The sequence below is a fragment of the Aythya ferina genome (assembly GCF_964211825.1).
Source record: "Aythya ferina genome assembly, chromosome: 14".
In the NCBI taxonomy this organism is placed as follows: Eukaryota; Metazoa; Chordata; class Aves; order Anseriformes; family Anatidae; genus Aythya; species Aythya ferina.
In genome coordinates, this window is record NC_140312.1 from 304,474 (window position 1) to 570,891 (window position 266,418).

General features: G+C 46.6%; 5 protein-coding genes and 2 long non-coding RNA genes across 18 annotated transcripts; 3 read left to right on the plus strand and 4 right to left on the minus strand.

Annotated features, from left to right (window-relative positions):
- The first annotated feature begins 2,856 nt into the window (after positions 1-2,856).
- On the plus strand, positions 2,857-58,572 carry DPYSL3 (dihydropyrimidinase like 3). 3 transcript variants are annotated; one of them, XM_084535521.1, is made up of 14 exons: positions 2,857-2,979; positions 43,225-43,313; positions 45,026-45,210; positions 47,325-47,489; positions 47,811-47,872; positions 48,361-48,441; positions 49,574-49,642; positions 52,083-52,203; positions 53,037-53,193; positions 55,982-56,123; positions 56,393-56,563; positions 57,171-57,350; positions 57,892-58,054; positions 58,378-58,572. In XM_084535521.1, exons 2-14 carry the CDS (start codon positions 43,294-43,296, stop codon positions 58,464-58,466), a joined length of 1,605 nt encoding a protein of 534 aa, XP_084391647.1. In that variant the 5' UTR covers positions 2,857-2,979; positions 43,225-43,293; the 3' UTR covers positions 58,467-58,572. The 3 variants fall into 3 exon arrangements, with proteins under 3 accessions (XP_084391647.1, XP_084391645.1, XP_084391646.1); XM_084535519.1 differs by lacking the exon at positions 2,857-2,979 and adding an exon at positions 22,731-23,079; XM_084535520.1 differs by lacking the exon at positions 2,857-2,979 and adding an exon at positions 35,762-35,889.
- A 2,737-nt stretch (positions 58,573-61,309) lies between these two features.
- Positions 61,310-95,711, minus strand: STK32A (serine/threonine kinase 32A). Of its 3 annotated transcripts, none has more exons than XM_084536166.1 (13): positions 95,426-95,711; positions 93,237-93,415; positions 88,455-88,510; positions 87,264-87,415; positions 86,945-87,118; positions 81,946-81,983; positions 74,791-74,880; positions 71,078-71,175; positions 68,972-69,088; positions 66,372-66,497; positions 65,118-65,246; positions 63,406-63,470; positions 61,310-62,524 (listed from the first exon to the last, which is right to left on the minus strand). In XM_084536166.1, exons 2-13 carry the CDS (start codon positions 93,286-93,288, stop codon positions 62,434-62,436), a joined length of 1,188 nt encoding a protein of 395 aa, XP_084392292.1. In that variant the 5' UTR covers positions 93,289-93,415; positions 95,426-95,711; the 3' UTR covers positions 61,310-62,433. The 3 variants fall into 3 exon arrangements, with proteins under 3 accessions (XP_084392292.1, XP_084392291.1, XP_084392293.1); XM_084536165.1 differs by having other exon boundaries at positions 65,118-65,330; XM_084536167.1 differs by lacking the exon at positions 95,426-95,711 and adding an exon at positions 90,548-90,615 and having other exon boundaries at positions 65,118-65,330; positions 93,237-93,287.
- On the plus strand, positions 95,703-98,074 carry LOC311444780. 2 transcript variants are annotated; one of them, XR_014698060.1, is made up of 3 exons: positions 95,703-95,784; positions 96,047-96,113; positions 96,984-98,074. It is a non-coding gene; the product is annotated as an uncharacterized lncRNA (long non-coding RNA). The 2 variants fall into 2 exon arrangements; XR_014698061.1 differs by having other exon boundaries at positions 97,176-98,074.
- A 7,178-nt stretch (positions 98,075-105,252) lies between these two features.
- PPP2R2B (protein phosphatase 2 regulatory subunit Bbeta) lies at positions 105,253-202,011 on the plus strand. 4 transcript variants are annotated; one of them, XM_084536162.1, is made up of 10 exons: positions 105,253-105,405; positions 105,547-105,624; positions 175,421-175,518; positions 177,078-177,243; positions 179,293-179,405; positions 190,281-190,458; positions 193,737-193,901; positions 198,573-198,742; positions 198,903-198,994; positions 199,766-202,011. In XM_084536162.1, the coding sequence occupies exons 1-10, from the start codon at positions 105,396-105,398 to the stop codon at positions 200,043-200,045; spliced, it is 1,350 nt and encodes a 449-aa protein (XP_084392288.1). In that variant the 5' UTR covers positions 105,253-105,395; the 3' UTR covers positions 200,046-202,011. The 4 variants fall into 4 exon arrangements, with proteins under 4 accessions (XP_084392288.1, XP_084392287.1, XP_084392289.1 ...); XM_084536161.1 differs by lacking the exons at positions 105,253-105,405; positions 105,547-105,624 and adding an exon at positions 109,870-110,571; XM_084536163.1 differs by lacking the exons at positions 105,253-105,405; positions 105,547-105,624 and adding an exon at positions 138,018-138,169.
- A 2,491-nt stretch (positions 202,012-204,502) lies between these two features.
- TCERG1 (transcription elongation regulator 1) lies at positions 204,503-238,928 on the minus strand. 4 transcript variants are annotated; one of them, XM_084536169.1, is made up of 21 exons: positions 238,779-238,928; positions 238,134-238,359; positions 234,932-235,084; positions 234,438-234,687; positions 230,914-231,156; positions 226,962-227,024; positions 225,459-225,659; positions 223,356-223,471; positions 222,130-222,215; positions 220,230-220,390; positions 219,566-219,632; positions 217,655-217,790; positions 216,596-216,685; positions 215,738-215,856; positions 213,517-213,667; positions 209,151-209,315; positions 208,156-208,338; positions 207,253-207,432; positions 206,211-206,294; positions 205,884-205,984; positions 204,503-205,659 (listed from the first exon to the last, which is right to left on the minus strand). In XM_084536169.1, the coding sequence occupies exons 1-21, from the start codon at positions 238,865-238,867 to the stop codon at positions 205,458-205,460; spliced, it is 3,066 nt and encodes a 1,021-aa protein (XP_084392295.1). In that variant the 5' UTR covers positions 238,868-238,928; the 3' UTR covers positions 204,503-205,457. The 4 variants fall into 4 exon arrangements, with proteins under 4 accessions (XP_084392295.1, XP_084392294.1, XP_084392296.1 ...); XM_084536168.1 differs by having other exon boundaries at positions 222,130-222,218; XM_084536170.1 differs by lacking the exon at positions 226,962-227,024 and having other exon boundaries at positions 222,130-222,218.
- Positions 238,929-244,616: 5,688 nt separating this feature from the next.
- Positions 244,617-249,664, minus strand: LOC311444293. The gene is made up of 4 exons (XR_014697798.1): positions 249,562-249,664; positions 248,526-248,625; positions 245,584-245,646; positions 244,617-245,066 (listed from the first exon to the last, which is right to left on the minus strand). It is a non-coding gene; the product is annotated as an uncharacterized lncRNA (long non-coding RNA).
- Positions 249,665-250,404: 740 nt separating this feature from the next.
- POU4F3 (POU class 4 homeobox 3) lies at positions 250,405-252,479 on the minus strand. Its single transcript, XM_084535466.1, has 2 exons — positions 252,006-252,479; positions 250,405-251,710 (listed from the first exon to the last, which is right to left on the minus strand). The coding sequence occupies exons 1-2, from the start codon at positions 252,123-252,125 to the stop codon at positions 250,826-250,828; spliced, it is 1,005 nt and encodes a 334-aa protein (XP_084391592.1). The 5' UTR covers positions 252,126-252,479; the 3' UTR covers positions 250,405-250,825.
- Between the last annotated feature and the right edge of the window lie 13,939 nt (positions 252,480-266,418).

The following is a 266,418-nucleotide window of genomic DNA, read 5'->3' on the forward strand; positions in this document are numbered from 1 at the left end:
TCTGTTTTAGTCAAGGAGTTTACTGAATTCTGCACCAGTTGTATGGGTTTTTTTTTTTTTGTTTGTTTGTTTTTTTTTGTAGAACAAACAAACAGACTTGTAGGCAAATATGTTAAATGAATGCTAGTATGTTGCATGCTCTGTGGTTCAATCTCTTTGCCCCCCTGCAGAGGAATCTATGGGTAATATTGGCCCAAACCTATCACCTTTGCTTTCCAAGGGTGCTGCTACCAATTCAGTCCTGAAGCTTTGGAGTCATGCTCCTTCCACACCTGACATATTGGGATCACTTTACAACATCTCGTTAGCTACAAAAAGTTTTTTTTTTCCTCCCTGGTTGTTATTCCCTCTTCCCCCTTGCACTGTTTTTTCCCTTGCTGCAGCACAAATTCACTTCATACCACTTGGCAGCAGTGGTATGTGGCAAGTCACAAGTAAATGCAGGCTAGAAACTGTTTTCTGTAGGTATTATGGCCAGCAATTAAAGTGCTGAGCGCATCTTACAGAAGTATGAGCAGCATCTATTTTCTGTGATGTTGCAATAACCTCCTTCTCTGCTTTGGTTAAAAAAAAAAAAAAAAGAGTACTAGAATGTTTGTTTCGGGCAGTCACAGGGCAGAACCACAGCACAGATATAAATATCTAGTTTCAGAACATACTGGACTGATTTTGTGGCAGACTGTATCATTCAGGTCTTCTCAACTGTGCTGTGCACACTTTACTCTCATTTGTCTTGCCTGATTTCCCCTCCCTTACTCTTCCTTATTGCATGTGCATTTCCAAGGGCTTGGGGTGAGGTGAGAGATGGCAGATGATTACCATGGTGTGACTTGTAAATTGTCTGCAAACTTTTAATGCTAGAGTTCCTCCAGAAAGCTGAACAACAGCTGCTTTACTCCTCTTGAAGCTTAACATAAGCCATGCCTAAAACACACTGGCTGGTAAAATACAAACTTTCTACTCTCAGCTAGATCAAAATGAGTTTGTTTGTATGCATATTTATGTATATGTATAGTATACTATATATATGCATATATATATATATCTATTCTCTACTGTATATAGTAAATCATTGCTATAGCTTATGAAAGTTTACTTCCATTCTAGGTATGGGGAATTGAATCTAGACTTGTTTAGCTGCCACAACTGGTAACACTCCTCATGGTTTAGTTTTACATCTCATGGGCAACTAGTCTTTCCCTTCCTCCCTTCCTCCCTTCCTCCCTTCCTCCCTTCCTTCCTTCCTTCTCTGTCCTGAAGCTGTTTCTCCAGGGCTTTTGTTGTTCCTGATATTCTTTGAGGCATGCTATTAAGAATTCTTCCTCAAACTTCACAGCCAACTTCCCCTCCTACAAATCAGCTAGCAAAAACAGATCAATTTATTTCAATCTTTGAGGAAACATAGCCCTGGATTCCTCCCATTTATCTGTCCTAGGCTGTAGCAGGACTACCAGCACTCCAGGCTAGCCATTCTGTCAAAACATTAGATGAGGCACGTACATCGTGCAAATCAAACAAAATCTGACTTGCCGCTTTTTCTCCACTGACCAAATCAAGAGAGATTGAAGACTATACTTTCAATGTAAGTACTTCAGACAAAGGCCTAGTTAGGCGAGATGAATTTAGGCATTTGGGTCTGCAGAAGGGAATAGAGCTTCTTGCAGTATTATCAGCCTGGCTTACAGCTCCACCCTCTCATTGACATGCCTAGAGGACCATGGAGACCTTCTTTTTGTATACGTGCTCTATTTTCCATCTCCCTGCTGTCATCTCAGAGGGGAATATCTGCTGGACCTCCAAAGCTTTCAGTTCCATGGCACTGCATGAGGACTGGATAGGCCAGGCTCTTGCTCTCACTAGGGTAAGTTTCAGTAAACAGCCACAAAGTTGCTGGAGATTCAAAGTTTTTGTTTTGTTTTGTTTTTCTGCCCTCACTCACATCAGCACCTGTGTGTTTTTATATATACTTTTAATTCCCAATTTCTTTGGTGTTTACTCCAGAACAAAACTGTAAATGACTTGTCAGAATGACCCTTTGATAAACACTGGACATGTATCTGTACTATATGTATTAACGTGTAGAAGAGAATCCTTATTGTATGTAAAGTTTTATGAATGGTTATTTTTTAATTTATGTATTTAATATAGGATTCGATGACCTCTGGTGTTTTAGTTTGTATAAAAAAAAATAAAACTGCAGCATTTTTTTTAAAAAAATCTCACTTTACATTCACAGAGCTATTCGGTGTCTGTCTGGAATCTGTTCAGAAATGTCATGTTAAAGCTGGGTAACCAAGATGCAGGAGACACTTCCTTGCCTACTCGCTCCACTGATGTGCTTGCAGCTCACGGCGAGAAAGACTGGGCTGTAACGTATCACACTTGGGAACATAAATCAATTAAAAAGCTTCAGTGGACATCTTGAAGTAATTAGTTGATAAGAGGTGGACAGTTAGCTTTCCCAGCATGTGTGCAGGTTTGAATTTACTGGCTTTTTACTAGGCCTGTGTAGCCAGAGGAGAAAAAAAAAAAAAAGCTCCTGCCTGTTTGCTGGAGCTAAGGAAGGAATCTGCATGGGGTGCAGCCTTATCAGACTGTTGCCACAGTTCGGGGAAAAAAAAAAAAAAAAGAATAACGATGTCAGAATCTCTCTTGCACGCTGTATTCAGTCTCCCAGTGCTCTGAGGTGCCGATACTCGACGAGCTTCACGAGCCCCGTGTCCGGGCATCTCTCCCCGCCGCCCGCCAGGGGGCGCTGCCGCCACGGGAGCTCCGACGGCGCCGCCGGCCCTGCCGGGGCCCCTCCGCCGGCGCCGGGGGCGCGGAGCGAGGCTCGGTGGAGACGCGACCGCCCGCGGGAAGCTCGGCCGCTGAAGTCAGAGCAACGGGCGGGAATAGGTGTGGAAGGCAAGCTGCCGAAAAACACGGGCAAACCGCGTCGGAAGAAGACTTCGTAGTAGCTAAGCGAAGTTAAAACAAGTAAGTAACCGAAACGATGGAAAACGTTATCTTTTTGCCTGACTTCAGCTTCCTCAGGTGCCAGTAATACTTTCCACTGTCCTACTCAGACACTAAATAAATGTATTTAACGTTCTAGGTCATGCTCTTTAAAAGCCTCCTCCTTAGAAATACGCTCCTAGACAAATCTATGCAATTTCTCAGCTTGAAATGAACTTTAAAAGGTCATATTGATCACAATGTGACTCCCATATATGAAAAAGAATAAAGTTGCTGTTATGGACTTCTTCATAAGCACTGGGAGAATCAAAGACATCCAGCTGGCTAAGCAAAGCTTTTGAAATATGAGCCAGCTCTGCCAGGAGAAAGGAGAATGACTGAAATTCAAACTTCTGTTCTCGCTTTGTGAATTATTACACAAAACTACTAGTCTGGCCAGAAAAATAAAACACTCAAAATATTTACAGAGCTGTTTGCTGCCATTAGCTACAAGGCTAATGAGAAGCATCCATCTTTGGGTTCAGAACCAGAGAGTAGAAAACTAAATTGACTTCCATTATATTTCAGCTATTGTAAGGGTTATGATTTGGGTGGTAAGGTTTATGATTTTTCACTGCTAGAGGAAATCGGTGAACTGTGGTTGCGGAACTCATACGAGCTATAAAGAGGATGAAATCATGCGTGAGCCTTTCAGCTGGCCCCTTGAGCTCACAGCTGAAACTCATTCATGGCACAAGTGTGGTGTAAGAGGGCTAGAAAAGTAGTTCTGTACTCCAAAGTGTTCACAGATTCCACACAAGGGTCACACAATGCCACCTTAGAAATGCTGCTTTGCTGCACTGGACTTCTTCATTTAAAACACCAGCAGTGTGCTAGCTGGCCATGGATGCTGCAGAACTTCTGCAAAACATATTCCCCCCTAGATGGTTGTCAGCAATCTCTTGCTGTTATATTACAGAACTGGTGTGGCCTCCTATGAAAGACCGCAGATCCTCCCCAGATAAGGGAGTAGAGTGCAGCTCCTGTGTCAGTACAGTACTTACCTCTGTCAGATAAGCACAGTGAGGTTATTGCTGTGCTACCACCCAGGTAGAATGGGTATACAGAGTAGAATGTTAAAAATGTACTCCTTTAATCATCTGTGATAAAATTAGGAATATATTTCAGTCAGTGTGCTGTTTATTGGACCCAGATCAATAGGGGTATATGAAAGCTACCATGTCAGCCCTGAGTCTGGACTTCTGCCGATGTAAATCGGGAGTACTTTGCTGAAGAAATGAAGATACAGGGCAACAAAACCAGTACCCACCTAATACAGCTCAGAATGGAAGGGCTAGGTGTCAACATTTGTTATCATGTCTGATTTTGCCATCTCCAATGCATTCATGAAAGCATGGCCATCCAAGGTACCATTTTTTATGATAATAGCAAGAAATCTGACACGATGTTGAGGGTCCAGAACTGTCTGGATGCTTCTCTGGGACAGCTAGCTGCAAGTAACCATCAGCTACAAGACAATAGCAAGGATGCAATAATGAAAGGGAGTCCCAGACTATGCCTACTATTGTCAGGAGATGGTAAGCTTTGTGTTAGTCTGTCCCTGGTATGTGACAGTACTTCAACCGGTTCCAGTCCACGGTAGAAAATACCCTAGTAAGATGGCAGCCTGAATCAGGCTGTAGCTGTTTAAGCTACCCTCGAAGCACCTTAATTTTATCAAGGCTTCTGTCATCAAACAGGCTTTGGTGAGTAAAGAACTGAGCTGTGTTACAGATTGTGCATCTGTCAGGGGCAGCCATGGCCAGTACTCATGGCTTGTCTAAGAGGACATACGACCGTCTGCATGTTGAAAGGTTTATGTGTCATCTTGGCAGCCCTTTTGGATGGCAGTAGTTTTCCATTGTTTGGGAGACTGTCTAAATATAATAAAAGCCCTAAGAGCTGGCAGTATGCCATCTGCTATGTGTCAAGGGGGGCTGAGTCTCTGAGCACAGCAGAAAAATACACTCCAAAGCCCTGGTTTTGCTTGGATAGAGGAGCATCCCACAGCCTGTGCCACTGACAAGAGACCATTGTGCAATGTGTGCCACACTGCCTGGCCACCAAGTGACATCCACAAACAGGCTGCTTTGCACAACAAAGAAAATCCTGCAAAAACTATTTTAGAAGCCTGGAGCAGGACCGAGACTAGACTTATAATGATTTCAGTGTGCACAACAGATGGAGACTTTAGAGTACGGAGCTACTAATCTATGGATTACAGACTCCCTAATTATAGACTGACACTTACCATTTCTGTCCAGTACTACCAGCTGACAGAGGGATCTTGCAAATCAGTGCTCAGCGACAGAATACATTGTTAGGGATAATTAGGGAGGGAATAGAGGATCAGATATTGTCACTGTACTACTGAATCAACCTCTTGCACATTTGTGTCTCTGAATGCTGCATGGAGTTCTGGTCCACTGCAGATTTTGAAAACAATGATACTAGTGCTTGGAAAGGTCCAGAAAAATCTGTATGCATGATCAAAGACATGGCCCACAGCTCTACTCAGCCAGGCTCTTCAGTGACAGGCACTTCCTTGAGAATTAAGCGCATGTCATTCATACATTTCTAGACACGAGCAGGGGAGCCTGTAAGAGCCAATAACAAAATGAATTCTTCAGCATCTCCAACCTTAAACTTTAATTTAATCGTGATACTGATCCCAATGTGGTCCTACCTTACTGACTCTTGGCTTTGGAGCAGACGAAAGCTTGTTATTCCTTTACACATTGTTCTTAATTCTTTCCCAGTCAGTCATACAACAAAACATAAAACAAGATCTACAGATTACTCAATACCGAACCCAAAGATTAACACTGCACTTAACTGAAATAATTGAACCCTGAGACACAAAAAACAAAGCAATCTGCAACCAAGCAGAGACCCCACTGTCATTGTCATGGGCCAAGCAAGAGCCATCAATAAACTGTCATCAAATCTTTTACTCCAGATCCCTAGCCCTAAGAACAACTGTAGGCCAAGCTATTATTTCCAAATTTAACCACACAATAATAGCAAGAACAGAAAACGGCTTCAGTATAGACAAAACTAGAGGGCCTATCTAGAATGATCAGTGCTTTAAGTTCAGAGTCATAACTGAGATGCAGTCATTCACCCTGCTTCCCTTCATATCCATTCATGAAAACTCATTTGCTTACTTCTGTAGGATAACACAACAATCCACCTAGTAAAGTTCAGAAATTAACAGCTCCATAGTCATCACTAAACTGAACAGCCCTAGCCTGTACTGCATCCTAATGCTATTGGTCCCGAATTCCTCAACTGCATCAGACACAGGAAAAACACCAGTCAAACATGGGCCCTCATCTATATTCAAGCCCTAACAGAGCCTAGCAGAAGCAAGAAATTCAAGCTCTTCAACTTTATACTCCAGTATACTGTCTATACTCATGCCTTGGGGACATTTGCTACCCACAGAAGTAAAAGCAAAGCAATTGCAGAGATTAATAACAAAAAACTGGGATCTGGTGAGTTGCTGTCATCAAATTAGGCTTTCAGTGCCTCCAGTCAAAAATGCTGACTTTAGCAATAAGCCTGACTTAATTATCCATACTGGCTCTAGACTGGTGGGAAGCTAATCACTCCTGTGCACACTAGGCCATGTGCCACCTATCAGCCATCTGCAGCAAACCCCATGTTCCCAGGTTCCTGGACAGCTAAACCCTACCTGTAGCGCATCTCGGAGGTTACCAGCTCCCCAGCTCACAAAAAATGACTGCCAGGCCAGCTTCCAGCTGGCCGTGGACACCACACTTGAATACCTTTGGGAATTCCTGCCCCTCCTTCATGGATGGCCCTCCCAGCATGGCAGCCCAGCTCTCGTGGCACCTGCTGTGCCATGCCAATGGGTCAGTGCCAGGTCCCCTGCTGGAATAAGCCCAGAAAACCTCATCTGTAACAGCACTGGCAGTAGCTTCCAGCATGTGGAAGCTCTGTGGGGAGTAGGCTCATCTGAGCTCTGCCCTGGCAAGGCGAGGCACAGCAAAGACTGCTCTGGGGGATTTAAAATTCAGTGACGGAAAGAATCATGGAATCATAGAGTATCTGACTAGGAAGGGAACCAGAAGAATCATCGAGTCCAAGTCCTGGGTCCCCAAAGGAACACCAAAAATAAAAAATAAAAATCAGACCATGTGTCAGAGAGCATTGTCCAAACGCTTCTTGAACTCTGTCAGGCTTGGTGCTGTGACTATTTCCCTGGGGTGGGGAGCCTGTTCCAGTGCCCAACAACCCTGTTGGTGAAAAGCCTTTTCGTGTTATCCAGCTTGAATCTCCTGTCACAGCTTCAAGCCGTTCTCCCAGGTCCTACTGCTGGTTATGAGAGAGAAGAGATCAGCGCCTGCCTCTCCACTCCCCCTTGTGAGGGATTCGTAGACCATGATGAGGCCTCCCCTCAACCTCCTCTTCTCCAGGCTGAACAATCCAAATGACTTCAGCCATTCCTCGTACGTCTCCCCTCTAGCCCCTTCACCATTTTAGTTGTGCTCCTTTGGACACTCTGACAGTTTTATATCTTTATTATACAGAAAGCATCTGTGCAGTGCATAAGGCTGCAGAACTAGGCAGTGTAGGTATTAAGTTTTCTAGATTGGAGCTCAGGAGAATTAATTTTGCCCAAGTCTCAGTTTTAGTGCCAAAAGAAATGCCCACACAATAGCATAATGTACCCCAAACTAAAAATGGGCTTGGAAAGCCAAGCAGGATATGCCAGTGCTGTGTGGATGTGCCTGCTGTACTCCAGTCTGTATTCTCTACTGCCTTTCTGCTTTCTGCTTTCTATAGGGCAGAGCTATTTTAGCAATAGCTGTTCTGGGGTTAGTTCAGCTACACCTGGACTGAAAGGTTTCCATTGGGTATGGCCATCAAAATGGAAACTTTTTGGAGTGTGGACTGGCCTCTCTCTAGTAGACTTACACTGTCAGTGGGCAGAAACCCCAAAGTGAATTATGATGTCTGGTTGTTGCTTGAATGCAATAATGCATTTAAAAACAATAATATTAACAACAATTAGAATAATAATTGTTGTTTTAGAGCCAAAATAACTCTGAATTGGAAAGAAAATGAACCATTTTCAAAATAGGGAAGAGATGGTTTTCACAAGTAGAATTCACTTTTGGTTTATTAGGAAAACTATGAATAGTCTAACATTTGGTTTAGATTTAAAACATGCTATGACTAGAGGAATTATGAAATTGTAATTTTGTTGCTTACATTAATGCAGATCTCATCCTGACTGATAATACAGGGAGTTATCATCTGTCCACTGTAAGGAGGTACACATTGTCCCCTCACTACAGATAGCAGAATGATTTATAAATATCAGTTCAACTGAAAAACACTGCTGTGTTTCATATAGGTGGGTTTTGTACAGGTGAACATCTATCTGTATTGTTCAATAAGTCCATGAGCATCTTCACCAAATAATCCTTTCCTAAAAAGAAAAGAAAGAGAAAGCCAAAAGAAAGTTCAAATTTCAAACTATGTGACTGTTTTGTCATACTTTACAGTTCACAAATGAAAATTCACATAATTATCAATTCTAAAATCAGGAAATGTTTAGGCAAAAGTCTGGGGTGATTCAGGTTTATAATCACTGTATTAATACACATCTTAATATTAATGAATTAATAAATGATATCCTCCTCTCTGCTGAAGGAAAGTAAATACAAAAGAACACGGTGAACTAAGATGCATATTTAAGTTTTAATATAAATATATTTCAGCATTTGCTTGGCTATATGAAATGGGAATTTGAGGTCCAGTAACCTGCTGAAGTGAAAGCCAGCAATCATGAGATCTACAAGAGTACACTATTCAAGGTGGACATGGCCCTATACCACCAAATAAATGCGTGAAGATTATTGCATGCTGAAGCTACCAAGGAATTATTGTGGCAGGCTGGGTTAAAAGCTGAGACTTTGTAAGTGAATCTCATTCTGCTCATAAGGTGGTTTTTGCTCTGTGAATAAAAGACATCCAGAGCTCTCATGCCAAGCCTAAACTAAAAAATCACGCAAATATGCACAATTATTAGATTCTGATCCTCAGAGGACTCGGGGAGAATGAATATTTATGAAACAAGGTGACTTGCGGAAGGAATCTGGGTATTTTAAAAAAGGCTTAGCTTCATCTGGTTTCCTTTAGACGCATAAAGCAGATTTGCTGAGTTACTGCATTCTTGTTTGATGTCTTACATGAAATCATATTATTAAGTCCAGAGACACAGCTGACTCTTCACACCATCCTGTTTAGCATTTCACCATTGCCACAGCAACTGCCACAAACAGCATGCTAACCCTGAGTGGCAGCATGTCCCAGTGCTTGCCACTCTGGTCAGGAGAGCAGAGCCACAAGCACAGCCTGAGGCGCTGCCCCCCTGGTGATGGCCAGGGTGAATTTTGGGGGGAGGTGGCAAGTGGTGGCAAAGAGTGGGGAGAGTGAGGGAAACCTTCAGCATAAACTCAAGCAGAACGTAACTGTACCAGCATGAGTGCTTACCAACAGGCAGACGCTGGAGTATTTCCCAGGACAATAATATTACCTGGTGATCAACCTCCCCTCAGGCCCTGAACATCTAATGTCAACTGAATATTTTGATGTTATTGGTTTTCAGGAAGCATGCAGAACAAATTATTATCAAGATGGTATTTCAATTTTGCTTAAACCAGAAGTAACGGCTTAAATGAGTGTTGTTACCCCTGATTTGCAGGGATATAACAGAAAGCAGCCTAGCTTAGGAGTCCAGAGAAAGCAGGCAGAAAGCAAAAAGGTGACGTATTCCTGCCTGACCCTGACAGTGGTGAAGCCAGGAATGAAGGCCCAGGTTGGAGGGGCCTGTGTCTATCAGTATCAGTTTTGTATTTGAGTGCAAAAAATGTGATAGGAAATTTGTGATTTTACAAATTAATACCAATAATGGTACAGGAAAAATATGCTCACCTCCTGTACCCATTTTGAAATACAACCATGAATGCGAAAGAAATCTTGAGCTGATCTGATTTAAAAACAAACAAACAAAAAAAACCCTCACACTTTTTGATGAAAAATACAGCAGAAATGTGAAGACTGACTGCAAAAACTGTGAGAGGCAAAACTCTCCCATTCTCAGCTTTAGAAATTGTAAGATGTTGACTGAAATGCTGGAAATCTGACATTAGTTTGCAAACCGAAAAAGTCACTAAAATTGTGACTGGAATTGGTTTCCTAGCAATTTTCTAAATATGTATCTCAATATGTATCGTAAAGAAGTGTGACATAGTATTAGAAGTAGCTAAAGAAAAGCCCTCTCTATTCAGAAGAGACAAAAACATCGATTAATGTGAGCAGTCTCACCATTGAATGGGACAGACCATGCTTTATGTCAAGGACACATAAAGCTCTCTCTGCTCTCTGATTTTGCCCCTCTAAGTACATTAGCTATGGTTTGCTATACAGATGACACTTGGGTCATCCAGCAATAGAGGGAGGGAGTTCATGACCACCGTTAGACACCAGTCTCCTTCCTGCAGTCAGCCAGCCACACAGTGGTGATCTAAGTGCTCCAGAATGCCTTCAAACTGCACATGAGCAGACTGGTACCCACCCACAAAAGACATCTGTTCCAGAGAAAGTCCTCTTATGTGGAGAACTTGCAGTGCTTTGCATGAACCAATGCAGCTCTGAAATGTTTCAATTAAAATATCCAGCATCTACTCCCAAACACAGAACTGGCTGAGGCCTTCTGTCATCACTTCTTGGAGGGGAAGATGCTTCTCTCCATCGCTAAAAAGGCAGCAGAAACTCTTGGTGTGCTTTATTGCTGCAATCTTTATTCAGGCTCTACTGAAACTGTGCTCACATGTTAGTGTCTCTTTGGCTGAGCTACATGTCTGCTCCTTAGTGGTTGCTAACTCCCAGATGCTTTAGAGGCTCAGGTCTTTTGCAGACTATTTCCTGTATGAACAAACTGGAGTATAAATTCAGCGATAATCATAAAGTAGTGACTCATTAATTCCTATATTCTTATAATAACTCTAATTAGGTTATGTGCATTGAAAGATTTGAATGAGTAAGCTTCTGGAATTTAAAGTCTCTTGCTTGTACATTCTTTGTATGTTTTCAACTATCCTAGAAGTTCAGTAATGTTAACCTGACTGAAAGCATACATTATAAAACAAGATTATTAATCTGCTTTTCAAGGTCTGGAGGAAACATAATGAGCTTCACTTCCTGGAGACAGATAAGGGAATTCTGAAAGTAGGGCCTTTCCCTCTCAGTGGGGAATTCGCTGCCCTTCCAGAAAATTAGCTGGCAATAGACAACATTTTTCAACAGCAGCTTCCAAGTTAGAGATCTGAACTTATGTCCAGGCATGAATAAAATACAACTAGATTTTTTTTTTTTCAAGATTAATGGCGAGCATACACTGCAAAAGGAGAAGGGAAGTTGGCAGATTTGGAAATACTCAGCACACAGGAAAATCAGTCCATTTTCATTACGTACCTAAAAAAAGATTTTTATGAATGAAACCCAGCCAAATCCAACATTCAGACAGGTAGCACTGGCTGCAGTCATCTTGGGTCCTGAATTTGCAAGCTGTGATACTATCTTTAACTTAAAAGCATGGAAACATTCTTAACTACATAAAGAGCATTAATCCTCAGTCTAAAATGTGTAATGTGTTTTCAGGATGAGAACCCTAGTATCTTGTAATTATCTCTCTCTCTTCATTCTCATGTTATATGGCCTTCTTTGCCACATTCCCAGCAACTGTTCTCAGCTGTGGTATACCTTGATGACTCCTACAATATCCCTGGCAATCCACATCTTCTGTTTCTGCCATAGGGGCCCTCTTGCTAGCAGGGGAAATATGGACCTTTCTGGACCATTCCTCATCATCATGGAAAGTGCTTTGCAAGCCTCAAAGAAAAATGCTGCTGAGCTAGAAACAATTACTGTGCAAGTGTAAGTAAACAAACTGTAGTTTTAAACAAAGGAAGTACAGAAAAATCACACATTCCTAAGCAGGGCTGAAACATACATATTACATGTTTATAGGACAAGCCAGAGAAAAGCAGTGGGTAGCTATTTGAGGTGGAGTTCATGTACTCCTGACCTATTCCAAGTTCCAGAATTGCTGTTCAGAAAGCACTCTCCTACATCTCTTCATCCAGAACCAACACACACTTAAACAACAGTGTTGTTTTTAGACATAGTTTGAAAGTATCTGTATAATGTTTTTCCTGTAACTTCAGAGAATGTGGATTTAATGAAGGAGATAAGAAGCTTCCGGGACATTTTGAACAAGCTCCTAGGAATGACAATATATACCAAGTATTAAAACAAAAAGACAACAAGCCACAATGGTTTGGATTCCTTTGTATATGAAACAGAGAACTTTGAAATTGACTAGTTTGTCAAAGTTTATTCTTAAGCTCCAGGTAAACCAGTCAGTACAGTTCCAATAGCTTAACTGATATGGGCTGTGAAAAGAATTTGAGCATTCCAGCCTGGCAAGAAAGAAAAGCCTCTATTTTTACGTTCTCAACAGAGCACTCAGAAACTTCCAGAGTTCATCATGGTATCTGTTACTTAGGTTCTTATCAGTTAGCTTAGGCATTGAATGAAGAATTTGCATATTTTAATACTGACAGTCACTTAATCTAAACCTGTAAGAACACACCATGGACATTGTTCATAAGCTGTGTGAGTATCTGCACATATTTGCTTGACAAGCTCACATCCTCACTTCCATGTCAGAACATACACATCAGAAATAGTGGAAGGGTAAAAGAAAAACACAGTGAAGCAGAAAGACGACCCTGCAAAAGTAACTTGCCATGTTCTTACCCACACTTTCCACTTAGAGCAATCTGTAGTAATGGGAAGATATAGGGAAAATGAAAAGGACTTTAGCTTCTTGGTTTACAGACTCAGAAGAATGGTACATTTGGCAGTAACAGGTATGAAATTCCTAAAATATTTTGTGTTTTGTGGGATGCAGGAAAGCTATGCTGCAGTTAAGGCATTAGCACATCTGGGGTGCAGATTGATTTCAAACTCAGAAGTTCAAGGTTTATCATGAACAGATACAACATTCATATGCTTTTCTAGGGAAATGTCACCTTTTACAATTTTCCATTCCAAGACACCTCACTCTGTTCTGAAAGTGCACAACCCCTTGGCATTCATATCTTGCCCATACTTTTGTAAGGGCCCACATCAAAACGCTGCAATTTGGACCCTGTGTTCCAACCTCTCTTTCTTTCTCCCAGCAAGAAAGCATCTGTATCTTTATCTATTCATCTCTCTCTTTGCTCTTTATTTTTCGTATTTAGTAATATTCTGGTGATGACACTCAGCACAATGGTATGCTGTGGTGCACAAGTTACTATTAAGCAGGAATGAGCCTGTGGTGTGGTAAGTCTTTCTGATTCCTTTCACTGCAATATGACTTTGGTATGATACTCACAAGCCATTGGTTTAGAAGTAAAAGCAGATGAGATGAAAGAACCAAGCAGGAAACTAGGAAAATCTTCACACTGAACAAAGGAGGGTGTGAACATGTAATATAAAGACAAAAAATTGATGTTGATTTAGTGTATGTGATACATGGTGATCCTGTGAGCCCACATAATACCCCACCCCATCCAACCTATTCTTCCAAAATTGTTAAGAGATTAGGTAGCAAGATTTTTATTGCCTCACCCTTTCAGCTGGCAGTTAAACACTGGCAAAGGCTGGAATGGACTATCTTCCTCTGCTGCCTACACTTTGCACTTCTTTCTGCAGAGGAAAGCAATGCCAAACCAGACCCAGAGACATAACAGCATCCTGAAATGAGGATGAAATACCTGGGGCTTCCACTTCCAGCTTCTGACATGGGGTCCCAAATTTAATCCTAGATGTGCAGCCATCCAGGGGCAATTTGATACTTAAGTGCCTATTGTCATCACAGAGAAAGAAAAGAACAATATATTAAGTAGAAAACAGCAAAAGTTATAGCATATTGGGGAATAGTATATTGTCTCCTTTTTGGCCCCTAAAGCAAAAGTTGCTAAAAAAAATTAGTGCTTGAACCTGGGAGCATAACCCTACATGCACATCCTGCTTGTTTTGAGGTTCACTGCAGAGACCTTTTTTACAGACCAGTGGACTAGACCCTTAGCAGCTATGCACGTCACAGTTCAGATGGAAGGATCACCTATTCGGATACAAGGATTTCCCTGGGAAACAGGAATCTACCAGGGGTGGTCTGAAACTGGCACAGTCTGTTCTTCTTCCCCACCCCCTGGGTGCATCGTGGGCCTGACATTGACCTGAATGTGGCAGGATTTACTTTTGACTAAGTCTGCCTTTCTCAGATGACTTTTTCTAGGTACATTCAATGCAGATGAGTTTGGGTTCTGGCATTCTGACAGAGTCTTAGGTTTCACGTGAGTAGCTGAAAGTGAGTTCAGGGAACAACTCATTCCAAGACCACGTGTAAAGAAGTGAAGGGCAAGATGTGTCCTGATGATGGATTTTAGTAATACAGAACTTTTTCTGCCATAAGCTCTGCTTGCTTTTTTTCTCTTGGACATAATTAGCAAGCAACATAGTTGGACATTAACTGTTTTTATCTATTTCACTATCTCTATTGAAGGAATAGCCCACTAGTCCTTAATGGTTGTCAGATAATGTGGCAATAATTTCAAAGGGAAATTATGGGGGACAGTGAATACAGACTGAACACAATTACTAATGTAACTACATAAGATGGAGGTGTGGCTTGCTGGTGCTGAAGCTGCTGAGACTCTTTTCTTTACTGCCATACTATCTTTGTTCTTCATATGCAGTGGAACTTGCCTTTTTTTTTTTTTTTTTTTTTTTTTTTTCCCAGCAGATGATGGTATAGTATCAGCTTCAAGAAGGTTCTTAAAGTGCTTTGAGACTGTTAATTTCTTGCCCATCTCTTCTTAGGGCATCTCAGAGACCTGGCTGATATGCCTGACTAATGGAGTTAGACATCTTTTGTTTGCCAACACTATGACAAAAAAAAAAAACAATTTTTTTTTAAGCTCTGTTATAAACCGTAGCAAGCCTGAGTCTGATTTCTGCACAAACGTATCTCCAATGATGTATGTTCCGGTTAATCCAGCTTTACACCAGGTGTGTTAAGATAAGAATTTGATAAAACCAACTCTTCTAGCTAAGATGAACACAGCAAGATGAAACTATCATAATTCTGGATACTTTTGACAGGAAGCAGTACTAAGTAGAAATGGAAGTAAAATGTGGATGGGTAAATTTTAGCACAAATGACCTTTCTAAGTCAGTCCCAAAGAGAAATGTCAGTATCCCCTTTCATCTTGACTCCACCACAAAGACAACAGACAAGTGCCTCATGTGGGTCTTGTCAGCAACCCTTTATGCAAAAGCGGTGTGAGAGGAATGGAGCCACAGATGGATCAGATTAGACCTGGCACTTCTTTGCTGCATGTGGCAGATTGCAAGAACAGCTACCTCTGCAAGGCAGACAGCATGTCTATTAGACAACTCAGACCACTGGCAAAGTGCCTGTGAACAAAGACAGCTATCTCAGACACTTCTGTCATGCTACTCTGACCTGACTGTGCCTACCAGATGCATAATGAAGGCATGAGTGCTCTGTTGCAAGCCATTACCCCTCTGCAGCAGGAGGCCTCAGAACCATAATCCCATCATATCTTTGCTTCTTTGCTGTCTAAACAGTGCAAGCATGTAATACACTGGAGTGGAAAACCAAACCACAGAACAGTGTGTGATTGTCTAATCACATCTTAGAAACAAAACCTGCTTAGAGTCCCTAGTATTTATCTTTCCCATATCCCTTTATGGGTATAAGCAGAGTCTTATGTGAAGTTGCAGTGAAAAGTGCAGTTTCACTGGATGGAAAGCACTTTAGAATTAGGGTTCTATTGCCCTGCCAACCAAGTGGTAAAGGGCAGAGGCAGAGGAGATGATCAGCACACTTGCTCACACAGTGCCCAACAACTGTCTTACAACGAACAGCTCCTCTTGTTGGTTATCATGAGAGGTGAACGCCAAGTTCAGCAGTGCTGTCTGTTACATGGGTTACCAAACACACGAATCAACCAGTGCGTGGACAGCCCACATGTCCCACTGCAGTGTCCCTGTGAGCTGCATGCCAAGGGTGGGGAGCAGCAGGTGAGCAAGAGCTGTGTGCCCAGGAGAAGAAGATTCCCACAAGGTTTTTCTGCATTGCTGTCACTGATTGCTGTCTGTGCCGGAGGCTCTTATTGGACTCCTAGAACTCTGCAACTGTCAGATGAAATGTGCTAATTAAATGAATGCAAATTATTTTCACGACGTATTTTGGCTGTTACTGACCTGGTTAGAAACACGTAAGTATATTAAAACTGAAAGCAACTGTAGATTATTGTTCATCCACAGAGCTGTCTGCTTACCTGAAAAAAACATGTGCTTTAGAAAGCTTTAAAGCACATTCAGCTGATTAGAAGGTGACATGTCTGGGGTGTAAGTACCTAACATGGATCTTTGCATTTGGGCTCTTTTTCACTTCATGCATAAAATTTCCAGAGACGCTGTTTTAGTTTAAATAAAATCTACAAAACTTTTTTTTTTTTTTCATTGGGACACCCCTCTCCTGCAGTGTCTTCCTTCAACTGAGACTTCAGCCAGGACTTAGGTTCATTCTCAGGCCAACAAGGATAAATTTCTGTTATGATTACTCTCCCTGCTTCTGCTTGCAAGCAGATGGAAGCCAAACCTTTACTGGTTAGTACATGGTTCCCTGGTGTGGTTTGGAAAGAAACAGTAATAATTTCAGACTTTCTCTGGACTAGCAGCATTCTGACCTTTGTAGTTTTGTCCTTGCTCAGCATGTGTCACCTCAGTACCTCTGCAGCTAATTTGCAGGACCTGAATCTCGTTCTTCATTTATCACACATTTTGCACCACTGAGGGAAAAAGAGGCTTATAACCCAAGCGGTGGTGAGCAGAGACTATGAAGGGAATACAGAAAGATACAAAAGCAGCTGTTATCAACCCTTCCAAACATGCTAGAGCCCCGACAGGAGACGAGCATCTGTGTGGGAGAGCTGGAGGCAGAAGTGGAATTTCCAGCCTCTCAGAAAACAGCAACAGTGATCTGTCCATAGAAATGGTTATCCATATGTTGCACCACAAGCAGTTTCAATGCCTCCCATGTGAGGCTATGGGTTTGTGAGCCCACTGTGATGTCTGAGGTGATACAACAGGCAACACAAGCAAGTTCACCCTGTAAGGCTACAGTGGTGCTGAAAATCCCAGAAACCAAATGGATTGCTATCTGAGCAGACAGGGGTTTTGCCTCAGGGTTCAGATGAATCTTTTGTGAGCCTGACACCCCAATCCTGAGCTTTCAGCACCCAGTCTACCTTGCCACCTCCCACGCAGAGTATGTGACAGTGACGTTCCTGTTGCCGCAAGGGTCCTTGCACGGCCAAGCCAGGCTGCCTGACATGTCCCCATCTACCCAGCAGCATGAATGCCTCTGGCCATGCAGGAGGGTAAAGGCTTGCCAGCACCCTCATTCTGCGCCTCAGAGGACTGAATCCTGCCTGTTGGTCACACTGGAACAAGCTACCTGGTAAGACTGCCTTCTGCAAGTGCTCTACATCACTGGTTAGTCACGTTTCCGTTTAGTAAACGTTCAGTTACCGTTTATTCCAGTAAATTCTTGACTCATCGGGGAAAGAGCAGAGGCTGAAAGCAGTGCTAGATCCAACTCTTGTTCTCCTTAGCCAGTAAAGCTTGGCTCAGCTATTGCTAATGCCTCACCTATGGCTAACACTGAGCCAGGACTGCTACTAGACAGCCAGCAGCAGGCTCAACTCTCTTGGCACAATAAGGCCCATGAAAACAAGTCAGCACAGTTTAGCTTTCCACATCATTAGATAACAACCCTTTCCCAGCCTAGTTATTTTTCATCTGAATTAGTGAAAATTAACAAGTAGTTGAGCCCACAGCAAGCACAGTTCTTTTAATGCCTGCAAGGCATTAGTCACTCCAGTTTACTGAGTATGTTTTTCCTCCAAAGTTGATGGCAAATGGACTTTATGGATGGACTGAAATCCAAGCAGACTGGGGGTTCTTTCAGCCACAGCCTGTTTCCTGCAGTATTTATACAGTTAAGATGCTTATGTCCTGGGCTGGTGGAAGGGCTGCTGACATACAATGCTAGAAAGTACTAGAAGTCATCTAATTCCTGCAAAGTCAGCTTGTCTCCTGTGAGCATATCTGGACCCTCTCTGGTGCTCAGATGCCCAAGGAACAGATCAGCAACATTGAGGCTGCCCGTGCACATCTGCACAGCAAGCCTGTTGCTTCTCTTAACACACACATCTGCTAATGGCTTTCCATATCAGTGGAAAGTATCACTATTTTGCATGGTTATGCAAAAGAGAGGCCTTCAGCATTAATAGATGCCTGTAAGAATGACCTGATAAAGAACTCCAGATATTTGCCATGATCCTGAAATTATCCACTGCTTGATAAAATCTAGCTGTGGTATTTAGCACTGCAATTCTGCTTCAATAGCAGTCTAAATCAAAAGCAAGGCCAATGATCTTCACCTTGGTAGTGAGAAACAAGGTGCGCGATCTTAACCCTCTGGGGGTATTGAGCAGTTCCCAGTGGCACAGGCAATGTTACGTGAGCAAGAAGCCACAAGTTGGGATATTCCTCACTTCTTTTAAGTTTCTTTCTGTTTTTACTATAGACAGAATCATGTTCTGTAGTGCGTCTGGGAAATTGGAACCAACACAGAAGTTTGCCAACAGAGGGTGCAGAGTTTATCCGATTAAGAAACTGCCTGCCAGCCTGACAAACTGACGATGAATCAGCAAAATCACCAGAAAATACTCAGCAAAGAGTAACTGTGTCTTGGCAGTGGTAGGCAAGATGACCTAATATGGCTTCTCTGTTAATACCTTGGCTGTTTGCTCACTGATTCAGTGGGCAATTTAAATTCCTCTCCAAACATTTAAAAGATGACACTCACTAAGTGGCCAGCCTCATTGGGAAAATGCCTGTGAAAGTTGCATCGCATGCTGTGCCTCTTGCTGGTTGCTCAGCAGATTGGGCAGTCATCACTGGAGCCCATGATTCCCCAGCACAGATACTAACAGGAAACCCAGCTGGTGCTCTGGCAGCAGATGAGAGGAGCAACAAAGGAAACCAACAAAGGTTCTGAGTGTACAGAATGAGAAAATGCCCACCCCAGACAGGGTGATTATGTCCCATTACATTATCTAATCCTTTTGCAGAAAGGGATTTGCCTAAAGAACATTTCTAAGAAGGCTCTACCAGTCCCCCGTTCATAACTAGTACAGTTCACCCTGTGACACGACTGATTTCCATTTCTGAGTGCTGCTTATTAAAAACAGCTCTTACTCAGATAGAAAGACACAGTCTAGTCGGACATAAATTAGAAACTTGACATCACAAAATGTAATTTCCCTTAAAATAAACTCTGTTTGCTAAATCAGAATACTAACCTATTTGTTTTCTTCTGAGATATGACCAGCAATGCCTATCTGACAGGCTCAGTCGGACTGCTAACATGAGGGACAGGTACTCATTCTGTGGTCAAGAAATGAATGCAGTCATTAAGCCAGGGAGATACTCTGTGGGGCTGATGCATCAGTTCTAGTAGGTCCCCATGCACGTGAGTTCAAATGCCTGCCATCTCCATCCTCCTCGGGCTCAGTCCGGGAAGGCAGCCTTGTCGTGGAATCACCTCCCTGATCTGTATCTCCCATCCACTTTGCACAGACAAGAGGAGATCAGATTTCCCAGCAAGATTTGAAGACACACCACTCATGACTGCTTGAATGAAAAACATTTTTGTCAGTTAGCGTATAAACATGTGATTTAAAGAAAAGCAATCATGCTTAATTACAGGGAACAGATGTTTTGTCATTGTATAATTAAGCCTCAAATCTGATCTGAAAACATACAAATACAGAAATATAAATAATGCATTCTAATGGGCTCATATGCAAGGCTATTGCACTGAACACATACTGAACCCAAACCTCAGTTTTCATAGTAATCTTGAACAAAAGGCCTTAAAACACCTGACAAAAAAGAATCTAAAAATTCACTTAAAAGTGAATGGCAATTTGATCTAAAAAAGTGCCATAGACAGAAAATTAAACCCAAGAATTGCCTCTTTTACAGTCAGTAATTTCCATTAAAGGTCAGATTTTAAAGCCTCCACTTCTAAGAACAGCCCCCATACTTCTTCACCAGTGCAAATAACTTCAATGCACCATTTATGCAGCAAAGCACTAGGAAAGATAAACACAAGGACCAGGATTTAAATAAATACTGCTATTAAAGTACAATGCTGAAACTTTTGCACATTTGTAGAACCAGACAAAGGCCAGGCTCTGTTCCAAGGAATTTTAATTCCCCATAAAGCTACATAACCATATGGAGAGGCCCCAGCCAAAACAAGGGGTTCACAATACCTTCCTCAGGGTCAGTGCACAAAGCAATCAGGCAGCCTGTGGCTGAGGAACACATGTTTTGTGCTGTAAAAGGGTTATTCCTCAGGATCTGTTACTTGGCAATGAGAGGACAGGGGTCTGCTTGGTGCCTGAAGTGTGCTCTCCACTGGCTCTGGAAGAAGATGTCTTGAATTCTGCCTTGATGAGGCAGAAATTGGCTAACAGTTATCACCTTATGCTCAGAGGACCCAGCTTGCAGCAGGAAGAGGACAAATTCATTCATTCCTCACTTAGGAAGAGACCTGGTGGGCAGCTATTTTGTGTGCAGCACTGGCTATCTCCCTGGTAAGTGTCTGAGAGAGTGTTTGCCCAGAGAACCTATTCTATAGTAGAGGAAACTATGAAGCAAACTCATTCTGGTTATCTGAAGGGAAGCTTCCTTCCTTAGCTGCCAAGCACCGCTGCTGCACCTGGACGTGGTAGCAGCATGGAGCTTTTCTCTGGCCTTGGTGGGTGAGCACAGGGCTCTGGCCAGGATCAAAGTCCTGAGGGTAAATTTCATTGAGTTGCAAACCTGGAGCTGTTGCATGTTAAAGTTCTATAATATCACAAGAACAATGAAGTTTAACCCTCTCTGATGTTACTTTAGGGTGATTAAGAGTAGATACTGACCAGTAGTCTGCTGTGGAAGACATACAATTCTGATAAAGTAACTCAGCCAAGGTTACTGACACACTGTTTATATTAGTGTTTATATTTAGTGCATCCTCTTTTCTCCTAACCCTTCAGACCTGAATAATTAGTCAAAAATTTGAGGTGTTGTAGATTGTTCCATTTAGGTGGAGAAAAAAGGGACAGAGTCAATTACATTGGTACATATCCAGTAACAAAAGCAGACTGCTTCACAGAGTGCAAAAGGAAGGAAACAATCCCAAACCATTTCCTCCCACATAACTTTAAGCCTCTGTCAGACAGTGCCCACAAACTCCCTCTCCAGACATAATCACAGGGTCATTGTTTTCCATGATAGGTCAGGCTCCCTGGAAATTTTTCCAGAAGTGAGAACCACCAGTCCTTGGAGGACTGGCAGAGACAATGGCACTGCTTTGCTTTCATAAAAAAAGGCTGGAAAAAAAAACATAATTGACACCATCTCAGAACACAAACATGGGGTGTGAGAAATTACTTGGCAGGATGTTGAGCCCAGGTACAATGGACAAATGTTCTGTGTAAAGAAATAAGTACTTGGAAAAGGAATTTAAAGTCAAAACTCTAGTTTTGCTGCTGTGTGATGGATTTCACAGGCTGCTACTCTGTTAAACACCGATTAGCATATTTAAGACTCAGCCCTGGCTCCTGTCTTTCAGGCCTCCTATACCTTTGAAATTAAGTTATAATGGAGTTCTCAAAGCTTAAATTAGCTAACACGCAGTTTACATGCTGATTATGTTCGCATGACAGCATGCATGCACATGTGCGAACAGTTACATCCTCTGTCAGTTTGTGCATTTCATATTTCTTGTGTGTATCTGTAACGTGACTGACAATGTGCCTGCGCTGTGGCTGTGGCCCCGAGTGGAATGACACACTGCCTTGTGCGTATGAAAGCCAGGTTGCAGGCAGCTCCCAATTATCTGTAAAGCCAAAACCTCCTGAGCGTGCCGATTCTGCTGCGGGTGCACTTCTGCACATGCCAATTTGCTGAGAGCAAGCCCCAGCGAACCGTGCTAGCAGAACCAGCAGCGCGATGGTTCTGTGCCTGCCCAGATGTGAGTCCCAGCTCTGTCCCTGCGCAGAGGCTGGAGGTGCGGCCGGGCATATCTCAGCGCTGCAGCCCCGGGGGGTGGCTGCCGCACCACCGCTGCGCTTGAGCGCCCGGACCCGTCCCGGGGCAGCGGCCAGAAGCGGGGGTCGGGACGAGCCGCTCAGGGTCCGCGGCCGCACGTGCCCCGCTGTCACCTGCCGCGCCACCGCCGCCCGCTCAGCGCCCGGCTCCCGGCGAGCCCCCTCCAGGCGGAGCCGTGCCGGGGCCACCAGCGCCGCTCCCGCGGCCGGCGCCGCTCCGAGCAGCGGAGCGCGAAAGGAAGGGAGCCGCCGGTGAGCGGGCCCGCCGAGCCGCCCCCAGCGCCTGCCCCTCGGGCCGCCCCGCTCCCCGCCCCGCGCCCCTCTCCGCGCCGCGCGGGGCCGCCCCGCCGAGGAGCCCCCGCCCAGCGGCCCCGGCCCCGGCCCCGGCCCCTTCCCGGCGGCGCGGCGGGCGGGCATGGCGGCGGGCGGGCGGCGCGGCGGCGAGGAGCTGCCGGTGTACCTGGCGCGGCCGGGCGCGGCGGCGGCGCCCCGGCAGAAGCGCGGCGGGCTCTTCTGCAGCGTCGAGGGCGCCTTCGAGAGCAAGACCCTGGACTTCGGCGCGCTGCGCGTCGGGCAGCGCCGCGCCCCGCCGCCCGCCGCCAGCCCCGGCCCCGACCCCGGCCCCGGCGCCGGCCCCGGCCCCGGCGCCGACCCCGGCCCCGACCCCGACGAGGTCCGCGCCGCCTCGGACAAGGAGCGGCTCCAGAACCTGTGCCCCGACGACGACAAGGTGAGGGCCGGGCCCGGCCGGCCGCGGCGGGGGCGCGGGGCGGCGGCGGCGGAGCTCGTCCCGGGGCGGCGGGGCTGGGCTCGGCGGTGGAGCTGCCGCCGCTCTCCTGCGCGGGGCTGCGCCCGGCGGCTCCGGAGCCCAGCGCGGGAGACGCGGCCCCGCGGGGCTCGGCGGCTCCGGGCGGAGCAGGAGGAGGGGGCAGCCGCTGGGCGCCGTCGTGACGAACAGAAACTTGCAGCGAAGTCTTTTGCTTGGAGGAGCTGCAGGCAGCGCGGGCTGCAGCTGCAGCTCAGGATGTGTTTTTTTTTTTTTTTTTTTTTTTCCCCTGCTAGTTCTGGTTAACCAGGAGGCTCCACACTGTCCTCCTGCACTTCCTTAAAGGAGGGAAAGAAGGAAAAAGAAGGCTTTGCTGTCATCTTCCAGTTCGCAGAGCTCCTGCCTGCGATGTGCCATGTCAGCGATTTTTGGAAATAGAATCAAAAGATCCACACCCCATTACCAAGAATGGTAAAGCTAAGCATTAGAATAGCTGACTCTTTTTACTATGTTTGCTCTTCATAAACCTGAATTGAAGGACATCTTCCCCTTCCTCCCCCAAAGACGGGATTTTGGACTTGTTACTCTTTGGAGTAACCCCTGCCAGATCCTGATCTTCATTGACACAAATCAGAAGTACCGTATCTGAGGCTGGGGACATCATGTTGGTCTGCAACTGACACCAGCGAAGGTGGTGTGCATCAGGCACAAAGTTCCTAAACTCATACCAATCTCAAAGTAATAAATAAATACTCTCCTAGCTCAGCAGCATATATTCTTCAGCCAGAGATTGAGATTGCTTGCTTTTTTTTGTGCTGATCCCATACGCACCCATGTGAGTTTGGCAGGAAGATCATTAAATTAATAACGCTGAAGAAATGCTTCAGTTGGGATTTCGGAGAGTCTGTTACTCATTTACCTATAAGGCACTTGCTGGCCTGTGGGTCAGTGAGTAAATCTGAGGCTAAACTTTTCAGTAAATAGTAAGCATAAGGGCAATGTTTTTCAAGGGTGAACAGGGCAAATAAATAAAGCCCATTTTAAAAAATGGAAGCAAAAATCACTAAACTAAATAGCAACCTTGCAGCTTAGCCTGAAGAAATGACGTGGTGATCTCAGGGTTCTGCGGAAACCTCAGCTTGTATCCAGGGTACAAATTTTGACAAAATGCAAACACTTATGATCTTAAGGACTAAACCCACCAGCTGGAGCCTGGTGGGAGCAGAAGCAGTGAAGTGCAATGACTTGGCCTGTTATGGCTTTTGGGAAATACATCAGGCGGTCCTCAAGGTCTGCTGGCTGCTGTAAGAGCTTCTAGCTAGGCAATTGGTTGCTTTGAGGTTTCTTCCTTGCACATTTCTTTACTCTCTGCTTTTTGGTTTCTTATTGGCACAATATTTGGTCCCTGCTGTTGAGCTTTGCTCCTTTTACAGTCCATTTTACTGAAATGGGAAGAAAATTAACACTATTCCTGTCAGCACTGACCTTGTCTGTATGGTTCAAATAGCAGCTGCAGAATTGAACACTGAAGTAACATTAAGCTGCTGTTTGTTGGAAAAGAAAAGGAAACTTGTGACAGCCTGTCTGCAGGCTTTGCTCAGAGCTTCTCTGTATTAGCTGTACCAATAACTTGGAAGTGTTGTTCCCTTTTAAGGTCTTGTCTAGACCCTTGTCTCCAGAGTTTTGTAGCTGAGGTTTTCCCTCAACAACTCCTCTCTTCCCAATGTTTTCTACTCCTAGATTTCTTCCTCTGAGGCCTTTTGCCTGATAAGCATCAGCAATCAAACCCTTTTAATCTGCACTTAGTGCCTGAGAAGGTGGGAAGCTTCACATATAAATGCTCGTGACTACATGACCAGAAGGAATCATATGACTTTTTACTACAACTTTCAAGTTCAAGAGTGTCCCAGAGTACAACAGTCCTGATGGGAAACACCCATCTTGCATACTGAGCCACACTATGGCAGGTTAATGTGTCTGTACAACCACAAAGAGTTTGCTTGCATTGACGTTTTGCAGATTCAGAGCACACAAAAGCTCCTTTGTCAAGACAAATTGAAATCAAACTTCTTTGAATAATTTGACAGATTAAGAAACAGAGAGAAAGGTTAAGTGACCTACCCTTGGCCAAGTAACTATTTACTAGGAAAGCTGAGAATAAAGGACTTGCCTCTGCATAAAGCAGCAGATAGAGTTTTATATCCTAGTTTTTCAACGAACAAATTCTTGGAAATATAACATACCAACACACCACTTCTTTTTTAATGGCATTAATTATAATTAAAGCACCACTATCTCTGCAGGACGATAACTGCAATGTATAACTGCCCTGTGATAATATGTAACGTCATACAACCTGTCAGCATAATACAGGGCCAGCTAGATGTTTCAGCCTCACTTCACTTTATTGCAAAGTGTATTGGAAGGTCAAAAACAGAGCTGTGGATTCAGGCACAGTGAAGTAATATTGCTGCACTACTGCACGGTGTATGTTTAAGAGCAGTTAGGTGCCTTGCCTTTGCTTCATCGGTGGGAGTCTGAGCTTTGCCAGTTGATTTGGGGGTCATTACCCAATGACCGCTCTTTCAGGCCAGAGAGTCAGAGGCAGCTGGGGTCGGGGTTGTGGCTGTGGGGGCTGCTTATGCCTGCACAGCTTTCTGGACTTGCAGATTACATCACATATTTTACTATAGTGAAGTCAGAGAGAGTTTTGTGTGGCTCACAGGCAGCACCCTCTGAATTCCTGTGGTGGGGGCATTCACAGGGGGCTGGTAATGTGTAAATACAGCCTGCAGGGCTCCTCTGTGCTCCGCTGGGCATCTGCAGAAGCAGTGTGGCTTTGAGGAGTAGAGGAGCGAGCTTTACAGGCACAGGGTCTCCTCTGTGCTTGGTGCCTAGGAAGACAGTAAAGCAGAATCCTGTGGTAGCCTCCTTAATGGACCTCCTCGGGGCTCAGCTGTACGAGATCCCTGCTCTTCCATCCTTCTGTTCAGTAACACAGGCAAGGAGTGCTTGGCTTGTTATGCTTACCCCAGACTTCTTGTCCCATCCTGCTGCGTGGTTCTGCAGTGAAGTAGTCATTTCCACGGCAACTGGCCGTGGTCCCACAAACAGGGGATTGCAGCTTCAGCGCGGGCTGAGGCTGTGCTGTCAGCCAGGCTGCGAGGGATTGGGCTGGGCTGTAGCTGAAGGCAGTGGGGCGAGGCGCCACGTGCTGAGTGGGCCCTGGGGACCCTCCCACCAGCTATTGGCTTCTTCCCGCAGGTGGCCAGCACCATGCAGGCCCCGTTCCATCCAGTTGTGTGACACCACTCAGATTGTTTGTGCTAAATCTTGGGATGACAGAGGGCTCTGCCTCAAATGGAGAAGGAAGCTTGAGCTAACTCTGTTCTCTCTTATTTTTAATTTTTCTGACACTCGTAAAATTTGCTATGACTTCAGCATTCAGCTTTTTGTTTCCATTACCAGTAATTTATGGCAGAAACTCCAAGCCAACAGCAGTCTTTTCCTTACTAGTGAACTTAGTGTGATCTAGAAATTGCAGTTGTGCATGTCCTTTTAGCACCATTTAAAATCTTGCATTCATGCAAGTGATCATAAAGCACTTTGATGGCATTGATTCATAGCTTCCATGCCACCCCCTTCAACAGAGAGCTGAGGAAAGGTTTTTGTTATTTCTGGTATTTCTGTAGAATATTGGAACAAACCCAGGCACTGGACTAGTTCAAACAATGCAAATACAAGAGTAAAACCTATATTGTAATTCCTGGGGTTTTATGCTAAATAAGCTCATTTTTATTGAAAAAAAAATCTTGTATTTTTTTTTTTTAAGAAAGCTGTTGCCTGCAGAACAGTAACTGGTCATTTCTTTGGCTGTTAATGACAGGATACAGGTGCTTGCCTGCACTTACACAAAACTACGAAGTTTGTTAAGCTGTCCTGTATGTGGTCAGAGCTTTGCATGGATATAGAGGGATCCTGGCCTATCGGTGTAGAAGGCATTATGTGCTGGGAAAGGAGTTTATTTCCATGTCGGTGATACAGTTTAGCATGCTCTTTACCTTTGCAAACTGATAGCACAAAATAATATTTTAAATGCAGAGCCAGTATTATTGCCCCCACATTTGACAACCAATAATAGGTCCTAGCTCTGTCACATTTTATGGAGGCAATGGGGAATCACCATGCAGGCCATGAATGTCACAGTAGGCAACATGTTCTAGCGATGGCTCATTCCAGTAGATAAGAGAGATGATGCTTCTTTTAATACTGTATATGTGGTCTCCAAGGTCGACAGAAACCATAGAAAGATGTGCACATGCAACATTTCCTGATCCTGCACGAGAAAATGTCTGTTCTCATGCATAGCCTCCAGAGTAGCTGAGATTGTTCCTCCACTGACCACAGACCAGCAGTGGGCCCGCTTATTGCTCTGGTGGGGATGCCACAGGAAAAACACCTGCAGCAGGAGGTGACATCGGTGATTCAGTAACTTTGCATCTTTCCAATGAAGTGCTTCTGGATGGTGCCAGCCCAGCATAGTACAAGGGTCTGTGTCCCTGCCCAGCTGCTAGCTGTAGGGTGAGATGCAGAAACGAAGGGCTGATTCCCACATATTTGTGCTTGTGACAGATCCTGAGCCCCTTCTTGAGTGATGGTGACACAAGAATCTGCTCAACTACAGGGGAGGGGACAACGATGCTTTGCCTCTGCCCCATGTGGCTGGGGTCCCTATCACAAGTCCTAAAACATGTCTTCCTGCAGCCTTCTGCAGGACGTCTGCAGGTCTGGGGCTCCAAGTAGAAGCTGGAAGAAGCGTGTGGCTTCCTCACACAGCACCTCACTGTAGCAGTGCCAGGGGGTGGTCACGTAGTGTGAGCATCCCAGCTGGTAGCATTTCATCAGTAACCAGATTTTGGGAGCCAAACAAATTCTGGATGAGCCACATGGGTATTTATGGTTGTCATTGCAAAGTTGCATGCAATTGTTTTTGCAATGCACATTTTAGAAAAAAAGTAAAACAATGAAAAAATTATGAAATGTAGCTAAACATTTTGAGATTCACAAAGCAAAACTCACTGCTTTCTCATTTGAAGTTTTTTTTGCTGTGTTGGAAATCCCTTCAAGCATGTTGTATGCATGCAGTTGTAAGTGTCAAACACAAGCATCAGTGGGTTTAAATTGAAGTGTTGTGGTTTGACCATAGCAGATTCCTTGGCTCCATCCTGAATTAGCTTTTCCTTTTCTATTTGTCTAAGAAGTCAGTACTTCCAGCAGGTCAGAACAATCTGGGAAGAAGGGTGTTTGGTAAGGTGAGAGTTCCAGAGTACGGGACTGCAAAATGTAGGTGCATGGTGTTGTTTCCTATGTGCCCTGGCAGCCCTGTCCCATACAGTGTGAGGGGGGTGCGGGCAGTGTTGGCTGGGCAGGACCGGGCCAGGGGTGAGTTCTGCTCGAGAGGTGTCCTAGCTGCATGAGCTGGGGACAAGGAAACCTGCTCAGGAGTCACAGCTTGCAGAACATGAGGAAGGGGATGGAGAAGAAATGCGGCCTGTGGAAACCTGCAGTAGTTCTTGGGATTTGCAGATGTTGGATATCAAAGCAAAGTTATTAGTTTTGCAGGTTATTGGAGTATTAAATCTTAAGTGCTTTGCCCAAGGAGTTGGTACCACTCTTACGTGGTGAAAGAAAAAATGAAAAACAAATCAGAGGAACACAGTCCTTCAGGTTGGTTTAGGAATCATGAGAAAGCCACTGGAACGGTACCAGCTAATGCCTAATTTGACAGAATTTATTGAACCATTAAGTCTGAAGAAAATAGCCTGTAGGCAAATATTATTAGTTCATCTCCCCAGATACCAAGACCTCCAGTTGTCATCTTGAACCTGAGCGTGGATGACAGATTCCTGCAAGAGGTGGTACTCTGTGCGAGTTTGCAGACACCGAGCCTTTTGGTTTTTCACCAGATCATCCTGGGACAGTCAGTCCATGCCTTTTCCACTGAATGCAGAAAGCCCAGCAGTGTGTGACCTCCTGCCTTGGTTGTTTGTGTGGGAGATGGTAGATTCTGTAACCGATGTTGGGTTGTCTTGCCTGTGAGCAGCCAAGCTGGGGGGATGCAACGTCAGGGACTGAAGTGCTGAGGGAGCCCCAAGTGCGTTCTTGTACCACTCTGGCCACCACTAGTGGCAGTCTTCATAGCAAGGCTTAAACACTAATGGGTGTCATATCAGAAAGAAACCAAGCAGGAGCTGTGTTTGATTATGTTGTATGTGCTGGTGGCACCGGCTGATTTTCTTTCGTACTTTTTTAATGGGTTTGCCATTTTTGTGGTTCTGTAATAATCCAGCTCAGCATAGGCGTGGGATGCAGGCTGCCCAAGGCTGCTGGGCCACCCAGGCCCGCGTTGAAGCTATTGAGGTCCAGGGCCCACGGGTGTTTATCATGGCCTCTCCAGACATGAGCTCCTCCCTGTCCTGCACAGCTCATGCCTGCCCTTTCATTCCTGGCTTCCATTTGGCAGACTGGCCATTGCAAGTGGCATGAAAGCAAGGAGGTTTTGGAATTACAGAATCACAAAATAGAATCATAGAATGATTTGGGTTGGAAGAGACCTTAAAGATAATCTAATTCCAACTACCATGCTAGATCAGGTTACACAAAGTCCCTTCAACCTTGTCTCGAACACTTCCAGGACTGGGGCAGGAAACAAGCCCCATTTGTGATGGAAACGAACACTGTGAGACCCAGAAAAGTTATTTCCTCTGTGTGGCCTTCTCTGCAGAAGTGGTCTGAGTGAGCGCAAAGCTGGTCACTGACAGTCCACCCTAATCCCGAGGAAAACCATAGTAGAGACCAGCTAGAGCTGCATTTGCTCTGATGCTTAACCTCAGGAGCAAGGTTTCCCTATGTAGACCCCCTCCATTGTTACCTCTGCAAAGAGGTGGAGAAAGTTGATTTTTCTGCAGGGGAGTAGTTTCCATGATGGCCAGAGGAAACAGGAGGAAGAAACAAAAACCAAACATGCCGGCAACTTCCTGGAGACAAGGCTGAGGAGCTGGAAAATATTGCAGTGCCTTGGCTGGCTCTGCTGGGCTGGCTCCTGGTGGTGGGTTGGAGCCAGCAGCACTGTTCTCATCGATCTGCTGGGACCAGCTGAATACCATTTTAGAGCAAGTGGGTTTGGATCCGGCAACGGGTGTTTCCATTCAGCTGAGGGGAGAACAGGGGTGAGGCTGAGCAGAACCCCCAGACCTTCTTTCTGTTCCTTGCACTGCATGTGAAGGGGAAGACATCACCTCTGTGCCTCTGTGTCACGGGCTTGGTCTGGCTCCTCTGTACTCAGAGGGAGTTGAGTCATTTCAGTGGAAATCCAGATGCTCTTGTGTAGCCAGAGTTCGCCCTGTGGAGAGAGCAAAGCGTGCAGTGGGGCGATATCCCTCCAGGCTCAGCATTAGCATTTGGCCAGAGATGAGCTTTGGTGTCACCTGTCCGGGGCCCGACAGGAGCCTGGCCACTGTAGCATTGCTGGACAGATCCTGTCCATGCTCAGTGTCAAATAAGCTGTGTCCCATGTCTGCAGCTGTGGGGATGGAGCTGTCAGAGGGCATGGAGCAGTGCAGGTGAAGCCAGGACCGTCCCAGCTGCATTGCACCAGGCATGGGTCAGAGGCTGCAGTGCCGGGGCTGGGGGGTCCCCAAGGGGCTGGCCCTGCTCTCTGGTGACATCCTGTGGAAGGAGCACCCTCGCCAGGCCTAAGCGGACTGGCTCCGGGCATCCTTGCCAGGGATACGAGACCATGCAAGGAGAAAAGCAATTTTTCTGGCTAGGAAGCAAACCTGTATCTGGGCACCCCACATTTTTTCCTGCAGGTGTGGCTGTATGCTCTGCCGCTTCTTATTCTTCATCCTATTGTTGCTTTAATCAGGAACACACTTTCAAGTTTCAAGCACTTGTATCCTCCAGGATCATTTACAAATTCAGTTTTTGCTGCTGCATTTGATTGTGTCTGGCAAATCCAGTGCCACCTTCTTGCTCTTAGGTTTCTGTCCCCTCCCTTTTTCCCTTGTGTCATTTCTGAGATGAGTTTGAGAGCTGCCTCCTCCTCTCTGGGCCCTGGTGGCTCATCCTGTGCAGAGCTGTGGGAAGGGACCAGGGGAGCAGCTTTGGCTGCCAAGTCCCGGGAGGCTGTGGTTGTGTTAATGCTAATACATTAATGTTCATAGTCTGTCGTAAAACCAAGGTGTACACACTGCTCTGCTATGCTCTGTGCATTGCTGCTATGTTTCTAAAGGGGGAACTGGAGCAGGCAAGGTGCTGCTAATGCTGGTGGTGGCACTGGGCAGAGTGATGAGGACAGCGTCCCCATCCCACAGCCTGTGAGCTATCCTCTGGGCTGCCAGCCCTTGCCCAGCCTCTCCCTTGCATGGCTCACTGATCTCCCCAGGAGAGGAAGAGCACTTGCTGAGCCACCCAGTTCAGTGTTCTGCAGGATTAGGCTGTAACTGAATTAATTGGCCTTAAAGCAGCAGTCACTCATGTACACATATTAGCATATTCCATTTGACATGTTTGATTTCAACTTCATTTGTTTCTGGCAAAGAGAAGAACCAGCTCACCCTTGCCTTGATGTCTCCTCTGCATGCCTGCCTGCTCAGGGGTGCATGGCTCTGTTGCTGTGATGCAGGGATGGGTCTGTCTCTTGCAGTTTGGGCCTTTGTTCAGCTCTCAGAGGCCTTGCAGCCCTGTTGGGGCTGTGAGAATCCTCGGGGACATTTGTGAAAGCAGCAGTGTCCTGTTTGAGTGAGTGTCAGAGCTGGGGGCTGAAGAAGGCAGACTTGCTCGCGGGGTGGCTGGGCACCTGAAGGATTTAGTGCTCATTTTTCTCAGGGAGTTAGTCATAAAGTGACTGTTTCCAGAGGTTTGTCACTTTTGAAGGCAGCAGTTAGGTCCTACTGTCATTATTTGAAAAGTAGTTTTGTCACCATCTAGAATAGAATGGAAATAGAACAGAAATTCAAAGTACTTTTAAAATTATTATTCACTTATTTCCCTTTCTCTTCTCTCTCTCTCTTTTTTTTTTTTTTTTTTGACTATTTATCTTAAGCCTGGCTGGTTTTTCCAGCTGAAATGTGGTTCGGTAGGTGTTAATTTAACTGGTCTGTGGGGAAGTTGCTCACTGTTGGTGGGAATGAGCTCTGTCCCTGGGAGCAGCAGCCTGGAGTCCCCTGCCTGCCTGCGGCAGCCTCAGAGCAGGCAGGGCAGGGCGTGCGCTCTGGAGCTCAGTCTTGCTGTGCCTCTGAGCACCGGCTGTCCGAGTGTACCTGGGGGAAGCGAGGCATCTGGTCACTCACCAAGCCTGCAGACTGCCGGGCCTCTCAGCTGCAACTTGGAGCAAAAGCCCTCAGTGAAGGCTGCGTCAGGGTCACCTACCTTCCCTCTGTCTCTGGCCCTGTTTCAGTTCAGCTTGGGTGCAAGTTAGGAGTCCTGTCAAATTGGCTAAACTAACTAGCATTAGGCCTGTTCTTAATTGCTGCCTGTGAAGAGCGTAGGGTAGTCCACAGACCTCCGGTTGTCCACAGGCTGGGAACTGCTGTTTTAAGAGGGATGTTGTCTCGGTGTTTGCCGTGGGCACACTGGAGTTGCTATGGGCTCCTGATGTTCAAGGGCAGCCCCTTTCAGGGACTTCAGCTTTCTGGAGCCTCAAGTATGTTCTGTGAAGCAACATGTCTGCCAGGCTCTGGAGCTGGTTCATGAAGGTTTTGTGGATGGCATCACTGGTAGCCTCAGTCCAAAGGAGAAAGAAAAGAACAGTCCTGAAATTACTCTGGCTTCTGCTAATCCTTAATAAAACTGCAGATGAATTCTGGCTTGAACAATTGCTTTACCTAATGTCAGTTTGGACATGTGATTGAAATCATGGTAATCCAGCTGGGGTGGAATGGCAGTAATACGCAGTGCTTTTAACATGACAGTTCCTTGAAAACATCAAGTCCTGACCTGGAAATTTAGTTTGTTTCAGGCCATACATCTGTTATTTTTTCTCCTTGTTTCCACTGCCAAAGCCCCAATGTATATCCTAGCCAGGATAAAACTAAGCAGAGTTGTTCCACTGTGGAAAAACTTGTGTCACGGCCCCCCACCTGCCTCGTACAACATGGAAGCAGTCTCCTGCTGCCTCTTGGCAGACCTCATGTGTGTCCGGCATGAACAGCTGAGCCTCAGATTCCTTCCCATTCGTGTCTGCTCCTGAGTGGGAGTTTGAAAGGCTGCAGAGCTCCATGTTGCCTCTGGGAGATCGTGTAGATGGTGGGAAAGCCAGTATGGCTGTAAGTACTTTTCAGTAACAGAGCCAGTGGGCTTTCTTCCCAGTTTCTTCTCACTCTGACTTTCAAGTTGAATGTCAGGGAATGGGAGAGCTGCAGCCAACAGCACTGATAGTATGGTCATCCTGTGAGCACTCATTGCATGGAGCCGGACACCCCCACAGGAGTAAGGGTGACTCCAGAGATGGGGAGAGGACAGAGTGTGGAGAGCGCCAAAGGTCTGGGTCAGCCACCCCCTTCCTCCAGGACTACACAGACACACAGACAGACAGACACACTCACACACAAGAAAAAGGGTTGTGTGTGGTGGAAGTTCCCGGTGTGCTGGAATAGGAGTGCCTGACCAGCCTCTTGAGACAACACATCCTGCCAGAGGTTCCACCTAGAGAGAGCTCATCAGATGCGTTCCCATCTCTTGGATTCACTGTGCCCCAAGGTAGATCAGACTCTGAAAACTTGACTGTTAGGAGGGAGGAGGGGATGATTTTATGCAAAGAATACATACAGGAGAAAGGAGACTGCACGGGGATGAGCCACCCTGACACATCTGCTTAACATTATGACACTTGAGCCCTGATTTATTCCACCACTGGTTATATTCACTGTACCTCAGTTGTGTCTGTCTGTAAAAGCACCATTGATCACATCAATGTAAGACTGGTGGGACCTACTTTCATCCTTTGCACTAGAGCTGGGTCAGCAGCATCCTGGTCTTTACAAACATGTCTTGAGTCAACAGCTGAGCATTGATAGGCCATGGTCAGAGTTGGTTCCATTTCAAAGACAAAGTCCTTGCAGCAGCACATTCCTGTTCCTCTGCTCACACTACTGGTGTTCATTGCCATGCTCCTATCACCCACTGTGGCCATACATTAACATCTAACTGTGTGTTATCTCTGCAGGTTTTTCTCAGGAGGGTATGAGCTGTAAGAGTATTGCCATTTTGAAATAACTTTCCAAACAGCTCTGCCTGTTATTGAGGATGTTTTGAAGCATGTGAGTAACACCTTGCTGAGTGCACCTTGAAGAGGCCCTATGAAAAAGAAATCTTTTTCAGTGTTGAAAGTTTTGGGCCCCCAGCAGTGTAAAACACGCTATATATTTATGCAAGTATCACACAGCAACGAGGAGGAAAGCACATCTCTTCAGAGGAAGGCTCTGAAATCACCATGGCTGGCCAGCATTCAGGGGGCTGATGCAAGTTCAGCTCCTGAAACTGAAAACTCAAGTCAGTAGCATATATCTGCGTAGTCATTTATCTAATTAACTGCTGCTTTTTTTGTTACTGACACCACACCAAATAACATGGTACTACAGAGCATGGGGATACCCTTAAACTTTCTAGAAAATAGGTGAGTGAAGTTTCAGGAGGTTTGGCAATGAGGGTCAAGCACCTTTCTCACATGCCAGGCCTAGCTGGTCCAATCTCCCCAAAGTCCAGGACCAATTCTGGGTGCATCACAGCGTTGTGGCAGGAGCACTGCAGTCTGGTACTGTGTCTCCTACCCACCCCCTCCTTGGTCAAAGAGCCACCAGTCCAGTCCTGCTCCCCCATGCCCTTTCTGCCACCTGCAGACAGCTTCCCGCTGACTGCTGGGCTGCTCCAGCTGTGGGGCGGGATGCAGGAGGCAGTGGGCCAGCTGGGCCATGCAGCCCATGCAATTTTGCAGATGCCTCGGTTCTCCTGGCAGTGATAAGTAAATTATTGAAAGCTGCTGACTCACCTGAAGGCGGTGAAAGTTTTTTGGACTTAGCAGAAGTGTGTATCCATTCAAACTTTCTGAGAGCTTCAGCAAGATCACAGTTGAGGAAACACAGAGGCCATTTGTGCTGCCGACACTGGTAGTGTTTACATGGGGCACGAGGTTGTCACAGTCAGGTGTGCACTGCGTTGTATTTTTGTTTCCAATACTTGTGCTTTTGAAGGAAACTCCAAGGTGATCCAGATGCACGCTGACACTACCAAATAACCTGCTCTTTTACAAACCTCTTTAATTTACTATTATCACCTTGACAATTTTTAGCTCGTGGGCAGCGCCGTTGGTGGCCAGCGCCCTCGGCTGCTGTCTGTGCAGGCTCGACCCAGGCACGGAGCCGGCCCCACGCAGGGCGGCCGCGCTGCTCGTCCTCGGCGGCCGTGCCCCGGAGCTGCCCCGGGCGGCGGGGGACGGGGTGCGGCGGGCGCTGCCCGGAGCTGCCCGGAGCCACTGAGCCGCGGCGGGCGAGCGGGGCCGGGCCCGGGGCGCCCCCTGGCGGCGGCGGCGCGGGGCGGCGCGGGGCGGGCGGGGCGGGGCGGGGCGGGGCGGGCTCCGGTCCCCGGTGGCGGCGGGCACGGCGGGCGCGGCGCGGGCTCGCCTTTGTGCGGAGCCGGGCGGAGGGCAGTGCAGGCGGCGGCGGGCCGGGCAGCGCCATGTCGTACCAGGGCAAGAAGAACATCCCGCGCATCACGGTGCGTGCCCGCGGGCCGGGCGCGGCGGCGCCGCCGGTGCCCGGCTCCCCTTTGTGCGGCCGGGGCCGGGGGCGCGGGCGGCGGGAGCGGTGCGGGGCCGGGCCGGTGCCCGGCGCTGCGGGCCGGAGCGGCGGCGCGCAGACAAAGAGCCGCCGCCCGCGCAGGTGTCCGCGCTCGGCGGAGCCGCGCCCGGTGCCGGCGGCGGGGGCGCCCGGCGCTCCCCGCGCAGCGCCCGCGGGTCCAGCCCGACGGCCGCCCCGGGGCCGCCTCTCGCCGAGCCGTGACAGCGGCTGGGAGCGGCGCCCGGCCCGGGCTCGCGGCCCCGTCGCGTTCCGCGGGGCTCCCTCCCGGGGGGGGCAGCGGCCGCGGAGGCGTCGGCCGGGGGTGCGGGCGCTGCGGGCGGGCGCTCCCCGTGGGCAGCGCGGCCGGGGCCCGCCGGGAGGGGGCCGGGGCCGGGGTCCCGCGCGGGTTCCCATTGTCCCCAGCAGCGCGCAGCGGGAGCGCAGGTGGGGCGGGCGGGCGGCGAGCAGAAAGCCGCCGGGGCGGGGTTGCAGCCCGTCTGCTGTGCTCTTTATCCGTGCTCTGCGAGGTGCGCTCTGGATGCGGAGGCGCTGCGCTGGATTCCGAGCTGATCTCTTTCTTGCTGCATCAGGTGCAGCGGTCCCCATTGCTGGCGCAGTAGTGCAGGGGACCACACCTACCGCGATCACAGCCCGTTCGTGCCACCTCAGCGAGAAGAAAGGCTGGCTGACATGTTTTCTTTGAAGCTGCAGGGAGGCCAGCTGCACGGGGGTCCCACGGGTGCCTCTCTGTGCCGATCTCTCTAGGGTTTTCATGCTCTGATCCAGCTCGCACCTTCCTTCGTGGGGTGCATCTGCTTTCATCCTGGCCCTCCCTGGAGGAGGCTGCATGGGGATTTATTTTTTTTTCTGGGAAAGCAATCAGGTCTTTCATCTTTTTGATGGCTTTCTGCTGACTTCATATGGCTCTTGTTTTTCCTCCTGAGGACAGCTTTGGCCTCTTGAAGAAAAAGTAAAGACAAAGCAGTCAAGCTTCATTGTGCTTTTTAATGTACAGATGTGAACAAATTACTCCCAAAGAAGCACAAAGGTCATTAACCGCTATAAAAAGAAATTCTTTTGTCAACCCAGATTCTCAACCCAATTGCTTTAATAAGCAATATTACCTCTACAAATCTTGGCTTTTCAGTATCCCTAGACCAGTTACAAGAACATTATTGCTGGAGGTGGGATTTCCCCCATTCTCTGGGGCTTTTTCAGCAAGGACCTTTGTGATACAATTTACAGATATGGGGGACTTGTTCCTGCTCCTCTGGACACCATCAGGGACTTTCTCACCTCAGTGGTAACAAAGTCTCACAAGTTGCCTTTTTTTTTTTTTTCTTTTCCTGTTAAATCCTTCCTTCAGCCTACTGACACTTAAAATGTTGCTGGTGAGTGGCATTTTTGGAGCTGACACCACAGGTGGTTCTCTCCTGTGACTTCTGCAGCTTGGCGAGGGCCCCCCAGGACTTGCTTGCCCTGCTTTGCAGCATCATCATGTTCTGGTTGGGGTGGTGGAGATTCTAAAATTCTGGTCAAATAGCCATATATTCCTGAACACATGCTTTGAGATCCAGGGGAAGCAATGAAGTGGAGTCTGTGTTTGGGTGGTCTTCTCTCATTTAATAGTACGGCAGAAAGAAAATCTCAGCTATGTTGGCTTCCCTCGAAGTAAGCCTCTGCAGTCCCCTTCTGCAGGTTATCCCTCCCCTGGGCATTGTGTCGATTGTTTGTTCCTCCTCCTGAGATTTCCACCCCAGAGTCTATTCTTGCCTGTCAAGACACACAGCAACCTTTGGGGATGACAGTCAGCTAAGCTGTGCTTGTTAGAAGAGAAATTTTGGAGACTGCATTGTGCCATTAGGATAGAAGATATCTCAAAGACCTTCAAAGCATCACAGTTGAGAGGTCAGGAGTATGAAGGTACACAGAGGAACGCTAGCAGGTAACTCACCCGTCAGTCTCAAATCTGATAGCACTGAGGCAGTGGCTGAGCCTGCAAATGAAGGGAGTAGTAGTGCTTTCACCATATCTCTCGCCCCACAAACAGGCAGGTTTGGCTTTTGTGAAGGCATTGGAAATCTGAATGGTTTTACTTCCTGACAGCTATTGTTTGAACTGTCTAGCATAATTCTGGTGATGCACAAACACTCCCCTCTTATTTCCTCTCATACTCAACAGCATTGCCGTCAGAATTAGCAGATAGTTTCTGACAGTGATCTGTAGAAAACAAGAGTTTGCCCGGTGGATCTGTTTGCAATTTCTGATCTTTTCTAGGAGAGCCATTTTAGTGCAGAAGCCAGAAGCTCAAGTGAAGGGTGCATGTGTTTTTGTGGGGCAAATTAGTGTGGAATTATTCCCAAACAGAACTGGAAAAGCCTGGTCAAAAGTAACATGTGGCAGAATGACAGACAAGACTGTAGCCATGAAGAAAGATTTGGAAATATGGGCAAATCTGTTGGTTGTGGTGTGGAGCAAACATGAGGAGGTGGGAGGGGAGGGTTATTGAATCTTTTTGTTTTTACAAGTGACTGCTTCATCAGCGTGGTAGGGTGTTGCTCTTCACTGGGCCTTTGGCTGTGCACAGTGCATCAGAGACCAGTAAATGTGATGTTACTTTCCAGAAGTGTACTGGTGCTGGGATACCCAGCTCAGGAGAGAAGTCACCCTGAACTTTGTGTGTCTGTTGAGAGATTCTTTATTAGCTCCTTTTAAAAAATAAATAAATAAATAAATTGTTTTGTTTTGCTTTACAAGATATAATCAAGATACTTCCTCTCTTTCTCTCCTTTCCTGCTGTTCACAAGATGTGAACATTCCCGCAGAAAGAGAAGTGGAAAACCAAAATGAGTAAATGCCCTGCTTTCACAAAATAGCTATTAAGGGAGCTGCTGGTTGAAATAAAATGTCCTGGTCTTTGTGCTTTGGTCACAAAAATCTTTTCCATCCCAGGTAGACTGGAGTTCCCAGATCTTCTCATGGTGTGGGCCATGCCTGTCCCTTTCAGCTACCCTGTCACAGCCCACAGATGGCATCTCTGTGATGCTTCTGGAAACAGTGAGGTCTGCACAGGGATGGCTAGCATCTTGTGTCAGGTGCAAGTGGGGAGAAAAGCCTTACTTACTGGGCAGAGTTTGGTAAACTGCCAGCCATCGCTGTGGTATTCGTTACCAGCTCACGTCATGGGGAAGAACACGTGCAGTTAGCAGTTCTGCTGGCCTTGCTATTCCAGCCTGGGGCTTTTCCACACTCTGGTGTGGTCCCTTAATAAGGAGACATCCAGCCGCTGGTGACACACCACAGCAATTAGTGTCTATTCTTTTTCAAGGGAAAGAGCAGTAAAGCCACACACCTGCTTCTGTGCTACCCTAATTACACCCCTGTGCTTTGTCAACAAGGTAAACACTATTCTTGGCTGGATCCAGCATCCTGCTGGAAGCAGCTGCCTCCCTTTCCTGCTGCAACCTCACACCAAGAAGAGATGCTAAGAGACCCCTGATACTTTGGGATCTCAGATGACCAGGTGATGCTTAAGAGCATAAGGAGCAGAGTGTGGGCAAGAGGGAATGGGTAATGGTTTTGTAAGCTTCTTAGCACTGATTCCAAATGCCAACAGGTGAAGGGACAGAGTGTCCAGCACAAAGGGCTGACCAGCAGAGGTGTTGGGTACCAGAGGTGATCCCACTGAGCCATGCAATGCTGTGCTGGAAGGATGCTTCCAGGCTGAGCTGTAGGGAGGTGCCTGTGCCTGCAGGAGTGGAGGCTCGTGACAGGCACTGCTCCTGTGACCCGAGGGCTGCCGCCAGCTGCCCAGAGACCGGCTGAGACGTGCAGTGGCATAGGCCAGGTAGACAAGCAGCAGCCTTGTGCCAGCAGCTGGGCAGAGCTGCCTGCAGCTGCGCTCAGGAACCACTTGCAGCCATGGCGCCACCCCGGCGTGTGGCCCTGGCAAGGAATCGGGCTTCCCCTTGCCATCTGCAGCCAGGGGCTGGGCGGGGGCCGTGGGGGTACGCGTGGCTCCATGCCGCTGCCAGGCCTGGAGGAGAGGAGCTGCCGTGGCGCCTGCCTGCTCCCTGCACAGGCAGAGCTTCGCGTCTGCTAACAATGGCTGGTGGCACAGCCTGACACGGGCTGGCAGGGGACACGGTGGGTGTGGAGAAGCACAGGCGAGCTCTGGCAGGGGAACAGTGTGCTAATTGTGATCTGAGGCTGCTCTGGATACGCGTGCTGCAGAAGCCTGTCTGTTAAGTCAGCCTTGTTTCCTCTTAACTGTTTCATCCTCTTCCTTTCCACTCCCCCCGCCTCTTCACATCTGGGTGTACCCCTGAATGATGCCCGAGCCTGTAGATGGGTTGTCATTGGGATTTTCCTTTTTTCACTGTGTTGTATTTTTTCCTCATGGTTAATGGGTGGGCGCTGGTGCAGCCCATGTCTCTCCTGTTCTCACGGGGATGGTCTGGTAGCCAGGCGTGGGGTGGGCACTGAGACAGAACCCAGTCCCCTGAATGAAGGCCTTGTTCGTGCTCCAGCCGTAATGAGCCTAGCAGTTTTATTTGTGTACTAACCGAATTAGCACTGAGCAGCCCTTCATGTCTGCCACAAAGTGACCATTTGTATTTGAATGAAGGCATATTTTCTGACTTCATATTAACACTTTATTCAGCAATTGTCAAGTATTTCAGTCTCCTACTCCTCACACCATTAGTGCTTGTGTCCCTTTGCTTTCTCTGGTCTATGTGCAGGGAGAAGTGGTCAGCATCAGTGTTTGCTGGCGCTCTTGGCTCTAGTGAAATTGAACTCCAGGGCCCTCAGAAAGGCAAGTTGGAAGGTGCGAAGGGGGTAGGCAAGACATACCATGGTCTACTTGTGTTATTGGATCTGGACAGGTTGAATCTTTTATTGTCTCCTTGAGCAGGCTAGGTGAAGCCAAATATGATCTGCCAGGGCATAGGGAACTGGACGTATGGGAGAAACTTTACATACAGTTGACTGGAATATAAAATGAGAATTTTCCTCCCTTTGTTTCTCACGATAGCCTTGATTCTTCTGTAGCTTATGCCTGATACTGTTGCTTGACTATTGCTATCTGCATTTTTTTATAGTGTTACTTAAATATTGATCATTTGCATCCCTAGAAGCCACAGCTTAGCTGTTTTCCACTGTGACTGACAGGCTATAAGGAAGTGGCTGTTGTCCCATTTCACTCCTTTTGGGTTTTCTGAACTTAAAATGACAGTACTGTTACTTAGATGACATTTATACAGATACAAAAGTGCCCTGTGCCAGGGAGGAGGAGAATCAGTGGTTCGTGAGCAGCATTGTTTGGGTCCAGAGCCCTGAGCCCCAAACCTGGGCATCATCTGAGGTGTGCTGCTGGGGAGAGGGGCAGCAGGCTGAGAGCTGGCTCCAAGACATGGCACTCCCAGGCCAGCATGCCCAGCTGGGCTGCTACCTCTACTGGACCCAAGGGTGGAAGATGCAAGCAAAGTGTGCCCATGATCCCAATGTCACAAATCAAGGTAGTGTCTGCCTGTGCCAGCAGTGATCTGTTGCGCGTGGCTGCTGGAAGCTGTGCTGGGAGGTCTGCAACCAGCTCCATGCAAACCTCTGCTGGACCTGTGTGCCAGCTGTGTTCAGGAGAGAGGGGAGCAGAGCCTGGTCTGCTGCTGGGGAAGGACTGTGGGCAGGAGAGAATGGGGCACAGCTCCAGCCTGGTGCCACCATACCTGGTGGATATGGGTCCTGTTGTGCCTTCAGCTGTGCTGGAAGGGGACCTCGGGACACTGCAGGCTGTCAGTGCTGATGGGGTGACTGAGCCTGCTGCCCTGCCCAGCACCAAGCTGCAGCCAGGCAAGTGCATTGTGCCATGTGCTCCCTTCCCCACCCAGTTTCTTTGTCTTGACCTGTATGAATGAGTTGCTGTATAAGGCACGTGGGCCTGGAGCTTTGGCTGATGTGAGACGCAAGGGTGTGAGGGAATTCTCTGGCTGCACATGACCACGGCCCGGTGATATTTCCAGAAATCGCCTTGGGGCAGCAGATGAAGAGCAACAAGCCCAGCTCCCTCTAGAGGAATTAACTGTGTGGGAACCCCCCAGGATGCGCCTGCATGTGAGCCCTGCGAAGGGTTGCCAGCAGCTGCAGTCCAGGCTGGCACCATGGGAAGGACGGGACCTACTCACTCTCTGAAACCTGGGCTACAGGTGCTGGAGGGAGCTGAGGGGAATGTGGGGGGGGAGCTTGAAAGGCAGAGGGCGGTTGGAGGTGTATTAAACAGTTAATGGAGCCTGCATATCCTCTGGAACAGCAAAACCAGCTCATGTCATCTGAATGCATGGTAGCCATGTGTGAGATCAGGTTGTTTGCCTTTGTACCACACGCAGCTCGTGTTAAGACTGGTGCAGGTGAAGGCAGAAGATGGACCTCAGATTCCTCAGGTTGGGGTCTGTTTCCCATGTGACAGTGTCTGTTCTCTGCCCATAGTGTGTGCTGGGTTGTCCAGGCCCAAAAACAAATGCAGGAAGGGGCACAAGAGCAGTTCTGTTCTGGGTGCTCTTCTACTCCCTGTCTGTGCTCCTTTGGAGGTTTCTGGCCATTTATGTCAATAGAAAGGAGAAGAGAAGAGGTGGTAAGTGATGAGATGGGAATAGAGTTCATTGCCTCCTGTGACATTGTGAAACACCTTGGAAGGACCACCATGAGCATTGCAGGGAAGGGACAGGTCCAACAACAAATGCATCATCTTCAGGGCTGCCTGTTCTGCCAGTGATCTTTGCAAGGTGTTAACAGATGAGAGAGACATAAATTGTTATCTTAGGTGAAATGTATTTTGCACAGTATTTGGATCATATTTAAGGATGTAGGAAAGCTCTCGGTAACAAACTTCGTCTAAATACTGATATGTGACTTGTGCTTCCTCTGGAACTATTTGTGTAATGACCTGGTGCAAGAGGCTCTTGACTTTTTCCTGTATATTCTGTGGAAGCACATTTGCTGTGTCCCCAGTGCCTCTCCTTTGTACTCATTCCACCTCAGCGGTGTTCCTGGCAGCACCTATTCCCCTCAGAAACAGCCCCATGAGTTTGATTTTTTTCAGTCCTTGTGCTTGTCCTGTATTTTCAAGTGTCGGTGCAGATGTGAACTTTCTGCAGTTTCTGCTGTTGGGGTGAGCTGTGTGATGCAGTAGAAGAGCACCCAAGAAAGGCACTGTACCAACGCTGAGAAATGCATGCATCGCCTGCTACTGACTACTGCTGTATTTTTCCCTTCACAGAGTGATCGTCTCCTCATTAAAGGAGGGAGAATAGTTAACGATGACCAGTCGTTCTATGCTGACATTTATATGGAAGATGGTCTCATAAAGTAAGTATGGGACTTCCATAGCATATTATTTCCATCTCCCCTTAAATTAGCTTCAGGTTGGATGGTTGTTGTTTTTTCATGGATGTGGTCTGCACCCTGCTTGCTGGCTGGTGAAACTTCACAGTTCACTTTGATTAGAGGCTCAGCTCTCCACAGTGTGTATGGGCACATATATGATGCTTGGCAGGTTTATACTGAATTGCAGCTGGGCTGGTGGCTTTGAGACATAGTGTCCATTGTACAACAAAGCTGTACCTAACTGAACCAGGAGAAACATTTGTCTTTGACTCCTGTTTTGCCTTGTTTCAACAGTATTAGCATGAGTGACCCTACCCAAGATCCCATTCGTTAGCACTACTGAGGACAGCACTGTGCTGCAGCCCATGTACTACCTACCTGAGATTTTCAGGAATTGCAAGCAAACCAACTTGTCTTCTATATTGATTTATCAGGGAAGACTGAAGAAGGCTTGATGAAAATAGGATTTCTGAAAGAAGAGATTTGAAGTGCTACATATGGGCAGATAAAGGGATTGAGGGGGCAGAGGCTGAGTAAAGGGAGATTCAGGTGACCTGTCCTGCAGGAGAGCTGGTGTGTCCAGAGAGGAGGATGTCGATTGCCCTCCAGAGAACTATCAGTAAGGGTGCTTTAAGCTATGAGAAGATTATGCTGGAGCCTTTTAGGTTTGCTGTTTTCAGAGGAAGTTTTTTCAAGCTGCAACAGGGGAGGTTCAGGCTGGACATCAGGAAGAGGTTCTTCACCGAGAGGGTGGTCATGCACTGGAACAGGCTCCCTGGGGATGCAGTTGTGGCACCAAGCCTGTCAGAGTTTATGAAGTGTTTGGACTGCACACTTAGTCATATGGTCTGAATTTTTGGGTACACCTGTGTGGTGCCAGGAGTTGGACTTGATCCTTACAGGCCCTTTCCAACTAGGGATATTCTCTGATTCTATGATTCTAAGTACTTGGGGTCTAGCTGCCTTCACTGCGGCATGGCCCTATTGTTAGCATCCTTCAGAGGGTGGGAGGACAGCAGGCGAGTAGGAAGGTCCCGTGGAGGGAGGACTCCTGCCGTGCTCCTTGGGAGGAGCGTGAATCTGGTGCAGCCAGGCTGGGCTGTCAGATTGTGGCGCTGCAGCCCACTGCAGTGCGTACCCAGGGGAGGGGGCTGTCCTTCACCTACAGGACTTTGAAGTGGGAGCAGCATTGCCAGACCCTGCTGAGCCCTGAGCTGGCCTAGCAGCTGTGGCATTATGCTGAGAAATCATCTTTCTTTGTAAGTAAGCCTCAGACTTGAGCCTTACTTAGGGTGGGCGGAAGGACAGGGGAGAGGAGAGATTAGGGGTACTGCTTACTGGACGCAGGGCTGGTGTCCACTGCAGAGGTCCGCATCATGCCCATCAAACCGTGCTTCTGGCCTCCCCGAGCCAGTGCCTGCCCTGGACAGCAGGTGTCAACATAGCCACCACTGCAGCGGGTGGACAGATGGCAGCCTTCCCTGGACTGCGCAAATCTCAGTTTAGGTGGGCCAGACAATCCTGGGATTCTCTGCTCAGTGAGGTGGTTTCACCCCCAGTTCCTGGGAATGAGTGGGGCGTTTCTACCAGGTCAAGGGGGTGGCCTGGCTGCTCCCCACCTGGCTTGTCAACCGGTTGTGTTGTGGCTGGTTTTCTTTTGTGTGTGCCTCACCATCTTGATGTGGTCTCATCAGGCAGATTGGAGACAATCTGATTGTCCCTGGAGGGGTCAAAACCATAGAAGCCAATGGGAAGATGGTGATCCCTGGAGGAATTGATGTCCACACTCGCCTGCAGATGCCCTACAAGGGGATGACAGCAGTGGATGATTTCTTCCAAGGGACAAAAGCGGCCCTGGCTGGTGGAACTACAATGATCAGTGAGTGCAGAAGGCAGGTCTCGTGCAAAACAGCACCTGGCAGGCTTGGGCTTTTGAGAGCAAAGTACTGATACATTCAGTACTGTGACTCTGCATGCGATCTGTTTGATGTTGGTTTCCATATCTTCTGAAGATTTTTTCATTTTTTTAAAATGTCTTTAGGAAGTCATGCAGGAGGGTACAGTCAAAGAGGGTTATGTTGAAGTTCCTCTTTAGGGCAGGAAGAATGTACAGATGACAACTGGCAGGGAGGATTTAGGGAAAAATCTGGGGGAAGGAGAAAGATTCTCAACAGTTGGTGTCAAGTTGATGTCATTCTCATTCTCTGGAAGAGGTAACTGGGAACATAAACACATCTGATACTTGTAAAAACAGGGGGGAGGGCTGAGGATGGGAGCCCCTCTGGGAGCTCAGAAACTTGCAGGTTTAGTGGCAGAGACTGGGCAGCCATCTCAGCACTGATGATCTCGCAGAGACTCACTCGAGGATGCTTGCTTTCCTTGCCAGGCTAGCCTGCATTTCTCCCCGCCTGCCTGGCACCTCTAATGGAAAAGCAATTGGAACAGGAAGTGCAGCCAACAGTGCACTCCAGCTTTTGCTACCAGTAACTTGTGGTGGTGCAGGTCTGGGTGGAGCAGAGCCCTGGTATCTTTTCATCTGGCTGAAGTAAAGAGGGTGGGCCCAGAAAATGAATTTTCCTGACCAATGGATGAAACATGCCTTTGGGTATTAAAATGTGAAACCTCTCAGAGCATCAGCTCTCTTCTGCTTGAGTGCTGGTTAGCAGTAAACAGTAGGGTGTGGCACAATAGAGCTTCTGAGCTCTCATGGAGGGTCTGAGCAATGAACGGACAAATTTTTTTCACTTATTGAGAGTGCAGCCTTCAGGGGAGGCAGAGTGTACACATCAGGATAGCAGTGCAAACATGGACTAGCTCTTGTTAGCCCTCACCCATGTCCCCAGTCAAGCGCTTTTTTGTAGTGCGTTTTGGACATGCTCCTGTTCTGAGCTGGGGAAGGCATTTGCAATAAAACTCCAATCCAAATGAAACTCCTCAGTCTTAAGAATTTTTGGTTGTTCTTGCACTCTTGAAAAGTTGCCCAGTTATTTTTTTTCCTCTATGCTTTTCATAGTCTTCTTTGTTTTAAAGATCCATGACAGTGTGCTCATCTTTTCTGTGATGTCTGGTTAAGACTAGAGGGCGAGGAGCAAGATGAAGCTGTAGGACCATTAGTGGTACTGAAGGTGCTGGGAAAGGAGATGTGCACAGGACCCTCTGCACAGCTTCAGATCCTGTGTTCTGCAGTGCTCCAGCGTCTGCAGCCACTGCTGCCCCTGAGAACCTCAAAAAGGAGTAACGGCATAACTTCTTTTCCCCAGCTAAATAAAAATAGGGCAGCGTGATGCTCAGATGACGCTGAGCAGAGGAACAGAGCAATGTCCTGGCATCGTGCACTGCTCAGAAATAAACAGTGCTAACAAAAAAGGAAAGGGGATTCTGAGATCCTTCCCTGAAGAGTGCCAAGGGTGTGCAGTGCTTGCAGATCCAGGCTTTACTGCTGTGCAGCAGCCACAGCTGTGTGTACTGCAGGGTTCCATGGGGTGCAGGAGCAATTGTTGATCCTTCTAGTAAAGGATTGTTTTTTTTGCCATCCCCGCACCAGTTCACCTTCCCCCATGGACCAAAAAAAATCAGCTGTGTAAAGTGCACTGTGGTAGGGTATGAGGTGGTGTGGTGGGCAGTAAAAGGTGCATTAGTGTTGCAGGGTGTCAGGAGACCATGTGTTAATGGGGTTGAAGTGAGGGTGAGGAGGGACAAAACCCTGCAGCTTTCAGCTGATTTCTCAGCAGAAGCCTGTAAAAGCCCCTGATCTTTTGCCAGAGGCTGTTAAGTAAAGGCTGTGTGCATTTTCCATCCAATAAATGCACTGGGAAGAGACTAGGGAAGTCATGGAGGTGATGAGGGCCTCTTAGGTGCTGTCCTGCCAAAGAGCCAAGGAGACGGATCTGGGATGGTGGAGATGCCCTGCAGCATGCAGAGCTGCAGTGGGGTGCACGTCAGGGGCACGCAGCTGGAGAAGCCCTTGTTCACAGCTCCCCTGTCCCCCTGCAGTGGACCACGTGGTGCCGGAGCCCGAGTCCAGCCTGGTGGAGGCATTTGAGAAGTGGCGTGAGTGGGCAGATGGGAAGGCCTGCTGCGACTACGCACTGCATGTGGACATCCCTCGCTGGAGCGAACGTGTCCGGCAGGAGCTGCACACCATGGTTCAGGAGAAAGGTTTGCTGCCCTTTCCTCCTTGCTGCTGGCTGGGTGCAGGGGTCCTGGTGGAAGGGGCAGGTGGTGGATGTGCTGTCCTTGATCCTCTGGCTGTTGAGCGTCTGCTGGGATCTTGCGTGGCCCTGAGCAGGAGTCAGCATCCTGCAAATAAGCTGCCAGGGGCAGCCAACCAAAGCAGACACCCTCCTGCCTGCTCCCTGTTTCTGCCAGGGGTCTCTCCATCCACCCAGGTCTGAATTATTCTCATGTGCTCGGGGTGTGTCTGGGGAGGGGGAGCTGTTGGCTCCTTCCTCAGCATTCTCTTCTCTGCTTTTCCCCTAGGAGTCAACTCCTTCATGGTTTATATGGCCTACAAGGACTTGTACCAGATGTCAAACACTGAGGTAGGACCTCATTTATGGCTTTGGTTGTGTGTGATTGGACTGCTGAGTGTGAAGATGGCAGCAGTGCTGTGTAATCCTAGCTCTGGGGCCTGAGGTGAGATGCCGTCCACCCTGCTTTACAGGGGCTTGCAAGCTCCTCTCTGCTTGTCCCTGCTGCCTTCAGAGGTGCGAGCCTTGGCAGCACCCCTGCTGTGCAGCTGTGAGCCACCATGCGCTGCATATTGGCCATGCTCCTGCTTTGAGGATGGCAGGCAGAGGGGTGTACGGGGTATTACAGAGAGCATCAGCTGGGGGCAGGTGGCCTCCTGAAGGAACTGCCTGTCATGGCCATGGTCTTTGTGTGGCTGACACCAGATCCTCCAGCCTGTTCTGACCCTGTCCCTGCTGCAGCTTTGTGCTGAAGGGCACAGTGCAGGGAGCTTTAAGGTTGTGCGCAAGCCAGGATAATGTGCCTTTGTTGTAATCACTTTTTCTTGTTTCTGTTTCAGCTGTATGAGATATTCAGCTGCCTGGGAGAGCTGGGTGCCATAGCTCAAGTTCATGCTGAAAATGGAGATATAATTGCACAGGTAACTACTCTTCTGGTGTGCAGGGACTGAAAGTCTCTTCCAGGCTGATTTGATATGGGGTATTTGCAATATGACACTAAAGCTGCATGGGCATCTTTTGCAAGGTTATCTCGTTGCAACTCAGCAGTGATATCAAAGGTTTTAGCAAAGTTTTCTGCTGTGAAGTATCTGGTGGGAACTGCAATAAAGAGGTTGCAAAACCTTCCAGCATAGTCTTTCAGGACATTGAATTGCATGTCAACATAGAAAAAATGGTTCGTGGTGTTTCTGTGTTTTGTTTCTGACAAGCAATATTAGGTAAAAATCCATTTCAAAGGAAAGGTAGATAACCCATGGAGTCAGGAGGACATGTTTAGAAGCATATTATTCTTTTGTTACAGCAAGCGTTATCATCTTCTTTTCTAAAGATGATAAAAGCTCGAATTATTTTATGGCTTATCAGATACAGCCAAACTTTTCGATGTTTTTGTTCAATGAGACTGAAGGTCAGTGAAAATATTTGTGTCATTTAAAAGAAAAAAAAAATGCACTGGCCAAAGTTTTCTTAAACAGGTAGTTTCTTGCAGAGCTGGAAATACAAGCTGACAGATGAGTTGAAAGCAGATACCATCCACTCTTTTTCTCCCTAAATGAAATTTGGAATAGACAGAACTTCTCCAGAAAATATCAGGATTTAAAAGGATCACCAGCTATTTGGGGAATTTGTTACTGCAGAGCTTTTGCAGCTTTGTCAGTGGAGAGAATGAGGAAATGGTAACCTTGGGAAGAGAATTTTGGAATTGTGTTGCCTTTTAATGATTTTTCTCAACAGACTACTTGCATTTCAGAAGGGAAAGTGTGGAGTGGTGGGAAGAGGGCCTGGAAACGTATTGGCTGCTGTTTGTGGAGCTGGCGAGTTCTGTATGCTTTTTCCTCAATGCTGTGCTTGTTTTGTCACAGAGGTTTCAGCCAGCGTCCACATGACTCTGAGTGCTCCTCGTCCCTATCCTCCCTGCAGCTGCCTCCTGCCTGCATCCATCCTCAGGATGTCAGTTGGTGTCAGCCTGAGGGCACAGCCATTGGGAGGGGTCTGCTTTTCTTGGGGGGCAGGTTCAGAGCCTGGCAACATCCCTCTGTCCTTTCCATGTTCTAGGAACAGGCCAGGATGTTGGAGATGGGAATAACCGGACCCGAGGGCCATGTGCTGAGCAGACCAGAGGAGGTAAGGTGCAGGAGGGTACCAGCCTCAGTGCACTGAAGAGCTTTCCTCACAAACCGTAGCAGGGCATAGTGTAGCAGGGCCAAATGTGTGTGTGTGTATGTCCACTCCCCCCCATATATTATATGTTCACTAGTACAGGCAATACTGTCTGGGTAATCAGTGGTTTATGAAAGAGCAAGGCGTGCTTTTGTGACAAACATATCTCAGTCTTGTTGGAGTTTCCTAGCAGAAACAAGGGCTTCCAAGTCATCCAGAGATGAACTAAACAAACAAACAAACAACAAAACTGTATGACTGTGGCAGCACCAGGGGGTGGTTTGGGGGCATTTCTTTTGTATAGCTGATTCCAGAGTGTAAGAAACCTGCAAAGAATTGAACAGTGAGCTTTAGTCCCCCTGGAATGTCATTGTTCATGTCTCTGAGCACAGACAGATTCCAGCTTCTTCTGCCTAATCTCTGCTTAGGGTCTAACATGAGTTTTGAAATCAGACAGACAAAGCCATTGGTGAAAGGTGTGGGAGGGGAAGAAAGGGGGAATATCCTGGTTACAAGTCATTGTCAAGACACTAATTAGATCATTTCTAATTTTAGTTTATGAGGTATTTTTCTGTTTGGTCTATTAATCTGAGTTGAGTCTAAATTTAGATAAATTTTCTTGAGATAGGTCCCTGCCGAGAGCTGCTTTTACCTTTCTATGGCACACAAAAGAAGAAAACAGTAAGAATTTGGTACAACAGCAAAGCTGAGTAGAGGAGTACAGGGATGGATTTGTATTTCAGGGTCTGCTGAAGTAAAATCAATTGGCTTAAATAAACAGTATAAGAAGTTGACTGTATTATGGCTGGTAATGACAGATACAGCCTAGTGTAATGCAATGCTTACTGTCTTTTAAGTATGAGACAGTAAAGCATTTCCCTGTACAGAGAAAAGACTCAATATAGAATACAGTAGATCAGAGTCTCTTTGTGTAAACTGACATTTATTTTTCTGGCTTTAGACCCGTTGCCACTAGCTGGCAAGCTAACCTGCAATTACGGGATGCTGTGGTTCTGCCAGCATTTGAGAACTGTCCTATTATCGTAAGGCTGCACTGCGGTTCTTCTCGTCAAAAGATGATAAAGCATTGTTAAGTGTTTGATCTTGAAACACCATTAAAGCATAAGGCAACTGGGAACAGTGCAAGAAAGCTGTAGATACAGTCTGTCCAGCCAAATCCAGATGTCGTTACCTTTGAAAAGAAACAGTGTTGGTTGGACTCAATGATCTTGGTTGGACTCGATGATCTTGTGGTCTCTTCCAGCCTAGACAATTCTGTGATTTTGTGAGTGTACCTCTTCCAGAACACCCTTGACCTGGGAAAACGTTAGGTGGAATGCAAGTGACCAGCTACCCTCCAACAAAGCTTGCCAGTTGATGTCAGGGCAGTGGGAGGGTGGCCCACAACTCCAAGGGTCTGTTTTGGAGGGACCTCAGTGGGAGTTAAAGATATGCTCTTCTACCAGGTGGTGCTGGTCATTTGGTAGTGCTGTGTGCTGCTGCTCTAAACTGTGACCCATTCTGAAGGGCATTCAGTGATTGCTCTGTTTGCTCCTCTCTTTGTGTTAAAACCCATTGAAGCCTGTAAGTGCACTGGTAAAAATCCTCTAAAAGGTCTTTAAGCAGAAGAGAAAAACTCTTCACTGTGCTGATGGACAGTGCCATGGACAGGCCTGCAGAAGTAAGCAAGGTACGCATGTGTGCATGTCTGGTGCAGTGGCTCATTTAACCTGCTGCTGGGAGCACTGAGATGGCTTAAGCAGCTGCTGGCCTGCAGGCAGCAACTGCACAGTCCCTGCCTCCCCTGAGGCTTGGCTGATTGGTACGTTGTCTTTTTAAGGCTTCTGTTTTGAACTTTATCATGCTGAAGCTTGAAGCCAAGCTGCAGAGCAAATACTCAGAGAACGTCTGGAGCTGGGCTCTGGCTGAGTAAGGGCTGATGTAATAGTCCAAAGATATCCCTCATGGTGGAAATGCAGCCTGCTCTAGCAGCAGGCCAGCAAAGCCCAGCTGTCTGGAATGGCCAGCAGCTGGCTTACGGGACAGCCAGACCCTGATGGGAGCAGCCTGCCAAGGCACAGCCCGCAGCACCCTGGCCACCAGCAGGGCAGTGGTGTCCAGTTAAACCAAGTGCCGCAGCAGTGAGTGCTCCAAGGGACAGACCTGTGTCAGCCTGCACAAGCCTGAGCTGTGCTGCCAGGCATGGGCAGTGGCTGGCCCTGGGCTTCTCCAGCTGTTGGCAGATCTGGAACCATGCAACGGAACAAATGGACAAATGGTGGGCCCAACTCCATGCTTCCCCTGCAGTTAGTCTGCAGCTGGGGAGCCAGGGTGAGAGGGCCTGACAGCATGCCCCTCCTCACCTGCCTGTGCTCCTCTGCAGCTGCGCTGTTCTCTCTTCCAGCTGGAAGCAGAAGCTGTCTTCCGGGCCATCACCATTGCCAGCCAGACCAACTGCCCTCTCTATGTGACGAAAGTGATGAGTAAAAGTGCTGCTGACCTCATCTCGCAAGCCAGAAAAAAGGGTGAGTAGCTGCTGGTGCTGCGCACAGCCTTGCTGTTGTTGCTGCGGTCTTGTGTGGCTGGGTTCGGTGTCTCTGTGTCCTGGCTATTGGGCTCAGACCTGCACCTATGCCTCAAGCAGCCCAGAGCTTCCCCTTCTGCTGGGGAAGTTCAGGGGTTTACCCTAACTTGTGAAGGGCCATGGGGATGCTGCACCAGGCCACTTGGAGCCACCTTCCGTGGCATTGTCATGCAACACCACGGTGTGGGCATGGGTTAGGACAGACCCAAGCTTTCTGTGAAGGTCTCTGTGGGGACATTCACCCCATCCACATGCACGCAGTCGGAGATGCTGGGTACAGCCCCAGCCTCGTTGGCAGCACTGGCCCTGCAGCAGTGCTGAAGTGCAGGGACTCAGGCGTCACGTTCCACCTGGACTCAGTGAACTGTGCCCCTACTCACAGCGAGGGCTGGCAGCAGCTATCTGCCAGGCTCAGGGGCATTTCTTCCTGCCAGCCCAGCCACGGCCTCCCAGCATGAAGGCAGCCATTGGCAGCGGGGGCACATTGCCAGTGTCCTTGGTGGGTCTGAATTTATTTTGGAGAATGCAGCTCTGAGGCCTTGTCTTCCTATGCCACATGCCCTCTAGGCTTGTACCATCATCAGGCTCTGTAGCCAGAGCCAGAGGGCTGGGATGGTGGTCATGTCAGCAGCAATGGCATGCAGGGTGGGCTTCTAATGCACCACAGGCCTAGTGGTCCCTCGCATCTGACCCAGTGCCTGAATTCACAACAAGCAGTGGGGATCAGACTGCCATGGGTCCCCTACACTGTGTCCTCTCTGCCCCCTTTTCCAGGCAACGTGGTGTTTGGTGAGCCCATCACAGCCAGTCTGGGGACTGACGGGACACACTACTGGAGCAAGAACTGGGCCAAGGCTGCAGCGTTTGTGGTCTCTCCCCCGCTGAGCCCAGACCCCACAACCCCTGACTACATCAACTCCCTCCTGGCCAGGTGAGCAACAGAGGCTGGGCTGGCTGTGCCTGAACCTGCGGCTCCACCAGTGACACTGAGTGGGAGGCAGTGTGCCTTGGCCTCAAATCGACAGGGCAGAGGCCGTGGAGTATTTGGGTAGTCTAGATGTTCATCCACCCCAAACCACTTCACCCTAGGTATTTAATGACCTGCCTGATGAAATGGCTCTGCCTTGGAGCCATGGTGGCTTATCCCTGAGCACTGGGGGACAGGGGAGGCACCACAGTCTTAACATCAGTAACGAGGAAAACGAAACAAAACAGCAGGCAGTCATGAACTGCTTTAAACACCCTGAAAAAGGCAAAGAAATGAGGTCCAGGTAACAGGTGTCAACAACAGCATTGACCAAGCTGGAGCAGCCAGTGTGGGAACAGTGTAAGCAGCTGCCTGGGCTACAGCTGTGCAAGAGAAAGTCTGAGGGGTACAGGTGGCACAGGCTGATGGGGACCCACTGTGCTGAATACAAAGCTGACTTTTTTTCCACACCTGTACAGATAAGCAGTAGCACTGCCTGCAAGGTGCACGAGCACAAGGTCTTTAAGGGCAGCTCATGTGCATCTGACAGGGATGGTAGATGGTTTTTTTGTTTTTACCCCAAAGGCAGGGAGTGGGGAAGGGATCTGTTGAAAATAGAGAGCAAACAATAGAAGCACTTCAGCAATTTGCTGTGACCTTTCTCTCAGAGCTATCCTCCATCCTCTCACTGGAAAGGCACGCACTGCAGCCAGGGACACAGATCTCATTGCTGGCTGTACCCATGCGCCACATGTGAGCTGCGAGCCCGGCTCGCTTGTGTTTGCTGGCTGAGTGGTGCATGGGGCGCTGGTCTGTGTTAGCTGGGGATGGCTGACACTGAGGGGGCTGTAAATGGAAATGACCTTTGAGGTAATGCTGGAAACATCTGTGATGAGATGAGCAAGGGATGTTGGGTCAGGAATAGGTGTCAGAGCAGAAGAGCATGCTAGCATAGGCCAGGTTTGTGTGCCACAGTGTGGGGGCATTGCTAGGTGTGTGTGTATGGAGATGCTGTGGCTGGCAGAAGTGGCCATGTGTTTGGGATCTGGACATCCAGCTCACCCTGTATTTTGTTGTGGTCAGTAGGTGGTCATGTGTTTCTGCTTAGTCTGGATGTATGAAATAGGTGCAGGTATCAGGGGCTGGCAGGGAAAAGTGAGCCTAGCTCCTGAACTGCCTTGTTAGTGCTTTCCTTCCACTTCAATAACAATTTTACCCCAGCCTTTAAAGGAGAGGCAGAAGCACCTCTGAGTCCCTGCAGCCCACATAGGTCTGTCCCACACTGTCCCAGTGCCTTTCCCAAGCTGTTTCCTTTGAGGCTGTGGCAGAAAAAGCAGCTGCAGAAGCTCCAGCTGAGCAGGGAGGCTTGTTTTCTTCCACCAGCACAAAGCTGGTGGAGATTAGGAAGCATGTTGTGTCGTCAGTCCGTGCAGTCAGTCAGACATATGGCAGAAATTATCAGAGGAAGGTGGAGATTACCGGTGGATTAGGACTGATTTGTGGCCCTGTACAGAGCCACTGTGTCAGTGCCCTCCCGGGTTCAGGTCCAGGAGCCTGGCACTCGTGGCCTGTCTTGCATGGTTGCTCCAGGCGCTGGCCTGGGACCCGCTTCCTTTTTCCTGGCAGCGATGGCTTCCAGCAGCCTTGTGTCCCCGGCTCCCCGCAGTAGCTGGATGACTTCCAGCCCCTCGCCCTGCCCTGCCTGGCGGTGGCTGGCTCTGCCTGTTCCTGCCCTCTGCTGTCACTGGACAGCTCAGGATGGATGGATTCCCAGGCAGAGGGTGTCTGGGTAGCAGCACTGGGCAGTGCCTGCAATGTGGCTTTTCTGAGAGTCCCAAGAGCAGTTTCTGGGAGTCCTGGCTCTGCTAACCCTGCCATCAGATTCCCGTCTGGCTGCAGGGGCATTTGCTTTTGTGGCAGTGGTGTGGTAGGGATGCCACAGTGTGGGCCAGCCTGCTTACACCTTTTTGGTTGGTGCTGCTGGCTGCTGCTCCTTGTGTAGCTCACATGGTGCTGAGAGCTGCTGTTGTTGAGCTTCTGCTGGACAAAACATCACAGGCCAGAGCCCAGATACCCGGCTGGGGTGGGCTCCTTGGCTGGGTCGGCAGGCAGAGAGTGAGCGGCAGCAGCATGCAGGCTCAGAGCCGTGCACTCACACTCCTGCAGCTGCTCTGCCAGATGCAGCAGTGGCCCCTTGGCAGGGGCAGGACGAGGTCCTTCCTGAGGGAGCTGGATGCTAGGATGCAACAAATGGCTAGCTGCGGTGACAGTCTTTGGCTGGAGAGAGGCTCCTTCCTGCCTCCATAGCACAAGGACTGCTCTCCCAAGCAGACCCAACAAACTGCCAGTAGTTGTTCTAACTCACGCTGGGATGTTTTATCCTTCTGTTTTGGTGTGAATGATAAGAGTTTGGTGTGGAAGGGCATCTTTTGGCTTGGCACAGAGGCCCCCCCTTGTTTCCCATGACATTTCCCTCCACTGGGCTGTGTGTTTGTGGGCAGGATGCTGTCCATGCCCCAGGCAGGCAGCATGGTGTGGCCAAGCTCTCTTGCCTCTGTAGCCCAGGAGACTCGGCCACCACAGGGCTGAGTTGGTGGAGGTCTCCAGGCTGAAGGGTCACAGGAACAGGGGTGCAGAGTAACAGAGAGCTGAGCTCGGGCTACCTTTGCACTGAGGAAATCCTTGTCCCTCATGTCTCCGATATTGTCTGAACACAAAATGGCTCAGGATGCTCTTGTTACCACCACCCCAGTGGTGACCTGCAGGTTTCGGGAAGTGCTCACTGTACGTTCAGCACTGCACAGAAAGCAGTTGGAAAAGACAACTTCACGGCAATCCCAGAGGGGACCAACGGCATAGAAGAACGGATGTCTGTCATCTGGGACAAGGCGGTGGTAAGAGCCACACCTGGGGAGGAGCGGGCGGGCTCATCAGGCACCTTGGTCCCCTGTGTCCTTGTCCCAGCAGAGCTGGGCACCCAGTGGCATTTCTGCTGTCTGTAAATTGAAATAAGCCAGACCAGGAGAGGCAGCTGCCACAAGCTTAGGGTCAATGACCAGGGTCTGTGAATATACCTCTAGCTTTTGGTCTGTCTGATACCAGACCTGGGCTCTTCCTCTTCCCTTCCCCAAATGAGTGCTTTGTTCTCTTTGTGTCTGAGCAGGCCACAGGGAAGATGGATGAAAACCAGTTTGTGGCCGTGACAAGCACTAATGCTGCAAAAATCTTCAACCTGTACCCACGGAAAGGGAGAATAGCTGTGGGCTCAGACAGTGACCTGGTCATTTGGGATCCTGACGCAGTGAAGATCGTCACGGCAAAAACCCACCAGTCTGTAAGCTCTCTGCTTGTGGGTGGGGGTGCCAAGGGGGCCATGTGGGCAGTGCTGTGTGCAGGTGATCTCACTGCTGGGAGCTCAGTGCTGTCCTGCTGGTAGATTCAGGGACTGAGTCCCAGCTCAGTGATGGGCAATGGGTCATATCATATGGCTGATGCAGCTGTGACAGCAGGGTGGGATGCCTGTGAGCCCCAGGCTCTGCTCGCAAGGCCCTTCTCACCCAGCTGCCTTGCTTTTCCCCTGCACCTGGCACATGCAGGTGTAAAGACGCCTTTCTCCTGATCTGGGTTCCTCTTCTGGGTCCAATTTTTTCCTGGCTTTGCCGGCATGCTTTGTTCACAGACCTGGTTCTGCCCTCCTCTGTTGCTGCAGTCCCTGCTTGCAGCCAGCTTCAAAGCTGTAGGTCCTGGTTCACAGTGGGAGCAGTGGTGGATCCTTGGTCTCATGGACCTAGTGAAGGACAGGAGGCCTGTGGCGCAGGGAAGGCTGTTATAGGTGTCTTCTCCCTGCCTGGGTGACTTCAGCAGTGGTGTGTGGGGACTAAGCAGCCCTCAGGGCAGGCAGTGCTCATGTTCCTCCTGACCATCATCCCTGGTTGCTGCAGGCAGCTGAATACAACATCTTTGAAGGGATGGAGCTGCGTGGGGCCCCGCTGGTTGTCATATGCCAGGGGAAGATCATGCTGGAGGACGGCAACCTGCACGTGACCCAGGGGACTGGACGCTTCCTGCCCAGCAGCCCTTTCCCTGACTATGTTTACAAGCGCATCAAGGCCAGGAGGAAGGTAAGGAGATGGGGCTGTCAGCAGACGGAGCTGTTACACTGTTAACCTGAATTGCCCTTTGTATGTCGAACATACAGTTGGGATAGCTAAGGCTTGTTGCTGGTAGTGTGCCCCCACCGGAGGCAGGACACTCGGCTGGGTCAGCAGTGGGTGATGCCTGTCCAGCAGCTCCCTTGTTGCTTTCCTGCTGCAGCAGGAGTGTGAAGGGAAATGCTGAGTTAAAAAGGAGACTGGACAAAATGGCCTTCTTCCCCAGCCACACAGCATAAACCCGTGCCAAGGGGCTGCCTGTCACCCAGAGCCTCTGCATGCTTTTGGAGGCTGTCGTGCAGGATGTGAGCAGTGGGGTTGAGCCACCTCCATGCTGCATGGAGGTCTTGGGCACGTAGGACAGAGGGGCACGGGACTGGTAGTGTGAGTGGCCTCTTCAGTGGTACCAGGAAACCAGGGCTCTGTGCAGGACATTGGTGGTGTCAGTGGGCTCACAGGACACTCACAGGGAGCACAGCAACCTCACTGTCTCACTTCTCTCCTGTAACAGATGGCGGAGATGCATGCTGTGCCCCGAGGCATGTATGATGGACCTGTGTTTGACCTGACTGCCACCCCCAAGGGGGGCACCCCTGCAGGGTCAACCAGGGGGTCTCCCACGCGGCAGACACCCCCCATCAGGAACCTCCATCAGTCGGGGTTCAGTCTGTCAGGTGAGCACTGCAGTGGCTGGGCTGGCAAAATGTAGTGCCCCTGTGGTGGGTGGGGACTGAAGAGGTGGGGGGCAGACTGCAGCCATGGCAGTCATTGCAGCACCCTGCTCCTGCCACATGGGTCTGCTCTTGGAGGAGTGTCTACAGAGACGTTCAGGCCACTGCTGTCAGGGTCCTGCTGGAGTTGGAGGCAGAGCAGGTTGCTGCAGGCTGCCAGGAGCCCTTCAGGAAGACCCCAGCCTTACTGGTGGCTGAATCCTGTGAAGAAAATCCTCTCAACTTCACTTTCCCTCTTCCCTTTGTTCTTTCTTGCCCTCTGCCAGGTACCCAGATTGATGAAGGTGTTCGCTCCGCCAGCAAGCGCATTGTTGCGCCCCCGGGAGGCCGCTCCAATATAACCTCCCTGAGCTAAACCTCCATGCTGAGAAGGAAGTAATCCCTGTACAAGCAAAGGAAGAAAATGGTACATTGGTGTTTAAGAAGGAAAAGCAAATAAACCTGTTCTGAAGAATCAATAAGCCTCAAGCCTTATGTTTCACAAATGCTACTTGCTACCTAGCTTTAAAGATGTTGCTTCATTTTGTTTTATGCATAGCCTTAAAATTCTGTTATTGTTGTTGTGGGTTGGGATGGGTTGTGTTTTTCCTCTTCCCTTTTGTATGCATGCCGCTCAGACAGGTTGCTCGGCTCAGAGTCCGTTGTTTGTGTTGAACGCTTGTGGGATGCCGTGGTGTGCGAAGGTGGGGAGGACCGTCATGGGCACTGGCTGGGCAGGACCAGGGGTCTGTCGTTTTCACCCAGATCTTGTTGGTGTTTCACCATGAAGCCCACGGGGGAGCTCAAATCTCTCTGTAACAGCTGTCACAGTGCCTCATGTAAGGTATTTCATGACTTTGTACACTTTATTAAAAAAAAAGAAAAGAAAAAAACAACTGTTCCTTCAAACAGTATGTCTTTCTGGCTGGCTTTTTTTCATCTCCAGGCTGCATCTGCTTGCCTGGCCCTTGGGAGAGTAGGGACAGGGGAAGCTGTGTTCCATGGGTGGGTGGGTGTAGGGCTCCTGGAGCAGATTTGGGCTGTTTGAGCTGAGGGAGCTGCATGGCCAGAGGGAATCTCTGTAGGTATAGGTGTTGGGGACTAGTGTAGGTGTTGCGACCATCTGGCTTCTTGGGCAAAAGCAAAGGTATCAGCAAAACAGCTTGGTGCAAGTGCTGATGAAGGTTTATTCAGTTTGTCCATGTAGTCTCTGGCTGCAGCCTGACCTGGCCATTGTGGGCTGTGCCTGTCACTTGTGCAGTGACATGGACCAGCTCTGCACATCACCGTGTTCAGATCTTCCCTGCTGTGGCTGGTCTGGAGGCTGTGGGCACCTGTGAGTTAAATGCTTCCCTTCTATGAAGTGGTGTTTGTCAAACCAAGGGTCACAACCTTCTAAAGCTTGCAAGGCATTCAAAAAAACTTGGTTGTTTTTTTAAATATTACAAAAAATAAGTGTCAATTTAGGCAGTGCTAAATAAATACACTTTTTTGGGGGGGTCAAGTATTTGACCCCGAAATATTTATTTTTACGTGCCTGCAACTCAGACAGGACAAGTTATCTGTGCAGCAGTCCTTAAGGGGCCATGCCAGAAGAGTTGAGCCGGGGTGGGGAAGACTGTTCATACTTGGAAGTTTTGTGAACCTCTGCCATCAAATAATTTAAGATATTTCCCTGTTGCCTGGTAGTGATTAAGCTGAGGCTGTGCCTCTGAGAGTAGAGATTGTTTTAGAGGTCTGTGGGGAATTTTTAAAGATGCAATGTTCTCTCTTAACTGTTTGAGGAGGTTTGGCTGGTGTGTTGTTGTTTTTTTTTTTGTTTGTTAGTTTTTGGTCAGAGAGTACACCAGTACTGATGCAGCAATAGCTGTTTGCCCCAGTCAGGAGCAGCAGTTTCCTTGTCTGGGTCTGTGGTGTATAAGCCTCTCTGCTGCAGCACCAGGGTGAGGTGACTGTAGCTGTGTGCTCTGAGGTGACAGGTAGAGCTGTTGCCACAACCAGACTTAACTGAGCCCTCCCAGACTCTGTTTAGTACTGGGCAAAGAACCAACTTACTGGTGAACTAATTCTGCTTGTTTTGCAGCTCCCTGGACAGAAAAGGGTAATTTTTCCCATTTGTTTGTTTCCATCCTAGCAGCATATAGTGACACCGCTGCACCCCCAGCCCTGTCCACATGCCATGCTGCAGCTATGCCAAGAGCCTGACCCCAGCAAATAAAGCAAACCAACGGGCACAGCATGTGGGTGAAGGTGATGACACCTCAGTAAACTGGTGCAGTCACCCAGGGGACTCTGGCCAGCTGCGCCCAGGAAACAGGCTCACTGCAGAGAGTGCTGCAGCCCTCGGTCCCTGCAGCTTTCACCCAGAAGCGGCTGCACCTTGCCAGTGCACCCTCATGTGACAGCAGCAAACTGCTACAGTCCCCTAAAGCTGCGGGGCTGCTTGTCGTTACTGTGCACATCGCCATGGCACCACACCAGAAGGGTGCTCAGTGCAGGCCAGAGCAGGCCCCTTCAAGTCCAGGGAGCTGCTGGCATGGCTGTGCCGGCATCCCCCCGATACCTGCCTGTTAACAAAGATGTCAGAGCCCACAGCTGCTGCTGATGCCACCTAAGTCTATGTTACAAATTACTGCAAGAGAGGCCAGGTGGGTAGGAGAAGCAGAGAAGCTGTCCTGTGGGGGATAGAGCTGTGAGGGTGGCAGTATGGAGGCTGACACTGGGGCTGCCTTAGCACAGAGGAAGCAGGGCAGGGTCCCCAGCACCCTGCACCACACGCCAGACTGCCCAGAGAGCCCATTCCCCCCGGCAGCCTACATGGGATTGCACACAGCCCTGCTGCAGCCACACCAGGCTGCCCCAGAGATCTGCATCCCCCCAGCCATTCCTGGTTGGGAGGGCAGGCCTGATGTGACCCACAGAGGGCTCATGGTCTGGTCTGCATAGGGAATGTGTGGCTGCTGCATGCTCAAGAGGAATGGAGGCGCTCCTCTCCCAGTAGTCACTGGGATTACGGCTTGCTTGTGCACATGCTTAAGCCACACATTTCCCAAAATCCACAGCTCGAGATGCAGAGGGAGTCTTCATCTGGGAGAAAAGATTTAAACTGAGAGTCCAGTGAAGTCCTAGATGGTACTAGGCAGGAGGAACATCCACTCTGCCTTGCAATGCAAGTGACCTCAGACGTAACATTGGCTTTTGATTATCTGGGAAGGAACCTTTCATTTGCTGTTGTTTTTATTCAGTTAATCAGATTTAAACAGAGAGAGAAAGACAGGAAGGCACAGGGGATACAAGAACACCTCTGGGCAAATGGGAGGCACACAGTTCATCACGCATTCATTATATTGCTGAGATTAGGAAAAATATTGAATAACAAGGTGAAAAGTTGGGTCTGCCAAAGCATTTAAGTAATAGCATCATTCCCCGCATTACCATAATAGAGATGCTTTGGCTAATCACAGTCTTGGCAAAGGCTGCACCAAGGGCACAGCTTTTACTTCAAAGAATAGCTGCTTAAATCAAGTATAAAATCAACTGTAGAGAGATGAAAACTACATATTCAAATTTACCTCTGATGTTGGAAGCCACAACCCCATCAGATTCAGAGAGCTGCAGCAGTTTAATGTGATGGTGAATGAATTTTTCAGGATGACCTGGAAAAGCTTCTGGATGCTGCTTATTTGCCATACTTGGTTGTTACCTTGTCACTACCTAATCTGTCTGTGTGCACTGATCACCCACCAGGCTGGCCCAGCTCTGTGTGAATTGGGCCAGGAAACAGCATGGTGAGAGGGCGGCTTCATGGGAAACATTTGCTGCCTCCACCCAGATAGGGAAGCAGTTGGTCACCACCTCCAGCCCTCCACAACCAGACTTAGAGGATGTTTGCAGGAGACCTCTGCAAGCAAAGGCCATCTTCCACCTGTGCTGGTGGAGACCCTGCAGCTCAGAGCTGCCTCTTCCACCTAGAGCATTAAGCTGAGACCCCATGCAGGAATCCTGGCTCCTGAAGAGGCAGGACCCACAGATTCAACTCCCACCAGGATGAAGCTGGCAGTAACAGCTCTACTAAGGGTGCACTCCCATCCCTTCTGCTCCTGCTGGCAGTCACCTGGCACTCAGGCCCAAGGCTGCAATACTGGCTAGCCAAGCCCAAAGGGAAGAGTGCTGAGTGGCTCAGTCACATTCCTGCCACCAAGAAAGGCAAAATAATGGGCTCTGATTCTAATCGCTGGTGGCAAACTGTTAGGGCATTCCACAGGGCCTCCTCCACACCCAGGTCTGCGGGAGGGTGGGAGGAGGCACGGTGGGGCTGTGTAGCACTATCAGGGTCATTGTGCTCAGAGGTTGTTGTTCTGGCCATCCTTGTGCATGCCTCTGCAATTCGCCAGTGCTGCATGCTCCTGGGTTTTGTTGTGCTGGTGTTGCACCCTAGGGCAGAACAGAAGGTTAAGCTGCAGGAGGGTCTGGCACTGCCTGTGAGCTGTCTGCTCCCGCACCAGCCCAGTGCCCTCCTGTGCAGGCTGCTGCTGGAGGATGATGGCTGCCCACCCATGGAAAAGACCCGAACTTCAGCAGGTCCATTATGGGCTTGGGAACAGCCTGGCCATGCTACAACCAAGCCTGCCTCCCTGTCCCTGCCCCTCCCCACCCCACTCCTGGTGGCAGGACAGCATGCAGGGTGGGGGCACTGAGGACTGAGGACAGGAGCAGCAAAGTGGTGGAAGAGGAAGAAAGTCTTTGCTGTGGACACCGAGGCCTGGGCTTGCACCTCCCTGCAGAGGCAGCACCCCTGCCACAGCCCCGGGGGCTGACGTCCACACAAAGACGTGAAGTTTCCACGCTGGCAGGGGTGTGCGCAGGGTACCTGGCTGCAGCTGCAGCACGGTGTGGGGGAGCGGGAGGCAGCGACCGCTCTAGAGCGCCTGGCCCAGGAATGTGCCTGGCACTGGGCTCTACCACCAGCTTCTGGTCCTACCCTCTGCAGCTCTGTGGTCTGGAGGCAGGACTGGTAGTACCACTAGAGATGGGAGCTGACTGCAGGACTACCAGTAACAGCCCCCGCAAGCCAGGCCATGAGCACAGGTTGTGGCCATGGGCCTGGCTGCCTCCTCATGAATGAGAACACCTCTTCAGTCCCTGGCAGCCAACAGCTGAAGCTGCTTTCACCAGTGTCTGTTTTTCTCAACAGTTTCCTCAGTAAGCTGCTAAAACCCAGTCTGCAGTTTGCTGAGGTGGCCCAAAACCCGAGTCTGCCAAAGTCTTTGTCATTGTGCCAGCATCTGTTTCACTGCCTAATTATCAATACTTACTTTTCTCTGTTGAAAACAATGAAGTCCCTCTGGAGCATCTCTAGGTGCTTTTGAAGATGGTAGGCCTTTCACGTTTGAATAGAAAAATAAAAGGATGAGGAATAACAAAATAAATTCACAGTCGACACAAAAAGATTTCACAAGGGCAGCTTCAAGGGTATACAGAGACATCTTTAGGTACCGAGCATCTCCAGCACTGCAGTTGGGAGAATGGAATTACAGCTCTCCTCACACAGAACTCAGTAGGTATACATGCTCCAAATTATACATTGTATACCCACAGGGACTATTCTATTGCAGAAAAAACTCAGGCTGCAAAATCCTAAAACAGTGAAGTGTACCCAAGATTTCCTGCACAATGCAGGAGGGAGGCAGCAGCTCACGAGCTATTTCATGCTCTGTTTTGTGGAAGGTCTACATTAAAGCAACCATTCAGATTCTGGCTGCTTATGTTAACTGTGTAGAGAGCTGTACTCCTAAACAGGCATACAGATCTTGACTCAACACAGCAAGTTATCCAAGCTCTTACTATTGGAAAGGCAAATAAGCACAAGGCTCCAGTGCCAAGGGAGGGCGTGGCACACTGGGCACATGACACACATGGCACACTGCATAAAGCCAAACATAAAGCCAAACTTTATGCAGGGTCAAGTCCTGAGTTCCCAGTTGATTTTTAATGCTGGGGTGCTTTGATCAACAAGGCTCCTTTTTGCAGATAAACACATTTCCAAGTTAAGTCACCTTTAAACATGTTCTCGCCTATTCATTCTTGAATAAATGTTCACAATTCATCCTGGCTTCATGAAACCAGACCGACCCACTCTCTGAGGTCTGCTCCCTGCACAGAGCAACTTGCCTTTGGACAGTGCTCTGGCCACCCTGCCAACTCCAGCAGCAGAAGAACAGTTGCTTTAAAGGATGTTTGCTTCCACTGGTAACAAATAAAAAAGAATCAGTTTTGCATTTGAAAAAACTATGACTGGGGGTTTGGTAAAATATATAAGGTGGTCAAAAATGCATCTTACCTTTTCATAACTGTATTAAAGAAAATCTCAGTACCATATAATTAAAGGGACAAAGAAGAATGAAGCTTTTTTTTTTTTAAAAAAAAAAAAAAAAAAAAGCCAAAGCAATCTTCATGATCTAGACAGGAAATTCTGGCATTATTGAAGCCAGTAAGAGTTTTGACACCACTTCCTGACTAGCAGAATATTTCAAACCCAGGACTTTGCTAAGCTCACTGATAGCAGTTTGTGTATTCAAAGCACTACCTCTTTCTGGGTTGCTTATGGTCCTGGATATGTTTTATGTTTTTGCAGCACCTAAGACGGAACTGAAGTGAGCAAAAGAACAAATTTCTACCCAGAAGAATCTCTCCAGCACCACAAAAACTGTGCAGTGTCTCTGGAGTGTTTTGCAACTTAGATAGACCTAACTTCAACATTTACAGGCTACCATACCCCCCACCTCCCACCCCATAACACACACACCTAACTGGAGATTTTAGAAAAGCAATAGTGTGTGTTGGTCCTGCTGTACCATTCTGAGGAGTACATCTGGGTAAGGAATGCAGGAAACTCTTGCAAGAAAAAATTGCCTGAAGGAATAAACATAGTCTGTTTAAACAGTTTGCTGTGGTCTTGCTAAGCAATAGTCAGCTTTCATGGAAAATGAGACTTCTCAACCATGTGCATATACCTGCTTGCTCTCACCTGTGAGGAATTGCTTTTGCTGGTGTCTTTTTCCTTTTTAGCCAAGCGCTTTTTTTTCTTATGAAGAGGTTTGGATTCTAGGATCATTTCTTCAAGTTCAAAGGTTGGGTCACAGTTCAGTCTGCCTTTCTGGAGGGGAGAGAAAGGTGGCCTGAAGTGACTAGTGCCTGTCTTGAAGAGACTCTCTCTCATAAATTGGAATGCATCTGGGAACTGAATTTTGTAAAAAATGAATTAATTACAATTGCACACATAGCCAAAACACCTGCTGTACATCTTACATGTTTTATCAGTTTCCTCAGCCAGTGGAACATTGTCAAGGTGTGTTTGCATCATTTGAAAGAACACTTGCTCCCTTTGTGCTTACTACTTACATTCAACCCATTGGCTGCTTCAAAGTGACAGTGAGAACTGTGTTTCTTGGCTGGGCTGTGCCTCTCTCGGGAAGGTGTACAAGGTCTTGTAAAAAGGGTTTTAAAGCAATACATGTACAAGCACCACAGAGAAAACCACTGACTGAGGGGAAAAAAGCAGATAAATATTCATAGTTTAGTCTTTCTTTTGTTTGGCTCCAAGTGAAAACCAGTTGGAGCTACTCTGCACAGAACAATGCTTGGATTATTTTCAAAAAGGGTTATGTTACTTTTGTGCTGCTTAAATCCAATTAAAAAAGGATCAGAAACACTAATCTACTGTATTTGTTCTTTTACTATGAACAATGGGCTTGTTAGGGAGAGTCATTACAGGAAGAAACAATTATCATATAATGACTGGTGATTTCCAGGCTCATAATGAGTCTATGTCTGCTCATCATTATTATTATTATTATTATTATTATTATTAATTTTAATTTTAATTTTAATTTTAATTTTTGCATTTGGAGAGCTGGTTCTAAACAGGGCTGCTAAGAAAAATGGTTCGGTGCAGGATGTCTCACAAGAAATAGCATCATGTATTTGATCTGACATGTCAAGGGTGCTCATGGGCATGTAAAACCAAGTCTGTAACCAGAAATTCTGATAATATTATAAACTGAGCAGATCATGTTTGGGGCACCCATACTTTATAGTTACCCCCCATTAGTCTTTATTACATCCACAGGAAAGTGAAAATTCTGCACTTGCCTCTTTTCCCCTTTACCTTAGGACATCTGATGTTTTTGTGTTCCCACTCTGATTTGATGCAAGGTGCAAGGGCAGCGTGTTACAGGAACTTTGACTCATTAAGAACATTTCAAACTTAAAATGGCCTTACTGTGGGAATGAATTCTGGCATTATCCTTTTCTGGAGAACAGCATCCCAGTTTACATCTGACAGATATGGAAAGTCCTGGATATCTTTCAGCTGAGAAAAACGCTTATCAGGATTTGTCTCGAGCAACTGCAGTGAAGAGTGAAATGCAAGAGGTTAGAATGAGACCCCAAAACATGAAATGAAAGATTAGGTACATACAAACATGTCTTTGGTGAAGTTACACTGGGTAAAGAGCTAGAGAAGGGAAATAATGATCAGATTTTTGAGTATATGTGCGTCCATACCTGCTTTTTCACAAATGTACCAGTTTTGCCTTTGCTAGCTAGTTACTGCCCCTGCACTCTGTTCAGGTACCCAGGGAAGTGCAGTGGCAACAGCATGTTACAAAGGCAAGGAGGTGCTCAAGAACATCATTGTCATTTGTACCTGAGGACAAGCTTGAGGCCTGGGTAGGTCTGCCATTTGGGTTAGACCGTCAGTTTACTCCATACAACCAGGAGATTGGCACCAGCAACCAAACAAGTGCAAGTCACCTCTGCGAAGGGGGTGATTGCTAAAACTGTTAAACACATAAGCTACAGATAATTGGGGCAAGCAAGCAAACTGAAGCTATTCAAATGTTACTCATCTGCCAAAGACAATGGTAAAGGCTCTGCTGAATAAAGCTCCAGGAAATATAGCTCAATTAACAATGCTGCATTAATACTGGGTGTTTTCAATGGCTGTCTCAACCTTCACCAGAATATACAAGTCGCTCACAATCTTTAATTCTATTTATTCTCATTTTTATTAACAACTTTTATCACCATTTTAGGAGGAGGAGCTGAGGTGGCACAGTGACTTTAAACAATTTGCCCAAGGTTAAAAGAAAAAGCATTTGTTACAGAATGGGGAACTCTTGCTTCTGCTTTCCAATTTTAATAGCATATCAGTAAAGCATTCCTGTTTTCTAACTCTAATCATGGAATATTAATATGCATCACTCCATTGTGAAATAATGGATTCACACTGCTTATTTTCTGATTTTTATTTTTATTCTTTTTCGACAGTGCTGTAGGAATTGCTTGTGTGGAAGGAAATGATTGAGTATTGTCTTAAAAATTGAGGATTCAGCATTGCATAAACTGATGACTGTGTGCAGCATGCAGGAAAAACAGACAATCTGCACCTTCCGGACCCCTTTGAGTCTCCATCCCATGTTAGTGCCTGCAGCTGAGCTGTGGGAGGCAAAAGCTATGCAGAGTGTGTGGTATATACAGACCAAACAATAACATCACTCACAGTCCATTTCCTCCCGATGGAACTCAGTGTTTAAGTACTAACATGAGTGATGCAGGTCTGCTAGGAATGATATTTTGCTTTGAACCTTAATACATACAAAATTTCACAGGAGATGCTTCAGCCAGGAAAATACCCTAGTTGGCTTCATTTATAATACCTATGGATGTCAGAGCAGATGCAAAGGACACTTGAAAATTTAAATTGTGACATTGCATTATTTATTCACAAGGGAGTCTGTATGGCTTGCAGCATGTTGTGGTCCAAGGGAAAAACCTCTAACATAAAAATGAATATCAACACAAAGGACATCTGCAGTAAATATACCTATATTGCTGTTAGGCTTAATGAAATTGCAGCTCCATATAATTTTAAGTATATTGAGATATTCTTCAATTTCTGTCTTGGAAATATGCTGCGTTACTGTCTCAGCAAGGAATTAATGTCTTGTTTCCATTAAAAGAGTTTGAGAGCGTTTCATTAGAGAGGACAAAATAACACTTCTCTATACTATTTGGAACAAAACATGGTAAGTTAAGTACTATTTTATTGCTTAGACTTATATGAAAATTAGAAAATTTATTCATACATTTTCCAAAAATTTTCAGCTAGTACTGTTAAGCAGAGGTCAGTATTTCAGCTTTGCTGCCATTGTATGCATACAGTGTCTGATACTGAGAAACAATAGTTTTGCTTATTGAAGATACAGTTTCACTACAAACATTATTTTCAGCTTCAAAATGATTCCAGTAATGATTTTGAAGCAATTTTGATAATAGTTTATTAATAACTAATTACAGTGGTACATAAACTTCATGACATCAACGGATTTCAATACTACCTGCACTTCTTGCAAATCTTTTCATTATTAGCAAGAATGTTTTTTCATAATTCAAAAATTTTATGCATTTTTGGGGGGCCGAATTTGTGTACATATATATCAGCATCTACTTCTAAGTTCTAGTATAATTCTGACAAAGTTATAGAAGAACCTTTGGAAATGAAGACTGCCTATGTCCTTAGGAGAGATGCATTAGCAGCAGCCACAGTTGCCAACACAAACTCCATCACCATTAGTCCAGGAAGCAGTACTGTTAGTTGATTATTACATTAGTGTGTCTATAATATTAAAAAAGTCAATATTTATCATATAGTACCATCTGAAAGTCACCGACACTGGGTCTGGATGCAGTTTGTAATGAATCCCCACAATTTAGTACAAAGGCCAGAGTGCCCAGTGGAAAGTCTTAACTCATTCCAGCAGGCTTCCAGCTATAAAACATCCATGCTCCTAAGCTGTCTGCTTCCACAGCTGCCCTTACCTTTTTGATTAGTGTCACCATTTCCTTGGACCAGGCAGCAGGGTACATTACTGTAGCTGTCTTGAACACGTGAGCCATTTCATTTGTGGAAGTGTTGGAGCGAATATGATATGGCCTCTGTGAAAAATGCAACAAGGAAAGCATTTTAATGCATCTCCTTTTCCACCTCATTTGGAAATCTTTTTAGAACAAGGTAGCTCCAAACAAAATCTCTTTGCACATTTCCCAGCTCCCCACTGAAAATCTCTCACTGTAATAAACAAAATAATAATGTCAGGAAGAACAATAATAATAATAACTAGATGTTTAAACAGTGTGACAGATAGGAGGCAAAACAAAAATTAGAGTCATTAACCAGCTTTTGTTTACTTGGCCTTGTCAACATTTGTATCTTGAAGGACTATGAAAAAGGATTAAAATATAGTGCTGCCATTAAAGCATTCCCAATATTCCTGTAAAATGCTCTTCTGTTTTCAGCTCTTCATTCACGTTGGATACAACACAAGTAAAAAGAAGCAGGATTTCTCCCAACTACCAGATCATATGAAGAAATACTGCCCCAAGAGAGGCCACAAGCCCCAGGTATTACATGAGGCTGCAGAATGACCTGCAATACAGCGGCACAGCGGGCAGCAGCCTGAGCTGTCCCTCAGGACTGCTTTGTTACACACGTGGGCAGGGACAGAGTCGGGCTGCCTGGAGGCAGTGGAACACTCAGGGAGCTGAATCTGAACTGGGCAGGATGCAACTAGTGCTAGCACACAGGTGGCCCAGGTCACCTCCATGTTTAGCTCCTACCTACAGCAACACTTCTGTCTTGCTTAAAAAGACAATGTGCAATGAAAGGGTGCTGCTGTTTGGGAAGATTTTTAATTCCCAGATTTTTACAGTATTTGGGTGGGGGGAGGGAGGGTAGGGAGAGGGAGAGGAATGCTGTCAAAAATGCATTTAAAATAATAGCTACAAACTGTGAGATGAAATCAGGTGCATTGTGCTTAACACATGCAGACACTAGATGGACCTCAAGGTCTCCTTTCACTTCCAATACAGTAACCACCACTGAAGATACCTTTTATTATGGCTGTGAGTACTAGAATACTTAACAGCATTTCTACTTCTATCTTTGGAAATAATGCCATCAAGTCAAAAATCAATGTGATGAACAGTCCTACAATTTGTTTAAATTTACTACAATTTGTTTAAATTTACAAATAGAAAATTCACATATTATATTAACATTTTTAGAGTTACTCAACAGTTCAGACAAAAGTGTCCTCTTAATGTGTACTAACTTGATCACTCACAATCTGTTCTTTATATTTATCACATATATTTTTAGTCTTTCTGCAAAGATTGATTGTAGGGTATCTTTAAAAAGTGTTTGCTCTTACTGAAAGAAGTCTTCTAGCCTCTCAAGATTTTAAACCACCTTTTGCTTAGAAGAATATAATTTAAAAAAATTTATTCAGCTTTTTACACAACAGTTCCAAAACAGTGATCTCATCATTTGTCTACCAGGCCACCAACCTTACCTAGGTTAGAAGCAGAACATTGACACAACAGGCATGAATTGTACCTAATTAATAATTTACATGTTGTGGTTTGCTTTTGCTAAAACTGCTCAGTCTTATCGCAAAAGCAACAAGATTATTATTATTATTATTATTATTATTATTATTATTATTATTATTATTATTATTTATCTTATTTTAATTTTTATTTATTTATTTATTTATTTATTTATTTTTCTTGCAGGATGGGAGTTCAGAGTCAACTATATTACAGACCAAACTTAAGGATTTCTCACTAGTTAATCAGATGGATCCACTTTCCTTGAATAGTCTGTGCCAACTGAGAAGTCCTTGGACACTGTGAGGAACTGTCACAATGAGTTATTCTGTATTGCAGTGTTTTTCTCTCTGAGCTCTTAGCTGTGATCACAAAAGCTCTGATGAAGATTTTGTTTCTGCTGCCTATACTGTAATAAACTTTAAAGCATTGAATTTAGCTTGGAACTTTCATCCCTGTTATAAGGTATTAACCTTCCCAAGAGAGTGCCTTAAGGAAAGAGAGGACAGACAGCAACAGCAGCCATGTGCGCCATACCCGGGCTCTGAGCAGCTCATAGGCAGTGATTCCTAGTGACCACCAGTCCACAGCGAAGGAATAGCCGGTAGGTTTTGTGGAGTTAAACATTTCAGGTGCTGTGAAATACAGAAAAGAGATCATTTGCCTTGCTGCAATCTAGAGTGGAAATCAGCAGCACAGAATGAACACCTCGTCCAGTGACACAGAGAGCATCCCTGCTATGCTGCGTAAGACATAAATTAGCATATTACCCATTACCACATTGCTGATCACTTCTGTGTTTTTCTTCAAAACAATGGTATGTGACTGGTAGATTGGCCCTTTACCAAAATACCGAGGGGGTGCACAAATTTAAGCATGGCTTCCTTGCATCAGTTCATTGTTTGGTCTTTGTCAGGCTTCACAACGGCTGTCTCAGTCTTGCCGTGCAGAACGTTGCAATACTGAGGAACCAAGACCAGAGGAGACCAAGCACCCACCTGCAAACCACCCGACCCTGCACCATGACAAGGGCTGTGCGGCACATTGCTGCTGCTTCCTGTAGCTGGATGCGAACACCTGCTGATCCTGTGACCTGCTTTGCTCTCAACACCGTGCTTCAGGACAGAGATGGCATCTGACTCAGCTGACAGCACAGAGGTTTAACCCAGATATATGCCTGCCCTGGAAACAGGCACACTTTGAAATCTTGACCCTGCTGCCTAACTACAGGTACAATTAGCATGGTATGAAACATTTTCTGCTGTGTTAAAACCCAAACAAGCATTTCAGGTCCTCTGAGCCTTACTTTCCCTACCCGTGAAATGGGACTGAATGATTTCTACTCCTAATGGACTGTTGCAAAACTGAATTAATTGATGCGTGCAAATGATGGGGTGGCCTTGATAAATAGGTGTGCCACCACCAGTGTGACTTGAATATTCAACAATGATAAATACAATCCAATTTATGTTGATTACAGGATGCTTTATGTAACTCCCATAACCACTTGGAGATTTACCAGACCCAGGTAATTTCCTATATCATATAAAGCACTAAAACCGCTCACTGCTCTGGTGCAGAGTGCTTCCTATGCTGCTGTGCTCCCAGTCTTGTGGTATCTGAGATCCCTATAGCCCCAGCACATGGATCTCCTCAATGCTCCTCTGTTCTCAAAGACAGAGAAGAGTAAGTGACTTTTTCTGCCACGGTGCTTGCCCATTGCTCCATAGTAAATATGCTCCAGAATAAGGAATAACCCTGATTCTCTGAATCTACGCATAAAATTGGACTGAATATCTTCTCACTTCCCTCAGAAAGCCTCTCTGCTCTTCAGCTAGTGCTTAGTAGATGTCCATGTTTGAAAGCTGTTCCCTTCCCACTCATCTCTCTTTGCTCATATTTAAAGTACTTCCATCTGGTAGAAACTAAATGCAGCCCCACACAGTGAACGAAAGCAGCTCTTTAGAAACATTAATATGCAGCATAAATGTAGACATAGTGTCAACTGCACCCTTGGCGACAAAAAGCAAATTTTAACTGAATGAAGCCTAAGTACCACAGCCTTTTAGGAGGAAGCTACCATGCTAATACAAAGTGAATGGAGGCACAGGATAAAATACTCCCTCTCTTCCTTAGGTAATAAATTTCCCTTTTGAGATGAAGGGGAAAAAAATACTGTACTTTATTTTGTGAGTGAGAAGGGAGGCAAGAACTACTCTAAATAAAACAAAAGTGAAACCAGGGAGCAGTAATTTCCTTCTGTGCATGTTTTCCTTTTTAAGATGATTGCACCAGGTGATGCAAAGGTGAGAGGTCACTTTGGGGCTTCTGATGAAAAGGAGAACGCTGGGTTCCTCCCCTTCCCTCAGGGATCTGGCTTTGCAGTAGCTGTATGGAGGTCTTGATATTTAGGTCTGGCAGATGGTCTTACTCTGTAAGAAAGCTTTTTGTTTTGTATTTAGTGCTAGCTGTATAGAAATCCTTCTGAGTGGTTTTGTTTCATGTAGGAATGTCACACTCATGCTTTACCTAATATGAGGACTTTTATGCGTGGTGTTTGTACAAGAGCTCTTTTTGCATTCACTCAGGACATTTTTCTGCAGTTTGTTTCCTGCATGCTTCAGCCTTGATTCATCCTAGGTAGGTCCATAGTGCTCCGCTTTATGTTTACCAGCTGTGCTTGTGTGGTAAGTATCCAGCGTGTCTTCTACTACCTGAATAGCCAGCTTCACTGGTCTGACTAGTAAGCAAGCCTGAGTAAGTTTCCTATACTCCTATTCTAAAGGGGAAAATAATAAGAAGGATTTTTTTTTTAAATTTATTTATTTATTATTTTTTTGTGTAGTAGGGAAACAAGGTCTGTTCAGGGAGCAAGGACTGTGTGTCTTTCTTCCCTGCATGCGTACTGATCTGCTCACAAAAACTGTTCCTACATCTGGCTCAACACTGCAGTGGAGCGACTGAGTGCTCCAGAGCTACCTTGCCCCAGAGGACATCCCTTTGTGCACCCTGACAGCTGCCAGAGCAGTTTTCCTGCCTGGGACTGGTTCCATGCCATTGCCTGGAGGTTAAAAGCTTCATAAAAAATGCAATTTTTAGAAATCAAAGAAAGAAGAGGAAAGGGAGGGCTTGTAACCATAACAACCAACCTGGCTACTCAGATCCGTGGGGACCTGGAGGCTGGTGCCCAGCTCCCACAGTGAGAGCACTAGCTCCATGTGCCGCAGGTGGCTGCCTCCATGGCCCTGCAGAGCCGTGTTGGGGCTGCAGGGACTTGCTTGGAACAGCCAAATCCCACATTAACAACAGAGGGACAATGGGAGAAGTTTTCAGAAAGACTGAAATACAGGTTCAGCATTTATCTCCCTGATGTGGTAGCCACATTTGCACCATCTGTGCCTCCTTTGTGCAGATGAGGCTTTGTCCCTCACCACTGTGCTCTGGAGCCCCTGCACATTGCCCTGCTGGTATCTGGCACATGGAAACAGCAAGTTCCCATCCCCTCACCACTCTTAAGCACAGGGTTAAACTAATTCTTAAAGCAGCTAGCTTATATAAAAATGCAAATTATGAGTCAGTGATGCAGCAGTGTAAAGCTTTTATTCAGTCCCTCACTAAATCAGTACAAGCCTTTGTGCTTCATTTCCCTTCTCAAAGGTAGTAAGAGCGTTTCATCCCTAACAGAAAGAAAAAAAGAGATCTGTGGAAATAAATGGGTTGCCCAGGGTGGTGTTACTGTCCCTGGGGTATTCAAGGAAAGGTTGGATGTGGTGCTTAGGGACGTGGTATAGTGGGTGATATTGGGAGTAGGGTGATGGTTGGACCAGATGATCTTGAAGGTCTTTTCCAACCTGAATGATTCTATGATTCTACTATTTCATGACTTGGCACTGCTTGTGATATGTTCTGAGATCCCAGGCATGTAACTATCTTAATTTATCATCAAAACTAAGCTGTACAGCACGGTAAAATGCTGCTAAAATTAGTGTTTGTAATAGGCTTGCTTTGTTCAGCTGTGTGAAGTTGGTGCCTGCCACACCTCGTCCAGCTGCATAGGGGTGTGTGGGGGGGTCCTCTGCAGCACTAGCTGGGTAGTTTCTCATGTCACACAGATGTGTGTCTTTTGTTACATACCAGGAACAAGAATTCAAACTTGCATCACAAAGGGCTTCAGTTGTATCCTGCTGCAGCTGACAAATCAGGCCCATAAGATGGCAATTCAAGAACATGTAATTTTAATCAGTTCTTACCCATATATGGCTTTGTGCCGGCAATTGTGGAAACTTGCATTTCTTTAGTCAGCATCGTGGCAATATTGAAATCAGTGATGTGCACGTGTCCTGAAAGAGAGGTTAATGTGTAAGCAGATTTGCTTTAATTTTACACAAGAAATAGCCTTGAATCAGAAGCTTACAGTAAGATACTCCATGGAAAGGTATTTCCAGAAAAAAAATAAATCTGGTGCCAGAAGTTACAGAAAGTATTTCAGCTTACACGTTGCTTACAGATGTATCTTGTTAGGTGAAGTATTCCCTTTATTTGTTCTCCAGAGCAAAAAAGATTGGAGTTCTCCAACTAGTCACCTAATAATGATTGTTTTTTACAAAATTTTGGGAAAAGGGAACTTACCTCTTCTTACCAAAAAAAGTCAATTTTATTTTTTTTTTTTAAATCCCTGATATTTTTGAGCAATAAGAATGTGATATTTTTTAGCCTATGTTATATCTCAATTTCTTATCTCATGAGTTCTGTGCTGGTGTAAAACGATATGCTACCAAGTCGTCTCTTCTGATGAAAGTCATTCTAAAGGGAATTTCCCAACCTTTCTCATTTATTTCTATCCTTAACTTCATAGCTTCATTTCTGTGCTGCTGGGAGACTTTTTTTTTTTTTTTTTCTGGGCTCAAATTCTAACCTGTTTTAAACTGTAAGTGGTTGGAAGATGAAGAGAGGAAAAACAGTTTTATAGACATTATATACCATGTTTGTAATCTCTTCAGTGATCACTTCAGAGTAGTTTAAGAATCAGTAATCTTCTCTTCATAGAACCAAGTGACCTTTAATACATCAATAATGGAAACAGTTACTGCAGGCTTGAAAATAAAATGTAATTTTCAGGCAGAGACTTACTGTGGTTTTGGTTTGGTCTGTGAAAGGACATGGAAGTACTAGCACAGTAGCACAACTGAATGGTGACTGCCATGCAACGTTGTCTTGAACATCACCTATTTATGCCCTTGATGGGAAATTGGGACTGGTGTACGATGTGGAAAAGCCCATATGAGAAACAGAAGTCCAGGGTTTCTGTCAGTTAGCACTTCCTCGCTTTGCACTATGTACGTTGTGCAATACACATCTGCCAGCACAGAGAACTTCAGCAGGTAGGTATTTATCTGCTGCAAACGTAAGAGGGGTGACCAGCATAAAAGGACAGAGATGTGCAGTCTGAGTGTAATGAGAGAAGAAAGAAATGAAGCAGGAAGTGTTACAAAACTAGAGGAGAAAAAACATTCTCATTTATAGTCTGTAAATGTAAATTTATCAATGCTTATTTTTTAATATAGTAACTTTAGTATAGTAGTTATAAAATAGGCACCACTTGGAGGAAGAAAAAACAAAAATCAAACTAAAAACAAAACAAAAACAGCCTTGAAGCATCAGCTTATTCTGTTCAAGAAGCCCAGTGTCCTGCTGGACAGAATGGGGCTCCCTGACTGCATCCCAGGCTGGTGACTCTGGCTCGTGCAGGGCAAGGATCTGCCTCAGAAGTGGCTCCCAGCTAAGCTGATGGCTGGAACCTAGGGGAGCAGCAAGTGCTAAGCCTATGCCCAGGAAAGGGAGGAATGGAAGATGTGGAATGGGTCGCAGCAGCAAAACCACATGAGACTTCTACAACATGCTTTGTCTGCACAGCCTTCATCAAGGCTGCTCAAAGCACAGCACCCTGTTCCCAATGTTTCCATGGGAAGCATGTTTTATTGTGAGCAACTACTGTCTTTCTAAAGCACAACTTCAGCCTTTTCAAAGCTGAGCTAAAGATAACTACCTGACATGTCCTATTCTGCAGGAACTAGCAAGCATCATCCTCTTAAAAGGACTAGTAAGAAATCCTGCAGGATGAACTCTATCCACACCTGTTGGTGCACTGATGCTGCTTTCTGCCTTCATAATTGTGCCTCCTGGCACAAGTCAGCTTATTTTAATGATGTTTGCATTTAGAGAGGATTTTCCAGTGTTTCCAAGTAGGGTTAGCAGTGGCTTTCTAGCTACTTGCTCTTTGTTGATCCCAGGTACTAAGCACCTCTTATTTTTCCTCCTTTGAGGATGTTCTCAGAATGGAACAAAATATATATTACAACAAGCAAAAGATCCTTGCACAAGAAATCATTAATATCCCCTTATAGGGTAGGAATGTTTTCTGTTATCACTGCTGCAATATGCACAACTGCTGCTTACAAGCTGAAAAGGAAATAAAAAGAGTAGATGTGATTTGCAGGGATATGAAAGGAAATACATCCTCCTAGCTCGTCTGCTCATTTACTTGGTGGTGGTGGTGTTTGTTTGTTTGTGAGCACTTAATTTGTTGCTGCTTATTCCCTAAACTCGTATCAGTGAGCAGACAAATTATGTATAGCCGTAAGGGCAATCAATACAAGGCTGACTTCACTGAAGTGAATTTCTTTGAACCTTGTGGGTTGGTGTAGCCTAATTCTTCTGAATAAATGCTGATAGTCTTTTCTTCTTCCTGACCTCATGCATTTTCTCTTAAGGCACTGAACCTGTTTGTTCCTGGCAGAGCTGGACTCGTTATCAAAACCATCAGAAGTGTTGTTTATTGAATTTTGCAGACTCATCACCCTCCTCTGTAATAACAGGGGGTGGCTGAATTGCAGTTGTTTCCTTTACCACAGAGAACAAATGAAAGTGGCTCTTACCGATGGAGATACTATGACAATGCTTTCCTCAGACATTAGCTTCAGCAGCTAGAAATTCGCTTCTGTTTAATTTTCTTAAGTAAAATGACATCACCTTCATATGGCTAAAAGTTGATGCTTTGGTAGTGAGCACCTGTTATTTTCTCCAGATGCTGTGAAGCATTTAAGGAAATCTTTACAATTCGGCCTAGATATTTTATGTGGGAACAGTGATACCAATTTGCCTGCTGCAAGCATCTGATCTAGCTGGGAAAATTTGGGAAACAGTACAGTTCGTGATACCACCTAAAAAGACTGTATTGCATCCATTGCTCCTGCCTGTGTCTCTTCAGTGATAGGTGCACAGTGTGTAAAACACTGGAGCCCCCCTCATCCCTCTGCCCAATTAGCCATGGTCAGGGTGCAAAATGTACCCTAGTGCAGGCACAACCAAACCGTGTGTCTGGCAGCTCATAGCACAGGTGTGCACACAGGTGCAGCTTCTCTACAGATGTTCTAGGAGTGGGAACAGATTTCTGTCAGGACCAGCCTGCTGCGCATCATACAAATCGGGGCACAGTCAGTGTCTAGCTGTATGTCTTGAGGGACAAGGACCACCCCTTTGTCACGCACCAGCCTCCTGCCTTGCACAGAGCCCTGGTGTGCACAGCTCCAGGCACTGCTGCTGGGCATACATGGGGCAGAGGAGACCTGTATTGTAAAGATCATGCCTCAGCCACTGAACTCCCACCACCATATCAGCATCTGGCAAAGATGAACACATCCTTCAGCCCCTGCCAATGAATTTATCATCCAGCTTTTCAGCAGTTTCATGTTCCATGATTAGGCTGTCTCAGAACCAGAAAAAGACATGTAGTGCTCACCAGGATGGCTAATCTGCTAACAGCCCCATCTAGGTCAGACCTTTCTCTGCACCCATGTGCTCATAGGCTGTTAGTCCCACCAACACATAGATTTCCTTAGTAAATTTGTGATGCTTGTCAGGATCAAGTCTGAAGGAAAAAAGAAAATTTGAGGTCCCTCTGGTTAACCATACAAACTGCTGGAAGACCATGTGTGGGATAAGCATGCCTCTCACATACTGTCTTTCATTGCTTTACAGAATCACCCAGGTCCTTGCTTCCTTCACTTGCCAGAAGAGAAGGGGCATCAAAACACTGGGGAGTAATTGAAAGAAAAGGAATACTTATAATTTTCTTGTCTGAATATGTCCTCTCTGTCCTTGCATTGTTTTTTCTTTCATCTCTGTCTCTCATTCCACTTTGTGGGGAGCTGTTTTGATATATATGAATCACAGAGACTTATTAAGAATTTCATATTCTAAGCATAAATATCCCCTTCTCTCAATGTATCCTTTAAATGATTAACTTCAAATAAATCACAAGTTTTTTAAACTAGCCCAATTGGGAACATATGAAATCATGCCCTTTAGACTTCAGGAAGAAGGTTCAGCGTGGTGTGATAAGGCTGAACATTACGTTGCTGAACTGCAGCATTACAGGCCAGAGGGGACTGGACAAACAGAGACATCAGCTACTGGTAGACAAGAGGGGAATGCTGGGTTCTGATGTTGAGCTTTAGGGTAAAACTCTAAGCCTCATGTTTTCTTGAGTGCTCAAAATCTCTAAGTGCATCCAGTTTCTAAATAACATATTATTTCCATGTAGTGCCCTGTTATGCATTAGGGCAAATAATTGATATTAAATTTAGCATCTCTTACTACATAATTCCTTCACCATTCTAGAATACCTTTTGTGGAGGAAAAAAAAATGGTTTCTGTAAACTTAGATAACATTTTAAAGAATGTGAAACTAGAGATAGTAAATGTTGCAGAGTATGGGGTCTCTCAGAATGTGCTGTAACTTAATTGAGGTTAGAGAGCAAATGCCACAAATTAAGTCTCTGGGACCTGGCAGTTAAGCTCCTATTACAGCCATAAGCTCCCATCACATTCCTGTTGCCGTGTTGGCATGAATTCACTCATTTTAGCTCTGCTCTAGAGATCCTTTGGGTAGTGGAATAAGAAATAATATTGTGCAAAGCCACTACAAGGTTCCTGGAAAAAAAAAAAATCTCAATTTTACTAGAGATATAACTGAGTTTTTCTTCAATTTTATTAGACAAAGGACCTGGCCCAAACCTCCTGAGGAATTAGTCACTATTCCTGGAAACTGCCATCTGTTATATTCTTTTATTCCCAGGTGAGCTGTGCTGCCATTGAGCCAAATTGATAGACTTACCACTAAAGGAGGAAATCACTTTGTGCTTGGAATGACTGTTGAAGGTGGTCATCTACTGAAGATTTTTTCATTTTGGGACTTGATTCAAATCTCTAACAACTGCTTTATTTATTGTGCAGAAAGACATTTCTCCTATATTCTCCTTTACTTATGGCTCACTTCAATTTCTTAGCTGAAATTGATAGGGTACTACAGAATGTCACTGACCAGATAGACAGAGGCAAACACATCAGGTGTGTGTTATGTTTGTGACAGTCAGCAGCAGGGTGATATGCCAGTCTGTGAAATCATGAGAAGCACTGGCACTGTCAACAGTCTGAAACACCCTCCTACTCAAAGGCTAGGTGGTGTGTGCAAGGGCTCCTTTGTCCCTGTCAGCAGTCAACACCAACAAAGAGGGCACTGCACTTTGCAACAGACACAAAAGTCTTCCACTCATAAGCGTGGGATGTGAAGAGTGACAGCAGGGGAAGGCACTTCACAGCTGGAAGGTGGGCCAAAGGGCAGAGCTGAAAGGCAAGAGGAGTCAAGAGATGAAAGACTGGAATCTGACTGTTGAAGGCTTTCAGGTGTTTTATGCTCTGAGGGGACTGGTCTCAATCAAAAACATTACAAAAACCGATTAGTAGATTGCACGTGCTTTCTGAAAAGTTATGAAAGCCTGGTGAAGGAAGAGGAGAGGGAATGGGGACCTGCAGCTTCGTTCCATAGGGAAGGAGACACAAAAACAAGCTCAACCTGAGGCTAAATGTAGATAAACATACCCTGATAACAGCTGCTCAGGGGACAGAAGTCAAACTGTGTGCACAAAGCTTTCTGTATGCATGAGAGAACACATCTTTGGGTGAAGATGCAGCAGGAAAAGAAATAGAACAAGAAGTCATAGTCAGAAGGACACTGAAGTCAGGGGTACAGTCACAGAAAATAACTCTGAAAACTCTGCAGCAGACAGTTAAAATATCTCTGTGACTAGAGAATAGGCTCAGAAATCAACCCAAATTGCAGTGTCATTACGGAGTTTTGTAGACGATGTGCTGCTGAGCTGAATGCAGCTGCAGAGGCATGCAGCACCTCTCTTCCCTTTGTTCTTCCCTCTTTGGCAGAAGGCTGACCTACATTCCAGTGGCTCCCACTCAGGTGATCCTGCAGTTCGTGGGGGAAGCTGCCCAGGGTGCAGGGCCCAGCCCAGCACATCCTGCCCCAGCAGACACTGCCAGCCTGTGCTGGGAGCAGCTTTGCTGACAGCTCCTCAATAAATAATGAAAGTAGAGGTCATATGCGAAGCTACTAGAGCCTGGGCTCAGGTGTTCCTGGCAGGCCTAGTTACACATGTGAACTGTGTCAATTCTGCAAGAGCATCAGGATCCACATTAAAACCTCTGAAATGATAATACATTAAGATACACTGCACTCCTGTACTGACATTTTCTCTTGAAGTGGCTTACTGTCATTGCTAATGAAGATTTCTCACAACAAAACAGTTACATGGATTTTCCAGAAAATAATCAATGACAAAATGCTTTTTTAATGACCTAAAAGCTGATAAATATCAGAACAACTCTTCATGGTGGCTGCTTTGCCAGGACACAAAGAGTGTCCAGAGATCACACAAGACTATAGTAAGGGTTTTTCCTGAGACAAGACTAAGCGAAGATTTATAGCAACACCTGTAATATACCCAAGCCCATACCTTCTCCAGAGCTCCCTCTGAAAGTCAAATGCTTTAGGAAGAAGAAAGTACCTGAATGAAGATGATCTGTTCAACCATAATGCAATCTGTTCATGAACATACATTACATACAGTCCATAACTGCATGTACATTTGCATTCAAATGATTACATTTCAAGTAAATTTTAAGCAACAGCAAAGATCTTAAAATAAGGTTTGTTAGGCAATTGACCCCAAGTAGCATGGAATGCATCAAACCTGCCAATGACTTCTAGAGATGTTTTTGAGTCAGTCAGAGGAGGTGTTGATTAAACACTAATGCACCCTTAGAAATAACACAGCAATGAGGGGTGCATAATGCCCTGAATGCACACAATGCTGCTGCTCAGAAAGTAAAAGACATAAACACAAAAGGATATTTTCTGTTCCAAACTGCTTGTGAACTGAGAGAGAAAGCAACACAAAATGAGGAAAACAGCAAACACCTAAATTTCAGCATGGACATACTATTCCTGTCTCTACCTTTATGCATATGCATGACCACAGAGAAGTGGCACTTACCATGCTCATCCAGCAAAATGTTGTCAGGCTTGATATCTCTAAGAAAGAGGAAAGAGGAAACTGCCATTAGCTTATGGAAGTGATGTGAAACAAGGCTGCAGATACTTTATGAATACCCAAGCTCTAGAGGGACCTACTTCAACTATGCCCTAGAAGGTTCTTTGCTTGGGTTCTTCAGCTCTAATGTTTCTGCAAGGTTTGATTCCAGATATGATAAGAGAACAACTAATCAAGCAATAAAAACAGAAATGAAGGTACAGTCATATAACTGAAGTGTAGTCTAGCTGCTAGCAGCACCTGCTTCTGCAATGCTACAGCTTATTTTTATTTTATTTTTTTCTTCTAATTCTGCTTCAGTACTGTATTGAAAGCTGTTCCCCATGTATTCAGTAAAAATCAAATGTTGGAGCAAAGTAAACAAATGGCACCTATTGTCCTTACTGCATCATGGGAGTCCTTTAGCTGCAGGTGAAACAATAGAGCAACATAACAGGGAAGATGCTCCTGTGTCTAAACAAGATATTTCTTCAGTGATGGATAAAAGCTTCTGCTATGAAAGGTGCAAACACAGGAAGGATCTTGACAAAAAAAAAAAACGTTGTTCACCTGTGGATGTACTGACCAGCACCGATCTAAGCCAAACATACAAAAAGCTGCAGCAATCACATCTGGACTTTCTGTTTCATTTCTATGGAAGAGTTTTCACATTTGCATCCTGAATTAATTTTCTACCCCAGAAACAGCTTTTTGAGGAAAATACCTCAACTACTTTGTGTGATGGCTTGGAAATCTCATGGGCACTGTTATTAATACTAACTGTAAAACCTTCTTGGCCAGCTATTAATGTATATTTTTCTTACTCCATTATGAAAAAAGTTATTTTTCATAGAACAGTGACATTTGACATAAAAGTGTTTCTTCTTCTCTAAGCAAAAGGAAGCTATTTGGAGTAAATTGCTAATTCTGAGTTTTACATTCAAAGTTCAACTACTTTTATTAATTTTCATGTAAAATAAAAACAAACCCCACCAACTTGCCTGAAGCGTTGCCACAAAGCGTTTGGCAGCTCTGTGCGCTTTCTTGCGTTTTTGGTGGTTTGAGAGTAGTAGGATTTTAGCTAGAGACATTGACTCAGTAACTTCGAACCACATTTGCCATAATTCCCAAAATAGTGCTCTGAAAGTTGCAGAGGGCAGTCCAGATTGTACCAGCATCCATGTTTAGAGATGCTCCAGTCAGAGATGCAGACTCACTACCAACCACTATGCTGGGTAGTCACGGGGTGGTAGCAATATGGGTAAGATGGGGAGGAAAAACAGCTCTGAGAGTCACCCCACTTTGTTTGGAATTTTATTTATTAATGCTTTTATTTTCTTCAGGAGTAGAAAAATAGCCCATATTGCTTTTAATCTTCTTTTTTCCTCTAGACTATCAAAACAAAACAAACAATAACACCACCACCACCACCACCACACAGTAGGGAAATTCATCATGGCTCCACACCTACTATACAGCAGTTACCAATCTCGGGCACATTACTGAATATCTCACGCTTGGGGAAACAGCAAAAAATGAGGTACATCAAAGGTTTTAAAACAAAAATATTAAAGTAAAAAAAAAAAAAAAAAAGAGGATGCACAAAATACTCTTTGTATTCTACTGTATAAACTGACAAAGAATGTAGCAATAAGTTATGAAAATAGCGACATCTCTATAAGGGAGTAAATGGAAGGCATAATTTTAACAAAATCCTTCTATCTATGTATGCACTGTATAGAAAAACACTTCTTAGTCTGCAAAAACATATGGTCTTGTTTCTTCTGTTTCTCACTAGAAAGTAAACAGACTGGAAACAGGAACATTTCATTTTCTTTGATGAAACTTCAAGTGCATAGCAGACCTGATCTCACACAAACAACTTTAACATTCTTGTTTTAGAAACAAATGTGTTCCTTGCAGGTTTTCCTCCCTGATGAAAGCAAAACACCAACAGTAAAACCACCTACCACAATGCTGTAAAGAAATGCTTTCCATTGAAGGGAGAACATGTACACCTGATACACCTACTGTATACACCTGAATGACTTTACAAGCCATTACCTGCTTTTAATGAGCTAATTACATCAGTGCCCTTCTGCCTGCTATCAGGCACCTTGAAGTTTCAAGGCACCTTGCAGCTGCTGAATGCATCGAGCAGGCACAAGTACAACAGCCCTTCACCCTCCTGATGCTTTCCTCAGGCCTAGGGCGTTAATGTGAAGAATGAGTGGGTTTCAGATTTTATCTTTAAAACTCCAAAAGATAAAGTTTGAATTTGCCTGACCACCTGCAATCAAGAAAGGACAATATATCCAATTACCACATAATACCTTTCAGCTCTCATCCAGACCCTTTCCTGTGGGATACAAACAAACACCAGGTACCATCCCTGTGTCCCCATCACATACAGACTCTTCTTTAGAGCCTGAATTGTGTGGATCTTCTATCCCCTTAGTCCTGGAAAGCTACTGAGTATAATGTATTACTAGTAGAAAAGGATTTCCTCCTGCTGTTTCCCATACACCTGTGTCCAACTCAGTTTGTTTAGACCAAGCATACAGCAAAAGGATTTACCTCTGGCTGTCCAGGACAAAGGCAGCTTAGTCTGCATTTCACAATATTTAATTCATGCTCATTCATTATTTGGTGCCTGGGAGCAGGTGCAGGGTGGAGGAGACGGCCACCGTGCCCTCACCACCATGCACCTGATTTGTTTTCCAGGTGCCCCCAGTGCTCTTGGCTGGAGCCTGAATGGGACAGTCAACATGGCCTGCTTGCCAAGGTCAGATGCATCACAGAGTGAAAATCTATACAGGTATGAAAACAAAACAAGAAACATGAAAAATAAGACTCCTGAGAAAGTGGGAGCTATGCACAATAAGGTCAATCTCAAACCAAAATGAGAGAGAGAAAGAGTGAAAAGAGAGAAAGAGTGAAGAGAGAAAGAGTTTGCTTTCACATCTCAGAAATGGCAAGCACATGCTGCTTTACAGAAGTAAGTGTAAATCTTCGTCAGCCCTTGAACAGAGCATTCCTTACCTTACCAAGGACCACAATCATTTCAATTTTAAATTTGTATCATGCTTTATTTTTATGCCTCACAAGAATGTGCTTTCTGGAATGCCATTTATAAATACAGTAATCTTTTGCCCTCTTTTTTTTTAGCCCATTGCTACTGCTTCCCTGCTTACAACCCTATTAGCAGATACTAAGCCAAAAGACTTGAACACCTGAATTCTGCATCACCTAATACATCAGGAGCAGGAAACATGAGTGTGTCTGTTCGTCTGCTTGGAGCCAAACCTTGCCTTTCAAATCAGGGAAAAGCTCTAACCTGGCCTGATAGCTGGTTGTTATTTTGCCTGAGTAAGCCCTACAGCTTTTTCAACATTTTTCTCTAATATCTAAATCCCTACCTAAAATGTCGTCCACTATAGGTTTTCCCCTTTGCCACATTTTCCTGGAGTCCACAGTGACCTGAAACTAGTGTGCACCTAGCATGTATGGGTTTGCAAACACTTTTTTTGGGGACACTGACCCACAGAAAATAAGGGTATATAGGAAGAACTGCAATCCCAAGAACAATTATTTGCTGGAGTGAATGAATAACTTGAGTTTTGCCTATTTATTCAAGCTGCAGATACAGCCCACCATAAATGCAGCATACTAGGTTATTCTCTTACTTTGATCAAGACAGTTTTATATACAGCAAGGTTTCTGATTTCCTCCCTGGCATTACATTTAGCATAATTTTATAGCTTGTCTAAATTAAATTGCATTTGGCTTCAAGGAATTAAAAACAAACTAATAATTTCTTTATTTGGGAACCGTGTCAGGAGCCTTTTTGATGAAGAGAAGTTACAAAACATTTAGAATGGGGTTGCGAGGGAGAGTGTCCTGCTGCTGGTCTGCACTATGTGAACTACTGCATAAGCACAAATTAGTAATTCAGCTGAAAACTAAAAAAGTCTTTGAAGGAAAAATATATGCTCTGACATTAGTAATTAATTTATATTAAATTATTCTCTTGAAAGATGGTTGCAACTATTAGAACATCAAGTAAGAAAAATCCCAGAGGGTAAATTACAGGTAGTTTTGTTGGTTTTACAGGTATTTTTTAAAGCAGCAAACCACATCCACTAAATTTTGAACACTACTATTCATCTGAGACTCTAGAAGAAAGCAAAAGATGTAAGCCAGAGGAGAAGACCTGGCAGTTCAAGGCTCCTATCAAGACCACCTATTTTCTTTTTCTTTCCCTTACTTTCCACTCCTGTTCCACTGCATCATGTGCTGCAGCAGTGCATAAGAGCTTTTACAGCTTTTCTCTGCCACCTTCCAAGAGGCTCTTTTTACATCAGAGGAAGCTCAGCAGTGATGTGAGGTAGCTGCAGGCCTTCAAACGTGCTAGAAGAGCTCAAATATTTTATCACTGAACCTGAAAAATCTTAGTGGCCAAAAAGAGACTCTCAACACTTCTAGAAAGGTATTTAAACTCATGCAGAAAAAGTTGTGCTTGGTTCCATTTTGGGTCTTTCAATGTGGTACAGAGAGGGAAGCAGAAGGGTCAATATACGACAACAGAAGAATTCTGAATCCAGATGCTTATCCTTTGCAGACCGGAACAGGCTTTAATGATCTACAGATAACTAAACCTTTTAGAGACAGCTTTTTGCAGGATCAGCAAACAAATACACTTTATTATAGCTATCCCAGAAGGAGAAATAACATGTTCTCTGCTGCAGAAGTATATGAAATACTTTTTTTTTTCTTCTTCTTCTTTTTTTTTTTTTTTTTTTTTTTTCTGAGAAACCTAGTATTTTACATAAAAGCAAACATTTGTAGGAGAAGATTTTGTTTAAATCTTAACTTCATATTTGTCCTTTCAGATCACAGAGGAAAAGATCATCCTCTTCCACAGTCTATGAACTTCTATCCACCTATGAATTTGCCTGCTGACCTGTGGATGATGCGTCTGCTCTGGAGGTAGTCAAGGGCCAGTGCCAGCTCACAGATGAAGAGTTTCACGGTGCCTTCTTGGAATCGCACATTTTGTTGAAGATGGTAACGCAGGTCCCCTCCAAGCAGCAGGTCTACAACCATGAACATATCTTCTTCATCTTGGAATGAGTACCTAAAAAAGCACAAACATGGCTCAAGGAATATTTATATATATATAAAGAACACGTTAAAAAAGGACATATGGTACCTCTGCGAATGCTCGTAATTTCATGGAAATTCTTCACTTGGTATCAGTAAATAAAGGAGAAATATCTTACCATAGATTTACCAAGAAGGGGTGTTCCAGGCCCTGCATTATCTGCAGCTCCTTAAAAACATTTCTCACTTCATTTCGCTCCAGACACTTCTGTTTATTCATGTATTTCATGGCATACATTTTCTTGGTATCATTCTTTTGTACAACACACACCTAAGTCAGTAAATCGAGTGATAAAACAGAGATGATTTGTCAGTAAATTAACACAGGCAAAACACAGTTGCCTGAGCAGTCTCCAGGTATCCTTAACAAAGCCCACGTTGAAAAGTCCCAGCTCTATGCACTTCTCTGCAGCTCTGGACATTGCCAGTGAATACCTCATCCCATTTTCAGCTGAAGAAACAATTTTTGTGGGGGAACATGAGGGGAGGGAATTTATCACCACAAAGGCAGGAGACAGGGAATCACAGGAGTAAACATTTAATTTATTAGCAGTAATAAATCTTGATCATGTTCCATCAAATGGTCCACCCCCCCAAAGCAGTTACTGTTTTCAGTTGAAGAGGCCTTTCCACCACAGAACTACAGGCTGGGAACTGGGGAGCAGCACGTGAATTTCTCCCTTCTTCATTCAGCTAAGCTTCATTCAGCTTGCTACGAACCTTGGCCTTTGTTTGAGGCACATTGGATTTTGAATTTTAACCCTTCTTAAAGTTATATTTTACCAAATCTAGAAAGAAATGTTGCTTTGAAGAAAAACTTGGAGTTAGTAAGTGTGCGAAACATAAAATTTAGGCTAGATTTTTCAGATTTGTTTCTAAAACAGTTTAAGAGTTTGAAATGAAATTACAAAGTTTCAGTCAACCTTTTATGTTTCACTACCAAATAAGTCTCTTTGTCTAGAGATTTGTCTTACTCTGTACATAAAACATACCCTCTTTTGGCATCACTGTGTTCAGTGTTGCTTTGCTGCAGAATCTTAGAAAATGTTTATCCAGAAACATAGCAAAATTCATCTCATTTGATTTATCAGTATCTCATTTTAATCTCCTTAAATCCAATTTGTGGCTATGAAACAGATGAGGAGTCAGGTTCTGATTCTTTCTTGTTTACCATGAGTTGAAGCTCAGGTCAAATCCTGTTGACAATGCAGTATTTAATTTCTTTCTCTCACATGATCCTGTCTAATTTGTCCATTTTCTCAGTTAAGTTTCTAGTTTTCCAAATGCTGATTAGCTCACAAAATACTTACTTTTCCAAAGCTGCCCTTCCCAATAGCTCGCAAAATTTCAAAATGGTCAAAGGTGACTGCAAGAAAGAGCAAACATTCAAACATTAAATGGCTAAGCAACAGTTTGATGAAATTACAGTATTTCTACTTTTTCTTTATGAGAGAAGAGATTAAAAAAATGAAGGATATCCTAGCAACTTTCGGTTGGTTTTGGAGATGCCTCTCTTTTTAGTCCCTTCCCTTCCTCCCTCTTCTCTCCTGCCTTTCTCATTTTTATGCTGACACCAGGACACCACATTCTTGAAGTGGGTCTTGTGCCTGGCGGGCCACCAGCTGGATCATCCCAGCTGCCAACACCATTCTCATAGCCAGCATGCAGGGCTGCAGGGGACACGGCTGCTTCCCAGTGGCCTCTCTGGTGGTTTGGTCTTAGGCACCAGACGACATAGGGGGCTGCAGAAGGCGATGGACCCTGTGCCAGGAGCCGGGAGCCTGTGGAGAAATGCTGTCCTCTGTGGTGAGGGCAATGAGGGCCAGTTCAACACTGACTTCAGCTCAGCTGGGTGTGCCCTGTGGCATCCCTCCCTTCTTTGCTGGGGCTGACCAGCACCAGCAGGGATGTCAGCTGATTTAATAATGTGCTAGAAGGCAACTGTCCAGCTCACATAGGCAGGCACAGCTCCTGGAAATAGCTGTCCTCCATTGCCTCCAGGAGGTCTGACCCATGGCTCTTCCCATCACTGCCCTGTACCAGCACAATTGTTCTGCAGGTAAAGCCCCACCAGACAAGAGTTGGCACCAAGTCCGGCACCATGCTAAATGGTGCAAATCCAGATGAGTTAAGCCAGCAGCCTGAGTTTGCATGTTAACACCCTCTACCTCTATTATATTTTAATACAAATGCTTTCATTAATATGTTAACACCTTCTACCTCCTCATTTTTAATATTAATATTTTCAGTAATGTTTAAACACTGGTTCTAAGAGAGCTAAATTGCATATTTTTATTTAAGACTGTTAAACTAGGTATGATCACACTTCAACTGCTCTCTGTTTTAGCTCTCATATCATCCCACATTTTCACAGTGAGCCAACCCAAAGTCTCACTTCCAAACAGGACAGATATTGGTGGTGTCCAAGGTCAGGAACCAAACACATGCATTTCATACTGAATCGACATCTACAGATTTGAAAAGCCTCATTTCACTGCCTGATTGCATCTAAAACAATGAAAAACCCAACCACTTGCCATTCATAGAGGAAATTCACATGATATGCCAACTCAAACAAATAAATTATGTTTAAGAGATGCCAAGAGGTATAATACAACTGCTATAAAGGACCACATAAAGCATAAGCATGAAATACCATTCTGATGGCATATATAAACCCAGATTTAAGGAACAATATTTAGATTAAAAATATAGAACCTAACTAGCCATGAAAAATGTCCTCATCAGAGATAAGTCAGCCCTGCCAAAATCCCTAAGCTCCCCCTGCCAAGTGGAAGTCAATGAGTCAGGGGACATCAGTCCTCACAGTCCTGTCATCCATCCCCATACAGCTAGCACAACACCGCAGGGTCTGTTACACTCATCTTCCTTTTGCCACTGTAATTTGCCCCATTTTCATTATGTTATTGCTCTCCTTTCCTTCTTTGCTTGGCAGCCTCCAACACACAAGTGGTATTGCAGGACTGGGAATGCTATTGCAAGTCCCTCAGTATCTGGGAGCTAAACTGGGCACAGAGCCAGGCCCAGAAACAAAGACACATCTAAAGCTCTACTCCATCCTTTAATTTAATTTAAAGAGGAAAAACCTGATGAGAGACTAGAGAGGACACTGGCTGAAGACCACCAAATGATGTATGTCCATCTTGCCTACTCATTGTCCCCACCCACTCTCTATGGGCTTTGAGTTCTGAAAAATTTGGTCAGCTCAGAGAACATCTGGCTGCCATCCTCAGGGATGCTTTCCACATCCTTTTGCCCAGAAGCTGCAAAACCAAAATCCAGCTTTTAACATGGTCTCATCCTGACTATATCAAGAGCTGAGATCACCTTGCAGCACTGAACCTTCTGTCTGGTTATTACATTTTCTTTTCATCTCACTAACCTGTTATCCACAACTGTGCCTATTCAGATGGAACACTGAGAGGAAAACAATGCTGCCATCCCACTTCACTGCAGACAAACAAAGGCCCTTGGTAAGTCCATCTCAAAAACAAAACAACAACAAAAAACACAACAAAACAAACAAAAACCTGTGCATCAGGCACCCTCCTGCCCTGCCACCAGCCCCAGTGGCAGCAGCAGCCACGATGTTGAGCCTGGGGGCTGTGCTCGCATACACCCGGACACACTAATGCCCAAAGCGCCCCTACTGTGCTCTGCTTTGCACAGGCCCTGGGGAGCAGTCTGCCCGCGGCACAACTCAGGGGCTGGAGCCTGCTCACCAGTCACTGCAGTCTGGTGGAAACCTGCTGGTGTCACAGGGCGGGCAAGCGGTTGTGCTGCTTCCTGCTTGACCCAGCAGTTCTTAATTGACGATTTACTTCAATTTGAACTGGAATTAGAATGACAGGAGTGTGACATCTAAGGTGATACACTCTCTGGTCACAAATTTTCCAAGATAATGGAAAAGCTAATAGGGTAAATATGAAAATCAAACAAAATTATAAGCCCTTGTCTTTTTTTATTTGGGAACAACAGGCTGAACAGCCACACACATCCCGCTCTCATGACAAGCACAGCAGCACAGAGCGTGAGAGCAGCAGCAATTCACCAGCTCCCTCTGTGCACAGCCCCCTAGATGCAGTGAGCGATATCTCTGCAGGGTGACTAACCCAGGAGTATAGGGAAGGGTAGGAACCACAGTGGGGTAACCTGCACAGCAAGGGGAACAAGCATCATTTTTCCCTTTGCCAAACGGCCTTGTGCACCAGTAGCTGCATACAGACACCCGACCCTAGCAGTGGGACAGTTGCAGCCATGGGCTGAAGGCTTTGATGCCTCTCAGGATAGTCACTGCATTTCAGTGCTGCTCTTCTGGGTGAAGAGTTCCTCCTTCTTTCTTCAAGGACTTCTTTCTTCAAGGAGCTGAGTGACAAAGACCAAGGCTTGGCCAACATCCCCTTACATCCACCCAGTTTTTAGGGCTCCCCAGTTGATGACACTGCATGGAGCCTATGGTAGAATTCTGTCAATGCCATTCCGGACACTCAGGACCATAACAGACCTCCTTCCCCTCAAATAGGATCATGGAGGTCCTCCACCCCTCCCAGAGTGCTTCAGGGTGACACGATGTCCTGAGGCTCTCTGCCTGTGTTCCCCTGCCCACATCACTGCCCAACTCCTCATTACATCTTGCTGCCCTGTCCTCTGCTGATCAAGTTTCTGAGAGAAGTAAACACAACCATGTACATCCAGAGTCAGAGCTGGTTGAAAATTTCAGTTTATCCAAGCCTACATTTCTTAAAGCTAACCATTATAATAACGTTATGATGGAAAGCAATGTAGCTTATTTATTTATTTATTTATTCTTCTTCTTTTTTTTTTTTTTTATAAATGTAACCTCCAAAACAAGTGAGAATGGGGGAAGTATGATTAACAAAGCTACAGAGATGGTGGCCAAGGCAGCAGGAAAACTGAGGATGTGTCCCTCCCAGCCATCGCTACAAGCACTACTCCTTCCCCATGTAGGTGAGCACAGTGTACCTGCAAGACACATCAAGGCGAGGTGGCCTCAGAGTGAAAGGAGGAAGAGGCATGTGGGGACCCTGAGCTTATTGCTGTCTATAGATTTCCTGAAGAATCACAGGCAAGTTATTGAATATAAAGGTGTTATGTCTCTATAAGCTGTGCCAGCAAACTTCAGCACAAGGAAATCATGATCAGATCTGCCCTAAACACCCTTCCCCTGACATGTGTCACACTCAGCACTTTGCTGGGCCTGATAAACATCACACATTTTCCACAAAGTGCTGAAACAAACTGAGAGCTTAACTTGGGAAGAATGGGAGTTACCCAGGATAAACCAACCATTTTAACAATTCACAATTGTTTAATATTTGATTGGAATTCTTTTCTTTGGGACAATAGTTTACATGAGTCATCTATATTCTTGTATATTTTACTTCTATTTGCATTTATTTGTATTTGTCCACATATGCATTTTAATATTGTACTCATGTGGAAGACCAAATGGAAGTTAGTAAGCTGACTAATACAGTAGAAAACACAAATTTATGGAACAATCTTTTAATAACTGTCTCTACAATCTTGGCAGCACGGTAACACCAGTCTCCAAGGCTGCTCTCAGCAATGCACCCTCCTGTTCCATGCTACCAAGCCCAGTCTCTCCAAGTGGTTCTCCTGCCAAGCCCAAAGCAGGGATGGGACATGCATTGCTCAAGCTGTCTTCCCACCACACTTCGTACCAGTCCTCCTTGGGCTGCGATCCCCCAAACAAGCCTTCACTGCCTCTGGAACTGCAATTTCTTCCCTGCCCTTGAACTGCTTGGCAGTGTCCCAGGGACAGCTCAAAACCATACCTCTCCTGCTCACCCAGTGCCCAGCGGCAGGAGGGAGGTGAAAGGACCACCCGACCTCTGGCCGCATCTCTGCAGCAGGCCAAAGGCTGGGGGCTGCTGCAGACCACGGCACTCCTGTGCTTAACCGAGGTGCCTGGATGTCTGCAGTCCCACCACAGCAGCTGGCAGCGGCTCTGAGTTGTGTTGCCCTTGGGATATCCTATTCACTGGTAAACTTTGCAGTCCCAGACACCAGCTGGGAAAAGCTCTTACCGTCTTCATTTTCATCAAAGGGTAGTGACTTGCTGGAGGTGTTTGCACCCATGGTGTGTTCTGCCCAGGCTCGTCTCTTCCCACTCCTCTCTGTTACATTACCAAAGCTAGCACACAGAGGATGGCGCCGTCCTGGGGGTCACTCCTAGTAGATCTGTGCAGCGCTCTGCTGGTGCATCCTGAAGAAGGCAGGAAGCAAAAATGTGTCATCACTGAGGATTAGGAAGCACTTTTCAGCCTATAAATTTCTTGCTGGATGTTGAGTGCAGTACAGACAAAACTGACCAGCACTCAGCTCCTTCCCAGCCAACTTTGGCTTCACCTGCATCACTCAGTCAGGAGTTCAGCTCTAGCTTTGTGCCCTAGGTCAGGACAATAACCTTAAAACAAGTGCCAAAGCTTGTCTGAAGCTTAAAGCTACCCCTGCATTTGTGTGTATTCCTGAACTAGGCTGCACTGATGTAAAACTCATCCCCAGTATCACAATCCTGGGAATCAAACTGCAGATCAGACTGTAGCACCTGCAAAAAGTGACAAATGGCTGAGTGTGTAGTGGGATCTGCCCTCCCTGAGTCAGCTGGAGCCAAGAGGTCTTCCAGCCCTCCCAAAATCTCCCCAGAACTCCCAAGAGGCATACAGAACAAACCAGAAGCAGCTCACAGGGCACCCTCTGGGAGGCATTTTACAAAGCCAATTGCAGCCCACCCGTGCTGCCCCTGTGATTCACACACAACTCACTGTTCCCAGCAAAGAGCTTCCCAGGGAAGCATGCATTTCTCAAAAGCTCTCCCCTGCCCTAAGGGAAAACAAACAAACAAACAAATAAACAGACAAACACAAAACAATGCAAACTATTCAAAAATGTAAATTCTTGAGTTCTCATCTTGGATGACTTAAACAAGATCAAAGAATAAAACAAATGCAGCAAGTGTTCGTGATATGTGGCAATGCCTCTGAACGGAACAGACTGAGACAACAATCTGGAACAAAACTACATGAGCACTTCTTTCCAAGCTCCAAAACTTACTATTCAAAATGAAAATGCTTTAATAGCCATAAATCAGGTCTGCATACTGATGCTTCTACATCCCAGTGATCTTATTGGTGGCAGCCAAGGTCAGTTGCTCAGGAAAGCTTTCTTGTATAGGAGTCTGTAGCTTAATTTATTTTTGAATATACTTTGATATAAAAGTTTTCAGGGATGGGGAGTGCAAGGTCCTTGCAGTTAAGCTAGTCTGGATAATAATTACTAGGATTTATATCCTTATAAGAGGTACCCAGGGTACAGTAATGGTAAATCTTGTCCCATTTCACATTGAAACTTCACAGAATGATTAAAATCATTATTTTCAGTAGGGCTAAGACTACTAATGCTTTCACCTTAACTTTACTCTTGGTCGGATCACTGGCTCCAGCCAGCAGCGGTCCCCAAGTCTCCCCAGTCAGTTTGATGACTGCGACGGAGTTTTTACAGGCAGGGGAACGCAGCTGGCCAGGTGTGCCCATGAACCTGCCTCCAGAGCTGTGGCAGCACATCCTCATGCTTCCAAGCAGGTTTTATCCTCAACAGATAAATGTAAAACGAAAGCAAAGCAGAGGAAATGTATGCACTGGAGTGTCATCTCCAGGCTTCTGCTCTCCCTCTGCAAGCAGGCTGTGCTGCCTAACGGGGAAAAGAGCTCAGCAGGATTAAGAAAGGGTTTAGGTGTTTATACAAAAGGTGAGCAGCCAGTTACAGGGTCCAGGAATAATTTCTCTCATCACCTCTTCATTGCTCAAGCAAGGGGATGCTGTCACTGTTCTGCTGAGCAGCTGAAACTGGTCAGTAGCACAACAATAATAGTTATATTACTTTAGTTCCAGCATGTCTGTCCCAGAGAAACTGAAGATTATTCTGAACTCTTCTGGAGCTACAGGGGAGTTCAGCGAAGGAGAGCAGGTATTGCTCGGTGTCGCCTTTGTGTCTCACCCTGTTGCAGCCCTTCCTCTGGCAGCATGGCCATGCGACTTCCCCAGTGCAGAAAATGACTAAGTTATTGCCCGTGACAAGGCAAATATTCCAAGCCCGTGGAACGGGCAGTGTCCTCCCCCCGCAGAACTCAGGGGGAAAGCGTGGGGGACGCAGACCCACACGGGGCTGACGCGGACCCGCCGGGAGCCCCGGGGACGCAAGGAAAGAAGGCGCTTACCTGGGGGGAGGCGGCGGGGGGGGGACGAGCGGGCCGGGGTCCGCGCTGCTCCGCGGGCACGGCGGGTCCCCGAGCGCCCTGCGGATCAGGGCTGCTCAGCCGCGCTGCTGTCCCCAGGGGAAGGACGGTGCCCGGTGATCATCCCTCCGCAGCGGAAACCCTTCTGCCGATTCGAGATGTTTGTGAACCGTCTCCTTCGTTGCTGCCTGGTCTGGGTTTTACCTCTTTTTAACTCGTATGGTGCCGCAGATTTTTACTGCTCTTAATAAGGGAAGGGCCAGGATCTGAAAGCCCCTCCCACGTGCGCTGTGTCTCAAAGCAGGGGATTGCCATCTTCGAGGAGGGGTCTGTCCTACAAGGTGCTGAGCTCAGCCCGGCTCTTAATTCCCTAACTTTAAGCACTGCCCTTCTTTGTCCCTTATTTTCTCGGTGTGAAGTTGAGCAGGACCCTGTCAGAGACAGCCTGAGTTACTTTGCTGTTTGCAAGGCCGAGTCCCAGCAGGCACCCGTCTCCTCACCCAAATCCATTCCTGTTTGAAAGGCTGCTGTAAAAGGGCAGAGGCCACATTTCTCATCCCGTTGCCCATATTCTTTGGACACTGACTTTTCTCTCATCCACAGGTGCTTGGCATAACCTCAGACTCCTGAGACTCCTATGGAGAGCAGTTCTTCCTCCAGGACAGCTAGAGTAAGTAATCCAATTTTAACTGTATTCATATTATTTGGAGAAGAACCAATGAGCTGAAACACAGCTTGGGTTTCCCTAAAATGATCCGAATTGTAGTCAAATGCACAAAACGAAATTGTCTGAAAAATAAACATGAGTGCTGTGGAAAAAAAAAGAGGCTAGATTCACTGCAGAGCTGGACTGAGGACACTCAACATTACCTGGCCCAGAGGTAGGAACACTGATCAAAAATTTGAAAAAAATTTGCCTTAAGTCATTAGAAGTCTTTTGTAAACATTTCTTAAGATTTTATTTTGAACAAAAACCAGCAGCCAGAACAAAACAACAGAGTGAAATCAGAACTGTGAAGGTTACAAAATATTAATTCAGAGCTGTTCTCTGCAGAGCGGGTCGTCTGGAGAGCTTCAATATCTCTGTACATAGACAGAAATAAAATACAAGAGCAGAATTCCACAAAAGGCCAAAACCCCAGCAAATTAGAGGCCCAGAAGGCAGCTCTCCCAAAACCATTTCTGAGGAACAGACACCCTCTGCCCCACCGAGCCAGCAGGCCACACGCTCCAGTGCCACTGCAGCTCCTAAGCTGCTGCTGGGGAGGGAAGGAGAAATGCACTGCTCAGCTTGGTCCCCATGGGAAGGTGACATGGGATTAATTTTCTGTGGTAAACTGAGAGCCTAATCCCCTTCAGTGGAACTATGCTCAATCTCCAAAAAAAGAGGGCACATGTAAAAAAATGCAAAAAAAAAAAAAAAAATCCTGCGGTTTTCTTAAGAAAGAAATGGAGCTTTCTTATTTTGTCAACTCAAAAATATGAGACATGTCCTAAGCACAGCTTTTTATTTTTTTATTTTTTTAATTTTTTTTTTCAGTATGAATAGATAAAGAGACTTTGTTCCAAAAGCAGACATCCATTTACTGAACTAATTCACCTACCTATGTAACATGCTACGAACCTACTGCACAAAAAAGGGGCACTGAGTACAGACAAGTTAGGGAATAATGAAGTGCTGTTCTCTTTCCCATTATCTGCAGTCAGACTTACATTCTTCTTTCACTTCTAGTGACACCCATTTGTCCAACTTCAAAATTTGAGGAAAATGCTGGAAATAGGCTTGCTCTTATATATGAGATATATATGCTCTTATCTATATGAGATCCAGAAACGTCACTGCTGAATCTAGAGAACTACTTGCCTGAAAGGCAAATGAAGCTACCACCTAGCCTCTGTGTACCTACCAGCTACATCTCCAAAACAGACTTCAAAGCTGATGTCAGAATCGTTTGTGTAGGTTTTCCGCAGGGTTCTTATAACTGACTCACAATAATAAAACCAACACTTCTCAGCAAGTAGACCCAAGAGTGTACAACTGAGAGGAGGTCAGGATTCAGGCACGCAGCAGCAGCAGAAACCCTGCCCCACTGCAGACTCCCACTGTGCAAGGACGTCTCAGGGAACCAGGTGTGCTCCTGGTCGCACATCAGATTTGGGAAGCAGAAATGAATTTTCTGGAGGCTTCAGCGTGGAGAGCAGACGGCAGTGGGACATGCCTGTGTGAGCCACACCAGGCAGAAACTCAGGAAGTGATGCAGGTGGCGCGAGGTAAAACAGCCACTGCCAGCTTCCCTCCTGCTTGGTGTCACCGGAGTAACACTGCTCTCGATGGTAGAGCTCTGGTGCCTTCTAACGGAGAAGAGGCAAAGCTGGTCTCCCTTCTCTGAAAGTCTGCGACAAATCAAGTGTGCTCTGTGATGTCAGTGGCACACCAAAATCCTTCCCCTCTCACCCGCTGCCTTGCACACATGACAGACCCCAAAAGCTCTGCAAAGGCCAAGAGAGCAAAACACCCAATTATCTCCACAGAATTAACACATATATATTTTAACTCTTCTAGTTTTAACTATTCAGCCAACTACTTTTGTTTGTTTGTTTTCAAGTAATAAACTCATTTTTAGAAATGGCTTACAAGTTCAGCCTCATTTACTGTATATATTTCCTGTAACCATAAGCCCTAAAATAACTGAAATTTTAATCAGCATCCGTATATCAGCTGTAGCTCTCTGGTGGTGTTTAGCATTTAGCATCTCTATACATCAGATTTGGGTATCTGTTGCTGGCATCTTACGGTTAAAGCGGGCTCACTTTCACGAGCACCCAAATTCTACTGAATTAGAGGCGTTTTGAATGCTTTCCAATTCTCATGGGTGGCCGCTTGTTCAAAGGCAGAGACACGGGCACGCACAGCCAGCCGAGCCTCAAGCTGGCAGGTTGAGCGTTGCGATCTTCACCGGGTTTCCCCGAGCTGTCGCCCCGCAGAGGGCTCCCGCAGCCCCCTCGCCGCCGCCAGGGGTCCCCGCAGAGCCGCTGCGTGTCGGCGCGCCCGGCCAAAGCGGGCAGGAGCGCGGTGGCTCCTCTGAAGGGTCTGTGGAAGCCGTCAGAGGCAGGATTTGCTGGGAAAAAAAAAAAAAAAAGAGCTAAAGAAAAGCAAAATCCTTAGTCTCCTGAGAGGAGACGCCTTCTTCTAGGACACAGTTTTGAGTATGACCGCACAAAAACATCACTGTCTTCAGCACATCCTGTGAAACTGTGCCAACATCACGCATTTTCTTGAGCAAAAGGCTTTGGAAAGCTCTATACAAGGAAGGATAAACTAAACAATGAAAAAAAAAACAACTTTTAGGGGTTGGAGAGTTTCTTAGTATATAGTTGACAGATACAATTACTAACTTCAGCCTCAAATGTCAAAATAGTCCACCTCTAGAAATGCCTTGGGGGTGTAGGGTGCTGCTGAGAGCGATGAACATTGCACAGAAGATCGAGGCAGCTGGGGGTCACAGATGCAGCTCTGTGCTTCATGTCACTGTGGCACTGTAAATAGTACTTCATGAGAGGAGAATCCAGGGCAGGTCTGTTATTCAAGCATAAGAGTCAAGCAGCAAATCTGAAAGCGACAGATCCTCACAGAGAGACAGCAGCTGATTTGCAAAGTGCCGTTTTCTACTCCAGTATCTCCAAGAGGGGAATCAGACTGACTGGAGGCTTCTTTGCCTTTCTAGTTTTGATTTGTGACAGAATTGTAAGAAATCATGGTGAAGGGCATCACATTTTCCATATGTGTTTTCAACTACCTTTAACCTGAAAAATGAGCACAAAAGAAGCTGCAGTGTTAATGTAGTAGCAAGGTTAACTTTTTTTATTTATTTATTTATTTTATTTTCCCCCCCAATAAAAAGAAATCTGCAATGCTCCCTCTTCCAGCAGCCATCAGAGAAAGAAATGCCATTATGGCAAAAATAGTACCAATATTTTTTTTCACTTGTGAACTTTTGTCATTCAGGAAACCCTACCAATACCACTTTTGCAGATTGCTTTTTTTTTTTTAATAATAATTATTATTTTTTTTTATTTCCAGCCTACATAACAGAGGAGGTTTTGGGTATAAGGTAATATAGCAAGTTAAAATGCATCATTTGATAAAGTTCCCAGGCTTTTACAGACATGCTGGGTAACACATGTCCCAGATGAGCAGTGACATCCCAGGGGACCCATCATGGAAGTGGAGCACACTGCCAGGGGAGCTCTGAGCAGAAGCTGGAGGACTGAACAGCTGCCTCTGCAGCTTCCTGCATCCCAGACTCCAAACCTTTAATTCTGCTGCAGATCAGAGATGACTCTCATGACAATACTTCCTTAGGGAGCCAGGGAGAACCCAAAACCAGCACACCATTCAAAATATGATTTCACTTTTCCTAGAGAACATAATGCAAAGAATTACTACAGAACTTTTATTGACCCTGAGCCAGGATTGCTTCCCTTCCCCAATCCCCTGACCTGTTCTAGCTCTCCTCCCTCCCTCTCCCTTAATGGAAATGTAAATATACAAAATCATATATATCAGATGGTGTCCCACTCAGACTACAAGCTTATGTCCTGTGTATTAGCAGGGTACATTTCACATATTGAGGTCTACAGAGGAGCATCATGTAGCACTCTCGCTTCTCCTCCTCATCTACCCTTCAGAAAATACACATATGACAAGCTCTTACTGCTGCATCATGATGCTGTTCTGCAGGCAAAACCTGGGACCTTTTTAGTCCTGGAACGTTTTTAACCTCTCTGGTGTGAGCTGTGGTTAAATGTTTTCCAGTGGGATATCATCTTCAAGTAGTTTTCTTTGATTCCTGTTCTTCCTGATGCATTATTGCAGGTAGCAGTGCCTACTGGGCACACGTAAGATGAGAAATCCTGCCAGAAATCTTATTAATATAGAATCATAGAATGGTTTGGGTTAGAAGCGACCTTAAAGGTCATTTAATTCCACAACTTCTGACCTGGGCAGGGACACCTAGCACTAGATCAGGTTGCTCAAATATCAATATATCTGTGTGTATGAACCTGAATGAGGGTTACAGCTGAGATGCAGTTGATATCTTCCTAAGTTTCCAGTACTAAGTCCATAAACCTGAAAGCCACATCTCTCTTTGGTGGAGCATAAACAGTAAATGCAAGATTAATTAACATGTGAATCCTAGCACTCTCACTTTAGGCTCTCTTAATTTCAGCATTGTTTGCACAGTAGGTTATGCTACACATGTTCCCTTCCTCTAGTTTGCACAGGCCATTCCTACTTATATCTGGAAAAATTTGAGTCTGTTTTCTGATATGCACAGATATGAAAGGAAATCCACTTCAGTGTATTTCTCTCTCTCTCTCTCTCTCTCACCTCATAACGTCATCTAATCTTCATTTTCTTGATTTAAAAAAAATGTTTATAATGGTTGCTCTTTGAAAAAAAAAATAGGGAAAAAATCAGAGCATGGAAACATAAATTTTAAATATGTGTCCACAGAAATGAACACTTTATGAATAACTGTGTGGGAAAAAATAATCAGTGATTTTGTAATAGTTCTCCAAGGAGCTAAAAAATTAACAATTACTCTGATAAATACTGAGATCAGTTTTACAGCAGTGAAAACAGATGCACGCCAAAGTCAGTTCTGTTTTATGGTTACATCACAAGTCTTTAGGTGGGCTGGAAAGTAAAATTATTGCTACTTCCCCTCCTTTTAACTTCTACATATCCCTCTCAGACACACGGGGGAACATTCTCTTTCTGCGTGCATCACCCAGTCCCACCAGCATCAATAGACTGTCAATTCAAATAGATGCTCTCCCACTGTTACACAGCATTCATGACTCATTTAGTTACAGAACTGAATGCAATGCAGTTAGCAGCTGACATAAGAAGACCATTCAATATTCATGTGCAGCTTTTCCCCAGACACATTTGATTTTGAGGAGTTCTTCAACTCCTTAGAATAAAAATTCCTTTTTTTTTTTTTTTTTTTAAATACATCATAATCACAATACTTTGCTAGTGAAATCATCTCCCAGCAAGAATTGGTGTTCTAAAAGAAACAAGTCCAAGAATTACAGAAGATGGAAGATGGGTAGCATACAAACTCTACATGGTTCACAGGGAATTGGTTGAAGTCAGCAGTAAAGCACAAAAAATATGATAGCATTCCTTAAATCAATGTGTCCTCCACATCAAATGCGAACTCAGTTACTAAAGGCTGTATTTCCAACCTAGTTTGTATATCATAGTACTTGTCCTCCAGGAGCCAGGAGGTACCAAGGGCTAAGAAAGCCTGTCTGCTTGCTCTCAGCACTACCAGCACAAAGCAGGAATAAATGATCCCTGGCATTAATGTGAAAACTACCAGACTGAGGACAGGAACAAGTCCTGGCAAAAGCTGCTGGGCAAAATGATATCTATAAAAGGGAAGATTCTAGGCAGAACTCTGAAAACTGCATAGCATGTTGATGTGAGTATTGTTGCTCTTCCTGAACCTTCCATCTGATCTCTAACAAGCATTACAGAGCTTCCAGAAAACTTCAATCTTTCCATTGCTTGCATTCAGCTATTTCATCCTCACCATCTCCCTCTCCCCTCACAGCTTTCCCTTGAATTTATTTCCTTCAGTACGAACTCCCCCTCTGTGATTCAACATCAGACATCAACTTACAGTGAGCTGCTGTCAGAATGTCTGACCACGACCATGACCTCCAAAGCAGTCCTCCTGGGGCTATGAGTGCTCAGATAGCTGCGGACATTTCAGGCACAGCATCTGGCGTGAGAGCGAGAGGATTGTCACGCCCTCTGCAGTGTGTGCTATCCAAGCATGACCAGGTTTCAGGGATACATTTTGATGACAATTTTTTTTTCCAAGGCTCTGCTGTGGATTAAGGGAAGTTGTTCCTGGAAGTGTTTAATAAGGCTTTGCTGGCACATCTTTAACCAGCTCTATTATCTGTATTATTTCTGGCCTCACAGCAAAGCTCCCAGCAAGTTTACATCCAACCATATAGGGATTACTTGAATGCTAAGAAGATGTTGATCAGTTATTCAGGCACATTTTAATATATCTGCCTGAATTCAATTGTTAGAGAAGAGAGAAGGCTGTACCATTGGAGGGAGAGATTACAAACTGAGATCTTTTCTCAATGTCTTGGACATGTGTGAGACAGTTACATTTCAGCTGTAAAAACAGTTTGCATCATCATGTGCTCATGACTTTATATAATGAAATAATTTTTTTTTCTTTTGTAGGTGTTTAGCATTTTGAAGTCTTCAGATATCCAACTTCCCATCCCTATTGCACAAAACCGTTTATGCACATCTTCAGCAGCAGCTGAGCATGAGAAATGCTTTGAAAACATGAAGAAAATTTGGTAGTTATTCAGAAATACATAGAAAACATATAAATCTGGTAGTTATTCAGGAGAAGTAATGGTGATGTGGCAGATTTAACTTGGAGCTTGGCAACTCCTACTGCACATATTCATGTCCACTCTCACACAAAACTCTGTAACTTAAATTAAATAAACTAGGAACACAGCAAGTCATTGACTTCTTCACTGAACAAAAACAAAGTCTTTTGAAGATACACTATCAAATGATAACTATTGAAGTAATATGAGAGTCTAACCCTTACAGTGTTCCTGCGGTGTCTAACCAATAAATAGTAAAAATCTTATAAACAATAAGGAAATAATGAAGACATAAACCTTAACACCATAATTAGAAAATGAGGTATTTTTTTTTACTGATTTGCTTAGATTAGAGAATCAGTGAACTTATTATTGTCATGATCATACAAAGAAAAACACACTTAAAAATATTCTTGTCTCAGATGGGCTTAATTGCCATGTTTGCTTTCCAGTTTTTATAACTCACACTTCAAATCTCCAGGGGAAAAAAATGCTATAACAGCTGTTGATTTGTATGAACTAACTTGCAAAAATGTTCTCCCTCCTATCCTTCAGGGAGAAGTCTTAGTAAACATGAGCCAGGGAAAAATACTCCCTTAGAAAAAGTCATCTTCGTGGCAATCTGAAAAACTGTCCGTTGTGAAAGGAAGTCATTTCAGCATTATATTTTTTTCCCTAAAGGGTAAATCTAGTCATGGTGAAACCAGACAGACCACCTGAGAGGACTCCAGTGCCATTTCTCCCTCTCTGTCAAGACTGTACCTCTGAAATCTGACTGCCAAGGCATTGCTGGGGCTAGGAAAGTTCCTCTATTTGGCCTGGCCTGGCCTGCGTTTGCTGAACACTGCACACAGCTCAGCTCTGGCTACCTGGCTTCCCTTTCTGCATGGACAACTGTCGCTGACAACCTACTCAAGATCTGCAACTCCCTTCACATACACTAACACTCAGCTGTACACAACACCTTCCAGCTAAAACCACAGCTAAATGAAAGACAAATGTTGGCAATAAGTAAGGACAGGACAGGACAGGACAGGACAGGACAGGACAGGACAGGACAGGACAGGACAGGACAGGACAGGACAGGAAAGGAAAGGAAAGGAAAGGAAAGGAAAGGAAAGGAAAGGAAAGGAAAGGAAAGGAAAGGAAAGGAAAGGAAAGGAAAGGAAAGGAAAGGAAAGGAAAGGAAAGGAAAGGAAAGGAAAGGAAAGGAAAGGAAAGGAAAGGAAAGGAAAGGAAAGGAAAGGAACCCACAACTCCGTAGTTTTAAAATTTGTTTTTCCTTCATGTTTCGATAAGTGTGTAAACATCTGGAAGACCTCCTATCTTCTGATTTAAAAAACAGCTTTTCTTCTGGGAAATGAGTCTACCCTCAAACTACAAAATTTCTCTGTTGAGAATTAAGAAATTAATGAAACATTAAAAAATATATATAAAAAATTAAACTTTACATTGGATGTTATCCAGCAAGAGAGTTACACTAGTGCATTAGTAATGCAGAGGAATTCTGAATCTTTTCCTCATTTCTATTACGGTACTTTTTCCTACTGGCAATATATCATTATTTTATAGGCAGTGAGAAACTTCCATGTCTGAAAGTGCTAGGAACTGATCCTAACTGTAAATTTCCTACCATGTAAACAGTGACAAGTGAAATAGATAGGATCTCAAATGTTTTTACCAAACTGTTCTTTCACAGAGAGAAGCTTCAATTGGCTGAGCTTTCCAACCCTGATGCTCAGCATGTCAGCATTATACACTACTTGTTACTGACCAGTTTCTTTCATTGTGCTTCTTTCTTCTTGTTTGGCAAGTGCTTTGAGATAAAATGTATGTTTGGATAAAAGGAAGCAAGTTGTCCACAGCCTTTGAGGCTGTGGATTTTTTGTGTTATAGTGAAAGCTGCATTACATAAAGGCAAATTTTGCTGAGCTGTCAAGAAAATGAGGAACAGTAGATAAAATCCCAATTTCTCTCAGTGTCTTAACAAAGCATTACTACGGCAGCGAAGATGTGAGAGAGCTACAGCTTACTAATGTGCCTTCTAATAGATATGACTGTAGTATTCTTCTAAAGCAACTATAGTGCCCTTCTGATTCCAGGCAAATTTTGACGATATTCTGACATGCTGTAAGGCGGCTTCTGATGGGATTTGTTACCTAGCAGTTTATAACTAGACTGTCCATAAACTGGAAAAAATAAAAAATTAAAAAAAAAAATCATAGTAGCAGTAGTTATCCTTTTGTCTGTTTCAGTCTCTCTTTAACAGCGATGGAAATGATTGGGGCCATTAGCATTCTGATGAAGAGAGGCTGTGACAAAGGCTGTGACTACAGGGCCTCCTGACTCTTCTGCGATGCTGCCAGTGATGTAGAGGGGACTGACTCCAATTGCACCATTTTTGAAATAGCCCTAACATGGTATGGAGAAAACAGACAGACGGGCAATTCATAATGCGGGCGTAATGTTCTTAGTTTTGCAGCGTTAGCTTTGCATTTTATGTGGAAGAATGATACCAGGTGAGAAAATATTTCTCTTCATGCAGGGATTGCAGATATTTATGTGCCAATTTATATATGTTTGTGTGTTTGTTTAAAAAAGGGCAAGCTACATACAAAAGTGATCACATCTTATCTTCTTTCTGCATGTTTCCTTGGCAGGATTTGAAAACTTCATGCAGGATGTACTGTGGTGCTTTAGTCAAGTAAAAGGAACTATTGATATTGGGGTGACAGAAGGTAGGTTTATTTTTCTTTTTTTGTTGCCGTGATCAGAAGACCTTGTTTGTCATGTACTTCTTGCCTCAATCAATGTGCAGGGTGTTTGTATGCATGCTGTTGGGTGAAACTGCTGGCAAAGAGACAAGTTACAGTTTTTTTCTCTTCTGCTTTCATTATGTATTTGTGCATTTAAAGAGATGAATAACTAATATTAGCTATTGCTTGAAATATTTGTTTGAAGGCATTTTGGTTTAACAGTATCAATAGTCTTTAAAATAACTTTTCCTTGGCTTTGAGCTTTTATTTACATGAATGTTTCAGGGAATTATGAGACAGCCTCTCCCACCATAACAACCTTTATAGGAATCAGTTGGGTTCTGTTTCTGGGTGACATAAGTATTAACTTGCTGCTTATTCTTGTATTGGGAGTTAAAATAAATTGCACTGTGCACACTTACACAGATAGATATCTATGTAGGAGGAATTAGCACAGGTGGTTGGGGGATTTATGAGTCCAAGACATCCCCCTTCACACCCAGAAATGTTCAGGGTGATTTGTGTTCCTAAATCACTTAGACATTTCTCTTTCTGCAAGCGTACCCATTCTGTGTTTAGCCAACACGTGGATTGCAAAAAACATGGACAATTGATAAGAATTAAATCCATTCAATTTTCCTGCCCTTAAAGTTGAATATTTTCATGTTATTCTGTTCCTCCTATAGGATCACTCCTCTGTGTTTAGCTTCATGCTGGGTATTTTCCTACATGTTCTTATTTTCATCTTCCATTCTTTTACAGCATTGATTGTTAATCCATTAATTTATTTCTCCCCCCATTTCACATTTTGTTCCCTGTATGTACTTTAACCCTCATAGATAACTGAATTCTCTATCACATCCCTCTTCTCCTAACCCTCCCAGTACAGGCAATGGTTTTGTGCTGTAGAGTGGCCAGATAAACAATGGTGAAATTCTGTCTTCCTATGTGCAGAGCACTTATCAACTAAAGGCTATAAGCTGAAGGAATCCAGAGACATGATGGCAAGGAAAGGCTCCTGCAATTTTTTCTTGGGGTATCTTGGAGTCACAGAACAGAAGAAGCTAATAGATAATACTTTAAAGGCTATATTCAGTGAAACCCATAAGGAAAAAGTCAAATTGGTCTTTCAGATCTCATCAACATGTACAAATGGCCTCACTGTGACTGAGCAGAAAGTTCTGGAGAACATTTTATATATGGGTTTGAGTTTTCAGCTGTTATGCCATTTTTGTTTGTGTTTGTATGACAATATGGGCATGTATGTGTACAGATGTACATATACATAAATTGTACCATAAATGTATGTTGATATCACAGATGCCTCCACTTTACCAGAAGTTTGTATTTAACTTGTTAGCTTTATGCTAGTGTTTATGGCACATTTCTGACTTTCAGGACTCTGGTTAACATCGAAGCATCCTGAATTTACAATTTAATTAATGATTGGAATGCCTGAAGCTGTGTACAGTAAGTTGAAAGGAGATGCTACTATTATGTTTATGGTGTTCTGCATCTTTAAATTTAGAAAAGCCTGCCTACTTCAGCTGGATGCAGTGTCATTCTGCCTTTAAAATGTTGCAGAGAATAATTCTGTATGCTTGCTCTTTTCCATGCACACATAAGCCTACACAAACAGAGATACCCACAAACTTTATAATTTTATTCTTTTCTTGTTTATTGCTTTCCTTGTCTTTGAATATGGTATCATAATGTGTAGTGCTTGTCCTGATGAAACCAGTGATTTAATGGATTCTTTAACTCTCTAACACAACTGTCTGGATGAATGAGATCTTTTATGCATAGATGGGAGGCCTGGGACATCTTTCAGCTGCTCTAACAAACACAGTGCTTTCAATGTTAAATGTGAAGTAAATGATGTTGCTGATTCTCTTTGGTATGCCACACTGCTTTGGCTATATTTCATTACTACTAACAGGAAACCAGTTTTAGAGATCTTGCCTTATTTTGATGTAATGATAATTAGCAATCAGGTATAGACACCAGATTTGTGCAAATTTAAGAGGTCAAATTTCCTCTAGTTTGCTTGAGCCTCAAGATAGGCAGTGTAGAACTACTACTGTTGTGAGAATACAACCATACGGTTGGTGCAGGCTTTATGACTGGCATGCAGGCATTCAGCACTTCAATCTTTGTCATATTAAGTTATTCAGGTGTAAAACATATATACAGCAAAGTTATCAAGTGGAGAAATGCCTCATAAACAGTAATGGCTAGATTAAAATGATCCTAATGCAGTCAGATGTTTTACCTGGTGTCTGGAATATCATCAGGTCCTAGCAAGCTGCTGTGACCAACAGCCATTTCCAGTGCACCTGAGATTTTTATTACATCTTCTTCCAATTGTCTGTGCTTGCCATATCATCCAAAGGTATAAACAATAGCTCCAAATGAAAGATCTAAATGTTGCATGACTGTTAGCAGGCTCACCAAGCTGATTCAGAGCCTGGCTTGTGTTCTTACATTGTGGTTTCATTTCTGTGTTGCTTGCTAATTGAGCTTGAATAAATATCCTGGTTTTTGCATGTGAAATGAAACTCAGTTTGTTAATGGAACATAAAAACTGACTATAAATATTTAAATAGATCAAAGCCACAATAATGATTGCCCTTCTTCTGTACATGATTTTAATGAGGTGGAATTAATCTGTTTCTTGGGGAATGTTCATATCTACTTTCAAGTGGAAAAAATATTTTTTTTCCTGTCATACAATGGGAGCTATTTACATCAATATGGAAGAGAGGCATAGCATTTACAGACTTCAGTCCTACATGTAGGTCTCAGATATGGCTTCTATTTCAAGCTGATTCTAAGTTTCTGAGTAAACCTTAAGCAAGTGAATGCACAGCTCTGTGTGGATAGAACTTATTCCAGAGCCTCTGGAATAACCTCTGACTGCAATGTATCTGCTTGCATAACTAGATGGTAGAGACAGAAACTACAAGGATTATATATATGTGTGTGTATCCATATATATATATATATACACACATATAGATAGATCGATACAGTTAAAAAGACAGACATAAAGAGAAGAGAGATACAGGGTTTTAGGAAGAAATGTAGTCCTCCTCCTGAAGCTCTGAGAGTGACCAAGGAAGCAGAGCTAGGACAAATCTTTCTGGGCTCTTAAGCACAGAGGCAAAGAGAGTCCCTTTCTGGTCAGTTGAGGGATTTGGACTGGCAGTCATTTTTATTCTCCCTTCCTGAAACAGGAGACAGGTCAATACCACACAATTTATTTAAGTTCCAGGGGTGGAATAAACTTCTATCCCTCTGCTACCACAGCAAGTTACACGAACTCAGTAATGTGACTGTGAGGTACATATACAAACATATAAAGGTAGCTGCTGCCATGAACAGTGCTTCATAAAATCCTGTCTCTTTTACCTTCATACCTGTTTGCTGGAATGGATTTGTGATTCACAATAGTAGTTAATCTGCAGCCTTCACTTTTGTGTGATGCAACTGCAGTGAGCTCTCCTCCCTAAGCAGGAAGGCTTTGCATGGCTTGCAGCCCAGACCTGCAGTTTTCCTTACAAGTCCAGAGAGGGTATTTTGAATAAAGAGAAAGAGATTAAAGTGAAATGAAAAGCTTCTCTCTTCACTGCCACAGGTGCTTTGCATCTCTCCAGTAAAAACACAGTTGTGCTGTCATCTGATAATGACAGCAAGATTAGACTGCAGCGGGATGATGAAACCAAACAGCAAACTGACTCAGTGCTCAACAAGGCAACAGTGTTGAGTGATTTGGTCCTAAAACAAAATACTTGTCCATAGAGTAATTAAACATCAGAAAAACAAGATACTTGAGCATCAGCAACTATCATGTTACGTCCTTCCAGGCTGCCCTCTTGATATCATGATATTTTCCACTACGTGCACCCGAGCAGGCTGCTCCAGAGTGGGTGCTGAGTTTGGAGTGCACTCAGCTGTGAAATATTTCTGCCCTAAAAACTGTGTTGCAGCTGCAGAAAACATGAGAAAGATTGATTTAAAACTCCTTCACTTAAATAGCACAAGTCTGACTGGGTACTGGGGAGTGTGGGTTAAGGGCACTGCTACAGAAAAGTCCAGAATATAGTAAAAGGCATTTTTATTGGACGGCTCAACTGGTATTCTGTGGCTTCCCAGTGTGGTGCTGGTTTTTTGCGTTTCTTTTCTTTTTCTTTCGCATCTTCTGGTCACTCCCTGCTCTCAGAATACGTTAGGAATGCGGGAGGGCTGAGCGAGACTTGTCGTGAAGCTGCCAGGCTCGGGCTGCTCTGACCCGCCGGGGCAACGCGTCCTCGGAAAGCAGCGTTGCCGTGGAAATCCCCGGGTGTGGGAACCGCTCGGCTGGGCTTCGCTCCTGCACGGGGCGAGCCGCGGCGCCGAGGAGCGCTGACGGCCCCGGGCTCCCCGGCCGCCCGCTCCGGAGCGCCTGCAGCCTCGGCGGCGATGCGCCCGAGAGCGGGCCCCGAGCGGCGGCCGGCGGGGCGCTGCGGAACGGCGCCGGGCAGCCGCGAGGGGCCGAGCGGGGGCAGCCGCCCGGCCGGGCTGAGTCAGCAGCGCGGCCCCGCTCCGCTCCGCGCCGCTCCGCCTCGGGGCCGGGGCCGGGGCCGCGGCGGCTCCGCCGGGCCGGCAGCGCGGGGCCCTCTCCCCGCCGGGCAGCCGCCGCGGCGAGCCCGAGCCCGAGCCCCTGCCCGTGCCATGTAGGCCGTCTGCAAACGGGAACGATCCTCATGGCTTGAGGCGGGCTTGCCGCAAGTTTTCCTTTTATTTGTAGTGATTTTCTTTTTTAGCCTTCCATGGTGTTCTTACCCTTTTTTAATTACCGTTTTCGGAAGATGAAATGCTTTTCTCGTTACCTGTCGTACATCTTCAGGCCTGCCACCTCCATCCTGTCCTGCAGCTGCCACACGGAAGGTACCGGCTGCCCGGGGCGGCGCGGGGGGGGCGCGGCGGCAGAAATCGGCTTCTGGCCGCCGGCAGCGGGAGCGGCTGTTACCGGTGCTGCTGATCGCAGGAGAAGGCTCAAACGGCGGCAGAAAGCTTAAAAGGCGTTCGGAGGCTTAGCAGAAAATGATTTTGTTTCTGTGAATACTTGTTTTACTATCAAGTCTGCGCTAATTTTGCAAACTAGCAAGCAGCAGGTCTGGCTTAAGGGAAGACTTTCTAGCTATTGCTTTACAAGTTTATGTAGTTTGTAATTGGGGTTCTTAATTCATCTGTATATTTCCAAGAAAATTAAAAAATAATTTCCTGCAGTTTCTGCATTTGGTTGTCTGTGCTATTTCATTCATTCGGTAAAGCCTGTTTTCAGGTCTCAGCAAAACAGCTGTGCAGCTCTTTGGGATAAATGGGGTGTTACGACAGCGCTTGAACTTGGTGTTTGGTGGGCAGGAATGCAAAGTATCAGGTCTACATCTCGCTGAGATTTCAGTGACGCTTCTCGCATAGGGAGTCCTTTTTCATGCTAATGTATAATCTGGTGTGATATGACTGCATGCACATGTGCTGCGTGTGAACGATCAGCAGTTCTGTGAACTATCTAGTTAGTTCCCAACAGGGCTGCAGGATCAATGCTACTTTCCTAGACCTAGTCACAGCACTTTCTGTCACTTGCCCTAGCCATAGTTAGTATGGGGAGATAAACCCAGTCACTGACAAGTCCCTCTTTACGTGGTGCTACCCATACCCAAGGTACTAAGAAGAAATTAGGAGTCAAATCCTGTTTTAAGCTACACATAGATATTGGCCAATGTTGCTCTGTGGACGTTGTGTGCTGTCTTGTGCTTGAAGATGAGCCTCATGGTGCTGTCTTTGCTCAGGGTACCAGAAAGTGGATTTAATCATAAATATTCTCCAATTGGTTTATAGGGATCTTTAACCACTCAGATGAGGGATTCAGAGCCAACTTAAGTCTTTAAACTCTTTTTTTTGTTCCTCCTTGAAAATTTGTCAAGAGTATTCTTAATATTTAAGTATTGAATTCCTTGTTGTGAAAGGCTTGGATAATAGAGAAAAGGGGCAGAGTTTGTGGGTATTTGCATTTTGGTCCTAAGAAGAGTTCCTAATGTTGCTTTTTGTAAATAACTGTTGTCAAGTGAAACTATTTTCATGGGTGCCTTGAAATGCATTCCATGTTTCACACACTGGAGTATTTCAGAAGTCTTCAATTTTGATGGTTGAATTAGATATTTCTCTGTGGTGTTTGGTAAAACACTACATCTGAAAGATGTTTCAGCTTTAATGCAGCGTATGTAGGATAGATACCTCTGTCAAGAGCCCTTTTCCTTTCTGAGCGGCGCGCCATGTGCCGTCCTGTGTGATTGCAATGACTACTTGACACCATGTTATTATCAGTTATTTACTTAAAAGATTCCTGTGAAATAAATTGGTGTATAAATGAGGCTGTTGATCTGCACCTACGTGGGGGAGTGTCTCTCGGAAGGGGGTAGATCTTCAGGAAGAGTCTGCTCTGCATCTTCTTTTCAGTTAAATCATGATGCAAGTTCTCTGTCAAGAGGGAGGGCTCTGGAGAGGTGCTGGACAGCTGTGGCAAACAAGAAATTGCATGTATAGTCTATCTTAGGGCATGTGAATTAGCAGCTTGAAAGCAGCTCTGGAACAGATCTCTCTATACTCAAATAGGTCCATGGCCTGAGTTTGTGTCTGAGAGAGTTTTGTGTAGACAAAGATGAACACAAGGGGAGAGAGGAGACATCTGATGAGGATTTTACTGTTAACTTGATATACAATATACATATGTTGTGCATCTGAATGTGATTCAGGTGTGCCATGCCTTTGCAGGATCTCCACTTGAGCCACCTGTTTTCTGGGAAAGATGCTATGAATTCTGACATTCAGCTTGATTTATTTAGCCTGTCTTATTTACTCTCTTTGAACACCAATGTTGAATTTACAGCTCATAAACAGCAGAAATAATTATAGTCTTATCCTTTCTGTGTCTTAGCTACCTCAATGAACAGAAAATTTCCTCCTCCCCCCCAAAAATAAATAAATAAATAAATAAATTTGTAAACCTGATAAAAGCAAAAGAAGGAACAATGGTTAAACGCGATATAGTGAACAAACAGAAATTCTGTTATAAAAGCTGTAGCTGTTTTGATTTTTAACAAGGAAAAACAACCTTCCCTTCACTCAAATTTCAACATACTTATTTGGCTATTTTAAGACTGTGTAGACTGAAATACCAACCTCATCCATGAACAATGTGAAAATCCAGATGAATACTGTGGGGATGTACGCTCACAATTGTTTTTTGAGATGATTGGCTTCAATCTCTGCCCAATGTGTGGATCTATCTAAAAAGAGGCATGGTGGGGAATACCTTGCCTAGGCTCTTGATTGCTTGACTGAGAACGTTATCAGGCTGCAGATACGGAGTGGAAGGATCAAGCAGGCGGGATTGGGCATTAGATGATGACACTCCAGGCTAAATTATTATATCTATCTAGGTTATGTTTCAGTTTAAGCAGACAGTGTGGACTTGCTTTATTTAATTTCATCTGAAATCTGTTGGGGTAATTTGTTCACCTTAGAACAATTCAGACTAACTCTGGAGTTCTTTCTTTGAAAAAAAAGTCTCTGAAAGTTTCTTTTGTTTTCATTTTGACTTTGTCCTAAGGCAATGCTCCTTAAGATATCCTAAACAAGCAATTTTTTGATTGCTCTACTGGAATAAGTTGTTCAATGGAGAAGTGGACCTCATTGTTTTAGGGGAGGTCATATGAGAGTACTAAAAAGGAGAAAAAAAAATCAAGAAAGAATAGCACACTGGCATGCTATCTATTCTTATCCATTGCAAACAATACATTAAAAAAAGAAAAACTTGTATAGAGCTATTTTTCATACCAATTATCAGATGCATATAATTAACTAAGGGCTAAACTGAGGTCTGGAGAGTTTAAATGGCTATGTTACAGGCTAAATCGCTAGCAGAACTGAGAAGACAATCCAGGGAAGAGTGTTTCTCCTCCTTCAGTCCTATGAGTGGCTAAAAAGGCCAAACGCAGAATGTCTGGGGTTGGAAGGGACCTCTGAAGGTCATCTAGTCCAACCCCCTGCTGAGCAGGATCCTCTAGAACACCTTACACGGGATGGCATCCAGGTGGGTGGACAAGAACGCTCTGTATATAATGTCCAGCAGAGCAGGATCTAGTGCTTGTACCTACACATTGGATTAACGAAGTTGCATTTTGGTATCTCTGGCTTGCTCTAATGGAGCACTAACATTCACAAATGGATGGGACTGTTTATGGGGGGAAGATGTGATGCCACAGTCAGTGGATTCAGATACTGCACAGGCCAGCACAGAGCCCAGGACTCCCTTGGCAAGTCTTTCAGCCAGGTTTTGCTCCAAAAACAGACAGAATGAACAGGATGTCAGCCTGTCAAACAGAAAAGGCTGCTTTGGTCATTCAGCCTGGCAGTGGTATACCTCAGTGTGTCACTCTCGGTACTTACCCATTCCTGACAAAGGTTTTCCTCTGAACACCTTTCTAAAGCCTGCTCTGTCTGGATGGAGGTCTGACAGTTAGACATGGCTTCTTGGAAAGGGGCATGTGTACTGTAAAACCACCACAGCATGCTGTTTTCCTGTAGAGCAGAACCAGCTTTTTCCTCTGTCAGGTTCGTGCAGGACCCATGATGTCTCTAATGGGTTTGTGAAGTAAATGGTGTAGAATCCAGTGCATGCCAAGCCTTCATTTTGTCCCATTGAACCTAGAAACCTGTAGCTTGACTGAATAGTAAGAGTTTGACAGAATTTGAGTCAACCTTTTGGACCCTTTATGTTCATTCTGAACTGCGTTTGAGTGAGGAATATTGCTGTAGAAAAGCATTTCTTGATCTGCTAAGTTGCAAAACAACTCTTTGGTTCTACCTTGTTCTCATGGTGGTGTGTGCACTGCAAATTTATCCAAATATCTTTTGATATGGAATGTGCACTGTGGACTTCTAATGTTTATTATTTACTGAAAAAGGGTTAAACTTTAGAGTGATTAGTACCTTAACAGAACTACATATATTATTTTCATGTTAGCTCACAACTGTGGATGGGTTGCAGCATCTGGTAAACTTGGTATGTGTTCACAAAATAAATCACTTCAGAATAAATACAAATGCACTGATCAAAATAGCTGCTGCTTTTTTTTTTTTTTTTTTTTCAAAAACTGTCTTTTTTTTGTTGTTGTTATTTTTTCAACATGTTCAACCCAAGGATATCAAAGATTGTTTAAATCCTTAGCTAAGTAACTTTCAGGAAAAATGCCTTTGAATTACAAAAACAATATCCTTTCCTGCAGATGAGGAAGCAAGCACAAAGATGGGAAATGAGTTCTGAGGTCAAAATTGTCAAACTTTTAGTCATACATATGCTTATCTTCCAGAACTTAAATAGGAATGTATTTCTGTGTTCTTTTCTGAGCACAGTTTTGGAAAGTTGGCTTTTCTGTAGAAGTACTAATTCTTTTGAATGCTTCAACTGAAGTTTAGACATAATATTTAATTCTTAACCTTAAAACCTGTTAATGTGCTTAGGAGATCTTTAATTGCATTATTCATTTGACAGTCAGACCAACAACTTGCATACATCTTCAGTAACTTCCAAACTTTTTCCAATTGGGTTGACATTGGTTGAGCTGGTAGGAGGTCTGGAATCACTTTGTATTTGGCAGTGCTGGGTGTAGCCACTCTTTGCTGCAGTTGTATGATCCTAGTGCACCACTGTGTTAGTTTGGTGCAGATACAAATCTGCAAGCAATAAAAATGGGTCTGCTTTCTGTTCATTCACTAACACTGCAATTGATATTAAAAGATTAAAATGTAAATGATTCACATGAAAGACTTCATCTGATATCTGAATTTACTGTTACAGTCTAGATAGTTTTTTATTGTAGCAGAATAATAATGATGTAAATCTAATACTGCAATACTATAGAAATACCTCCTAAAAATCTGAACAAAGCAATTTAAAACATATATAAAAAATCATTTCAAACTAGGCTCAGAAGAAATATGTACTATAGGTTTTATATTATTTTATCAACTCTAATCATCATAACATTGTAATATGAAACTATAGTACTTCCTTAAGTTTCTCATGTACTTGTGCAAACTAACTAAAGAAGGTGTCTCCTGAACACATGTGAAGAAGTTAAGACAAAGGTTTGGAGTTCAGTTGGTGCTGTGAGTAGGCACAAGCAGTATTGATGCAAGCAATAAACTTAGTGTTTGCTCTGCACCAACAAATCTCAATTTTTCTTGATTTGAATAATTTACCAGGAGTGTGGCATTACTCTGCATCTCATGCCTGCACATTCTTTATTTGTACAAATAACTTAGAGTGACTAAATCAAAGAGCTTACTGGAAAAAAAAAAAGTTGGGGGGGTAATACATTATGATTAGTAGAAGTGCAAGCACAAGGTTTGTGATTGTTAATAGGGAACTTTTATACCGGCTAGTTTTCTTTTTATTTGTGTGGTAGGAGGGAGACAGTGTCACATTGTACTGGGGATAGACCTTTACTTGTTTGGAAAATAGAAAAAAATACAAATAAGAGACTTCTAATATACCCAAAACTGAGATGCACATGAAGGGTAAAGCAGACTTCTCTGTGCAGTACAATCAAGGAGTAGCCACCACTGGTAATGAAGGGTTTGGAAACCCTGCCATGCTTAATCTTAGCTGTTGTCAAATGCAGATAAGGGAGAAATAGTACAAATGTGACTCATGTTAGAGAATAACAAGTGGGCAAGAAAAAAACACCACACACACACACAAAACAAACAACCCTCATGAATCACAGCTGCAGAATTGGAAAACAAAGTCTTTGCTCTACAATTACCACAAAGCATTATCTGGGTCTGTCTCATTAGTTAACCTCTCTACTGTCTTTATTACGTTATCATCATGGTTGCAGTTACTGCCCTCTTAGCTGGTATCTGGCACTTCTATTAAATTAGTCATTTCATGGCTTTTCTGGGAGATGGCGTTATTAATATTTTACCTATTCTGAACTATACTCATTGGGACTGCTGATACAACGGTCTGGATTTTTCCACATTGCCCTGAGATCAAAGTATTGGGGCAGGGCTAGAAGAAAACATGGATAGGAGATAATGAATAAATAGAAGATAACTTCATAATGGTGTTTTTGAAGGGAATTTAAAAAAATGGTTTGAGAAGTCCCTTGAGAGTCACCTAGCAGGATTAACTGTACTTATTGGTAGTATTGATGTAGTACAGGGATTCTTATAAAATATCTTCATCCATGGCAGATTTGGTTTGGAATCTTACTCCCATCCAGCTGATCCATAGGCCCTTGTAATTTAGCAATAAGTTAATAAATAAACTTGAGATTTTTTTGAATGGCAGGAAATATACAGGAGAAAACTGTCAAGTTATATTGCTTCTCTCTAGACTTCAGCAACAATAATAAGAGAGAATTATTGCAGTTAATGTGGAAACACAGAGCTGTGATAAAAGATTGGAGGGCTGGTAAGAGCTTGGGAGGTCTCTTAGTTCACCTTTGCAACAGATTCTAGTGAGGTAGCTACGTTTAATGGGTTCTTGTCAAACCTCAAAGGATGCCAGATAATTACCTTTGTAGGTAATCAGTTCTAGTGTTGAGCTGTTTTTATGCTTAAAGTTTGTTTATTGCTAACAATGCTTATCTGCAAGTTAAAGCGATATTCAGTCTTCACTACATAGTCTGCAGAAGAATTGTTCAGCATTGGCTTTATCATAATGTATTTCATCTTGTTCAGTCAAATTCATAAGACAAAACTTTCTGAACTCTCTTATTCTTGCTGGTCTTTTTTATTCTCCTTTAATGCGGAATAGCCAGGAAGGGAACTGGTGCTGTAGCTAAGAACATCATCGGTCCCTGGCAGAGAATATATCTTGCATGTTTACTGCATTCCAGCCTGCTGATGTGTTAGTGTTATGACCTGTGGGTCAACGGCTGTTAGCTCAAAATCCGTTTGTGCTTTTATATGAATCTGTCCCCCTACTTTGACCAATTTTCTAGGCACCATAGAGGAATTCTGGCTGAAGTCATAAGTTCCTGTGCCACTGAATATTGTTTGTCATGCACGGTCATGGCTATGTCAGATGGCACCCTAGACGGTGAGAAACAAAGGCTTGTTAGATGTTATGCCGTCAGCCTTCCTCACCCTCCTGAAAACTTTAGTAAAACTTTTGTCATTTTCCCTACTTTCTTCTCCTCCAGGGGTCATTTTCAGTGCACGGTAAGCCCTGCAGTGTTAACGCTTAGGATAAGAGCAATCAGAAAGCAAGCCCAAGACAAGGGATTCTCTTTGGAGTGGCCAGGTAGGCTCCGCAGGTACCTTCATCTGCTGTAGCTGCGTGCAGTTGCTGGAGTTGGTCCAGGTTTCCCAGCGGGCACAGAGTTGAGCATGGTGGCTGTGCAGGCTGGGCTCCTGGGGTGGCTCTGGGATCTGTAGTGGGAGCTTGTCCCAAAAGAGAGAGATGTGCAGCAGCTCTGAGTCCTTTGTGCCACGCTGGCACACACAGGTACCCTCCTACATCACCAGCACAGCCGCTGGCTGGGAGGCACTTTGTCACCTGCCTTCAACAGGCCTCTGGGGGGGCTCCACGTGTTCTGCTGTCACCACTGCTAACCAGCAGTGGCCGCTCTAATAATGCAGCTCAAACGTTTTCTATTCTAAGCCACTGGTCCTGATCTGTGCCTGCAGCTCTTTTTCCTTCTGAACAGTCACCCTGGTGAACTGCTCCAAGTGCAGAGCAGCCACTGTTCAAACATCTGTGGCCATAGTGCTCAAGAGCTGAGTGGGGGAAAGAACTGAAAAGGCAGTTGAATAAACAGATTAAAAAGTAAAAATAAAAAAAATAAATCAATGGGATAAATATTATATATTTGAATGCTTCTTTTAAGGCCTCTGGACAATGGCTGGTGCCCGTGCCCAGGGAGGGCTATGCATGAGCCGCAGCTGCAGCAGAAGCACAGGGCAGTGTCTGTGCGTGGAGAGGGTGGGTGCCAGCCTGCAAAGCAGCCCTGCTCCCCCCGCTGGGTGTGTGGGGACAGAAAGTCTTTGTCTCTCATCCCTCTCAGAGAGGGCAGAGCCTGCTGGAGTCATCCTAAGGGGGGTACCAGGGTGCTGCATGTTTTGTCAGGCCAGTCCCAACGTGGTGCCCACTGCTGCTCACAAATCAGATGTAGGTATGTGGGGAGCTCTGTCGGTGGCAGTGAGCTCTCCTCCCGCCAGCAGTATAGGGTCTCTGTTCATCTTTCTAGGTCACACAAATACATTTTACAAGTGTCTATCCTGTGGTCTGTATTCAGTATCACTATTTTGACAAAGGCTGAGCTCTAAAAGGTCATAAAGCATCTGCTTTGGTGTAAGAACTCTCTAGCTAACTTGGCTGATTTAATGGGATAAATTAAAGGGAGTTCATCTGTTGCTTTAGGATTACTTTCACCTTCAGCTCATTAATACTAAATATTTACATTATCCAGTGCTTGATTTATAAAATTTTCAATGACAAGGTGAGCAATAAGCACACACTTGAGTAATCAAAGCAGTTTATGAAACTGACTTTTAGCTCAAAATGACACACTGCTTTAGTGAAAAAAAAAATACACTACATAATGAAACCAATTTTTAAGTAGGCTATTTCCTGAATGTCTTGATACTTGCAAATTTCAGGGTCATCCAGAGAACAAAATATGACTTTATTATAAAATTAAAAGTTTTGAGACTATAATAATTCCCAGAATACTTGTGCGAATGGTTACCTGGCCTCAGAAAGGCTACTAAAGGATGTAGCAATTCCTGTGTTCAAGTATCCTTGAAGTAAATTTTCTCTGAAGCCTTTAAGAGTTCTCTGTTTCTTTACACTTATGTTTGTGCCCAACCTTTGCATTGGCATTTTTGGAGGCAGTAGCTGAGATGTGAAGGCCAGGGTGTTTAATCACTTATTGTTTGAACTGATTTTAAAGCTCAAAGGTGTGCTGAATAAGCTAGGGGGCTATCACTTTAGGGGGGTCTTTAACATGAAAGCTCAGCCAGAGGCACCTTAAAATTAAACTTTACATTAGGAAGCATCTATAAGCTGAGATTTTAGCCTCTGGAATGTTTTTGATTAATTGATGTGAAAAATAATAATTGTTTACTCATATGCTCTATAAGTCACCACAGATAATAAGTTCTCTTTTTATTAAGATCTGTGGAATAGGCCAATTTTCTGGAAGAAACAGCAATACCAAAGTGAAGGGGAAGAGTATGTGGCAGCTGTTTAAAGTGTTTTAAAGCCTCTGATCCTGGGTGTTTAAACCATCAGTTAAATGGAACCAGGTGGTAAACTGAGCAGTGGCAAACTTCTGTGTCCTCTTCTTCCATATTGCCTCTGCAGAGGCACTTTGCAGAACAAACCTTGGTCTGGATTCTGGAGTGCTCTTGAGATGGCAGGGTTCCACAGCCAAAGGCCTTGGCCTACAGTGAACCTATAATGGCCAATTTTGTACTAGTTCAGTTCTGGAGGTGTTATCTTAAGTATTATGATGAATATTATACTTTAGGATTGGTATGTCAGTTTTGTTCCCAATGTGCATACCACAAGCGTGTTTATTTTTCTGGTGAGTCATTCTCGTGGCTTTGACTTGAGTTAATCAGGCACCAGCAGCTGGGAGCTTCACTGAAGTCCTGAATTACCCTGGCGTAAAACCTGCGTACATTATAATAGAAGCAGCTTTAATACTACAAAATGGTATATGCATTAGAGATACAGTAACGTTGTGTATGTATGGAGATATGTTTTGGTGTAACTAATAGTCTCTAATTACATGAAGAGAAGCCATTAGTTTAATGCTGATGGAGGAGAACACTGAGTTAAGATTGAGCTTTCTACAGTAATTGCATTCCCTGATCTAGCAATTCTTTAATTTCTGTCCAAGTGTTTTATCAACCCTTGTTTTTTAGAAAAGAACATCAGGAACTGAGATTAGAGGAAGGTTATGTTTATCAGAATTTGCACCACATGCAGGAATCCAACCACCTGCTCTTTTCTTTCCATGACAATAACTGAAGTTAATTTTGTGCAGCCACTAAGAAATGGATTGTAGCTTGGCAAATTCCCTATCCAAAATATTAGGCACGGTGTCAACATGAAATATAGTATATGAAAACAGTTTCTCTTCCCAGAGGACCTAAGGCCTTGTTTCTTTTATGTCCATTTCCAGTTACTCGTTTGTGTTTACTCTTGTAGAGTTACAGTGCTGTCTGTGTCTTTCTGAGGTACCAGAGGCAGCTCTTGCCTAGCGCCAGACGTGGTGAAAGAGGAAGAGAGAAAGGAAAGGAGCAGGGCCCTGCCTGAACTTCTTTTATGAAATGATCAACTTTGCCCAAACAGGATATGATGGGGGGCTCTAATAGCAGTTGTGCTGCTCACGAATTGGCAAGGTGCCCAGCTCCAGAGCTGCCAGGTACAATTATTGGTATTTAGACAAATCAGTGGTGCAGATGGATCTGTTTTCTGCATTAGGGATGGCTGGTGCACCTGCATTTTTGTTGCAATAACTCAGGAGCTGGAAATATACTTCCTTGGCTGTGGCAATTGCATTTGCTCTGCATTTTTTCTTCCTCTGCCCATGTCAAGGCCTCTTAGGGGTGGAAAAGAAAAAAAATAATTATTAATATATATATTCTTACAGGCTTTTACTTTGTCCTGTACTATCTTCAGGAATTTATAAAAGAGAAAGAAGGCTGTTGCTGCTGTCACAGATACAGGGCTTTATAGTTGTAATTATATACTTTCAGTATAATTTTTACCACAGAATGAAGGAAGATATTTTTTATCTGAATGGTAATACTCTTAGAGCACTTCCAGTGGGGGGAAAAAGTGTGCAAGCCACTTTGAAAGATGTTAGTGTGTCATTAGGAACTCAGCTTGAAGTCTCTCTCCTTAATACGCTGAATTTTGATGGGCAGAGAGTTGAAAGTGAGAAAAAGTGTTCTGGATGATTCCTCTGTGCTTCATTCACTGTTCAATTCCACACTCAAGCTCTTGGTGTCTCCAGGAGGAACAACACAGTACTGGTGCCGGGCTGTGGGTACCTGCAACTCCTTCCCCATGGCACTGAGGGAGGAGGCTTCCTTGGGGAGGGGCAGCAGAAGTCCTCCACCAGGTCTTCTCACTGGGCTGGGCAAAAGCAGAGGTTTCCCATGCAGGAGGAGGGCCAGGCCCAGGAGAGACTGTAACAAAAAACACTGGAACCTTTGGTCTGCTGGCTGCCTAGTATTAATGCTTCCTGCAAGCTTACACGTCAAACCAGCTCCAACAACATGGAGCACAGTTAAGAGCGTATTTCCAAGGCTCTAGAAATATTTCTGCTATGTCACTACAGATGGATTCAGCTGTAGCTTCCCAGTGTTCCTGTGTCATCTATATTTAGTTAGCCCTCAAGTCAGCACAAAGGTACCTTCTGTCATCCTCCCACTCAGAAGAGACCTGATTGTGCAGCCCTGCAACCTCAGCTAGAAAGAGGAAAAGCAGCTGGCTGGGAGTCTGTGCTTCACTGCAGATCCATTTTCTCCTTCTGTGCACTGAAATGCAGTGAAGAACTTTTGGGGAAGGCAGGATGGTGAGTTTGGTCAGGGTGACTGACCTGTAAGGAAAAAGCAGGGAAGTCATCTCTGTTTTTCTCACCACAACATCATGGTCCTGTGCCTTGGCAGGATTGCTGAACTTACTCTCCTGCCCAGTGGCCCCGCAGTGAGGGCACGCTTCCCCATCAGCATGGAGGCCGACCTTCAGCACTAACCCTAGTTACGGCCCAGGGACTATGATAAGAGCTAGAGGCACGCTTAGCTACTATCCTGGGCTGGCAGAGCTAGATGGTAAATACCCAATAATAGACTGAAGCTTCTTCATTTTTGTGCTCTTTCTATTGAACCCCTCTAGGAATTTCAAATTACTGTGTTGGCAGAGTGCAAGAAGGACCACAAGTCCAAGTATATTCACTCAATTAAAATATTCACAAAAGCAATAGTCTGAGATTTAAACTTCCTCTTCTGTGCAGGTGGCTTTGCTGAAGCAAGATCACAAAAAAAAAGTTTCAGAAATTACTTACGTGTTTTGATATTGTGGTGAAGATGAGCGGGTGTAATTACAATATACAAGACCATATTCTTTTTGTGAAAGGTTTGTATTACACCAGTGACTATTTTACAACAATATAAAAAACCACGATGCTATACTCTAAATGATTTTCTAATGTGGATTATAAAAGAAGAACAGGCAATCATAGACTGATCTTGCTATATTTGGGAAATAAATGCTTTGTCAGCTTTGATAAAGCTGCCTTTGATAAAGGCAGGAGTCAGCATAAACCCATGCTGATTATATCCTAGTTTTTCAGAGCAACATATTTGGCTGTTTAGAACATTTATTTAAAAATATTTAGTAAGGGGTACATCTCATTGCCTCTTTTTTTTTTTTTTTTTTTTTTTTTTTTTTTTTTGGTGGAAATGGTGAGAAAGCCATAGGAACAGTCAAGAATGGTAGGGGAGAAGTCTGCTGTCACGTGCATTTGTTTGGCAGCATTCACTGTGCCAAACGTGGCTTCCTGCTGGTTTGGAGCAGGTGCTCCATGTTCGCAGCAGCGCTGCTGAGATCGCAGCTGGCTGCCTGCTGCCCCGGTCTGAGAGCTGTCACCTTGCACAGAGCTGAGCTGCTCCCTTTTTGTGTTCTGAGGGTATCTCATCCCTTAACCCAGAGTGATATGCAACTCTGGCATATGCTTTGGAGATGAAATTAAGCATGTTCTGGATGGGGTTGCAATGGTTAGTCTGCTGATTGTAGTAATTTTCAAGTTAAACACCTGGCTTGGAGCACAGCCTGGAGGAGTCATTCAGGTAGCTGAAAAAGAAATACAGTAGATATGACTCAGGCCAACCCCAGCAGAGCATCGCTGTCTGGTGCAGATAATATGGTGGGTGTATTCTGTGTGGTGTCTCCACGTTAGAAACTCACTGAATCCCACAAAACCCATCTCCTAGAAGTTACTATAAAAGAGCCACAAGATGGAGATGTCACATCTCCCCATGTGCTAGGCGTGAGCTGATCATCTCAGTGAGCAGGAAATCTCTCTCTCTGAATCTATTGGCATGTGTTTCTCATGCACACAAGGATGAAAGCTTTCTAAGAGCAAGTGCAGTAAGGAGCTGGAGCTCAGCTGGGCAGGTGTTCGAGTAAAGCAATGCTGGGCTTTGCATGCTTCCAGTCAGAGATGTAATGGATGAGGTAATTACTGTTAAACAGGATGTCATCTTTTTAAGTGTTAGGAGATGTTCTTGGGTTTCTGAGCAATTTCTTGCTTTTTTTTTTTTTTTTTTTTTTTTTCCCAATACTTTTCTTCTTCATCTGTCTACCTGCAAGTTCTCTCCTGAGTTCTAACAGTTAATGAAATCAGTCTGTTATTTTCTTCTTTCTTCTGCTTAGGGATTCCATTACCTTGGTTACCTGGATACCTCTTTTGTGGACTCTGTCACAGTGATTTAGCTGCTGTAACATCTCTATTTTTTTGTCTTTAAGTAGAAATCAGTCAATACCGTGATCTTATTAAACCAGTCACTGTCTGAGCAATGTTTACACCATGAGGTTTGAGCTGCAGTGCTATGAAAACTGAAATGACTTTGGGCTGTCATTGAGCACTGATTAATGGCCAGCAGTGTGCAGTGAGACGTGCATCGACCCCAGAGGAGGTCTGGGTGTGCTGAGGAGGCTGAGGTGGGTGGTAAGCGCTGCACCCCCAGCTTCTAGCCCAGCCCTGTGCCTGCCCACGGGGAGCTGCTGGGAAGCGGTCGCTGCCGTAACTCACACCAGGTCTGCTGGGAGCAGATGTGAGCTGGGGCATTAAGCCAGAGCGAGAAGAAATGTGTGTTGCTGAATTTTATGGAACAAGCAGTGCCTTTTTTGTAAAACACATTTTCATCTTTCTGTAAAGTGATTTAAAATAGTATGTGGTACTTTGGTACTTTGGTACTTACATGGCACTGTAAATGCACTCCCCCAATCACCTGTGATGTGCAGTGAGCGTGGAGGGACTTGGCCATCCTGGGGCAGTAAATCTTTGATCCATGGATGTGGACCAAGCATTCTGCTGCTGCTTATTTGTGTCTTAGGCACAAAGTCTCTATTGTCTGAAAGATCAATCAACTTGATCAAGATTATCACAAAATAAATCCATGGCAGAATCAGGAACTGGACCAGCATCTCTTGATTTCTTGTCTTTGTTAGACTTTTTTTTTTTTTTTTCACTATGACAAGGTTGTTTTTTTTTGTTTGTTTTGTTTTGTTTTTTTTTTTTCCCTTTCCACAGAAAAAGGCACGTGATTGTATCAAGCTGGAAGCTGTGACATTGAGCAAGTCAGAGATCAGCCCTGAGTGGCCTCTGGGTATGCGTGTGCTCAATTCTGGCTTCATTCCTTCTTCTTCATTCCAAGTAACTTTTATTTTTCCTCAGGAAAATCTCTAAGCTGTGTTTGCTCCCTTATGCTTTATATAAAATGTACCGGAAATTCCCTCCGTGCAAGCTTCTGTTCTAGTAATACCTTGAATCAATTCCGCACCTTAAAGACAAGTGGTATTTTCACCCAAATAAATAGTGTCAGTTCATCTTGCCAGCCAGAGGCTGGAAGCTTGCCGTGTGCTGAGTATGAAAGGTGTGCCAAGTGCTCAGTGTTGCAGTGTGGTTTGGCGAGGGCTGGTGCGCTTCCAGGCTGGTTTTGCAGTTTCTGCATTTCTTCTTTCTTGTGGTGTCGGGGGTGGCAGGCATCTCCCTGAGTGCTCAGGTCAGCCCCCCTGGGGGCTGCAGAGCATGCAGGGTATGGGGGCAGCTTTGCAGGCTTCCAGGCTTGCTCCAGCAAAGGGAGCTGGGGGCCACACTACTGCACAGGGCCTGGGGATGATTCCCAGGGCAGAGCTGACTTGTGGCAGCTCATGTGCAGTGTTAAATCCCTTCCCTTTGTGGCTCATTGATTTTTATTTTTATTTTTATTTTAATTCCTTAAGCATAGAGGCTGGGCTTGCCCTCTGCAAATGGCACAACTGGCAAGGCTGTGACCTTGAGATGCCTTTGGTACCTGATCCTGGCCATGCCAGGGGCTGGACTTTCACCTGCAATGGGTATTCCTAGAGGTTTTGTCTCAGTCCAGACTACAGTCTTAAAAGCCAGAGCTGTTTTTGTCTGTTTCTCCCTGGCAGTTGTTGCAGAGGCTCAGGAGCAGTTTTGCAGGGACTTGGGCTATGGAAGCACTGGCACTGGAAAGGATCTTGCAGCTGCAGCAGCCTGCACATGTGCAAGCCAGAGGGTGCAGTCTGCACCCTGCTAGGAAGGGGCTTTTTGGTAATGAAACATGTTGGTTGGAGAGATGTATTTGTTTGCTGGGGGGTGTCAATACAGTTGCACAAACTGGTATTACTTTTCTTTAACCTGGTTTCTAAGTAACATGCCCGAAGAGGAAATTTCAGAACAAAACAAAGTGGCCATTCTTGCTTTCAATAGCAGGTACTGATCAGAAGGCTCCCTTTTATTTTTGCTGTGTTTCTGCTTTTAAATTCAATGTTCCTCAGCTGATATGAAAGATAAAGCAACACACAAGCAGATGGCAACAAAACCACTGCAGTAACCCATGAAGAGAAACCATCAAGGTGCATTTTTTGACTTGCTGCCACATAGCTAGATGTTATTCCACTGTAACAAGCTAACTGACTGCTTAACTCAATAGCAGCTTAGGCTTCTTGCTGTCCAAACTGTTAATCAGAAGTCTTAAGTGATAGAATAATTGAAGGAAAAAAAAAATAATCAAATAATCCAGTTAGGAAAAACAGAAACAACTTAAGAACAAGGGACTGACATGTCTCTTGCTGGAATAAGGCAGCTGGGTTCCCGTCCGGAGAGTCCCCATGGACAGTCAGGTCTTCTGTGCTTAACATCACACTCTGGATTGTCTAAACTTAAAAGTCACCAAATTCACACTGATGAAATTTCATGCATATATGACTGAGAAACCCATGGAGAATATTTTTGATAGAAGGTTGTGGCCATATTTTTCTGGTGCATTTTTTGAGGGCAGGAGTGAAGAAAACACTGCTGTTATACCCTCATTTTATTCTTGTAAATTTCGGTGTCAGGATAATTAAAAATTGTAACCTCTTTGCTATAGTCTGTTAGCAGATGTATTGTGGGGTGTGGATAGACATAAAATAGACTTCTCAGTCAGTTATAAGTGACTGTGGTCAGGTGTGAGAATCAGGAGTGGAAGGGCTAAGAGAGATGAAGCATGGGAAGTGTTTCGAGCAAGCACATGGGAAACCAAGACCCGTAGGAGCTAATATTGGCTATTTGGGGAGGAGCTGGGTATGTAATCTCTTATCTCAGGACATCCTTCTGCAGCAGTACTGGTGTGTATTGCTACAGGTTAGGTTGAATGGGTTGCTAATATACGGGAACTCATGATAACCATATGAAATGCGCTACTCAAATGCCTTTTTTCTTTAATTAGTGCAATTACTTGTTTTAGGTGAATAATTGTGGCAAGACTATGTACAAACTGGCATACAATTTCAAACATGTATGGAATGAAGAACAGTGTGCTCAGTGTTTTTATGCCTCAGTACTATGCTGAATGTCCAGAAAACGTACTAATGGTTTGTTGGTGCTCATGCTAATGAATCAATTACTCTTCATGCAAGAATGTTGCTTCCTTTAAATGTTCAGAAATCATTTAAAAACATGACAAGAATAAAATTAATTTTGTTTGTTAAATTGGATTAAAGTAACTGTATTCCCATATGGACTGGGGCAATTGGATTTAATGTTACTTTGCATATTGTTTCAGTCTCATCTTGGTGGGAATAGCTGTCTGTTTTAGGAAATACCTTGTTTGAAGGACAATAAAATCTTAATGATCACATTATCATGTTTCAACGTAGACTCTTTTATACATAATGTCATTCTGACCTCATTGCTTACATTGTTACTATATGTAATGCAGGAAATGGCTTTGAGTATGGTGAGTCTGTGTATGGGCACATGCATGTATTTATGTTCATGTGTAACCCATGTGGTAGAGTAGGCTGTTGCTTGATTCATGATTTGGTCAGGGCTATTAGATTTCCTTCCCTGAGGCATTTTATAATCTGTTTAACATAACACAGTCATTTGTCTTGTTTGCTGACTACTTAACAGATGGATTTGTGTTTTTTGTAATTACTATATGAACGTTAATAAGGCACAATAACGTGATATCTTTTATTAATTAACTATTTTCCAGGTTTGTTTTATCAAATGACATGAGGTAGATTAGATGTAAAAACTAGTGACATACAAATATTAGTTTTACAATGTTAGCATTTTGAGAAGTCGTACAAGACTTCTAAGGCTCCCCATGCTGTCTTTTTTTGTGGTCTCAAGGTATTGCTTGTAATTATTCTCTAGTAGCGCAATTTCTACTTTCTCTCGTTAAAAATTGGTCTCTCAGTGTAAGGAGAGAATAGACCTGGCCAATGTCCTAAAACATTCTCTATATTTATCCTCTCTGTGATGTTCTTCCAGGGCATTTATATCTTTATTTAATATTCACATCCTGTCTTTCCTTCTGGAGATTTCCAAAAGTAGAAATCTAGGTGTAACAGTACAAACACTGAGTACCATATGGGAAAGAAAACTTCTCATGCCAAGGAATGCAGGCATTTTGTAGAGCTATTGTGATACAACTGTAGGCAAGAACATAAACATAAGCAGTCTTGTCCTGTGAAATAGTGAGAGGGTGGCAGATCAGTGTGGAAAACTGCAAGGTTGAGTTTCACAGGTGAGTCTTCAGTCACTTGCAAACCTCATGCTAGGACTCTGAAAAAGAGGGATTCACTTTTCCTTTATGAAAGAACAGTCCCTCCTGCTACTAATGCTCATGGCTAACAAAGCTCTAAACGATGTAAAATATGTGGGAACACCAATCAGTCTAAATGTCACATTTTCCCCAAGCCATTATCTTTATTGGAAGCACTTACTGGAGTCCTGTTGAGGAAGAGGTACAGCACCAAAAGCAGATAATCAGGGGTAGATAATCACAGAACTCAAATGTTGGATTTCATGCATTCCCAGAGAATGAATGAAGTGAAAACATGGGAACAAATGATAGGGCTGTATCTGTGCCCACATGTGCCCGTAGGAGCCATGGACGGCTGAATTTGCTGACTGTCACTTCTTGTTACCTGTTTGCGGCTCTGAGTCACGGAGAAGGAGTACTACCATCTGAATTTAGGAGCATATGCATGTAAGTAATGTTGAACAGGAAAAGCATAATGTTTCTTGACCTGCCACTAATGCTCAGACACTTCAAACATGACCACAATTCAAGCTGAAAGGTTCTCTTCTGACGAACTTAATTTTATAGGAGGTAACAATGATATGCAAATGTAGGTGTGATGTGAGCATTGTTTGGCTTCACCCCTGCCAGTATGCAGTGCTAAGGCATGGAGCTGCTTTCCTTTCGAGTGCATTCCTTTACTGGTTTCTTTACTCATCCATATTTTGGCAGGAAGTTCACATGCACACTAAATGCCACAGCTGTCATCTTCTGTGACAACTCAGCCATTCTCGTAGAACAACGTGGCCTTACAGTACCAAAGAGGAGGATGAATCAGAGTATGTTATGATGACTTGTTGTGATTTTTCCCATACCAAAATAGTTTTGTGCTTAAAATACATTCTGTGTTAAATGAAGTGTGAGTGGGGCTGTGTTAGCTTTCCAGCACTGAACTGAATTTCAAACTTTATTTTATTGTGGTACATTGCCAATAGACTTTTTATCTTTCTGTTGAGACAGCTGAGGGAAAAAAATGGCTATCAGCAGGCAGGAGCATGGTGTATATTTGTTTTAACTTTTTAGAGTATTGCTAAGAATTTGTAAAGTCCTTTGAATTTTGAAATAATCAACAAGTAGATAACAACTTGCAGATAGGTACAACAGGCTATCTAGGTTGTCTGGCTTTCAGTATTGCAGCTAGCAGTTGGTTTATTTTTACCTTACCCAATGTTGTGTTTTCCACCAGAGTGGCTGGAGAACCATCCTTCTTATGCCTGCAGAACTTAAATTAATCCTTATACTGGTCAAAACTCTGCCTGACATGCAGTATAATTTTCTTTGGGGAATTAATCCTATCTGACTGATTAGCCTGTGTGCTCTCAATTTTATAAGGATGACTAAGCCGTATCCAAGTGTACTACTCACTTCTGCTGCTAGATGACATTTAAGGACAAGAAGAATGATTTTTATAAAGTCATAGTCCTAGCGCTAGGTGTTGCAATGTTGTAAAGCTTGCTGTGCTTGTTAGAAGACGTGGGTAGCCAAGTTTAATTTATACCACAATTACCACAATTTCATTACTTTTTGATGTATTCCATGTTCAAATTAAATGAAGGCAGTGGAGTAATTGCAGTTCAGGATATACGATTCAAAATGACCTAGATGTGTTGGAGTCTCCTATTAGCATACATCCTTTCAAATAAAATCCACCTTTGGGGCTATATAAAGTCTTGCATATTTAAATGCTAAGTAGTCATTCTAACAAATAATATCTCATCCCAGGATACATGGGGAAGCATCTGAGTGCTCTATATAAATACATTACATGACAAACTTTGCTTTTTTTCTGCATTCAGATGAATCCCAGTTTCTCCTTTTCTTGCTGCTTCTGATCACACAGCTGATGGCTAAGCAGTTTACAGACTACTGGCTATTTGGTAGATTTGGTAGCTTTCCTGTTTTCTTTATTATTAAAATGTGTGATTGTCATCTTCACACTGTGGAATTCTTTTTGGCCGTTGGCTTTATGACTTTTTTTTTTTTTAGGCTTTATGACCTTTTTTTTTTTTTTTTTTTTTTTTTTTTTAAAGCAGGAGAATGATGAATGGTGAATGAGAAATGGGTTTTGGAAGCCAGTTGACACATGAATACACACCTGCAGCATCCAGTCCCTAAAGTTCATGTGGAAAAACACAGCCTGTATTCATTACATTTTGTGAGCAGTGGATAAAGGAGGGTGCACACAGTTGAAGTGTGCAGCTATTTGAAGATCATCTGATTATCTTTCAATATAACTTTACATTATTTGTTCCACTCAAATGCATGTGCAGATGCTCCTGTATGATGACCAAACCTAAAGCATATTGGGAATTGTATCACTGTACAATACAGTGGAATTAAAATAGTGATTTGTCTCCACAAACTGGAAGTAAACTAATGGGGAAATCCAAGAAACAAAATATTGTCTTTATTTTTACATTTTGTGCTCACTAGATTTAATTATTCAGCCTTAGACTTCTTATAATCGTTATCTTATGAACAATGTTCCAGTATCATCTTGCATCCTTTTGATCCCTTGTGTCATGTTTCACTGAAGTAGACTGAAAGCACTTTGGGGCAAGGAGCCAGTATTTATGCATTACAAGGTACTGTGTATGTTGGTTGCACACGCGGTATATAGTGTTCCAAGTCCCAAAAGACCTTCAGTATTTGCATCCTGTAATGCTATTCCCAGACAAATCAGTTTTTGTTGTTCCACTATTATGTGCAGCAGGTTTTGTTATTTAAGTTTTTTAAAAACAACAATGACAAACAAACCAACAACAAAAACATCACCCCAACCACAACAGAATGCCTAATTTGTAACGCTGCTCAGAGTAACTGCTTTCAAGTACAAACTTATTCCTTAGATAAAACTAGGCTCAACTAGTTCTAGTGCACTGATGCTATAGCATGTGGCCTTAATCTTGAGAAATGGAAAATCCTATTTACTGTGTAAGTATTTAAGCTAATTAAATCTCTGATGTGAGCAACATGTGATAGAGTTCACACTGTATCCTTTAAAGGACATTGAAGTCTTCGATTCTCATGAAATATTCTCATTCCATTTTGGGTCTACTGTATGTGTTCTTCAATAATATAATTTAATACTAATATAGAAAAAATGTGTGTTATGGCTAGATTATCCATAATTTAAAAGAAGAAATAATTCTTACGTTTGTCCTGGAAGTGCTTTGTCTGCATTTCAGTTTCACAGTTAAGGATCTGTTGCATGATAAGGAGTGATTGGATAAATGAAGGTATTTTGGCTTTAGAAAAGATGTGTTTGACATCAACCTCCCGTGTTGAAAACTTACCACCAGCATTGTCTCAGATGAGATGGCTGTACAAAGTTCTAAACAGCTTTTGGGGGAAGGCTAGGGATGAAGAGCCATGTTTCTGCAAGGAGCTGTTTCACTTGGTACTGCAGTGGATCAGCCCTGGTAAAGAGTGCAGTACTGGGGCTGTTCCCTTGGTGTGGGGAGAAGTGGGGGCAAGCAGCAGTGATGACCTCAAGCTGCCTCTGGTTACATAGGTGCGATACAAGAGTCACTGAACTTCTGGCTTGGGTGCTGTGCTAACACAGGAAGTGGAAGCAAAAGCCAAACCCACTCTTCTCTAGGCATTACTGCATCCTTAAAAGTCTCCCGGTAGCTGTGCAGTGCTTTGTGCAGTGGTAGGAGCTCAGCTTTCCTCATGAAAGTCTTTCCCCTTCTCCTTATTTTTCAGCTCTTTGTAGTATCTTTGTAATACTGCGGGAAAGATTCCACAGTTAAAATATGACAGCCATCAGGTGTCCCACCCACTGCAGTCATACACTGACTTTGCTTCAGGAGCATTTCTACAGACTTTCACTGACATAGCCAAGAGCCAGACCCATTACCTCCTTACTGGTTTTGGTCAGGATCAAGACACTGATAAGAGAAATGTTTCGTACAGGGAACTAAGTGACAATGGTCCAAGTGGCTGTAAAAATGGAGTGGCATCTGCCTAGATGGGCAATTGCACTGAAGAGTTCTCTTGGTGGTAGGATTTATCCCTATCTGTGGAAATCCAGAATGGTAGGAACTAATGAGCACACGTGGCCAAGCAGGCTGACCACTAGCATCCAGTGCTGGGCTGCGCCACAGCCATGCAGCAGGCTGCTGCCTTCTGAAACATGTGTGAAATCCACCCAAACCTACGTGAGGCCGCTGTGCTGCTTATGGCATCACTGTGGCACCTAGTGGCATTGGACTGTTCTCAGGTCCATAACAGGGATTTGAGCTGCAGAAAAATAAGTCACGTTGCTGTGGAATAATCAGTGGATAATCAAGGCCCCCTGTTTAAGAAACATCTACATAATACATTTGCATTGAAAAAAAGTGTCTCACTAGCTCAGTTGTAGTTATTTTTGTATGTACAAAGTAATTGTAAAAGCAATGTAATTATTATAATAGGCACTATTGTAATGCTGGTAACACAAAGGTGTTCCCCAAGGTTGTGTTTAAGATACCTACTGTATGTACGTGTCGTGCAAGGGGGACATTATAGCGCCTGCACTGTGTGACATCGAAGAGAGGGAATCTCAATTAAGTAACAGCCCCCAAGAGTGAAAAGTAGCAGAAAGTGTTAAAGATGTGTAGAGTGCTATTGCATGTACATAACTGGAGCAACAGTTACAAAGCAGCTTGTGGGAAAGCATTTATACCATCCAACCATCAGGTAGCTGAGCAGAGCTTTGGTCAAGAAAAAAAAACAAGTGAGAAGCACTGGTAATAGGCACTGGATGGGGCTGGTTGAAAACAGGGTAAAAGTAGTAAACTGGCCAAAAGGAGGCTCTCTTCAGACCCTGGCATAAAATACATGGTAGGGAAAGGGTAAAAACTAAGAAGGGCCTGCTAAAATGTCACAGCAACTGGTCAGTCTAATTCAAGATACGTGAGAAAACACTTCAAGAGCAGATAATCCCCAAGCCGTGGCTGGATGTGACAGTGCTCATTACTGGTGTGCTGTTAATCACGTACAATGAGTACCAGTAATAACACATAGCAAGGGTGAAAGCAAAGCAAATCAATTTATCTTATGACCTTTGGGAGGCAGAAGTCTCTACCTACTTTGCATTCAATGAACTGATTCTTTCCTTTTCTGCCCTGAGGTCCTGACCCTGTGTCGCTTGTGAAGGGAGATTTGAAACATACACTTTATGTGCAACTTGACTTCACAAATTTCATTATCTTGGTCTAATTCAGTAAATTATTGCTCTTTTTGAAGTCATTCTAAATTAAGGTTCATAGGTGTGTTTTTTGGTGCACTGCATGAGAACCGTGAAGGCATGGTTTCAGAGCACAAAATGAGGGATCCACAAGAAGCTTCACAATCCTATTAACAGTAAAAGGATTAGCATGCTGTCCAGTAACTGTGTCATCATCCAGCATTGGGTCTGCGGATGAAAAGGGAAGGTCCAGCACGAGGTGTTCACCTGCACTGCATGTCCTTTGATGTACTGGGCAGAAATGGGTTTTGTAGAGCAGTGCATCTGGTGCCCTTTCTAGGTCTTCCCCAAGGTCCATGGGCCGTAAACAAGCAGTGTCAACTAGTCTAAGCACTCCTCTGTATGCTGGGAATAGTATTTATCCTTTTCTGTGAAGTGCTCAAATGTCTGTGGTCCTCTGGAAGGAAAGGTCCTTGAGCTGCTCTCTGTGTCTCCAGTCCTGGGCTGATCCACCAATGTGCTGGGCCTGGTGTTGCTTCAAGACTTTGGGAGCTTCAGGCAGCACAGCTCTCAGTGCAGCAGGGACAAGTGCAGGGTCTTCAGACAGGCTTCAGAGCTGCAGTCAGAGGTGCTGAGCAAGTGGTGAAGCTGGCAGCGGCTGGCGGAGGAGGTTGTTTCTTTGGAGGTCATCCGATGCTCCTGGCTGTAGGGTGACCGCTGTGGCTGTCTAACCGCTGATGGTGATGGGCTCCCAGTGAAAGGCCCTTGTTCCTGATCAACTCCTGTTTTCCCACTGGTGCCTGAAATGAGGACTTGCACTATGACTATCAAGATAGATTGAATGGAAATAATATATTTGTGGCACGAGCAAAGTTGATAGAAATCTTACAAGTTTAAAAGAAAATTTGTTAACTAATAACATATTAAACCGTTAAAAAATAATAAAAAAAAATGAAGCTAGCATTCTAACCTGGACTAGTAATTAGGAAAATGGATTTAGTGCTGATGGATGTGAAGGTAAAAATAAATGAAGTGAAGTGAAGGAAGCTCTTCATGCAAGTTTCATACTGAGAATAAAATCAGAGGTTTGATTCAATTATTATTAATACACTGCTTAGGTCCCACAGAAACCTGTGCACAGGGGCTTTTAAACCTATTCTAATTGAAGCAAAAGTCAGTGGAGTGGAAAGTGTCCTGGCTCTTCAAGAGATGTCTACCATGTTATATACTTTGACACCTGGGGGGTTGGAAAACGGTGACAGCTACAAGCTGACCTTTGGTGAATTTAATCTGCAAATGGATTCCTGCTTAGGACAGCTAATGCTTTTAGTTATTGTGAAGGTTCATTCCTGGATTTTAAAAAGCTGAGAATAAATGGATTTCATGATCCAGCTCCTATGCACATTGCATAACAAACAGGTGGCTTGTGGATGTTTTTACATGTAAATGATATGGTGTATTGAAAAACTTTGCAGAACTTACAAATTCATAATTATAATGTATGCACAATGGTGAGAATAATCTTTCTAATAAAGGAGAACAGAGTTGGCACATGTTAAAATAGAAATACATTGAAGAGAGCCTGCTGAAAAGAAAGGGAAGGAAGTTGCTGGTTTCTGTTTGTTTCATAATATTCATAAGCATTGCAGGAGTTTTTTATTCAACTGGGTATGGCCTTTTGACTGAGACATATTATCCTAAGACTTGAAGGGAGGATGTAAAACACTAACATTTGGTTATTAAAAGACTATTTTTCTTTTCTGGAGTTGAGATTGTTTAAGCTAGATTGCTCCTGTATCTTACACAGAGTGTGAGTAACCAAACAAGTCCACACCTGCAGGCAAATGCACATCATAGGAAGAGATAATCAGATTCCTCTGTGTGTGTGTGTGTAGGTATGTATTCTGTCTTTGTTCTCCTTCTCTTTTTTTACTGTGGGAGGCTAGTACCATTATCTTCCCTTTACAGGTAGGAGATGTATGTGTAGGGGAATACAGGCGCAGAAGTGTCAGTTGTCCTGCCCAGGATCAGCAGCGGTTCTGAGTCATGGTGTGCCGTGTTTGGGTCATGTGCCCTTCCCTTGCTGCAATGTGTACAACAGCACAAAGAGTTATCAGCAACATGGATTTTTTATTTATTTATTTATTTTTAATGTATGATATGAATGCTTCCTGGCTTGTGAGAGAGTAAATACATTACTGGACTTTACTGTGAAACCATGGCCAGGTCTTGTGCCTTGTCATGGGTGAATTCACACTGACCTGTGTGTCTCACCCCATACAACTGAGAACAGCATCAGCCACAAATACACCACATTTGCCTAATTTGAAAATGTGCCTGGTGATTATCTAAGGAACTCATAATCCAAAAGAATTCAGTAAAGACTTTGGGCATGTGGACTTCAGACTCAGGCCTGTCTGAGAGGTGCTGATGGCTTGTCACATAAGTATTAATGAAAGGCCTGTGGTGTGGTTGGCTGACAAATCCATGAAGTTACATATGTGTATCAGTAAGTGCCAGGGATCTCTGAGGTGCAGTTTTACAACACCTGGTATCAGCCTTCACATAAAAGCAAGTCAGAAATGGTCCTGGGGAGCCAGGCAGCTGAGGACCTGGGAATTCACCTTTCCTAACAAAGTCATGACATGGGGCAGAAAGAGCTTCTCCCCTGTCTTGCAGTAGCGCTCATGTGAGGATCCACGTGGTCCTTCAAAAGGCGTGCTGCAGTGGTGTGCACAGCCCTGCACACGCAATGTATGCATTGGAGTCCTTGAGCCTTCTTGCTTGGAAGTGCTGTCTCCTGCACTTCCCCTGAATATAAGCAGCTTCCCAGGAGGCAGGGCCATCTCAGCAGAATAATGCAGGCTATAAAGCCATGCACCTTGCCAATGAGATTTTAATTATGATACTACGGTTAGGAGGGGATATTGAATGGCAGCGCTGTATCTTACAGTGTAATCCAGTATCTTTGTCCATTCCTTCTGCATCCCTTATTTTCCCTCTGATCCCAGTAACAATGATGCTCCCTGTTGATGTGGCACTGAGCTGCCAAGGCAGCTCCTGTGCAGTGCTGGAGCCACGCTCTGCAGAGGCTTGCACCGAGCTCTGGGGTGGAGCTGTGGGGGGCTTGTGGCTTGTAGAGTGCTGGGGACACTGCGCTGGCCCTGGGCACGCAGTGGAGAGGAGCACCAGGGCCTGCACTGGGGCCTGTCCCCATGCCCTGTGGCATCTAGCACAGGTGAATGACCTGGCCAGGGCCTCAGGGACTGCAGGAGGCTGTGTCTGTGCACCTGCATCCCATCAGCAGCAGCCTGTGTGGGAGAGAGCTGGGTGCAGAGGGGACACTGGGGGTTGGTGGTTGCTCTGGTGTGAGAGCATAGAGGCGTGTCTGTTCCCCCCACTGGTTCCTAGGGCACGCATCATTGCCTTGCTGGCAATATCTTGGGTCTTGTGTACCAACATGATGCGTGGGTTTTACCTCCAAGTTTGGTTGTGGCAGCTAACAGAGGTGGAGTCAGGGGAAATCGCCCCTGTGACTTTTTTTTCCCTCTGCCAGTGGCTTGGTCAGTGGCAAGGCTTATTTCCTTCAGGCCTACACCCAGACACAAAACCCTGCCAAAAAGCAATATTTCCCTTTGAGTGCACCAGCTGTCTTGTCCAGCATACAGCCCGTCCTTTCGAAGGTGTGCGCTGAAAATGAGGACCCTCGCTTCCCTGACAGCTCCTGTGCTCGTGCTCTTCTCCAGGCGTCGCCGGTGCCCCGCCACGCGCTGACCTTCACGTCCCTGGCGGCCGAGCATCCCCGCCGCCCTCCGTGGCTGCGGCAAGAGGCACGGCCGGGGGCGCGGCGCCCTGTGAGAGCTGAGCCCCGGGGCGGCTGTGCGCGGGCTGTGGGACCGCCGGGGCGTTTGTGTTCGGGACGCGCGGGGCCGTCCTGGATGATGTTGGTGGTGTCTTCCAACCTAGATGATTGATTCTGTGATTCTCCGATTCCGCCCTCCTGGCTTCCCGGCCCCAGCGTCCCTTCAGGCGGCAGCTCCGCCGCGGCAGGAGCATCCTCGGGGCAGGGAACGGGGCCGGGGCCGGGGCCGCGCCGTGCCCGACGGGGCGCGCCCTGCAGCGCGGCGGCGCCGATCCGATCCGTTCCGATCCGATCCGATCCGATCCGAGCCGTGCTGATCCGAGCCGTGCCGTATGGGAGGAGCCAGCGGGCTCCGCCGCCCCTGCGCCCCCCCCACGCCGCCGCATTTCGCGGCCGGCCGCCGCGGAGCAGGGCGCGGGGGGGGGGATGATGGATCCGCGGCTGCGGCTGCTGACGCCCCGCGCCCGCCAGCCCGCCGTCAATGGAGGAGGACGTTGAGACCCGCAAGATCAACAGCAGTTTCCTGCGAGACCACAGCTATGCGACGGAAGGTGAGTGCCGGGGGCGGCAGCAGCAGGTGGGGGCCGCCCCCCGGCAGCATCCCTGCCTTCCCCTGCCCCCTCCCGCGCCGCTCGCGTCGCCGGCATCACCCCCGGGCCTCCCCCGGCGGGGCTCGGGCTCGGGCTCGGGGCCGGGCACGGCTCCCTCCCCGCCGGAGGAGCGGGCGGGGGGCGCGGGGTCGATCCCTCCCGGGGGGCTGCGGGCCGTGCCGGGCCGGGCCGTGCCTTCGGTTAACCCGTTCCGGTGACTCAGCAACGCCGGACCCGGTGGATTTCCACCACCTTCGCGGCGTGCCCTCCCGCTGGGATCGCGATCCTCTCCGGATCCGGCGTTGCGGGTGAGGTCTGACATCTTGGATACGCGAGAGACCCCCAGGTTTCAGCCAGTTCTGCCCTTCGGTGGATGGATGCTACGAGACCCGAAGTCAAAATCTGGCTCGTTGCTCCTGCAGTTGTATGCGAGTCAGAGAATTGCGCGTTTGCAGCGAATGGTCTGGCCGTGCTGCATTGCTGATCCGTGCCGGTCCTTCTCCTCGCTGCGCTCCCGAGACACCCGAAGTCTCCGTGCTTCTCGGGAAGGGCAGCAGATGCTCCTCTACCAGGGAGCTGAAGTGGGGACAGTGGGGCTGGGGCCCCTGCCAGGAACAGCTCGGAGCTGAGCCTGTGAGTGTGAGCCAGCTTCTCCCTGCAGCCTGCTCCTGCTCCTTTTCAGCGATCCCCAAGCGTGTTTGCTTATTGCTGGCTTGTGTCTGTTTCCTCGGGGCGCTGTCATGGCGGGGGCATGGCTGGCGCTGGGAGCCAGGTGAGCCCAGGGCTCCTCCTGCCTTGTCCTGCTGCCTCTGTTTTCCACGCTGAGAAATGAGAGCAGGGAAGAGCTCTTGCAGGGCCGGTACAGAGCAGAGGGGTCACTGACTGCAACAAAGCACCCATGTTGCTGCTGCCATGTGAGGGTGAGTGCTTGTGACGGCTGCTGTGCTAAATGGAAGGGCTCGAGGGCTGCGAGGCGGGCACGGAGTCGCAATTCAAAATATGCTTCATTATGACTGTATTAGTGACTTCTGCAAGTAGCCTATGACTGTAGGTGTTGAAAGGTCAGAAAATATGATAAATACTAGTGTAATTGTCATTACTGAAATTAACTAGTTGTCTTAGGGCTGTTTTTCCTACAAGCCTTTGCATGAAGAAATGTGTATCCTGAGTTGTATATTGCAGAGGTGAGGAGATGCCAAAACTGTTAGACATGGAGAGTGTCACACCCCCAGCTGAGCACATAGGGCCTGGCCACTGGTGCATTGGAACATGAACTTCCTGTAATGGCTCGAGGAGTGGAGGAGATGATGTGGCCATGTTCAGCTCAGGAATTGAAAAGTGAGCTGTGAGCTGCACACGGCGCCGCAGACTGCCACAAAGAGGCAGGCTGCACCATGCTGGCAGGGATGGAGGGACAGGGCAGTGTCTGCCTCCGCTGTCCTTCTGACAGCTGGAGTGCTACTGGCTTCACAGCAGTTCTGTCACAGCCTCTTTTGCTTCCTTCCCTCAGGAGAAAAATGCGATTGCTGTAGAAGAAAGCCAATGCCCCCCATCCCTCCAGCATTATTTATTCTCCCAGTAGCATACATGAGACTCAGAAGGCAGCCTTCACACTAGAGAGGCTGGATAGGCTTAATTAGTAGCCAAATAGTCTTCCTCTTATTGTTTCGTTCTCCAAAGGCTGTAGAGAAAGCTAACATATGACCTGATCTTGGGAATTTTATGACTCCAGAACATCACTAAAGGGGACTTATCTAGCAGAAAGATACTCAGCTTAATATAGTAATGGAAAACATTGGATGCCTGGTGAGCCACACAAGAAGCCCACACACAAGTTGGTGTTGCTTGTGTGTAGCTGAAGTGCAAGCGCTGAGAGGTGACGAGGAGCAGAGGCAGTGGTGGTGACACCCCAGTGCTGGTTGGTTTCTGGCACCCAGGCCCTGGTCTGGCCCTGCGTGCCTTGAGCTACAGGGCAGGGCCCCGGGCGGGCGCAGGGCAGCAGTGCTGGCCTGGCCAAGCCCAGCCAGTGCGGGTGAGGGACGTTTGTGCTGGGTGGGATGGCGCGAGCCGGGGCTTCCAGAGTGGCAGCGCAGCCAGGACGGCGAGCATCCGCACTGCCAAGTCAGCTGGCACACAGCCTTGCTCCGTGCCCCGGGGCAGGATGAACTTGCATTGCTGTGTTATAACAGGGCAGCTGCAGCAGGCAGCAAATAACAAATGGGAATGTAGCTGACCTAAGGTTTTCCTGCTTGGGAAGGGTGAAGGGTTGAGTTGAGCCTGCAGTGAGTTCAGCCTCTGGCACTAGGAGGGGATTTTCCAGCCTGCCCTTTCGGATCTGGTCTGTCTGATAATCCATGTAAATTTCCCCAAGTTGTGCACTGGCACTTTCAGAAGAGCCTAGCTCATCATACTAAAAAATGACAGCAATCCTCTCCATAGAAATGAAATAGCCAGAAATGTTTGTAGGCAGCCTACTGAGTCAGAGCAATCCCTGTTCTGTTGCTTAACTGGAGGAGGTACATGAGAGTATTTAATGGCTGAGTATTGGCCAGGAGTTTCATTTCACCTCATGCTCCACAGGACTTCTCATTCTCCATGTAGTTGTTATGCTAGAGACAGGCTCCATGCGCTTTGGAGCAGTAGAGCTTGTTAGTATGGTGTAGAGGAAAAATAATTAAGGAAGAAAATTTTGTTCCAATTTTTTTTTTTTTTTTTTTTCCTAAATGTGAAAGCAGCGTATTCCTAAAATGATCTGGTTGGTAACCCGTGTTTTGTTAAAAATCCTTCCAAAGTCTGTTCAGAAGATAAAGAGTTGCTTTGGAAATGAAGGTGTCTGTGATGTGTCAACTGAGGAAGTAAATGGGGTTATGTAATTTGGTTTAGTGAAGTGTTGTCACTTAAATAGGTCTGGTATTTTTATGCAAATGTGGGGTGAGGATGGTATTTCAAAAGCACACACTTGAATGCCTTGTTCTTGTGTGACGCTCAGAAGTACAGCTAATGAAGGAAATGCATCCATTGTACAAATTCAACTTTAGTTGCCAGGGAATATTAAGTTGCTGAGATGCAGTGCACATCTATCCCTGGTGGGTCGTGCCGCACAGTTCACCCCAGGGCAATGCCTTGGAGCTTGTTTGGTGGCCCAGGACCTCACAGCCTGTCCTCAGAATGGGCAGTCTCACAGGGGGGAACATTTTGGAAATGTGCTAGGTTTGTTCTGCTGCATAAATCCATCTTCATTCGCAATTTTGCTGAGTTCCCTGTTGGAAGTAGAGCAAGTCAAGGCTGTTTGAATGCAAGCAGCTTGAGCAGCTTCCACTTCTAGACATGCTGAAGGGCTCTTCATGCCCCCACCCCAAAGTTGGACTGTTTCCAGCAGCTTGGCCCAGAACATCAGTCTCCCGAAGTCTTCAAACTAGGGGGTTGACCCATTTTTATGTAGTCTTGCTGTCCACCTGGTGGTCCTCTGAGCCCCTTCTATGGCTGAAAGTTGGTCAAGTGCTTCCAAGCAGAGGAGGAACAGTGCTAATGCCCCTCTGTGCCCTAATGAGAATTATGCTGGCTATTCTTGTGCTCAGTGGGTCCAGGTGGGATGGGAGCAGCGGCTGTCACGGTTCAGACCTGCAGCACACCCACCGACCGGCAGTGTTTGTGTCCCGCTCTGCAAGATGTCCACGGTCCCCACCCCGTGGCAGGGCAGTGTCCCTCGTGGGAACAGGGCTGTTGGGCGCTGCATGGGCCCAGGGACATGGGTCCCTGCCAGGGCAGGAGGGCTGTGGGTACCACTGGGCTGGTGCTGCTCCCCTGCTGCCTGCGGCTTGGCTGGCGGCACGGCCGCGATGAGCATCTCCCCTCGGACGTCTTGCTGGCGGAGATGGGTTCCTCCTCCCCAGCTCTGTCTGAACCCTTTTTGGTGCTGCAGGATGTCCTCCGGGGCTCCACCTGTGGAGAGCCTGTAGAGCTTGGCCTTGCCGCAGCTGCATTTTTACTTGGAGACGCTCCTTCCCACCGGTTTGGTACAATGTGCAGGAAACTTTTATGAGGCTTGAGAGGTGCCCTCATGCCCCAGATGTCCATTAACCTGCTCCGGGCGAGGGTTCTCCCCCCATGCTGCAGGCACCAGGCAAGGTGCAGAAGTGGTCTGCAGCATGCATTCCGTGGCATGCACTCCAGTTGTAAGCATTGTCGCAATGACCCCAGGTCCAGAGACACGGGCGCTGATACCTCCCTGACACGCTCGCTGTCCAGCAGAGCTCTGAGGACAAGATGCAGCCTTGCCTGTGGCTGGTCCTGGGTGCAGCCTGTGGCCATGTGGTTGTGCTGCTGGGGTACGTGGGAAGGCCTCGTCCCATGGTGTGGGCTGCTCTGCGGCCGGCCACGTCGCAGGGTTGTCGGGGACCCCGCAGGGAGTTGCCATCTCCAGCGGGTGCCGATAGTGCGCGTGTCCCCGGGGCAGACCCCGTGGGGTGCTGCCGGGCCGGAGGGCTGTGGTACCTGTTGCCCGTGTGCCTTGCCCTTGTGTTGTCCTTAATTTTTCTGAACTGTGCTTACGAAACTGAATAGATTTGCCATTAAGAAATCTATCATTAAGCCTTCATTTCCTTTTCCTAGTTTAATCTCGTTACTCCCAGCCGTAACCCCGTTGCCACTCTGTCATCCCCATACTGCCTTCGTCCCTGGCCTGCCGTCATGCATGCTGTGAGTGTGCCCTCCTCGAGGAGGGAGCCAGGTGCCCACCTCTCTGCCCTCGAGGGGCAGCCTCGCAAAGACCTGTACATGACAGCCCCCAGCAGCACCCTGATGTCGCCTTTGGGGACCTAGGAGCCACCAGATGTGTAAGCAGCCTCCTCGGTATCGCACATCAGGCTCTTTTGTTCTGTTTTGGAGAGAGAAGCAATCTGTGCATTAAAACTTGACACTTTCAGCCTCTGAGGGCATCTCCCCCCACCCTCCAGTGGTGCAGGGGCAGCTGGGGGCTGCCAGGGGCGAGCTGATGCGTTTTCTTTGCACTGACAGAACTTCAGAAGCAGATTAGCCTGCCTGCTGGGGCTGGCTGGGGCTTGCTGAGCTAGATACGTAAAAGCTTTTTCACTTTCAGTGTCAATTTGCTAAGAGCTTTCTGTGGTGGTGACAGTGACTGTTTTTCCATCTATGTATAGTCCCCTTGAAACCATGAAGTAAGGCATTTTCCCACCACGTGCTTGGTTCAAGCTGAGAGCTGCCGGGTACTTTAGTTGTAGCAAATGATGTTAATTGCCATTTGAGGATCATCTGGATTGGGATTTGATTAATCCAGGAACCTCCTTGAAGTGGTAGTTTTATCACATAAGTACTTTGATTATGAAACATGTCCCTGTTCCCTATGCTTTTTATTTATACAGATATTTTTTATTTAGACCTCCCCTTCCCCTCCCTGTGCCTGTGGTCCTGTTGGTCTGAAGGACCCGTGGATGTGTCTCCTTCTGTCTAATCCAGGGATCACTGCGGGGGGATGAATGTAACTCAGCCATTCGTAGTGTACTGCGTCAAAGCCTGCTTGGGATACTTTAATCCGTGGATTAGTGAGAGAATAGATGTGCTTGGAGACTCTGTAATCCCAGGATTACTGGGAGGACTGGGAGCAGGTAATGATGCAACTCAGACCCAGTGCAGATGGGCTGTGGGAGCTCCAGCCACTGGTGGTGGCATCTTCCAGGCTGGCACCTATCTGCAGGGGACGTGGCTTGGCATCTCCCAGCTCCTTGTGTAGACACCAGGTCAGGAGCTGCTCCCTCCGACACTGGGAATGGCCGTGCTGCACCAACAGTGATGTGGAGCCGTGACCTTCAAGCAGTTCCCCAGCCCCTGCGGCTCTCAAGGTCTGGCCACTTGGGGGCCCAGCACCGGGTGTCCAGGGCTCTCTGAGGTGCCCGCACGGCACATCTCGGGGTGCTGGCATGGGACAGCCTGACCCTTGGGTTCCTGCTTGGGGCTGTAGGGCTCATGAAGTGGTGGTGGGGTGGGGGGTGGCACAGTGGCTTTCCTCTGTCCCAGCTCTCTGTGCCTGCCCTTGTTCTGCACCTTCCCTTTGGTATGCTCACTTCCTGGACAGCTTCTGCAGCGATCCCTTGTCTCTGATGTTCCATCAGGGCTTGTTGGGCTCTTCAGGTGGTCTTTCCAGGTCTGAGAGACCTCGATGTGCTTGTGTCGTCAGCTGCCAAGAGGCTGTCAGGTGATGCAAAGCATTTCGTACTCCCGGGCTCTGTCCTGTAGCTGTGTGCTTGGGGCTGTGTCAGGGCTGTGGTCTTCCCCAGAGGCACATGGACCTCTGCTGGGGAAACTTCTGAACATCCCTGGAACAGCAGTGATGTAAAGGGGAGGGAACCTGGGAAGCTCTTTCCCATGGTTTACTCAACCTCTGTGGACAGTGACTGCAAGAAGAGGCTGGGCAAGGTCATAAAAGCTGTTAACATTTGCTAAATACCCAGAGAAATTGCCTCTGGCTCAGGAAGGCCCTGAGCTGAGCTTTAGCAGAGGGTGGGAGAACAGCAGTGGAAGCGCACCTTGTGCATGCATCTCCTGGTGTCTGTTGGAGATGGGATGGTGGAGTAAATGTCTTTGATCTGTCCCAGAATGGCCTTGCTCAGGTCCTCATGTTCTTGTGGTCACTTTTGTGAACAGAAGGCTTGGCAGACCCATAAAGGCTTTAATGCTTCCTCCCCAAAGAGATGGGGAGGTTCAGGGCTGGGAAGGTCAGCAGGTGGCATGGGCTTGATGCTGAGTGTTGTGGCAGACCAGCTAACCATCAGCTACCTCCTGGCCTAAAAGCTGGGGGTTGAAGCAGATGCATTCCCCTCTCAGGGGCATTTGTGGGAGAGATCCTTTCCAAACCTAAGTTCCAGCTGCTTGAGTTGCTGGAAACCGGCAGGTGTGGGCAGGTGACTCCTGCAGCCTCCGTGAGAGGCATGTGCTGTCTCACGCGGAGGTGAGACCCGTAGAGCAGCATGCGCAGCGGAGCTGAGGTTCCTGTTGATGTGGCAGGATGCTGATCAGGCAGGTTAAAAATAGCAGCTGCTTCCTCCCCGCTCCTCCCCATCTCGGCTGTGTGGCTGCAACAGGGAGCTGGAAGCGCTCATCCCGATGTGCTGAGCAGGCACAAAAATCCAGCTGCGGCTGGGGTGGGTGTGGGGCTGGGTACCACAGGGCATGTAGGGCGGTGCTGGGATGGGATGGGCCAGGGGTGCCGTGAGGGCCTGGAGCCGGGCATCAGGCGCCCCAGCATCGGACGGCTTCTCTGGGTGCCCCTGCGGAGCCCTGCTGTGCCTCCTGGCATCCTCCTGCATGCACGGGCGCTGCTGTGCGGCTGTACCTGAGCTGCTTCTGGCCCTCCCCATGTGTCAGGGAGCTGCTGGCATCCCTGCCCTGCCGCAGGGGCACCGAGGCAGGAGCAAACCCACGGCTGTTGAGCCTGCTGTGCCTGGCCCCAGCCAGTGTACGTCTGCCAACCCGCTGGGTCGTAGCAGTGGATTGCAGCGTGGCTGCTGGCCAGTGCCACCATGGACACCTGGTGGGAGTCCTGTGTGCTGGGACGGGCAGCGGCTGCTCCACGGAACATCTCTGCGAGCCCGGGGCCACGCACCCAGCTCTGCCGGCACACTGCTGGGTGGTTGGTGCCGGGCTGTGGCTCGCTGCGGCCTGCAGCTTTGTGGCACCTGGTCTGCGCATGCCGTCTGATTTCCCAAATGCCCTGGGAACAATTCTGTGTGAGGGTACGAGCTGTGCTGCAGGTACGCCTTCCAACTCCCTGCCAGATCCCAGATGTGGGGACACGCTGCATTGTTCATACATTGTCAGAAATGCTTTGCACAGTTTGCATCCATGCTGTCCTCCCCAGCAAAGGTGTAACTGAGCCATTAGTGTCAATGTCTGCATTCAGAGCAGTTGTTCCAAAGCTGGTTGTTATTTTTCTCCTGATGTGAGCCTGATTTCTTGAGAGGAAACATTTCAAGGGTCTTTGAAAGGTTTTGTTCTCCAATGGCAGCTGCAGCCATGGAAGGGATGCAGAATGGTACTGCTTCTCTTTGTGCTGTTTCCCTGGCCTCTGAACAGCTCTGCAAGCAAAGACAAATTGGTGGGACCTCTTTCAGTGTGCAGGTGACTGAAGCGAGTCCTGGGCACTGTTGTCCTTCACATCCTTGTGTCATTCCTGGCCAGGTTTTCAGTTGTATCCAGCAATTAACTGCTTCAGATGAATTCTCACTTTGCCCGTGACAATCAGAGCAGCACAGCTGGGTCCTGACCTGAGCGAGCTGCAGCCCCTCCTGCTAGGCGCGATGTGGACAAGCAGGTGAAACAGGGTGGTGGCAGCAACATTCCTGATAGCTTTGCACGTTTGTTGAAGATGTTCCTATGAGCAATACAGATTTTACTCCTTCCCTCTGTCAAACTCAGGCTTCTCCCAAGCTCTCTGGTCCTCCTGACCTGGTCCCTGGCTCCATGCTGCACAGGCAGGGTTGCTGTGCTCGTACACAGGTTCCTCGCACTGGCCGGAGGAGCGCGCTGCATGGTGCCCAGTGCTGCTCAGCGCCTGATGCTGCTTGCTCTGGAGGATGCCTGGGGAAGCCACCGGCTCTGTGCCACGGGGTGGAGGGCCTGCTGGATCAGTGAGAGGGATGCTTGGCACCTTCGTGGAGCACAGCGGGGTGCGACTGAGGAAACGACAGAGCCCCTCGCTTCCCCTCTGTGTTGCACCAATTCCAAGCAAAATGTCCTGAGGAGCCCCTGCTCTGGGAGGCTGGGGTGCAGTGTGCTGAGGAGTGGATTGAGGCCTTTCTGTTGCATTTCGGTGTGCAGCTAAAGCGAGTGAGAATTGCTGGGGAATGGGGCTTTGACACCCCAGCTGATGCTTCAGGAGGCAATGCCTGGGCAGCAGGAATTGCCGCTCTCGGTGGCAAGGTAGATCCCAGGACTGGGGAGGTGTCTGTGATTTCTGTGGCTTTTTTGTGTTTTCGGTTTTCAGTCTTGCACTTTTTACGGTTTCTGCATCCAAACCCTCACTGTAGCTGCAGCTCACTTTGTTTCAGGGTCAGCTTACAAAGGATGTTGTAGTACTTTGAGGTGCAGTACATACCTTGGAAAGAGGAAAATGCCAAGTACATTAGAAGCTTTTTATTGCAACCTCCTGGGAGGTTAAAGGAACCACAGGGGTCCAGGCACCAGGGCTGTTGGAGAGGTCAGAGAGTTGTTTGCAGACAGCTGGTATGTCCAGAATGATCCCGCCTCCATTGCAACACTGTCTGCGTTGCACAGAACTGCTGCGCAGCCTTTTTGTTTCTTTTAAAAACTGTTTGCTCACTTGCTTATGTGCAGCAGGTCAGCTGTTCAGTAGTGTGTGATGGACCAGCTCTCCTAAATCCACGCTAAATCAGATCCTTTGAATGGAAAGGTAACCAAAATAGAAAACAGAAACCAAAATAGACAACTAATCTCCCATTTCAATCTCCTCTGTCCTGCATTTCAGTTGACTCCCTAGTGCAGTCATAAAACACAACCATTATCTCAGCTTCCCGAGTATGCAAACAAATTGCTGTGATTTTCCTACCCTTGGATCAGTCCGTATCCATATTCTCAGAATAACAATAAACGTTAATGGAGATAAAGACTGTTATCTCCCTCATGTCTATTTTGTCACTGGAATAACAACTTTAAATGTTAAGAGTGCTGAGATTTATAGATGCCAAGCCTGCTCAGCAAAAAATAAATCATGTTCCATAGTGCACATTACCATTTATTGCTGCTATATTATCTGAAGCCAGAGTGGGTGTTAACCCTGTGATAACATCCTCAAAGGGGATTTTAAATAATTCTGTAGTTTAATGTAAAAATTCTGTTGGCTGCCTGGTTTGATTTGCAACTCATTTTAGTGCAGGGGTATTGAAGTGGAAGCTGCCAAAAATACTGATAACGAGCTCCCCAAGAAATATGGAAACAGGAAAAGCGCCATACCCTGAAATAGGCCCTTTCGGCTGTAACTTCAGTGATTCCAGCCACATGCACATGGTTTCCCAAGTATAGTATTTTTCAAGGTCTTGTAGGCTTTTGAAGACTTCAGGATTGTCTGTTTTTTGAGTTTCATCTCATTTATACTTAATACAGAAGTCCACATTGACATACACATTGATAATAAAATAAACGTATTTCAGTTGTCATTTAATGCATGGCCTCAGACAGAGCAGTTCTGCAACCAGCACCGCTCTTAGCAGCACCCTGGCCACGCTCTGTGGTGGTGCTTGGACCTCTCAAGGTGGTGCTGCTCCTTCCTGAGCCCCTGAGTGGCAGAGCACTGGCAGCAAGCTTTGGAGGGGCCTCTGGTGCCCAGGTGCCGATGCTCTGGGTATTGCTTTGACAGCTCCTGACTGCGTGGCCACCTTGAAGCTCAGTGCAAGGGCTGCGTTCAGAATCCTGCCTGCGTGTGGCTGTGTTACTGGGCTCCTGAAATGAGCAGTGCAGTCTTGGTGGTTAGTCATTAGGTGTTTCCTTGTGTTCCCTTTGTTGGGCTATGTGAGTGGAGGCAAAGCAATCTGACTGATGAAAAGCAACCTGACAAACGCAGGCATTTGACCAAACATTGAGTACCTGCTATTGACAATTCATTCCTGTGTGAGCCTTGTAGCAGTTAGCAGCTGATGAGCAATGTTGGCAAGCATGACAGATCGCTTCACTCACAGGCTTAGTAAATTTTACCAAGTGAGAAGGGGAGCGAGGTCAGGAGAGCGCGAAGGAGCCAGCCCTTCCGACTCGCTTTGTCTTCAGTGAACACTGATGAAATTGTATAACCGCAGAGCTCAGACTGATGGGAGCCAGATGCCAACCAGCACCTGGGGGAAGCTATAGCTTGTTTAACACCTGGCTCCTAGCCATTAAACTTGCTTGGATAGATGGTGCAGAACAGGGAGTGCTTGTACTCTGGTGCTCATGGTGCAGCTCCTGGAAAAACCTACTGTCAGGAAGAGTGCCCATCCCTAAGAGTGGTGCTTCAGGGACACGGCAGCACTATGGAGCCTGGCCTCTTGCAGGAAAGTGCCCTGAGAGCAGCAGTGTGCAGGTGTGGGCTGTTTCATCCCCTATGAAACTGCAAGAAAATGAGCGGTTTCCTTGGGACCCTCACTCTGTTGCTGCCTGACCTGGTGTCCATAACATCAGGTGCTTGGTGTGCCTCTTGAGGCAGGCGAGGAACCCTGGTCACAGCTGCCCCGCTGGGCAGTGCCTGCAGATGGGGCATGTGTGCACTGTGCTCAGGCTCACTGACAGCCTCTGAAGTGGCTGCGGTGGGGCCACGCTGAGAGCCCAGCTCCCTCTTTACCAGGCTTTGTCACCGTCCCACTTCCTGGGTGCTCAGGAGGTGTCCTGGGGGAGTGGAATGGATCTTGTGGCAATGGTTGGTCTTTGTCCCACCAAGAGCACAGGGTTGTTCAGAGGAATGGGATTGTTGTCCTCCAGCCACCTACAGCAGGAAATGCGTTTGTGCAGAATGTTTTCACGGGCTGCATGATTCACGTGAGATGTAACTGAGCCTAAAGGGAGCTAAGCATTTCTCACTGTGTCTGAATTTTCTGTGCACTTACAGGTGAATGAGTTTAAAATGAATTCTTTGAACCTAGGTGTATCAACCAACCTCCACCTGCCTGACATGTAGGAGAAGCCTCTTATGAGAGATTATTTCATGACTCCATACCGGAGGACTCTTGCTTTGCCAGAAGAGGAGATGTGATCTGGTATGGATGAGACCTTGGCAGCTGTGGACAGCTGCTCTGACCCCGTCTGGCAGGCTGTCAGTGGGAGCACACCTCTGAGTGGGACTGTGGGATGAGGTGGGGAGAATGAGAGAGGAGGTTTCTGAGAGCCCTCCCTCGCAGTCCCTAAATAAACTTGGCCTTGGTTGCAGCAGGCTGACAGACCCTTAATTATAATAACAGCAGGAGCAGTGTTGCTTTGTAACTGGTTCCCCACTGAAAATTTCTGGCTAGCAGGAATGGTGTGCCAGATGTCTGCTTGTGATTGCCTCTGGTTGTGAAGATCAGTTCAGGGGAAATACTCTCAGCTGGAGGATACAAATAATGCAGGTATCCAGGGTTTCCATGGTTTGTTTGCTTGTTTTTTTGGCAGAAGCCAGGGTCCCATTGCATGGACCCATCAAAATCTTTGCGTGCATCTCCACAGCAATTATCTTCTGCAAAAAATTGTTATTTTTTTTAGAAGAGACTGAAGTGAATTGGGACATGCATGTCTCCAAGCAATGATGTACTGCTGAATTGTGGCTAATCTCTGGAGGTGTCCTTCCACCCCCGCATCTGCTACGATCTCTGGTCTGTGGGTTCCTGCAGTCGCTAGCCCCACAGTGTGATTTCATCCTGCTGAGACAGGACCACGTGCAGAATGTAGCGGGAGTCTCATAGCAATGGGGTCCTGGCTCCTACAGCAGTGCCTGTGGGCCCGAGATGCGTTGCTGGACTGGGGAACTGCTTCGAGACTAGAACTGAAGCCTGCCACGTTACCTTGTCTGTGCCTGGCTCTTTGGAGGAGACGGTGAAGTTCTGTAATCGTTGGACATTTGATGTAATATAAGAACTCCCTAATTAGGACGTTTATGAGTTAATCACGTGACACGTTGTTTGCTCCCTGCTGCAATACTGAGATGTGTTTGAGGACGTGGGGAAGCGGATCATCCTTTTTTTTGGCTTTGTGTCACCCTAATGCGTTACCTCCATCTGGTTGTCTCCTCCCCCCTCGCATCCCTCAGCTGGAAGTGTGTACCAGTGGCTATTAATAGCTGCATCCTGCAACAGTCTGCTCTTGCAGATGGGATTCTGAGCTTCTGAAGCCTAAAACTCATTACAAATGAAGCAATACGCTGTGTGGTACTTAATACAATTAGGCTTGCTAATTTAGGTTCTCGGGGCCAAATGTGGCCCCCAGTTTCTGCATGAAGCTGCGGACCAGCACGTCCCGTCGCCATGCGTTCAGCTGGTGTGATGGCCTCGGCTGCAGCACCCTGTACTCAGTGCTGTTTGTAAAATACTGATGGGAGGGCCTGGTCCCAACACCTTTGGCTTTGCATTCCTGATGTTGCTTGGGATCTGTGCAGCACCAGGATGGGAGAGCTGTTGGGCTACAGCTTGTCTGGGTTGTCCAAGGCTGTCGAGGGCTTGGACTCGTTGCCTTTCTCCTTGAACAGCTAAAACCAAATAAAGTACAACTTGCCCTCTCTGCACGAGGGTTTTCTGTATGAAAACTAGAAGCCATCTCTCCCTTTCTGACAGGAATATTTTACCTGCAGGTGGAGGTGGAAAGGCAGAAGGAGATACACAAGCATTTCTGGCACCTTCCTTTCTCAGGGGATAAGCAGCTGCGAATCCAGCAGCCCTTACAGTTAAAAACAGTTGTTGGTCACTTCACTTAACGTCTCATGTACACGCACATTTCACTGCATGCATGTACCTCTGTAATTACCATTAGTAAATGTTCTCCTGCTTGCCAGATTTGGCACTGGCTAGTAGGAAAAAGGGAGAGAAGGAATATACTGCCTCAATGTGGAAATGCTCGGAAGGGTTAGTAGGACGAATCTGCTGTGTTAATGATGAATTCAGACAAGCTTGGTTGAGGTAGGTGAAATTCTTGTGATGCATGCACAGGTGGGAACACTGGCCCCATGGGTGTGTGCAGCCCCAGGCAGTGCTGACTGACCGGTCACGCGTGGGGCACAGCAGCACCCTGGTCCTTTTCAGTGCTGGTGGCTGCAAATATGACAAATGCTGAGGCTGAAGGGGCGTGTGTGTGTGTTGCTCAGAGGCTTGCTGGAGCGTGTCACTGCTGCGCCTGCTGCCGGCCCCATGGCCTGGGCACTGAGCACGACAGCCTTGCTGGGGATTCAGGTGCTGGATGTGGGTGCCAGCACCTGCAGTGAAGAGGGGTGGCAGAGGACTGGTGGCTGCTGCAGGAGCTGCAGACCCCGCGGGCAGGTGGGAGCAGGGCTGCGGGGCCGTGCACAGGCGACAGTGCCAGGGAGGGGCTGCAGAGGGGCCGCGGCGCTGCGAGAAGCAGCAGATGGGAGCTGGGGTTACGTAGGCAGATGAAGTGAGAGGTGTGATCGCGCCTTGCTGTTGGAGCACACTGCACACCAGAATTGTTGGAGTCTCCATTTTGCATATGCATTTTCTTCAGAGAGCCTGTGGTCCCGCAGCCATGCTGGTCGGGCACTGGTCCCTTGGGAGATGCAGCGCTTGCTGTGCCCCGGATGGCCTCTGCGGCCGGAGCCATGTTCAAGGCACACCCCCAAGGCTTTCTGAACCCACCATCATCCTCATGGCTCACACACCTCTTAGGTTCTCTGACGGGTCAAATCCCAACCCTGGAAGAAACATGGGGGCAGCTTTTCATAGAACCATTAAGGTCGGAAAAGCCCTCCAAGGCCATCTGGTCCAACCATCCCCCTACTACCAATATCACCCACTAAACCATGTCCCTAAGCACCACGTCCAACCTTTCCTTAAACTCTCCATCCCTTCACAAGGCGAGTGCACCCACTGCAGAGTTGCTGATGGCTGAAGCAGCAGCACAGCAGTGCATGGTGAAATGGAAAACTCCCTCAGAGATGAGAGAAGGGACTCTGCATAGAGCCGTATTTAGAGAGAGAAACTGCCAGAAATTGCTCCAAACTGTGCTCACGTCTGGTGTTTCCACTTGCCAAGGACCCACGCAGCCTTGGAAACCAGCAGGGATTTGGAGTTTTATTCTTGAAGACTTTGTGTCCTTAATTAAGAGAGAGCTCTGCTTTCTTTTGAGAAGCCTGCGGTTAAAACCGCCAGGTTGATTTTAGATCCATTACACCTTTCCTCGCACTATCTGGGGGTGCAGTGGGATGCTCGTGTCCCTCTGGCCAGGAGGCGTGCAGACCTGCACCATCTGTACTTGCTGGGCTGGGCACAGCATCCCATTCTGGGTACAGAGGTCCGACTGCACTGCTATGTGATACTTGATGGTGCCAGCTGAATTTATGGGCACAAGTGTGCTCATGTACCCATGCGCACAGCATGTTTGTGTAAATGTGGAGCTGGCGGCGAGGTCTCTGCAGCTCTGCTGAAGCAGTGCTTGAGCACTGGGGCTGGGCTCAGGACTCTCCTGCTCTGTGCTGCCAGCCACTGTGTGGGGGCAGTGTCATCCTCATGAAAGCATCATTGTGCAGAACAGCACAGATCCCTCCCAGTAAATGGAGGCTGGGTTGTTACGGGTGCTCCCACTACCACAGTGATTTGTGATCTTGCCCAAAGTGTTCACTATGCTTATTTATTGTGGCCTGGCAACAGGGAGTATTTATCGCAGCAAATATGGCCAGCACCTGTGTTCCTCTGCAAGGGGGGGGACACCACAGCTGCCTTTTCTGCTTCATGACTTTTATGTTTGCAAGGTAATAATACAACTAGTCTGATGAATATGCAGCTGTTCACTTAACTGGCTATAAATGTTCATCATGAATCCAGACAAGAAACTTGGCCTGGTTTAAAGTACCACTGCAGAGCTGAATTCCTGACTTACTGCAGCACTTTGTTCTCTTGATTCTTCCCTGTCTTTGGAAAGTGACTGCCTGACCAAACCTCTTTCTTTCCTTGCAATCTGTTTCTGACAACGTGCGAAATTATTGACAAGGTGATGAAATCTGGTGGACTAGAATTTGCCAAAAAAAAAAAGATTTATTTTTCCCCCCTGCATATGCAGTCTCAGGCCCTCAAAGGAAACCATCGCACTTCTAGACCCCCACATGCCACTGCACAGTTACGGGTGCAGAGCTGTGTCTGCAGGTAGTGACCGCTGAGTCATGGTCCAGCAACAACTTTTCAGCACACGTGCTGGCCTTGGAATAATGCAGGCGATACTTAGCACAAGAAAAACACGCTGTGTTATTGTCCTTGCTAGCTCTTCTCCATCAGGTGTTGGATACTGTTCAACAAACCCTGTCCCTTTTGTCTCGTTTGGATGAATATGCAGCAATTTTATCCCCTGCAAAGAGAGATTTTAAGTTCCATTTTTAAAAGTTTGTCTCAGGATTCATTTGTTTCCTATCTTTCCAGGAGCCTTGCTTCATGCCAGGTGGTACAGGCGAAGGTCACCGCAGGTTTATGATCACACAGGGCACACCTTTGGCAGACAAGCCACGAGCTGCCTGTTGGGAGTTGGGGCTCACATGAATTCTGCAAATGCTTTGTCACTCATCCATTGACTGTGACTGGCTTCTTCAGCAAAGTTAGCATGACAGAATAAGATAGGATTCATTAAATGGGAAGAAAATCCCAGTGGATGATAATAGCTCATCTAGATTAAGCTTTTGGGAATGGTTTGTTGGGAAATATCCCGTCTTGGCAGGGTGATTGGAAAAACTAATTCCATGAAGTTGGTACAGGTACCACATGGCATTGATTCTGGCATGTGCAGTTACCTTCAGCTGTACTTGCAGAGTTGCCTTTCAGACAGCCATGTCTGAACGCTGAGCTTGATCTGCTGGAGCTGGGATGTTTTGTTTTGCTGCACATAATGCTGCCCAGGTGGCTCCTTCCTGGCCCCTCTTAAGAGGAGCATGGGCTGCATTTCCCCCCTGAAGAAAAGCAGCTTGTTTTAGACATTGCATTCAGTTACCTCCGGTGTGAGAATACAAAGGCTTGGCTAGACTTAGATTTACCTTTTGTTATGCTGTTGGCAATGCAGTTTGGAGACTGGACGGCTGTGTTAGGTGTATTTAATTACAGGTTTTCCTTCCTTATTGGATATCTGCTGGTACAATTACTAACCTGTAGTGAAAAGTGATAAAGCACATCGGAAACATTCAGGCCATTCTCTTGTCCCATCCCGCTCCAAAAAAAATTGGGAAAACAATATGTATGTTTATCGTCAAGCATTGCTTTCTGGCTAGCAGGGTTTACAAGCAGTTCACCGTGTGCATTTCTTTTACTCTCCAAAAGTCATTGATTTTTGCAGTGTTGCAATTAGAAAACAAGAACCCTGTAAAATGGCGTTATTCCTGTATTTTAAAATGGAGTTTCAGTCTCCTGCGGTCTTTTTATTGGTTTCCCCCCTCTCCATCCCTGCTGAATGTTGCTTGAGTCAGCGTGTTGTAATTGGCCTGCAGAGATCCAGGTCTTGCTGGTATCACTTAAGCCCAAATGGCTTTGCTACAATTTCACCATTCTTTGGCTTCCCATGTAATACAAAACACACGCTTCTGAGTGGTTTGTACTGCTGTTGTATTGACTGGGAGCACTTGGCTAATCACTTCCTGTAATTAAATTCTTCACTAGGAATAAAGTTAATCTTCTCAGAGCACGTAAAACCTGACCCGCAGCCTGAACCAGTAGAAACTCTGTTGTTTATAGGCACCTTCGTCCAAGTGTAAAGGCTCCCTTCCCAAATCAGAAGCAATTAGTATAATTAGATATTCTTGTTCCTGAGCCAAGGATATATAATAATAAACTGTAACCGATACAGCAGCTTTCCTCTAAAGATTTTGTAGGCTTTCAAAGTCACAAGGGACCATTTCGCCTGTTCACTTTGACCCCTGCTGAAACACAGCTCTGATCAAGCCCCATCAGTCTGATGGCGTTGTCTTGCTCTCCTAAAGACATACAGGGGCGTTGCTGTGCTCCTCTTTAATGTTCACATGTGAATGTTAACACGTTCTCAGTTGATCATGGGATCAGCCTCTAAATTGTTGAGATCTTCACATGAGCAGGCAGAGCCCAGCAAGCTCAGGGTTTGCTCATGGACAGAAGCTCTGTGGTTGGGTGTGGAGCTGGAGGTAAAAGGTGGGGCTGGGGACATACCACCATGTCCTGGCACTTTGGTTTGTGAAAGCTTGGGAAATGACAGCTGAGCCTGATGGTCAAGAGGCATGCCGTGTGCTGGTTTCATGTTTCTTCGTTAGTCTTTTCCTGGGCGTCATGCAGTACTGTCTGTGAGTATAGTTTTAGCTGCCCAGTTTCCTTTAAATTCATTCTGGACTAACATTTTCTCAGCGCTGTGGTGCTCAGTAAGTTAGACAGAGAAAAATCAAGGAGACTTTCCCCAACTCCTTTCCTCTGTGTTTGCATAAACACATTAATAAACTAATTGACCAAATCCTTGCTGGCTGGCTGAAGCATTAAGCTTGCTATGGGTGGCTGACTTGAACCATATGTTTTGGTCCCAAGGCTTCTTTGGGTTTTTAGAAGAGGTTCAGAAAGTGCCTATTTGCATCATCTTGAAACATTCACATTCCAAGCACAAATAGTTTTGCATAATTTATTACCCTCACTGTAGCTTTGCTCATACTCCTAAGTTCAACTTCAAAGTACTGCATTCTCTCTCGTGATTATTTATGTGCAGAAAAACAAAACAACATTAAACACCATCCAAATATTACTGTGTTTTCATCTGATGGAGAAACTCAGTAGTTCTTTCATAGCCATAACATTTCTTATATATTTATTAAGAGAAAAAGTCAGAAAAAAAAATAACCTTCAAGCAACCATTAACATTTACCTTTCCTGGAACTTAGACCAATCAAAATCTAGTGCTTATAGCAAGCACATATGTGTACCTGGATGCTGCCAGGTACTTGCCATCAGCTGTTTAATTTGGGCAATTAAGGTGTATTTGTATATTCTACTTTTATTTAGAGTGAGATTCCCTTTCTGGTTATCAGACAGACCACTCTGGAGAGGGTTGAAGAACAGGTGTTAATAAACTGGGTCTCGGCTTTTAAGCCACAAAAAGGAAAATAAAATGCTTGTGGGTAGTGGGACGGCTTCCTCGCCCCTTTCTCACGGTCGGTGCTCCTGCTCCCAGCAACGCTGTGGCCTGGGGGCTGCTTACAGCCACGGAGGTGGCCAGGTGAGCCAGAGCATGTCTGAAATAGAGCTGGCATGGGTGGTGTCCCTGTTAATTGGAGCTCTTCAGGCACCTAATGCGAGGTGATGTTTTGGAGTCTCTGCATCATTTGGCTGCAGCTGAGCGTTTTGCCATGGCTGGAAGCGGGGATGCTCTGCAGCATGGGGCTGCTGGCAGCAGCAGGGTTAACTCCAGCCTTCCAAAACAATTCCCATGTTTCAGGTTTTTGTAGACCAGCTTCCAGGTCTGAGGCCTAAGGCATCAGATGGATTTTCTCTCTTCCCATGATTATGGCTGCAGTGCTCCTGGGGACTGACAGGCCAAAGAAAACTCATTAATTACTGCAGCAATTAAGCCATGGAAGTAAGCCTGCATAGCCAGTGGTGCAGTTGGCCCCTGGTGCACATGGTGCTGAGCTGCATCTGGAGATGTGTCTGCAGCTCACCAGGACTGGAGATGTGGGAGCAGTGCAGCAAGCAGGGCTGCAGCAACAGCAAAGCTGGCATCGAAATCTGAAAGGTTCCTACTTTGCAACAGGACAGAACTCCTCCTGGAGCTGGGCATGTTTCAAAGGTGAGCCTGAATTTGGCAGTTCTAGGGTGAAATCCTGATGAGAAATTTTGTTGTTAATTAAAAAAAAAATTACATGCAAAACGTTGTCATGAAAAAAAAAATCATTTCCTTCATCCCACAATTAAAGGCTTGGAAATTATTACAAGTGCTGTTTTGCTATTGCAAAAAGTAGGAGCTATACATTGGAGCAATGAGACCTACTAACACAGGCTGTTCACTTGGCACAGTCCTTAAATACTAACTTCCTCATTAATTGGCAGAACACATACATTTTTTTGGGTAGAATCTCACAAATTAACTGTGTAGCTTTCACCTACATTTATCTAATTCTATTTAAGCTGCTTCGAAGTAGCTCAGAGCCATCTAAAACTGGATGTTTTATGCTATGTTACAACCTTGCTCCAAAGGTGAGTAGTCCATCTTTTGCTTGGCAGCTTTTTATCTGGTCCTTGGTAGATGAAGATCAGTTGCTTCTGCTGAAGGCCTGCAATTGATGTCTGTTGCTTTTCCACCATTACTTAAAAAAATAAAAAAAAAAAATCTAACCACGGCCACCCCAATTTACAGTTCGTGTTTTGAGAAAGGGGCTCTTATGTCTTGCCAGCCCTCAGCATGTTCACTTGTTAAATTATGCATATGCTAATGAAGTGTGAAAATCAGCCAAATAACAACTCTCTGTAATCACTTAATGTCCCCAGAGTATTGTGGCTTTTTTATTATTATTATTTTATGATTTGTGACCCATTCTGAGTCACGTTTCTGCAGGGTGTTCTTCCAACAACTGAGGTTAATTAGCATTTTCACTTTTTCCCCTTTTGAAAGAAGCCCAAACATGTGTTCACAACCCACAGCACAGTTTGTGTTTGCTGCCTGTTTTGTATTCAGCAATCCCCAGATTTTCATTATAGTGAGCAGCGGTTTCCCAGCACAATTGCTAAAATCCACATCACTGCCCTCAGCTTGCGTCTGTGCGTGTTGGAACATGAGGTGTCCTGCAGTTGCCTGGGATGGCCGTGGGTGAATTTTGCATTGTACTGCTCTTTGTCCCACCCTTGGCTCTGCCCCCAGGATGAAGTGCTGTCTCACCATGCGTGTGCACAGACAGACTCGGAGACCGCCTGCTGACCTCCTTCCAAGAGAATTTCATCAGAATGTTAAAATATTTTGTTGGTTCATGAGCTCTCCTGTCACTGCCACTGCAGAAGTCTACACAAAGTGTTACAGTTTGATTCAGCCTGTACCAGGCAGGCAAAACCCATCAGTGTACATGTATGATGGGTTGTTGCTTGTGGTTCATCAGTGGCCCACTAGAAACGTGCTGTTCCTTGTTCCTGACCTCAGGTGATGCTGTGTGCCACGCTGCGTCGTTGTACCTGAGGCATGAGGTTTTGGTGTTAATCCTTCTCTGTAGGAGAGACCGTCTCATATTCATCAGTATTATGGGACATTGCCAGACTTGGAAGGCTGGGTGAGGCTTGTAGAGGAGGTTGGAGTTATTGAAGGTGGGTGATGCTGCAAATGTTTGGGTGACGAGCTCCAAACCAAAGCTGTCTGATACTCAGGGTTAAAGCACCATTTAAGTCTGTTGGCCATGGGTTTTGGTACATGGCCTTGGTCAAAAGTCCTAATTCCCTTTCTGACAATTTCCACTGGCAGTTGTATTAGTGTGAGGGGAGGGAGGCCCAGCGTCTTGCCTTGCCATGCGCATCAGGCAGGCCCTGGATGGCGTACAAGGCAGCATTGCCTAACATCTGGTAACATTTGAACATCTGCTTTCTCACCGACAACACAAGGGAGAGTAGAGACGGGTGCCTGGCTCTTGTTGCACAGTGGTGATGTGATGATAATTTGCAAGAGCTCTACATGTAAGTCATTTCTAGAAAAGTGGCCTATGAGACAGTTGTTTGTCATTGTGCGTTCTCAGTCAAAATTGCTGGATATTGTATAAATCCATGCCTGTGCGATGCTGACCAAGGGTGCTTGAGACCCTTGTCACCCTGTAGCCCAGCTCTTGCTGGATAAGGGTCACATTTCACACTTGCACTGCTCCTGTCCTGTCTGTAGCTGGTCGATGTCACTCCATTCTCCTATGATATATGTGCTATAGAGTCATGCTCTTCACCAGTAACAAAAGGTTTGTTGAAACAAAGCATGGGCAATAGAAGAGAAATAGTTCTTTGCCTTTGCTTGTGATGAGACCCTAACTCTTAGGAAATTACCTTTTATATTGTCTGTCAGTGCACAGTTAAAAAAAACAAGACATGTAAAAAACAAGTGTTTTCAATGGTGATGCTGTGAAAGCCTTGTAGTCTGTGCTATAAATCAGATTGGTGGCTGGTCAAGGCCTGAAACATTTATAAGCCAAAGATCACTGTGGAAAATGGCAAGGGAAATACTTGCCATAGGCCTGGTCTCCACAGAAATTACTAATTAAATTTCATCTCCCACACACCTGAATGCCACCATGAGTCTTTAAACCTGAGCAATACAAACAGCAGTGATAATGATGTGCTGATCGTGGGATGAGCAGCTGCTGCAGCTGCTCCGTTGTCTGACGCAGGTCCTAAGTCAGTGATATGAGATGCCCAGGCTTGTAGTGCCATGGGGGCTCCAGCCCTGTGCCCAACATGGTGGTGGGATGTGGTCCAGGGGTCAGCCACAGGTGAAGGAGTGGGTGTTCTCCTGCTTTTCTGTGGAGCAGGGTCCCAAGGGAGAAGCAGCAAAGGGTGGGATGTGCCCCCCCTCCTTGGGTGGACTGAGGGCTGGAGTTTTGGAGGAGTCCACTCATCGTCTGTGCCTGCCCAAGCCATGCTGGAAGGGATGGGGCACCCTGCTTCTCCACGGGGTCCTCGGGAGTGCAGTGGCTTCTGCAGGTGCTGAGGGCAGTGGTGGTGGCGAGCTGCAGCAGGAGAGGTCAGCTCAGGAGGCGTGAGTGCTTCCATGGCCATTTCTGAACTGTTTCCAAAAGGAGCAAACCAGAAGTGTTTTCTGATGGACTCCCAGATTCCCGAGGGAAGAAATTATTTGAAGCTTTCTCAGTGCTGCTTTTGGTTTATTTATTGTGTTTGAATGAATCTGTCTGAGACAGCAGGAGGCAATGTAGCCAGGTTTCAGACAGCTGTGTGTGTACAGGCAGCACCTTGCTTGGTGAACAGAAACTGCCAACACAAAGCAGAAATCCTTGGGAAACCTTTCTGCAATGCGAACCAAGACTGTGAGTCACCATGGAAGATTATAAGCATTCTGGTAGCTGCAAGAGGTTAAATTTTTCGTTATCTGCAATAGGAGGAGGTAAATGAAGTGACTTTGATAGGCGGGACGTGGTGTACAGGAGAGGTTTAGAGTCAGCTTTCTGTAGGAAATTTTCAAAGTGTGAGGTGGAGAAAAGCTCCAGTGCAGGAGAGGCCAAATTTGCAAGAGCTTTCTCCCTTTTGCTCCCTCCTTTACCTTTGTTGGAGGGAGTAGTGTAATGGGGGAAAGGAGATGGGGACTTCTGCTTGAGTAGAATTATGAATAGTAAATATGTGATTTCCAATAGCAAGTAAAGTGACAACTGGATATTTTGCTAAAAGTGAGTTGCCATGTTTGATTGCATGCAGATCTGAAATAGGGGTCACCATGTATACGAGCAATGACTTTCTGCCACTGCTTAACTTCACACAGCAGGAACATTTTCAGTATTTCTTTCTGTATTTGTCACTTGTTTTGGCATGAACAAGTCAATTTTCTGTGTACTTCAATTAACTTTTTGTGTTAATGGTAAGACTTCACCAGGAACAACCAGGTTAAGCTGCTGCTTTGATTCTTGCACTGTGGCAGAGGAACAACATCAAAATTATTTTGGTCTAACAATTTTGTCCAAAATACTTTGTACTAATACCGCCTCAGGAAGCATTGTGTGTAGCTTCAGTGATACAGCCCTCGACACCAGAAACAGCTCCCAGCAAAGATCTTTAATTCCCTGTCAGAATCAACTTAATTAAATCCCATCTGACTGAGAGCGCATTTTCATTTGATCTAACGAATGTCCATACTTCCATGTGGAAGCTTATTACATCCTGGAGTTTATTCCCTGATAACAAGCAAAGTTTGTCTGCCCTGTTTCCACTAAAGATAGATTAAAATGAAAACCAAATGAAATTTTCCTTCGGAGAGGACAGAGTCCATGGTGCAGTGATTAATTAAAACGGAAAGCAAGGGGCCTGTAAGCGAATTTGTTGTCTTGCAAGGCGCGGCTGTGCTGGTACCCGGTGGAGCAGCGCACCGGTGGGACGTGGCGGCCGCTGGCTCCTGCGGAGGAGTCTGAGCTGCCCCCGGGGATGGACACGTGCCTGCTGTGTGGGGTGGCCCATGGGGCAGGGTGCTCTGGGGAGAGCCTCGTGGCGTGGGTCAGCCGCTGAGCACGCTGCGGGCCCGGCTCTGCCTCCAGGCTGGAGGCACCCACAGAAGCTGTCCCCATAACTCACCTCACGGTGAGCAGCAGCAGAAGAGCCGGGGAATCTTCTGAGCTCTCCAGGCTTGTCCAGAGGATATTTCCTCTTTCAGCTCTCTGAAATCCGGATTGTTTGCACTCTCAACTCACGGTAAAATTAACAGGCTGGTTTTGTGCTAATGAAAGGGCTTTACCAGAGAGCGACCAGTGGGTTCCCCTTGGCTGTGTATTATCAAAGGTTTTGTCAGAGGTCTGCTATATGTATCTCTTTTGGATGATGATAATGATTAGCAGCCTAGCTGGGTTGCCAACCATGGATATCTTTAAGCTGAAAGATGCTAGTTCTCTCATGTCAAAGATGAATTATTATTTTCACAACCTATCAGATCCCAAAAATAGCATGACCATGACCTCTCTATTTCAGATACAGATTGAATAGTGATTTATCATGCAGGGAAATAAGTAAGGTTGTACCTTTTTCTGGGCAAACATGAGGATGTATTTAAGCTGTGTACTGGATCCTTATCTAAGTTGGGAAAAGAGAGTACAAACAGGTGTGTATTTTTTGAAATGGAAAGTCATGATCAGTTTCAAAAAATAATGTATGTTTTATAAATTGCACGTATAATAACATTGTTGGGTTTTTGTTGTTGTTGTTTTTGATTGGTTGGTTGGTTTTGGTTTATTTGTTTTTTACTCCCTGCTACTTACTAGCAAGAGACACGATACTTTCTTACTCAGACAGATAGTAGGAGATTTCCAGGGTGAAAGCAGCACACACAACAAACACATGAATGCCTTCTGACCTCCTCAGGCTGCATTGCTTCTGATTTTGCTGTATGGTGTTGTGGCTGGCAGGCACCACATAGGCACGTTCTTAATTTGGTTAGCTGCTGTCTGCTTTGTGTTTGCTTTGTGTTTGAATTGGACAGGCCTTTGCAGGGGCTGTGCCTGTTACATATTCTGAATCATGACATCAAATGATGCTGAGTGTTATGAGGTACAGAAACGTATGTGCACACACACTGTGAACCAACATAAGCAAAAAATGCAAAGTTCCACAGATTAACTCATTTGTAGTTATAATCTCCTTCAGCTGCTTCACGAATTACTTTTAATCAATTCATTTTAGTGGCTCAGAACATCATTTAATGAGCCTAACTCTGAGATGAGAAAAGGAAGGTTTAATTAAAATACTGCATGGAAAATGTCGTGAGACGAGCTCTTCCAGAGGCTGACTGAAGGTGATGGCACAGACACTCAGCTTCCATTGAGAGAAATGTTAAAGTCGGCAGAAAATCCAGTTAATTACGAGTTCCAATCCAAGTCCTGGGGAGTGGCCAGCTGCGGGGGCACTGTCACATTTTTCCTGGGCAAACGTGGGTTTTCCTCTGCTTCAGGAGGGGTTTGTGCCCCCTCGAGGGGACACAGCAGCAGGCTGGAGATGTGCTGAGGGAGCTACGGGCAGCAGAACACCTGTGGGCAGATGCCAGTGCTATTGGGGGAGCATTGTGGCCCTGGCTGAGCTTTTGCTCAGGCCTGGGCTGTTTCAGACCAAGTTCCTGCAGCACTGTGCTTCAAGTAGCACTGCCTGGCACCCCAGGGATACCGCAGCTTGAGCCCCATGGGAGGGAAACCCTTGTAGGTGCTCCTCTGCTTGATACAGCTCCAGATGTTGAATTAAGCCTTCCTTAGCTGATTAAATTCAATTCTAGGCAACAAATGCAAGGGACAGTCCGTATGTAGCTTTAGTGTGTTTACTTCCTCCTAAGCACAGAATTGGGATATTAAGCATATTCATTCAAAAACTAGTGCTCTCTAAAGTCTGTGGCTGCCACACAGTCTTTCTTGAAAGGCAGAGAAGCAGAGGGTTGCTCCGTGCAGAAGGTGTTTGTCATACACTGGATATGTTCCTTGTTGGACTTTCCCCATTCCCCTGTGGATGCTGGGACCCCTGTGTTTCACCGGCTGTTCTCCCTCCACACTGCATCCCCACGTCCCTCGCACACAGACAGACAAGCAGATGCTCTCCTTTCCTCACCTCCTTATCAGAATGCTGCAGTTGGTCCATGCTAACCGAACAGGTCTCCACTTCCAATAGGCCATCCACCCTTTTTCAGCTTTGTTCTTTGCTGTAGTTAGTCTACAGAGATAGGCTGTGTCACTTCTTTATGGCTTGTCAATTTGGGGGATGGTGCATCTTGGCCAACACCTGGTGGGAGCCAGAGCCTCCAGTTTGTAACTGGAACACCCCTGAAAAGCAAACGTGCACGTTTGGCCAGCAGTGGCATTTTGGTGATGAGATGTCTGATCCCAGAAGCTTCAGAGGAGATGAAAGCAAAGCAGTCTTGCTTCCAGAACTGGTGAGAAAGTGAACAGTTGTGATATCCATCATCTAAGTGCCCAGCCTGGAGGCCTTGAGATCTGAAATGTGCCTGTTCACACACTCAGGTCGCGCTGTTTTCAGCACCAAACTGCCTTATTCCTGTGAACGATCTGTTATCATCACAGCTGTTACGGAAACCATCTGTAGAGCATGAAACAGGAGGGAAGTTGATTGTGAGGTGTCATAGGGAACCCCATGATGGCAGACCTCAAGGGGAGCTGTGGACAGGCAGAGGAGCCGTGCAGGCAAGGGAGGACCCTGTGAGAAATCTGACATGAGGTGCCTGCTGCTCATGACATTGTTTAGATGTGAGAAAAATGGGAAGGAGGTGAAAAACAGAAAAATCTCTGATGGGGGAAATTCTGAGCTAAGTAACCCACGTGGTGGATATTTGTTATGGGATCCCTAGCAGCTTGTTTAACCATCCCATGCCTGGACTTATCCACTAGTAAAATTGTTAATATCAGTCCCCGTGTTTGTATTTTCTGATCTTTAATGGAGCAATTCTCTGTAAGTGCTGCTAGGTACTGAATGTTCAATGTCAGTGCCCTATTAGAATCGTCACTTGAGAGAGGCAATCTCTGTAAAAGTTATCGCATGTTATACTGTCTGCATTCATCCAGGATGAATGCTCCATACGCTTCAAACTGGAGTAATGAAAGAGGAACAGAGAGTGACATCAGTGCAAAATGATAAATTTCAGTCATAAGCTGAAAACAGCTGCTGTGCATGAGAGGAAAGCTTGCAGCTTCCAAATTTAACTCACTTAGATGACATTTGGGTACTTCTAATTAAAATTTTAAAAAATCAATAGGTTTTACTGATAAGCTAACAGATGGCTTTAGCAAGATGACCAGAAAGACAGAATGCGTGGCACACTGAGCGCTTTGGCAAAACGTTGATCCTGGTGTCTATGCACCGACTGTTTTGCTGCAATAGTATTTTAACAACATTTTTAACATGTATTAGGGTTTCCTAGTTCTGCGAGGCAATATCTGGAGTATACATGTATGTAATGATAACCAGAGTCGTTTGCAGTAGTGGTCAGCGCGACATTGCTCTTGCTAGAAAAGCAGTTTGTGTTCCTCCTGAGGACAAGGAGCTTTCACACACAAAGTGCTAGGTAAGGTAACATCCAGGTTAACATCCATGAACATGTTTCCTGGGTCAGCTGCTCAGAGTTCAGCAACCAGCGATGTCTCTGGGTACTACAAGCTTTCAGAAAGTCTTTGGAGATCAGACCACCTCCTTGTCTTCTCATTCCTTCCTACCCATGACCAAGAAGTGTCCAGACGCTCCCGTGGCAGGCCTGGGTGAGGAGCTGGGTGCTCTGATCCTGTGCTCTCGCCATGGAGAGGGAGCTGTCTGGAAGTCTTAGAATTCTTTCTTTTAGGCACTTTGAAATAGGCACTGTGGTGAAAAAAAGCTACAGAGAGGCACTGGAGGAGCTACCAGATGGAAAATTCTTTATTCTAGGTCGGTAGCACTAAATTATTCTCTGCTGTAACAAGGGCAGAGAAATTTTGAATGTGACAGTATTTTTAGCATTTAAATCTAGGAGATTTATTCCATTTTGGGGAAGATTAACAGCTGCTGCTAGCTCTGTAGCATTCCAACATCGTGACAGGAAATCGTACCCAGACTGCAGAGCTCAGCATCCCGCCCGGCCCTCCCTGAAGCTGCTGGGAGATCAGGACTTGCTACGAGGAAAGAAATGGGTCAGAATTTTCCCCAGGATTTGGAGGCGCTCTTGCACTGTGCCGAGCTGCGGAGCCTTGCTGTGCCGCCTTCACCGCAGCCCCGCCTGGCTCGCCCTGAGAGGTCAGGCAGGTGCAGACGCTGTGCGCCAAGTGCTGCGCTCTGGTTTGCTTTGTCGGCGTGTAATAATGTTTCGGGGCATTTTGCTGATGATACCAGATTCTTACTGGGCTTAATGCAGTGGAATTGATTTCTGTTTGCCAGGCTATCATTCCCCTCAGCAGGGAAAAATCAATGCAGATCAATCACATGTGATTTTGCATGCCATTAGATCCCAGTTTAACCTCTGCCGTCCTGCTCCCTTTCTCCCCCTCGCCCCCTGTGGGAGACCACACAGTTTGGAGGAGGACTGATGGCATGGCCCAGCCGCACATGACCCTGCCAGCTGCACTCTGCGCCATGTGGGTGGCACCAGGGGGCATGTCCCTCTCTGCCTTCCACATAGCTTTGCCTGTGATTTTCTTTTTAGCCCATCTTTTGTGTAGCCAAGAGGCCTTGAAGTCCTCCTTCTTTTGGTTCCTCCTTAGCATTTTTGACAGGCTGTTAAGAAAGCTTCAGAGGATTTGTAGCAGAGGATTTGGGTCTTGGAAAGGGCTTTTCCCTCTGCATTCCTGGAGCCGATGGAGCTCTTGTGCAGGGCAGGGCTCTCAGAGCTGCCCAGTGCCCTGCTTTATTTCACGGGAAGTGATTCCGAGAAGCCCTGGCCATCCCCAGAAGAGGTGAATGGGACCTGTGAAACCTCAAAGTCCATGAAGTGACCAGGAGTACCCACAATTTCCTTACACAGAAGTCCTTGTTGTAAGGACTCGTGGAGGCTCTGGTCCCAAAACATTCTCAATTTGTCAGCCAGTTGATGCTGTGACAGAAAGGCATGCTTTGCCTCTTTGCATTTGGGGCTTGGGTTTTGTTTGTTTTGAGTGTTGTTTTCTTTCCCTTCCCTTTTGTAAATCATACAAAACTGGAAGAATGTTGTTGCTCCTTTGGAAAAGCCTTTCAGTGTTCAAGCCTGCACACTGGTATTGTCACAATTCTCCTTCAAAACTCATGGTTTGTTTAAAGCTCTGATGTGCAGCGTGAAGGTCTCATTGCTAACATCCTGTGTATTTCAGGGTTGTTAAAATACCCTGTTATCTCTGTTATCTACCCATTAACGGAGGGGCTGCCTTGGGATGGGCAGGATGTGCTTGCAGTGAGCTGTTATCCCACTCTTATCAGCGTTAAACTGGATTTGACAACTCAGCCTGGGATTTGAATGATCTAAATCCTTCTTCATTTGGCAACCCGTTTTGCTGTTATTTATGGTGCTTCTGAATTTATTGCCATCCGCAGATTTGGAGGCTTTGCATGCAGTGCCATCAGTGAAGTGATTTATACAAATAATGAAAAGAAAGGGTCTTCCAGTGCCACGCTGAGGTCACAAATCCCCTTTGTGGCCTCACTTCTCTGCTCCAGCTCAGCGCTCTGGCTCCCGGTCAGTGCCCAGCCTGCAGTGCTGTGCCCAGGAGCCTCCTGGTGGATGGGGCACGGGCCGGGTGCTGGGGTACGGGACATGGGGCTGCCCAGGGCACCCATCCCAAAAGGGACTCGTCCCTCTGGGGGAGCAGCCACAGGGGAAGGAGGTGCAGAGATGAGTGGTGAGGCTCAGGGCCTTGCTGCTTGTCCTGCCTGAGCGTTGGGCAAGCGTTGCGCTTCCAGTAGGTGCATGAAAAAGTAGAGGGAGAAAGGAACGAGAGCAAAGCTCTGTATATCTGGCAGGAGCTGTATAGCCAGTGTTGGTTCATATCCAGGGGGATTTTTTTTTCAGATTTTGTTTCTGCATTTTTATCTGCTGATTATTACTATATGGTGCATCTCTCAGATCTTCCATGACTGCAGGTGGACACATCCTTTTGGCTTCAGCAGAGCTCTGCCAGCTTGTTGTCTGTCCAACAAAGTAACAGAAAAAGCACCTATTTGTCACTTACATTTGGGAAAGGAAAATCTAGCACCATTTTATGCAAAGACATCTCCATTACAGTTTGAACAATCTGCTAAGAGTACTACCACTTCTAGCTTTTTGGGCAGTACACACAGACTGATGCAGAGGCTGGGCACATCTGCCCTTAAACAGGAATCAGGGGGTGCCTTCAGCTGCCGCACTTGTCCCCAGCCAAGTGACAGTGACCAAGCACCAGGACTCGGAGGCCTGGGGCAGATAAGCAGCCTGTGTGAGGTGTTTGTAAGAATGGGTGAACTTCAGGGGGAAACCATGCGTGGCAACATGGAGATGTCAGCTCTGGGTCTTGCTGGATTAGAAATAGCTAATTTTGCAGTTTTGTGACTTACTCTTTTGTGGATCTCAGACGCAAGCTCTGCTATTCACAATGTTGCTGCTCTGGCCAATTTATCATAATGATGCTTACAGTGATGCTCTTCCTGCCTCTAAGGCATTTTCTCTGCAGTTCATGAGAATGAAACTTTGCAAAAATACCTGTGTCTGTCATAGTCCTGCCATGCAGATGGAGAAGAGCAGTGCACAGGAAGGCTGTGTGACTCCCGAGGATGCAGAAGAAATGGGTGCGGAGGTAATGAAGGAAGACACGATCATGTGTTGACTCATGCATCCTCTGTCTCACGCTGACAGCGCCCTGACACACCTTTGGCAGCGAGCACGAGGCTGGTGACAGCACCGCTGCGAGCCCTTGCAGTGAGACTCCCCGCGTGTCTCCGGGCTGCTCTCGCACTGCCGCGCTGGGAGCGTGTGGCTGCTGCTGCTGGTAGGGCTTCTCAGCCAGCGCCTGCCAGCCTACCTGCCAGGGCATCCAAAAGCAGGCGCTAAGTGTTGTAAGCACAAGACAAGTGTGTTTCTAACAAGGTAATAAAAAATTTTGGATCATCCAGTAAAGCTCTTGTTGCTAAGGGTTGCTGTAACATGCGTACCTCAGCTGGAAAGGGTATTCTTACCATGCAGGCAGATTTTTCCCTGTCTTAACTGGCTTTGAACCTCTTCTTGGCTTACTGTGCCACGCAGAGCACCTCTTTACAACGTCGCAGCCCGTTGGATCAGCCCTGTGGTGCGACTAGGAGCTGCAGGCACAGCTGGTGATGTGCAGTGGGCCGCACCATCCTGCCCTAGCAGAAATCATTCTGCTCCTTGGGAAGGGGTAGACGTTGAAAGAAGTGGTGAAAACTCAGCAATTCTGTGCAAGAGAGGCCCTAGAGAATGATGCCAGGCAGAGGGGAGGCACAGGCGGTCCTCACCTCCCAGGGCAGGTGGGACAGCACGGACAGGGCACCAGAAGTGGGTGCCTGGACCCCACACACACGAGAGAGGTGGGCGGCTGCGGGGGTCCAGCTTTTGGCACTGACTTCAGCCCTCTGGTTTTGCCCTCTTTCTGTGTAATAGCTGGCTTGTTTCCTCTTTACCTGGAGAATGAGCCTTCACTCGACAAAAGAATAGGGGGAGGGGGAAACCTGCTGTTGAGCGTGTGTGTACCCGTGTGTGTGTATTATAAATTTCCTATTTTTCTGATAAAGCTGCACCACTACAGTGAAAATCAAATCCAGTCTTCGATATTTTTAGCATGAAAGCGTGAAGGAACATTAATGCTCTCAGAAAGGGAGAGCTGCGGGCTGGTGCTGCTCGGAGGGGAGGGTCTCCATGGAAACAGTTTTCTTTAAATTCCTTGCATTCGGGGCACTGAGCATGTAGCGGACGATGAAGGAAATGAAAAAGCAGAAAAAAAGAAGCTTTTTTCCTTTTTGTGGTCACAAAACTACTGTAGGAACCTTAGGAGAAATGGACATAAATTATTGATCATTTCAATACACATAAATGCGAATTTTAATAAATAATTGCCTGGTCTTGTCTCGAGCGCCGCGGGAGGAGATTGGCAGGCGGCAGCCTGTAACCAGCCAGCCTGCGCTGGGGCCACAACTTTGCCGCGAGACATCTTTGACGAGGGTCTGGTGCTACACCCTGCTGATGCATTTTAATCTTTTTAAAGCTCCTTCCTTTTTCCTGTGGGAGGTGTTTTCCCATGTAATGCTGGGCTGCAGTTATTGCTCAGGGGTGTTTAGGAAGAGCAGGAGTGAGCCCACCTGTGCCCGTGGAGAGGTCCCACTGCTGTGGGTGGGCGTTGGATGGGGCTGGTGCCGGGCGGTGAGCAGAGCCCTTCAGCAGCCTGCCCACGGCTTGTGTAGCGTGAGGCATGCCAGGTGCAGAACTGTTTGCATAGCCAGACTTACACCCGTCTCCCATAAAGAGGGAGAGTGCGGGTTTGGGGTTAATTTTCTTAAGGGATGAAATCGTGCTGTTAGCCAGGTTCTGCTGCTGAGCTGCAGGAAGGCCTGGCTGTGGGCAGGAGCGAGCTTCCTGGCTCAGGGAGCCTGCTCCTGGCCCCCCATCAGGTAGCTGCTGTGGTCTGAAGAACGTCTCACTGCAGCCAGGAAAGTTACTTTAATTCCTTGAAAAACCAAGTGACCTAAAACCAGTGGCTGGTGATGGAGAAGATTAAATAGCACAAAGCAAGTACGTTTTCAGTGGTGTAATTTTAGAAGGAAAAAAATACCTCCTAGTGTAAGGTGCACATTCACACTGCTCTGTGTGACCTTTACAGGTCCTGGGCTGCTGCGGCAGCATCTGCTCTAAATCTGTCCCCAGCACTCTCCGGGTGACACTGCTGCTGACACGGGGCTCGGTGAGGACGCTGTGGTGCCACTCACCACCCCGGGGGCCAACCCACCTGCACCGCTCGGCGCGTGCCAGCTGGCCTCAGGTGCTCTCTATTCACTATTGCTTGGGGTGCGTTCCTGATGTTCAGGTGTCCTCGGGCACCCGCGGGCAGCTCCACAGGGATCCCGGGAGCTCCTTCCCTGTCCTCCCTGCAGCAGGCCCAGTGCACCCTCAGGGCACAGGGAGCAGTGCTGGGGCCAGCTGCTGGGCTGCCCTTGGGCCTGCGGGCTGCCCGAGCACACGGCAGCGGGTTTGGATGCTGGCCCCGAAAGAGAAAGGGGTGGCTGGGGAGGGGGGGAGCTAAGTACTTAGCAGAGGACAGGTAGTTGGAAACTAGTGTTACAAGTGTGCCTGTTACATACATTGCTGACTGGAAACTGTCATGAATGAAAACTTCTGTCTGAATTAGGGTTTACCTCAAGCTGCTGAACTGGATTTGGCTCCAAACACAAAATCTCTCAGTGCTTAAGCATTTAATTTTAGCTGCGAGACCTGTCTGCAGCAAGGGATGCAATTGCATGTGAGAACGGGAGACATCTTTTGGGATATGTTTTTCTTACATTTGTTGTACTCAGCATCCCTTCTCTGAAATTGCAGATTGGTTTCTGATTCTGCAGGATCCTCAAATTTTGTAGCAAGTCCATCCGATTTTATAGCAGCATGGGTGAGATGTGCCCTGTCTAGGTAATCATTGTCAATGCTTAACACATGTTGAAAATGCACTCCCCTCCTGTCCTTTGGGAGGCATTCACTGGGTGGTGTGCCTGTATGAAAGAGATTACATCAGATGGATGTTTTGTTTGCTGAAGTTTTACTGATTTCCTTTGTAAGCTCCTTGCTTCAACACAGCTTCTTTGCAGAGGCTTCCCTCATCCAAAGAACTTCATGGATCCTTGCAGCTCCGGCCTATCAGTCAGGCAAATCGGAGATGACAGAAGTGGGTGGGTGGTACCAGAGAGATTTGTTTTCCTAGTAGAAGGGGTGCAGGAAGCTGCAGGCTCCAGCACCGCGCTATGTGGATGTGGGGGCACTTGGCCACACCCTTTGCTTTGCTTTCCATAAACCCTTCTGGATTCTCTCTCAGGGCCCAACTTGGATGCTTGGCACTTTTTCCTTGCATTGTTAAATCTCTGGCTAACTCCTGTCCAAGTCATCGTGCAGGAGGGTAACTCGAGGCTGGAAAAGGCTGTTGGATCTAGCTCAGTTTTGCAGTGTAGAGGGTGTCAGATAACCCAGCTATTTTTGCAAGTATTGTTCCTACCTACCCCCACCCAAGTCTCCAATAAATCTTTGAAAGATCAGAGTTTTTTGTTGTTGTTGTTTTGGTTTTTGTTTTTTTCACCTTGGGTCTCTTAGTTGCTTCTGATCTGTGTTGGGTGGAAATGGTAATGGGCTGTGCATCACCTTAGCTGGTACATTGATGCATTGTAAACCTGTTGGCAGTGATGTGATCTGTTACCAGAGGTTTTACGTATGTGTAGATTGTATTGCCTAAGGAAAACCAGAAAAGGAAGAAAACAAACAAAAACCTTCCACGACCTGTTTTTCTAGTTGGAAGATGAGAATGATATTTAACCGGTAATTCAAACCCAGTCAAGAGAGGAATAACAGGTGCATCTGGAGAAGCTCAGGAGCCATTCAGTAGCTTGACACTAACCACAAAAACACTGAAATTCTTAACAGATATTATCATTCCTTGGTGGTGCAGCCAACTCTCTACTGCTGTTAGCCTGGCTTTTCACCAGTGCTAGCAAGAATAGAGTCTGGCCCTTCTGCAATGCTTTTCAACACTTTCATTAATGTTATTAACAGATGGTTAAAACCTTCCTGGCAGATTTTGCTACCCGCAAGTGCAGGCTGAGGCTGAATGGTTCCAAGCAAGAGGACAAAGTGCTTCACCTAGAGCTGTGCAGCGCAGACAGCTCAGCCCCGATGCACTCCCTGGTTCTGTTTGTTCAGGTGGGAATGTTCACCACTAGCCCCCTTGGGTTTTGTCTCCACAGTGACACCTCTGTCTGCAGGGAAAGAGTCTCCTTAATCTATTCACAGCAGCCAAATGTTGTAAATGAATTAAGACAAACTTCAGAATGCATTCGCATGTCATTAGAAATATGCTTAATGCTGGAGAGATGGGATAATACAGGGAAGAGGAACGAAAATTAATAGCAGCAGCATGGCGTTCATTACTCACCTGCCTGCTGCCATCTGGACTTTCACAGCTCAGCAGATGTGGTGGGCTCTGTGCACATCATCAGGGCAGGGTGGATCCAGGGAGTGAGTGAGATGTCCCCTTGAAGACATAAAGTGGTGGGCAGTGTGAATGAATGGAAGATGGTCTCTGCCCCAAATTTCTCACCCACTGGTCCTCACATGCATCTCTGGCACCATCCTTGGATGGACACAGTGCAGCATGGGGCGCGTGGCTGTGGGGCTGCACAGGGGGCTGGAGCATGTAGCTGTGGTGCTTTCTTTCTGCCAGCACCAGAAATTATTTGCTCACTCTGAAGGGTTTATGAAGATCCCAGGTATCTCTGTTACCCTGGAGCTGTGGCAGGGTGGCTGAGGGTTGCAGTTATGGATGGAGCCATCCACGAGAGGAGATCTGCCATCCAACGGAGCCTGAAGACTCACAGTTTTGTACAACTGCATTGTTAAAGTGCGGCTGAGTGTTTTCTCATCACTGTTGTTCAGACTGATGCAAGCTTTAAAAGGACTTTGGGATATAAAGCCCGGAGGAATTAGGCCTGCAACTTGGCAGAAGTAATGTACGTGGGTATGACGATGTTGTCAGGCTGCTCCAGTCCAAGACAAGGGGCAAAGCAGCTGGAGCACTTGCTGTGCTGGCAGGCAGCCCTGGGCTGTGTGGTTGCTGGTGGGAGCTCAGAGCTCTGAGACCCCCACGGGGCTGCCACAGCCGCAGCATCGTTTGGCGGTGGGTGGCGTGGAAGGCGCGGGCCATACTGAGCACTGGCAGCAGCTGCAGGAGTCTGTGCCAGTCTCTGAGTCTGCGTTTATGTCCTTTTCTTCTTGTCTTTTCTGATCTGCTATGGTGACTTTCTAATGGGCGCTCAAGAAGGATAAAGATCACAGGAGGGAGAAGGAACAGCTCAGGCTGTGTGTTTTGGGTATTTCTCGCACTGGCACATGGCACAGCTAATAAGTGAGAGAGCCATTATGGTGCCGGAGTGCTCTGGAGGGTGCAGAAGGGGCAGTCCAGGCAGGACCAGTGGCCTGGCTGAGTGGCTGTGTTTGCACACACAGGCGTTTGCACACGCAGACTTATTTGCCCATACCGCCAGCACACGGGGTCTGCCTGCGTCTGAGGGGTGCAGGAGGCTTCGTCTGCAGGCTGTATGAACCCATGGGTATGGGCAAATGAGAAGGGAATAGAAATGCAAATTCTGTCAGCCTTCCTTGCAGAAATGAGCTGGCTGTTATAATAACTAAGTGCCTTTCATTGCAAAATCAATCTTGCACCAAGTACTGGGTCCCTGAGGCTGCCTTCGTTTTTCCCTACCCCTGCTTTGTGTTTGCTGACTGCTGCGCTTGAAGGCAGTCAGTGACACCAGTTGGGCAATAATTGCCACAGAATTAACCTCTGACATCCTTCTAAAAATAGCCCTAATAAATCCAATCATTAGCAGTTCTCCTGCCTGCTTTGCCTCAAGGGTAAATGCTGCAGATTAAAGCGTTTACAAGCCACAGGTCTGTGAGCGGTTCCTCGCCTCTGCCCTTGCAGTAACCTCGCACCTGCCCCTGTGGGGGAGTTTTGTGTGCTGGTGGTGACAGCGGGCACCAGCCCTGCTCCAGGGGAAGGTGAATGGCGAGAGCACGGTGGCTGCTGGATGAAGGAGGAATGAAAGGCATCGCTTCCCTTGGTCCTGATGGACCCAGGGAGATTCAGCAGTGCGCAGAGGAAAGCGGCACCATCAGTGTGGTCCCTCAGGCTGCTCTGCCCAGTGGGTTAGGGTGGCAGAGGTGAGGGGTCCTCACCTGCTGCACGCCCCCTCTCTCTGCAGGTGAAGCCCCGCAGCCCGAGGGTGGAGGGGTGGCAGCGGTGCCAGCCCAGCATGCACAGGCGAGGACAGTAAGGAGCCGGCCGGGCGCTGCTCGCTGCCATGTCCCCCGGGGCCTGGTCCCCTCGCGCTGCGGCAGCTCTCCTGATTGTGCCACGGGGGTCCCAGCTCCACACCCCCCCAGCCTCCAGCACAGCAGGGGTGGGAAGCAGCCCCGAGTCAGGTCAGGCCTGGGGTCATGCCCCTCCGGACAGTGAAGTTCCAAAATTCTGTGACCATTGCTGTATACAACAGAAAACCTGAGGCTTAAGGAAATTTCACAGGGGAGACAGAGAGCTGACACCACACGTTGCCTTTAGCTGCATGGGGAATGGCGCCTTTTAGACGACTGTGAAAAGCCAGTCTACAGTTACTTAAATTGTCTTTGTCTTTTTCTTTTCAGCTGACATTATCTCTACAGTTGAATTCAACCACACAGGAGAATTACTAGCAACAGGGGACAAGGGGGGTCGGGTTGTAATATTTCAGCGTGAGCAGGAGGTAAGTGCGAGTGAATGCAAAATGCCCATTTTATTCTTTTAAAAGAAGCTTCCTGCTGTTTCCTAATCCGTATGTGTCACTCTTAACTTCAGTTCTCTCCTGGCAGACTCAAAACCAAAAAGTGACTATTATCAGAAGCAGGATCTTGTAAAACGCCCTAAAAAAACATATGGCATTTCCTGCATCCTTTTTTGTTCCTGCTGGTGTTCTACCTGTCTGTGCTTTGGGGTATTTGTTGAGTTTGTCATGGGGGCTCTGCACTGGAGCACAAATCCCTCCAGCAACACCCTTTACACTGCCCGAACCTGAGGAAAGCATAGTTGGATCGGTGATCACTTTTTCCTTCCAAAACACATCCCTGGAGGAAATTTTGAGTTCTTTGTTAAAAGTTTTAGGTCACAGTCTGTCCAAATTCCTGCAGAAGTCACATTTGCACTTGGTGCTCAGTGTGAGACTAAAAGGCTGCTGCATGTACTGGTGGCCCAGCTGTGCACAAAACATGGCTGGCGAAGGGGAGCTGTCACGGGCCCTGGCAGCCTGGAAGGTCCCCCTGCATCTCCACGGCTGTCCAGGGTAGTGGGTCTGGCGTGGCTCACACGGTGCTTCACAGCCTGACCTGGACAGAAGCAAAGCTCCCTTTGTGGGTGGTTTCTGAAGGTGGAAAGCGATGAGTGAGGCCTGGACATTAAAAATGTTGTCCAATGATGGTTTAAATTTTTCTCAAAGTTGTAATGTCCACACTGTTTCTGTATATGCTGGATGAACGGATAGATTAAGAGTTACATGCATAGACACTTCATCTGCCTTCCCATTAGTATTTCTCCTTTATCTCTCATTTTATTATTCTACCGCTTTTGTTGAACTTTCCACTTCCTAACATCATGCAGGATATATTTCATTCACCTCCTGCCCTGAAACTCCACTCTGCTCGTGGAGACAAATGGGACTTTAGCAACCCAAATGCATCATTTGCGTGCGGGAAGTTAATCTGCACAATAGTTGTCATTTAATTACCTCAGCCCCATTCAGAGCCTGATGCTGTAAGGTTCACTGCATGGGATTTGGAGATACACAATACCTTGTGAGACTGAGCACTGAGCCATGTTATACAGAATTAATTCTTGCAGAGATTGTCTCCTTTCCATGGTTGTTTTATTCTTGCTTTATATTTGTGCATCTGTGGGGTGGATTCTCCTTATCCTGTGCAAGTGGAGCAATTCCGTTGGTGTCTCTGGCGCTGGTTTCAGCATGCCGGTTGGGGCTGGCTTGCTGTCAGCCCTCGTTGTTCCATACAAGTTTCTCCTGGAGGTGACCAGCCTGGGGGCTCTGCTTGCTGTGGGCGCAGCATGAGAGCAGTGCCCCAGCCTGGCATTGCCAGCGTGCTGGATCTGGCACGGGAGGAGGGTGCTGCGCGGGTCGCAGCTTGGCTTTCTCACCTGAGCTGCTGCCTGTCACTGCGGTGAGGTGCTCACTGTGTAACAACCTTGGAGGACAAGAGAGTCAACAGAATATTTTCTCCTCTCCGTGTCTTAAATTTCTCTTTATCCCCCTTCCTGCAGAGCAAAAACCAACCCCACCGCAGGGGAGAATACAATGTTTACAGCACTTTCCAGAGCCACGAGCCAGAGTTCGATTACCTGAAGAGTTTGGAGATAGAAGAGAAGATCAATAAAATACGATGGCTCCCACAGCAAAATGCAGCCTATTTCCTGCTCTCCACCAACGGTATGTGACCATGGCCATGGCTCCCCAGCCCTGGAGAGGCAGAGGGAGCTTCTCTGTAAGGCTTCTGCTGGAGAAATATATTTTTTTAAAAAACGTTGACTCACTTCACAGCAAACACCAATATAAAAAGGGTAACAGGAACCTGGCCAAAGTGTTCTGGCAAAGCCTGATTCTCGTGCACCAGCTTTTGTCTTTATTTCACAGCTTTCACTCACTGCAAGGAGTGAATCTTTTCCCACTGCTGACTTTTTTTTTTTTTTTTTTTTTTTTTTTTGGTTTTTGGAACCTGGGAACTCTTTGTGTTTTTGGGGGTGGTGGTGGTTTTTAAAGAAAAAAAACAGAGATGATTTGTTTGAATTTGCGTTCAGCTCAGCAGTTTCGTGTTACGTTCAGATAAATATCAGGAGGATCCAGGAATATTACTTGGGATGAATAGGACCTTAAGATGGATGTGACTTAATTACTTCAGGGGAAAAGGAGGGGTCTAATTATCTTCCATAACCAACTTACTTTGTATTGTAGAATTGACTCTATTGATCATTATAATAAAATTCAAAGACTTACTAAACTCATTTGGGGGGAGAATCATCGAAATGCAATGAAGATTAATTATAGAGCATAATGTTCTGTTAATTGAGTTTTTAAATAGTTTTTTGATTAACAGGGATATTATCTTTGCATTTGGAATGGTGTTTCATATACTAGCAGGTTATCAAAACAGCTCTTTGTAAAATATTCCCATGTTATGCTGTTTCTTTTTGTTCTTACTCTTAAACTAACATTATATGTAGAAGCACCCTGAAGTAAAGTGGGTTAATAAAAACAAAATTAATGGCAGTCAGTTACAATTGCTGTGTAAAGGGGAAAATTAAGATGAATGATGTGTGTGTAAAACCTGATGGAAGTGATGATAAACTATTGATGAAGTCTGCCAAGAGAGAGGAAAGAAAGCACCATCATTCAGTGTAAAGACCGCCTGGAGGACTTTGTGGTGCAGGATCAATGGGATGCCCAAAGGGACAGGGTGGGGCACTGGTGGTGAGGGAAATCAGGGCTGCTTTCAGAGTCAGTAATAGGTGCTGGAGTTGGTTCAGTTTCTGGATGGGGAAAGTCACAAGTGACTTCTGAGTAAATTATATCGTGACTTCACCTTGCTCTGGGAGTTTCCAAGAGAGAGAGCTTACATTCCCAAGGACTTGCTCCTTCAGAATTCTGCTGTATCTGCCAGCTTGCCTCTAGCCTTGAATCATCTATTGCTCTGTTCCGCTCTTCCCATGCTGTATTTCTTGCTTAAACTACATTAGAAGCAAAATTACGTACGTTGAAGCATTCTGTGCCTAATGAGTTTTGTCAGCTCCCCAGTACTCACCCTGTAGCAGCAACAGCACTGCTGTGCCTGGTGGCCCCCATACCCGATGGGGCTAACCTAAACCAGGGTAGCTCTGTGGATGCTCCCACCCCTCCTTGTGTGTTTTGTCAGGGGCGGGCTGGGCGTGCAGGCAAGTGGAGATGGGCGCATGCAGGCACACACGGCTCGGCAGCAGAGCAGAGCTGGGCAGGCGTGCACGGCACTGCCGGCCACAGGGACACGCAGCCCAGCTTCCCTGCGCCGCTTGGGGCCTGCTGTCATAGCCAGTGCCTCGTCACCTCCTCGTGCAGGGCTCAGCGAGACCCCATCACTTGATATGTCGAACACCAGCATTCAAGGCATAATTGCTGAGGCTGCCTGCCTTGGGAAATCGCATTTTGTATTATTTGTACATTCATCTGATGGTTCTATTTTTTTGTTCAATAATTTTCTTACATATGTAGTAAGTGCACAAGCTGTTGTCCAGCAGGAGTATGAAAACAAAAGTTCTCAGGGCAAGGTGGCATGGTGACAGTTGCATTTTCTGGGAGGGTTTCTTTCCATGTAACTGCATTGCTTCCAGTACGTTAAAGATGAGGATGTAGCAGACTTTCAACTTGGAAGCCAACTGACATGGCCTTGCCATTCCTGTCAGATGTTCCTCCAGGAGCAGCCAGGCGTAACTCTGTCTTCTCTCCCAGATAAAACTGTGAAGCTGTGGAAAGTCAGTGAGCGAGACAAGAGGCCGGAGGGATACAACCTCAAGGATGAAGATGGACGCCTCCGAGACCCCTCCATGATTACCACACTGCGGGTGAGTGAAGTCAGACCAGGATTGCCAGGAAATCTTTCTTTTATGGGCTTGGAAAAATATGACTGCCAATGCTACAGTGTACAGCGGTACCAGTCACACCACGCTGCCTTGGTGGGATTGGTCTCTGAGGGCAGGGGTGCTGGCTGCTGTTTCAGTCGCTTTTCATTTTCCTGCCAACCTATGTAGATTAAAACTGGACTCCTAAACACCCAAGGCTACGTTTTCCATTTACTGCAAGGGAGATGCATGCACAAAACCCATTAAACCAGCCATCCCTGCACCCTGGGAGTGCTCCCATGTTTGGGAGCTCTGGAGAGGGAAGGCACAGCAATGCTGCAGTTCTCATCTTCTGGGCTTGCTGTGCACTCTGGGCCTTGGGAGATGATTGCACCTGGAGAGCAGCATGCCAGTAAATTTGCTCTTCCTCCCAGTGCTGCCGTGCTGTGTCTGCTTCTGATCTTTAATTTGCATATAAAGAGCCAACTGGCCGGAGGCAGTGCGTGGCCCGTTAATTCAATCAGAGCTTGCCTGTGCTCCGGGAGCTCCGGCTGCTCAGGTCCAGGCAGCACAGAGACCCCGTAGCCCCATGCCCTGCAGGAGCAGCCCTGTCATGAGCAGGTGCCCCTCTGACAGCTGGGAGAAGCCTCGCCCCCCTCTGCTTGATATTCAGGGCAGAAACAGAAAATTGCTCCTTTAACCTGTGGGTGTAGAAATTCCAAATATTCAGTATTTTTGTCACGGCATTAATCAGGCCATACTAGCTTGTCATTTATTAATATCCTGTCAGAATTTGCATTTTAAGTACTCAGGTTTTGTATTTATATATATATAAAATTGTTGGTATGATTACCCTTGGCTCACTTTTATAGCTTTCAGTTTCATTGCAGATTAAGCCTTTGAGAACCCCAGACAGCTAGTTAATTCTCGCCTCCGTACTGAGTTGCTCCTGGGGCCAGCAGGCATTTTTCCTTACAGAGCAGGAAAACCTTATATTTCATGTATATATGAATCTGCTGTCATGCTTCAGGCAGCATTTCCAGATTAATACACTGTCACCCAGACAGCCTGCTGGAGGACTTCACTTGGGATCTGGATGCTGGTGCTGTAGTTACCAACGCTGAGCGGGATGGGAGGTGGATTGTAAAAAGACAGCAAGTGTTAAGGGGTTTTACTGTGGTTACTGCTTTTTTCCTCTGTCTACATGCATTGAAAAGCCCTGGGCTTACAGAGAAAGTGCAGGTCCTACTTCCTCCTGGGTCTGTGGTCTTGGCGCCTGTGCTGAGCTCTGCAGTGGGCACTGGTGGGTGCTGGTATCGGTGCTGGTGCCTCCCCTTGTCCCCATGCCCAGGGTCTCCTGAGCACCCAAAACAGCCCATTGGAAACAATTCAAAATGAAAAATGACAGGCCAACATTCTCACAAGCTACTTTTTTTTAATATTGATTTATTTTTATTTCTAATGTATTCTTTAAGAACACTGAATTTCTGGGGGAAGCAGAGCAGCCCGAGTTCAGGGTAAAGGTGATGTTTGTTTCTTTTCTTTCCTGCACAAACTGCTTTAAAATTGACACAACATCAATGTAACATCTTAAGTGAAATATTTCATTATAGAAACATTGAGTTTTGACATTTTGAAATGAAACCTCTAAACCTTTTGAAAAAACATTATGAAAGTTTCCTTGACTTTTCTTAAAGGCTGAATATCCAGAATGCTTACTGGCCTGAATAGCAAACAGACGTATTTTGGTGTAGATCAAAGATTTATATTTTGGGCTGGCCCTCAGCATCATCTTCGTAGTGCCCCGTGCACCCCAGATGTTTGCCTCGCCTCCCGTGCCCATGGCCCACCACGTGCCAGGGGCCGGGGCTCTGTCTCTGCTGTAGCGAGGTGGGGGTTGGCCTGTTCTCCCACGTGCCTGGTGACAGGACGAGGGGGAATGGGTTTAAGTTGAGCCAGGGGAGTTTTAGGCTAGATGTTAGGAAGAACTTCTTCACTGAAAGGGTTGTGAGGCACTGGAACAGGCTGCCCAGGGAAGTGGTGGAGTCACCATCCTTGGAAGTCTTCAAAAGACGTTTAGATGTAGAGCTTAGGGATATGGTTTAGTGGAGGGCTGTTAGCGTTAGGTTGGAGGTTGGACTCGATGACCTTGAGGTCTCTTCCAACCTAGAAAATTCTGTGATTCTGTGATTCTGCGGGCCGCTGCTGGGCTCCCTTCCAGCTGGCCGCAGAGTGCGGGGAGCACAGCCTGCGGAGCACAGCCCGCGGCCGGCACAGGGCCCTCGTCTGCATGCAGCTGCTCTTCTACCTGCACAAGGCAGCTGTTGATGCTCTGGTGTCACTCGGAGGGTCTTGAAGCTGTCCTGCTGCTGCTTCTGCCGCCTTTCTGGCATGGGTTAGTGGCATAACGGGAGCAGCCAGCCCCGAGCAGGGCTGTGTCATGGGGGGTGTGGGCGCATGGGGCTGGCCCCGTGTCAGGGCCATCACTGCTGGAGCCGCTCCTGGCGCCTCTGCACTCGCTGCCCCACAGGCTGGGAGCCGCTCAATCGGCCAGGCGAGGGTAACGATGCCTTGGCAGGTGACAGTTATGAAAATAAATAATCGTCATACTCATCTGTGCTATTGATTGTTGGCGTTAGCTGATTGCATTTGACCACATCCTGGCATTTGATTTGGCGACCGCAGGGCTGCGGGGGAACCAGAGATCAGTCTGGGCATCCTTTGCAGGCCTTCAACCTTAAATCACAGCTCCAGCCCGCCTGCCACTGCCTGCACGTGGAGCGGTGTCCCCAAGGAGGAGCAGGAGTGCTGAGGTGTGGCTGGTGCCAGGTCCAGCCCCGGGCAGCGTGGTACGGGGCTTTGTGGCCAAGGCACCCTCCTCCCAGCCCTGCTGCAGCCTTCCTGACCCCACACCAGACTCCTGGGTGGGAAAGGTCTGTCAGTGGCTTTTTCTATTCTCACTTATGCTTGTTTTCTGGCTTCTTTTTTTTTTTTTTTTTTTTTTTTTTTCAATTGTGAATCATTTGCACTGTATGTGAGAGAAAGGTGAGGCTTTAGATAAATCATTAAGTAATTTGTGTTCGTGCCATGTGCTGGTGCCATTGCAGGCCCTGTGCTGGTTCTGGTGTGTATGGAGCAGCAGTTCTGCAGCTCCTGGCCCCCAAAGCTCCTGCTTTGCAGCAATAGGAAGAGGTAAAACAGGATGGAAGTGCATGGTATTACAGGTATTAGCATCAGCATCTGTAATGTCTTCTGTCCCTAAGGATGGAAAATAGAGGAGCCTTCAGCCAACTCTGGTTCGAGCTAATGTTTTGATGATTTTACTTGGACAGATATTTACATATTTAACAATTTTGCTGCAGCTTGGCGCATGTTGGACCTTTAATTGTCCTGTGATGACTCGCATTTTTGGAGTAAAGCTGCATCCATCCACAGTTTAATTTTCAACCACAGACAAGCAAAAAAGGGTTTTAAAGCCACCTTGCTGCAATCATCTCTCACCCATTCATCGTAATGGTTTAAATTTACTTGATGAGCATTGTTCTCTGAGGAATTTCTAACCCACATAATGCAAAAGGAATATTTAACTCTGCTCAGAGTGTGAAGTAAGGCTTTTGCAGTCATTAAAAGAGCTCTGCTTATTTGGATAGGCCCCCAGTCTAATAGCTGTAGCCCTTCGGCCACTGAGCTGTGTAGAAGCCTAAATTAACAGCTTCAGAGAGCTCTCCAAGTGCTTCTCTGCATACAGTTGTACCTGCGCTGTGGGATGTTTGCAGGAAATAATTAACACAAATAATATCCAAGGCTTAAATCTTTTTTAAATAGGGAGTGTGTTTGCTTTGATCCCCGCACGGTACAAGGCAGAGGGAAGAGGAGCAGGGGTGTGCATGCCCTCCCTGTGGGGCGCGGCTGTGCACATCCTGGCTGCTGTGCTCAGCAGGGGGCTTGCTGGGGCTTTGATGAATAGAACTGGGGGAACCGTCTGGGGTGAAACAGCTGCTGGGCCTCATTCCATAATAAAGAGTGTCTGATTTTCACATTGCTTGTGTAAATAAATAAATAAAAAGCAGCAGGCTGTGCTGCTAGTGCTGCCTTCATATTTAATAGCTGAACTCTGAACACTGCAGGGACGTCTTCCCCACCTGCCTCTGGCTCCCTGGCACTACTGCTCAGGAGGACAGTGGGTGTCTGTGCAGCATGTGCCCACCTCAGAAATGGGCAATTGCTGTTCTGAGTCCCAGCAAAGTCCCAGAGGGTTAGCTCTGTGAGGGTGGGATTGTGGAACAGCATCTCAGGAGGGGCTTCCCAAGTGATCTTTGCAGGGTGGCCTTGGCTGAACATGCAGAGTGCTAGGGCCCTGTGTCTCTGAGGGAAGACACGGTGTCCTCTGTTGTGTGAGGGAGGTTGCAGGGGCAGGCAGCTCATCACTGTATGCAGGGAGATAAGCTTCTGATTAGCTTCTGAGCCAGTGAGAAAGCCAAGGTGCACCACATGTCAAGAAGGCTTGCAATACGGGAATCATTGCCTCTATTTTCTGTGTGATACCAAAAGAAAGGGATAAAGGCATTGCAGATGTCGCCAGCAGTGCATAACTTTATCAAAAAGTCTTCAGCTCCCCTTCAAATGGGATTTTGTCCATGCCTGAGGCAGAGGGGGACAGCACTTGCTGCCCAGACAGACCATGAATGTCCAGAGGTGCACTGCTAACCCGTGTGTACTCCCTGTCCCGCTGGCACCCCAGCTGGGTGCAGATAGCATATCCAACAGCAGCACCAGCACAGGCATGCAAGTGAAAGACACAGCGATGTACTGTTTGGAAGCTATTTCTAAAGAATATCCTTTTAGGCCACTCCTGCAGTGCCCCTGGTCATGCCACCAGCACAGGTCCTGCCTCCAGCCCCTGCAGAGTAGAGGGAGCAGCCTGGCTGTCGCTGCCCATCTCACTCTTCCTTCTTCCTAGGTCATTAGGTGCTTTCTTTCTTTTGGTGTAATCTCATTATTTATCCGTTTAATACTAGTAAACTTGCTTCAGAATGCTGATGACCAGGACTGACCTTTCAGATTCTTTTTTCATCCCTTTTTCCACAGCAATTGTCCTGTTGGTGTCTATGTCTAAATGTACTGTAGAAACAATGTGCCGGGCAGAATTATCAAGCGGGTTTAGATTACTCTGAATTTGTGTTTGTTAACAGAACTGTGCTTTTACATAATTCTCCATGGGAAAGTAGGAAAATTGTAAACTGCCAGATGAGATTTGACTGATACGGGCCCTTCTTGAGTGGGAGAAATAAGTTAAAAAATACTACTGTAAACAGTCACATCTTTAAGGGGAATGTAACTCTTAAGGAGTCTGAATAAGAGCTGAGGATTTTTAACTTCAGAAAAAATAAATGTTCTGTTTGTTCTTTGAATTCTTATTTCAGAATTTAGGTACAGATGGTGAAAGTCATCCTGACATGTAATAATGGAACTGGGACAGACTCTCAGTTACAAACAATAAAAGAATCCTATGACACTATAAAAATAAACAAAGAAGGGGAAATCTGGGATGCGCAAGAAGTGACGTTTGCTATGAATGCTGTCAGACTTGCACAAAATATTCCTCCTGAACTGGTCCCCTTTTGGGGCAGGTGGTGTTGGGGTGGATTGACCACACGGTGGGGTTGTGTGAGTGACGGTGGGTGGATGATGGAGAGGAGCGGCTGGGTGCTGCTCCCACCAGGGGCACGTGGGATCTGCAGGGCACTTGGCTCCTCTTGGCCTGGCATGAGGACATCTCCCATCACAGCTGGGGCCTCTGCCCACAAGCCACTGTCCTGCTGCCTTCTGTCCTGGGCCTCAAGGTGGGGACTGATGGGCAGCGATCTTCGGGAGTGCCTTGGTGGCTGACAGCTCAGTGCGGGGCTGTGAGCCCAGCCTGTGAGCAGAGCTCAGCAAGCAGACAGATCCAGTCCCACACCGTGTCCCCATCCAGCACTGGTGCTGCAGCCCTCGGCGTGCCCGCTGCCTCCCTGGCGCAGCAGTAGCTGAGCAGAACAAGGCTCCTTCCAGCAGGCTGGCTGGGCTGCGCTGAGCACGCTCATGAATGCAAACCTCGCTGTGTGAGCTGCAGCCATGGCCACGCTGGTGGAGAGCAGAGTCCGAGGACTCATCTCATCTCATCTGGGCAGCTGGAGAGGGAAAGGGGGTCAGGCATGCACACATTACCAGGAACTCGAAAGTGAAAATTCTGCATGGCTCCTGCGCTTTACCTGATGGGGGGCATGCTGCAGCTCTGAGGTTGGTGGCATCACTGAACCCACCTTGTCCCAAGGGGAAATACAAGAAAAGAGATTAAAAAGTTGCACCCAGTATCTCCAGTTTGTTTTAGACATCAAATTTAAGGCTAAATGTAGGGAAATTAAATTTTTGCTACTTTGGACTGCAGTAATGTCAGAGAACATGCCCCGAGCTGCAGACCCTAGTGACTCCAGTCCTCCCCCTTCTGCCCCTGAGCTGGGACCTGAGTCCCTTTGGGGCAGCCCGTACCGCTGGGACCCGTGAACAGGAAGGGGATCTTTGGCTGGTGGGAAGCCTGTGCTGGCATTTTGGTGCATGGAAAGCACTCTGTAACAGGCAACAGAAGAAACAGTGCTAGGGTAAAGCTTAGCAGGGACGGAAATGTCTAGGGAAAACAGATGAAACCAGGAGCTCTATCAGCTACATGGGCTAGTAATTAGATAGCAGGTTTATCTTCACACAGGAAAGAATCTTCTCATGTGTCATGGGGAGAGTCCAACAAGACAAAGTCCTGAAGATCATGAAATTGTCAGTCTGCCATGAAAATGGTGTTTGATGTATATTTTGTCTGCAAAACATTAATTTGCAAATAGTGTTGGCCAGTTATTCCTGGTGCTGACAGCACAGAATATGAGCATTTGGGAGGTAAAAAATAAACATCAGGGAGCATATTCTGAGAGGGGCTTAGCTGTGACAGGAGGCTAAGTACCTGGCAGGATTTACCCCCAAGCAGCCAGCACTGCAGCGATTTGCCAGTAACGGGATTACATTTTCCTTCTTATAAACCTAAGGCTGGGGTTAATCTGGGCTTCGGCTGTGACTAATCTTGCTTGGCCAAATCCTGCCGGCTGGCGCAGTGCGCAGGGTGGCAGAGCAAAGCGCCGGGGGAGTGGAGCTGACGCTGGCTGCCCTCACTGCTGCGGCTCAGCTGCAACAGGCAGAGGCTGTCCTGTGCGCGTGAGGAACGCGAGCGGCATCTGCCCTGCCGGCAGGTCGGCCAGCACCACACTCGGCAGCGGTGCTGTCATGCTCACGGAGAGGATCAGGGTGGGAATTGCAATAAAATCAGCACTGTAGCCACGGCGCGGCCAGGCCAGCGTGCTGCGGGTCCTGTGCACTCAGCAGGGAGTTCTCTGGGTCAAATCTGTATCTCGGCATCTGATGAGGAGACATTCCCACCAAGGAAACAGTGCTTTGGTGGAGATGGTGGAGCCCCTTGGCTAGGGCAGCAGCTTTCACCCTCTTTGAATTTGTGGACCTCTAAATATTCTCCATCTGAGGTGTGGAGACTTGTATAGTGAGAACATACCTCTGCAGAGGGTTTCCTGCCTCAGTTTTCTTCTGATGTCCCTTTAGGAGCAGCCACGAGCCTCAGTGTAGGGCTTTGCTGGGGCTGCCGTGGGCCTGCCCCAAGCAGTGGAGACAGTTGGGACCTGGCACGAGGGGGGCTGCTGTCTGGGAGAGGCAGCGTGACCTCAGGACACCGGGAGCTGCAAGTTGGGCCTTTTTCCCTGTCTATTGACTCGTGTTTTGAAAAGACTGAGCACTGTATGCCAGCTCTGGCAGAGGATGAGGTTTTCCTCAGAAGCACCGGATCTCCGCATGCTTTCAGACCACATCTGTCACAGCACCATGAACGACAAGGAAAAGCTCTGCCACAAGGCTTTTCCCCTGGGAGCAGGCAGTATTTGGTGCCAGCCGACAGAACATGCAACAGAAGCAGGAAACCCGATGAGACCAGGGGACAAAGCAGAACGACAACAATTGCACACACTTCATTAACTGCACCGTGATCTCTGACCAGGGGCTGAATGTGGTGGGAGGAAACGCAGCGGTGGCGGGTGGGAAGGGGCCGGGGCACTCAGGCCCCTTTGGCTTGTGCTGCACCTCCAGCACCAAGCCACAAAGAAAATGAGTTTTACAGCTCAAGGGAGGATTAGTGCCTCATTAATTGTGGAAAGGGGAAGCCTCCGTCAGACAAGAGAGAGGAATATAGTGGCTCGTGTATTGGCTGGGTGGGACCTGCTCTTTTTGCAGGGGGTGCCTGTTCAAAGGCAGAAAAAGAAAAATTAAGACATATATTTTTAAAATGAAAAATGACTGGCATTCCCCCCTTCCAGAAAAGAGAAAGTAATTTAATTTATTAGTGGTTTATTTTATTTGACAGCCTTTCAATGTACTTGATGCGGTTTGTTACACTGAATTACCCTTTAATAATGGGTATATATAATACCAGATACTGCCCTGCAGGTTGGTTCTGTAATTGAGGAAGGGATGCATTTAGGAGTTCTCTCTGTTGTTCAGGATTGCCATGACGATGCCAGTGGTTTAGACAGATACAAGCTTGGGTTCTGCATGCTTAAAAAAAAAAAAACAAAAAAAACCCAACCCCATGATTCAGTTGCTCAGTTGCTACCACATTGGCACTGTTTTGTTAGGCACTTTCCCTTAACAGCCACCGAATGCTGCGGTCCCGGGCCATGCACTGCCTTCCACTTTTCTGTGGTGTAGGCCCGGGACAGTGTCACGCAGTAGCATGTGGAGCAATCCACGGAGATCTTCCCTTAGACCACTGTCTCCTTTCCTGTGCTGTAAGTGAAGCAGAAATGTAATGGGGGTGTCTGCCAGCCTGTGGGAAGGGGTCCCGGGGTAGGTAGGAGACAGATTTCTGGAGACCCTTGAATTCTGACCAGACAGCGCATTAGGGAGGATGCAGCTGAGAAAAATCCCATGGTGGCAAATGAGAGGACAGAAGACGGGTGAGACAGAAGATTTTTCTCTACCTGTGATTCTTCTGCTAGCAGCTTCTCGTTACAATTTTTGTGGATTTAACTCTTCCTGAAGGAAAGAGCAGAAGCTCTTTTCACTTTCATGTTGAACAAAATTAGAGGGTTGGATTTCCTGCTCCTGAGTTTTCTTGGAAAACCATTGTGCTGTGCTTTTCTGTCTGTAACCATCCAGAGAGCTGCTGGGTTTCCTTCTGCTGCAAGATGTCTGCTGTCATGGGATGAAAGCCCTGAACCAGTGTGTGCTCCCAGCTGCTCCTGCCTTGAAATTTCAGTGTTTTCAGGTTTAAATGCTTATTGCAGGTTTAAATACTCATTGTTGGTACAGTTAAGCAAAAGCTTACTGCGCATGTTGAAAAGAGGCACGGACACTTGCTGTTTTCCATATTTAAGTGCAGATTCTCACAACTGTAGCAGGTAAGAAATCTTGACATAATGAAATACTCACATATGGCCAGGTTTGTTCATTTTGGGGGTTTTACTCAGTGAAAACAACTTCCAGGCATGTGTTTCTGAAGTAAAGTGGGAAGAATTTTGTTGCCTGAAGAGATTACCTTAGCTTCCTATCTCAAGAAAAATGTGTTTGCAGATAGCTAGCCGCATAAAAAACAGGCAGATAATTACGTCGGTTCAGTGGAAGTTGCAGATCACCACCAGGGCACTTGCTCAGCCCCAGTTTGTGTTGTTCCTTTGGATCGCAGCCCTGGCTGCAGTGTTACTCTGGGGATGGGCATTGTCAGGGGTCTGACCACAAGACGTGGTTGGTCTGCACGTTGTGGTCATGCTGAGTGAAATCTTACACCAAAGCTTTTGCCATATTTGTTTTTGCATCCAGAGTGGCCCAGTGTAACAGTTGAGCCCTTTCCCTTTGCAAAACCATAGTGTTTCTGACGGTCTTAATGAGAGCTCATTTCCTGTAGTCTCTGAGCAAAATGTGAACCTATGTCCCCAGATGGCTGAGCAAAGTCCTTCAACAGCAAACGGTGCATCATTGAATATGTCAGGCTGAATTAGAAAGCAGGCTCATCACATTAAGCTCAGGCTCTGAGCTGGCAGTTCCTATGTTCTAGTGTCACTTGATCTGGCTGTCACACTCCTGTCCCCACCTCTGCAGCCATGGGAAATCTCTTTGGGCAGCACACAGATAATACACACCGTAATGAAGTAGCTTGAGGGAATAGCTTACTGGCAAAGAGGAGCACAGACTGACACCTTTATAGTGCATTAAGTTGCCTTAAGAACATTATGTCTGAAGTGGTTACTTACACTGTTCCTTGCGTATGCTGTTTCTGACTGCATCTCTCCATCCCCTGATGTTTACATAAGTTGTGCTTATTAATCTAAAAGCTCTGCTTCTTCATTTCTCTATGTCTCTGCCCTGTGCATTCACTTTCTCCATCTCTTCTCACATCTTACCTCTGTCATTTCACTGTGAAGCAAATCCAGAAAAGTTGAAAGAAAAATCTGTGCTGACCTGGCTCTTAAAAACTACTCTTCTCTTAGAAACACGCCAGGAATTTCAAATTCCACTTAAGAGTGACAAAACAAAGACGTTGTTGTTCTTTGGCCACAGAAGGAATTGTTGCTGCAGAACAGATCTGGTTTACTTGGCTCTTGCTGCCTCACCAAAATGTAGCCACACCACCACCAGCTTTCCAGAAACAAAAGGCTTTTGTGTTGGCTTTCCCTTCTGTTCATGTTCTTACAAAGTCACTGTTTTTCTTGGGTGAGAGTGCTATGAGGAGGGTGGGGTGCAGCATGGCCAGCCGCAGCTCCGTGCCCCCGTGCTGATGCTCTGCTTCCCACCCCGCAGGTGCCCGTGCTCAGGCCCATGGACCTGATGGTGGAGGCCACTCCCAGGAGGGTGTTCGCCAACGCTCACACATACCACATCAACTCCATATCCGTCAACAGCGACTACGAGACCTACATGTCGGCAGACGACTTGAGGATAAACCTGTGGAACTTTGAAATCACGAATCAGAGTTTCAGTATCCTTTGGTGCCCCCTCCATGTGGGATGGACCCAGCGGGCAGACCCCTGGGTGACAACCAGGGCTGCCTGTGGTGGCCCTGGGCTCCTCCTCTGCCAGCTTCTCAGCTTGTAATCATGGTGCTGGTGCTGAGGGCATGATGTGGAGCTTATTTCTTACTGAGGAAAGGGAGGATCGAGGTAAAGGTTTAACCCATTACGATTTTCTTTACGAAAGACTGCTAATAACAAACCCTGTTCATTACCATTTTATTACTGCTGACTACCTGGTTTCTTGCCAGGAAGAGCATGCAGGTGGGATGGAAACCTAAGAGCGGGAGCAGAATGGAGCACCGGTGTGGGGCTGGGTGGAGAGACAGGTGCTGGTGAAGGTGAGCAGTGGAGCAGGGACCCGTGAGAGTCCAGCTCCTGCCACATCTGCCCTGACAGTGACCGTGCAGGTGGCACAGCCTGGCTCATGCCCAGGCCCCGGCTGGAACTGGAGCTGCACCGCCTGGGATGGGCTCACGGGGCTCAGGCGCTCGATGCTCTGCCACACCAAGCAGTGTCCTGGTGCACAGCTCTGGCAAACCCAGTTCCCAGGAGTGACTTTCAGGGCATGTCCCTCATTTCTGCCAGGGCTCAGCCTTGCTGCGAGCAGGATGCCAGGCTGTGTTTGGGGTGCTCACCCATCCCACCAGCCCCCCCGCACTGTGCAGCGCCGCAGGCAGCACCCCTGCCATCTCCCAGGCTGTGTGACACCATGTCGAATTCTGCCTGCAGGGCCTGAGTCGGGGGTGGGAGGGAGAGAGGGGAGACCTCAGGTGATTTAGAAGACAGATGCCTTGGGGGAGATGAGGAGTGGAAATATTAATAGCACTGTTTCCATTATATACTGCAGCAGGGTGACAGGCCGCCATTCACAGTCACACAAATGAGATCGTGCCAGTCACCCTTGTAACAGCTGCATCAGAAATAATAACAATGGGACACTAATCATCAGTGATATTTATGTAGTGTTTTCTGCTGAGAAATCCCCAGGGCATGTGGCAAGTTTAGGCAGCTGGAAAGGATTTCAGCAGTCACAAGCATGTGGCTGGTGGAGGCTCAAAGTCCGTATGTTTGAGCAGTGCTGCAGTGTGTGCTGGTTTTTGGAGAGTAAGGCGAGGATTTGGGTAAAACTTCAGGAAGTCTAGATGGCCTGAGGGATTTTGGGCAAGGTGGAAGTGCAGCACCCAAAATGCTTGCTAAGAATTGATGGAGGAAAGTCATCGCCAGAGCAGTGTCCACTCAGATGCCCTGTCCCGCTGGCACGCTGCCCCCCTGCCCAGCACAGCAGCACTGTCCTGGGGGTCCCCGGTGCAGCTGTGCCCAGCCCTGCCAGGCTGCATCGGCTGCGGGCACTGTGGTGGGCTCTGGGGTAGAAGAACCACAGCAGCACCGTGTGGGGAAGGGCACATTGCTGGTTTGGGGTTTTGCTGGTCAGGACCAAATCCAGCCCCTGAGAGCTGAGAAGACATAGTCCTGTGGGTTGGATTTTTGTAACTTTGTGCACATCACACAGCTGCTGCACAATTCGATGTGATTTGAAACCTTTGCTTAGCAAAGCATCGGGGCTGTTGTAAAAGGGTTATTGCAGATCAGAGTGCAGGGCAGCTACAAAACTGCGTGGGAGCGCAGGGGCACTGTGACACAATGCGGTCCTGCACTGCCTGGCATGACAGCGACAGCCGGCTTTACCAGTGCTTATAGAGCTGGACCTGAAGCAGTTTGAGAGGCAGTTTACTGCCCTGTAATGCCACACACTGGGCTCAGGTCTGGTCTGAGCTCTAATCCAGGCTCTGTTGTCGACCTGCGGTGTGGGCTAGGAGGAATGCACAGTGTCTGCAGTGAGCACCAGGTTCACTTGCCCCTCCTGTAGCAGGCAGGATGCCCCCCACTTGCTGACACGTCCTTGCCCTCTCCTCCACAGGAGATGGAGATTTTCCTCTAGTCACTTTGCTACATCACCCCTGCACAACTGAGAAATTCACGTCTTCATCTTGCCAGGAACAGCACGGCCTTAATTTGCTTTCCAGGGGGTGATGAAAGGTGCCGTTTCTTTTCTCTCGCTCCCTGCACAGTGGGTAAATTGCCCCTTGCTGGGTGTTTGGATTGGGCTGTGAAGGGCTACAAAGATGATCAGAGGACTGGAGCACCTGTCATATGAGGACAGGCTGACAGAACTGGGGCTGTTTAGCCTGGGAAAGAGAAGACTGAGGGGAGACCTCATTAATGTACATAGATTTCTGAGGGGAGGGTGTCAAGAGGATGGAGCTGGACTCTTTTCAGGTGTGTCCAGTGACAGGATGAGAGGCAACAGGCACAAACTGAAGCACAGGAGGTTTCGGCTCAATATGAGGGGGCACTTATTTACTGGGAGAGTGTCAGAGCACTGGAACAGGTTGCCCAGAGAGTATGTGTAGCCTCCTTCTCCAGAGATATTCAAAACCTGCCTGGATGCCATCCTGCGCAAGGTGCTGTAGGTGAGGGGGTTGCACTGGATGGTCTTCAGAGGTCCCTTCCAGCCTTGGCCATTCTGTCATTCTGTGATCTGAATCCTCCGCGGCACCGCAGGCTGCTCCCATCCTGGCCAGCTGCAGGACCCAGGGATGGGGTCTGTGGCTCAGCTTTCAGCCATTATCTTACTGAGCCAAGAAACTGTGCAGCCCCAGCCAGGCACCCCGGTCTGTTGTTTTGCTTGTCGATGTCATCTGGGTTTTGTTTTCCTTCCCTCAGTTGCTTTCAGTGGGGTTTTTCGCTTTGCCCAGACACTGCAATACAAGCTGTTTATTCTGGCCAGGGTGAATTCATCGGGGTCCAGCCTTGTGCCTGTCCACACAGAGAGGACAGTCAGCACTTCCCGGCCGTGCAGGGCAAGAGCAACAGTCTCCATGCAGGCAGATAACGGGAACAAATAGGATTTTCCATGCGCCCAGTGCTCCGACTGGGGCTGGGAGCAGGGGGATGGAGCCCTCAGCATGGGCTCAGGGCTGGGAGTGGACACAAGCTGAGGTGTCGGCAGGCAGCATCCCCACGGGGTGAGGCCTGCAGGGACATCAGCGTGCAGTGGGTGGATGCCAGGAGGCAGGAGCGGCTGCAGTGCATGTTTGGCTGCATCAGCTCCATGGAGCCGTGGTGCTGACACACTGCAGAGCAGCGCTGTTCTGTGGGGATTGCAGGGTTTGTGCAGGGGATGGAAAAAGCTGGTGCGGAGAGGTCAGCGGCAGGCGCCTGGAGCCTTGACTCGTCCTGCCAGACATCGTGGACATCAAGCCGGCCAACATGGAGGAGCTGACAGAGGTGATCACTGCCGCTGAGTTCCACCCGCACCACTGCAACACCTTTGTCTACAGCAGCAGCAAAGGCACCATCCGGCTGTGCGACATGCGCACCTCCGCCCTTTGTGACCGCCACGCCAAGTGTGAGTACGACCGGGCCGGGGCCCAAAAAGGGAGTGCAGAGATCAGCAGGGATGGTCACTGTGTGCTCGGGGCACGCAGGGCTGTGCTCCCCCTGTCCCAGCGTTGCTGAGGCAGACTGCGTCAGTGCAAAAAAGCCCCCCAAAATCCGCAGGAAGCAGGGCAGCCAGGGAGTCCGTTCCTTGTCCTCCCCCGTGGCAGACGTGACAAGGCAGCTGCTGGTGAAGCAGCAAATGCGTTTTGGTTCCTGCTAAAACTAGTTTTTCTTCAGAAAATGGCCAATGTCTTGGGGGAAATTAATGAGATTTGAAGCATCTAAAACACGGTGATGTTACAGGAATGACACACACAAACCAGGTGCAACTAACGGAAGCCTAGTGCCAGAAATCTACATCCAGAGAGCACCTGGCTTGTATTTCAGATTCAGGCCTCTGGCAGAGGCAGTAGGGAATGACACACCAGCTATTGCTGTTCGGCTTTTGAGCTGTGGTTACAGTCTGATACCTGTTCTTAAACTGAAGTAAAGAAGACAGAGAGGAAAGCTTACATTATTGTCTGGAGATCTGAAAATACGGAATGGTTGTTTTCCCAAATACTGAGCAAAACACACCCTTCTGTTCTTGGGTTTCGCGACTGTGTCTCGCAGTCCTACAGTGACAGCTCCTAGCCAGGAATCAGAGTACAATTAAGGGGCAAAGGACATGCCTTTTCCTGACACATCAGTGGCAGAAGCCCTCACATGGTATTTCCCTTTGTTTGGGTGCTTTTAGTCCTCAGTGAACACACCAACCAACAGTGAATACAAGTTCGGTTTGACCTCTCCCTTGACATTTTCATATTGATTTCCTTCTATCCCTCTGAAGCATCAGCCTCAGTCAATTGCAGTTCAGCAGATGTGTGAGTTGAAATTGAGACAGTTCATCACAGTTCAAAATGAAAAGCAACATTGGCTTTTTGAAGCAAATTCTCCAATGGAAATATTTAATAACTGTCAATATTTAATAAAAATGCAAAATATAGCACTGCACATCTCAGTCATGTTTATTTAGGTAGATGCACTTTGCAGCCTGGGGCCAGCTTTTACTTATGTGCTTCTCTTACTAAATTTTGGTTGCCCATTTTATTTGAGGCTCCTGCTAGCTGTGACATTTTATATGCTACCTCCAGCCATGTAGCTATCTTATGGGAGAATATCCTTTTCTACATATAAATGTCTGCTCCTCGGGGATTTAAAGAGTGGTGGGCTACAATATTAAGAAGGTCTGGTGCAGGGGTAACTCCATGGGCAGTTTGTGCACAAAGAAACCTCTCAAGTTGTCCAAAGTGCCACAGGAAGCCAAAAGGGAGGTTGGAATTCATGGGCAGCTGGAGATACCAGCAAAAGTCTTTCTGTTCTGAAGAGCCGTGTGAAAAAGGGAGGAAAAAACCCATTAGGCGTCACACACAGGATAGAGCATCTGTGCTTGGGATCAGCCTTGGCCCGGGCACGGCTCCCTGCACAGTCAGCAGGAGGTGGCAGCTGGGGCACTGCGAGGGGTGAGGGACAGCAACAACCCAGCTGAGTGCCAGGCTGATGGCTGAAAACATGCTGCCAGCGCCGCTTATCGGAGCTCTGGCTTTCCTTTGCTGCAACTTGACCACAGAACTAGTGCCTCAGAAACCCTCCCTGTGAGCTCAGCAGCCTGAATTTGCCTTGGCAGAAGAAGCAAAGCCACACAAAACCCTTTGGAGGAGCAGCAAAATACTGCTCCCCCAGCCCTGCCTGTCCTGGTGGCTGCCAGCCTTTGCCTGGCCCCTCGGTGCTCTGCAGACGGGGACCCTGGGTCTGATCCTGCCTGCGCCTGTCCACGTGGGCACTCAGAGCACCTGGACAGGAGCACTTCATTAATCTGCACCTTGTCTGTGAGGGAGAGAAATGGGTGCTGCTGCCTCGCTGCAGGCAGGAGGAATGAGGCAGAAAAGTGAATTACTCGGGAAAGACTGGCACCAGACTAGCGATTTCTGCCCTTAGGCCATGGTTGCAGTGTTCCTGTGCCTCTGGGCTGAGGCTGGACTGCAAAGTTGATTTTTCTGGTAGAAAGCAAAACTGGCTTCTCTGCTTGCACCAGCATAGCTTTTCCTCAATTATGATTGTGATGAATTTTGTGCCTAGGTGAACTATCAGTGGGCTTTTGGCTTTTAATTTGAAGCAAGAGAAGCAGGAAAGTACTGGGTTTTCCTGTGAAAGCTCTGCTCCACTGTACTGTCAGGTTTCCACCTCAGGCTCCAGCAAAGAAAAAACATTCACTTCCACTTTCCTATTAGCAGTGAGTTCTATTTACCTAGTTTTTCACCTAAGCATTTTATAGAGGAAAAAAGTTGCATAAATAGAGCGCAGAGCTCTGATCTCATGTGAGACACCTCACTTCTCTGCATAGGTGAAGCTAATCCTGTGCAGGACTGAGGCTCTGGGAGTGGAAACGAGCTCCCCTTGTCTGCTGGGTTTGACTGAAGCAGCAGGCACATAGCTGGTGCAGAACCGAGCTGATGGTGTCACCCCCCAGAAACGAATCATCTCCTTCCCCCAGCCCCACACAGCAGCTAATGATGTCCTGCTGCACAGAATAATAAGCCTGGCAAGACCTCGAGCTAAAAATTAACTAGCCGATTGTGCAAAATCTCCAGGGGGATGAAGAGCAAGCCTCGTGTGCCACCCTGAGCTCATTTAGCAAGCCAGGAAACCTCTTTGCCTTTGCAATATTCTCTTGTCTTCATTTTAAATCGAAACCTCCACCTGGCTGCTCATTGCCCCTAGCAGAGGGGTGGTTAGGGCCAGAGCCATGTCCACCGGGTGCTGCGGCCCTGCGGGGACACCCGGCCCGCGGCCGGGACCGGGGCTGCACGCGGTGCCAGTGCCCTGTGTGGCCTTGCTGTGCTTTCAATTTTCCAGTATGCGTGGTTAATTGCCATGATTAGGGTTTAAATGAAGAAGTGAGAAAGAAAAGACAGTACTCAAATTGGTGTTAAATTTAATGATGAGCGGTTAAATTAGTTGCTGAGTGAAAAGAAACTGTTTGCTTTGAGGCTGCCCCAGCAGAGTGCCTCTGGCCAAGGGCTGCTCCCGGGCAGGTGCTCGGGCATCGACAGCCGGGGGTGCCTTGGAACCTCTCCTGGGCTCCGGTAGCTCAGCGCTGCAGGTGTCATGGCCTCATACTGCAGACGAGCAGTGAGGCCTGTGGAAAATACAGCAGGCCAGGAGAAGTGTGCTGCACTGCCTGGAGCCAGAAATCAGCTCCCGTCCCTGTTCCTGGTTCTGCCCTCTTGTTCTTGCTCATTCGTCTTGCTGCTGCCACCAGCTCTTGGGCTCATTCTCTGAGGCCTTTATTGTTTGTTCGTAAATCTGCAATTTAACTTTTTTACTTCTACAATATCAGCAATAATTTCCTCTTGCTCATGGACTATAAATTTAACACCTCTAGCCTTGACGACAGCTCACATGCGTACAGCTGTGACAAAAACGATGCAGCTGTTAAAAAAGCCTCATGAAGCAACTGGCCTGGTATGAGAAAACCTGTAATGGTTACAGTGAAGACAAGTCATGGAATTTGGATGCTCTCCATAGACTGCCAAAGATATTTATTTTCTCTTGTTGTTACTTCTCTAATTAAAAACAAAAGATCAAGCAAAAACCTGACGTATCAGCAGGTTTCCTGCTGGTGATTAAAAGAGCCAAATCTGGGTCCTGCTACGGGGACTGCCATTTCTGATTTGTAGACAGATCATTTATACTGGCACTTCAGGCACTCTTTCCACCATATTCAAGAATTGAGGCATCCGTAGCACAGGGCTCAGCTAGGGGATAATAAAACCAAGGAAACGTTTGTGCTCAGTGTGGCATGCAAGGTGAGCCCATCCCTGGCTCACGGAGCAGCCAGGCTGGCTCCTCACAAACTCTGCTTTTCTAGGTATGAGTGGGTCAGAACAAAAAGGTGATGCAGCAGAGGCTGTTGTAGCAGTGTCAGTGCTGGGGCAAAAGTCAGATTAACATGGCTGGGAACTGCTTTGTTTTCCCAGTACAGAAATGAAGCAGGAGGAGCTTCTCCTTCTTACTGGCAATGTTCTTTAATGCTGAGGTAGTAAGGGGGTCTGTAGAGATGGAAAGAGAAGACTAGGCAGAGCTCCCCCGAGTGCATAAGTTCTGTGCTGATGCATCTCTGTTTATTTTTTTAAGCCATACATGTTACATTGAAATTGAATTTGAAAATGCATTGAATTTGGAACTTCAGTGATATCCTTCAGACTGTTAAAACTATTATTTATTCAAGACCGATCAGATGAAATCTGTAGGTTGCAGTGGCTATAAAATATTTACATTGACTTTTGGTTATGCTACACATTAATTTCTAGAGAGAATAGGCATGCTAAGCTCTAAATCTTTTGGGCTTCTACTGTGTTGTTGATAGATGGGTCTCTGATGATCCTTCCTGTTTATTGCACTCATTAAAAACAAAGGAGCTTAAATTGCACCATGTGAAGTCTGTGAAATATGGATGTTTGCCTGTTTTATGCCATGCCCAGCAGTGGGAGCTGCGTCCCCGTGCTGCAGGCGCTGCTCTCCCACCCGCTGTCCCAGGCAGGGCAGCAGGTCTCGCAGGGACCGCTGATGTCAGGACCTGTCCCTTCCTCTCCTGCAGTTTTTGAGGAGCCTGAAGACCCAAGTAACCGGTCGTTCTTTTCTGAGATCATCTCCTCGATCTCCGATGTCAAATTCAGCCACAGTGGGAGGTACATCATGACCAGGGACTATCTAACTGTCAAAGTGTGGGACCTGAACATGGAGAACCGGCCCATCGAGACGTACCAGGTGAGTGAGGAGCACTGCCTCCGGCACAGCCGGGGCTGGCAGCAAGGGGACCGCACGCCGTGACGGGTGGGAGCGTCCTGTCGTCCGCACTGCCGAGGCGGCTCCACTGTTTCAGGAGGCAGGCACAGCCCTGGCCTCACCACCCATCCCCTGCCACCAGGTCCACGACTACCTGCGAAGCAAGCTGTGCTCGCTGTACGAGAACGACTGCATCTTCGACAAGTTCGAGTGCGTGTGGAACGGCTCCGACAGGTGAGGGGCGGCGGGGCTGCGCGGGACCCCCCCAAGCGGCTCCTCCCTGCTCCCGGGCGCTGGCACTGGCGGCCCCGGCGCTGCGTCGCCATTGCCGACATGGAGGCGGCCGGACACGGGGCCTGCGCCCAGCCTACTCTTGGGAGTGGGGTGCAAGGGGATGTGGCGAGGTATTTGGCTCCAGATATCAGCAGTCTGGGGCTGAGAGCTACCCGTGCAGAAATCACACTATCCAAGGCAGCAGAAAATGTCCAAGAGCAGCTGACCTTGCAGGAGCGCTGTGATATTTTCTCTGTAACATCAAAGCAAATAGCAAGACACAACTGGCCTGAAGCCCAAATTCAAAATCTAATCTAAACCTCATTACACCTCTGGATATTCAATATGCCTGTAGTCACAAGGCAGTTTGCCTCTAAAAAACTGTGAAAATCGTTTGGTTCAGGCCAGCTAAATATCCTCATATGGAGGGATCCCAATATGAGTTATTATCCTGAACGAAATTTTCTTTGGTATTAATATTCCCTCAGATGAGGAGGGGAAAGACTTGAGGAGATGCGAGTAAACGCTTGGTTCCTCTGGCCGAACCAAAACCGGTTGGCATGGCACGCGGCACGAGGCACCGGCACGTCCTGGGGGCAGGCGCTGACCGCGGGGTGCGGTGTCCACAGCCGGGCGCTCAGCGGGGCCCGGCACGGCCGGAGCAGAGCCCAGGGGTGCGTGGGGACAGGGATGGAGCCGCGCTCGCTGACTCGTCCTTCCTCCTCCTCCCAGCGTCATCATGACCGGCTCCTACAACAACTTCTTCCGCATGTTCGACCGCAACACCAAGCGCGACGTGACGCTGGAGGCCTCACGGGAGAACAGCAAGCCCCGGGCTATCCTCAAGCCCCGCAAGGTCTGCGTGGGCGGCAAGCGGAGAAAAGACGAAATTAGTGTGGACAGTCTGGACTTCAGCAAAAAGATCTTGCATACAGCTTGGCACCCTTCAGAAAATATCATTGCTGTGGCAGCAACAAATAACCTGTATATATTCCAGGACAAGGTTAACTAGGAGGATAAGTTATTCTTTAGGAATCTCATGTACTGAATACTAGTAAACACAAGATTTCAAACGTTTCTTTTCTTTTTTTTCTTCTTTTTTTTTTTTTTTTATTTTTTTCTTTCCCTTTTCCTTCCTATTCATTTGTTTAATTACTGCTCTGCATATAGGAGTTGTGCAGGGGCAAGCAAACCAGCTTCACTATCCGCCACTCACTGACACCTAGGGCAGTGGGTGGGCGCACCGAGTAGATACCAGGTTTTCCTTTACTTGTGAGTCGCGAGCTAAGACATAACGTGGAGCAGGCTGGGAATGTTTAGGCTTTCATTACCCCAGTGTCCTCTGGTGGCATGGCTATGGTTGTAGTTGTCTGCTGATTCAAGCGTGGTAATACAGTAGTGTGGGGTATCGCGTCAGCTGCAGCGGGAAAAGAAAGGGAGGTTGTGCGTGTGTGTGTGTGTGTAGGACTGTGTGGTTGGGGTTTTAACTACAGCAGCCCGTTTGGATTTTTTAAAACTTTATCCTAGAAATGTTCCACTTGTTATTTTGCAAGAGCAGAATGTTGTCCCCTTTGCTATTTTTCACATTTGTCTTTTTCTTACTTCATATTTTTACCAACAGCAACAGCAAAACCAAACATAAAATGGAAAAGCTCAGATTTGCAATAGACAGGCTCAAAGGAGGAGGGATGGCACTGCACACGAGATGTGTGCGCTAACCAGGCTGCTGCCTTCCGCCTTCACCCCACAGAAACTCTCCTAAGGATTTGGCTTTGTAGATACTGTGGTGCCTTTTTTTGCTATACGAAATACCTTTATAAATGATGCTTCCAAAATGCATTGATTGCAAACCAAATTGAACCTGGGCGCTTTTTTTCTGTGTTTCTTGTATTTTGCTTTGGTCATTTTTAATTGTTCTAGTTTAAGTTCTTGCATGTTGTGACTCTCTCTCTTTTTCTTTTTTAATTTATTTATTTATTTATTCCATTTTTGTTTTGTTTTGTTTTTAAGATAAAGTATATGTTGCTAATTTATGACATTCTAAAACAATACAACCATATATTGCTGTTAGCAGCTGACTGCTTCAGAGAGAGGCTGTCTATGGTCCTACATTATAATAATAATTATTATTACAATAATAATAAAAACATCACTCTTCCTCTTTGCATGGCAAGGCTGCCCTTTCTACTGTAAAGAGTGTTCAGATCCTTCATTTACTTGAGCAACTGTTCAATTAAAAAAAAAAAAAAAAAAAGAATTAAAGAATTTTCAATCTGAAACCTGCTCCTGCAACAAAAAGCAAAAGGATAAATAAAGTCAATTAAAAAATAAATCAACACTGTCACTTGAGAAATGGATCCATAAGGGTAACCCTGCTGTGCATCTGTTCTGCTATGGGCAGTGGGCATCCCACCAGTGCCTGCATCCTTGCAAGGAAGTTTACACAAATTTTTAAGGACAAAATGCACTCTTTAGAGAGTCTCTTTCATAGACAGTCTCTTTCATAAGGCACGATTGGGATTTCAAGCAGTTTCTGCAAGGACCTACCAACGCTTACACCTTACAAATGAGACTAACTGCCACTTATTCAAGGAACATAGGTACCACAAGGAAAAAAACTGCATAGAGGCTGGGACTGGCATTTCTCTCTCTCTGGGGGGAGAGGAAGATGTGGTTCAAGTCCCTGGGCTGGTGCTGTTTGACACTCTGCCCCCACCCAGCCAGCCTGCACAGGGCAGGAGCAGGGAGCATTTGCCTTCTTCAAAGAGATAAGTACAAGGTGGGGAAAAATAATATGCACTGGCTTATAAATTTACTACAAAGGATGGCTTTCAGGAGTAACGTTTTTTTTTTAATGAAATGGTTAAAAAAAAAAAAGTCAGGAGTAAATGGACCATTAAAGAAAAAAAAGTTCTTTTTTTTTTTTGTTCCTGTAAAGAAAACCTGCACTGGTATCAAAAGTAAAGTTGTCCCAAACATGTCTGTGTGGAGTCGCTGATTGTTGTGCTTTTCAAGTGCTGTGTAACATCAGCTCCGTGGCACCAGTGTATCTGGAGATCGGGGCTGGGGCTGTCTGCCCAGCTGTGCTGATGAGGCACTGCTGGCGGGTGGCAGAGAACACTGAGATTTTGCATCCCAGTACGAGACGTCGTTTTGGAGACCGCTACGTGGAGACAGAGCCTCCCACCTTCAGCTGGGGGCACCCTGGCAAGGGCACAACCCTCAGGTGTACAGGGGCCACGGACGTGCCTGTAAGGTGTTAATTCCACTCTTAGCCAAGTGCAACAAGTGTCTGCAGAGCGGATTGCGTGCGGCTGGACGGGGACCTTCCTGTGAATAAAGGTTAGTTGGTTAGCCCTCCCCCTCAGTAGTCTAATCAAACACCTTATTTCATGGAAACCAAATACTGCTTTAACTGCACACAGGCTTGGCAACACAAACATGTATTTACTGAGACAAAGCGCTCCTGGCTTTGAGCAGCTGGGGCTGGTGGCAGCGAGGCAGGGCCGAGGAAAGGCCCTGGCTTCAGCGCCCATCAGCTCCCAGGGAGCCGGGCAGCGCTGCCGCCTCTGACCCTGCTGGGCGCCGGTGGACGAGAGGACTGGGAACGCCGTGCAGGCCGCCCCCTTCAGCAGGACAAATCCCATTATTTGATAATGCACTAACGCAAGCTGTCAATTCCCCCGTAGTCCACGTGCTAATTCTCTGTGCATCTTGGTGATGAATTTAAGCAGAGGCACCTAATTAGAGGCTTCAGGGCATGGTTGATAACTGTCAAGGAAATGTTATACAAACAGACGCTCATTTACCTTCATATTAACTGCATGACCTTAATCTACTAAAACGTGCATGAATTCAATCCTGGCATCTTTCCCCAGTGTGCAAGGCAGTTTTCAAGCAGAGCAGCTGGATGCTGCTGTGTGCGTCACAGTGAGAATTTTCTTCCAAAGGGAGCTGCTTTGTATAGTCCTGGATATCCCAAGAGCTCTTCAAAACGTCCAGCAAGGATTTTGACATTTGAAATAGCCACATTTGTCTTTACCTCTGTAAAAACTGAATTATGTGAAGCACCTAAAATCTTTTGGGGATGTGCTGAGAAGGTCCTTTATCATATGCCCACTGAACGCATCTTCCCTCCCCTGTCACAGCTCTTCTCCCACATCGCTATAAAGTCAGCAAGCTGCAGAAATAGCACTGAGGTGGTGTGGGGTGCTCACAATGTGCAGCCCACACAGATGACTGTATTGGGAAAGAAAAATCCCAGAGCAGCACTGAGCTGCAGCCTGCCTCTGTGCCTGCAAACCACCTCCACGGTGCAACACGCTCCCTGGGGCAGCAGCACGGGGAGAAGGCACGGGACGTGCCCGAGAACCTGGAGGAGCCCGGGCACAGAAACACCCGAGGTGCCCAGGTCCCATGCGGCATGCCACAGCCCAGCGATGCCAACTGCACTTCGGGGTCCTGGGCCTTGGCAATGCCTTTATGTTGGGTTAGCACCTCTGCACAAAGGAACCAGTGCCAGAGGAGTGGAATACAAACAGGAAATCAGCACATCTCAAACTTTAATTTTGGACAGGTTATTTGGGACTGGAAGTTCCCATTCACTCCTAAGCTGGAGATAGGACACAGACTGCTGTGACCATTATATGCCGCTGACTGTAAGGAGGGGCAGGGCGATGGAGCCGATGGCTCAGCAGGGCCACCCCACGCCGCATCCCCGAGGCAGGGGCAGGAGCAGCTGAGAAACGCCTGCCCCGGGGACCCTGGTGGGCCTGGCCCCGTGCCTGGCCAACAGAGGGCCAGGCAGAACTGCCCCCAGGCTGCTGGCAGGTCCTGTAGGGGCTGATGTCCAAGCGAGCTACAGTCCCACTTGACGCAATGCCTTGGCCCTCAGCTGGCCGCCCAGGGGCTTGGCCACCCCGTGGCAGCGCACAGCCACCAGGAGGCAGGTAGGACGGGTGCTTTTCCTGAACCGAGCACGTTCCTAGTACAGCCACCTGCACTGCTGACATCTGAAACACAATCCCTCCCCAGCTGCCTACATCACTGTAAATGGCCTTAAGCTCCTGTCTTGGTCCTCAGAGTAGAAGTCCCAGGGGCTGGTTAACATAATTAACTGCTGGGGGAAAAAGTTTCTCATGAAGAATCCTTCCTTCCCCACCCAAAGCAGAGGAACAGGTCAATGTAGAATGTAGAAGAAATTGAAGCAAACACTGACACCACCATTCCCACCATCTCATCGTTAACAGTAGAAGTGAAGAATTACACTAGAAAATGATGTTGTTTGGCACCCAATTGCACAGATGGGATCTGAATGTTAATGAAATTTAATTTGATGCTGCACAGTATCACACGCTATTTTGCCAAGCACGGCCAACGGTTTATGTATGATGAGTTCGGTTCTTTGCTTTACTCTTAAATCCACAACTCCACCAAAGTCCAACAGAAACTGTTATCAGGCCTGTACAATCCATATATAAAAAGGGTTGGTTTATTGTAGTTCAAATACATAAACTGAACAATCCCAACATTTCAAAATTAAACTTTAGAAACACAAGTTTAACATTCAAAACAGGAGTATAGTTTACAAGAATTACCCAGAAGGGAAATCCACAGTCTAATCCAGATGTAAAGATCACTTTATCGCAAATAAAAACGTGTTTATTCAACCGTCCTGTTCTGTTCTGGTAACCACTGTTATTTACCAAGTGTTTCCAACTTTGAGTAAAAATTGTTAGACAAATCTTCACTTGGGCAGAGCAACCTGATTTTGTTTCTAATCCATGGATAGGGTAAGGAACAAAGCAGACCTGTGAGCAAATTTAATTTGGTCTCTGTAGTCCTAATTCTCCTCTCTCAGCTTTAACTGACTTTAATGGATTTAGTTCCATTTAGAAGGGTGAAAGCAAGCACAGGATCAGGACTTGTGTTTCCAGAACGCAGTCTTCAGTAATCGGTAATTTCAGTTATGAGACAGCATTTCATCTCCTCAGACAGGTGACCATGGGTGAACCATTAGGAAGCCGGTGGCACACGTGTATTACAAGTTCAAACCACAAGCACAATCATCTAAGACTTGCATACATAACACCGCTGAGAAGAACGCCCCCAGATATCAGACATCCGTACCTCATACAGACACACTATTGCTCTGAGATCTGAAGTTACCAAACACAGCCCACATTTGGTTTTTGTCAGTCATGCCCAAAAAAATCATAAATAACTTTAATGTTCTCTCTCCCCATCTTTTTTTTTTTTTTTTTTTAATTTTTATACAGAGACCATTTTATGTTCACAAATGCTGCTTCTTCCTCTGCTCCTAAGATGGTTTTGCAATATATTCACGGTAATGTATATGTATAAACCTGACAGATGGCTCATGCAAGCTTTTTTAACAGATACCCTGTTATGAGAGTATTCATAATTATTTTGTTGTTCGTCTTGTAGGCTCTGAAGCTGTGGGTGGTGGAGGTGGACCTCGACGGTCCAGGTCATCTACATAGGACACGATGAGTTTGCGTCTCTCTTCTGGTACACAGTCAAGTACCAGGTATCTCTTGTCATTTTGTAATATCTTCTCTACATCTTTCAGGTGCTGATCCGACTCCTGGATCAACTTTTTGGATCTGAAAGCAAGTGTAAGAATTACCACCTGACGGGCATCAAAATAAAGCCAAAAGCGGCCTCTTTCTGATGCAGATGTTTTTGTCAGATAAAAAAGTTGGAAGATGAAAACTTGTAAGAATTAAGACATCAAATTACTTTAAGACAAAAAACAGTCATCAGTTTGTTGCCATGTACAGAGAAAAGCATAGTAAAAAGATTAGTTCTTTGGTGACATGCTACACACCTGTACGTTATAAATTTGGTCTCTTTCAATAGGGTTCGGAAGTCAGCTTTGGCAGTAATGTATTTGTCTCTAATGTACTCCTCGAACTCCCTTTGTTTTTTCTGAAAGGGAAAAGATAAGCTTAAAGCACAGAATGCAGAGTACTTCATGCAACTCAGCATGCTGAACATAACTAACAATTACACGTTGAATGTATTTTTATCTTTTGCATTTTTAATTAAAAAAATATTTCTGTTCATATAAAACAGAAATCATTTCAGCAGTCACTAACTTTCTCTGTATCCTGCATTATACTGGAAGTTAACAACACTGATGCAAACCTCTTACCCGGTCACTTGAAGAAAATTTAATGCACCTTGGATCTTCTTTAATTATTTTTTTCACTTCTTTCCACGTTGATGTTAAAGTTATCTTCCAGAAGAAAGAAAAATAGTTAAAATTGCAAGAAGATTAGATTCTAAGAATATGGAATGTTAAATATCTCCCAGGTACACTAACACAGTTGTTACTGTATATCGAAATGTTGGTTTTGATTATTTATACTACTATATTTGTATTTTTAATTTTATAGATTTACTTTTCTTCATTAAGATAGTACTCTCAAGGCAAAGTCCTCATGAACATCATTTACTTTCCAACACATTTAACATTCATATATACATAAACGTACTAGAAAAATATTTTTTAGAAGTTTTACTTATTAAAAATTAAAAAAACAACCGCTTCGAAGTAACATGTCTGTCATTTTGTTCCATCACACTAAGATCCACCTAGTATTCTGAGCATTTTTATCTAATGCATTAAAAATAAGTTAAAAACTGCAGGATTAAAGAAAGTTGACTGAAGTTTGCATGAGATTAAAAAAGAGCAAGACTCCCTAGAACCCCACAGTACACCAAACAGGTGATGGATTCCCATTACATTGCACAGAGCAGTGCAATGACTCATATTCAGTAGCACAATACAAAACAGGAGAATGTCAAGACTGATAAACGTGGTAAGATTATTTACTAACACAAACATCGGATATTTGAAAGACCACGATGCCATATAGTAAAGACTACCAAATAGCTCAACGCTGGAGAAATGTGACATCCTGCAGGAGATAAAAAGATCACTGATTATAAGTTTAAATGAAAATGAACCATATGTTGAACTGAAATAACACTCAAGATAAACAGCTACGGAAACATAATGTATACATTTTCTTAAGAAGAAAAGACAGTGGTGAAACAAAAGGACCCAGGAAATAGAAACAACCAAAAATCAGCTTCTGTGATAGAAAAACAGAAAAATATAAATTATATACTGGCAAATACTACACAATATACTGGCAAAGGTCTGAAGTTTGAGCATATACAGCTCTTACCGCTGAAGTTTCATCCAGAAGTTGCCTAAAGTGTTCCCTCTTCTTTTTGGTAAGTGCTTCAATGTGTTCATTAAAGAGTTTCTCTTTCTCTTCTCTTTCTAGCAAGGAGCCAGATTCCCATCGATGATCTTTGCGTAGAGTCCTTCTGGTGTCAGACCAAGACACATCTGAAGAACGCACCTGAGTCAAAGGATGATTATTATTTAAAAGCATTTTTTCTATAGCTCACTGATAATTGTTATATATTATTAAGCTTTCTTTTTCTCTCTTATTTTAAATTAAGGTTCAAACTAAAGATAAAAGCTATTTAAAAAACATCATGAGACAATGGCAGCTTTCATTATAAATACTAAGCAAGCAGTGGCAGAGGGAATTACTTTGCCTAAGTTCAAATGCAGATAGAGATACCATATACTATATTAGCTGTAAGTGGTCTGGAGAAGTAGCCTCAGAGATAATTATTTGCAAAGAGATACCAGGAGCTTTGCAGTGCCTTGGCTCTAGTCTGGAGAGACTGTGTTTGGAGCATGAAGAAGAGACAACACAAGAATAAGGAGAATATTCCTAATTTTCTAGTTTTCTAGACACAGAAATTTACAGCAGCATGTCTAAAAATCTGCCATTACCAGTGGGGTGCTGGAGAAGCACGGCAGGAATAATACTGTGAACTAACCCTTTGGGCAAATTGTCAGAACACCAATCCTAAAAGCAAAGCCTTCTCTTACAAACAATGCAAAACTCCCAACAGGAAAAAGGGAGGGCAGTGGAATAGAAAATATAATTCTATTTCTATATATATTCAGCTACAATTAACAAAGAGCTTTTTGTAGTGCAACAATCAGCAAAATGCACTGACAAGCTCCTGCAATGAATAGATCAGGAGAGAACCTGTTCATATCTTACCATGTCAGACAGAAGCGCTTTGAAGTTCTGTATTGCTTCTTCACGTTTGTGCTGCTCACGTTCTCTGTCAATTTCCTTGGTTTGCTCTGAGCGAGCTTTCTGGACTTCCCTCTCTCGTTCACGCAAACTTGCCTCAATGCGAGCTTGTCTTTCCAGCTCCTTTTCTTTTTCAGAATCTAAATTCTGAAACATAAGAAGAGCAGAAACTTTTCTCAATAATAATGTGACACCTTTCATATTTTCACTAGGCAGGTAAGCAACCTAAAGGATTGTCAAACTGAAGGCATCTTGGAACAAAACAAAGTGATTTAAGATGTAAAAGACTACGAAACTTTGCTTCAAGAACTATATGCTACAGAGGCATTACAGGGTTATATGCTGAAAGAAGTTTGGCCACAACACTGGTCCCAGAACAACTATTCTTAGGAGCATGTTCCTCATATACACTGACAAACTGAATAAAGGGCTGGGGAAAACAGTATAAACCATCTGTTAACCAAGCTATCCGGACTCAACCATTAATTCCCTGAAAGAGAAAAGTAGGAATACTGGACAGAGAGAATAACCCATGAAGGAACTGCATATGAACCACCTATAACTCTGCGTGAAACAACTGATACAAAAATTGCAGCAAAGGAAATCGCCCATCCTGGCTGGGAATAGTCCATGTAACATCTGTATTTTCTCAAGTTTTAAAGCCACCGACTTTACGTGAGTCTCTCTTTCTCTTGTTCTGCTGGAGAAATTCTCCCATACATCTTGTGTGTTCATGTACGTGTGCAGGCATACACATCCCACGAACACTGGCACCAGTAGTACCATGGGTAGGACTTCTAAGAGTCAAGCTGTCCTCCAGGGTGCTTCAAACTAGCAATGGTACAGAATTCTCTGAAGTACGGAACGAAGGCACCCGAGTCCGTCTTCGATACATCCCACATTAACAGCAACATAACCAGCAGAGCCTCCAAAGACACACTTCTGAATGTCACACACACCTTCGCTATTTTTTCTATGTACTGCTTGAAAAGGTCCTCCCTCTGTGAAGAGCTATCCACTGCTTTGTAACGAGGGTCAGTCTCTACTTTGTCCTTCACTTTGCTCCAGCGAGACTGACTGTCCAGGTGGTGATTAGCCAGTAATTCAAAGAAGTCCATCTTGATCTATTTCACAGACAATAACAGAAAGACAACACTTGAGAAAGAGGCTGATACGTAACAGTTTGCTCTTATGAAAAAAGGAATCAACTTACCTCCAACAGAGGGAAGTATACTAATTACATACCATTACAATTACAACTAATTACATAACATGTCTAAAATTCACTTCCCCTTTGGGACAATTTTGCTAAAGCAAGTAGATTTAGTGGATCTTCCTAATTTAAGATGAACTATATTCATTAAAGAATGATTCAGCAATACGGTTTTTATTGTTTTACTTCAGCTTATTTTTTAAACTTTTATGTATCAAAGTAACATGCTACTCATTCCACGTAGCTTTTTGCTATCCATATTTCAGCAGCTATCCAGTTTTAAAACGGGCACTAAACAAATCAAGTATTTATGGATTCATCTTCCAAGTGCACAATGAACAGAGGTAAACACTTGGATCTGCTGATAAATAGCAAAATGGATGTAACCAATGAAGAATTAAGTGCTTACAGTGATCAAGTAAGTTACAGTTGAGATGGATATGAAAATAGATATTAAACTTCAAGAAAACGTTTTAGTCTACATTTTCAATTAGAAATGGGACATCAACACTGTCCATAATGCTAACAACATGAAAGGCTGGCAGAGGATCATACTTTTTTTTTTTTTTTTTAATCTTGAGACAAAACTAGCAACATGTTTTCACCTGAACTCCCAGAATCAGCAGATGCATGAGCAACTACTGTGCCTTTATTACCTATCTCATTTTCTGGGGTAGGTAGTTTCCCTTGTTGCTGTCGCACTTGAGATCCTATTTTTTTTTTCCACGTTATTTCCACCTCTTTATGCCATAGAAGTCCGGTTTGGCATTTAAGCCTCCACCTCTGAACAGCAGCAAGGGGCAGGTTAGCCTCCTTGCACCTCAAGGGTGCACACAAGGTGAAGCGCGCTGCCTTCACAGCGCCCTGAACCCTGGTAGCCCACGAAGCAAGTTCTTTTGTCTTGGCATACTACTTAAAAAAATTAGTTGAGAAGGGCTGGCCATTCAGTTTTTACTACTTAACTCCTCTCCTCATCCATTTAAATAAGGGGACCACCAAAAGCTGTTTAGCTCCAAAACACAGCTTCACAAAGGAAGAAGGCAGACGGACAGGTGAGCAACCTGCTTGCCAGAGAAGCGCCATCCTGATGCTCTAAAACGTGTTTGGTTACAGCACGTACGAATGAGAGCAGAACCAACATTCTGCAGGCTTACCCAGGGATAATTTTAGCTCTTCACAATATCAATACATAAACATAAAAGGCTTTACAGACATTTTTTTCTTTACTATATCTGGGAGATTAAGATGGTAAGCACAGATTAGAACAAACTGGTTAGAGCCAGTGGAGAAGTTACTCTATATCTACAGCACTACCACTCTTACACTAGCTGCACAAAATCCTAAGCAAACCATCTATTCATTTTAAGATTAAGAATGTTGTTTCAAAACATCTTAAAACATGCATGCAGAATAAAAAAATGAAGCTTTCTAAGCCATAGCATTAGAAATCATTAGAAATATCTGTCAGAACATCAAACAACGCCCAGCTGTTACTACAGAAGTCCATAAAGTAAGGGTATCTCAAAGTTAAACCAAAGTACCTGGCACAAGTCACGTACGATAGATACATCCCATGGGACAAACAGGATAAAAACTACACTCACAGCACTGCTGAAGTACTTTGGCACCAGCTGCAATACAAAATCAAACCTAACAAAAAAATACATTGTGTAGGAGGATGTTTTTACAGGAACTGCCAGCAGCATTCCCCTGCCCTCTCTCAGACGCTGTGCAGACACCGCCCTGGCCATCTGCTGCTCCACTAGCGATTGACTGAAGAAAAACAGGATCATGGAGCCAATTCCCTCCTGAGAAAAGTGAACGGCCCTTTCAGACTTCTCATACTCTCAGGGCACGGGTTTAACTGCAGTCAGAACTACCTTTCATCTGCAACGTACACAGCACAAGTATTGCGATTTGTTTGTCAATTAAGAAAAGGGGAAAACTTAAAAAAAAAAAAAAAATTAAGACAAAAAACATCTCACTGAGGAATTTTTAGGATCACAGCTCTTCAATATACGGGTTTGATATATCTACAAGCACAGTAACCAGCTTGACTAACTAATATTACAGAAGAAAACTGTTGAGAGATCTTTGTACCGGATGCCGACGCTGACTGGCAACGTGGCAGCAGTGCATTTCCAACTGAGCTTTGGGAAGTCAACATAAGGAGGACTTAAGGCTTGTCTGCTGGCACTGCTCATCCTGAGGACGTGCAACAACGTCCCTGCGTCCTGGGACAGTACAGCAGGAACTTGGCCAAAGCCATCAGCGCGCAGGTCACTCCCAGGTGTCCTCCCCTGCCTCTGACCCACGCGTACCTGCTTACCTCCGTCACCCGAAGTGTTACGATCCTGTTTACTCACTGACGTTAGCCACGTGAATAAAAACAACTATCTGAAAACTCAGCTGGGCCCTACCACCAGCCAGCAAGTCATAAATCAGTGAAGTAAAAATCAAATATTGGATAACTTTAAACCCTTACGTTAAAGATTTCTGTAAAGTTGATCCTCCATAAATAAAGATTTTGGACTTTTAAAACAGACTGAGAAAGCTTCAGGCTAAATGCATTAAATTTTCTTTTCTTTTAAACACTTTCAAAATCAAAGGAAAACAAGACTGAAAATATTTCAGGTGTATTTAGAAGTCTTTTTTTTTTTTTTTTTTTTTTTGGCAGTTAACACATTGCAGGTACAACTCTCATCACTTCACAAGGTAAAAAACTAAAAAAATGTAAAGTACCGGAACTGCGGGAGGCTAAAGTCACCACACAGAGATACCAATTCTTTCCTCACTAGGGAATCCCATAATATTTGCGTGTCAGTGATTGACAGCTGTCAGACTGAACTGATTGACAGGCCGCACAGCACATAACTGTAAAGTCTATCCACTTGTTATAAAACAGAATACATAAAATGGTTACAAAACGCTTTTGGAGAAAAAAAACATTATTTCAAAAGCAAACACACACAGTCTCTCGTAACTTTTTAACTTAGAACAATCATGCAACAAAACATTTACTTTTTTTTAAGCTTTCAACTTCACTAAGCTGCAAGAATGCTTTAAAATTCCATTCATAACTGAAATGCAATATGTAGAAGTCTAGTTTTGAACTACATCAGTTCTCCTCTGAAAGCACAATCATTTATTGAAAATATCAGCAATAAGACAGTTCGCAAAAAATGGAGAACACAAAATCAAATTAGACCAGAGTGCCTCAATTAAGAAAAAAATATGCAAGACTTATTCAACAAGTAAACTGTCTGCAAATCTAACATGTTATTCAGCATTTCTCTCTTCAGCAAGTATTTAGTAAGCAAAATTTACATTAACTTTGTGCTACAAAAGAAATATTGCAGACTTTAAAATGTCAAAAAATGATTAGGCTTTAGAGGTTATTTTCTCCATTCGCACAACACACAGGGACATTTAGGTAAGAGGCTGCATATTTTGTTGGTAATAGTTGATGCCACCTCCATAGAAGCCTGCTCCCTACTATTGACAATATGGTCAAATGACATTTGGAATTCATCAATCTTTAATAGCCGACCTTTAATTCTAATAAGCGGCAGTTTATACATAAGATATATTTACTGAAAGATTAAAGTCACTAAAAGTGCTAGCTTTTAGATGGAAAGAGAAGACATGGAAGCTGTTTGAAATTTAAATAGAGCAGCCCACAGAGAATTTTGAGATCTTACTGCCTTCACTGAGAGAACAGGGAAGTAACGGCCAGTTCTGGATTCTCAAGCCAAACAAAGCAAGAATTTCCTTTCAGCGCTTCAGGACAATATATATTTTGTTTTAAATAGGGAAAAAAATTAGGCCTCATTCCAGTTAAGAATATGTTACATGCTTAGGAAAACAAAAAAAAAGTTAACTCGGTTTCATAAAATTAGGTTCTAAGTCGGTATAGTATACCTGCAAACTTAAAAATAGTTAGTTCATAAAGACCAAAGAAACATCTGTAAAATGCTTACACTGTAAAGCCTCTATGGAAAGAGAAGGACTGAGTCTCAGAGAAGGCACGCTGGAAACCAAGCACTGGCTTTGTCCCATCTCACTCAGGCTCACACCATTCACACTGCTGGAACTAAAAAAAATCACCTTACCTTCTCACCTCTGGTCTTCGAGTCTTCTTTTTCCTTCTTTCTTGCCGCTGTGATAAACTCATTAAACAAGGCCTCTCGATCTTTCATCTTTTCAATTGCCTTGAATCTCGAGTCTTTAGCATGCTTGGCTGCAAATTCACTAAAAGTAGTTCTGCAACAAAATGGCAAGTGAACTAATTTGGCAGAGCCGTCTTTGCTGGGAAGCAGGTGCAGCAGAGAAATATTTCTTCTGCTAGAATACATGCCAGACCACAAAGAACAAAAAAACACCCATCCTATGTACTCACTATAGAGATGTTTGATCAGTGAACTACAGAAAGGAGTCAGGTTTAGGCACACACATGAAAGGTATTGTTAAGAGACTTATACGGTGCAGTATTTTTGTTGTTTTGGTTTTAATAGCACTACCTGCAGAATGTGCAGGTGTAGGAACAGAGATTATAATACAACCAAGAAATTAAAAAAAAAAAAAACTCAGCTGACTACAAGTCTTCTTTTTTGTGGTTAAGCAGTTCAGCCACCAGTCTGTCCAGGTATTTCACAGCTGTGAAACTAAAAGATTTACATGCATTCACTTGCAGCCAAACCATGCTAAGAGTTCACCGAGGAAATCATCGCTTGGTGTTAGTCATGATAGAACCCTGGCTGAATGAAATCTTCCCCTACCTGGAACATGGTGTAGCTCTATCTTAAAACACAGACGGTTGAAAATAGATTAAATGCTATGGGCAGATGCAGCACTATTGGGCTTTCAACCCATTATTCCCACAGCATTTTCCTGACAGTTCTCTCACCTCCAGGGCCAGATTCCAATCTGTGCAGTAAATGTAGTACTGCCACTTACCTCAAAAAAAACCACTACTGTGCTTTTTCCAAGCTCTGATGCAAATCTGGCCCCAAGAATACGTGAGACACTTATAATCATACGAATGTTTCATCACAGCATGGAAATAATTAGACTTGGAAAATCCAGCCTACTGTTGCTGTAGGGTAAATTGAAACAAGAAGAGAATTTGGTAGCTTATTCAAAAAGATCAGAAAGTGAATGTACAGCTATATTGAAGAACAAGAGCTCCTTAAGTGGAACACAAACTCTTGAGCATGTTGGACTGAGATAGATGATTAAAAATAGTCTGACACTCACAGAGGTACAGCAATATCTTTAGACAAACACTGAAACCAGAAGACAAAGGATAAGATTAAACAAGACAGTCATTCAGTTGCAATTCTCTTTCCCACCCCAGCCCATAATTAGCTAAGAATTGGTCCCAATATGATGGGCTGGAGGTATCTTGGAAGTTGAGAATACTAAAGCTAACAAGAACAGTCCATGTTAGTCTCTGAATGCTATACTGAACTATTTTTTTTTAAATTTATTTCAAATATTCCCATGTCTCCATTCTTCCCAGACCATCAAAATTGTTGCCATTATTAAATGAACAGACAGATGTTTCAAATAAGAAATATTAATCAGATTTAAAGTAATTTAAAAGTTTACATAACACTGGATTCCACGAATTTCCAACATGGATCACTGAAAAAAAAATTAAGCTGAAGTGAACCAGATAAGATGTTATTTCACTGTAAAGGAACTGGTGCCAGGTAATCCAAGAGACGCTGAAAGAGAATGCTTTAGAGCTCATCTGTTGACATAAGCACATACTTCATGAATTATACACAAGAAAGCTGTGGAACAAACAACTGGAGCAATACAATCTTGAATGTTAGCATGTTTACTGTTAATCACTGCATTTAGGCCTGGATGTGAAGGGTAAGTAGTAATTTTCTTATTGCAGCAACCAAAATATTGTTATATTAATATATTTTGTGACCAGAAAAAGGTCCCTTCAAATCCCCAAACTGACAAAACCTCCTTAATACTTCAAGGAATACTAATATTCTCAAGAAGAAAGTTATGAAAGAAAACTCTGATCTGGTAGTGGATCTTGAGGTCTTTCTCACATTCCAAAAAGCATGCTGGGGATTTCTTCAAAATGCATAAAAAAATCATGAAAATACATAAAACATCATAAATGTCAAGTTCTATTATTTTATGGATTGTGTGAGTGCAAGCAGGCAAATGAAGATTTCAACAATACCTGATTTTTCTCCTCTTTGTCTCTAATTTTGAAAGAGGTTAATCAAGTTAACCTACCCAATACCACCCAACGTACTTTGTTCTAAGAGCGTTCATGCACATGAACGAGAAAGAAGCTCCTACCGTGGATTAATCTTTGCTTCTTCCATCATTTTCTTGAAATCCTCCTTCGCCTGCATTATTTTGTTTTTCTTCTCCTTGCGCTCTTCTTCAGCTCGTGTTTTCACATACTGATCAAATACCTACAGAAACACCAGCTGCTGACATAAACCATAGAAACCTGAAGCCACATAAGCTCCAGGCAAGACGGGAGAAAAATTCCATTTTTTCCTTTTGTCTTACTTCCTTTCCTCCCACCATAGAACCAACATAGACAGGCCAGAAAGAAGGGTTAAGGATGTTTTGTACTTCAATATGCAAATTATTCCAATCTACTGAACATGCAGTGTACCACACATGAACACGTAATCTGAGACCACCAAACAGTTTCTTACATGTTCATTTTATGTTAACATTTTCTGGGGTCACGTGCTTAAGAAAGCAGATCCTTCTTGTATTCTTGAAGTTTTCTATTTCCATACATCCATTTGAAGAAAAGCTTTTTTTTTTTTTTTTTAAACAATGAAGATGTGCTTTAGGTTTTTCACACTTACTATTTTTCATGAATATCTGGATTAATCATTGCTCCAGGAGTTTGACAAGATACTGAAGATTCTCAACATTTCATTCAGGTTTTGAGAGCTTTCTGTATACATGTAACTTTCACTGTCTTAGAGCACGTATCTTGCCACAACAGGAAAAATAAAAAATGTCAACTCGCTCCACCTCTTTTTGGCTTTTTCCTTTTCCAGACAAACCCTAATCACAACAAAAATCTCTTGCAATACTGATTACGGAAGACGGCTAAACAGGAAAAAAACAGACTGAGGACTTAGATAACACCTGTACTAGATGTGTCTGGAAGGGGAGTGAATTCTTTACCTGTTTTCTTTCTTTAGGGTTGAGAAGTAAGTAACGAGGATCAAAAACTATCTTGTGTAGTTCTTTCTCCCATGTTGAAAAAGCAGAGACCTTTAATCAAAAAAAAGTCAGATTTTAACTGTTAGGTTTCCTTGAACATGCAGATGCTATAGAGTTTTGCTTGAAAACTATACGACATCTGATGAAAAGAGGGAGACAAAAATCATGCTGAAGTTTTCATCACTAATAGATGATGAGCTGTAGGGGTCTGCCATAGCAAGTTTCAACACTAATTGGCTCTGAGAACTTTAAATAATAACACACACTTAATTACTCATTAAAATAATTACTACGGTGTGACATTTTAAACTACATCAGAAGAAAGCTTTGAGATTCTATGTTCTCATATCCCATACCTGCCCTATACCTTTTCTAAATATTATGAGTTTAAACAATATTTCTGCTACAACAAACTTAAAGAGGTTCAAGCCTCATTTTAATTACTTTTTATTAAAATTATCCCATAAGAACTAGTTAACGAAGCTAAATTAAAGCTCATAGGTAGCTGGAAACACTTCATTTTTTTTAATAAAGTTACTACATGAACTCATACTCTGATAGGTAAGTTAGGCTATTAAGAACTGATTGTATAAAGCAGATTTCAAATTTAGGTAACTAAAAGCAAGAAGTCTCCCATTTAAATATAAGGATGTACAGACTATAGTGGAACTTACTGTTTTTACTGTGTAGGAACATTTCCAAAAACATTAATTGTGTCCAGTTCTTATTTATTTTCACTGGCAGCTTTCAACTGTGTACTTACTTAACTTGGGGAAAAAAAAGTAAAAAACAGTCTTGATACTATTTAATTTCACTTAGAAATTCTGCTAATTTTAACGTTCATTGAAAGATAGGCTCTTGAACAAAACATATCCATGAATCAGAAGAACAATGAAATTGTTTTCCTTGCATAAGGCACTGCAGGTTCTGAATTAACTAAGAATTAAGACTTCTGCCTGAACTTCCTTTTCTCACACCCCTTCACTCACTCACTCTCTCACACACACTTATTTCTCTAACCCCTCTTTCTAGAAGCATGTCCTTGAATTGTTTCATCCGAGCCTCCAGAGGGACAATGGCTCTCTCTCGAGCGGCTTTAATTTCAGCTTCCATAGCAGCCTCCTTCTCTGAATCAATATCTTTGTTATCATCTTTCCTGGAAAAAAAATTAAATATACAGTACAACTTGATAAGTTCTTTGTTGGCTCTGTACGTTAGATTGAACTGCATCAATACAGAACAGATAACAGATTAATTCAGAATTACTGGCTTATAAAACATGGAAACAATTCTTTGAGATTTGGATAGGAATGCTTTTCATACTGGAAGATTTCAAGTAACCAAAGCGTTTTCAGCGACTTCAGTGTCACCAAGTGGGGCCAAGAAGTTAATACATTCTGGTTTTGTTCATTGGTCTCACCAGACGTGCAACAGATTTGGTTAGCTGTACTAACTTTCCTCTTCTCCCGTTCTAGACCATGAGGCCCTGTGAAAGGCTACAGGAGTTAGTTCAAACTGAGAATACCTTACAATCATTACGGCAGAAATGCTGTACCACGAGTGATACATTCATCCAAAGCATTTCTGAAAAGAAACGTGTGGCTTGTTGATTAACTGTGAACATTATTGTCATCCCTAAGAGTACACAATAACAAACAAAATGGTAAAACTACTTTTAAAATAGTGTGTACAAGTAACTCAGAGTAAAGTGACGTGTATCACTTCCAATAGGCAAAACAGACAGACACAAAGAACTAAATAAAACACTTAAACCTGTGTAACAGTGTGAAAACAAATCTTAACAGGACTAATCACTATGAAAATCTAGATGGCTGGACTTTTTGGCAACGAAACCTTGTGTGCAGAAATTAACAAGAAAAACAAGCAACTTAAGCAAACTATTTAAGATAATAAATTATTGCACCTGATCAGGGCAATGCCAGACATGAGTACAGACTGGGAGAACTCCTTGAGAGCATCCCTGCAGAGAAGGACTTAGTGGTTCTGTTGGACAAAAAGTTCAACATGAGCCATCAGTGCATGCTTGCAGCCCAGAAGGCCAAGTGCATCAACAGAGGTGGGAGCAGCAGGCCGAGGGAGGTGATCGTCCCCCTCTGCTCTGCCTCACTTGGAGTGGTGCATCTGGGTCTGAGGCTCCCAGCACAAGGAGGTGGACCTGTTAGAGCAGGTTCATGGGAGAGCCACGAAGATGAGAGGGCTGGAGCACCTCTCCTATGAAGGAAGAGGGAGCTGGATATGTTCAGCCTGGAGAAGAGAAGGCTCGGGGGAGACCTCCTTGCAGCATTTCAGTACTTAATGGAAGGGGGTTAAAAAAAAAAAAAAAAAAAAAAAAAAAAGATGGAAAGTGACTTTTTACACAGATAGATACGATAATGATAGCGGGAATGTTTGTAAACCAGGAGAGGGGACATTTAAGATTAGATGTTAAGAGGAAATTTTTCACTCAAAGGGTGGTATGGTACTGAAACAGGTTCCCAAAGAAGCTGTGGATGCCCCATCCACAGCTTGGCCTTGGTGTTCAAGGCCAAGCTGGATGGAGCCCTGGGCAACTTGACTTAGCAGGTGGTATCACTGCCCATCGCAGGGGCAGAACTAGGTGATCTTCAAGATCTCTTCTAAGCCAAGCCAGTCTACAATTCTACGGTAAACCATGCTCAAAAGTATTTCCTGGATTCATCAAATAACTTATACCATTTACTTTCAATCCCAATGATTTCTTAAGACAATGCTATTTCCTCCTTACCATCTCAGAAATATCAAGCACTTGAGCTGCTAATGTAAAACAGCAGGAAGGTGATGAATCCTCTTAGTTACTGTTACCACTTTACTACATACAAGAGCATAGGAATTGCTTACATGAAGCTTCAGTTATTTTATTTACACAGGCTTAGTATTTAAAAACAAACTTACTTGCGCTTTTTAATTTTAATAGGCTCATCTTCATTTGCATCTTCTGTAGATTCATGCTCTTCTCTAACTGTAGAAGAGATTTCAATAATACTTTAGAGTTTTATCTTTACAGTGAGGCTGTCCTTGAGCAAAAAACAGAGGACAATGTGTGCAGTACTGCATTCTGACAAAGGAAGACTGTCTTGGTTGCTTTCAGATAAATACCATCAGAATTCAGGGGCAGGACTAAAGGACTCGTGGCAATCTTTGCATTTAGAAGTATAAATACTGACCTCTTACTTCCATGAAAAAAAAAAAAAAATCAGGCTAAACAGCCTAATGAAGAACATTTGGATCTCCTGGTTATTACTTGCACTTTGCTCTCCTCCAATACCAAGCCCACATGTCATCCTAGGATCATTTGCTAGAATTTGTACCAGAAAGAAATCTAAACTCAGCAGTCTCACGTGTTCTGTGTTCTTGGCAGCTGTTTTCAAACTGTATTGCAGTTGATGTTCTTGCATTCCCACTGTCTTTCTTAAAGAACTTCCAAAACTACATGCATTCTTTAGTATCTGCTTACATTTCTCTCGCTTATTTAAATGTTACTAATTTTGGAAATGAACACAAAATAAATGATCAAGTATGTTCAGAGTTCTAAAACAAGCAATAACATTGCTCTTACTGAGTTTTTTTCCTTCTTCCATTCCTTTTTTGTGAGGAGGCTCTTGAATAATTTTGTCCACATCAGCTCTTCCAATGAGGTCATCTGGTCTGTCCCACATCGAAAGCCGGGTGGTAGGGTTATAGAAGAAAACACGCTCATCGCCAGTCCACACCACACACCTAGAAGTTTAACAGAAAACAAAGTCTTATTTTGTTTTACCATATTTACATTACCATATTCAAAGACCAAGAAAGAACAAGACAAATTTTAATATTGGGAAGCTCTTTCTTCTTTCACTAACTCAATAAGTCACTACATATTTGTCTGTAGAAAGAAGAAACATAAATAGACGTTATGGGAAGACTATTACAACTTGGCAGAACTGAAAAATCCCATGAAATAATGTATGGTTCAAACCTTCAATTGAATCCTGAAATTAGTTTTTACAGCACTCATTGAAACAAGAAGGTTCCAAGCTGTTGAATTACCAAAGCTTTTAGGTTGAGCTTTTCTTTTGTTTTGCATTTCTTAAAAATACTGCATGCAGCGTGCCTTCCTTTTCACAGTATTCCCACCTTTCCTGTCTAAAATATCCTAGTTTTCCTTTTTATATCCATGAATCTTGGTCTGGAGGCATAGCAACAGCAGCACAACTGAGTCTGAAGAATATGTTATGATTAGCTGCCACGAACAGGCTGCCTGGTCAATCAACCAACGCAAATACTGTAGTATAGACGTCTTCACCCACATGGTGTTGGGAACAGCACGGAAACAAGTGGAGGAGGGAGGAGTGGATTCTAGCTTGTATACTTTTTTAGTCAGTGACAACTTGCACTCTACTTGTCAATACACACCTTCTCTTCACGTTTGATTAAATTCACAGTTACCAGAAGGAGGGCTGACAAAAGACTCTTCCCATAATTGCTAGTGTTAAATGATGGAAAGTAATGTTCTGCATATGCAATGGCAGAGTATCAGTTTACTCAAACTAATAAATAACTGTTCCCCGGTTTTAACATTTCTGATGTTACTCACATTGTTCCTAAAGAGCAAAAATAATAACACCTTAAAATATCCCCATGTAAAGAAAGACCAATTATCACAAGCCCACTGGTCAAGAGAAAACTTCTAAAGACAATTACATTTTGTTTCTGCAACTGTTATTTCACAGGATACTAAACGGCATCAGGGAGAAACACAGGAAATACTAGCAAAGAAAATCCTATGAAAGCAGAAGGTTAGAGGAGTCAGTCTAGTGCCACAGGAGAAATGTAGAGAAAAATAGGCTATACTTAAGTTGTGTTTGGAATGAGCATAGCTTGTAGTTTTTGAAGATGTAAAGAATATACCACAATTCCATTTGAGAAAGCAATTGACTCTCTTTTTGAAAATCATCTACTACAGAATAAAAGTATAATGGTCACAGCACGGGTAAAGTCTTCATGATGCTATACATATAGGCTGCTATTGAGCATCTATCCTACATTAAAAAAACATTGGATTATTTTGGTCATTAGCTGCACCTAGTCCTTCCCCAATACATAAGGGCAAAAGTAGTACACATGCTGTCTTTTTGGCCAGTGTTTCATGCCAGATCAGAAGGAATCAGTAGCAGATGAAGCTGGCTGGGATATGAAATCTATGCTGGTAACATCTCATAGGACTGCAGACTGCAGTTAGTGAGTGGTACAAAGACTATGTGCACACACCACTAAACACCAGAAGTACTGGGACAGTGTGAATTGTGTTGCCTGAAGGAAACAAATGCTATTTGAGTCAGAAGAGTACCAAGAAAAAGGTTCTTCATACGTTATTACTTGTTCTACCTCTCCAGCAACCTTCCTTGTGTCTACAGGAAATTATGTTTCTGATGTTTCAGTCACCCCAGTTGCAGGCCATAAGGAAAATCGTTACCTACCATGGGGTTCCTGGAATAGGAGTGGTTGCAACTGGCTTGGCTTTCTGAGCTGCTTTTTCTTCTTCAGTCATTTCTTCCTCTTTTGGCTCCTCAAGATAAAAAAAAAAGTTACAGGATGTAGACAATAATAAATAGCTATTTATTTATTTTAACGCAACTGGCTTTAAACAAGCAAAAGTATTTTAAAAGCAATGTTAATAAGCAGCTCACAAATATACTTCATCCACACTTCAAACAACAGTATTGTAATTTCATCACATAGACAGTAACTGCTATTCCAAAATCTCAAACCGGAGTGTTTACTTAACTTAGACTTCAGTGAAACTTTACTTAAATGCTTTCCTAGTTCTGCATGAACCCTTGACTCAAGGCCTAAACATAGGGACAATGGTCCAAATACTCAAAGAAATTTGTTTTTATTCTTAAAATACACTTACTTGAAACTGAGACATGGAGTATGAAACAGTCAAAAGTCTACAGTGACCTTTGTAACATTATGATTCTATGATTAAAACAAACAAACAAACAAAAAAAACAACTAGCAACTACCTCAAAAGTAAACGGGGCAAATTGGTAGCAAAACCAGCCAGTGAATTACGTGGTTTTGCTTAGAAATCTGCATTGAAGTTCATAGGAATCAATATAAAAACATTTATTTTCATTCAAGCATCTTGGTATCTTTAAGACCCACGTTTTTTCAGCATGACAAAAAGCATTACAAAAAAAAAAGTTACAGTGTAAGCACTACACATTTTCTAGGATATGAATTCCTAGAAAGCTAAACTTACTGGTTATAGCACATGGAAAGAAAGTTTTGTTTCAAAACTGCTCAAAAACTAAGTAGTAAAGAAGTAGGAAAATGGCTATTTAAAGATTCCATATATTCAGCAAATTTCATTTTTCTGAACATCTTCAGATGAGAAATCATCACACCGATGTAATTACCTATTTTTTTTTTTTATGTTCACATTAATTTATTATTTTTTTTTTTTTAAACTTAATTCACATACTATGATTCTTGTAAAGTTTTTTTCCCCCTTAAAAAAAAAAAAAAAAAAAAGCTGTGAGGCCAAAAAGGAAGGCTTTCAAAATCACCCCAGGAATTCAAGAACTCAAACTACTAACCATGTCTCCTGTCAATATGCCTGGTCTACAGATGCATCCACACCTGTAGGATGTAGGATTCAAAATGGCGATACTGACTATTTGGTTGCAAGGTCTTTTACCTCCTTTATAAGTTCTTTTATAGGTTCTTCTTTTGGCTCTTCTTCCTCTGTCTCCATTGGTAAAGGCTCCTCCATAGGTTCTTTAATCGGCTCTTTAATCTTCTCTTCCATTTTTTCTGCATGAAGATAAAAATTTCCTTAGTATTATTAATAAACAATTATAGAACCAAAAGAGACGTGGTTTTTTTATCAGTAAGTTTCACTTTTGCTGTTGTAAATTGGAAAATTTTATTTTTAACGTGTTTTCACCCCATTCCATCCTCCTTGTGCTTTACAATGTGTGCTTATAAAAATAATCTCATCTCCTGTAGCATGATCTACTTGGGACTGGACAAGGAAATACTGCAGGACAACTTTAGCTGTTAAAAAGCTAGCTAAAGCATATCGATAGAAATAGCCAAAACACTAATAAAAAATATCATCCATATTCAAATAAGTATTCAACTTTTAAAACAAAAAGTCTTAAGTTTCAACATGAGATACTGGGACATTGGCAAGGAAGCCTTTTTTTTTTGGTAAGTACATCATGCAAAAACTATGGAAAAAAGCTAATTGGAAAAACATTAAATTTATAAAGAAAAGCAAGAAGAGAAGCCTTGAGGTCTTCAACTTAATTGCTAGCCACTTTGTGATTACGTGTAGTTGAGAGTATTTCTTTCCCATCACAATGGCAAAGACTTCCTTTGACTTCAAATTCTCCTACGAACAGTATTTACTAGCAGTTACGGTCAGATAGGCTGACGTTCCTTTTGCAAGTAAGGATCCAATTACAAAAAAAGTCTACACCATGATGAGAAGTGGGTTTTTTTGAATTGTTCTAAATTAAGGCATAGGTTTGCAAATGAAGCATCAAAAGATAAATCCAGAGAGGGAAACATTAAATTTACTCAAGTAATTCAATACAGAGTTAATAATAAATGAAGTATATACAGAGCTAGGATTACATAAGGATTCCAGAACTTCCAGGAAATATTTTCTAGATTGCATGCAACATTGAAGGCCACCTTCAGATTAGAAATGCTGTGACAAAAAAACACATCTGAAAATTCATGGAGACTCATCTGAAAATTGCACTGTACCCATTTAAAAAAAAACAACATATAATCTTCAGTCAGCAAAACTGGTATTTGCTTAGGTGACTTCACATCACTAAATTGCAGAGCTATTATTTATACCCGAGTTATTAGAAAGATGGGTATCAATTAAACTAGCTCACTGCATAAGTGTTTGAAGTGTGTCTAAACAGAGACTTCTTGTTACTAAAAATTCATGAGAGAATAAGAGCAAGAACTATTTGCTCTGACTGTATTTTATTTCTCCCAAAAAAGACTTCAAATTGAAAAAAAAAAAAAAAAAGCCACAAGATTTTTGCCCCTTCTTCCTTATTTGTGATACAAGAATTTGCCTCCAAAGGAAAACACCCATTGATATAATGTGGATAAAAATTAAGACAAGAATATGACCTGAATACAACTTGGGAACTGGGGGGGCAGGAGGTAATTTCTTCCTATTTCAAAACTTATCATACACTTAGCTTTTCACAAACAACATACTTTCCTGGTTTACACTCTTTAAAATAAATGATCCCCCCACCTGCACCTTTCTGTCTTTCTTTCCGATCTCGTCAAACAGATGAGTAGGTACAGTATTTACACTCTACTGGAGGGGAAAGACTCATTTATTTGTGTGTTACAGGATATCAAAGCAACTCTAGAACAAAATACTCTTTCAGTGCAGTGGGAAACAAAGAAGCTACAACTTCCAGGCTCAAACAGCTTAAGTGTCTTTAGTTCGGCACTGGAATGGGTAGCCCAGGGAGGCAGCAGAATCACTGTCCCTGCAGGCGTTTAAGGAAAGGTTGGACCTGGCACTTAGGGACATGATTTAGTGGGTGATACTGATAGTGGGGGATGGTTGGACCAGATGATCTTGGAGGTCTTTTCCAACCTGAATGATTCTGTGATTCTAAGTGGATCCTTATAATCAGGATTTCAAAATATGCTTAAGGCAGATACTGGATTAGAAAAATTCTTGTTCATATTTTCAAACACAACCATTAATGGTCTAAGGAATTTTGCCTGGTATAAAGCTGTATTAAAGTACCTTTTTCTTTCAGTTCTTGGGGTTTTTCCCACGTTGACTCCAAAGTCCTGTTGTTGTAATAGTAAGTCTTTCCATCTGCTGTTTTATACTCTGTCCACTCAGAGACTGCTGTTGCTCCAGCCAATGTGGCAGGTGAAGCGGCAATAGCAACCTGAGGATGGATCATAGGTACAATGGGAGGTGCCATTCCTGGCAAGACACCTATATAAAGAACAAACAAAAAAAGAGAAAAGAAAAAAGGGAAAGGAAACAGAACAGTAAATGACAATGAAATACCCAAGAACAAAAACCTAGCACTTTACTGACTTACTTTACAAAGTACATAAAAATTATTTTGAAAATGAAATTCGAAAGCAAGGCATAGTTACTGAACTTCCTTCCTACATTTTCTGATCAGTAATGCCTGTGTTACCAAGAAAAACAGATAAGTAAATTTTTAATTAATTTCCAATTCTACACAGAACAAAGCCTGTTAGTTTTTAGACATTTCCTTTAACACTTCAAAATGAAGCATTATGCTAAGAAACACATCTTTCTTATTTCTCTGTAGCAAGTTATAATTAAACAGTGGAATAATTCTGTCATTTTAACATACTCCTAATGCTTTTGTGTAAAAAAAAAAAAATAAGTAATAACAACAATGTTGGTTTGAATTTCAGCCATACAATACAATATGGATCAGAACTCTGGTATATCTTAAACCCTGACTTAAAAATTAACATAAATTTAGAGCCTTGGATGAAAAAGAAATAAGAATTAAATTATTTCAGATTCTGATGGTTTTGTTTAGTATTGAAGACTGGAAAAAACATTTTATTCACATCCTAAAGCAAAATGCCAAGCAGATATGCAAAGGTAAAAAAGTCAAAATGCTACGTTATTCTGTTAATTCTCTGTTTATCCCAACAAAATGGATATACTGAAAGTATTTTGAATGACAACTTCTATAGAAGTGAATTGGATACGACTAGCATCACAAGATCATAGTTTTGAGCTTTCACCATTTGCATGAAAAAGTTTCATTTTAAATAAGGGGAAAAAGTACACATTACACATTGCCATAAACTAACTTCAGTAAATGGCATTTCTTAAATGCATAATATGAAAAATTAAAAATTTATACTAAGACACGTACACGCACACCAACATGCAAGCACAATCATGTCACTATACATGTGGAAGTCAGAAAAACAAAAATCCACACACAAGAAACTAATAACTAAGAGGTATGGGCATGAAGAGGTTCACAATTATTACAGAACTCAGTGATTACAGAAAAATGTACTGGATTTTTTTTTGTATAAAAATAAGCTACCACTAACAGTTAATTGGGAAAGTTGTTTCCTGACCAAATACGATATTTGCATTTATACTGGTCTTGAAAGTAAAGTATAGATATTCAATTAATTGGGGGAAGCAAATAAATAAATAAAAAATAAACAACAACATTCACTACCATGCCAACTTACAGACAAAACGAACTAAGATGGTTTTGAAAATTACCGGTCTTGGTGGTAGCGACTGTCTTTACATACGGGCAGCTGACTATTTGCATCATTGCTACACCTGTAAAATGGATAAGCAAGCATGTTGGAAAGCTGCCATTGTACGTCAGCTACCACTGGGAGTCTGGGTGCTACAGATTTCCTGCTACAATTTGGAATGCCATTTTCAGCTGGCAAAAAAGAAAGCCTCTTAGACAAGAAAATGTGAATTATTTGTGCTCCAGAATTTTATGCCAGATCAAATTTAAAACTGATTTTAAGCTGCAGCAACAGTTTCTGCCTACATTAAGCCATCTGTTTAGCAATTACTGGGATGCTGCTTAAAAAAAAAAAAAAAAAAAGAAAAAACAACAAAAAACCCACCACAATGTTTGAATGACGACTCAGGGGTTTAAGTTCATCCTAGGCAAGGTAGCACCATGGAAGATTATGCTAATGGAGATGTTCTCCACTGACAGCATCTGCTCAGACAGATCCATCAGAGCAGCAGCAAAGTGAAACCGACTGTCTTTGCTTCTTTCAGTCTGCTGCTGCATTTAGGAAGTAGTAGCCAGAGGAGGACAGATTTAAACTAGTCCAACTAGCAGGGAGTGGTGGGATGAAATCCAAGTCCAACCCAGAGGAAAAGGTGAGGTGATGAAGGTCATTAAGGAAAGGCTGGAGGTAGAAGAAGGGGAGAGGGGAGTAATAAAAGCCATGAAGCCACGTACAGAGGTACACAAAGCTGCACTAGGTCAGTGGCAGCAAATATTTCCTTCATTTTTTGTTACCTAGAATGTCATGAGCTGAAAATGCTCTGAAAACAGCATTAGTTCTCCAAAGCCATCATGCACTGTTCTGCTCTCCAGCTGTGACACAGGCCACAAAGGGGAAAGCATCTAATCCTCTTCAATTAGATGAAAAATTCATTAGGAAATTAGACAGGTGTAAGGGGAATGCATTTCCAAAAACCTTCATGTTAGGGTACAGAAGGAAGCTGCACAAGTTTTCTCTACATCGGTCCAGTTTTGACACTTGGAAACTGAAACACATCAGAAGCTTCTCCCTAAACTATTTCAATTCCATCACATGAGGTTGGAAATCCTCCAGCACAAAGTGAAATTAAACCCCTGTGTTTATAACAAATGTAACTTCTATTTTTCTTCATTAGAGATGTAGTATCAAAAGTGTACTAAAAATATTGCCAATTTATTTCAAAAATATTTGCAAAAAGATAGAATTGTAATGTTAATTGTAATGTTCTTTACTAATTACTTCAATGAAAGAATCCAAAACAAGTTTTATAAAAAAAGTATGACTTGAGACACAAAAACAATGACTCAAACAGCACTGAATGAAGCATTTCTCTAAATCTGGGAGGAGAGTCACCTTATGTACTCAAAAATTCGTTTTGTTAAGGAAGTTACAGCATGTCTTAGAAGTGGGTCAGTATAAATAGCGCCATCTGCGGGACTGCTGAGATTCGAGATACCACAGCGCAGATACGACTTGCAAATACCCAAGCTGTTTCCTCTGCCAAGTTCATTTTCAAACACACAGCTAACTTTTAACATATGAATTAAGAGAAAGCAGACTTACTTTTTAAGATCTGAGATTACGAGATATCACTAATCAACTCTTCCATTGCTCCGTCTTACTACAGCACAATACAGAGATTAACTTTGCAATCACATGACAATGGCATTCATCAACTGTCCCTGTAACTTAAAAGCAATCCAGCTGATTTTATACGAACTGCTCAAAGTCCCAAACATCTATACATTAAAAACTTTGTAAGCCTTTTTGAATTCACCTTTCACTGCCTTGAACTCATTTTGACTTCTCTTTAAACTTTTTTGTTTGTTTGTTTGTTTTTATGGGGGTTGTAAACCATTACAATCAACTCAGGCTAGAGCTAGCTGAAAGGAGTAAAATTATTTTATTCTGTAATCAGGCAAAATAACAAATTTGACTCATCAGCAGAAACATGCTCTTTTCTGCTGGGTATCCCTCCCGTGTGTTATGGGTTCAACCCCGAAGGCTCATCTCACCACGAGAACAGGAGAGGCCACATCTGCACTTACTACCCCTGAAGTTCTGAAAGACTCGTTTTCAAGTAAGAGTCTAAGGAGGAGGTGACTGACACTCTTCCTCTGTCTTTCCTTCTGCACTCGATAAATTCTTTGACTGAGAACTTACAAAAAAAAAAAATCAACCAACCACACAGCCCAGGGTGTCCATTTTCAGTGGTGCTCACCTCTGCCAGTTTAACCATTCGCATTTTACCAGACAGTTCACAGCTAAGTAGGTGGTTGTATCTTTCCAAGATGCATAAGAACCCTCCGCACTACTCTGATTCTTTGCTGACAGCGTCAGAAACTGCAGGTAAGAGCAGTCAGCTGGCCACTTCTAAGGCTTAGCCATTTCTCTTGTTCTCCCAGACCTCACAAATACACAGACAGCAGAATTCTCCCCACATTCTTTACTCATTTTTCACCCCACCTTGAATATGACGTTCAGAATGTTTATCTGTCCTTAAACAAGGAGCACTACGCTGTGATTGCCTTTTCAAGTGTACTACAGCTGCAAAAGCTTTGCCTAGTTATTTGAAAATGTAATATGCTTCTAGAAGAAACAACTAAAAGTTGGTTCTCTCTTCTAGTCTCTCTTAAAATAAATGCTTTTTATTCCACATATTTTCTACCTGATGGGTAAAACGAATACCCCTTTGAACTATTTTGGTGCTTTTATCTTTTTATCAAAGAGGATATAAGGAGTGTTCTAAAGCATTTTTTTTCATCTAATTAATTAAATGGGAGGTTAAAGCCACCCATCGTACGTACTGCATCTAGGCATTGAGTGGACAGCGGGAAAGAAGTCACCTCCCTCAGCCTGTACAGAGCAAAAGATGCCAGGAGGCAGCTCAGAGCTGCTTCTTTGTAATTCTTCTTCAGAAACTAACTTGTATCCAACACAACTGCAGTCTCAAGGCTTTCCTTGCAAGGGAAAACCACCAGCTCTCAAGTATTTAATTACACCACTACGCACTGAAACAGAAGCAACAGGAACTGTATCCATGAGAACTGGATCGTTTAAGCAAGGAGTGGTTTGCAGGACCAACTAAGACCTGTTCAGTGGTTACAAAGAGCAGGTCGAGTCCAAAATTGTGCCGGCCTAAAATATCTCCTTCAGTATCTAACCAAATGTCTTTATCAAAACTTGATAAAATATAACTAAGCCAGGCACCAGAGGGCTCCCATCTATGATTCTGTCCCAATGGTCTTTACATCTGAAGCTTACGGATAGCACCCTGGCATCCTGAATGCCTAAATTTAACTGCCCTCTGGTTAAAGCTCAACATCTTGCTTAGACATTCAGCACCACACTTAATAGTTGCAGAACAAAGGAACTGCAAACACCCAACATCACTTGAGGGCAACGCATTTGAATGGTAATTTTTCCTGCTCATAAATTATTTTCATCTGACTTTCTTCGGCTATAATCCGTGTCCTAATCTAGAATAAGCCCAAGACTCGAGGTCTACACCAAACAAGTTGAAAAAAGTTTAAGTGATATTGCAACTGGTAAAATACAGAGCTACAGTTTTCTCAGTCACTTATAGATTCCGGCCAAAGCTCACTTTTTTTTTTTTTTTAAATAGGATGACAAGATAGATACATGCCGTAAGACTAGGAAGTGTTTAGTGCAATTGTTGTATTTCCAATCATATAAAAGATAAAGGGTTACATGTTTAAATGTAGCTATTTTCTGATACAGATATCAAAGAATTCAAGTCAAAAATTTCATTTTCATTGTTAATTAAAAAGTCTGTCTGCTAACCCTGAATTCTTTCAAAAACATTCTAAGTGGAGAGGATTCAGGCAAGTTCCATACACAGTGGACACATGAGTGCAAACAAATTGACAACATGGACATGTAGCGGACAAGACAATTACAGTTCGCCAATTTACCTGGAAGTGGAATAGGCATGCCAGGAAGGGGGACACGAAATGGAGGTACCATTACTGGTGGAAAAGCAGGAATTGCTGCAGTTGGTTGAGGTACTGCATGAGGAACTGCAGGAGGCAATGTCTGTGGGACTGGCTGGGGTACAGTCTGCACAGGTGTAGCAGAAGGAGCAGAGGTTGAAACACTGACTGATGGTGTGGCAACTGAAACACCCGAACTCGGGGTCTGGTCTTGTGTGGTAGGTGCTGATAAAAAAAAAAAAAAAAAAATACAAAGAACACCTTGTATCTTAGGTACTACAATATATTGGCTGCAAACATACTGGCTCTCTGTTTCCCAACAGATGTCACATAAGCAGATACGCTTAGATAAAATCAACAGGAAGACTCTTGGAGAGAAAAAAGCCTTTGCCTTCTCTGTAACACTAGGTATTTACAAAGAAAGTCAATTTCAAGTTTTACTTTGTAAACACTCTTTATTCCTAACAAGTCTCCATAGTAGTGCCAAAAGTATAGCAAAGGACAAACAGAGCTTGCTTAGTAAATAAATTAAATTCTTCTCTGTATCCCTGTTCAGAAGAATAAAAGGGAACATTACAGAGTTTGGAAAACGTGTTCATTCTTACACTGAACGAACAAAGGTGGTTTGTTTTTAAACAAGCATAACGACCGCAGCATGTGCATGACGGTCTAAAACTGTGCTTATGAATGCGTGATCCAAGAATGGAAAAGTATCCATTTAAAACGTGTAATTAAACATGGAAAAGCAAAGCACTTTTTTGTTCAGAAGCTGCAAGAATTTTCTTGGTCTCCAGTGCCTCCCAGTGGAAAAACACAATACCACAATTCAATTCCGCAATCCCAGTGGCACGGCTGAAATTAGCATTTAACCAGGAATAGTGCTACACATCAAAGCACTGGCAAAACGGAAACTAGAGATCCAAGTGACTGATCTTACAAATCGGTACTCCAAAGGTTTGGTGGAGAAGAGGAGCTGTTGAAAAAATGAGTTAACCAAAAAAAAAAACAACCACCAAACCCACCAGCTCACGAACACCTCACACATAGGCACACTGTCTCTGTCTCCGTTATCTAATGACGACCAGAAACATTCCCAGTAAGACCCAGTGTTAAGGTATTTAGATAAAGATTTTGGGCCTGTTGTTAAGTGTTTCAGGACAGGTGAAAGTTCTTAGCACTGCCTACAATTTAGGGAAACAGAGACAACAGTCAGTATGTCATTTCTTCTAAGTCCTGCGTCAAACCAGTACCAGACAACAACGAAGCTTAGCTAGAAGCTCCAGCCTTTTACAAGCCGGGCCTGAGAGTTGTAAAATTATTTTAAATCATAAAATTTTATCACCTAGATATAGACACCAACAGTAACAGTTCTGGAAAGCAAAGACAAAGTTTAGCAGGTAGCACAGGCAGAAGTAGAGCAGACTCTTAGCGTTTCACATTAGGAAATTTTGTTTCAGAGAACGTGCATAAACAAAGTGCTATTGCAAAAGCAGGAGTAGTTCTCAGAAACCTAGGCTAGCACCTTCCACCTGCTTCTTGTTACTCATCAAAATGGTTAGAGTTGGTGACACCAGACCATATTGCAACAAAGCAACTGAACACGGTATTAAGTTCTCCTTCTCTCCTGGTTTCAGTTAGGACAGAATTAATTTCCCTCCTAGCAGCTGGTAGGGTGCTATGTTTTGGCTTAGGATGAGAAGAGTGCTGATAACACACTGATGTTTTAGTTGTTGCAGAGCAGCGCTTACACCAAGCCAAGGACGTCTCAGCTTCTCGCTCTGTCCTGCCAGCAGGCAGGCTGGGGGTGCAGCAGGAGCTGGGAGGGGACAGACCCAGGACAGCTGACCCAAACTGGCCAAAGGGGTATTCCATCCTGTCTGGGGTCATGCTGAACAATATACAGGGGTGGCTAGCCAGGGTGGGGGGGCGGCTGCTCGGGGATAGGCTGGGCATCGGTCAGCGGGTGGTGAGCAATTGCATTGTGCATCACTTGTTTGTACACATTATTAGTAGTACTATTAGCATCATTATTGATATTATTATTATTTATTATTATTATTTTTCTGTCTTAATAAGCCGTCTTTATCTTGACTCACAGGCTTCACTTTCCCGTTTCTCTCCCCCATCCCAGAGAGGGAGGGGGGAGGGTGAGCGAACGGCTGCGTGGTGTGTAGCTGCCGGCCGGGTTAAACCACAACACCTTCAAATTAAAGCCATTGAATGCCTTGAGCCATACAAAGTATTTGCTGCTCTAACGATCTGTCTGCCCTCCAGTGCTAACTGGAAGCACAATTTACAGGTTACCTGAATTTGACTTCCTTTCATTTGGGAGGAACTGTAAATTAAGCTTGGCTTGGCTCACCTGCTACAGAAAAATGGTGAAGTAACTGGAGGGGAGGAACATATCCACTACAGCTGGAGATCGAACAGGTCAGCAACTGCTTGTCTCCTCACACTCTTTGGCCTGACCACTGTACACACTTCTGCCAGCACAGCTACGGTCACCAAGACCATCAAACAACAGCACGCCACACCAACGTACGTGTTGTGCTTTCAGAAGCCCGGCACAGGCAGTAACCCTGCCCAAACCTCTGGGTGGTAGGCACGCCTTGCTTTGTCCATGCTAGGTGATTTTTATTTATTTTTTTCCTGAATTGTTTGCTTGTGACGCACTCCAGCAAATAGATTTCTACTACATAAAATACAGCTCTGCGTAGACGCTCTGCACTACAGGCACTTGTTAGCACACAGATGCCAATCAACCTACATGACAAATCAACTGTTTGCACGTAGATGCATTATGTCCACGCTGCATAAATTCAGTCCCCATTCTCTTGAGGTTCCCTCAGTTGGAAAATCTTTGGAAGCAAAGACTCAGCCCATGTAAACAGCAGTAATTTTCAGATTATTCAAAAGTAATCAGTGAATAATTATGGGTCTAAGGACTTTCTTTTTCCTATTTTTATGCAACTCTAAAAAAATGGGAACTTATGAGGTTTACTCTGAAAACTTCTAGCAACAAAAATAAGACATCAGAAGCAGCTCAGTTCTGCAATCAACCAATTCTATGCAGTCCAGAAGCAGCGCTGGAAGATTTCCTCTAAAAGCAACAAATGCAATTTTGGAAACAGAGGAAATTGGTGCAAGTGCAATTCCTACCTCAAATTAACTTTTGTGAGACACTTATAAGATCGGTTTAGCTTTAACTAAAGTCAAAAGGAAATGGACGTATAACAGCTTGGAGATGATAACAGCAGGAAAAAACACAAAGACCTAAAGGAAAAGGGCTGCATACTGACTAGCGATTTATCTACCTGAATACAGTACTGGTCTCCTGAAGAAAAAAGTTCACATGCAAGGGTCTTCCGGATTAAATGCTGTACTTTAAAAACATATTCTACTTTACGGAGCAATTGCTTCCTTCTGGATATTACGTTTTTGCTGCAGCGACTCCCCAGAGCAGCATCCCCAGTGCTGCAAAGCTTGAGAACCCCCGAGGTACTCACTGGAAATCGTCTGTGAAACTGACGTGGCTGTGGTTGTGGTGGAGGTTGTGGAGGACTGAGTACTCGAGGACGTTGACGGCGATGCTGCAGACGCGGGACTGCTGGTGGTTGGCGTGGAGGCACCTACTGCTTGGGCCTGAGCCTGGGCCTGGGCCGCCAACATCGGCGTCAGCTCCGACTGCTGGATAACTTTGACCCCATCTGGCTTAGTCCACGCAGACTCACGTGTACGCGCATTATAGAAATAGACCTGCAATTCAAGAGCACCGCCATCAAACAACCGTTTTTCTGGAGGGGAAGCACTCATAAAGTGGTGTAACTGCTGCCACTCTAAGCACAGGTAAGTCCTACTACTGAGAGGATCAATGAGAGCATAGGACAACCGCACAATCGTTTTTGAAAGATCCGGAGCCTCCGTGTGCAGGACCATCTGACAACATCTTTACAGCAGCAGCAGACACACATTGCTCTGTTGTTTCTGGTATTCATCTTACCTTGCCATCTGGAGTTTTGTTTTCTACCCAAATCTCTTCTGCTGGGGGCATTGCTGGTGTTCCAGGGGCAGTGACAGGCGGCATCCCCGGAGGGAACATCATTCCAGGAGGTGGGGGCATGCTACCCATGGGAGGAGGCATGAATGGTGGTCTCTGAAGGCATATAATAAATAATAATAGTGAAATATGATATACGATTTTCAGGGAGGGTTTTCCCTTATTAAAACACCAACACACATTACAGCTATGGTACGGCTACCTCCACCAGCCTGGAGAGCTCCTCTGACCGCTAATGCTATCGCTTCAGAGCACGCACTCCCTGACAAACCACCACCTAGGGCAGCTGTGGGAAGCGCTTCGCACCTGAGATGTTAACATGAATGCAAAGCAACAGAAAAGAGTGGCAGGAAAAAAAGTGGGGAGAAAGAAAACTCCTCTCACAAAAAGGAGAAAATATCCTAACGCATGAAAGGAAGAATGGGAACTGTCCCTGGGAACTGCTGCTCAGATGTCCCCAGCAGTTTTCCTGCAATACCCCAAGCAGTCACAGTGACTCTCCCAGTGAAGGGACACAGAGAGATTAAATCACACGCAAGCACCCTATGTATTAGCAGAGCAGAGCAGCAGATTTCATCCAATCCATTCTACTTCTCAGTTATCCTTTAAGTAAAATACTGACTAGTGCTAATTCAAAAAAAAATAAAATAAATTACATCTTCACTAATGCATCACCAGAAGAAGTTCAGAAGTGCCCCACACATCACTGTTGCACACGAACCTGTTTTCCAGGTAAAGGTACGTTGAGTTCGTTTATTTCACCTGTTTATTTAGACTGTTCTGAAATTTCCTGTGCACATTTCTCCTTGGGGAATCACTCCAGTTTTAACTGGATTTATGATTCAAAATATTTCCTCTTGAGAAATGCAATACCAAGACAGCCCGCTGTAAAAAGCTTCTAACTCTACATTCATAACTGACTCCAAGCTGCACCCGTGCACTGAGAATCTGAGTCCTGCCCTTCGTGGTTTTCAGCATGTGCCGTGTCCTTGGTTTCTGTTTGTGCTTGGTTTCTTTTGGAAGTTCCCCTGAGATCAGCGTTTCTGCTGGAAGACTGAGATCTTGAACTGCTTTTTAAACTCACGTGCTGACTCCGAGTCTTACTGAGCACTGTCCTACCAGTTATAAAGGAAGTCAAGAACACGTGGACAATTAAAAACAAACAAAAAAAGCCGTTTAGGTAACACCAGCCTTTCACTCCTTCCTTCCTTGACTACTTCTCCTCTACAGCTCCTCCACCTGGCCGTCGGGTGATCTTTCTCTTTGCTGCTCTACGATCCCCACAAAGAACCCACTTCTTGCCTGCTGTTGCCACTTCCCGGACAACAGAAGTTAGCCTACCCCAGGGCAGTCCAAGAGCAAGGGAAGGGATCCCAGGTCAGGAACCTAGAACACCCCCTCAGCTCCACACGCAGCACACCTTCTCCCCTCTTTTCACACCACCACCTTCAGCTCCATATGCACAGCAGGGCATGAGAACAGGGACACGCTTGGTGCGGGGATTCCCTGCGTGGTAACGAGCTGCAGAGGACACTGGCTGCACGGCAGTGAGACAGTGACCATGTAACAGCTGAGCGCTGAAACACATTTGGAAAATAAATCAAACACATAAGGAGCTGTCAGCAGCTAAGGCTTTGGGCTTCACATGAGCTTTGACTGATTCGTGACACTGGCAGCATCAGGAAGCAAGGCCCAGCACTTCCCCCTGTTCCGCTGCACGCTCCGATACCTTCATTTGCTCCAGCAGCTCTCAAGGCAGTGAATGGGCACAGCAGCAAGAGGTAAAATGGGACTGCAGAGCACCAGGAGAAAGGTGCAATGGGTGGATAGGGTCTGACATAAACTTAGGCTGAGCATGCAATCGTACCACAGAACAAGGCCCCTGGTGCTAAATGAAAGGAACAGAAAAGACAACAGCCAACAAGATAACGGGGCTGTTCTCATCCCTCAAACTTACTGTTCCCATCCTTGGTCCCACAGGACTTTTGTTTACCTGAGAAGGTTTCAGTGAAACTAAAGCTATCTCGCACCTCCCTGAGCAGCCCACGTTCCAGCAACACGCTACGTGCCCAAGGGAAGAGAAAAAGCTGCTATGGAAAACACATGCTATTTTCTTCCAGAAACGTTGTGCTCACGATGATATCCCCACGCTAAATTAGGCTGCAGTCTGCTGTTGTTTTATTTCAGGTGAAATGCAGCTTAGGGCCTTGTTCCTGCTCTACTGACTTCTTTGCTTCCTTCCCTCCAGCCCCGCCGTTTGCCATACGGTTTGCAGAGTTCCACAGAGAACCCACCTGCACGCAGAGGAATGAGGATAAATGTTCCCGCGGCTCTGAAACACAGGCGAAGCAGGATCCAACATACCAATAAATAACTCACAACACTATTTTCTTTCCATCTTGCCCACATCCATACTTTGCAAAGTAAATTTCACAGCACGAGCATTTACTGCTCAGTTATAAAGAGCGGCTTTGAACCATTTATTATAAACCACGCAGTATTTTTACCACCTGCAGTCCCGCATGGTGATTACACTGCCGTTAAAACTTTTCATGGGTCACTGACCACATACCTGTTCTCAGAGTTACTGCTCCTCTACCTAACCAGTCCCTCGGTAACCAAAACCACCAACAAACTTCCACAGTGACTACAGGTGTGGTTCAAGCAGGAACTTCAGCGGGATTCAGCTCGATGTAGTGCGGTAGCTCTTCTGTCAGTCTCTGTGATGAGCCATCCCCACTCTGAGCGGCTGTGGCACGATTCAGGTCACCCTACAGGACTGCCGTGCCCTTCACACGCCTGCTCTCTTGAACTCAGAAGCCTGAGCACAACTGAATCTGCATTGCGCATGGCCACAAGGCACCAACACGAAGCCAGCTTTTAGTAAACGTTCTGGTGGTGAGTTCATCCCAACTGCGTGATTAACTTAGGGTTGCCTTAAGGAACTGAAAACAAATTGCTTTTCTATTACCCTGTGTGTGTGTGAGTGTCATTACACGGCACGAGAGCCTGACGCTTTTGCCATGCCCTGTTTTTTTCACCCATCTCCACGGCTCTCCTCTTTTTATTGCCATTGATGAAAACAAACATAAGAACTCCCAAGTCCCAGCTCACCAGGCCACAGGGCCGCCCACCCCTTCGTTACCTGTAGGTGCGGAGGTCCCATGGGTGGCGGAATCCCCCCTGGAGGAGGCATCGGAGGCATGCTGGGGTCGAAGGGAGGCCGTCCAAACGGGGGCCGCGGTGGCGGCGGGGGCCCTCGCATCATCCCGAAGGGCGGCGGGGGCCTCATGAGGGGCGGCGGGCCCCTCATCACCGCGTTGGGCGGGGGAGCCGGGCCACGGAACCTCAGCGCCTGCTGCTGAGCCATCCTGCGGGCAGGCCGAGACACACAGACACAGACACACAGACAGACACAGACAGACAGACACAGACAGAGACACACAGACACGCACACACAGACACAGCTCGCGCCTGCCCGGGGCACGGAGCTGCAGGCCGGGCTCCGACCCGCCAAGCACGCGCCCGGCCCGGCCCCGGCCCCGGCCCCTTCCCCTCGCCGCTCCCGGCGCTCCTCCGGCACCGCCCCCTCCCCCTCCCCCTCCCCCTCCCCCTCCCCCTCCCCCCCCCAACCCCCCCGGCTGTGGGCGCCCGGCCCCGGGCCCTGCCCCCCCCTCCCGCCGGTCCCGGCCCCAGCCCCTCAGCGCGGCCCGCAGAGGCCGGAGGGGCCCGTGTGCAGCGGCTCCCGGCGCCGGGCCGTGCCGTGCCTCAGAGCGGCCCCGCCGCGCACCTGATGTCCCCCCCGAAGCGCTCCGCCGCCGCCTCGCCCTCGCCGCCGCCTCCCCCCGCGCCGCCGCCGCCGCCGCCCCGCTCCGCCATGGCCGCCTCGCAGCGCCGCCGAGCCGCCGCCGCCCCGGCCAGGCCCCGCCGCGCCCCATTGGCCGCGCCGCGCGTCCGTCACGGGGTGCGGGGGCGGGCCCGGCCCGCGATTGGCCGCGGCGCCCGCCGACTTTGAATGGGGGCAGCCAGGCGCGTCCCCATTGGCTGCCGGGGCCGCCCCGCGCCGCCTGCCGAGCGGGGTCGCGCCTCACGTGACCCGAGAGCGGGCCGGAACTGACCTCACGTCAGGCGGAACCAGGCGGAGGAAAAAAAAAAAACAAAAAAAGAACGGGAGCCGCGGCCAATCAGCGTGCAGAGCGGGGGATCCCCGCGCACCAATCAGGCCGCGCGGGCCGCTGTGCGCGGCCAATCACAAAGGTCAGATCGGGAGCGGCCCGCCCTGTGACGTGTCAGTGGGCGGTGCTCGGGCGGCAGCCAATGAGAGGGCGCGGCCCGGGGCCGGCCAATGGGGAGGCAGCGCGGGCTCCGCGAGGCCGCCGGGGGGCGCTGACGGGGCCGGGCCGCGGGGGGGGGGAACGGGGAGGGTGCTCCTGAGGGGCCGCGGGGAGCGGGGGGGCTGAGAGAATACAGGTTAAACACACAAATACATACATACAGGCTAAATAAATAAATAAATAAATAAAGGTTAGATAAATAAATAAACACGGGCTAAATAAATCAATAAATAAATAAAAAGAAAGAAATAACCAACCCGGCGGGGCCCCAGCCATCCACGCTCCTGCCCTTCCCATCCCGCCCTTCCCACCTCTCTTTCTGCCAACAATAAAAACCAGACTAAAAACCCAAAGAGCTTTTTTCCCTGAAATGCTGCAAGCAGCCAGCACCGCTACGGGGCCTGTCGGCAGCGCTGTGCTGAGGCTCCCGGTGCTGTTGCTGCCCAGCTCCTTCATGGCCCAGTTGTGCCCAGCAGGGCTGCCAGCCCCGGCCCCGCTGCCCGCACCCCCAGGAGCCGCAGGACGGGGCCGAGGTGCGTCAGATGGGCTCGGCTTTGTGACGGCAGGAGATCAGAACGAGTTTTGGACGTGATGGCTCAGATCCTCCCCAAACAGCGGGGCTGTCTGTCTGCCGCTACTGCCTTTCATCCCCACTTTCATCCGCTTGTTTCAGGATTGTCTCAATAATTTATTAATTACGGGCTGGCAGATCGGAGCATCTGCGAGGCCCTCTTCCATGTTCAGTGGAGAGCTGGCCCCGTTCCATGCGGAGCCCCACTGCACCGCAGCCCCCGCCCTTACTGCTCAGATTTCTTTTCTAAAAAACAAAACAAAGCAAAAAAAAACCAGCCAGTAATTCTTGGGCTGCAGCTCTTTCACGAGCAATTAGTTCTGAGGTGCACAATGCAAGTCGCTGTGATGAGCTTGCGTTTAAAATACATTTAAACCCCACCTAGATTTTAGTCCATATCTGGATTCTGAATGCAGAAGTTGCTGTTGACAGCAATAGCCTCACTAATTAACCAGCAGGGAACACTCCAAGAATGCAGATACAAAAGAGGACCAACAGGACACAGACACCAGCCTGGCTCCCGCTGCTCACTCATGTTGTAAGCAGAAAAACCTCAGAGCTGCTGTCTGGGCTGGAAACACACTGTTGGGTTTGCGCCTTGGGAGAACAAGGCCTTGGCAGTGCTGGGTCTCATGGAAGGAGCCCTTCAGGGGCAAACCCAACACCAGAGCAGCTTTGGTGACTGGGGCTCTGCAGGGGGCAGTAAGGGATGCTGTGACAGTGTGAGTACAATGTCTTCTGGGCAGGCTGGGTATCTATCCGGAGAGGTTTTTATAAAAGCCTGCACCCAGGGAGCCAGCAGCAGCCTGGTTTCAATCCCTTCTCTGACAGCAGTACCCACAGTCTCATTGCTTCAGGGCAGCTCGGGAGCAGTTGGCTCCGCTCTGGGGTGTCACAGCACGGGGGCTGCTGCTGTGGGTGCTGGTTGAGAGGGAGCATTTTCCACAGAGATTTTTAAACCTTCAGCCTTTTCAAATGTTCAGGTTGTTGTGATTTTTTTTAAGGTGTATTTCTTAAGTGATCCAACTTCCCTGCCAGGCATGCAGGAACGATGCTTGACATTTTATGTTTTGGGTAGTCCCTCTCAAATCTGCCCAAGTCCCTTATGTCGCATCAGGTGGCCTTTGTCTTCCTCTTTGCAGCTGTGTGACAGGAGCTGATATCCAGCCCCGTCCTTGGGTTTCCCCTGCCAGGGAGTGTCACAGCCCTCGCGATGGTGACGGCTCCCGCGGGCAGGTGCCACCCCACAGCCCCCGCGCCACGTAGCTGTGCTCCGCAGCTCAGCCGCATGGGCCCAGAGATGCTGACATCCTGTCATTCTTTTTCAATTTTTTCAGATTTCAGGTTGAAGTCTGATGCTGAATTAAAATTTTTGCCCTGGGCTGTCTGCAGGGCCTGCAGGCTACTGCGGTGCCAGCATCTGCCAGGGAGACCCGGGGGTGCTGTGTCGGAGGGCAGCAGCCCCGAGCTGGCACCGGGTGGCCACGGGGGGGTCCCCGCTGCCAGGGGGCTGGCAGTGCCCCCGGCATTCCCACTCCCTGCGGTCCCACTCCCTGCCCTGCCTCGCCCCTCGCTGCTGCACGGTGCCTGGGGTCTGCACGGGGACCTGCCTGGGCCAGCCCGGCCACAGCCCCCCAGCTGCAGCGGTCCCTGACAAACGCACACTCGCTGGCTGACGTGGCAAACGGCACCGCTGCGCAGCGGGGCTGTGCGTCCCCTGATGATGTGCAGCCCCAGAGCAGCGGCCATCGCAGATCTGCAGGCACTTGGCTGGAAGCAACGTGCTGCCTTTACCTCCAGTGTCACTTGTACCGGTGGGGCTGTAGCAAGGGGCACAGCACAGCACCGCCCCACACCGCACTGCATCTCAGTGCCCAGCACCTATCCCTCTGCCCCTCATTGTGGATAATGTTATTTAAACCCTTCACCAACCCTGTGGCCTCATTCTTCCCCCACATTTATATGAAAAAATCCAGATTTTTCTGTACCTGGGGAGTCTGTGGATCCTAGGTGGGCCGGGGAGCTCAGCTGTGGTGTGGCTAGAAATGGAGGAGGTCAGTGGGTGTGCCCACAAGCAGCGAGAACAGAAGGTTTCCCAAACTCAGGCTTGTTCGGAGGTTGTAGGGTGAACCCAGCCAACAACGCTGGAGCCGAGCCTTTCTGCTGAGTGTTCACACCACAATTATGCTCTTGCTGCACCTCCACAAGGGGTACCATATGCAGGCCATGCCATGCCATGCTGTAAACCCTCCTGAAAATGTGCAATAGCCCTGAGTAACGTCAGCCCCATCTTGCTGGCTGCACTCGGGATCTGGGACCCGATGCCCTGGCCGGGAGGGACGGTGTGACGGGGACACTGAAGTCTGTGGTAGTCCAGGGGAACTTCCCTGCTTGAAAAACAGCCACATATCTGACACTAATGGAAAAAGACCATTAAAAAGCTTTATGATATTCTGTTCTCCTACTTCTGGTCCCTCTTTCCCTTCATTGCTGCTGGCATTTTATGAATTATTGATGTGCCTAGGTGCTCTGCTCCCCCAGTTCCTGCGCCACAGCTCCCGGTGCCTCTGCTGCTCCTTCCCCGCAGCAGCTCCCCTGGCCTGGGCCGGACACCGTGGAGCCGCCCGGCCACCAGCAGCCAGGAGCCCACCAGAGGTGCCCGGCAGAGGCCCCGTCAGGGCCGGTTCCCCAGGGCAGGGCTGAGCATGGCGCTCCCCGGAGGCAGCTGGGTCCTCAGGCCTTGCTGGGGGTGCCGTGGCACGGCCCCACACACCAGCGCTCCTGGGGCGCCCGTGGCACCAGGCCCCTGGCGGGCCCCAGGGGGTGGCAGGGACACGGGGTGCTCCTCGGCCTCCTGCCAGCTCCTGCCCACAGCTCTGCTTCTGCCCAGGCTCCTCCTGAAGCACCGTCAGGGATTCACATCCCCGCTGCCGTGTGCAGGCAGTGTCCCCGGCCCGGGCTGGAGGGCCGCTGGGCAGCGTAGAGGCAGACGGTGCAGCAGGGCACCCCGAAAGCAGACCTTGCACGGGGCACTGAGATGTGCTCCTCCCAGAGGCACCGTGAATGCTGTCTGGGGGCTGACCTGAGCTGGGCACACCATGGTGAGCCCTCCTGGCCTGTTGTGCATTCGGCTGCTGGGGGGTGCGGTAAATTGGAGCATTTCTGTCTCTGCTTCAGGTCTGCCATCAGTCCTGGGGAACGGCATCAGTGTTAAATCCCAGGACATCCAATCCCATGACCAATTTCCTCGTGTTTCAGCGGCGGGGACTAATGTGTTTTCCATGTTAATGTGCACGCATGTGGCACCCAGCCCGTCTCAATGTGGAGCTGCTGATATGACCTGACTAACTCACTCACCCTGTTTGCGTGGGACCCCGGGCAGCTTTCCTACACCCTCTGGCTGCCCAGGCCTTGTCGGCGTGGGGCTGGAAGGGGCCCCCCTCCGCGGCCCCCAGGACCGTGCTGCAGCTGGGGGTGGCCACACAGCGCGGCACGGGGCAGGGCACCAGGTCGCCACCTCCAGCCGGAGCTGCCCTGGGTGGGAGGCGCTGCGAGCTGCTTCACTGCACGGGAAGCGAGCGGCTCCTCCTTCCCTGGCATCTCTGACACAGAAAATGCTTCGCTCTGTCCAAAATGCTGCAGGTGCTTTCACTGCTCCCTTCCTTTTAGAAAGCTACTGGGAAAAATATCACCTTTCTCGCCCTTCTAAAAGCCCAGCAATACAAGTATTTCTGAGTATTTTCTTCCCTCTTTACACTGATACTGCTCGCCGCATTCTGAGCTGTGAGGCATTGCCGTGCCGTTGGCAGCCCCAGCACCGGGGCTGACCCCCTGGAGCTGGTCCCAGCTCCCCCTCGCCTCTCTTGATCCGTCTGCAGCCGCCTGTCCCGTTCCTCATCCAGCATGGGGCTGGGGGAGGCAGCACAGCCCTTCTGCCCGTCAGCTGCCCCCTGCCATCGCCCGGCCCTGAGGCAGAGCATAAAACCAACCAGGAAACAAGCAGGAGCTTGGATGTTTTCTCAGGTGCTTTTACATGTTCTCACTGCATTACCTAAAGAAGGACGGTGGAGTTCTGTATTCCTGTTTGTGTAGAGGCAGAGAGCTGCGCTCAGGCCATGCTGTGGCAATGTTTGTAGACTAATCTGTTGTGGCGTTTGGGGAAAAACAAATGTGTTCAGAATCAACCAAGGTCTCAAACTTTAAATGCTGTCTCTGACTCAGACCCTAGCCACATCTGGTTCCTGTTCCCTGCGCAAGGAGCACTCGTGGTGGGGCTGTGCCAGGAGCTCCGTGCAGGTTGCTGTCCCCGGCCGATGGCCAGCCCCAGGGTCCGGGCACGCAGCCCCACCGGCACCCAGGCGGGGTCGGGGCTGCTCGGGGCCCGCTGCATGGGGCAGAGTGCTGCCGGGGGCCTGCAGGAGGGCCCTGGGCTCTGGCAAGTAGCCGTGAGTGCTGACACCCCGCTGGAGCATCCATGCGCATCCCATGCAGGCCCTGAAAATTCAGTCCTCGTGCTGAAAGCGTTCCTGATTTTTCAGGGGGTTTGTCCTCCAGGCCTAACGTTCTTTTATGTGTTTTTTGTTGTGTGAATTACACAGAGTGTTTGGGCAAGCTGCGTGCAGCACTGTCCCACAGGTGGCTCTGAAGGAAGATTTCAAACACTGAAGATGAAAGGGATGTTCTTTGTGTGCCATAAATACTTCAGCTTCTGCGTGTGGCTCTGCTCGCTGGGTGTCTGAAAGCACAAACAGCTCCAACCCATTTGGCTTCTCTTTTAGAACAAGTAGCTCAGCCGAGCCCAAGCGCGCTGCTGTCCCTGCACTTCGCGTTGCCTCTGGCGGTGTGAGCGGCCGGTGAGCTCTGCGCAGCCGGTGTCTGGCGGAGAGCGCTGACCTTGGCCCCGGGCTCCGGTGCCAGCGTGCTGCCTTCTGCCCGCAGCAGCACGAGTGGCTCCGGCTGCTGCTTGGGAGCAACCTCAGGATGCAGCCACAAGGCGCTGGGACGCCTGCGGCGAGGTGGGGGGGCTCTGCAGGGCCGGGCACTGGGGTGAGCCCCCAGCTGCAGCACCGGCACCTGCTGCCCACCGCCCGTGGTCCCGCAGGGATCAGAGGAGCTGGAGCCCAGGCGTATTGGCAGCACGCGGTTCCTCTCCTCCCGGGTGGAGATGCATTTTCTGCGCACACAATCAAGCAGAAATCCATTAAATCACACTCACTCTCATTTGCAAAGGCACAGGCAGCTCTGCCAGGGTAACTCTGAGCCTGTTTCTGCAGAGACCGTCTGTTGCTCAGAAGCGGCCCAGCAGCGCAGTCCCCAGCGGACAACTTCATCCCGGGGCGATGTCCCCAGCGTGGTGTCCTTGGTGGGGCCCCTCCCAGCCACCCATGGGTGCAGACGCGTCCCCTGCACCCCAGTCCTCCCTGGGTGCCTTCCCGGTGCTTTCAGGTCCTGGAGGCAGGGCTTATGCCGTGTAAACAAGGACCTGGTAAACTCACAGAACGCATGCATTAGACACACCATCCTCAGGAGGAGAAAAATCAAAGGTTTCCCTGCAAATCCATCTGCCCTACATCTCTTCTCCATTTTGATCTCCAAACTCACGCAAGTTTAAAAAGCAAGTAAATGCTGACAGTGTGATTAACCTCCCCACCTGCTCCCTGCCTCTTTCTCTCCTGAACAGAGCAGCTCACCTGCCTGCTGGGAGCATCTCCTTCCACGCCGAAGACGTGGGGAGTCAAACCGGGGCGGTTCCACTGAAATTACAAAACGCTGTGCTTTTAAATAGGTGCTGAATTATTTAGTGCCTTTGCACTATCTGAACGCTTTGCTCTTTTGGTGGGTGATGGCTCGGTTTCTGTCCCAGCTTTTCCTTTGGGAAAGTGAGTGGATGGAGGGGTACGGCACGCCTCGGGCACCCAGAGCCACCCACCCGCAGGGCGGCGCCCAGGGGTGCTGCGGGGGCTGCCAGGGCCGGGCGGTGCCGGGGGGCAGGGAGCTGATCCCCGGTCCCCCTGCCTGGGGACAGGGCGGCGCTGGGTGCTCCTGTGGCAGGGACCGAAGGTGCGGGGGGAAGGAACCCGGCTGGAGCCGTCGGGGGTCCCCCCGCAAGCCCACGCTCTGCAGCCCCGGCCCAGTCCCTGCAGGCTCTGTGTCCAGCCGCCTGGCGTTCTCCTTCAGCACACACCGGCTGTGGGACCCCGTCCTTGGGATGAAGCAGCAGGGCGCTGAACTGTTAAACGTTCCTGAATGTGTTCCTGTTACCTCCACGTCCCAGAACCATTTCATTAGTCTGCAACAAGCCCCTGGCAGAGAGGGCAGATCTGCAGATGAGAAGTCCGCTTCCACGTAGGCTGTTCCGTTCTGATCTCACACCAATGCCAGCGCTGCCTGATCCCTGCCACCAGCTCCCTGCGTCCACGCACACCAGAAATCAATGTCTGGCACCTGGCTGACCCTCAGCACCCGCAGCCTCTGCGGCGTGAGAGGAGGGTGTGGGTGTTCCTGACATGCTGCATTCAGGGCTTCATTTTCACCAGGCAGGTTGGCGACGTTTAGCTGGTGTCAGTACTATTTTACAACAGTTGATCTAGGTTTATATAGCATTATTGTACATTTTTAATTCTCTTTGGATTTTAAAACAAAGCATTTCATTTTCATCTGCATATTGTTTCATTCCTCCACAAAACGTTGTGACACGTATCTCCATCTATAGTTCTACATTTACTTTAGAAACAAAGCCTAAGTCATGTCTTGATGGCGGAATAAAACTAACTAACATTTCCAGGCAAAACGCAGAGCACAGCTACTGGCATTAAAGACAAATTCACTTAATTGCTTTAAAACGCTCTGTTCTGAAAATAACTGGAAAACCTGCAGGACTGCAACCGATTCCTGCTGCTCTGTATCGGTGTAAAGCAGCATGGGTTTGAGGCAGTGCATTTCCACAGAGCTCTGTGTTTGCTCTGAATGCCCACATGCAGCCTGTGGCAACGAGTACTCGGTGTCCCCAGACTGCCTGGAGTTGCAAGAAGGGGAGGAAGGAGAGGGAAGCCCCATTTCTGCTGAGCTGAGCACGGCGTTTGTTGAGGCAGGGATGGGCCAACACCAACTTGTGCTGCCCGGGGCCCACCGGGCTCTGCAGCAAAACCCCAATGTCTGAGGTCGTCTGTGGGGAAGAGATGGACCGGGTGCGGCGCTGAAACATCCCCACGCGGGGGTTGGGGTGGCTGGGCTGGGATTGGGATGGGGACAGGGATGGGATGGGACGGGATGGGGTAGGGATAGGATGGGCAACGTTAGGACAAGTTCAAGGCTAAGCAGGCTGTGCTAGGGCTGAAGTTTCTCCAACCCCAAGCCCAGCTGTCACCGAACAGCTCCGTGATGCCTGTATAACCCGCAGGTCCCACACCTGCCAGGTGCAGGCAGTGCTCCTCACCTTAACTGTTGTGGATGGCAAAACAAACCCACCAGAGCAGGGGCCAAAGCCTGGGCCACCCCCCCAGCGGCACAGGGCAGGGGCCGGGGGTCCCCGATCCCATTGCCCCCTGCTCCTCCTGCCCCTGCCGTTGTGCGTCTGGGGCCCCCTCACACATCTCCCTGTGATATCAGATGTGCTTCTATTGATTTCCTCCCTGCATTTGTTTTTGTTATTCATTATTAATGGGATCATTTTTCTATCCTTCGTGCATGAAGGCAAATTTTGTGTAAAAATCAATTGAGTGAGCACCGCCAATGGCTTGTTTGGTTTTCTTTGCTTTCATCTCTCGTGTGCAGTCCCCGGGAGACAGAAAGCAGGATATTAAGGAACAAGCACGGAATGGGGAAAAAAAATAATAAATCAATTGTTAGTGGTTCAGAAACCGTATAAAGGGATTTGCCTGCTGGATCTTTGTCTCAAACACATGTGCTTTACTGAGCATTTTTCTCCGCTGCCCATCTTCCAGCTCAGGCCAGGTTTCACTTTCTGCTTTCCGCCAAGGCTGCCGTTTGAAGGCAGCTCCCCTGCTCGCCAGGGCAGCAGACTGGCCTGGATGGTTTTGTTTTAACAGGGCTGGGGGGAGCTTTTGCTTGTGTGTTTGGGGGGTGTTAAGGAATTAACTATCACAGGGTGGTTGCCACAGACCCACTGGGCAGCAGCAAGAGCCCAAGCCCTCTGTGGAAGCGGGAATCCTGCATCCTCACACGGCTGGAGGTGAACAGGGGTACGAGGGGCTGCATTTTGGCAGCAGCTCCTCCCGAACTGGCACCCGCATAGGGTGAGGTGCCCCCTGCCTGCCCGCCTCAGAGGGAGCTGGGCCAAAAAAGCCAGGGTGGAGCCGGTGCCCAGGGGCTCCCCAGGGGAAGGATGGAGCCAGGCACAGCCGTGACCCTTCCCTGATCACCCCTTGGCTTTGTTTCCCAGCTTCAGGGCACAGCCCCCTACACCAGGAAGAAAATATATGCTGTTACTTTGTGCCTCCTCAGCAACAAATACCAGTTCCAAACTATTCCCGCTGCAGTCAAAAGAACTTATTCCTCAGCTCCAGGAGGATCAGATGAGTTTTGTATTCAGTGTATGCACCTGGAGCCGGAGCTTTGACAGCCAAACCCAGTGAAAGACTTAGGCATCAACGGTGGTTAAAACAAAACGTACCTGAGCTCCAAGGAAAAACCCCAAGTGAAGCACTCAGGTCCAGTGTGTCACATCTGGGCAGAGCAAGGCACAGAACAGCACGTGGAGGGTAGAAAGAAACCTGGAATTCACAGAGAGTGAAACCTGGGCAAGGGGAATCATCTCAGCCTGAGCCACGGGGAGCTCCTCTCGGGGCAGCTGTCTCCGTGCGGAGAGGAACTGGGAGCAGAGGAGGACAAGCAAGAAGGATCAGGTGCCTCAGACCTCACTGGCCAGCACATGTGAAGGAGAGAAGGAGCACACGGGAGCTCTTGTTTCAGGGAGAGTAATTGTAGATTTTGAGGTCTAAAGATCATTTAGGAGTTGTTTTACATCTTTAAGCCATTTTTGGGACCTGGCCAAAAAGGACAAATGCAAAATTGTCACACAAACATGGGCAAAATAAGAACAGTCACAAAAAATAAAACCTCGTGGACACCTTTGCTGCTGTAAGAACAAGCACGGTCCCATTTCCCTTCCAGAAGTGAACAGGTGAGAAGGGCACCACAGCTGCAGCGTAGGCTTAATAAATACCAGTGAGCGGAAACACAGGCTACGTGAGCTAAACCTGGCTGAGCTGGGTTTAACACAGGCTGGAGAGAATCGTACACCCGTCTGAGGGCAGCGCTAGGAGGCTTGAAGTTATTCCTGAGCCTTGCTGGAAGCCAAACGCCGTGAGGCTGCGACGTGCCGCCGGCAGCAGCACGGCCCGGGTGCGGTGCGGGTGCGGGTGCGGGTGCGGGTGCGGGTGTTCCTCTCCGCGGCGCCCGGGCACCTCCTGTCCGGAGAGCTGCTGGCACCGGCCGCGGGCTGCGGGACGGGGGGCGGCGAGCTCAGCCCCGCAGCCCCCGGCAGCGCCCCGCGGGCTGCTCCCGGCCCGGCCCCGGCGGCTCGCACGGCCCGGCACGGCTCGGGGGGCGGCCCCGGCCCCCTCCCGGCGGCTCTCAGGGCACCGCAGCCCCGCGGGAGGCGCCGGCAGCCGTGAGCGGGAATGGGGCGAGGTGGAAACGGCTCTTACCTGGCCTTCCTACAGCACAGTGCCCGCTCCGAGCCCCGGCAGCGCCGCCGGCCCTGCCTCGGAGAGGAGCTGCTGAAGTCCTAGTGGACGGCGGGGAAAAGATGCCGTCTGAATCGCCTTCTGCCCTTTTTATACTCCGGCAGGCGATTAATATTGCATCACCCTTATTTTAAATTTTCAGAACCCGCAATATAATGTAATGGCATGAGGGCATTTATTATTAAAGGACGTTTGATTGGGGGAAAATCATTGGGGCCGATTGGAAGCACCCGGAGCCAGGGAGCGTTCAGGCTTCCCGCGCCCCGCAATTAAAAGGCTGAGTTTGTCAGGGCGCTGCCTAATGGGGCAGGAGGGGGGGGCCCGGCTCCGCGGCTCGGTGTTTGTCACTCAGTGAAACGCCGAAGTGAAATATTCAGAAGAGCGCTTCCACCATTAATTTTTAATCGTTAAGGTGCTTCTGGGAATCATAAATAAAAGCCTTTTCCCCTCTTAAACAGCATCAGAAATGAACCCGCGGTAGGTGCTCTTTGGGTGAGTTTTTGTTCGAAGCCCGGCGGAGGGGCTGCGGCCCCGCGCGTAGCCGCGGCGGGCACCGGGCACCGGGCACCGGGCACCGGGCACCGGCACCGGGCACAGGTCGCACGTGCCGGGGGTGGCGGCGCCCACAGCACAACGGGGGCCCGGCGGGGCGAAGCCTGGTCCCGCTTCCCGGGGGAGTCGCACCGCCGGCGGCTTTTCGTTGTTCTCGCACTCGCGCACGTTTCCTTCGTCCTCCCGGCGCCGTCCGCCCAGCTCGGGACACGAGAGGGAGCCAGAAAAGACACGGCCCCTTCGGGTTGAAAAATAAAGCCTTTATTCCAGAGTCGAGGTGGGGAAGAGCGCTCGTGCCGGAGCTCTCCGCGGAGGGTCGGGACGGGACGGGGCGGGACGCACAGACCGGGAGGGGCGCGGAGCGCGGCCGCGGGGCTCGGCTCCGGTGCGGGCGAGCCTCCGAAAGCCGCTCCTCGCTCCGCCACGCCGGGTCCGGGCACGGCGGAACGGCCCCGCTCGGCGGCCCGGCCCCGGCAGCCGTCGGTGCCGCGGGGCGGCGGAGCGGGGGACCCGGGGCCGGGGCGCCTCGGCCGTGCCGGGGGGCTCGGGGGGGGGCTGGTGGCGGCCCGGCCCGCCCCGTCCGGGCGCTCGGCGGGGCCGCGCGGCCTCGCCCCGTCCCGTCCCGCCGCAGCCGCGGTGCGGAGCCGTCGGGGCGGCGGGGCCGGGGCCGCCGTCAGTGCACGGCCGAGTACTTCATGCGCTTCTGCTTCTGGCGCTGGTTGCAGAACCAGACGCGCACCACGTTCTTCTTGAGGTCCAGCTTCTCGGCGATGGCGGCGATCTTCTCGGAGGACGGCCGCGGCTGCAGCGCGAAGTAGGCCTCCAGCGAGCGCTTCTCGGGCGCGGCGATCGAGGTCCGCTTGCGCTTGCGCTCGGCGCCCGCGAAGAGCTCGGGCTTGGCGGCGCGGTCGCGGTGCGCGGCCTCGGCCTCCTCCAGCCAGGCCTGCAGCACCGGGCGCAGCGCCGTCATGTTGTTGTGCGACAGCGTCAGCGACTCGAAGCGGCAGATGGTGCTCTGGCTGAGCGAGCCCACGCCCGGGATCTTCAGGTTGGCCAGGGCCGCCCCCACGTCGGCCTGGGTCACCCCCAGCTTGATGCGGCGCTGCTTGAAGCGCTCGGCGAAGGCCTCGAGCTCGCGCGGGTCGGACTCCACGTCGGGCAGGCAGGGGGGCGCGGCGGGCAGCGGCGGCGCGGGGCCCCCCGGCGGGCCCATGCCCACGGCCAGGTGGCCCATGGCGCCCAGCGGGTGCGGCGGCAGCGGCGGCGGCACGGGCGGGGGCTCGGGCAGGCCGCCGACGGCCAGCGAGGGCGAGAGGTGCTCCAGGAGGTCGGCGTCCAGCGCCGGGTGCGCGGCGTGGTGCGGGTGCGAGGTGAGCGCCGCGGGGTGCGGCAGGGCGGCGGGGGCGGCCGAGGTGCAGGGGACGCTGCTCATGGTGTGGTAGGTGGCGTCCGGCTTGAAGGGGTGGCTCTTGCCGTGGGAGACGATATCGACGGCCGCCAGAGCCTCCGCGCGGGCCAGCAGGCTCTCATCAAAGCTTCCAAATATATTGCCCTGGAGCTGCGAGCAAGAATGCGCATAGTGGAGTCAGTGGGGAATACTGTCATCTCCGGATTAAAAACCTTGCCGAGCACAGAGATTCCTCCTCAAAGCTCAGGTCATAAAAATTAATATGAAGGCAGAAGCTTTGCTCGAAGAGACGTGTGGATCAGAGACGAGAGCGAGAGGGAGAGGGGAGAGGGGGGGAGAGAGAGGCTCGGAGATACGCGATTGTTCTGGTGACATGAAAAAAACATTAAGCGAGTGCCTGTCAAAAATTGTGCCTTAAAGCGGTAATTATGCTTAATCTACATACCTGCGGGGCTGGGAGGCAAACTCTGCGCATAGCCTCCGAGCTGGAGTGCAGGCTGGAGTACTTGGGCTCCTGGAGGGCAGCGTGCATGGTGAAGGGCTGCTTGGCGTTCATGGCCATCATCTTTGCACACCTCGCAGGTAGGCAGCCCGTGACATCGGCTCAGGGTTGTCTCTCTGCCTCGCCACTGTCAAAGTGAGCTATTTTCAATGACGGAGCTTCCCTCTCCGCGCCCGCTCGCGCCCCCCCCACCCGCTCCTTCACTCATCTTACACGCTGCCTGCCAGCCCCGGGCCCCGCGCAGGCGTGCTGCGGGGCGGCACCGGAGGGCACCGGCACCGGGGCAGCGCCGAGCCCCGCGCCCCGCAGCCCAGCCCCCGCGGCCGCCCGGACGCGCCGTCGGGGCCGGGCCGCTCACCGGCGCGGGGCGGAGGGGAGGGGAGAAGAGGGGGGCGGCGGGCAGCCCCCGGCCGGGCAGGGCCGGGCAGGGCCGGGCAGGCCCGGCGGGGAGCGGAGGGGCCGCGCCCGCCGCCCTCGAAGCGCCCCGGCCGCAGCCCGGGAGCTGCCGCCGGCGGCGGCCGTCGGGGGGAGCGCCGGGCCCTGCCCGCCCGGCGAGAGGCCGGGGCAGCCCGCCAGGAGCGGCCGGGGGGCGCGGGGCAGCCGGTGCCGGGGGAAGGGGGCGGCGGGGACAAGTTTCTCCCCGACAGCGCGGAACACGGGCGAGGCCCGGCCAGGAGGAGAGCAGAGCCCGCACCCCGGGCCCGGGCGCGGGGGGGCTCCCGCAGGGCCGCCGGTGCCGAGGTTCACACGAGGTTCCCGCACGGCTCACAGAGCCCCTGCAGCCCTGGCTGAGCACCGCACGAGCTGCTCGGCAAACTGGAAAGGCGGCGGCGCCCCCAGCTCCCCCCAGGCGCCGCCACAGCAAACGCCCCGCGCCGCCCAGGGAGCCGGGCTCGGGCTGCGCCCCCCGGGCAGCCCCGGTGCCCCCCCCGCTGCCGGGCCCGTCCTGCGCCCCTCACTCGGGCAAATCTCCCCTGAAACCGGGGCCGCGGGGTCAGGCCTCGGGGCCGCAGTACGGCCGCGTTACACGGGAGGAGGGACCCGGGGAGTAAAATTCCGCTGATTTCAGCGTTTGTCGGCGTTACGAGGGTACAACATTACGGGGGGGCGACATTTCCGTTGAGGTCAAGATAACGCAAGGAAATATTTCCATCGAGGAATTTGTTTTCATAGGAAACCGCGCGTGGGCAGACCGCGGGGCTTCCTAAACGTCGTGGGCGCAGCTTCAGGTCCCGGCAGGGCTCCGAGGCGCCCCGCGGCCGGGTCGGGAGGCTGCTGGGCGAGGTAAGCCCCTTGCAGGCTGCCCCGGGAATCCGAGCTGAGCCGTGCTCAGAGCAGGCAGCTCCACTCCCAAGCGCCCCAAATAGGCTGGAGGTGGGCATAATTCTCCTTCGGAGCAGTTGCTTTATTTTCGATTTCTCATAATCGTCGCACATGGTCAGACGTGACACCTACCAGACTTGATGGTCCGTGAACTTAAGCATTTTGCAAGCGTGAAATTTCCCGTTCTTAAGCAAAAATAAAATCTACGCCCAGCTTTAGAGTTTCCAAGAGCTTTATGAGCCCTAATGCACACCGAACAAGAACCAAAGGACGTGCTGGCTTGGTTTCCTGACAAGCTTGGATGCGGCCAGAGGAAAACAGGGGCACAGCTCCCGTGGGGAGATGCCCTTCGTTCAGGAGACACCCACATACCCCGAGTACACTCACAAAGTCCTGCCTCCACATCTCACAGCAAGAGACAATACGGGCTAAGGGGGCAGCAGCCTGCTCGGTAACCCGCTCCAAGGAGAAAGTTGCACAGCCCCAGGCCGTACCCAGTGCTCTCCTCCTTGCGCCGACCCGGCGGGGCGCAGGAAAAACCCTTCCTCGCCGAACAGGCGGCCGGGGCGAGCCCCGCGGGGCCGGGAACGGGGCTGGGAACGGGGCCGGGAACGGGGCCGGGAACGGGACGGGCACAGGAACGGGCACGGGAACTGGAACGGGCCGGGCCGGCAGCACCGCGGACAGCGGCCGGGCGCGGCGCGGCGCGGGTCGGGGCTGCAGGCGCGGGGCTCGGCGGAGCAGCCTCCTGCCGTCGAGGGGGAGGCGGCGTGCTGCCGCACAGCTCCCTGCCCTGATTTATGATAAAAAATTTAAAGGAAATCATTTATATTTCAAAGGGCCTAAATAGCTGCATGAAAGTTTTATCTAAAGTGGCACCATATTTATAGGCAGCCCCGCTTTGGTGGAAGTAATTAATAGAGGGATAAATTTCAGACCTTTGTTTTGTTTGGAATCCTCCCTTTATTTAGGCCTGGCTGGTTAACGTAAATAAATAAGAGGATACAAGCAGAGTGCTGGACGTGAAGCTGGAGGTAGTGCCTGCTCGCCAGAGCACGTCTCCCCCCCCCAGCTCCGAGAGCGTTTGCAGGGGGCCGATGCTCTCCTCTTCCGTCCCTCGGCTGTTGCCAGCCTTCCCTCTCGAGCACGGAGCTGCCGGAGCCCTCAGCGAGCTCCTATTCCTGTCCCGCGTGAAAGGGCAGGCGCTGCTCAGACGCTGCGCTGCAGCCAAGCGCCACGTGCTTGGATGGAGAGCTCGGGCTGGGGTGGCGCCGCAGCAGCACACCCCGAGAACGCAGCTTGCCGACTGCCCCTGGTAAGGACAGCCTTCCCCTTCCCCTTCCCCTTCCCCTTCCCTCCCGCAGGCAGCTGTTCTGAAAGAAACCGGACTGGGTAACCTAGCTGCCGAGCTCCCTTTAATTAAAGCTGTAAAATATTGATGCTCCTGGCCCCGTCTACTGACGTTACACCTTACAAACAGAGGAGAGAAGTCCAAAGGATAAACAATAACAAGTTAAAAGAGCCCAGATGGTTTGCCATCAGAAACTATCTGCAGACTCAAAGGTGTCACTGCAATAGATTTCAGAGATCATTCACCTACTGGTAAATAATTAATGGTAGTTCTGGAAGGAAAAAAAAACACCAGACCCATACCCTGATGAAACATCACTGGTGAGTCATTGAAAATCTGAAGGTAGAAGTCAGATTAAAAGCGTGCATTTTACCCGCCGTGCGGTCTTGTTCAGTGTCACAATTCAAAGATCATTACCCATTTTCCTAATACATCAAAATATTCTGTTCTCATTTAGACTTTAATTCAAAGCCCATCACAGTCAGCGAGTTGTCAATAGGCTCAGTTTCATTATATAATTGAGTTTAGGAATTATGTAGTAAACGCTTACACAGGACTGACGGAAAGCTTTGAAATACAGCAGTATGTTATTTAACCACAGGTCGTTCTCATATATTCTCTACAATGGGCTGTAAATAGCACTACTTAACACCATCACAAAGCCAAAATGACCCATGAAAATTTCCTCAATTGCGATTTACAACAACCACATAATTTCCTGCAAACCCAAAAGCATACTGCTGTGATAGTTTACATTTCAAGATGCACGAGCTGAAGCACGCATACCAAACACAAAGATGTTTTCCTTGTCCTCACTGGGTGAACACAATAGTTTATACCTGCCTTCTGCTTCCTACCATGGAAAACTAGATCCCCTGCCCTGGCCACGAAGAAGCCTGAAAGGGGAGGATTTCTTTGTTAGTCCCTAGTATTTTTCTTTACTGTGCATCTGAAAATTATGTCTGTTTTAGAAATAATATTTTTCATTTTTCATTCAAGATTCAAGTCATAAGTTCTTTTTGCTGAGATGCAGTGTCTTATCACAAATTGTCTGCTTGGAGGAAGAGTGAAGAGTGCTGACTTGTGCAGGTTCCTGCAGAACCTGGGTTTACGAAGCACATTTCCAGCCCCACGAATGAGCAAGCAACGCTGCACACAGCATGATATGGCTGTTCCACTGCACAATCTGATCGAGGAAATATCTAGGATTACCCAGACAGTCAATTATTCATCAGCTAAACGGCCAAGCATCAATTACCTGGCTTGATTCTCTTATTCATTAAGGAGATTGAAGAGCCCAACTTAACAAAGCAAAAAGAAAGTTGCTAAGTTACAGGAGCTGCCCGGCTCAGTAGCGAGGCCGCACAGTGTCAGACTTCCAAAGGAAACCAGCCTAAAGAGAGGAAGTCTCTCAGGCTATAGGGTAACACTCCCAGCGCTCGGGTTTAGGAAGCCCATACCTCCACAGGGTTGAAAGCAACAGGGGGTTCTGCAGAGACAGGGCTTTGCTGGAGGCTTACCTCCACCTCTGCACAGCGAGACGTCACCCGGGGCCTTGACTCAGGAGAGCTTGAGAAAACAAGAGGTGGTGAGAGGGTATTTTAGAGAGGAGCTTGAAAGGTTAAAGCCAGGGGTTAGGAAAGGACCAGCCTCATCCTGGGAAGCTTTTAATTGAGGTATGGTTGGGACGGAAACTGGTCCCGTGTTGGCACAGAAAGCTGTGAGTGGTGTCACCACGAAGCTGCCACTCGGCAGATAGCCTCGGCAAGGTCCTGCACCAGTGACACCTCACACCAGGTTCCAAGACAAAACACATCCCTCCTTTCAGCTGGGCTTCCCAGCTCTCCTGCTCCCCACTGTGCCCGGGTCCCCGCGTCCTGCTGCTGAGGCAGGGAGAGCCGGGGGGCTGCAGGGCTGGGGGGCTGCAGGGCAGGGGGGCTGCAGGGGCAGCCAAGGCGCGCAGGGAGGGCTGGCTGCACAGCCAAAGGCACAGCCCGCTGCCGTTCAGCAGCACATCCCTCACCCCTCTGGTGAAACCCCACAGGTCCAAATTGCTTAACGATGCCCAACGCTAAAAACAAATGAACATTTCCAGTGCGTGTTTGATGTGCAGCCCCACTGCACCTGGGGCCTGTCTGAGCAGCCTGGGGCACGGTGCAGGAGGGTAAAGGATCCCGGCGATGCTGGTGTGTGGAGAAGCAGGAGGAGAACCTGGGCTTTGTCTTGTCGCTGTGCTTGACAGGAGGGACAAGCAGCCGCGCCTGTACAGTAAGGACCCGCAGAAGGACACACAGCTCCAGCTGACAGACAGCCTACCCTGAAGCTTGCTGGAGCTTGGGAGAGAGTAATTACAATAAATTAACAGTCAGAAAACTGTAAGCACGTACAGTAACACAGCCGATGACACTTTCTCAACCGTCCTGTGACTGCCAGACCACTCTTTCTTTAAGGGGATTTGAGAGAATGATATAGGGCATAGCATCTTGATGAGACGAGCAAGGTTCTTACTAAACGGGTTTCCAGTAAGTACTTGTCTCATCATCAGTATCGATCTTCTCTGGTAGGGAGCCTTCCCGGGCCATATAATTCAGCTGACATCACCGAAGCGGATCAATGCCGTGTGCTCCGAGCAAGGGCCTTCCTTGGGCAGCTGGGTGGCTCCCTGTTCTGACGCTGCCCCATGTCCCCTGGATGTCACTCACGTCCCTGCGAGTGCTGCCTGGGCGCTGGCGGCAGTGCAGGAGCCGCAGCGTGCGGTGCTGCAGCGGGTGGCTGCCCTGGGGCACGCTGCCGAGTGAGGAGCAGAACAGGAGGGCCCTGACAGCAAAAATCTAAATTAAAATTGGATGTGAAATTGGATTTTAATTGGCCATTTTATCTCACTAGATATGAAACAGACATACAATAATAATAAATAGATTAATTGATAGGTCCATTAATATTATTAAAAGTTTCCTTTAGACACCATCAGGTGAGATTTTTTTTTTAATGTAAGAATCAGGGGGCTCACATTTGCTTGAATATGGAATATTCAAATGGTAACCCATAGGAATGTGCTCTTCAGAAATAATAATAGAACTTCTTTCCAAAAAGAGAAATGAGGAAATACTTGTGATGTCCATGCTGTTTAAATTAAATTATTAAGGCTCTCTCTCACCTTCTGTGGTTTAAAACAAAACAAACAAAAACTTTTGCCTTTTTAAATTTTCCTTCCCTCTAGATACATGCAGGGGAGCCATCAGAAATCCAAGTTCTGGCTACATTAGTGATTACAGACAGGGGGCATGGACAGTCCTAGAAGGCTAGGTAAGGTGTTTGCAGGTATTCCTAGAAAAAAATATTATGGCCGTATTAGAAAATTAAAAGGGCCAAAGCTACACTGCAGCACTGAAATGCTTGGGTGATGGGAGGTAAGCAGCGTAAACATCCTGTCTTCCAACTGCACGACTTGGGAAACTGATGCAATCTTATTCCTGAATTTTTCAGTAAACAAGGTTTTGATTTGAGGTAACAGGGATGCAGGATGCCAGACAGTTCATGCTAGCTGGGAGGTCTTCCTTGTACTCATTTGTAATGTGCATGAATTATAGAACTTGTTTCTTGTATCTTTCCCTGAAATTAAAATTGTAACAAAGCAGACTTCTGTGCTTGTTAAAAATAAAACCTATCTATTTCTGATGAAGATAATATGAGCAACACAACGATATTTTCCAAGGCGGGAGGAGAGCAGAGTGCTTATCTGTCAGGCATCTCTTTCTTCTTATATTTGCTCCTAATTCTAGAAATACATCTAAATGTAGTCTAACAAGACTCTGTTCCACAAGAAATTAATGAGGAACAAACATTAATTATTCATGCCCTGAAACAGTAGGTCTGCTAATGTTTCTGCTAATCAACAAGTCAAACAGCTGTATCTTTGCAAGGGCAATCTTGGGGAGTATGAAGAAAGAGCAACATTGATCCTCTTTACTGGACTGCCCCCAAAGTTTTCTTCTAAGCTCTTGCATTTCCCTAGCACAAATCCAAGATTCCTGCTGCTTTCTAATGACGTGCATTGTAATGGGACTGAATCGAAATATATTCCAGCAAAACATCACCTCTGATTTGACACGACTCTGCTGGGGAGGCTACTGGGAACTCCTGTGCTGACTTCACTGACCTGGATTCAGCCCTACATAGGGAAAGTGAAGGGAATGAGCCAAGGAAAACCAACCAACCAACCAAACAGAAAAAGGAACAACAGGTTCAGCTGCACGGGTCTGAAGCAGAGACTGAACAATGGAACAAAAGCTTCGTTTCTGGTCTTCTGAATCCCAGCTCCAGGTCAGAAGGCTCTTTGCATTATCTAAAATACAGCAACACACAGGGAACATCCGACAACATGAAAAATGAAAACTGTAAACAGGTTTTAAGGTCCCTTCCAACCTAAGCCATTCTATGGATCTATGTTTTTTAGGGCTTACTTTTCCTGCAGTCACCTTTATTTAGGTGAATGTAGTGAAATGAACCTAGGCAAATGTCTAAACAGCGGCATTTTGTAACAGAACACACTTAAAAATTAATAGCTTGGTTTGGAAAACAATAAAATAAATGGAAGCATAGTTAGAAAACAAGCTGCCTTCAGACAAGAGCTTAAGATATTAAACAAAATTTAAAAATGTATTTCCTTCAAAGGAGTAAAGATTATGTAGCCAGGAAAGGACTTAGAATCCTCCCGCTTTGCCCAAATTCACTGGCCTGAAGCTGTGCTTTTGGTCGCTGTGAGACTGTTTATTGCTTGAACAAAAGCAGCATGGGGACTGCTCAACGTGTGTTTAAGCAGACACTCCTAGGCAGCCTCCGTCTGATTCAGCAAGCAGTGTTTGCCTCCACATCCGGCTAAAGGAGCCACAGAAAGCATATGGTGGAAAAACTTGTGAAATTACACTACCCAGCAAAATTCAGCAGCAAGCAAGTTCAAGCAAACAGTGCCAGAGAAAGCAGTTTAGCATCCTCAGGCATTCCCTCTAACATTACCCGTTTGCCTCATATTTACCACATTTTGGCCATCATCCACAAGCTAGAAAGAGCAAATATTTCCACTTCATTAATAAGCAATCCATGATAATTAACATAAAGATGAGAAAAACTATGTGTTTCTGTAGGAGAAAAAAAAATCAAAACCTTTTGAATGCTGAGAGGCAGCTTTGCACTCCCCCCTTTAAACGGCTTCTGAAACATTGCAAATCGTGTTGAAGCACTGTGAGTTCAGGACTCAGCCTCACACACATCCTCAGTGCCAATGAGTTTCCACAAACCAAAGGGATTTTATGACTTGTCCTTACTATAAAACCTCTCATCTATGCGTCCAACACAGCTGGAAATTCCATCAGCATTGCTGCATCTTAAAACTAGCCCAAGGAGCAGGTCAAGCTGCTTAAATCCTGCCTCCACATCACAGGCTCCATATCATAGCTGGCACTGCAGCAAGCAACGCACTTTCCTCCCAGGATCCCCAGACGAGCTGGTTATCAGTTTAATGACCAAACCCATAGCACATTCCTGCTCCTATGCTCCAGCAAACAATTTTCCATCACATGTGCCTTGGGAATCGTTCTGAATTTGTTCCAGTTGTACAAAGCACTATGGGACCCCACACCGAGGATTACGTGTTGTGTCCAGGAGGGAACGTTTGTCAAGATCTGCACCCCTGAAAGCTACTGATAGCCCACAGGCTGAAAATTATAGGGAGCATGGATGTTTGGGAGGTGGTCTATGCTTGTGTGCCCTGTAGCTCTATAAAATTATTCAGCTTTGTGCTGCCTTCACATTCCTTTTACATTAATGCTCTCTGAAATCTTCATTAAAATTTGAAATTAAAATGTAACAATCAGAGGGGGATGGGGAGAAATCCTGTCACCTGACATTAAACTCATCCCTTCATCCATTTACATTTCCTGGATTTTTAATTAAAGAAGTCACACCAACCGCTATATCAGAGTTGGGGGAAAACAAATTGTCACTGGCCAAAGCGTGCATGTGTTAGCTACACTCCCTCAGCAAGCCCCACGTACGGTGTCGGTGTTGACAAGCCAAAGTTTCCTCTGCCACTTAGCTATGTTTTATTGAAGAGGCAGCTCTGCAGGGCCACGTCGCTGGCAGCGCCTGCTGTACACACACCAGCTGAATTCCCTTTGCCACTGCAGATGCTCTACGGCTGCGTGCATTACGCTGTATTTTTAGAAGCTCTGCATGTCGTCTTCTGTGTGACATCTCTTTGCTTCTTGCATAGTTTTTCACCTATCAAACCCACCAAGAAGCCTTGGTATGATTAGGCAAAGAAAATACTTAAGTTCCTAAGTAACTTTACATTTAGAGGAAAACACCCCACCTAGAAAGCCCTATGGGCAAGAAATATTTCCAAAGCAGCAAAAAGTTTATGTATAAAAACCTCCCCTTCGATGCGAGGTCTATCACACCGCCTGTTTTCCCAAGCTCTTCTGCTGAATTGTGTACCGGGATGAAAATATTGTCTTTCCCATAGGTGAACACGCACACCTCTGCACTGTCCTTCCCCGCAGCCACTGCTGCCTGCGGCCCGGCTCCAGGGGCTGGAGGGGCTGCGGGGCCAGGCTGGCCACCAGGACACGCCGCCCGTGCTCCTGCAGGTCAGTCCCTCTCCGACCAGGCCTGCCCCACTCCACCTAAGATAACATATACAAATATGCAAATGCACGTGTACTCGTGTGTGCAAATATGTACGTGTTTATATGCACATGTAAACATATGGAGTGCTGAAATCTCAGAGGCATTAGTGTAGCACTGATGTGACTTTGCTCCCACCCTTCTTTTGTTGCTGCTCCCACTTCGCTGCTGTCCCCGCTTGTTGGTTTAATGCCACGTCCATACCAGACAGCACTGCTCGCTCAGAGGGGCTGCACTGGTGCTGGGGCAGCAGTGACAGGCCTGTGGTGAAAGGAAACTGTGGGGCTGGTACCAGCTCCTGATAATCCGCATGTAACTAGAAAAATAAAAGAAAATCCTGACTGCAAAGCGGACCTGGCGCTCCACATTACATAACACACAGTGGCCACATTATAGTTAAGGTAAGTCTCTCAGCAGAACTTCCCCTGGTGACCTTTCCACACAAGCAGCACCAGGCTGAAGTTTTCAAGCCTGTAAGCACACAGCTCTGCTGCTTGAGCAAACGGACTAAGGAAGAAGAAATTCACACCGAGCAAACAGGAATCAGAAACAGACCGGGAGCCCCTTCCCTTTAGGAGGAATTTAGTTCAAGGAAGCCCAAGCCACGTATAAGAACTCCTCAGGCTGACAGGTAACAAGCTGAGCTCGGAGAATTCAGCTCATGACAGACTTTTCTACCCAGCAGCCCAGGACACCCGCAGAGCACAAAACGTCTCTGCCTGGGGAGAGCCCCATGCCGCGCAGGTCCCCACCGCACACTGCGCCTGTCCCCACGCTCTGCCTGGAAGCCGACCCCGCTGCCCCGCACCTTCAGCAGCGCCTGGCTCAGCGGTGCTGCCGTGCCACCTCCTGTGGAAAGCGTTATGCTTCCTGCACAGAAAGTTTAGGTTTCCAGGGAACACTTATATGTGAGGGTTGCCAGAAACGTGCTCCCAGGGAGCTGCAAAGTTGCAGAGGAGGTGTTGGCTCCTCTCAAAGCCAGTCAGAGCTCAGACAACTGAGAGAAGTGTTTAACGGCAGCTCACTGAAGCATAGCAGCGTAAGAAGCATGCCTAGGGCAACACGCAGGCATCTTGAGGCGTAACCATGGGCAGGAGCTTGTTTCCTGTGTGGAAGCAGGTTCAGCAGCACCGACCAAGGCAGCAGCGAGACTCGCAGGGTCTGCTTTCCCCACTGGGCTGCCTCCAAGGGTGACCGTCCCTCCTCCCAGCTCCTGCAACAGCCCCAGATGTCGCTACGCCAACTGCTGTGCTAGGAAACGAGGGCAGCGGTGCTGGGGCTTCGCTGCAGCAGCAGTGCCTGGCACAGGGAGAGGGGAACCTTTGTTCTCCGTAAGGTCTGTGCCCCTGCTTGTGGAGTAAGCAAGGAGGCTCTGGCCCAAACCGTGCAAAGGCTTGCATTGCTAATTGTAAAAATACTTTCTTATAGGCCTAAATACGTGTCAAGTTACACATACGTCTATCACGATTTATACTTTTCTAATATGGGTATCAGAAGTTGGAAATTTGCTTGTTAGAGAACTCCTCATCACTTTTCTTTGACCTACAGATAACCCAAAGTCACATTAAAAAGCGAAAACGAAGGGTGGATGAAATTGTTTGACATATCTTTAGCCACCAGAGACCACGCAGAGGTACATTATATTGAGTTGACTCCAAATAATTTTCACATGAATTACTAAAGTGCCAGAAATGTATAATTTATTACCATTTAAATAAATCACGGAGCAGAAGTGCTTTAAGGCTACCAGTATAACATGCGCAGACTAGATAGACTACATTTACCTCAGAAGTACCATGGAGCTTTACCACACTCACACGAGCAAGGCAAAGAGCAGAGGAGGTTTGGCTCCTAAACAAATCAAACCAACGATACCAGCAACCCAGCCACTGAGCGGCAGAGGAAAGCTGCTGTGCTCCGCTCTTCTTTTGAGAGGTGGCCAGAGTGAAAATTATCATTTCTTGTAGTGTCAAAAGGGTCCTGCCTCATGTGTGCAATATTCAGTATTTGTGCAATCACAAGTTTAAAAACCACAACATCAGCTTTTTCTATTAATATGATTTTTTGGGTCATATGAAAGCTGCAAGATCACAGCTGAATATGTTTATAAACTTTCAATTTATGCCAGGGTTAAAAACAAGACATCAAGGAGGAAAATATTGAAAAAACACAACAGCATATAAAAATCTGTATCATCATAACTGAGTTTCCTATTGTGAAAGCGCATGTAAGATCAAATTGAAAACAAAGCAAGCAGACAAATCACAGTAAAATGCATTAGATTTGGATGAACATTGCTAGGGTCACAGAAGATATTGCTTTAAAATATATTTATCCTGGGATTAACATAAATCCTGTGTTACATGGTTTCCAATAAATTTTCTGCATCTCCCTTCTTCCCCAGAGATGCAATCCACCGTGCAGGCGGGGACGGATGAAGCTAGGGGCGAGACTCGAGACACCAGCCAAGCAGCCCGCTGGCAGCGCTGCTGCACTCACCTCTCTGCAGGCCTGCACGAACCTGGACGGGCAGGGAATAGGCACAGGCGTCCCTCTGGAAACCTCTCCCCCCAGTCATTGCTGCTCAAGGTCCAAATGACACAAAAAACCAACACCAGCCAGCAGAGGGGAGGGCATGGCCCGACGGGCTCACCCCTGCTGTCGTGGCCACAGCCTGGCAGTGGCGGGCCTGCATCGGGTGTGCTCGGGGCACCAAACGAGGCGCCCCTGCCTGACAGGGGCATGAGAACACGGGCTGTACTCACCCATCCTCAGGCGGTGTTGGACACTGGCCGAGCACTTCATCCTTATTGCAAAAGTCCCAACTAACCCCCAAAAGCCTCAGCAGGGATGAGCAGAGGGCAGTGAAAATGCTGTGGGGTGGGCACCGGGTGGGAGGAGGGCACGGAGGGGCGCAGGCACCGGACACCTGTAACTGCAGGAGGTGGAGGAAACTGCTGGCCCCCGACTTGTAAGTGGAAAAACTGTAAGCTGATGAGCTCCAGCAGCCGAACGCCAATGTAATATGCTCACAGTTTTATAAAAAAATAAACCTTGGGCTGCACCCTGTTCGGAGCAACCCCCACCACTCCAGACGAAGCAGCTATCGAGGCGCTGCGGGGCACAGCTCCGTGTGCAGGCCTGGGACAAGCCGCTGAGGGGAAACGCTCCGTTCGTTCAGCTGTCTGACTTTTAACCGAGTGATGTGAACTCATTTCTGATATTCACAATGTGCAGATACCTAACGATGCAGGTTTCTAACAGCAGCAACAAGTTCAGATAAACATTAGGTTCTGGTGCTTCTAACTGCCGGTTGCATCCGTCTCCAACGGGGGGAACACCCGAGGGATGCTGAAGCACCTCGGGTGCTGCGGAGCAGTTCCCGGCCTTCTCCTGCCCTCTGCAGGGGAGCTTCACCAATGCCAGGTGAGGTTCTCCAGCCTACACGGCTCACCCGCTTACACCTGGCTCCTACAGCTGAATGGAAGGCCCCCGGATGGAGGTCAAAGCCCTTTGAACACTTCCCTGGCGCAGGCACTTTCTGTCGCCTGCACCCCCCACCCGTACCTCAGGGCACTTTTCTGGGAGCTGCTGAACCTCACGGGGCGAGCGCCCGATGCCAAGCACCGTGCTGTTGCTGTTGTCCCTCACTGGCTTCCCCCATCTGGCTCCCACCTGCAGAGCCACAAGCCCTGGGTCTAGCACAGATCAATCTACCTTAAAATTAACCAGCATCAGCCGGAAACACTCTGGGGGCAATTCTGAGGAAAAAAGAGAAAAACCTCTATTGAAACCAATGGTGGCACGTTGGTCACTGCTACTATGGATCTATCATAGAAGAAACAAATAAACAAACAGAAAACCAGCAGCGCAAGTGCACCTCAGTGTTCTTTAGAGGAACTGGAATAGTGAAAACTGGCATAGCTCACTTGTTTAACTGCCTACAGCGTCCTCACACCTAAGAAAGGCTTCAGGTTCTCATCGCTTTCTCCTCAAGGACAGACCCCAAGCCCCGCATTCTGCACCGCGCTGCTCGGCCAGCTGGAGCCGGGACGCCGGGAAGGCTGCTGCTGGCACCGGCCAACACCAGGCAAACCATTTCTCCATCTTCAGCCGCACGCTTGTGTCAGTACTCCTGACAAGAAGCAGAAAGGTGTTACACTACCAACGGATACATTGGATACACAAGACAGAACTGGATCCCACGATTCAAGAAAAATTAAAATTATATTACCATATTTAGGAAACCTCTCTATATACAATTACTATTGAATTTCATACAGACAGAAGCGTAACTAATATATTAGGCCAAGAACCTCTTCTTAGAGCAACAATTTACCTTTATGTATTCGTTCAGCTAAAGCAGTTACTTGGCGTAACTTTCTTTAAAATGGCTGAAATTCCTTTCCGTTGATTTAGTCACATCCTACTAAAACATAGTTCTTTCCTTAATAGGGAAAATTTAAATATTTGAAAAAGGCAGGGAAAAAATTATCCAAAGCCACATATGTACACAAATAGAAAATGCTATTCTCCTTTCTTGATTTATTTTTATTTTTTTGCTATTAAGATTAATTTTGATCATACAGAAAAATGTTTTTTTTTTTCTTTTTTTTTTTTTTTTTTTTTTAAAGGAACAAAATATTTCCCATTCAAAGTCTAGACTCCATTTCTTCAAGGGATTTTATTGCATCTTGCAAAATAATGAGGATAAGTTGGTGATTGATTATTTATATTATACACAGGAAAGCGGACTGTGGAAGGATTCTAAAATTAAATTATTGACAATGAAAATAGGGCAAAAGGCATAGGTTTATCATGAGAACTCTGTTCTACGATAACAAAAAGCCAGTTCATGTTCTAAAACATTTATATTGCAGACCACAGAGATGAGAGAGAGAGAGAGAGAGAGAGAGGGAGAGAGAGAGAAAGTATAATCACAACAATTAAATGCACTAGCAGGTTCCTTCCACTCCTCCCCCTACCCCTCAGAATGAA

Coding starts and splice junctions, on each gene's coding strand:
- STK32A (XM_084536165.1), bottom strand. CDS start 93,288: ATGGGTGCAAACACCTCCAGCAAGTCACTACCCTTTGATGAAAATGAA. Junction 87,119..87,263: donor CCCTTCTTGGTAAATCTATG/GTAAGATATTTC, acceptor GTGCTTTTTTAG/GTACTCATTCCAAGATGAAG. Junction 81,984..86,944: donor AGCAGACGCATCATCCACAG/GTCAGCAGGCAA, acceptor CCTCTTTCTTAG/AGATATCAAGCCTGACAACA.
- POU4F3 (XM_084535466.1), bottom strand. CDS start 252,125: ATGATGGCCATGAACGCCAAGCAGCCCTTCACCATGCACGCTGCCCTC. Junction 251,711..252,005: donor TTTGCCTCCCAGCCCCGCAG/GTATGTAGATTA, acceptor TCTTGCTCGCAG/CTCCAGGGCAATATATTTGG.
- TCERG1 (XM_084536168.1), bottom strand. CDS start 238,867: ATGGCGGAGCGGGGCGGCGGCGGCGGCGGCGCGGGGGGAGGCGGCGGC. Junction 234,688..234,931: donor ACAAAACTCCAGATGGCAAG/GTAAGATGAATA, acceptor CTTGAATTGCAG/GTCTATTTCTATAATGCGCG. Junction 223,472..225,458: donor CCAAGAACTGAAAGAAAAAG/GTACTTTAATAC, acceptor ATCTTCATGCAG/AAAAAATGGAAGAGAAGATT.
- PPP2R2B (XM_084536161.1), top strand. CDS start 110,454: ATGGTGTTCTTACCCTTTTTTAATTACCGTTTTCGGAAGATGAAATGC. Junction 179,406..190,280: donor CCATGATTACCACACTGCGG/GTGAGTGAAGTC, acceptor CCCACCCCGCAG/GTGCCCGTGCTCAGGCCCAT. Junction 193,902..198,572: donor TTGTGACCGCCACGCCAAGT/GTGAGTACGACC, acceptor CCTCTCCTGCAG/TTTTTGAGGAGCCTGAAGAC.
- DPYSL3 (XM_084535519.1), top strand. CDS start 22,765: ATGGCGGCGGGCGGGCGGCGCGGCGGCGAGGAGCTGCCGGTGTACCTG. Junction 48,442..49,573: donor ATGGAGATATAATTGCACAG/GTAACTACTCTT, acceptor TCCATGTTCTAG/GAACAGGCCAGGATGTTGGA. Junction 56,124..56,392: donor TCATCTGGGACAAGGCGGTG/GTAAGAGCCACA, acceptor GTGTCTGAGCAG/GCCACAGGGAAGATGGATGA.